General features: G+C 43.8%; 6 protein-coding genes across 9 annotated transcripts; 1 reads left to right on the top strand and 5 right to left on the bottom strand.

Annotated features, from left to right (window-relative positions):
- Window positions 1–4624: 4624 nt before the first annotated feature.
- On the bottom strand, window positions 4625–58492 carry ripk4 (receptor-interacting serine-threonine kinase 4). Its single transcript, XM_055645116.1, has 8 exons — window positions 58149–58492; window positions 19846–20137; window positions 16872–17017; window positions 15032–15081; window positions 13153–13311; window positions 11792–11892; window positions 9217–9481; window positions 4625–6811 (listed from the first exon to the last, which is right to left on the bottom strand). The coding sequence occupies exons 1-8, from the start codon at window positions 58328–58330 to the stop codon at window positions 5613–5615; spliced, it is 2394 nt and encodes a 797-aa protein (XP_055501091.1). The 5' UTR covers window positions 58331–58492; the 3' UTR covers window positions 4625–5612.
- A 7150-nt stretch (window positions 58493–65642) lies between these two features.
- Window positions 65643–95381, bottom strand: zgc:112083 (uncharacterized protein LOC550461 homolog). 4 transcript variants are annotated; one of them, XM_055645114.1, is made up of 11 exons: window positions 95250–95381; window positions 91712–91818; window positions 90140–90354; window positions 88196–88422; window positions 86792–86903; window positions 85072–85224; window positions 83856–83933; window positions 82076–82196; window positions 75847–75985; window positions 73306–73430; window positions 65644–72247 (listed from the first exon to the last, which is right to left on the bottom strand). In XM_055645114.1, exons 3-11 carry the CDS (start codon window positions 90321–90323, stop codon window positions 71740–71742), a joined length of 1647 nt encoding a protein of 548 aa, XP_055501089.1. In that variant the 5' UTR covers window positions 90324–90354; window positions 91712–91818; window positions 95250–95381; the 3' UTR covers window positions 65644–71739. The 4 variants fall into 4 exon arrangements, with proteins under 4 accessions (XP_055501090.1, XP_055501089.1, XP_055501088.1 ...); XM_055645113.1 differs by lacking the exon at window positions 95250–95381 and having other exon boundaries at window positions 91712–93577; XM_055645112.1 differs by lacking the exons at window positions 91712–91818; window positions 95250–95381 and having other exon boundaries at window positions 90140–91681.
- Window positions 95382–99571: 4190 nt separating this feature from the next.
- prdm15 (PR domain containing 15) lies at window positions 99572–149487 on the bottom strand. The gene is made up of 23 exons (XM_055645111.1): window positions 149280–149487; window positions 146862–146898; window positions 144624–144717; window positions 142819–142972; window positions 139978–140130; window positions 135946–136045; window positions 129623–129841; window positions 128716–128848; window positions 127605–127723; window positions 124698–124792; window positions 123768–123864; window positions 120116–120283; window positions 117818–117906; window positions 116171–116302; window positions 114783–114917; window positions 114277–114446; window positions 113522–113601; window positions 112028–112147; window positions 109117–109248; window positions 107006–107089; window positions 105945–106120; window positions 101827–102096; window positions 99572–100664 (listed from the first exon to the last, which is right to left on the bottom strand). The coding sequence occupies exons 2-23, from the start codon at window positions 146896–146898 to the stop codon at window positions 100125–100127; spliced, it is 3297 nt and encodes a 1098-aa protein (XP_055501086.1). The 5' UTR covers window positions 149280–149487; the 3' UTR covers window positions 99572–100124.
- A 4954-nt stretch (window positions 149488–154441) lies between these two features.
- On the bottom strand, window positions 154442–207411 carry LOC129702981 (C2 domain-containing protein 2). The gene is made up of 14 exons (XM_055645110.1): window positions 206394–207411; window positions 193962–194057; window positions 185057–185176; window positions 180797–180898; window positions 175665–175781; window positions 174594–174735; window positions 173318–173426; window positions 170882–170946; window positions 169440–169555; window positions 168343–168514; window positions 166725–166838; window positions 161611–161738; window positions 158839–159157; window positions 154442–158173 (listed from the first exon to the last, which is right to left on the bottom strand). Exons 1-14 carry the CDS (start codon window positions 206703–206705, stop codon window positions 157965–157967), a joined length of 2121 nt encoding a protein of 706 aa, XP_055501085.1. The 5' UTR covers window positions 206706–207411; the 3' UTR covers window positions 154442–157964.
- A 6079-nt stretch (window positions 207412–213490) lies between these two features.
- Window positions 213491–220138, top strand: atg101 (autophagy related 101). The gene is made up of 2 exons (XM_055645109.1): window positions 213491–213951; window positions 217088–220138. The coding sequence occupies exons 1-2, from the start codon at window positions 213700–213702 to the stop codon at window positions 217490–217492; spliced, it is 657 nt and encodes a 218-aa protein (XP_055501084.1). The 5' UTR covers window positions 213491–213699; the 3' UTR covers window positions 217493–220138.
- A 1003-nt stretch (window positions 220139–221141) lies between these two features.
- On the bottom strand, window positions 221142–264255 carry zbtb21 (zinc finger and BTB domain containing 21). Its single transcript, XM_055645108.1, has 2 exons — window positions 264088–264255; window positions 221142–236001 (listed from the first exon to the last, which is right to left on the bottom strand). Exon 2 carries the CDS (start codon window positions 235987–235989, stop codon window positions 232771–232773), a length of 3219 nt encoding a protein of 1072 aa, XP_055501083.1. The 5' UTR covers window positions 235990–236001; window positions 264088–264255; the 3' UTR covers window positions 221142–232770.
- Window positions 264256–274620: the final 10365 nt, after the last annotated feature.

Raw genomic sequence — 274620 nt, 5'->3', positions numbered from 1 at the left:
GCATTTTCTCCAGAGATGCTGCCTGACCCGCTGAGTTACTCCAGCTTTTTGTATCTGGATTAGTGTAGATGGATATTTGATTTTTGGCCAAAGGATCTGTTTCGATGCTGAATGACTCGATGCATTAAATTTGCATACATGAAATATTAAATCACAAGAAAATACAAGTGAAAAATAGAAACCACTGAATTTGTTGCGGCATCTGCAAAGAGAGAGCTGGTGATTAAGGACCATGACCTATCATCATTGAGTTAATGTTTAAGAAGGAACTACAGATGTTGGAAAATTGAAGGTAGACAAAAATACTGGAGAAACTCAGCGGGTGAGGCAGCATCTATGGAGTGAAGGAAATAGGTGACGTTTATAGTCGAGACCCTTCTTCAGACGGGTACTGATAGTATTATAGCTTTAAGGTAACACAGAAGTACAAGTTTATTGCAATATCCCTCAGCGTTACAATAAACTGATTTTGCATATCAACTGCAGAGAACAAAGCTAGCTCTCTCTTGAAAGCATCCAGAGATCCTGCCTCCATCCTGATCCTGTTATGAAGAGTTATGATGTCTTTGACAGGAGTCTGCAGGGCTGCCGGTCGGGTTATTACCGCAATTAAAGGCTGCTTCAGACGGACCCGGCATTAGCCGCAGATCTCTGTCAGCGGTCCGCGCGTGTGCAGTCGCTTTGGCTAATTACATATTTGGATGTCCACAGCTTCACCAGCACTCAAGAAGCAACAGCCAAGCCAATCGGTCCACTTGATTAAAACCCCATTCAACGCTCACAGCCTCCATCCTCGGCAAGAGAAGCTGGCACAGGATTGAGTACCCAGGGCACTATGAAACCACCTCGCAAACCTGTTGCCTGGTACCAGCAAGGGCATCACATGAATGGAGGCATCACCAACTGTGGAGAGCTCTCCAATCGTATACCATCCTGATTTGGATCTAGCTATTCCATCATTGTCTCTGGGTATAAATCCTGGAACTTCCTTTTCTCAAGAGTACCCAAAAGCAGAAGGTCTCCAACGATTCGAAATGGGAGGTCACTACCAATGGCGATGACAATGGGGGAAAAATGTATTGTCCTTTGTTGAAGCATCCATATCCTGCACAAGAATAAAATAAACCACCCTGTGAACACATCCCACTCCCCAGTCCAGTGGATCAATGTAGGAAGGAACTGCAGATGCAGGTATATGCCGAAGATAGACAAAAACTGAGTAACTCAGCGGGTCAGGCAGCATCCCTGGAGAAAAATAAGTGACGTTTCGGGTCAGAACCCTTCCTCAGAGGTGGGGGGAGGGGGTAAATAAACTGCAGTTGACAAAGACCCAAAACAAATATGGGGCTGCTCAGTGGCGCAACGGTAGAGTTGTTACCTTACAGCACCAGAGGCTTGGTTTCGATCCCGTCTATGGGTGCTCTCTGTATGGTGTTTGTACATTCTTCCAGTGACCTGCGTGGGTTTTCTCCGGGTGCAACCAGACTCCAAAGACGTACAGGTTTGTAGGCTAATTGGCCTCTGTAATGCATTTCGTTGTCTCTGTACTGTACACTGACAATGACAATTAAAATTGAATCTGAATCTGAATCTGAAATTGAATCTGAATCTGAATCTGAATCTGTAAATTGTCCCTAGCATGCAGGATAGTATTAGCGTACGGGGATCTCTGGTTGCCGTGTAGTCGGTGGGCCGAAAGGCCTGTTTCCACGCTGTATCTCTAAACTAAAATCAATCAGGGTCAGCAACCGATGACCTCAGGAAGGGTGGAACCCTTAATGGTGCTGCTCCTCCAATTTGCGTCTGGCCTCCTCTGACAGCGGAGGAGGCTAAGGGCAGAAAGGGAATGGGAAGGGGATTTTAAAAGTTTGGCAGCCGGGAGATTGCGTAGGCCAAGGCAGACTTGGCAAGGCAAGTGTTCAGCGAAACATCACCCATTCTTTTTCTCCAGAGACGCTGCCTGACCCCCTCAGTTACTCTGGCATTTTGTGTTTATCCAGTGGATCATGAGATCAGTTGCAGTGTCCGAATGGAAAACTAGACGAATTCAGCTAGTTCACCCTGCGTTTCACTCTCCATGTTATCGGGGTTGTATTGATAGCTCAATGCAAATTTAAAAAGCATTACGAGACATAGGCGGGGTGGTGCTGCAGTAGAGTTGCTGCCTTACAGCGCCGGAGACCTGGGTTCGATCCGAACCACGGGCACTGTCTGTACGGTGTTTGTAGGTTCTCCCCGTGACCTGCTTGGGTTGTCTCCGAGATCTTCGGTTTCCCCCCACTCCAAAGACGTACAGGTTTGTAGGTTAATTGGCTTTCTACAAATATAAATTGGCCCAAGTGTGTGCAGGATAGTGTTATTGTGTGGCTATCGCTGGTCGGCGCAGACTCGATGGGCTTTAGGGCCTGTTTCCGCACCGTATCTCTAAACTGAAGGGCCTGTCCCACTTTCACAACCTCTGTCGTGATTGCCGTTGACTCATACTTGCAGCATGGTCGTCACGTAGGTAGGTTGTGATGTTAGTCGTAGGTACTCGTGGCATCAAGTAGGTCGGGGGCGTTTTTCTCGCATGATGAAAAATGTCCACAAGTAAAAAAGGTCGTGAATTAGGTTGTGAAAGTGGGACAGGCCCCTTAAACTAAACAATAATGAGAAACAAGTGTAATTAATTTTGTTTTATTAGTAGTCTTAATGAAATAACAAAGTTAGTTACACTGAAGACAACTAGCAGTCTATTACAGTAGAAAGCAAAACACTGCCTCTAAAATGTACTAAAGCGTACATATTTACATTAATCGCATAGCAATTAAGATAACTGAGAATTTAAAAGAAACAAAAAAATTAACACCACCTGAAATACTTTAAAATATGATACATAATGGCCCAAATAATGATGCATTCGCAGTTTACACCCCCAATAAAGTACCCTGCTCCTGCTCAGTAAATCTCCATCTACACGTCTTAGAGTGAAATAGAAAATGTGACTTTGTATTGTATCAGAACTTCAGTTTCTGTATCAAACATCCGGAGCGGGGGGGAAGTATTCCAAATGATCAGCCAAGCAGGAGATATGGACTACTACAAAGGGAGATACAAATGGTAGCGATGCTGCCTCAGTGCCAGATTCAATCCTGACAACGGGTGCTGTCTGTACATTCTCACTTTGATCACGTGGGTTTTCTCTGGTGCTCCGGTTTCCTCCCACACACCAAAGGCTTACAGGTTTGTTGGTTAATTGGCTTTGGTCAAAAAAAAAAATTGTAAATTGTCTCTAGTGTGTAGGATAGTGCTAGTGTATGGGGTAGATCGCTGGTCCGCGCGGACTCGGTGGGCCAAAGGGCCCGTTTCCGCGCTGTATTTCTAAAGTCTAAAGTCCAAAGAAAAGATTATTGTCATTTGGTCTGGTTAATGCAAGGTTGTAGTGAATTACAATAGCTCAGTTGGAAACATTCGGGCTAAGGTTCAGGCACAGACATTCCTTCAGTAGGTTTCTTGGAAGTGATCAACTTCTTGATTTATTTCCCCCTGCTCCAACATTCTTTTCAACAGACCGGCTTTAAACCCTGTTCCTTATTGTCTTATATTTTCTTGGTTGTGATTTCCTGGAGCCACTTCCTTTACGACTTTGTTGTCTTATAGGTATGAACATTTCAAAGGTTAATTGATGGAACAAGTACGGAGATGCCTGACATTAACTCTAGATAAGAAGCAATAAGCGGTGAATTTTCTCTTAAGTTTATTTAAACTTCCTCTGAGGAAGTTTATAGTTGCACAAGTTTCATATTGTGATCAGATTTGTTTTAAAAACAAATGACTAGTCTTTACAGCAAAGTTAATGGCAGCAGAGGTTTTGAGTCCAAGACTATTTGGTCTCCAACATTTAAACATTTACTTGCAAGGTCACGGCCAAATACTTCGACCCAACACATTACTCCCTTTTCCTTTGGCTCTGAGAAGAAACACAGAAACCTAATTGCAGTTACAGATTAAAAAAAAATCATAGAGGCCCCTTAATGCACTGCGATTTTATATAAATTTTCATTTAAAATGGCCTTCGTAGTAACGATGTAACAAGGAAAAAAGCCTGTCTATTCAGATAGTATTACCCAGATTTACATAGGGTTCCCGCTTTAGAATTATTTTCCTTTATAACACTTATTAAATATAAAATTCCTGAAAAATGTATTCCATGAAGGAAAAATGTCCTTCAAAAATGAACACAATAGGAAAAAATTGGATTGAAGTATAATTGTACACAATCATAAAGGTTAATACAGAACGAGCAATATGGCATTTGATTCACTCCACCTGGCAATAATGTAGATTATACGGTCGAAAGGCTTTCAATACAATAGATTTGTTTGCTACACTCATCCTATGCATGCTACCAATTTACTTATTGTTCAAAAGGAAAAAAAGAAATCTATTATTGGTTACATTCAGTGAAACTTCTGATCGACCACAACAATGTTATAACCAACGATAAAACAAGTAATTGTATGCAAGCAGAAGGCAAGGAACTGCAGATGCTGGTATAACAAAAAAGACACCAAGTGTTGGAGTAACTCAGCGGGTCAGGCAGCATCTCTGGAGAAAACATGCATGGGTGATGTTTCCATGTGACCTATCCATGTTCTCCAGAGATGCTGCCTGACCCGCTGAGTTACTCCCGCAAATTTACAAAGACACAGAGTGCTGCAGTAGCTCAGCGGGCCAGAGAATATCTCAGGAGAAAATCGATAGGTGACATTTTGGGATCTGACCCTTCTTCAGGAGTCCGAAGAAGGCTCCCGACCCAAAACATCATCTATCCATGTTCTCCAGGGATGCTACCTGACATGTTGTGGTACTTGAGCACATGGTGTTTTCTTTCGTAAAACCAGCATCTGCAGTTCCTGGTTTCTACTATGCAGATGCAGGGAAGGACAAAATGGGTTACCCCATTTAATGTGCATCTTCCATGTAAGATGTGAAAGCTCATGATCAAGTGCTGCTTTTCATTTCTGCTTTGATAAGAGTCGGAGATAATCTCCCCACTTAAGTGTAGAATAGTAGTTATCCATTGAGTTAAATTGTGGATCCCACCCATGACCCTAATCCAATTCTGAAACATATCTCTCGACCAGTCTCATCAATACATTTCAGAATTGGATTAGGATCCTGAATGGGATGAGAAGGCAGAGATCAGCTATGATTGAATGGTGGAGTAGACTCGATGGGCTGAATGGCCTAATTCTACTCCCATAACTTGTGAAGAATTGACAGCATATTTTGATTGTCATGCTGTCAACTCAGCAATTAAATAGTTTGAGGTTTCAAAATGAGGTTGTCCATTGACTAAAGCTCCCGATGGATTGTGTTTGGACAGCGCAGAATAGTTGCGCAAAGCTTTGGCCCACGGCCATTCCTCTTGACTTTGTCCTCCGCCATCTCGATGCACTGGTGGCAATTCCCCAGGTGTCTTCCTGTCGAATCCCATTAAATGGACAGTTGCATTAAATGGGAGTTCTTCCACTGTTTAAGCAGTCCTCCCATCTCGGGTAACCCAGCGTAGTAACTCAACAGGGTTGGAGGTTCAGTTCTGTCGCCGACATTCCTGATCCTTGGTCATCTCACAACCCTTCGACGTCCAGGTCTGTCAGCGCATCGTTGAGGAAGTTGCTCCCATCTTCCTCTACGAGACTCAATGGCGGCACCTGAATCATTGTCCCGTGCAACATAGTATCAGCCCCGTGAGCGAGGAGGATGTCGACAGATAGGGGGTGTCCAGACCGCAGTGCTAAGCGCAGGGGTGTAAGCCCTTCGTCATCTGTAGCGTTTATGTTTGCCATGCTGCCGAGCAGCTCCCTCACCACCTCGCCGTGACCGTTATCTGCGGCTAAGTGGAGAGCCGTCCTCTGGAGGCGGCCCAGGACCTCGACGCCCGCCTTCTCTTCCAGCAGCATCTTGATGGTTGGCAGATGGCCGCGGCCGGAGGCCAGGTGGAGAGAGGTCCACCCCTCCGCCGTGGTTGCGTCCAGATCCACGCCGTGCTTGATCAGGAGCCGCGAGGTGCTGGTGTGGCCGTTTTCGGCCGCCAGGTGAAGAGGCGTCTGGCAGCTCAAGGTCTTCCTGCTCACGTCGGCATTGGACTCCAGGAGAATGCGGGCCGCCCGGTACTGACCTCTCTGGGCCGCCAGGTGGAGAGGGGTTCTCCCATCCGCTGTCGCCCCTTCCTTGTCCGCCCTGGCCTGCTTGATGAGAAGCTTGGTGATGGTGTGATGCCCCTGCCAGGCGGCAAAGTGCAAAGGTGTCCAGTTGTCCTTCCCTCTGGCCTGCACGTTGGCCCCCCGGCTCAACAGGACGCGGACCACGTTCTCGTGGCTGTGCTGGCAAGCTACGTGGAGCGCTGTCCGGCCCTCAAAGTCCACCTCACTCGTTGAAGCACTCCTGTCCAGCAGCAGCCGAGACAGGGTCTCTTCCCCACTCTGCGCAGCAAAGTGGAGGGGGGTCCACAGGTCTTCATCCTTGGCATTGACGTTGGCCTTCTTCCCCAGGAGCAGCTCGGCGATGACGTTGAGGTTCTTCTCCGCAGCCAGGTGCAGCGGCGTGGAGCCTCGCTTGTTGGCGATGTTTGGGTTGGCGTTGTACAGGAGCAACAGACGGACAGCTTCCTCGTTGTCCAGCTGAACCGCATAATGGAGCAGGCTCATGCCGTCGTCCAACACCATGTCTACGTCTTGAGGCTGCAGGAGTTTCATCAACTTTCCCACATCTCCAGACACGATGGCCTCATACAGTTTCTTCTTTGGTATATTGGAGACCGATTGCTCTGGAAGTACATGAGATCAACGATTACACCTCAAGCTGGAATTTTCAAATAAGTACACGACAAACATACCATTTTCAAAGGTGCCATAAAGGCGTAAAGCCCATCACGTCCACGCCAACCCAGTACACTAGCACTATCCTACACACTAGGGACAATGTACAATTTTACTGATGCCAATTAACCTACAAACCTGTACGTCTTTGGAGTGTGGGAGGAAACCGGAGAACCTGGAGAAAACCCACGCTATTACAGGGAGAATGTACAAACTCCGTACATGCTGCACCCGTAGTTAGGATCAAACCCAGTCTCCAACGCAGTAAGGCAGCAGCTCTAATGCTGTGCCACCGTGCCACCATTGTTATGAAACATGCTTTTTAGTCCACGTTTACCAATGTGCCTTCCTGAGCCAATCCATTTGCCTGCATTTGGTCAATATCTCTTTAAACCCTCCCTATGTATGAACCCTTTAAAACATTGTAAACATTGTGATTATCCACCTCTACCACTACTTCTGGTCCTATGTATCAGATACCCACCAACCAGCTTGACTCTCAGACCTACCATATACCTTTCCCCTCTCACTTTCAACCTTTGCACTCTAATTGTAGAATCCATTACCCCAGGGAAGAGATTGTAGCCATCTATGTATCAACGCCCTCATCAATAAATCTCTACAGTCACTCCTCGATCTGTTCACTCCAGTCTCTTCCCGTATCTCAAGCCCACCAGGCTCAGCAACATCCTTCCGATATTTTTCTTCACCATCTTCAGCTTCATCACACCCTTCTGATAGTATGGGCGGCACGGTGGTGCAGCGGTAGAGTTGCTGCCTTACAGCGCCAGAGATCCGGGTTCGATCCGGACTACGGGCGCTGTCTATATGGAGTCTGTATGCTCTCCCAGTGTCCTGCTTGGGTTTTCTCTGAGATCTTCGGCTTCCTCCCACACTCCAAAGGTGTACTGGTTTGTAGGTTAATTGGCTTGGTTAATTGGATAAGTGTAAATTGTCCCTGGTGTGTGTAGGGTAGTGTTAGTGTCTAGGGATCGCTGGTTGGTGTGGACTCGGTGGGCCGAAGGGCCTGCTTCGCTAAACTAAACCAGAACGGGACAAAATATTCCAGGTGCAGTCTCACCAAAGTACAATGTGGAAGGCAGAAAAGATGACAAGGAGATAAATGTCCCATATATAGCCAATGAATGAGACGCAAATCTCATACAATTGCCTTGAAGGCTTATTTAGTTTAGAGATACAGCGCGGAAACAGGCCCTTCGGCCCACTGAGTCCGTGCTGACCAGCAACCCCCTCACATTAACACTATCCTACACTAGGGACAATTTTTTTTTAATTTACCAAGCCAATTAACCTACAAACCTGTACGTCTTTGAAGTGTTGGAGGAAACCGAAGTTGTCAGAGAAACCCCACGCAGGTCACGGGGAGAACATACAAACTCCATACAGACGGTACCCGTAGTTGGGATCGAACCCCGGTCTCTGGCGCTATAAAGCAGCAACTCTGCCATTACGCCACCGTGCCATTTATATGCAGCAAAATACTGTAAACATTAAACTTCCCAGACTAACTATTGAATTATATGACCAAGAATTTTAACTGATAATGAATTTGGAAAAACACAGCAACTTAACATTCCACAGCTATTTCAAATGGCAGGAGCCCATAGGGTTTCAGGGTCAGAGTTTAACATCGATTGTTGCTATGACAAAACAATCAATAACGACAATCTAAGAAACATTTTAAACTGCACGGTGCAAAGTGCCAGACTTTCCCTTGCAAAGTCACATTGAATGTTACCCTTTGGCTCGATGCCCACACTATGAATTGTACAAAGACATTTGCAAGGCACAGTGACACTACGGTGGAGCTGCTGCCTTAAGAGCGCCAGAGGCCCGGGTTTGATCCAGACTATGGATGCTGTATTTACGGGAGCACGTACGTTCTCCTTGTGACTTGCGTGGGTTTTATCCAGTTGCTTCAGTTTCTTCCCGCACTTCAAAGACCAGCAGGTTTACAGGTTAATTGGAGTCTATCAACTGCTCCAAGAGTGTAAGATAGAACTAGTGTATGGGCGATGGTTGGTCAACATGGACTCAGTGGGCCCAATGCCATGCTTCATTCCTAAACTAAACTCAATTTTCATCAACTACCCCCTCATCCAGGGACAAACTTAAGCCTCAAGGTTTATGGTCAACCAGTGGTGAATACTACAATGGGTAACTCATGGATAGGCTAGCCACTCTATACATGTCATAAGTTATAGGAGCAGAATAAGGCCATTCAGTCCATCAAGTCTACTCTGCCATTAAATCATGGCTGATCTATCTTTCCCTCTCAACTCCATTCTCCTGCCTACGCCCCATAACCCCTAACAACCTTACACAGACTTACCAATTCCTCCGGCTTCCTTCCCAAAAGATAATGATAAGGATCCCTGGGATGAGAATGCAGAGTCGATGGACGAGATTCCCGACAGGCGCTTCTTGCTGTCCGCCATCTCCCTGCTCGAAGGACATTCATTGCCAGCTGACTCAAAGTCATGGGAGATACCAGAGTCCAACTGGGAAAGCAGCTGGGAAAGGCTGCATTCCTCACTGTCGAACGCCCGCTTGAACAGTCCCTTCTGAGCCGGCTGCTCGACAGCTACTGCGGGATCCTGCAATTAAAGTAACAACCAGCTCATTTCAAGCACGTCAGACTGAGACTGAATAATGCATACATTCCCTCCACCGCTGTCTGCAAATGATTACACTGAGTAGGGCCATCCTTGACCATCGTGACAATATCAAAGTGGAGAAACAAGGAACTGCAGATTCTGGTTTACACCAAAGATAGTCACATGGTGCTGGACTAACTCAGCGGGTCAGGCAGCATCTCGGATACATGGATAGGTGACGTTTCGGGTTGGGACCCTCCGTCAGGCACTTTGTGCTTAGCTGTTGGGCAAGCCTTGCAACAAATTATACATTGATTCTAGGGGTGCAGGGGGTGGGGGTGTATATGGATAACAATGTACATGACTGTGTGCGTGTACGCGAGCATGGCCCCAACAACAAAGATAATCAAACATGAAGAAACAAAGAACTGCAGGTGCTGGTTTGTACCAAAAGTATACACAAGGTGCTGGAGTAACTCTGCGAGTCAGGCAGCATCTCTGGAGAAAAAGGATGGGTGATATTTTGGATCGGGGCAGTGAATTTGAAGAAATGTCACCCAAATTCCATGATGGAGTGTGGAGAAATTGCTAGTCTCTCCAATTAGGACCGTTCATGGAGGTTTATGCTAGATGGGGATAGATTAGTTCTTGGATACTGCCCATGAGTATGTGTGTATGGATGGTGTGCCCTGCAGGCATTTAATTCCGCCAAGTTCAATGGGGTCAAGAGTACAATTAACAACTCACTCTCATGCAAATTAGTGCGGGTGACACGAGACGAGTTTCACACCCGAGGTAACATTGTTCAAAGACAAAGCAAATTTTTCCCTTTGTTAACTCTGAATGACCTGTTGTGGCGCTGCAGATTTTGACCGTAACATCTATGCATTTGCAGATATTAACTTGATTATAAAACGCCCACGTTACTAAGGTTGTTTACTCTGCGTGCAGTAATAATAATGTTCCCGCCCTAAGCTTTACTTAATTGATCTTGACACAAGTGTGGATCTGTCCAGGTTAGGAGAGGATACTTAGCCAAACAATACACGACTGAAGGGCGGATATTCAAGTAAGGAGAGAACATTGAGAATGAGCAATACTGCTAATTGTTCCCAAAAAGCCTCGTGAAGTCAGGCAGTCAATGATGGTCTCAAATATAAATTAATTAATTACTCATGAAATACAAACCACGTCCCATCTCTTTAACCAGGTTAATTCCCGGGATGGCGGAACTGACATATGATGAAAGAATGGATCGACTGGGCATATATTCACTGGAATTTAGAAGGATGAGCGGGAATTTTATAGAAACATGTAAAATTCTTCAGGGATTTTCAGGATGTTCCCAATGTTGGGGGAGTCCAGAACCAGGGGTCACAGTTTAAGATTAAGAGGTAAGCCATTTAGGACTGAGATGAGGAACAATCTTTTAACCCAGAGAGTTGTGAATCTGTGGAATTCCCTGCCACAGAAGGCAGTGGAGGCCAATTCATTGGATGTATTCAAGAGAGAGTTAGATATAGCTAAAGATAGACACAAAAAGCAGGAGTAACTCAGCGGGCCAGGCAGCTTCTCTGGAGAGAAGGAATGGGTGACGTTTTGGGTCGAGACCCTTCTTCAGACAAAGTTCTAACGGCTAACGGAATCAAGCGATATGGAGAGAAAGTAGGAATGGGGTACTGATTTTGGACGATCAGCCATGACCATATTGAATGGCGGTGCTGGCTCGAAGAGCCGAATGGCCTACTCCTGCACCTATTTTCTATGTTTCTAGTTCAGAAGGATGAGGAGACCTCACTGAAACTCACCGAACAGTGAAAGGCCTGGATAGAGTGAATGGGGAAAAGATGTTTCCAGTTCGAGCCTAGAATAGCCTCAGAATAAAGGACGCACCTTTAGAAAATAAATGGAGGAATTTCTTTAGTCAGATGGTGGTGAATCTGTCGAATTCATGGCCACAGACAGTTTTCGACCCAACTCATTGGGTATTTTTAAGGCGGAGATTGACAGATTCTTGGTCAGTTAGGGTGTCAAGGGTTATGGTGAGAAGGCGGGAGAATGAGGTTCAGGGGAAAGATAGATTGGCCATATTTGAACGGTAGAGTTGACTGGGCCGAATGGCCGAATTCAGCTGCTATGACATGAACTCTTGTCTACAAGAAATAACATTTTCCAGCCTTGATTGCTATCAGCTTCCACCAACAATTTTGAGATCAAGACCTGAAGAAATTAATCTCAGAATCCACTTTGATGAGACATTCTAGCTGGTTTCAAAAGCTCAATTTAAAGCAGAGTTTAAGACAACTTTACCTTTTTGGTTGCTTCTCGAGTTTGTCCGGAATGGAAAGACTGTTTCTCCTGTGCAGTTTCTTGTGGCTTGGTGCTAAGTTCTTCAGTTTCTGCCGTGATTTCTTTTAAGATAAAAATGAATTGCATTTTTGGCCTCGTTACAACGTTGAATCTTTAACCGCTTTGTTAAAAATGTTTATTAACTATATTAATGGGGTTCAAAGGAGAAATCAAAGGGTTGATTCCAGGTGGTAGAATGGGACAATGCATCAGGTTAAAGGCTAGCATCACTGTGCCACAGTGGTAGAGTTGCTGCCTCACAGCCCCAGAGACCCGTGTTTGTGCGTTCTCCCCATGACCTGCATGGGTTTTCTCCAGGACCTCCGGTTTCCTCCCACACTCCAAAGACATACAGGTTTGTAGGTTAATTGGCTTGGTATAAATGTAAATTGTCCCTAGTGTGTAGGGTAGTGTTAGTGTGTGGGGAACGCTGGTTGGCACAGACTCGATGGGCCAGAGGGCCTGTTTTCACGCTGTATCTCTAAACTAAATTAAACTAATCACAATATACTCCATGGCTGGGTAAATTACTGGGAACACACAAGCAAGCACTAATCAGTTGCATGTTCTGTTTGGTACAAGTGCACAATGCACTGGTAACTTTAGAAAGGAGATGAGGAAGGATTTCTTTAGTCAGTGGAATTCATTGCCACAGACGGCTGTGGAGGCCAAGTCGTTGGGTATTTTGAAGGCAGAGATTGACAGATACTTAATTAGTAAAGATGTCAAAGATTACAGGGAGAAGGCAGGAGGATGGGGTTGCGAGGAGAAGATGGATCCGCCATGATTGAATGGCGGAGAAGACTTGATGGGCCGAATGGCCTAATTCTGCTATCATTTATGAACCTTGCTCAAATACACAAGATGCATTCTGGGAAGTGGACACTCAGCGCTAACCCTGACTGGCACTGGGAGTGTTTGCCATCACTGGGGACTGGCAACACCCTCTCCATGTTACACCACTCCCTCAATCACCCACTCCATCAAACGCACCCCTCTCCCTCCCTCCCCCTACCAACTCCCTCCTCACCCACTCCCACCCCCACCCACTCCCTCCCCCACCCACTCCTCCACTCCCCCAGACCCCACCCCACCCCACTCCACCCAGACCCCACCCCACCCCACTCCACACCACACCCCCCCCATCCCACACACCACCCAGACCACCCCCACTCAAACACAACCCCACATCACTCAAACCCACTCCCCTCCACCCAGTCCTTCCCAGCAGCATTTATGGTGTCCATTCCCTGTACTATTTTTCCTCTACATGCGTTGTATGCCTGTGAAGGAATCAAGTACGTATCTGAAAGCAGGCTTACCTTGAAAGGTTGGACGCTCACTGGGGGCCTCCTTCCAGCACTGCTGCATTAACTTTAGGAGTCTCTTGCACGCTGGTGGCCTGGGCTTTGGAATTGCCGACAGCTCGGGGCGAAATCCACTGACTACTTTGACCATGATGTGCAGAATGTTGGTTTCAGCTGAAAATTGAAAAGCAATATGAGCAAACTGGCACAAAATGTTGCAGATGCAAGTTATCCAAAATAAATAAAGAATTTGCTAGTCACATAGAAACATAGAAAATAGGTGCAGCAGTAGGACATTCGGCCCTTCGAGCCTGCACCACCATTCAATATGATCATGGCCGATCATCCAACTCAGTATCCTGTACCTGCCTTCTCTCCATACCCCATGATCCCTTTAGACACAAGGGCCACATCTAACTCCCTCTTAAATATAGCCAATGAACTGGCCTCAACTACCTTCTGTGGCAGAGAAAGTGTCAGACGTATCAGAACTGGGGAAAGTTCAAGATAGAACAAGCCAGAAGGAAGGAAATTAAAAAAAATATTTAAAAAAATTGATCAAAGAAGTGATAATGAAAGATAAAGGGGATGATAAAGGATGAGTAAAGAAATAACATGGATCTGACAACTTTACTATGAGACTTTACATATACAAGGTGGAAATAAGCCCTTCGGCCACTGGCCAGCCACAGTGGGTGAGCGGATGAGTCTGCTCAGCATTCCAGCTCTGCTCAGCTCCTGACTATCGCAACTCGAGAGGGAGAGGGGATTGAAGGCTTTGTGGCCAAGTTTGCGGATAATACGAAAATAGATGGAAGGGCAGGTAGTGTAGAGAAAGCAGGGACGCTGCAGAAGGACTTGGACAGGTTGGGAGAGTGGACAGAGAAGTGGCAGATGGAATATAATGTAGCAAAGTGTGGAGTCATGCATTTTGGTATTAGGAATAAAGGCGTAGACTATTCTCTACATGGGGAGAGAATCCAGAACTCAGAGGTGCAAAGGGACTTGGGGGTGCTGGTGCAAGATTCCAAAAAGGTAAATCAGCTAGTCGAATCGGTAGTAAGGAAAGCAAACTCAATGCCAGCATTTATTTCAAGAGGGCTTGTATGGACAAAGCAGAGATGTAATGCAGAGGCTCTATAATGCACTGGTAAGGCCGCATATGGAAAATCGTGAGCAATTTTGGGCACCCTATTTGAGGATGTGCTGGCTCTGGAGAGGGTCCAGAGGAGGTTTACAAGAGTAGGTTAACCCATGATGAGCGTTTGTCGGCACTGGGCCTGTACTCGCTTGGGTTTAGAAGACTGAGGGGGCACCTCATTGAAACATACAGTGAAAGGCTTGGATAGAGTGGATGTGGAGAGGATGTTTCCACTAGTGGGAGAGGCTTAGATGAGAGGCCATAGCCTCAGAATTAAAGGACGTTCTTTTCAGAAGGAGATGAGGAGAATTTTATTTAGTCAGAGGGTGGTGAATCTGTGGAATTCTTTGCCACATAAGGCTGTGGAGGCCAAGTCAGTGAATATTTTTAAGGCAGAGATAAATAGATTCTTGATTAGTACAGGTGTCAGTGGTTATGGGGGAAGGCAGGAGAATGGGGTTAGGAGGGAGAGATAGATCAGCCATGATGGAATGGTGGAGTTGACTTGATGGACCGAATGGCCTAATTCGACCACCTCATCCTCCTGACAGAAGGTACCTACAGCCACACAGCAGCCAGCAAATTAATCCCCACCCATCTATAAAGTTCAACGTTGGCAATCTGCCTTCATAAGACATTGTATAACACGGTTTATTGAATTATCAGTATTTTTAAAAAAGTGGATCTGTGGGAATGAAAGGCTCTTTTATAATTAAAGGTAACCATAGTGATAGGAACCTCCACAATACATACCTGCAAAGGGCTTCTTCTGTGTCAAGATTCCCCAGATGACAATTGAAAAACTGCAACAGGAAAAAAAAAGATTGGAGAACTGTTGGAATAGCTTAGAACTGTCTAAGAACCATCTAGCATTTACAAGCATCAAGGGGAGTCAATATTTGACCAGGTCAATGTATTTTTTACAACACACATTGCCATGTCATTGTGCACAAGCTGGGCAAGTGTGCAATAATTAAATTTCACTTATCCATAAGGCAGTATCCACAATGTTTTACCCAGGTAAAGTGTAGGTGATTCCCCGCAACAAATCAACATTAGCAACTGCACCACTATAAGCGACAAAGATTAATTAAAAACATGGGCGGCACTGTGGTGCAGCAGGTAGAGCTGCTGCCTCACAACGTCAGAGACCCAGGTTCATTCCAGACCTCGGGTGCTGCCTGTGGGGAGTCTGCACGTTCTCCCTGTGACCACATCGGTTTTCTCCGGGTGATCTGATTTCCTCCCTCATCCTAAAGACGTGCGGTTTCGTAGAGTTATTGGCCTCTGTAGAAATTGTCCGCAGAGTACAGGGAATACATGCAAAAGTGGGATAACATAGCAATAGAGCGATCGGGTGATTGATGGGCACAGTGAGCCGCAGGCAATGGGATCAGACAGATAGGATCTTAATAGAAAAGATAGGATCTTGCAATTCACATAACTTACAGGAAGTCCCCAGGTTATGAGCAGAGAACTATTCGTAATCCAAACTGTTGGTAAGTCAGAAAGAACCAAAACAACGCTTGGGAGAGGATGACAGAAACAGCTGTGGCGGGAAAGTGAGCGAGTGGGAGAGCGGCCGCAAAGTCGGCCTCACGGACTCAGTGAGTGAGCGACGAGTCTGCTCAACTCCACCCAACTCCCTCAAGAGGGAGGAGCGGGGTGGGGAGAGAAGCCATGTGGAAATGCCCTGTTCTCTCTTGATAGAAGATGCCTGCAGCCCAACAACAGTGGGGAAATCAACCCCCATCTATCTCGTTGGTCACTCCAATGCTTGCTCCAATGTAAATAGAGTCCATAGATCAGGTGTTCCTAACCCAGGGAGACATTGTACTTGTAACAAATCATCGAGTGCTTTTTCTGCGGAAATGAGTCTGCGTCTATAGAAAGGAATCACTGCAGCATATCTTTTTCCCATTCTTTACGTAGACCTTATTCAGTGACTATATTGACCTCCTATTTGATGCAAGTCATATAATCCGTCCCACCTCTAACTGTCGCCAATTTATAATCTCAAGCTAAAATATCATCTCCCAAACAATCAATCATGACTCCATAAACGGTTGAAAAAAAGTTTCTGGACATTTATGCTGAAATTCATTAATGATCATTGACAGACCAGTTTAGAGATACAGTGTGGAAATGGGCACTTCAGTCCATTGGGTACACGCCAACCAGTAATCACCCATACACCAGCTCTATCCTACACACTAGGGGACAATTTACAGAAGCCAATTAGCGTACAAACCTGCACGTCTTTGGAATGTGGGAGGAAACCGGAGCACCCGGAGAAAACCCATGCAGGAAGAACGTGCAAACTCCATACAGTCAGCAGCCATAGACAGGATCGAACCCGTGCCTCTGGCGCTGTGAGGCAGCAGCTCCGCCATTGTGCCGAATTAATGAATTATCTGAATAGCCTTTTCTTTGCAGAAGCCCTGGAGAGGAGGTCAGTGTGGAATAAGCATTCAGATCACCCAACACCAGGACTAAAAGATGAATCTGACACTGTGCCAAAGCTGACATCCATCGTTTAATAGCCACAGGTTTTACGCATGTTTCTATTAAGAGCAAAAGGAAAGAGTCTAACCTATATACGTCATGCTTAATGTCGGAAATCCTCTTCTGCCTTAGACGTTCGGGGGGAAGGTACGCGATTGTACCGCAGAAACCGTCTATGCTGATGTCTTGCGTGTTGGACAATCCATTCCATCTTGCCAAGCCAAAGTCTGAGATCTATGCAGAGAAAGAGTTTCATGAACGGCAAAGCAAAATATCTGCTGATTTCATAAACAGTGAATGAAATGCATGACAACCCTTCATCAGAGCTCGTGAAGAAGGGTCTCAACCCGAAAAGTCACCCTTCCTTTTCTCCAGAGATGCTGCCTGACCCGCTGATTTACTCCAGCTTTTTGTGTCTAACCTATAATAAAAGTCAATGTGGAATGACAAATAGTATATGATTATCATTAAGAAGCCATTCCCAAAATACAAGAACTTTGGTTTATTCTCTAGACCGATCGCAAAACCAACATTTACTCTTTGGTCTAAATTCTTTTGATACGCATTTGTTAAACAAACGTTCTACAAAATATTAACTTGCAGCGACCCAATTATCATTGCTTAGTGTATTATGTCACCAAATAGTGTGTGTGTTGACCCACAATTGTGTTCCCCACTCCTCAAATAATCAATAAAGCAGCACTCATTATCCATGCAGGTAAATGAGGGACAGGTAAACGGTGGCGCAGTGGTATAGTTGCTGTCTTACAGCGCCAGAGACCCTGGTTCAATCCTGGCTACAGCTGCTTGTCGGTGCGGAGTTTGCACGTTCTCCCCGTGACCTGCGTGGGTTTTCTCAGAGAACTTCAGTTTCCTCCCACACTCCAAAGACGTACAGGTTTGTAGGTTAATTGGCTTGGTATCAATTGTGCCTATTGTGTGTAGATTATGTTAATGTGTGGGGATTGCTGGTCGTTGCGGACCCGGTGGGTCGAAGGGTCTGATTCCGCACTGTATCGCTAAACTAAACTAAATAACGTGCGTCCTCTTAATGAACCCCTCTAAAAGTAGTCAACCTTAGGTTTCTGGGAAATGCCCTGCAAATAATTCTAGGGTCTGACAGGGCTGGTCACTGGTTAATGGGACATTATTGTCACAAGTGCCGTCAAACGCTCATCATATGTTAACGCACTCATTCCTGGGATCATTCTTGGAAACCTCTTCTGGACCCTCTCCAGACCCAGCACATCCTTCCTCAGATATGGGGCCAAAAATTGCTCACAATGCTACAAATGTGGCCTGACCAGCGCCTTAAAGAGCCTCAGCATTACATCCCTGTTTTAGTATTCTAGACCTCTAGCGTGGGTCTCCAAAGATGTTCACTAAAGCAGACATTGAAGGCCCTGTCTGAGATGGCAATGAAACTTAGCAAGTTCACAAGGATTTGGATTGAGAAGTAATATTTTGGAGATGTTTGTGGAAAAAACAGGAAAACAAGTCTAATATGGCGGCCACGCTAAAGAGTAGGTGCAGTCAAAAAGGACTACTTGACTTTAACATTCAATTTCATACAAAGCATGTTCTCAAACTCAGCCTGGGTCACTGAGACAATATTAAGGATAGGCCCACTGATCCACTTGGTAGACCCAGCACAATGCCAATACTGGCACGTTAACTAGTTAGACATCAACCCCTGGTGAATGACGACTGGGATCAGGTTATAGATTCATAGAGTCATACAGTGTGGAAACAGGCCCTCATTGACATACCAAACAGATTTGCTATGTCAAAGAGGATTCTCTTGAACGTCTACAAGTGCACAGTAGAGAGCATATTGACCAGTTGAATCATGGCCTGGTTCGGCAACTTGAACGTCCATGAGCGGAAAAGACTGCAAAAAGTTGTGAACACTGCCCAGGTCAAAAAGGCAGCCAACATCATCAGAGACCCATCCTGCCCACACACTCATCTCACCACTGCCATCGGGAAGAAGGTGCAGGAGCCTGAGAACTGTAATGTCCAGATTCAGGAACAGCTTCTTCCCTGCAGCCAGCAGGCTATTAAACACTAAAACTTCATAAGCTCTGAATTACAATATACTATTATTATTATTATTGTACTGTTATTGTTTGTTTTTTTAGTATGTGTGTAATATATATATATACACACATACACACTGAACTGTTTTTTTCTCTCTCTCGTTTATCATATTGTTTACAGTGTACTATGTTTACATATTCTGTTGTGCTGCAGCAAGCAATAATTTTATTTTTCTATCTGGGACATGACAATAAAACACTCTTGACTCTTGACTTGCCCACACCGACCAACATGTCCAATCTACACTATTCCCACCTGCCTGCGTTTAGCCCATATCCTACTAAACCTATCCTATCCATGTACCTGTCTAAATGTTTCTTAAATGCAGCGATATTACCTGCCTCAACTACCTCTGCCAGCATCTCATTCCTTACACCCACCACCCTTTGTGTAAAAAAGTTACCACTCGGGTTCCTATTAAATCTTCCCTTTAAACCTATGTCCTCTGATTCGCGATTCCTCTACTCTAGCTGAAAGACTGAGTATTTACCCCATGTATTCCTCTCATGGCTTTTGCACACCTCTCTGAGATCACCCCACATCCTCCTGAGCTCCAAGGAATAGAGTCCCAGCCTGCTCAACCTCTCCCTATGGCTCAGGCCTTCGAGTCCTGGCAACGTTCTCGTAAATCTTCTCGGCACCTTTCCAGCTTGACAACCTCTTTCCAGGGACACGGTGACCAAAACTAAACTCAATGCAGGTCACCCAGAAAGAGCCAGCGAATGGCAAACAAAGGCATAAAAGCAATTGACAATAGACAATAGGTGCAGGAGTCAGCCTTTCGGCCCTTTGAGCCAGCACCGCCATTCAATGTGACCATGGCTGATCATCCACAATCAGTACCCCGTTCCTGCCTTCTCCCCATATCCCCTGACTCCGTTATCTTTAATAGCCCTATCAAGCTCTCTCTTGAAAGCAGAAGTGAACAAGCCAATCCGATCTGACAGGGTTTCCTCACTGACCTTGACATGGTGGTGTGCGTCCAGCAGTATGTTTGCAGGCTTCAAATCCAGGTGCAATAGAGGTGGGGACATACAGTGAAGGAAATTCATGCCCACCGCTGTCTCGTGAATGATACGGAAACGCAGTTCCCATGGTAATATTTCCGAGGCCAGCAATTTTTCCAGCGAACCGGTCTCCATGTACTCCATAACGAGCCCCACTGGATCCTTGCAGATCCCATACACTGGGAGAACATAGCGAAATTTTGCCAGTTCCATCTTCTTCGCTTCCTCCAGCAGTTCTGCATTCTCCCTACAAAAGCAGAGAAGAGAATAAAAAGCTACAGTTTTGCTCTCGAAGGGAGAAGGTTGAAACACGACACCGTAGAGACAAATTACCAGTTTTGGACAAAGCATGTAAATCTGTTTGGGTTCCGACAAAGAAGTCACCTATTTGTTTTCTCTAGAGATGCTGCCTGACCCACTGATTTTAGTTAAGTTGACAAATACAGTACGGAAACAGGCCCTTGGGCCCACTGAATCTGCACCGACCAACAATTCTGTACATTAGCAATATTCTACACCCTAGGGACAATTTACAATCTTTACCAAAGCCAATTAACCTACAAACCTATACGTCTTTGGAGTGCGGGAGGAAACTGGAGCACCCGGGGTAAACCCACAAGGCCGCGGGTAAACGTACAGACTCCGTACAGACAGCACCCATAGTCGGTATCAAACCCGAATCTCTGCCGCTGTAAGGCAGCAACTCTTCCGCTGCGCCACAGCGCCGCCCGTCCAGATTTACTCCAGCATTTGTGTCGATCTGCGATGTAAAATTCAAAGTTCCTAAACTAATGCAAACTAATTATTTTGTTTTAGCTGGTTTTGGTCAGTTTGGATTTAAGTGTAATTTAGGCAGTGCCATTCAATAGAGCATCCCACAGAATGTACTGACCCTAAGGATGGTGTGACCAAGATTGTCCAGAAGGTCAAGACAGGGAAGGATAGGTCTCAAACATTTTGATCTATTCGATGTGTTTAAGATGATGATGTGACTAAAGAAGGATAAATAAAGACAAACTAGTTCATCTGGTAAAACAAGGAAGAACAATAATACGATCGAGGCAAGACTTCAGGGGTGAGGTCAGATCACAGGAAGCATCTCTAGAGAAAGGAATAGGTGTCTTTTCAGGTCGGAACTCTTCTTCAGATTGAAAGTAGAGGGGAGGGGGAAACGGACTCCTACCCACCACCCCCACCCATCTCTACTTCAGTCTACAGAAGGGTTCCGACCCAAAATGTCGCCTATTCCTTTTCTCCAGAGATGCTGCCTGACCTGCTGATTTACTCCAGCATTTTGAGTCTATCTTCAGTATAAACCAGCAACTGCAGTTCCTCCCTACATGCAAGGTCAGATATCCTCTGTGGAGATAGGGTCCCGAGCTTCTCTTGCTCACTACAATTTTGCAACACACAAGGAGGTCATATGAACAATCAAGTCCAAATCAGCTCCCAACAGAGCAATTCCATATATCGTCTTCTTATTTCCCCAACTCCATGCAACCTCTTCCCTCTTTAATGCCTCTACCTCTTCAGCTGTTTGCTTACTGTAGGAGTTTAACCTACAGTAGCAAATCAAGTTACTTTGCAATGACTACATTAATAGATGTTAAGAAAATTGAGGGAATAATTTAATTCAAAAGGTGTTAACAGGGTCATGGTTGGAGGAAGGAACTGCAGATGCTGGTTTAAACTGAAGATAGACAAAAAGCTGGAGTAACTCAGCGGGACAGGCAGCATCTCTGGATGGAAGGAATGAGTGATGTTTCGAGTCGGGTCTGAAGAAGGGTCTCGACCCGAAACGTCATCCATTCCTTCTCTCCAGACATGCTGCCTGCCCTGCGGAGTTACTCCAGCTTTTTGCTTCGGTCTCCTCTTGTACTTCTCCGCCAAATTCCACAGCAAGGAACACGTTACTCTCTACCTTACTGTTCACCTTGGAACATAGAACTAAACATTCCGGCACTAAACGTTATTCCCTTTATCATCCATCATCCATCTGCACACTGTGGATGGCTCGATTGTAATCACGTATTGTCTTTCCCCTGACTGGTCAGCACGCAACAACACCAGTTGATGTTTCCACTAGTGGGAGAGTTTAGGACTAGAGGTCCTAGCTTCAGAATTAAAGGACATTCCTTTTGGAAGGAGATGAGGAGGAATTTCTTCAGTCCGAGAGTGGCGAATCTGTGGAATTCATTGCCACAGAAGGCTGTGAAGACCAAGTCAATGGATATTATTAAAGCAGAGACAGATAGATTCTTGATGAGTCAGGGGTTATGGAGAGACAGCAGGAGAATGGGGTTGGGAGGGATAGGTCAGCCATGAATGAATGGTGGAGTAGACCAGGTGGGCTGAATGGCCTAATTCTGCTCCTATCACCTTATGAAAAGCTTTTCACTGTATCACAGTACACATGACAAGAAACTAAACTCAAACTCAGAACAGTGCAGCACAGGAACAGGTCCTTTAGCCCACAATGCCCTTGCCAAATATGACACCAAGTTAAACTAATCTACGCCGTGGAGGGTCCATGTCAAAAGAATAGAAGCTGAACGGATTTACTGAGGTCAGTATTAGTTTGAACTTTGGATGGTGTAAATATTTCTTAGCGATGACATAAGTAAGCAGTGTCTCGCTGGGCAAGTATATTAAACCATGCAGAGCAGTGCATTTCCAATTCTACACTGGCCTATATGGGAATATTGACTGCTGAGTCACCACTGGCACTATTACCACAGTCAGAAGGGTCCCAACCCAAAACGTCACCTATCCAAGTTCTCCAGAGATGCTGCCTGACCTGCTGGGTTACTCCAGCACTTTGTCCTTCTTAGTAAACCAGCATCTGCAGTTCAGTTTTTTCAACGTTGTGTCTATTACCATTGATCATAGGGTTGACAAAAGCCAGAAAGATCCAAATGACTATCATGTCATCCCTACTGCTGCTCAGTTATATCTTAGGGAAGGTTACAATTGGACTTTGCCCATAATATCCATTTGGGATTGGAAACCAGGAATGGTTCTTGAGTGTAACATAATACGGAACGATTTGAAGCCATGGACATGTAAGGACCTGATCCAGTGGATGGAGAAACATCTGTGGAAATACAGAGCTGCTTAATCTCTCCCCGAAATACAAAGGGAGGGATTTGTTTTTGGTCGCCAGTGATAAATGTGTGGGAGATTATCAACCATTTACCTCTCTGTATTCAATTCCACGCAGCACAGGGGAGTAAATTCAAATAGATTACTACTTAACATAAAATAGAAATAAAAAGCACTGGATATATTCAGCGGGTTAGGCAGCAACGCCACATGGTTTTCAGCCGAAAACTATTTGGTTTAGTTTAGATAGACACTAAATGCTGGAGTAACTCAACGGGACAAGCAGCATCTCTGGAGAGAAGGAATGGGTGAAGTTTCGGGTTGAGATCCTTCTTCAGACTGACAAGATGATCAGGGGAGAGGAATATATGGAGATAAGGAAGTGTAAGAGGTCAAAAGAGATGTAGATCAAGGAAAATGTACAAAAGACCATTGTTAGCTGGGAGAAGGGTGAGCAAACACCTTCACCTTCCAGCAATGGTCTATATTACATTTTCCTTGATTTGCATCTAGTTTGATCTCTTATACTCCCTTATCTCTGTAACTCGCTCTCACCTGATGCTCAGTCTGAAGAAGGGTCTCGACCTGAAACGTCACCCATTCCTTTTCTCCAGAGATGCTGCCTGACCCGTTGAGTTACTCCACCATTGTGTGTTTATCTTCGGTGTAAACCAACATCTGCAGTTCCTTCCTACACCTCGAGTTTAGTTTACAGTTAAAGCATCGAAACAGGCCCTTTGCTCCACTGGGTACATGTTGACCATCGATCACCCGTTCACATTAGTTCTGTGTTATTTCACTTTCTCTTCCACTCTCTATGCATTAGGGGCAATTTCAAAGAGGCCAATTAGCCTACACACCAGGGGGTGCAGCAGCATCTATGGAGCGAAGGAAATAGGCAACATTTCGGGCCGACGTTTCGTTGCCTATTTCCTTCGCTCCATAGATGCTGCTGCACCCGCTGAGTTTCTCCAGCTTTTCTGTGTAACCTTCGATTCTCCAGCATCTGCAGTTCCCTCTTAAACACAGCCTACACACCAGCATGTATTTTGGGATGTGGCAGGATTGATTGTATGGAAAAGAATTTCACTGTGTTGTCACTTTACACACGTGACCATGAAAGCACATTGGACCATTGAAATCAGAGTACCGTAGGGAAACCACGCGGTCACAGGGAGGACGTGCAAACCCCACAGAGAGCACTCGGGGCCTGGGTTGAATCTGGATCTCTGGCGCTGTGAGGCAGCAGCTCTACCCACTGCACCACTGTGCCCCCCAATTCTTTGGCTTGGAACATTAACTTTGCTTCTCTTTCCACAGAAGCTGCCTGACTTGCTGTGTGTTACCAGCGCTTTTTTTAAATTTCAGATTTCCAGCATCTGCAGGTTATTTTTTTTTTAAATCTTCATTCATGGCCCTATTTGTGTGTTTAAAACCCACATTCCTCTCATAACAAAAAACGAGGAAATAAAACAACAAAACCAAAACCTTTGACTGAAGTAAAAAACAATGCAGGGAGACTTCCTGGAGACAGAGAGAGGAATGTAAAACCTTAAAGACATTGCTATCACATTCATCTAAAAGATAGCTACAAAATGTTGGAGTAACTCAGCAGGACAGGCAGCATTTCTGGATAGAAGGATTGGGTGACGTTTTGGGTTGAGACCCTTCTTCAGTCTGCTTCAGACCCTTCTACAGACTTCAAACTCATGACTGAAGAGGGGTCCCAACCTGAGGCGTCACCCATTGGAGGGCCGAATGGCCTAATTCTACTCCTATTCCTTATGACCATTCCTTCTCTCCAGAGAAACTGCAAGTCCCGCTGAGCTACTCCAGCTTTTTGTGTCTATCTCCGGTTTAAACCAGCATCCGCAGTTCCTTCCTACACATTAATCTAAAATATTGGTAGCAACTGCAGCTCAGGATCAAAGACAGAGTCTAATAAACTCCTTTCATCATTACTGGGTGTGTCAGCGTACGAAATCTGTACATCATCAGCATCTTGCACTCAAACCTGTTCAGCGAGATTAATCAAGCTATTCACTCCAAGAAATAAAAAGGGAATGTGGACAAAGTCATTGCCTACCTGCATGAACAGTGTGGTTTCCTGTAACTCGTACAATTTATAGTAATGAAAGTGCTACGTATCTATTACGAAAAATCAGGGCCTCCAACTCAGTCCTACTTCATCAATACTTCTGTTGCCTCTAAACAAGGTCCTTGAATAGTCTTCCTAATAAAATAAAAGGCAATCCAAAACTCTGCTAGCACGGTGGTACAGCTGTCAGAGTCGATGACTCACAGCGCCGGAGACCCAGGTTCAATCCCAACCTCGAGTGCTGTCTGTGTGGAGTTTGCACGTTCTCCTTGTGACCACCTGGTTTCCCTCCGGGTGCCTCCGGTTTACTCCCACACCCAAACGTCGTGCAGGTTTGTAGGTTAATTGGCCTCTGTAAAATTCCCCGTGATGTGCGGGGAGTGGAAGTGTAAATGGAATAACAAAGGACCAGGGTGAACGGGTGATCAATGATCGGCGCGGGCTCAGTGGCCAAATGGCCTGTCTCCATGCTATACATCTCCAAAAACTAAAACCACTCACGTCAAGTTTAGTTTAGTTTCACTTTAGTTCAGGTAACCAGTGTGGAAACAGGTCCTTTGGCCCACAGTCAAGGATTTCGAGGATGTAACTAGTAGCATGGATAGGGGACAACCAGTGGATGTGGTGTATCTGGACTTCCAGAAGGTTTTCGACAAGGTCCCACATAAGGGATTAGTATACAAACTTAAAGCACATGGCATTGGGGGTTCAGTATTGATGTGGATAGAGAACTGGCTGGCAAACAGGAAGCAAAGAGTAGGAGTAAACGGGACCTTTTCACAATGGCAGGCAGTGACTAGTGGGGTACCGCAAGGCTCAGTACTGGGACCCCAGCTATTTACAATATATATTAATGATCTGGATGAGGGAATTGAAGGCAATAGCTCCCAAGTTTGCGGATGACACTAAGCTGGGGGGCAGAGTTAGGTGCGAGGAGGATGCTAGGAGACTGCAAGGTGACTTGGATAGGCTGGGTGAGTGGGCAAATGTTTGGCAGATGCAGTATAATGTGGATAAATGTGAGGTTATCCATTTTGGTGGCAAAAACGGGAAAGCAGATTATTATCTAAACGGTGGCCGATTGGGAAAGGGGGAGATGCAGCGAGACCTGGGTGTCATGGTACACCAGTCATTGAAGGTAGGCATGCAGGTGCAGCAGGCAGTAAAGAAAGCGAATGGTATGTTGGCTTTCATAGCAAGAGGATTTGAGTATAGGAGCAGGGAGGTTCTACTGCAGTTGTACAGGGTCTTGGTGAGACCACACCTGGAGTATTGCGTGCAGTTTTGGTCTCCAAATCTGAGGAGGGACATTATTGCCATGGAGGGAGTGCAGAGAAGGTTCACCAGACTGATTCCTGGGATGTCAGGACTGTCTTATGAAGAAAGACTGGATAGACTTGGTTTATACTCTCTAGAATTTAGGAGATTGAGAGGGGATCTTATAGAAACTTACCAAATTCTTAAGGGGTTGGACAGGCTAGATGCAGGAAGATTGTTCCCGATGTTGGGGGAGTCCAGGACAAGGGGTCACAGCTTAAGGATAAGGGGGAAATCCTTTAAAACCGAGATGAGGAGAACTTTTTTCACACAGAGAGAGGTGACTCTCTGGAACTCTCTGCCACAGAGGGTAGTTGAGGCCAGTTCATTGGCTATATTTAAGAGGGAGTTAGATGTGGCCCTTGTGGCCAAGGGGATCAGAGGGAATGGAGAGCAGGCAGGTACGGGATGAGGAGTGGGATGATCAGCCATGATCATATTGAATGGCGGTGCAGGCTCGAAGGGCGGAATGTCCTGCACCTAATTTCTATGTTTCTAATTACCCATACACTAGTTCTATGCTCCACTTTCACATCCTACACACTGGGGCAATTTACAGAAATCAATGAACCCACAAACCTACATGTCTTTAGAATGTGGGAGGAAACAGTAGCACCCGGAGAAAACCCAGGGAACGTACAAACTCCACACAGAGAGCACCCATAGTCAGGGTCGAACTTGGATCTCTGGCACTGTGAGGCAGCAGGACTACCAGTTGCACCGTTGTGCCACCCCTATGTCCTCCACCCTCTTAACCCCCGAGCTTGCTGGAATACCTGGAGTACCTGCCCCAGTTAAGCAAAGCCGTGTTTGTAAACTCAACAATTTTCAAGTTAATCGACAGTTTTGCTCCTCCCCATTTCCACATCTTGTGAACTATCAGCAACTTCTCTAATCCTGCCCCCTTGATCATCCCACTAGCTCATTGCTCCGCAATTGGCAGCTGTGCCTTCTGAATTAACTCCCTAGACGTCACTACCCATAAAACCTACCCTATAGAAAAATATTTTGGTCATCTACTTTAGCCTGCAAATGGCATCATATGTTAGAGCATAGAAGAAAAAAATAACAGGTGCAGGAGTAGGCCATTCGGCCCTTTGAACCAGCACTGCCATTCAATATGATCATGGCTGATCATCTAAAATCAGTACCCCATTCCTGCTTTTCCCCCCATATCCCTGGATTCCTTCAACCCTACGAGCTAAATCTAACTCTCTCTTGAATCATACTACGGTGAATGGCTTTGGGACTTCATTAAAGGTATTAAAGGTGCTACCTAAATACCTGTTAGACCCATAGCGGGGGTAGGGCACGGTGGTAGAGTACTCGAGGTCATGGTTGAGGTGGTTTCAGCGGTACAGTTTTACAGCCGTACAAGGCCAGAAACCCATGTTCCATCACGACTCCAGGAGGTGTCTGGATGGACTTTCTACGTTTTCCCCATGAAGTGCGTGGGTTTTCTCCGGAAGCTCCAGTTTACTCCCGTTTCCTCCCGCACTCCAAAGACGTTCAGGTTTGTCAGCTAATTGGCTTGGTAAAATTGTAAATTGTCCCTAGTACGAGTGGGATATTGTCAGTGGGATTGCTGCTCAGCGCGGACATGGTGGGCAGAAAGGCCCGTTTCCACACTGTATCTCTAAACTAAACCCACAAATTTAGCCTGAAGAAGGGTCCCGATGTAAATTGCCACCTGCCCATCTTTTTCAGAGATGGTGCCTGGCCCATTGAGTTTTGTTTGACCCAGGACCCTTGTGTTATATGGAAAGTGACCAGAATTATATTTATTTTCAACAATTTTTAAATTGGTCAAAATTACACAATATCTCCGTTTCCAACACCTAAACCTTGGAAGGTAAAGCTATGATTTACCTTTCCCTTTTAATGCCAAAGGTGAAAACCTCAGCATATTAAGATAATATTATAGGAACATCCTTAGCTCATTTAATCCCTCGAGTTCATGGCTGATCAGATCACATATCTGGCTTTGTTGAATATTGCTCAAGATATTCTTGTCCTTGTTTTCATATTCTTCGGTGGCATTGCCCTTGCTAAACTCCAACCTTCCCCTCCAGATTATACCTGTTTTGGAAGGAAATCAGGGGATCTGCTTTTCCTTATGGCCGGGAGCCTTTAAATCTGCAATTCAACACTGCTGACTTCAACAGGGTACAGGCCCATAACTCAGCCCGAGCATGTCAAGCTGACGAGCCCATGGCACGCATTATGAATCAGAGCTGACTAACTTCCCCAGTGAGGTACATCAGATTACCAAGAATGCTTTTTGCTCGGCTTAGAATACATACAGTCACCAAGTTAATGAATAACATCCTTCTGAGGCCAACAACCTTTTATGTGTCTCCTCAACGGTGAATCACCAGGGTCAAAATAATTAACCAAATCTTAAATTGTTATGAATACAAGATGCATCTCTTCCTTGTTTTGATCTGTTAGCTGCATTAAGTGGATCCACTTACCAACTGGCCAGTGATCTTTTCAACACAGTTCCCTTGCGCATGAGAATGGACACCCCTCACAGAATGGACCACTTTCATGCTTCGCTTTGCAGTCAATTATTGTCACACAAATTCCAATCAAACATTTATTCTGGACGATAGACATAAAAAGCTGGAGTAACTCAACGGGTCAGATGGCATCTTTGGAGAAACGGCAAGGTGGCGTTTCGGCTCGAGACCCTTCTTCAGACTCTGGATGTACAAATTCTGGACGTGCGGGTATACTGATCATTCATAGGCAACCAGAAAGATTTATTCTTCAAATTTTCAAGAAGATTTATGTTGCATGGACTTGAGGGCCTGAGCTACAGGGAGAGGTTGCAAAGGCTTTATTCCTTGGAGCACAGGAGACTAAGAGGTGATCTTACAGAGGTGTATACAATCATGTGGGGATTTGATAGGGTGAATGCAGAGTCTTTTCCCCAGTTATGGGGAATCAGGAACCTGAGGACGTAAGTGTAAGGTGAGAGGGGAAAGATGTAATAGAAACCTGAGGGGCAAGTATTTCACTCAGAAAGTGGTGATTATGTGGAATGAGCTGCTAGAGGAGGTAGTTGAGGCAAGTATAACAACATTTAAAAGACACCTGAACAGGTACATTAATAGGAAAGGTTTAAAAGAGTATGGGCCAAATGCGGACAAGTTTAGATGGGGCATCTTGGTTGGCATGGATGAGTTGGGCTGAAGGGCCTGTTTCCGTGCTTTTTGACTATGGCCCTAAATTACATTTCAAAGTTGCAGAGGGCAAGGAGAGAAGTTCAATGTTTAGCTTGTTGGGCCTGGTGAGGAGCCTACAGGAGTGCTGAGGAGAACACATCACAAGGAATGACCTGACAGGCTGCCTGGGGCCGTGGAGACAGAGCCACTTGGAGTTGTTTATTAAAAGATCATGATTTAAAATGAAGGCAGGCAGCCTCAATTTTTAAACAGCAGCTCACTTTCTGATAGCATATAGGAACCCTTTGCCCTGCCTCTGTTCAAACTGGAAGTGGGTGTGTTTGTGTCCTTTAGTTTGGTTCAGAGATACAGCGCGGTAACAGGCCCTTCAGCCCATCGAGTCCGCGCCGACCAGCGATCCCCGCACACTAACACTACCCTACACATACACACTAGGGACAATTTATATTTACAGAATATCAATTAACCTACAAACCTGTACGTCTTTAGAGTGTGGGAGGAAAGCGAGGTTCTCGGAGAAAACCCACGCAGGTCATGGGGAGAACGTACAAACTTCGTACAGACAGCGCCTGTAGTCGGGATCGAACCAGGGTCTCCGGTGCTGAAAGCGCTGTAAGGCAGCAACTCTACCGCTGTGCCACCTTGCCATCCTAGTCCTATTTCAGACTAGAACCTTAACCCACCACTTTTGGGAGTCAGGTATCCCCGCCCAAACCCTAATCTTTGTCAACAGACATGTGGAAACAGGATCGCCTCAGTAAGAAAAGAATTAATCCCTGAACAAACATCACCAGATGGTGGCCCCGCCATTATCCCTCCATTTATGGGGTTTCCCAAATGTACGATTGGGCAGCTATGTTTTTGTCAACGCAATAAGTGCTTTGAGACTTGCTAAGACTTGCGAAAGACAGGTGACAAATGCAATTTATCTTTAAATGACATAGAATTTGGAAGCATTTCAATTCGTACAAATACTGACAGCATTAAGCTGTACTCAAGAAAACAAAAAATGCAAAGATACATATTTTAATATTTAAAAATATATATATGTTAGTATGGAGTTGTTGAAAATTATTTGACACAATACTAACACTTTGTTGGGGAAGTCCAGAACAAGGGGTCACAGTTTAAGGATAAGGGGGAAATCTTTTAGGACCAAGATGAGAAAATCATTTTTTATGGAATCTGTGGAATTCTCTGCCACAGAAGATAGTTGAGGCCAGTTCATTGGCGATATTTAAGAGGGAGTTAGATGTGGCCCTTGTGGCGAAAGGGATCAGGGGGGAATGGAGAGAAGGCAGGTATGGGATACTGAGTTGGATGATCAGCCATGATCATATTGAATGGCGGTGCAGGCTCGAAGGGCCGAATGGCCTACTCCTGCACCTAATTTCTATGTTTCTATGTTTTGGTCATTTGAGTTAAGGATCAACTGATTTGTGCCATGGTTTGGAGCCAGAGTTAAATGCATTCCAACCTATGGAATCCTGAGAGGAATAGATCGGGTAGATGCCCAAAGTAGGGGAAACGAGGACCAAAGGACATAGGTTCAAGATGAAGGGGAAAAGATTTAATAAGAATCTGAGGGGTAACCTTTTCCCACAGAGGGTGGTGGGTGTATGGAACAAACTGTCAGAGGAGGTAGTTGAGGCAGGGACTATCCCAACGTTTAAGAAACATTTAGACAGGTACATGGATTGGACATGTTTGGACCAAATGTGGGCAGGTGGGACTAGGGTAGCTGGGACATGTTGGCCGGTGTGGGCAAGCTGGGCCGAAGGGGCAGTTTCCACACTGTATCACTCTATGACCCCATATAATGTGGAAGGTGAGAAGCAGTACAGCCACTAACCATCTAGTCAACCCCACCCTATTCATCTAACAACCATTGCCCAAAGCTCCTGCTCGAGATGGGTGTCTACCCACCGTTCCAGTGACTATCCTTGTTTAGTTTATTAGCAGATGTACAGAGGTAGTGAAGAGCTTTTGTTTGCATGCTATCCAGTCATAGTAAAGACTATACATGATTACAATCAACCCATCTTCAGAATGCAGATACCAGATAAAGGGTGCAACATTTAATGGAAGATAAAGTCCAATAAAGCCTGATTAAACATCGCTCAAAGGTCTCTCATGAGGTAATGGGAGGTTAGGACCGCTCTCTAGCTGGTGAGAGCTGGGAAGAAACTGTCCCTGAAGGTGTGCGTTTTCATACTTCTGTACCTCGTGCCTGTTGGGAGAGGGGAGAAGAGGGAGTTACCGGGGTGAGGCTGGTCCTTGATTATGCTGGTGGCCTTGCCGAGGCAGCGTGAAGTGTAGATGGAGTCAATGGATGGGAGGATGTTTGGCATGGTGATCTGGGCTACATGCACAACTCTCTGCAGTTTCTTGCAGTCTTGGATGGAGCTGTTCGCAAACCTGGTTGCGATGCATCCCGATAAAATGCTTTCTGTGGCGCATCTGTAGACGTTGAGCTGGTGCTTGCATTCATCTCCCATAGCCTCTCTACTGGCTGCCTTGAATATCCCGAGGTGAAGAGGACTCAGGCAGGTGTCTAGGCCCTGGGCAAGGCACACCAACACCTCGACTTCACTGAGGAAATTCGGCACGTCTCCAATGACTGACAAATGTTTAGAGAGAAGCCATAGAAACACACTGCCGGGCTACATCACTGCTTGGTTTGGGAACATGTCTACCCCAATACGGACATGGGACTTTGTCTCTGGAACTGGTCCACCATACTGCTGAGAAATAAATTCTGCACTCTGTATCTTTCCCTTTGCTCCACCTATTGTACTCAAGTTTGGCTTGATTGTATTTATGCCCAGTTTAGTTTTAGAGAGACAGCGCAGAAACAGGCCCTTCGGTCCACCGAGTCCGCACCGACCAGAGATCACCCCGCACATCAACGCTATCCGACACACACTGGGGACAATTTACACATACACCAAGCCTATTAACCTACACATCTGCGTGGTGGCACAGTGGTAGAGTTGCTGCCTTACAGCACCAGAGACCCAGGTTCAACATTGCAAATTCCTTCCACATTCCAAAGACTTGCTAGTCTGTGGCCTAAATGGCTTTTGAGAAATTGTAAATCATTCTCTCTACAGGTGAGGAAGTAGTTGTTCTCAAGGGGCAGTAACCGCGTACCTGCCAACCTCAAAATACGCTGTTCGATCCACTGCCAGTCATAGCGAGTGGCATTGTGCGGTACATAGACTCTTAACCGCAAGCGCATGGACTGTATAACGCACAATATCAGCATCATGCAACTCAGCGGGTCAGGCAGCATCTCTGGAGAAAAGGCTTGGGTGACGTTTTGGGTCGGCAGCCGTCTTCCGACTGAAAGTAGAGGGGAGGGAACTGGAGGTAAGAAATGGGGTCCCACACAGAGGTCTAGAAATACCACCCTGAGCCAATCCAGCTCTGAATCCCCCAGATATGCTGCTGTTTTGATCAAGGTTTTGGTCACAAGTTGTCTCTGCATGGCTCTATTAGATTCTGCCCGGTCATATTCTACTAGGGTGGCACAGTGGTGCAGCGGTAGAGACCTGGGTTCGATTCCGACTACGGAGTTTGTACGTTCTCCCCGCGACCCAAATGGGTTTTCTCCGAGATCTTCGGTTTCCTCCCACACTCCAAAGACATACAGGTTTGTAGGTTAAGTCAAGTCAAGTCAAGTTTATTTGTCACATACACATACGAGATGTGCAGTGAAATGAAAAATGGCAATGCTCGCGGACTTTGTGCAAAAAGACAAACAAACAAACAACCAAACAAACTACAAACAGAATGTAACAGAATCACATATTCTTTTTCATATTAAATATTGTGCGCAGAAGGAAAAAGGGAAAAAAACAGCTATTTTAAAAAAAAAAGCAGTAGTGGTACAGTAAAGTACAAATGTACATTGTCCCTAGTGCGTGTAGGATAGCATTAATGTGCGGGGATTGCGCTGTAACTCTCAAACTAAAACATTCCTGAAAAGTGCTTCATTGCATATTGTTACATGAAAGCCACTGCCAGCTGCAACAAAAACATTGACTCTTCTCAAACAGGGCAGACTGCAGCAAACCCTCGATCGCCCGTAAGCTGGTGTTGCACAAACACCTTCCCATTACAAAAGAACACCGGCTACACGCATTCCGCCCACGCACGACTGTTGCCACGGGCAGGTCAGGAGTGTTGCAGAATCTGATGCAACCGCTTCTAAATAACAAGCTAATACGGCGATCAACAATAGTCACGCACACTCGGGTGCATTTCCTGCCCCAACTTGCCCACTCTATCATTCATTCCCCATTAAAGGCTGGCGGCTGCTCCTTGACTCAGCATGGGTGGGGCACCAGCTCACCACAACCAGGGACTTGGTGACGAGGTGGGATGTACTCATGGTATTACTCCATGCTGGTCCATTCCCCACCACACCTTTGTCCCCCATCTCCAGAACCATCTGCCTCTTGATCTGGAGGTCCAAGCTCCAAGTATCCATGGGGACACACATCAAAGTTGGGGGAAGAGTTTCCATTGAGGGAAGAGGGTGTCAGGGGTTTTGGGGAGAAGTCTGGAGAATGGGGTTAGGAGGGAGAGATAGATCTGCCATGATTGAATGGCCGAGTAGACTTGATGGGCCGAATGGCTTAATTCTGCTTCTATTACTTATGACCTTATGACATTTAATCTGTGCTTGCGAGATACAACGGGGGTAACAAGCCCTTCGGCCCTCCGAGTCTTTGACGACCAATGATCACCCTGTACACTAGCACTATGCTTGATACATGCTGGGAACAATTTACAATGTTTACCAAAGCCAATTAACCTACAAATCTGCAAGTCAGAAAACCCACGTGGTCACAGGGAGAACATACACACTCCGTACAGACAGTACCCATAATCAGGATCGAACCCGGGACTCTGGCGCTGTAAGGCAGCAACTCTACCGCTGCTCCACTGTGCCACCCCTGTTGCTCGAATCTTCATGGTGATCTTTGAGCATGTGTGTGTCTCCATTCCAGGATTGCATACAACCCTGCTATTCAAAAGGAACATCTTGCTGTGCTTTGAGAATCTACTTGTCACACACTCTAAAACAAAGTCCTGGGTTTGACCAGTCTCACCACATCCTGGGAAGCTGGACAATACCTCCTGACCTGTCCAAAGTGAGGGCATTCAAAGAGATGAATCCCTTCAACACGAAGCCATCAGGTAACAGTCAGTCCAAGTCCTACTAAGAACCCTTAGGAGAGAGGGTAAACCCACTTGCCTTTCTCCCAACCAGGTGGTCATTGCCGTGTTGTAAAGCATCTCATTGCTAAAACTGTTGAACAGGTAAAAGGATAACACTGCCCTGTCCGTGAGAGGTACTGACCTCCCCACCTTCAAAGGGATCCTTAAGAGGAGCTGTCTCAGAAATGCAGCCAGCATCATCAAGGATCCACACCAGCCTGGCCACACTCCCATCTAACTCCTGCTATCAGGAAGAATGTATACTGTGATAGACACAAAACGCTGGCGTAACTCAGTGGGTCAGGCAGCATCTCTGGGGAAAAGGGATTGGTACAATCTGAAGAAGGGTGTCGACACGAAACATCGCATATTCCTTTTCGCCAGAGATATTGCCGGATCCGCTGTTACTCCAGCTTTTTGTGTCTATTTTCGGTTTAAACCAGCATTTCATTCCATCACAGAATGTATACTGCAATGTACAGGTTCAGGAATAGCTTCTTCCTAACAATCATCAGACTACTTAACACTTTGAACCCCAACTAAACTCCACATTACCACCTGTCTGGGTTGGACAAGGGACTTTGGCCGTAAATTTGACTTTGCACAAAATTGTGTTTTTTTTTAAATTATTGAACTTTTTTCTTGTTTACTTTTGATATTATCTATTTAGTACAGGTGCACAACCTTTTATCCGGTGTTCCGGAAACCGAAAAACTCCGAAAACCGGCCATTTTTTCCAGATGTCATCTGCGCACCAAAGCTCGCGTTTGGCGCCAAACGTGACCCGAAACGACCCACGGTCAACCCAGGTGTGTACTACTGTAGCGGCTGCCTCCTCCCCGGAGACCGGGAGACGATTAAACATCTGTAAATCATTGCTTAAATGTTAGTCAGTTAGTTTGGAGGGCTTTTATGTGAAGGGGTAAACTTTAATTCTTAGTCCCCTACCTGGTCGGAGAGGCGGGGAGCGGTCAATGCCTTACCGGGTCGCCGTGCAGTAAGCTCCGCAGCGCTGTGGCCGGTGGGGCTGCGGGCGGCGCCGGTTGTAACTCCGACCCCGGCAACTCTACCCCTGGCTGCGAGGCGCTCCAAATCCAGCGCGGCCCGCGGCCGGACGCCCCAGCTCCGCGAACGTTGGGAGTCGGCTGCGTCGCAGCGCTGGGACACCAGCGGGGAGCGTGTAATGCCTTACCGGGTCGCCATGCGGCAAGCTCCGGAGCGCTGTGGCCGCCGACCCAACATTCGCGGAGCGTCGCTGGATTTGGAGCCGCGCAGCCAGGGGTAGAGTTGCCGGGGTCGGAGCTCCAACCGGCGCCGCCCGCGGACGGAGCCCCCAGCTCCGCGAGGTTTGGAGTCGCCGACCAGGTAGGGGACTGAGAATTAAAGTTTCCCCCTTCACCCCTACTCCACCACCACATAAAATCCCTCCAAACGAACTGACTAACATTTATGCAATGATTCTCCCGGTCTCCGGGGAGGAGGCAGCTGCTCCAGACTTTTCAAGCCGCCCGCGCTACCTACCTAATCTACGCTAAAAATCTTCCATTCGGAAATCCGAAAATGTCCGAAATCCGACAAGTGTCTGGTCCCAAGGCTTTCGGATAAAAGGTTGTGCACCTGTATTGCGTTTACAAAACCAGTTGCACTGCTGCTGAAAGAAAGAATTTCATTGTTCCCTTTTGGTACATTTGACAATTAAACACTGCTGACTTGACTTGTGCTTTAGCAATACAGCATGGAAACAGGCCCTTCAGCCCACAGAGTCCAGGCTGACCAGCAATCACACGTACATTATTTCTTGTCGCACACACTAGGGGACAATTTACAGAAAGTCATGTAGACTCTTGTCTAGGATGTAGCATGGACTGTGCCAAGTATATTCTGCACTCTGTATCTGCACCCTTTGACTAACTGTACAGAACGTTTTTCCTTCTATTATTTATTATGTAAAATAATATGTGTGTTATGATTGTGTTTATAATTTGTTTGGTTGTTTTGTTGTTCCGCGAGCATTGCCACTTTCATTTCACTGCACATCTCGTATGTGTATGTGACAAATAAACTTGACTTGACTTGACTTGCTCTATCTATTATAGTTGAGATTGACTTGATTGTATTTATGTACAGTATTATTCGATCTGTTTTTGATAGTTTGCAAATCAAAGCTTTTCGCTGTGCTAGACCTGCACATAAAACTAACCCTAACGATCGGCCCTCTCCGTGCATTCTTCCCACACTCTCAGCCTCACACTGCCGACTGCCCTGAAGGCTGAGAGAGGGTAGAAGCCAGGGCAGTCTGTTGGTCAGGGGCAAACACTGACCAGGACAGTGGGGATTACTCCTCTGCTTTTGCCAAGTAGTGGCAAGGGATTTACTTAGCAATCTTTTGAAGAAAACAGAAATGGGCATCCTCTCAGTGGCTTATTGGAGTAACAGGTTGAGATTTTTCTACTTGAATCGGGCGTGAGATCTGAATTTACAACCTACCACTCTAAAGCCATACCTTTGTTTTTTTAATGTGTAGGAAGGAACTGCAGATGCTGGTTTAAACCGAAGATAGACACAACAAGCTGGAGTAATTCAGCGGGGCAGGCAGCATCTCAGGAGAGAAGGAATGGGTAACGCTTCAGGTTGAGACCCTTCTCCCCAGAAATGCTGCCTGTCCCGCTGAGTTACTCGAGCTTTTTGTGTCCATCTTTGTTTTTAAACTGTTCACAGCAGTCATTGGCAGGCCCAGCATTTATTACTTCTGTTTTAGTTTAGTTTAGAGGTACAGTGGAACCAGCAATTGGGGGAAACAGACCCTTTGGTCCACCGAGTCTGTGCCGACCAGCGATCCCAGCACATTAACACTATCCGACACACTAGGGACAATTTACAATTTACCAAAGCCAATTAACCTACAAACCTGCACGTCTTTGGAGTGTGTGAGGAAACTGAAGCTCCCGGAGAAAACCCACGCAGGTCACGGGGAGAACGTAAAAAAATTCCGGACAGACAAGCCCCCGTAGTCAGGAACGAGCCCGGGTCTCAACGTTGTAAGGCAGCAACTCTACTGCTGCACCACTGTGGAGCCCGGTCCTTGAAAACGTGTCCTTGAAAAGCTGATACTGTAACCATCATCATGAACCTGTGATGGACAAATATTTGCAGTGTGCTGCTACATTGGAGTGCTAAGATTGTGAGACCGCGTGATATTTTCCTAAGCCGGGGATGCGTGAGCGTGGGTGTTACGAGGCCAGAGTCTATGCTGATTTTTCTTGGAGGTGAAGGTTGCAACTTTGAGAGGTTCTGTCATAGAGCACTTAGTGAGTAGGTGCCATATCTCTCCAGAGATTAATAGTTCAGTTACAGTCATAGTCTCACAGCGCGGAAACGGGCCCTTTGACCCAACTTTGCCACACCGGCCAACATGTCCCACCTACACTAGTCCCACCTGCCAGCGTTTGCCCCATATCCCACTAAACCTGTCCTATACATGAACTAAATGTTTCTTAAACGTTGCAATCATACCTGCCTCAACGACCTCTTCCAGCAGCTCGTTCCATACACCTACCACCCTTTGTGTGAAAAAGTTACCCCTCGGGATCATATTAAATCTCCCCCCTCACCTTAAGATTATATCCACTGGTTCTCGAATCGCCTACGCTGGGCAAGAGAATCTGTGCATCTACCCAATCCATTCCTCATGATTTTGTACACCTCTATAAGATCACCACTCATCCTACCTACGCTGCAAGGAATAGAGTCCTAGGCTGCTCAACCTCTCGCTATAGTTCAGGCCCTCGAGTCCTGGCAACCTCCTCGTAAATCTTCTCTGCACCCTTTCCAGTCTTGGTAAGGATTATGTGAAGAGGCACAAAAGACTGTAGATGTTGGAACCCAGAGCAAATAATAAACTGCTGGAAGACCTCAGGCAGTCACGTATTATTGGGCGATGGACCTCTTCTTTCCACATATAGTCATGGTGACCAGGCTGAACAACAGACTGACTTTCCCTCACGCCTGCCCATTCACCCACTGAGGTCATCAGCACATTCGAGTCATCGTTTGCCGTCAGTAGATTTTCAATAACTCCTTCACAATTCACTCACATGAAATATGGCATTACAAGTCTGACTATTAGAGCTGCTGCCTCACAGCACCACAGACTCTGGCTCAATCCTGACCTCTTTGTGGAGTCTGTACGTTCTCCAGGTGGCTTGGTGCTTCTGCCTGGTGCATCTACCACATCCCAAAGACGTGCAGGTTTGTAGGTTAATTGGCCTCTGCAAACTTCCCCTAGTGTGTAGGGAGTTGATGCAAATGTGGGATAAGATAGAACTAGTTTGAACAGGTGATTGATGGTCATAGTGAACTCAGTGGGTCAAAGGGCATGTTTCCATTCCGTATCTTTCAATCAAAGTATAATCAAAATCATGGACAAAATTAACACCCTACTGACATTTCAGCTTAAGCATTCCATCCCTCCTCTTTTTTGGTGTACACCATTGTTGAGGCGTGCATCTTCCACACAATATACTGCAACAACTCGTTAATATATTTTTGGTGTTGCCTCTAAAAGCCACTATTCCCTCTGCCTAGATTACATCAAATGCACTGCTCCATAACAGTGTTCACCAAAGTGAATAGGTGCGCATGCATTTTAGGCAAAAATGAGATGTTGACTTAATGTCCACCTTTTTACAAACCGTATGTCAACAATCACAGTTTAGATGCACTGCCAGGGATGGCCATGTGGAGAATACAACAAAGCAGCATTGCCTGCAGGAAAGGAAGACACACAAGGCTGGAGTAACTCTGCAGGACAGGCAGCATCTCTGGAGAGTAGCTCTTTTAGAAAGGAGGTGAGGTGGAACTCCTTTAGTCAGAGGGTAGTTAATCTGTGGAATTCATTGACCAAGTCAGTGGATATTTTTAAGGCAGAGTTAGACGAATTCTTGATTAGAATGGGTGTCAAGGGTTAAGGGGAGAAGGCATGATAATGGGATTAGGAGGTAGAGATCAGCCATGATTGAATGGCGGAGTAGATTTGATGGGCCAAATGGTCCTAGTCCTACTGTATAACTTGTGAACTTGGAAATTCCATCATGCCAAACTCAAATACAATAGAGCAAAGGGGAAAATACACAGTGCAGAATATAGCTCTCAGCATTGTAGTGTGTCAGTTCCATAGACTAAGTCCAATATCCGCAATTTGAAAGTGATGAGTAGGAAGGAACTGCAGATGCTGGTCTACGCCGAATATAGACACAAACTGCAGGAATAACTCAGCGGAACAGGCAGCATCTCTGGCTTGAAGGAATGGGTGGTGTTTCAGTTCAAGACTCTTCTTTAGATGAACCGGACAGGACTTATGGAGGGACCGTTTATGTTCCTGATAACTGAGGGGAAGAAGCTGTTCCCGAGTCTGGTGATGCTTCTCTACCAGCCTCATCTTTCACTGCTCGAAGAAAAGGGGATCCGAAGATCAGGTTACCAAACCCAACACACCTAAGACCAAATGTATGCTGGAGATTGATACTACCTACATATGTATGTTGGAGATTTATGCCCCTGTCCCACTTAGGAAACCTGAACGGAAACCTCTGGAGACTTTGTGCCCCACCCAAGGTTTCCGTGCAGTTCCTGGAGGTTGCAGGTGGTTGCCGGAGGTTGCAGGTAGTGGAAGCGGGTAGGGAGACTGACAAAAACCTCCGGGAACCGCACGGAAACTTTGGGTGGGGTGCAAATTCTCCAGAGGTTTCCGTTCAGGTTTCCTAAGTGGGACAGGGGCATTAGACACCAAAGAAGAAGGATTTTGTCACGTTGCCCATTTCCTTCGCTCCACAGATGCTGCTGCACCCGCTGAGTTTCTCCAGCAATTTTGTGTACCTAGGAGCATTAGAATACAGCTTCCAGGCACTGCAAAAAAACCCCAATGATGTCTCCACAAAATAATCCTCCAAATCTACTGGAAGGAAAACCACTTCCATGCCAACTTCCCCGTCAGCTCCATTGGGCAAAAAAAAATATTGTTCTCATTCCCATCACCTGGTGCCCAAAATACAAGAGGAGACTGACTGAGATAAACATACAAGGATGTGCTTAAAGTCTCTTTGAACGAGTGCAACGTTTCCATCGACAGCAGCATGGCAGAGTGGAAAAGTTGTTGCCTTACAGCGCCAGAGACCCAGGTACAATCATGACCACGGGTGCTGTCTGTTCGGAGTTTGTACGTTCTCCCTGGGACTGCGTGGGTTTTCTCCGGGTGCTTCGGTTCCCTCCCACACTCCAAAGACAAACAAGTTTGTAGGTTAGGTACACAAAAATGCTGGAGAAACTCAGCGGGTGCAGCAGCATCTATGGAGTGAAGGAAATAGGCAACGTTTCGGCCCGACACGTTGCCCATTTCCTTCGCACCATAGATGCTGCTGCACCCGCTGAGTTTCGCCAGCATTTTTGTGTACCTTCAATTTTCCAGCATCTGCAGTTCCTTCTTAAACAAAAAGTTTGTAGGTTAAATTGGCCAGTAAAAAGTGTGAAATTGCCCCTGGTGTGTAGGATAGTGTGAGTGTATCGGGATCGCTGGTCAGGGCGGGCTCAGTGGGCCGAAGGGCCTGTTTCTGTGGCTGTATCTCTAAAGTCTAAAATAAAGAGTGGAACTCGAGAGTTTGCAAACAGAGGAACAGGAATGTTGATGCACTTCCTTCCTTGCTGCTATTTTAACTTGGATGCAAATCGGGGTTTTTGATTTCACCGATAACCCCAATTCAAGTGAAAGTCAATGGAAATACACATGTTAATTTTATGTTAATTTCCAAGGGTCAAGACTCGAATGTTAACTGTCACATGTCTACGGAACAATGAAATTCATACCAGACAGGCTCGTAAACACAATAACATAATGACTGGACTTTACTGGCTTTATCTTGCACTAAACTGTATTCACATTTTTCCCTTTTTATCATGTATCTGTACACTGTGGACAGCTTGATTGTAATCGTGTATTGTCTTGCTGCTGACTGGTTAGTAGGCAACAAAAGCTTTTCAGTATACCTCGGTACACGTGACAATAAACTAAATTGTCATGCATTTTATCTGTGAAGAGCATGGATAGGTGACGTTTCAGGTTGGGACCCTTCTTCACACCCCAAGTCTGAAGTGCCGTAAGTAAATAGAAGCAGATGAGGCCAGTCAGCACCTCAAGCCTACCCTGCCATTCAATGTGATTTTAGGAAATCTCACTCATGGTTCAATCCCTCTTCATAAATTGGTTATAGGAGTTGAATTTGGCCATTCCACCCATTAAGTGATGGATAGATGGATTCTTGATTAGTACGTGTGTCAGGGATTATGGGGAAGAGGCAGGAGAATGTGGTTAGGAGGGAGAGATCGATCAGCCATGATTAAATGGCGGAGTAGACTTGATGGGCCAAATGGCCTAATTCTACACCTAATCCTGTGACCTTATGAGTGTACTCAAAGTGTACCAGGGGATATGGGGAGAAGGCAGGAACGGGGTACTGATTGGGGATGATCAGCCATGATCACATTGAATGGTGGTGCTGGCTCGAAGGGCCAAATGGCCCACTCCTGCACCTATTGTCTATTGTCATGTCCGCTCTGGATTATACATGTTTCAGTTAGATCTCTCCTCAATATTCCAAACTCCAAAGAACATACATTAACTTCGCTTTACAAGCCTCTTATCCCAGAAATTGACCTGGTAAGACTACTTTGGCCTGTCACTAACACCAGTATATCTTTACTTAAACATGGTGGCCAAACCTGTGCTGAAATACTCCAGGTCTATGCTAAAAGTACCTATGCGTAAACGTAACCCTCTTAAAATAAAGGACAATATAGCATTTGCCTTCCTGATAACTTTGCTGCAGCTGACTAACTTTTTCCAACGTATGCGCCAAAATATCCAGGTCGCTGTGAACTTTGCTCATCTACAATCTCTCTACTTTTAGATAACAGTCTGCCTTTGGATTCTGTAGGAAGGAACTGCAGATGCTGATTTTCCACCAAATATCAACACAAAATGCTGGAGTAACTCAGCGGGACGGGCAGCATCTCAGGAGGGAAGGAATGGGTAATATTTCGGGTCACGAACCGAAACGTCACCCATTCCTTCTATCCTGAGATGCTGCCTGTCCCGCCGAGTTGCTCCAGCATTTTGTGCCTTTGGACTGCATTGCATGACCTCACCCTTCCCTAATAAACTGTAATTGTTTACGTTTTTGCCCATTCACTCAACCCATCTTTATCCAGAGTCTATTAAAGAGTCCATATATATTTAGCACAGCATGTCATCGTTTTGCAGAACACCTTCAATCAGCCCGCCTGAACCTACCTGATCTCCCGGTTGCTTTAATTCTCCTTCCCATTCCCACAGAGATCTTTCTAGGTCTCCTCCATTGTCAGTGAGGCTAAATGCAAATTGCAGATTTTTGTCACTTCAGTTAGCCACAGCATTCCCTCTCTCTCTATTCCTTCCCATCCCAAGTTGCGCTAGCTTCTCATTTTCACCCTACAAACAGCTAACAATGGCCTGTTTCCTTTATCATTGTTACTTTTTTGCATATCTTCCATTCATTGGTCTTTATCTCTCCACATCGCCGGCTATCTCTCGTTTCCCTTATCCCTCAACAGTCTGAAGAAGGGTCTCGACCCGAAACGTTCCTTCTCTCCAGAGGTGCTGCCTGTCCCGCTGAGTTACTCCAGCTTTTTGTGTCTAGCATGTCATCTTATTTTGTTTCATGTCATAGGCAAGCTTGCATTCTCTTCACCCTAGACGGGCTGTCCCGCTGAGTTACTCCAGTTTTGTGTTTATTCCAAATCTCTGCTTTCTATGTAATTGGCCATCTTCAGCTTCCCCCAACACCCAGTTGCTCATGTTGTGCATCAAGCCTTTGATGTGTCATCTTGTGAAATGGCTTCTGTAAACTCCAAATAAATTACATGCACTAGGTAAATTCTTTCAACTCTTGCTTGTTTTATCCTTGGGGCATTTCAACATGCATGTTAAATGAATGGGAAGATGAAGGGGAAAGAGTGAATATATGGCAATGTGAAAGCTCTGTTTTGCTTATCATTGTAATACAAGTCATTATCAGTCTATTAGGGCTTTGGGGCAATTAGCACTGAAATCTACTGAAGGAAGCTGGAAGTGAGGAGGGGCAGGACAATGCCTGGCAAATAACAGTGTTTAAGAAGGAACTGTAGATGCTGAAAAATCGAAGGTAGACAAAAGTGCTGGAGAAACTCAGCGAGTGCGGCAGCATCTATGGAGTGAAGGAAAAAGGCAACGTTTCGGGCAGAAACCCTTCTTCAGATTGATGTAGGTGGTGGGGGGGGGGGGGGGGGGGGGGGGGGGGGGGGGGGCATTTGACCCTATATGTTTATCGGGCCAATTGGCCTACTCCTGCACCTATTGCTTATGTATCTATGTGTGAGACAAAAATGATAAGAGAGTTGCAAATTGTGAAGCTAGAAGAAGGAATGTAGGTGGAAGGCAAGGGGGAGGGGAGCAGGTGGGGCATTGGGGGAGTGTGCGGGTGGGGAGGGTTGGTTTACGGGGAAGAAGGGAATGGGGAGAGGGTTAAGTAGCTATCGAAAATTAGAGTATTCAAAATTCATACCGTTGGGTTATAATAAGCATCCCTAGTAGAATATGAGGTGTTGTTCCTCCAGTTTGCATGTGACCTTACTCCGGCAATGGTGGAGGCCCAAGACAGGAAGATCAGTACGGGAATGGGGAGAGGAATTAAAAAGGAGAGCAACTGGGAGCTCCTGTGGGCCTTGGCAGAGTCTTTGCCAGCTCTCAATCAATCCTCCACCACGTCTCCCCATTTATGACAGCACTTATCATCAATACTTCGCCCCTCCAATGTTCCAAAAATATGCTCAGCGTTCATTGGAATTTTTGACAACAATCTCCACTTCCTGCCAGGCCCTCAGAAGGCCTAATGTTACTGTAATATTCTGAAAGGAACAGCTTGGATGCCTTTATTGTCAGATATGTGTGAATGCTTGAAGCAATTGTTTAATACATTTTAATGTCGGTTTTTAAATTAGGTGTTTCTCGTTTTTTTTCATGAATCAACTTATCCATTAAAAAGAAATTTAAAATAAAATTATGAGATAAAAAAAATAGGGTAGACAGCCAGGCTCTTTTTTACCCCCCAGAGTATAAATATCAAAGACTAGTGGGTATGGCTTTAAGGTGAGAGGGGCGAGAGATATAGATTATGTCTCTACTATCCAAGATAGACACAAAATGTTGGAATAACTCAACAGGACTGGCAGCATCTCTGGAGAGATGGAATGGGTAACATTTCAGGTCGAGACACTTCTTCAGACTCATTTTAATGTCTCTACTAACATAGGCGCCTCTACTATCAGTCTGAAGAAGGGTCCCGACACAAAGTCAACTATACTTTTTCTCCGAGATTCTGCCTGACCTATTGAATTACTCCAACACTTTGTGTCCATCTTCAGAGATTAGTTTAACTTGGTATCATGTTCCACATGAACAGTGAGGGCCGAATGGCCTGTTGCTGTGGTGGATTGTTCTATGTTCTATAAAGTTAAAGCAAATATTTAACGATTTATGTGTCCAAAAAAGTTGCTCAGCAATCTAACCGCCCTCTCCCCTGACATCAGTCTGATGAAGGGTCTCGACCCGAAACGTCACCCATTCATTCTCTACAGAGATGCTGCCTGTCCCGCTGAGTTACTCCAGCAATTTGTGTCTACCCTAGATTTGAACCAGCATCCACAGTTCTTTCCTACACAAATCTTTAGGAACAACTGTTTCATAACAAGATGGACTGTTTGGGAGCAGAGATTGGGAAGAAAATATTTGCATTAATATTTGAATACACAACACAGTTAGCCCTGACATGCCCAGTTGATGAGGTAATCCTGAACTGATGTCAGGCTTCTAATTTAGGAAACAGAACAGCCTGTTTGGGAACAACAAGCCCCAACAATTGGCAACGTGTTAATGACCAAATAATCTGATTTATTGATGTTAATTGAAGGATAAATATTGGCTGGGATACCAACAATGCCTATTCTGTTTTTTTAAATATCATAGAAACATAGAACTAAGAAAAAATAAGTGCAGGAGTAGGCCATTCGGCCCTTCGAACCATGGCTGATCATCTAAAATCAGTACCCGTTCCTGCTTTTTCCCCCATATCCCTTGATTCCTTTAGCCCTAAGAGCTAAATCTAACCATCTTTTGAGTTAAGGCCTCAGTCTAACAGCCCATTTGAAAGACGGGATGGTGACAATGCTGACCTTGTTCAGTTTTCTGTTCTAAAGTCTGGAGTACAATTTGAAGTTATCACCTTTTCCTTCCAAAGTGAGGATGCAATCATTGAAGATAGACACAAAAAGCTGGAGTAACTCAGCGGAACAGTGAGCATCTCTGAAGAGAAGGAATGAGTAACGTTTTGGGTCCAATGTTAACACTGCATCGTGGATCATTGACAAAAGTATCCATTCGTAAAACATTCCTTTTTGAGTTCCCCTGCCTTACAAACCCCCCATTGGCTAAGCAGTCCTTCCTTATTTGCTGAATCATCATTCTTAATCCTTCCAAGCTCGGTAATCCTGAATAGGATTCTTGACCTACAGTAAATGGGTCCTGACCCGAATACATCACCTATTCATTTTCTCCAGATAGGCTGTCTGCCCCGCTGAGTTACTCCAGCGTTTTGTGTCCATCTTCAGTTTAAACCAGCATCTACAGTTCCTTCCTACACATTCCGCTCGATTGTAATCACGTAGTCTTTTTACTGACTGGATAGCACGCAACAAAGAAGCTTTTCATTGTACCTTCGTACACGCGACAATAGTAACAAACTAAACTAAGTCACAGAAAATAACCTCATCCATGCAATGTAGATGTGAACAAATTGATTGCAATTAGCATGCACCAACATTTGGCTTTTATCCCCATAACCAATGAGAAGAATGTGTCAAAACTGACTGAGAACAAACTCTGTTTATAACCAAAGGTCACTCATTGAAGATGGCAATTAGGAAAAACCTTTCTCTTGGGGTTGTAAGTCTTTGGAACTCTCAACCTCAAAGGGAGCAGAGCGTTCTTCTGCAGTTGTGTAGGGCTCTGGTGAGACCACATCTGGAGTATTACGTACAGTTTTGGTCTCCTAATTTGAGGAAGGACATCCTTGTGATTGAGGCAGTGCAGTGTAGGTTCACGAGATTGGTCCCTGGGATGGTGGGACTGTCATATGAGGAAAGATTGAAAAGACTAGGCTTGTATTCACTGGAGTTTAGAAGGATGAGGGGGATCTTATAGAAACATATAAAATTATAAAAGGGACTGGACAAGCTAGATGCAGGAAAAATGTTCCCAATGTTGGGCGAGTCCAGAACTAGAGGCCACAGTGTTAGAATAAAGGGGAGGTCATATAAGACCGAGGTGAGAAAAAACTTTTTCACCCAGAGTTGTGAATTTATGGAATTCCCTGCCACAGAGGGCAGTGGAAGCCAAATCACTGGATGGATTTAAGAGAGAGTTGGATAGAGCTCTTGCGGCTAGTGGAGTCAAGGGATGTGGGGAGAGGGCAGGCACAGGTTGTTGATAGGGGACGATCAGCCATGATCGCAATGAATGGCGGTGCTGGCTCGAACGGCCGAATGGCCTCCTCCTGCACCTATTTTCTATGTTTCTATGTCTATGTTTCTATGTTTGTAAGACAGAGGTACATAGATTCTTGACATGAGGAGGAGTGGGGCCAAAAGGTTACCAAGGCACAGTAGATAAAATGCCTAATGGAGGAAAGAAAACAGATCCACCAAGGACTTTGTTAAGACAGGGATAGTTTGAAAGTTTGTGTCGTCTACTCTTAATTTCTATGTTCATGTGGGGAGTAACTCCATCCAATAATAGATGTACGGTATCTGAGCTTGGCTGGGTTTAGGGTTTAGAATCAGCATTTACATTTGATAATACAGAGACGCAGGGATAAGAAAGCACGGCGTTTAACAATCACGTGTAGTTATATAGCACCTTTCATAGTCAGATAATCAAACTTCACCAGAAGATTATCAAGCAGACTTTTAGAATGAGCTGCACACTGCAATATTATCATAGGCAAACAAGAGCTTACTTAATGAAATAAAGCATAATGGACTTCATATAAGTAGGAGAGGAGTCAAGTCAACTTCATATAAGTAGTGAAATGAAAGTGGCAATGAGGAGGTAGTGTCATAGAGTGATACAGTGTGGAAACAGGCCTTTCGACCCAACTTGCCCACACCGGCCAACATGTCCCAGCTACACTAGTCCCGCCTGCCCGTGTTTGGTCCATATCCCTCCAAACCTGTCCTACCCATGAAAGCAGATAGAGAGGGTGAGAAGTTTAGAAGCAGAATTCCAGATTTAGATGAAGGTCTGGCTGAAAATTGGGAGGTGCACAAGAAGTAAATTCCAGACATTTCAGAGGGTTGTCGGGCAGGAGGAGATTGCATTTTGAAAACAAAGGATAAGAGTTTTTTTTAAATCAGTGAATAAGTGAATTGAAATGACTTGGGGATGTTTCAATTTAACAACACTGGGGAAAAAGGACCATTTCATGGCCTCGCGGTACATTAACCAGAGTCTCCTAAAGAGTCGTCTAGTGATGTCAATGGGGACCAAGCCTCAATGACTCAAGGCTCCTTGTGGGATTCCATCACAACAGGAGGCAATGACTTACAGAGGGAAGGCAAAATTACTTTCATAAAACGTACATCATCATTTTTAAGAATCTTTAACAGAATGAGTCTCTAGAAAATTAATTTGTAGTAGACTTTACACACATTTATAATTTAGGAAAATATTGCTGCACATTCCCATATTCACAGATATCTCACGTTTGTTATAGATTTGCAATGGATGCAAGTTATATGAGTCCCCATCAATTGCATGTTCTCAGGCATTCTTCTGGATTTGTGGAATTAATTCCAAAGTTTAGATTGCCCGATGGCTGACAATACAGTCACTGGTGCTGGGATCAAAGAAGTAAAATGGGTGTGGAAATGGTTCTTTACTATAAAGAGTGTAGGAAGGAATTACAAATGCTGGTTTACACCAAATGTTGGAATAACTCAGCGGGAATAAGGCAGCATCTCTAGAAAGACAATGTTTCTAGATGTTTCGGGTCAAGGTAGAAGGGTCTCAACCCGAAATGTCACCCATGCCTTCTATCCAGAGATGCTGTCTGTCCCACTGAGTTACCCCATCATTTTGTGCCTATCTTTAACTATAAAGATAGTGACTGAGGTCCCAGTAAAACAGGGAACAAAAGATTAAAGAAACATAGAAAATAGGTGCCGCAGTAGGCCATTCAGCCCTTCGAGCCAGCACCACCATTCAATATGACCTTGGTTGATCATCCAAAATCAGTACCCTCCTTCCTGTCTTTTCCCCATATCCCTTGATTCCGTTAGCCTCAAGAGCTAAATCTAACTCTCTCTTGAAACCGTCCAGTGAATTGGCCTCCCCGGCCTCTGTGGCAGAGAATTCCACAGACTCTCATCTCTCTGGGTGGAAGAGTTTTTTCCTCATCTCAGTCCTAAATGGCCTAACCCTTATTCTTAAATTGTGACCCCTGGTTCTGGACTCCCCCAACATGTGAACATCTAGCCTGTCCAATCCCTTATGAATTTTACATGTTTCTATAGGATCCCCTCCCATCCTTCTAAATTCCTGTGAATACAAGCATGTTGACCTATTCTTTCATCATGTCAGTCCCGACATCTCAGGAATTAACCTGGTGAACCTACGGTGCACTCCCTCAATAGCAAGTATGCTCTTCCTAAAATTAGACCAAAACTGATACAATAATCCAGGTGCGGTCTCACCATGGCCCTGTACAACGGCAATAGGACCTCCTTGCTCCTAATTATTATTGGTCTTGGGAACTGCTGTAAGGTTTCTACCGAGACATAATCCTGTTTAACTATAGAAGCCATGGGTTGGGGGGGTCTCCAAGCAAGGTTTTGGTAGGAACAGAGGTAGAAATCAAAATAAACCATAGGTATTCAACATGGAGCTCCAGGGCAGGGAGGCATCTACATTTCAATCATGCCTCTGTCCAGATCTCCATGACAATGCAAGTTTGCAGTAAATCACTTCTGTCTCACACTGCCTGTATTTAACAAATTAAAAGGGCTGTTATCTGTAAACCCACGGGAGTCTAATCTGATTGAGGCAATACTCATCTGCGGGACATTCTACTCTATGTCTCAGTTTTGCATTAAGTGACTCCCCTCCCCAAAGCGGTAACACTTACTCATGGGGCAGAGTCAAAATAATGTTGCGGGAAGAAGGCAGGAGAAAAGGAGCTGAGAGGGAAAATAGATCAGCCATAAATACATAATAGGAGCAGAATTGGGCCATTCGGCCCATGAAGTCTACTCCGCCATTCATAGAATGATAGAGGGATACAGTACAGAAACAGGCCCTTCAGCCCATCTTGCCCACACCTGTCAACATGCCCCAGCTACACTGGTTTGGCCCGCCTGCCTGCGTTTGGTCCATATCCCTCCAAACCTGTCCTATCCATGTACCTATCTAACTGTTTCTTAAATGTTGGGGTAGTCCCTGGCTCAACTACTTCCTCTGGAAGCTTGTTCCATACACCCACCACCCCACCCTTTGTGTGAAAAATTCACTCCTCAAATTCCTATTAAATCTTTGCCCATTCACCTTAAATCTCTGTCCTCTTGTTGATTCACTTACTCTGGCCATGATACTTTGTGCATCTACCCAATCTATTCCTCTCATGATTTTATTCAATCATGGCTGATCTAGCTCTCCCTGCTAGCCCCATTCTTCTGCCTTCTCCCCATAACCCCCTACACCCTGATTGAAGGGTGTACTTGATTCGATGGGCTGAATGGCCTAATTCTGCTACAATGTTTTATGGTTCATGGTCTGATGGCAAGACCACAAAACAAGGCAGGCAGGGAGCAGTTTAAATGGCCAGGTGAATTAAAAGAGGCAAGAAAGACTGTTGGTGCTAGAATCTTGAACAAAACACAAAGTGCTGGAGAGACTCAACAGATCGGACATGATCTGTGGAGGGAATGGACAATAGACGTTTCAGGTTGGGACCTTTTTTCAGACTGAGAAACGTCCCTATCTGAAACATAACCTGTCCATTTGTTAAATACAGGCGGAGTGAGACTTGTCCATCACAGATGCTGCCTTACCCGCCGTGAATTAAAGGACTTACAAAAGCCACAATATGCATTTATATTGCACAAATGCCACAGTGAAATGTCTAAAATTGCTTTGCAGAAGCAGAATCAGATAAATACCGGCAGCAAGTGAAGGGACTGGAGCTGGAGTTGCACAGATTCAAGATGAGCCGGGACGTTGAGGGCATCATAGACAAGAATATTAGCAAAGTGGTCACACTGAAGGCACAGGCGGAAAGTAGCTGGGTGACCACCAGGAAAGGTAAAAGGAGCAGGCAAAGAGTGCAGGAATCCACACAAAGAACTACACAGCATGGAAACAGGACCTTCGGCCCAACTTGTCCATACCAACCATGTTGTCATTCTGCGCTAGTCCCATTTGCATGCATCCCTCTAAACCCGATTCCCTCTGACCGACCGGCCTATAGATCCCACTATTCTGCTTTGCTCCCTTCTCATGCAGCGGGGCAATGATGGCAATTTTTTAATCAACTGAGACCTCTAGTGATTCTTGAAATATCATGGCCTATTCCTCCACAATCTCTAATGCCAACTCTTTCGGAACCCCAGGGTGCAGTCCATCCGGCCCAGGTGACATCCTCCTTCAGCCCTTTCAACTTCCCAAGTACCTTCTCCCTAGTGATAGCCACTCCACTAACTTCCACTGCCTGACTCTCTTGAATTTCAGGCACGTTGCTGGTGTCTTCCACTGTGAAGTCTGATGCAAAAAAACCTATTCAACTCCTTTACTCCCCATTATCACTTCTCCTGCATCATTTTCCAGCGGTCCAACGTCCACTCTTGCCTCTTTCTTACTCTTTGTATAACTGTAGAAACTCTTGCTATCCTCTTTTATATTATTGGCTAGCTTACCTTCATATTTTATCTTTTCTAACACGCATTGCCTTTTTAGTTGCCTTCTGTTGTTCTTTAAAATCTTTCCAATCCTCTGGCTTCCCACTAATCTTTGCGATGTTATACGCCTTCTCTGTTAATTTGATACCCCTTGTCAGTCACGGTCACCTCTTTCACCCCCCCTGAATCTTTCTTCCCACTTGGAAGGAAAAAGTCCTGCATCTTCTGGATTAGTCCCAGAAGGAACTGCAGATGCTAGCTTATACCAAAGATAGACACAAAGTGCTGGAGTAACTCAGTGGGTCACGCAGCATCTCTGGAGAAAAAGGATAGGTTTTTCCTCATTTTTCTCCAGAGATGCCGCTGGATTATTCTTGATGCCACCTGCTAGTGAGTGTGGGAATAGGCAGATAGGGCAGAGGAGTTGATGCACAGGACGGGTTCAGAAAAGTAGGCCATTGGGATCTCTATTTGGAGTAGAAGTGCCCTTTACAAGAGGGACGGGTTGCACTTGAACTGGAGCAGGATTAATATCAAAGCGGGCAGGTTTGCTCGCGCTCCTAGATTGGTTGGGAGGTGGGATCCAAAGCAGCAGTGAGGCAGATGAGTGGCTGCACTTAAATACAGAAGTCAATTACACCAAGTTCAGTAGATAAGACAGGCGGAGGACAGAGAGCAAGGAACGACTGTTAAATTAAATTGCATGTATTTCAATGGAAGAAACCTTACGAGTAAGGCAGAGAAACTTGGAGCAAGAATACATGGGACTTGGATATTTGTGGTCTTACACAAAGGTAGACCAGGGTACAGATGCTACAGGTGCCAGAGGTGGAAGAATAAGTGGGGAGTGGGGTGGGAATGCACAAGTATCGATTAAGGAGAATCTCACATCAGTAGTCCGATAAGACATTACTGAGGGATCATCCAGTAGGGACGTTATGGTGGAGCTGAGAAATACGAAGGCAATGACCATCTTGCGTAGGAAACAACTGCAGATGCTGGTTTAAATCCAAGGTCGACACAAAATGCTGGAGTACCTCAGCGGGACAGACAGCATCTCTGGAGAGAATGAATGGGTGATGTTTCGGGCCGCGATCAGTCTGAAGAAGGGTCTTGACCAGGAGCGTCACCCCTTCTTTCTCTCCAGAGATGTTGCCTGTCCCGCTGAGTTACTCCAGCATTTTGTGCCTACCTTGGATGACTACCTTGTTGGGATTGTGCTGGAGGCCCCTAAACAGTCAACAGGAATTAGAAGAACAAATATGCATGGAGAATGTGGAGAGTTGCAAGAACAATAAAGTTGTCATAGAAGGGGACTTTAACTTTCCCAATATAGATTGTGACTTGTCATAGTGCTAAGGGCTTAGACGGGGGTGGAATTATTTAAGTGTGTTCAGGAATGTTTCCTCAGGCGATGTATAGTCAAGTCAAGACAAGTCGAGTTTATTGTCATATGCACAAGGACGGTGAGGTACAGGTTCAATGCAAGTCTTGTTTGCAGCCACGTAAACAATACAAGAATACTTCATTAGCCAAGTAATGTTATGCAACATACAAAGAATTTCATTTGCCAAGTCAGTCATACAGATAAAAAGCAACAGAAGGCACAAAATACATTTGAGCATAAACACCCACCACAGTGACTCCTCCACATTCCTCACTGTGATGGAAGGCAAAAACAAAAGTTGAATCTCTTCCCTTCTACTCAGACAGCACACACAAAACATAAATTACAGAGGAGTGGGAGAAGCTCGACTTATTCTTGGGAAATCAGGAAGTCAAGCGAGTGAAGTGTCAGTGGGGTGGGTGGGTCAGTTAGGGACTAGTGGCTATTAGTTTTAGATTATTATTATGGAAAAGGACAGAACTGGTCCACATGTTAAAGTTCCAAGGTACACAAAATTGCTGGAGAAACTCAGCGGGTGCAGCAGCATCTATGGAGCGAAGGAAATAGGCGACGTTTCGGGCCGAAACCCTTCTTCAAGTTCCAAACTTGGGCAAGATAAATGTTGGCAGCATTAGACAGCTGCTTGCAAAAGTTGACCGGAGTAGGTTGTTAGCAAAGAAATGGCCGTCATGTGAGAAATTTTTAAAAGTGAGACAGCGAGAGTTCAAGGTCTGCGTGTTTATGTGGGAAGAATTGAAGGCAAGGCAAGGCCAGGAGGAGGAGGAGGATGACAAGTGATATTGAGGTTCTGGTCAGAAAAAAAGGTGTGGGTCGGGTACAGGCAGCGATAATCAAGTGAATCCCTGAAGAAGTACAGGGAATTAAGGTGTATACTTAAGAAGGAAATTGGGAGAGCTAAGTGGTGCATAGGATAGCTTTGGCGGAAAAGATTTTCAGGAAAATTCACAGAGATTTTATAATTATATTTAAAAAGATATATTAACAAGGGAGGGAGGGAGGACAGCTCAAAGAGTAAAGTGGAAATCTATGTGTAGAACCATAGGAGACGGGCAAATTGATATTTCATTGTTCCCAATGAATATTTCTCCTGTGTTTTTAGTGAGGAGAAAGACGTGAAGACTAGGGAGCTCAGGAAAGTTAATGGGAGAGCCTTGGGCAAAGTACTAACGTCATGTTGTATAACCAAGAACACTGCAGGAGGCTGGAAAATAAATTGGCGAGAGTCCTGGATGAGATATACGCACCATCGTTACTATGAAGAATTCTGAATAATGGACATAAATCGCTGGAGTAACTCAGCGGGACAGGCCGCATCACTGAGGAAGGAATGGGTGATGTTTCGGGTCGAGACCCTCCTTCAGACTAATGTACCTGCATTTGGAAAGTTAGGGGCAGATTATGGATAGTCAGCATGGCTCTGTGTGTGGGAAATCATGTCTCATACATTTGGTGAAGGTTTTTGAAGAAGTAACCTGGAAGGACGACGAGGGCAGGACAATGTCTACATGGAGTTCAGCACATTCTTTGGTAAGATTATTCTGGAAAGTTAGATTTGCTGGGATCGAAGGAATGTTGGCTAGTTGGATACATAATTGGCTTGATATTAGAAAGCAAAGGGCGAGGGCGGATGGATGTTTGCCATCGACAACAATTTCAATGAGAATGTACAAAGCATGTTTAGTAAGTTTGCAGACTACACTAAAATAGGTGATATTGTAGGCAGTGAAGAAGGTTATCAAGGATTAGAGGTTTCTTGATCAGCTGGACCTAGGAATGGCAAATGCAGTTTAATTCAGATAAGCATGAGGCGTTTCATTTTGGGAAGTCATACCAGAGTATGAAAAAGTTGTCCCTCAGGTTCGTATTAAATCTTTTTCTTCTCACCTTAAAACTACGATCTCATGGTTCTCTACACTGGGTAAAAGATTCTGCATTTGCCGTTTCAATTTCCCTCATGATCTATTCGCCTTTATAAGATCACCTCTAAGCCTTTGGCATTCCAAGGAATAAACCCCAAGCCTCCCCAACCTCTCCCTATAGCTCAGGCCCTCGAGTCCTGTCAACACCTTGTGGAATTTCTATGCATGGTCTCCAACTTGATGATATATTTCCTATAGCAGGGTGACCAAACCTAAACACAATGTTACAAATGCGGCTGCATCAAAGTCTTGAACCATTGCAAAATAAGATCGCAGCTTTGACATTCAATACCCTGACTGTTGAAGGACAATTTATGAAAAGCCTACCTGACCACCCTATCTACCGGTCACACTATTTTCATAAGATTATGAGAAAATAAGTGATAAGCGCAGAATAGGCCATCTTTTCAAATCTAGCCATTCATCATAGAAAATAGAAACATAGAAATTAGGTGCAGGAGTAGGCCATTCGGCCCTTCGAGCCTGCACCGCCATTCAATATGATCATGGCTGATCATCCAACTCAGTATCCCGTACCTGCCTTCTCTCCATACCCCCTGATCCCCTTAGCCACAAGGGCCACATCTAACTCCCTCTTAAATATAGCCAATGAACTGGCCTCAACTACCCCCTGTGGCAGAGAGTTCCAGAGATTCACCCACTCTCTGCCTTCTCATCTCCCAGGCTGACCTCCTAACCCCACCTGCCTTCTCCCCATAACCTCTAACACGAAAACACCCATTTTCAGGAAACCATCTACCTGTATTCTTACGCCCCTCTGCTCCACAACACTCCTCAGGGCTCTGTCATTCACTGTGATGGTCTTGCCCTGATTTGACTCGCCAAACAAAATGCCACACCTAGCACTTATCTGCATTAAACCCCATTAACCATCCCTCAGCCCACTTGAGCAGCTGATCAAGATCCTGCTGGTATTTGAGTCTTTTTTTCCCAGGAATAGCGAATCACGGTTTAAAGTGAGAGAGGGAAGATTTAATGTCTGAAGAAGGGTCTCGACCCAAAACGCTACCCATTCCTTCTCTCCAGAGATGATGCCTGTCCCGCTGAGTTACTCCAGCATTTTGTGTCTACCCAAGATTTAATAAGACCCTGAAGGGCAACTTCTTCACACAAAAATGTAAATGGAACTATTTGTTAGAAGAAGTACAACAGTTTTAAAAGTCTTTGGTGTAGAAAAGGTTTAGAGGGATATGGGTCAAACACAGACAAATGGAACTAGCTTGGATGAGCATGGATGATCCCTTTTCTCCAGAGATGTTGCCTGACCCACTGAGTTACTCCAGCACTTGGTGTCTATCTCGGGCATGGATGTTGGGCCGAAGGGCCTTTTTCCATGTTGTTCAAACTCGATGACTGTAAGACTAAGCCACATGAAGAAAAATGTAGACAATATGGAGGATGATCAAAACTTTCGCCAAAGAAATAAGTTTGAAGACAAGTTTTATGTCCCCAAAGAAAAGAGAAAGATGGGGAAGACTTGCCCGCTGAAGTAAAACATTTGGAAATTAACGATGACCACCGGGAATGGGCAAGAGTCCAGTGGAAGGGGGACACCGGGAACTCGGAGGAATGTGGAAGGTTGTAAAGATGCATTGACCAATAAAGTTAAACAGATAGAAAGGTCCCGACCCAAAAGGTCACCCATCTTTTTTCTCTGGAGATGCTGCCTGACCCGCTGAGTTACTCCAGCGTTTTGTGTATATACCAGCATCTGCAGTTCCTTTCTACACTATAAAGTTAGGCCTTGTATGCAGGGTGATCCAACTCCACAAGGTGAGAATTGGAAGAAGGACGTTTTCTTTTTTTTTGCGTTTGAGCCACCATTCAATAAAGGCTGTATAAGACAGTGCTGCAGATGCTGGTTTAAACCGAAGATAGACACACAAAAAAAGCTGGAGTAACTCAGTGGGACAGGCAGCATCTCTGGAGAGAAGGAATGGGTGACGTTTCGGGTCGAGACCCTTGTTCAGACTGGTCAAAGTCAATAAAGGCTGGTTGATCCTCTGTGGACCCTTCCCTCCCCATTCTGAGAGTATCCAGGTGTCTCTCGATCCTGTCTGGAAATATACGAGCCTGAAGGTACCGTGGGAAAGTCAGCTCGGGCTCCACAGTGGCTGGCTCCAGCTATGAGTATAGCCCAGGGTGCGACAGGAGTGGGCTTGCCTGCGATCCCCCTCCGCGGCTGAACATTTGATCGACACTCATTGCCTGAGCTTGTGCACAGTTCGACGGCCAAAAAAAACCTACTGGAAATCTTATCTGAACAGGAGGCAGCGCTTTTGGGCAGGGCGGGTGGGGGTTGTTTACAGATGTGGGAACCGATCCAGCAATCTCTAATGGGAACCACTTCAAAGTCACTCTGTGCGAGACGAATCCCACGGGAAATCCAAACCCCCTCGTTGAACTTCAGACCTAGATAGCGTTGCACCACACACAGACGTGCAGGAGAGAAAAAAACTTAGCCTATATATACACACATAAATACATCATCAGGTGAGCGCGGATTAAACCAGGGCCCATTTTCCACAATATCTTGAAGATAGACACAAAAAGCTGGAGTAAACTCAGCGGGGCAGACAGTCTGAAGAAGGGTCTCGACCCGAAACGTCACCCATTCCTTCTCTCCAGAATTGCTGCCTGTCCCGCTGAGTTACTCCAGCTTTCTGTGTCTATCTTCGGTTTAAACCAGCATCTGCAGTTCCTTCTTATACATTCCACAATACCAGCATCTTTCCACAATACCCTCTCACTTCTTACTGCGAGGACGATGTACAACAACAAGGATTGTATCCACCGCTATACTTTATAACACTTTATAATAAAGGTGCGCACCTTTCACTAGATTTTCTTTTCTTGGCCGTTCAACGTTTTTTACACCACATTTGAACTAAGGAATTGCAACTTACTTCTCATCCACATGGAGACTTGGAGGGCACTTGATGGCAAGCCATGTTTTCCAGTTAACGTGTCGGATTTTGTAAACCTGTCCAAAACCACCCGATCCAACTTTCTCCCAGCTCATAAACTCGTCAGAGTCAAAGGTCTTTAGCAGTCCCATTCCCCGGGAGAACTGCTCCTGTTTCTCCATCGTCTTCAATGTCTCTTTTACGTTTCCCAAACAAACAAAATATTCTTCTCTTCCTTTTTTTTCGACGTGTGTGTGTGTACGTCTGCTCCACGATCTGTCTGGTCAGGTGTTCAAGGTGTGTTCATTTATTCAACACTGACATCATTTCCTATTGCAACATAGAGGTTAACCACCCCTTCAGGAATGTGCAGGCTTTTTTCAAGCCTGTTCTTTAAAGCCTGCCTTTTCACTCTACCCAATATTAGCACACGAAATGCTGGAGTAACTCAGCGGGACGGGCAGCAACATTGGAGAGAAGGAATGGGTGACGTTTCGGGTCGAGACCCTTCTCCAGTCTGAATACCTGCGCCGAAATGACTAACAGATTTGTACGAAATAATCATGATTTGAACAGATCAGGTGGGCACACAGTCTCTTGCTAAGAGTAGAGGACATCGGGGGACAGACGGCATAGGTTTAAGGTGAAGGGGAAAATATTTAACAGGAATCTGAGAGGTTTTTTTTTCACACAAAGAGTGTTGGGTGTATGGATTGATCTGTCAGAGTAGTTGGGATAGGGATTAGCCCAGTTTAAGAAACAGACCGGTACATGGATAGAACAGGCTTGGAGGGATATGGACCAAATGCAGGTAGGTGGAACTAGTGTAGCTGGGACATGTTGACTGGTGTGGGCAGGTTGGGCCTGTTTCCACACTGCATCACTCTGACTCCATGACAAGGCAAACGCTATACATGCGCCAAAGTGACTAAAAAAATTTGTATAAAATCATGAGAGGGATGGATCAGGTTGATGCGCAGTCTCTTGCCCAGAGCTGGGGAATCAAGGATCCAAAGACATAAGTTTAAGGTGAAGGGGAAAAGATTTAACAGGAATCTGAGGGGTATCTGACGGATGGCAGGGTGTAAACTGTGAGGAGTATGATATAAGGATGCAGAGTGACTTGGACAGGTTGGGTGAGTGGGCAGATGCATGGCACATGTATTGTATTGTATTCAAATTTATTGTCATTGTCTCAATTTGAGACAACAAAATGAATTTCCCTTACAGGCAGTATCATAAAAAAAATCACAAAAAAAATCACAAAAAAAAAAATAAATAATAATAAATAAATAAATAATGAAACATATTAAAAATAAAATTGAAATTGAATTTAAAAAAAAGCACAAACACAGAAAGTCCACGACACAACATAACATAAATGGCACCAAGGTGAGGAAGGCACCATAGTCCAGCCAGCCTCCCCTCCGTGTTCATCCGTGGTCGGGACTGCACAATTTATCCACATGCAGTTTAATGTGGATAAATGTGAGGCCCATTTCCACACTGCAAGTGCTGGAGTAAATCAGCGGGTCAGGCAGCATTTCCAGAGAATGCGGATAGGTAATGTTTTGGGTTAGGACCCTTCTTCTAAATGATAAACATTATTAAAAAAATTCAAAATAGACTTTATTTGAGAATGAAATATATACAATACATGATCCTTACAAAATTCCATCTGATATTCTCAGAGACTATACAATACAATTTCCCCAAATCACAAATTTATACCCCCACCCTTGCCACTCATGTGGCCCACTGGCGTGGAATCCCTTCCCTTACTTTCAGGCGCGTCTCCACCACACCCTGCCCCCCATGTCCAGCAGCGGAAGGAGCCTAGACCGTGGTCCTCCCCCACCGAGCCTTGGCGTTGGCTGCACCGAGCTTCAGTGCGTCCCTCAGCATGTACTCCTGCAGTTTGCAGCGGGCCAGTTGGCAACATTCCCCAATGGACATCTCGCTCCGCTGGGTGGTCAACAACGCTCGGGCAGACAAACATTGTATCATGCACTGAAAATTTTGTTTGAACCTCGTGAGGTTCAAATGACAAATAAATGGTATTGTATTGTATTGTATTGTAAATAGTCCAGTACAAATAAACCATCCAAACAGCTCCCATTAGAAGCTTTTTATTTAGGAACATTTTAGCTGATGGCATTACTACTTCTGAGAGAAAGAAACAAAAGGCACAGCACCTTTTATTTGTCTTTCAGGACATTCTAAAACACTTTAAAGGTGGTTAAGTACTTTAAAGCTGGTTAAGCAGCTTAAAGGTGTAATCATTTGTGTAATGCAGCCAATTTACACCTTGCGAGTTCCCGCAAGTGGCCATAAGATAAAGACCAGACATTGTATTTTCAGCGATGTTGAATGTGGAATCAACATTTGCAGTAACTCTGCTTTTCCACTTCCAAATAATGACAATAATCTTTTACATCCACCTGCAAGTGTAGTGAAATGGAGACACAAGAGTGCAAATGATGCAATTTGGAGCACAAATAATCTGCTGGATGAAACCTGCAGTCAACAAAATAGAGAGTACAGAGGAGATTTACTAGAATGTTGCCTGGGTTTCAACAACTAAGTTACAAAGATAGGTTGAATAAGTTAGGTCTTTATTCTTTGGAGCACAGAAGGTTAAGGGGGGACTTGATAGAGGTCTTTAAAATGATGAGAGGGATAGACAGAGTTGATGTGGACAAGCTTTTCCCTTTGAGAATAGGGAAGATTCAAACAAGAGGACATGACTTCAGAATTAAGGGACAGAAGTTTAGGGGTAACATGAGGGGGAACTTCTTTACTCAGAGTGTGGAATGAGCTTCCAGTGGAAGTGGTGTCGGCAGGTTCGTTGGTATCATTTAAAAATAAATTGGATAGGCATATGGATGAGAAGGGAATGGAGGGTTATGGTATGAGTGCAGGCAGGTGGGACTAAGGGGAAAAAAAGTTGTTCGGCACGGACTTGTAGGGCCGAGATGGCCTGTTTCCATGCTGTAATTGTTATATGGTTATATGGTTATATGGTCAAGTAGCAAAATGTAGACACAAGGAACTGCAGATGCAGGTTTACCAAAAAGATTCACAAAGAGCTGAAGAAATTCTGTGGATCAGGCTGCCTCTTTAAAGAACATGGATAGGCAATGTCTTGGGTTGGGACCCTTCCTCAGACTGATTGCAGTGGAGGTGGGGGGTTGGGGATGGGGCAACGCCTTGCAAATGATAGGTGCATACCACAAAGAAGCAGGGGCAGGTGAGGTTGAACATCTTTTCCACCCAGGAGAGGAGATGGTGCCTCAGCTGACCACATCTTCTCAGAGGTAATGTGGCATTCTAGCGTAAAACTGACAGAGTACCACTGTATGTAAACAAAATATGCTGGAGAAACTCAGCGGGTGAGGCAGCATCTATGAAGCGAAGGAAATAGGTGACGTTTTGGGTCAAGACCCTTCTTCTGACTACTGTATACTGCCTTTTAGAAGTGTAGCACACTTTAGACTTTAGAGATAAAGCGCAGAAAAAGGCCCTTCGGCCCACCGCACCAACCACCAACACCCGTACACCAGCACTGTCCTACTGGAGGGCACATCATCCGAGGACGTACACTCCGTTGAGTATAAATGGGGATCCTGTGGATAGGGTGAACTGTTTTAAATATCTGGGAGTCCACATCTCTGAGGATATGACATGGTCATCACACGCCTCAGTACTGGTGAGTAAGGCAAGGCAGCGCCTTTACCACCTCAGGCAATTGAGGAAATTCAGAGTGTCTCCGAGGATCCTCCAGTGCTTCTACGCAGCGGTGGTGGAAAGCATCTTGTCCGGGAACATTACCATCTGGTTTGGGAATTGCTCTGCCAAGGACAAGAAGGCTCTGCAGAGAGTAGTGCGTTCGGCCGAACGCACTATGGGAACTTCACGCCCCCCTGCAGGAACTATACAACAGGAGGTGCAACTCCAGAGCAAACAAAATCATGAGAGACCTCTTCCACCCCTGCAACGGACTGTTCCAGCCGCTACGGTCAGGCAAACGCCTCCGTTGCCATACAGTGAGAACGGAGAGGTTGAGAAGGAGTTTCTTCCCAGAGGCAATTCGGACTGTAAACGCCTATCTCACCAGGGACTAACTCTACAGAACGTTTTTCCTTCTATTATTTATATTGTAAAAGAATATGTGTGTTATGATTGTGTTTATAATTTGTTTGGTTGTTTTGTTGTTTGTCTTTTGCACAAAAGTCCGCGAGCATTGCCACTTTCATTTCACTGCACATCTCGTATGTGTATGTGACAAATAAACTTGACTTGACTTGACTCACTGGGGACAATTTACAGAATCCAATTAACCAACAAACCTGTATAGTACAGACAGCACCCGTTGTCAGGATTGAACCCCAGGTCTCTGGCACTGCAACACAGTGACTCTACCACTGCTCCATCCCACTCCTTTAATTCTACACTGTAGCACCAGCCAAGGGTTTGTACTGTAATCTCTGGCCAGGACCAAATTTGGTGACAGGAAAGCAGACGACTTGGGCCTCTCAAAGTATCCAACTCTGTATAACTAAGGCCTCTGCATTGGGGATATTGGCCAGGAAGAGCACACACCATTTGAGTATCTTTCCATCGCTGCGAGGTGCACGCTGCAATTGTCACAACCTTCAGAAACATAGAGGCCAGAGACTCTTATCGACTGGAACAGAAGTTTTGTGCCAGGATTGCCAGTGACTTTAACATTCAAACTCACTTGTCCTCATTTGATCAAAGGCTCTGCTGGCCATTTGAAGCCTCTGAATCTCTATAATTGTACGGGGGATGTAATGGGGACAGGTTGATTGAGGACCTTTATCTTGCCAATGTTGTTTGCGATGTCACACTCTCATGTGCTTCAATGTATGTTAACAATTACATGGGACCCAGGGTGGTGAGGCAAATTTGGATCCAAAATTGGCTTGGCAGTAGAAGAGAGGGTGGTAGCGGAGCTCTGCTTTTGAGGTTGGAGGCCTGAGACCAGCAGTGTGCCGTAGGGATCCATGCTAGGTCACCTGTTGTTTGTCAGCTATGTTAAAGATTTGGATTAAAATGTGGATGACATAGGAAGTAAATTATCGGATGACACCAAAATTGCTGTTGTCATGGACAGTGAAGAAGCTGCTCGAAAATTATAACAGGGCCTAGATCAAGTGGGAAAGAGGACCAAAGAATGGCAGATGGAATTTAACTTGGGCAAATGTGCAGTGTTGCCTTTTGTTAAGTTAATCCAGCGCAGGTCTTTTCTTGTATATAGGAGGGGTCTGGAGAATGTTGTCGAACAGGGAAACAGAAGTACAAGTACATCGTTTGTTGAATGTGGTGATACAGGTAGACAGGGTGACGAGGGAGGAGTTTGGTATGCTTGCCTACATAAAATCAAGGCAATGAGTATTAGAGTTGAGGTTATGATGTTACAACTTTGCAAGATGTTGGCGAGACCACACTTGGGAGTATTACGTGCGGTGGTAGCTGAGCTATAGAGAGGATGTCATTAATAGCTATAGAGAGTTGCTGCCTTACAGCACCGGAGACCCAGGTTCGATCCAGACTACGTGTGCTGTCTGTTCGGAGTTTGTATGTTATCCCTATGACCGCGTGAGTTTTCACCGGGCGTTCCGGTTTTCTCCCACATTCCAAAAACATGCAGGTTTGTAGGTTGAAGGTAGACAACAAAATGCCGGTGTAACTCAGCGGGACAAGCAGTGACTCTGGAGAGAAGGAATGGGTGACGTTTCGTGTCAAGACCCTTCTTCCGTCTGAAGAACCATTAAACCAGCATCTGCAGTTCTTTCCTACACAGAGTTTCTTATAATCTTGGTTCTGGTGGTGGGTAATTGCTATGGGTTGAACAGCTTCACATGAGTTCTGAGGATTAGCCTGTGGGAAGATTATTAGAGGCGAGGAGCAACACTGCGGCATGAAATATTGAGATTATGGGGAAGAGGAGATGGTGAGTCGGGAGGCAAAATTGCAGCAGGTTTGAGAGACAATAATGATTTTAAAGATGATGAGAACATCAGAATTGTTGGAGAGGATGCGATTACCAACTGCACCAATCGCCATGATGGATTGCAGTCTAGGCTTGATAATTAGGAATACAAAAGAACAGAAATTGCACTCCTGAAAGAGATTTTCCATTCCGTAACTGAATGTAGAAAAAAGTGGACAAAGTGCTGGAGTAACTCAATGGGTCAGATAGCATCTTTGAAGGACATGGATAGGTGATATCCATATCCATCAGAGACCCGCTGCCTTACCCGCTGAGTTACGCCAGCACAAGATTTCAGCTTCTGCAGTTTCTTGTGTCTCTGTAGACCGAAATGGATTTGGAAGAGGAAGAAAGATAGTAAGCGAGGGAAGGAAACGATGACCGATTACCCTATCAATGCTTGTTATTTGACCCTTGTTATTTATCCTTGTGATTTGGATGATCAGCCATGATCATATTGAATTGCGGTGCTGTCTCGAAGGGCTGAATGGCCTACTCCTGCATTTAATTTCTATGTTTCTATCCTGATCCCGGCCTACATTTATTCTCCACAATTGCTTCAAAACTGTAAAAAGCGGTGTTGTTTTTCTCCTCAAATGTATTAATGCTATTATCTTCATTAACACCTTGTGAAAATGTTTTCCCTCCCACTCTCTAGTCACAGAGCTTTCTCCTGAATCCCCTTTTGGATTTTGATTGTGACATGAAACTGGTGAAGTCTGGTAAAACTGGTGTGAGGAGTATAATAGACCACAAAAGAACATAGAAAGGGCATTTAAATTGGAAGATAAATAGCAGATAATGCTTATTATGAAGTGTGAATATCTTTAGCAGAAGGCAAAGAAAGGAAATAATAATGGGCAGTTATAAAGGACATGGAGGATTAGATAACCCAAGTGTAAATCTTTGCAGTTCGTGTTGCGAGCAAGGTTAATTAAGTCCAAAAGACTCTGGACTTCAGAAACAGAAATAGAAAATCACGGATAATTTGATCATTCTGTAGAAAACACATGCAAGGTAGAACATGGAGTAACACATCGTATTTTGGTTACCATAATTTAGGAAGGCTTAGGTCCTGTAAATAATTCATAGAAGCTCTATGGGAATGTGATTTCAGCTGTAAGGTTAGACTGCAGAAACTGGGGCAGAATCTCAGGTGTGGGAGATTCCTCAGATGGGATTCCTTAGATCTTTAGAGGAAATAATCTGAGGGGTAACTTTTTCACACAAAGGATGGTGGGTGTATGGAACAACCTGCCAGAGGAGATAGTTAAGGCAGGGACTATCCCAACATTTAAGAAACAGTTAGACAGTTACATGGATAGGATAGGATCAAACGTGGACAGATGGGACTAGTGTAGCTGGGACATGTTGGACAGTGTGGGCAAGTTGGGCCTGTTTCCACACTGTATCACTCTATGACTCTATGTGAACAAGATTGTGACTGAACATTTGATGGCACTGGGCCTGTACTCGCTGGAGTTTAGAAGGGGGACATCATTGAAACATACTGAATAGTTAAAGGCTTGGATAGAGTGGATGTTTTCACTAGTGGGAGAGTCATATAAGTCATAGCCTCAGAATTAAATGACGTTCCTTTAGGAAGGAGATGAGGGGGAATTTCTTTAGTCGGAGGGTGGTGAATCTGGAGAATTATTTGCCACAAAAGGCTATGGAGGTCAAGTCAATGGATATTTTTTAAGGCAGAGATAGATTCTTGATTAGTATGGGTGTCAGGGATTATGGGGAGAAGGCAGGAGCATGGGGTTAGGAAGGAGCGATAGATCAGACATGATTGAATGGTGGAGTAGCCTTGATGGGCCGAATGGCCTGATTGCACCTATCACTTATGACCTTATGAACCAAGGAATGCAGATGGGATGGGATGCATATGAAATCGGGAGTAGAGTGCTGACATGGATAGAAAATTGGTTAACAGACAGGAAACAAAGAGTAAGGATTAACGGGTCCCTTTCAGAATGGCAGGCAGTGACTAGTGGGTACCGTAAGGCTCGGTGCTGGGACTGTAGCTATTTACAATATACATCAATGATTTAGATGAAAGGATTCAAAGTAACATTAGCGAATTTGCAGATGACACAAAGCTGGGTGGCAGTGTGAACTGTGAGGAGGATGCTATGAGAATGCAGGGTGACTTCGACAGGTTGGGTGAGTGGACAGATGCATGGCAGATGCTGTTTAATGTGGATAAATGTGAGGTTATCCACTTTGGTAGCAAAAACAGGAAGGCAGATTATTATCTAAATGGTGTCAAGTTGGGAAAAGGGGAAGTACAATGGGATCTGGGGGTCCTTGTTCATCAGTCACTGAAAGTAAGCATGCAGATACAGCAGGCAGTGAAGAAAGTGAATGGCATGTTGGCCTTTATAACAAGAGGAGTTGAGGATAGGAGCAAAGAGGTCCTCCTGCAGTTGTACAGGGTCCTAGTGAGACCACATTGGAGTATTTTGTGCAGTTTTGGTCTCCAAATTTGAGGAAGAACATTCTTGGTATTGAGGGAGTGCAGCACAGGTTCACAAGGTTACTTCCCGGGATGGCGGGACTGTCATATGCTAAGAGAATGGAGTGCTGGGCTTGTATACTCTGGAATTTAGAAGGATGAGAGGGTCTCTTGTTGAAACATGTAAGATTATTAAAGGTTTGGACACTCTAGAGGCAGGAAACATGTTCCCGATGTTGGGGGAGTCCAGAACCAGGGGCCACAGATTAAGATTGAGGGGTATGCCATTTAGAACGGAAATGAGGAAACACTTTTTCACACAGAGAGTTGTGAGTCTGTGGAATTCTCTGCCTCAGAGGGCAGTGGAGGCCGGTATTCTGGACACTTTCAAGAGAGAGCTAGATAGGGCTCTTGAAGATATCTGTGTCTGGGGATTTGGGGAGAAGGCAGGAACGGGGTACTGATTGTGGATGATCAGCCATGATCACAATGGTGGTGCTGGCTCGAAGGGCCGAATGACTTCTGCACCTATTGTCTATTGAAATAGAGAAAAGAGTACGATAAGGAAAGACTATTACTTTACGCATGTAAGAATGGTAGAAACATTGCTAAATATGGTTTTCAAAAAGGAACTGGTTAGGCGTTTGAGGGAAATATTTTGCAGAGCTGTAGGGGAAAAAAACATCACAGGAATAGAACTACCCAAATTGCTCTACAAAGGACTCAGCATAAATTCAATAACTGCTTCATAACAATTCTGTTACATAATTTATTAACACTGAACACTTTGTAAATATTTGTGTGGAAGAAGAGATCAGAATTACATCGTCTATGGAATTCACAATCATCCACAACAATTGTTTTGTCACCTGAAATTAAAGTACATTTTAATTTTGCCTCAGTAGTGCACGAGCAGGTGCCATGTCCACGCAACAAAATCAGCTCCAGAATAAGTCCTAGAAGTAACTCCACAATGCACCAAAGCCAACCTTCACTCAGGCTAGACAGGGGTTGCAAGAAAATACCTGGGAAGCATAAAGTTGGATTTAAATCATGGTTTAAGCACACTGGTGATATAACTGCATTTTGTGACATAATTCACACAATGCTCATAGAACATTTCAAAATGAAATACTTAAAGGCACTGTAGAAATGTTCTTTCTGCTAAAACTGAATAGGGTGAGTACTTTAGAAACACACACCATTTTGGAAAGCAATATGGAGATCCTTCTAAGTGTGCAATGATATATTTGGAATCAGCTGGAGAATATATATTCAATGTGTGGATGTTTCTCACTTGGAATGATTATTAACAGGCCAGTGGAGTGTATCTACAGCCTAACTCGATGCTCAAATCGGACAGGCCACATATGCTTTTGAATAATTTTCCGTAATGTCAGTGGCGGATGCCTTTAAAATTTGCTAGATGCACGTCGCAAAATGAAATTTACAATTACAAAGGGTACATAATAGCACATTGCAAGGGTGAGATGTTATTTTCTTACTTGCAGTGAGTTCTCTAATTTCTGGATGACTCCCAAATAAACTCCTAAAGTCTCATTAAAAATACAATACATCCTAGCAAGGGAAGAAGTGGTGGGAAGAGTCTGGGTTATTCCATACGAAAATAATCTTTTCACTTAAATTTGTCGGAACATATATAGCCTATCACCACATCGTTCAAATCAAATGGTTTTCAACAAGGAAATAGTAGTTGGCAATGGACTTATTGCTATTGTTCAAAAACACTCTTATATTTTACTGAGCAGTCGCTCAAAACAGGATTGGGGAGGTATAATATTGCATTACAAAAAATCCAAAGTACTTTTGTTCCCAGTATAATGATTGCTCTTTAAAAAAAAACATTGGCCTGGTGATTTAAATAGGCATAGAGTAATCAGCTTTATTTTTATTTGTTCCTGAAACACATCATTCATCCAGGGTTTATTGCCCATCCCTATTGCCCAGGAGACAGAGGCAGCGAGTTTAACATGGACATTACTTGTTTACTTCCTCTTTGGAACCGGGAGGGACATGGATGGAGGCAAAAAGTATGCCAGACAAACTTGAAACAACTGCAAAGTACTGCTCAATAAGAAACCTTGATTTAACAACCTCGGACAGAGCAAAAATGTCAAGTTACAGAGACATCAAAAACAGTATTATACAAAGTCTATTGCATACATAAACATTAACAAGTCTGCACTCGCTGGGCTGAATGGGATGGTGCTCCTTGTAGGCGAGGCTCCCTCTGGGAGCATGTGCTCATAAAAATGCACTCCCACTTCAGTCAGCGTGAGGTGAATCATGTTTACAACACTATCAACAGCATCCTGGCAGAACCCAGTACAAAACATAGCAACAAAATCCTATTGAAACCAGAACATCGTAAACGGCTTGTAACTGTACTGGAAACATTTTTAATTGTTCCAACGATACTAGTTACTAGTGCGAGCCTTTACAATATCAGCAACATCATATTGCCATTGCACACACTGTTTATAATATCAAATTCAATTAAAATACTGGGTGTTTTCCACAGCTAAAGAGGAAAAATCAAAAAAACTGTGGAGGCTGGAAATATAATTAAAAACTTTAAACTACCACTATAAATAACGTACCACAATCCGAGCAACAACAGTTTACAACGTATTCATTTAACAGGATATCAAGTTAAAACAAACACTCAAACCCATTTCACATTGCGGGAAATGTTCTACTTAATGGAAAATATCACATTCGTTACCATAGACTTTTTTTACACACAGCAGTGTACGCAAGGCAGTAGTAAGGAATGGAAACTGGACCCGTATGTTGGGTGATGTCGGAAATGGCTCTGCCATTTTGTTCCGTTCATAACCAGATAGTTTTCACACCTCGATGACCTATCCATAAATGTTATAAATCTAAAAATCATTAAAAATTAAAAATAGAATTCTGTGCTTTCCCAAGCAATTGCGTCCTATTCTGCCATTTTGATGCATCTTATGACGTTGTGGCAGTGATGGCAATCTAAGTTTTATAAAAATGGCTGGGATCTTATTGCCTGTTCCAGCCACCTGCTGCAGTTTTTTGGAACGAGGCAACAACCTCCCTTGCCCTTATGCTCAAAATTACACTACTGTTCTAAGGATTCTACTGTTTCATTAAGGCAACATGCACGGGAGAAATACACGTATGTGTGTCAATTTGATGATGGCTTCATAAAGAAATTTTAAGGAAGATTTGTGCCCAGTCCTGATGTAACTAAGCTCTTGTTATCCATGTATATCGAGACAAAGTAGATAGGAGAGCCTTATAAGTGTAAAACATCAGTGTTATCAACACTGCACGTCAGGATGAATTAACCAGAGTCTTGCTGCTCTTTGAGATAGAGTAATTTGTTGAGATTTCAGTCATCGCAGAACCACAATATGATAGAATTGCACTGATCCTCATTCATTTCAACACTAGTGTATGGGTAAAACTAGCAAGACTGGCAGTAATTGTCCAACTTTAGGGGATCCAACAAATTTGCTAGGCCTCATGAACAAGCTCTTGAGGGTGAACTATAATGGTATAGAATGGACGTCGATATAAGCCAGACAAGTTAGATTTAGAGTTTTCCATCATTCAAACTGCACTGCTGCTGGTAATTAGTTTCCATCAATGGTATTATGATGGAGCCACTATTACAAATCGGCAGCAATCCAAGTGTCACAATACAAAGCAGATAACTCCTGCCTGACAGTTTAGTTTGCTCATGTCGGTTTTGAGAATTACTGCAATTTACAAAACAATCTCAAAAACATAAAGGCTTTTATAAGCCCAATAACTCCTTTGGTTTCATTTAATGACTGTGTAATTATAAGTTACACACCTTTCTAGAAAAGGTGGAAACCGTCATAAAATCTTCATAAAAATTCAATTAAAACACATTCATTGCTAAAAGGCGGAGGGTGGACAAATTTGGGTTGTTTTCTCTGGAGTGTCAGAGGTGGAGGATAAACCTGATTCAAGTTTGTAAAATTATGAGAGGCATAGATTGGGTAGTCGGTCAGACCAGAGCGCATAGCTTTAAGGTGAAAGGGCCAAAGTTTAAAGGAGATATGCAGGACGAGTATTTCTTCCACAGAGGATGGAGGTGCCTGTAACATGCTGCCAGGAGGGTGGTGGTGGCAGATACGATAGTGGTGTTTAAGAGGCTTTTAGATGGGCACATGCATGGAATGGAAGGGTATGGATGACATGCAAGTAAATGAGATTACTTTAGCTGGGCATCATTTTCAGCAAAGACAATATGGGCATAGGGGCGTGATCCTGTGCTTTTCTTTTCTATGTTCTGTGTTAGCCAGTCAGGGAGCACCTGTGGAAAGAGAACCCAGTTAACGTATTGGGTTAGCAACAGTTCCTCAGAACAGTTGCCCCCAGAAGTTTGCCCTGAGCAATGGGCTATCATCACCTAAACCACTAATGCCATCCCATCAGCATCAACATAAAGACCAAATCTCTTCCCAACAAGAAGGGCTGAGGAAACGATCTATAGTTTGACAGCAATCTGCCCATTTCAACGCACAAAGATGCTTTTTTGTTGGTTACCAAAACATCATGTACATGTAGGAAATTAATGAATGTCAGTGCATGCAGTAAGTATTAACGAGTGACTTTGTTCCTCAAAGACTCCATCCAACCCCAGTCTACACGTCTATCCCAACTTTGTGCAATGCAATAAAGGAAATGGAGAGAAGAAAATTACCAGGCAATATCCTCATCATGAACACCATATCTTCTCTAATATAATCCTTCCACTTCCCAATACAATCCTACAAATATGTGGCCTCTTCTCACTTGTTTCGTTGGTTTGACTAAGCCTCGCAAGCCTATAATGAAAACTTAGGCCATCCTCCCAAGCTCAGAGGCAAAGAAACTACAGCACTGTGAGACAGAAGGAAAAATATGTTGATGTTTATCTAAAGCACGAGACACAGCAAAAAGTAGCCACTTATTCCTGATAATGTTGAGTCCACAGGATCCCATTAACTATAACTCCACCTGCTCACATTCATTATTTAGGTAACATTTTTTGAGAAAAGTTGGTGACCAAGGCTTTAATGCTTCACCAACTTGAATGATGACTACCCAATAATCTGAATCCCAAGCCCTTGTGCTATTTTCTCCAGTGTTTCCACAGGGTCTAGGGAGGAACTGTCGTCGTTCCTCTCATGGGCAGCTGCAGGTTTAGGTGTTGTTTGGGCTACATTTCGGAGGACACAATGGATAGGAAAGTCTCTTCCAGAAAGTCCTACATCCAGCTCACCCACTTCTGGTGCTTCTGAAAAGTCACAGTACTTTGGCTGCAAGTTTTTGTGCATGGGTTTGGCTGGTGGTTTAGTTTCCTGCTGCCTATCACATCTTAATGGAGCAGCTGGGGCAAGGTAGTCATCTTCCCTTGTTGCTTTCCCAGGTGGAGGTTTCCTGGAGAGAACCTTATGACAGGAGTCCAGTGCTGGTAGACATGTATCCAGTGCTTTTCTTCGGTGGCCTCGTCTCTTCTCTAGGTCCTTGATGATTTGCTGTGTCAGCTCAATGGTTTCATAGCGGACCATATGCAGCTGTAAGTATCCATCTGCATGCTCTTTGTACCTACATAGTTAACGCAAAAAAGTCAGTTCTTGTGCAATTTTTGTTTTACATTAAAATTTAATATTTTGCATTTGAGAATGAAGAATGTGGGAGGTTTAATGGGTGCCATAATAAAATCCTGCCTTTGATGAAGTGTTTTTAGAATATGCCAAAGTACTTCACAGCCAATGAAGTGCTATGAAACATAGTCACTCCTACAACATAGAAATAGTTGAGAGAGATTTTATAAGGACTGGGCTTAAATCTAACTAAAGTTACCGGGACAGCCGCTTGCCTATTGACATCCTAATGCAAAGTGATTTTGCTGGCTCTCCAGGTTTATACTTAAACAAATCGTCCTAAAATCAAAACTACAATGTCCATTAGATATACTTTGAGCACATCCGATCCTTCTGGACATGATGCACCAAGTGAAATGGGTTACCTGTTACAACCTGCAATGTGACAGAATGACAAATGGAAATCAAACTGGAGAAATTAGGCAATTTATTTGGGCACTAAATGTCAGAGTATAGAATGATGTGGAAAAAGAGACAGGGTGCATTTCCTAGGCCTAAAAGATGGCAATTAAGGTTCATAATGTGGTTAAAAAATACATAGATTTATTAATCTAGGCACAAGGTGGTTTTGCTGTAGGTATATAAAACATTATTTTGCAGCACAGATTGAATACGGAGTACAGTTCTGTTCTTAACTATAAAATATTTATTGTGCCAGAAAAGATGTGGATGGGGATATACATGGATGCTGCCAGCATTGGAAATGATCAAATTAGTTTACAAATTTTCTTTGGGACTGATGAATATAAGGAAAGACATAAGAGGTATAAAATTATGATGGGCCCAGATGGAATAATAGGATGGACATTTTACCTGATCAAAAGCCAAGAGGCATAAATTTAATATAATGGGTAGAGGCATTAGAGGGAAGAAATAAGCTATCTGATCCTTTCACCCAGAGGGCGTGGGCCTGGAACTTTCTCTCTGCAGGGGTAATATAGCCTGCAGAAATATCAATATATAGCCTGCAGCAATAATCAGGCTGATAATCTTGCCCACCTGAATCGTGCATGCCCAGATGGCCACTTCAACTGATGCATCTTGCGGAGGTGCATTGTTAGAGTATAAGCCCACGAAAAACATTTGGCACAGATATGGCACTTGTATCGAGGCTTTGTTTCCCCCTGGAAAGAAATCAGACAATAATAGCACATCAAATCAATAAGGTGAAATCTTTTTTTGAAAACAAAATGCAATGTCCCTTTTCCTATTCAAGGACGATTGGATAAATACTTTAAAAGGCCATCGTGTTCTTCAGGGGTTTTCTTCCACAAGATGGCAGGCAAGTTAAAAGATCCAATGCAAGGTCAGATTTAAATGTGGGACTTATTCCAATTGTTACATTGTATGTGCTTCAAAGTCAGCAGCACCTGAACAGATCTCCAGTTCTGGTTACAGATTTTACATGATGTCTTTGGGAATTCATGTAGTGGGAGGACATGTACAGTAAGTGGCACAGCGTGAAGGGATGTTGATGAACAGAGACCTCTAGAGGATCCACATCTACAGTTCCCTGAAAGTGACAACACAGGTGGATAGAATGTGAAGAAGACATAGAGCACGCTTGGCTTCATTAGACAAGGCATAAAATATAAGTGTTGGGACTTAATGTTGCAACTTTAAAATACTAGTTTGATAATGCTTGGAGTATTGTGTGCAGTTTTAGTGGTCACATTATAGGAAGGATGTAGACAAAAGTGCTGGAGAAACTCAGCGGGTAAGACAGCATCTATGGAGCGAAGGAAATAGGCAACGTTTCGGGTCGGAGCCCATCGTCAGACTGATGTAGGGTGGAGGGGGGGGGGGGGGCGAGAAGAAGAAAGGAAGAGGAGGAGCCAGAGGGCTGAGGGAGAGCTGAGAGGGGGAGGAGACAGCAAGGGCTACAGGAAATTGGAGAAGTCAATGTTCAAGCCGCTGGGGTGCAGACTGCCCAAGCAGAATACGAGGTGCTGCTCCTCCAATTTCCGGTGGTGCTCACTCTGGCCATGGAGGAGGCCCTGGACAGAAAGGTCGGATTCGAAATGGGAGGGGGAGTTGAAGTGCTGAGCCACAGGGAGATCAGGTTGGTTAATGCCGACCGAGCAGAGGTGTTTGGCGAAACGATCGCCTAAGCCTGCGCTTGGTCTCAACGATGTAGATCAGCTGACATCTAGAGCAGTGGATGCAATAGATGAAGCAATAGAAGGATGTAGATGCTTGAGAAAAATGCGAGGCGAGTCATCAAGAAGCAATAGGCAATAGACAATAGGTGCAGGAGTAGGCCATTTGGCCCTTCGCGCCAGCACCGTCATTCAATGTGATCATGGCTGATCATCCCCAATCAGTACTCCGTTCCTGCCTTCTCCCCATATGCCCTGACTCCGCTATTTTTAAGAGCCCTATCTAGCTCTCTCTTGAAAGCATCTAGAGAACCTGCCTCCACCGCTCTCTGAGGCAGAGAACTCCACAGACTCACCACTCTCTGTGTGAAAAAGTATTGCATCATCTCCGTTCTAAATGGCTTACTCCTTATTCGTAAACTGTGGCCCCTGGTTCTGGACTCCCCCAACATCGGGAACATGTTTCCTGCCTCTAGTGTGTCCAAGCCCCTAACAATCTTATATATTTCAATGAGATCCCCTCTCATCCTTCTAAACTCCAGAGTGTACAAGCCCAGCTGCACCATTCTCTCAGGATATGACAGTCCCGCCATCCCGGGAATTAACCTTGTAAACCTACGCTGCACTCCCTCAATAGCAAGAATGTCCTTCCTCAAATTAGGGGACCAAAACTGCACACAACACTCCAGGTGTGGTCTCACTAGGGCTCTGTACAACTGCAGAGGGACCTCTTTGCTCCTATATTCGATTCCTCTTGTTATAAAAGCCAACATGCCATTCGCTTTCTTCACTGCCTGCTGTACCTTCTTTTGTTTTTGACTGAAGGACTTTAGTTATGGGCAGAGATTGGAAAGGCTGGACTTGTTTTCCTTGGAAACAAAGGAGGCTAAGAGTTGATCTGTTAGAAAGAGCAATATGATGGGAGGCACAGGTAGGATAAGACATACAAAATCATTTCTCCATGGTTGGAGCACCAAAAACAACCAAGCATAGGTTTAATGTGATAGGAAGGAGGTTTCAAAGGAATCTGAGGATCAAGTTTGTTTGCCTTTTCTTTAAAGCAAAAGACAGTGGTTGATATTCGCAATGCCCTGCCAGAGGACACTTCGGAGTCAGATATAATTACAACTTTTAATAGGCATTTAGGCAGGTGCTTAAATAATCAAGCCATATAAGGATATTATCTTAATGTAGGCAAATAGGATTAGTATAGATGGGTAAAAAGGTTGGCATAAAAGTGCTGTACAACTATGGTGTACAATTGAGCAACAGGAAACCCACGGTGTGCAAGAACTATCATTAATAGTTAGTGGGGGACAAAAACAAGAAAGAAAAAGATTAAGAGTTGGATCCCAAAATCTGAAGTGACTTCAAATTCAGTACTCCGAAGTGCACATAATTTCACAGTAATTCGTAGAGCATTCATCACTAGGTCACTCACTTCATGTATTCTTCTGTAGTGCTGTTTAAGTGTTTGCAAACTGCGAGCACTAAAGTTACACCCATCAGAGCTGCAGTGGTATGTGGGCTCATCATTGTGTGTCTCAATGTGTTTCCTTAGGTCGTACAAATTCTTAAAACTGAAATTTAAAGACAAATATGGATTACACACCCTTTGACGAAAGGAATTTTAGAGAAATATCATTGGACTCCGAGCCTATATGTTACATTAATCACTGCGATCTACCATCTCATCACACACCTTAAAGACATAATATTTTCAGAATTTATAGTTTGAATTTTCATTCTCCAAAACTACTTTAATATACACATTCTAATGGTTTATTTAAAGATACCAACATTTTCAGCTTTGTACCGCAGCCATAAATTTAATCCAAATAGTCAAAGAAATAAAGATAACACCCGAGAGACAGACAGAATCTTGAGCAAAATACAAAGTACTGGAGAAGTTCTGCAGGTTGAGCAGCATCTGTGGAGGGAAATTATGGCGTTTCAGGTCAGGACATCTGAACAAGCGATCTGACCCAACATGTTGTCTGTCCATTTCCTTCCAATGATGCTGCCTGGCCTGATGAGTTCCTCCAGCACCATGTATTTTGTTAAAGAAATAAATCAGTCACTTATGTGTAAGATAGTCACACAGTGTTACACAGTCACACAGTCTAACTGTTAAATTATGAGGAAAAAAGTTAATTGAATGCCTCTATCGTTAAAAGTAATTATCAGAGTTTGTATTACCAATGAATCAACATGATCGGTTCCCAGAATTCCCTCAACTTAATGCCTGATTTCAAGATAAACCACCATGGCCATTGTTTATTGGAAGAGCTACTATTCAGGAAACATTATCCATCAATTCAAAGAAGAACAGTGAAGTTGAAGTTTTTAAATCGCTCTGAGGTTTTTGATGGGATATTATATTAAATATTCTTATCAGGTGCAACAGATGAACTCTTTGGCTTGCCACTTCATACTGTAAACAAGCCACAGCTTGTTATGTTGCACTACACTTTGGCAATACAGATAACCGAGAAAGTTTCAAAACAAATTCCTTTCCTCAACTGAGTCATCATTGCTATGCAGAACTAGTTCTAAAGAATGCAAGTCAGTTGTAGATGGTTTTGCTTTGTAGTTTGACCAAAAGCCACTTGGTTAAACTACAAAACAGCTTTCCTTCACAGCAAACAGTCTAAAATACAACCCCCAGGATACTTTCAGGTAACATAAGCCAGGAAGATTCTAGGTTCAAGCTGTGATCTGTGGGCATGTTAGTTTTTGTATTGTATTGTATTGTATTCAAATTTATTGTAATTGTCTCAATTTGAGACAACAAAATGAATTTCCCTTACAGGCAGTATCATAAAAAAAAAAATCACCAAAAAAATAAATAAATAAATAAATAAATAATAACATATTAAAAATAAAATTGAAATTGAATTAAAAAAAAGCACAAACACAGAAAGTCCACGACACAACATAACATAAATGGCACCAAGGTGAGGATGGCACCATAGTCCAGCCAGCCTCCCCTCCGTGTTCATCCGTGTTCGGGGCCTTCCGAGCACCTGCAGTCGCCGCCCCGGGTGGCCTGATGTTCAGGCCCTCACGCCGGGCTGGTGGAACGCCGACGCCGAACCCCGACGGTGAGCATCCTCCTCCTCAGCGGCCCGGACCTCCTGATCAGCCGCCTCCCACTGCCGGAGTCTGCAGCTCCTGAGTCCACAGGTCGAGCCGGGCAGAGTCACAGGACCCCGCGCTGTCCATCAGCGCCGCCCGCGTTGGGAGCTCCGCAAACCGCAGCTCCAGGATGTCGGTGCAGCAGGTCCAGCACTCCGGGCTCCAGATGGCGACCCCCGGTAAGGCATCGCCAGCCCCGCGATGTTCCAGCGCTGTCCCGCCGCTGCTGGAGCTCCGGTCGATCCCGGCAGGAAAGGCCGCGCCAATCCAGGTAGGTAGGCCATTGTGGGGGGAGGGGGGGGGGGGGCGAGGACGCAGACTCGCAATAATAGTCGCGTCCTCACCAGGAAGCGGCTGAAGGACGGTATCCCCCGTACCGTGCCCTCTTCCCCCACATAAAAACACAAAAAAAACACACTTTTACATAACTAAATAAACAAAAAAACAAAAATACTTAATATTCCTGGATGGGCACCATAAACATGTAACCTGATATAGTAATCATGGCAACAAAAAAATACAACAGTGTTACAAGTTTTAGAGATACAGCGCAGAAACAGGCCCACCGAGTCTGTGCCGATCAACGATCAACTGTACACTAGTTCTATCCTAGACATGAGGGACAACTTACAGAAGCCAATTAACGTACAAACTTGCATGTCTGAAATGAGTGGAGGAAACAGAAACACTGAGAGAAAACCCACGTAGTCACAGGGAGAACATACAAATCCCGTACAGACAGCACCCGTAGTCAGCTTCGAACCCGGGTCCCTGGTGCTGTGGGGCAGCAACTCTACCACTGCACCACCCTTTAAAAGATTTAGAAAAATAACAGATTTAGGTTATTTAATGCTTTGAAAGGTTTGGGAATATAAATGGAAATTTTAGAAGTAATTCTAAATCAGTTGGTCAGTAGGTCAGTTGGACTGCCTGCAATTTCTTAATACATAGTGAGCAAAAATTGTACTTTTGTGAAAAAAGAAACATTTATAGTGCCAGCTACAGAGGAGGCCTGGAAGGAAATCTCAACAATCAATCTTTTGGTAAGACTGGGGTGAAGAAGACATGTCTCATGAATGAAGCCATGCGAGTATATCATATGCAGAAAAGTTATTCTTTATCTACACCATGAAGAAGCACTTCCATTTAGATATCGCTTTTTAATATCACAAGATCACTAAAGGTACTTCACAGGGATTTCTTCCCAAATCAAAAACTGACACCAGGCCATAAAAGGAAACATTAGATCTCTGACATGTGTCCTACAGGAGAGAGGTTGTAGTCGTGGGTACAGGCCTTGGACCTGATATTTTCAGAACTTAGCAATCCTTGGCAAAATATACTTAAATACCATCAATGGTAACATTACAATATCTTCCACATTCATTAAAAGGACTAGCAAACCCAGATCAGTGTACTCTCACAGACTAACTTTGTCTGCATTAAGATTCTAGTTACTCAATCAGCTACAATCGACAGGTCATGTCATTCACCTGTCTGACATACTCCTGCACTCTACTCTGAAGAGATTACCAGATGAACAAAGGAAAAGAACCAAGGATGTGCGCAAGCTGTCCTTGAAGAAATACACTATTCTTTTGAGTCAGGAGTGCTTAATTGTCACGTGTACCAGCAACGGTACACGGTACAAGGAAATTCCTACTTGACAGGTTGTTATGGGGAAAAGGCAGGAAAATGGGTTTAGGAGGGAGAGATAGATTAGTCATGATTGAATGGCAGAGTAGACTTGGTGGGACGAATGGCCTAATTCTGCTCCTATCACATGATCAGGCTCATTAACACAGTAACACACAAATATACACTTATTAACAATACAATAAATTAATAATCAATAATACCAGGCAATCAGACCAGAGAATATTCTGACTGGCTCCTGGAAATCTCTGGCCCACAACTACTCAAAGCAAAGAAAGAACGTGCAGATTGGTATTGAGAATTACCAGACAAGCACACAGTAAATAGTGGACCAAATTACAAACTATCCGCCTTCCTGTCCAGTTGGAAACAATCTGCCGCATCTGTGAAGGAATCTGTGGGTTCAACAATGGGTTCTCATTCGCCCCCTCAGAATCCACAAAACTGGAATGGAAATAAATCGCCCATTCTCAATCCTGAGAAACTGCCCAAGACGAAGAATTACAGGTAGTTCTGCTAAAACACCATAGTTGCACCCCAAAGAAACTGCATGTTACAGAAAATAGTGTTATAATAAAGACAAATGTGCCAATGGGGGAAAGAGTGTTAAGATCTGGAGCATTTCAAACCCTCAATAATAGTGATTTTACCTGCAGAAGTTTCAATACAAAAAAGGTCTTCAATAGTAATATGTTTATTTTTGTTTATACAAGATAAATTGGTTAATAGAGCATTGTCAATAGAAGCAATTGCTTGTCAATTTCTATGGCCACCCGCGGTTAAGATGCAGCGAGAATATATGATTACTGCGGGGAGGTCGCAAATAAATGATTAATTTCTCCCCCCCCCAATAATGTTTAAACCCAAGACCGTATATATTTTTGCATGTCAATTTTCAAAATAACTTTTAAGTGGCTCTCTAGTTCCCGATGGAAAACATGTTAGCGGCTGTTGGTACGAGGTAAGGTTAGTTGCACTTGCGAATAAGCAGCTGAGAGGAGCAATGTTGGAGACTATAAAAAGCCGCTGTTAGTATCTGACAGTGACTGCCCCAAGTGGTGTATAAAAGGATGGCAGGCATTAGCACAGCAACCGTTTTGTCAGGATCCAGGACGTCTCTGAGTGGTTGCTGAACATTCTCAAGGGGGAGAAGTTCATTTAATTTTAGTATAGTATAAATCTGGGCACTTTGCCTTCCAGCTCTATATCCAAATATTTCAAATACAGTGAGCAAGGAACAGACACAGCCATGTGGAACATCACAATCCATTTCAAACCACTAAGAAGCTGTTCTGAATTTCTCTCTTATCTAAGAATCTTCCCAGATCCTAGTTGTTTTCTCTTTTCCCTCACTTATAAATGCTTTGGGATCTTTTTCAATTGATCTGTGCGGCATGTTTCTGAAAATTCAAGCCCAATATGTCCACAATATTGATCTCTCAGGAGTGTTGTCAGTGGTCATTCTTGGCCTTGTGTACAGCTTCCAGGGTTGGGATGGACATGATGATGAACATTGTAGATTAGTTCCATATTGGAGCGAGCCGGAGAATCACAGGACCTTCATATTTCCCAGGATCACTCCAACTTTAATCACCAAGCTCCATCGAGCTTGCAGAGGTGCATGACCAGTAGGCTAGCTCCAAATCATTGTTGATTCTTAGGACAGAACACTGGCACAGCTGTTAGAGTTAATGCTTCACAGCTCTGGCAATCTCTGACCAATCCTGACCTTGAATGTTCTCAATGATCCCATGGGTGTCCCATAGATGTGCTAATTGGTAGCTTCACATGCTATTAAGTTGTCTCTGGTATGGTAGATGGCAGCAGAATCAAGAGGGGGATGCGGGAGTGAAGATGACGGGGATTAGGGGGGGAAATTGGGTTTGTGAAGATAAGTATACAGAAGCATTGGGCAAAAAGCCTATTTCCATGCTGGACGGATTTATATCCATGATTGAAGCTAAGTGGAGGGAGTGGGGGCAGATTTGGGGTGGGCTTATATTTAAGATCCACAAACCTACCGCCACCCTCCCCACCTCTGAAATTCGCCGATGCTTTTAAAACACCAGGACGTCATTCATATTGTTATCACAGAGAAGGCGTGAAATTGGGCAGAAGAAACTATTCTATGATGTCCTAAAAATAACCTGGAAAACCTAGAGCAACTGTTGGAAGATCCTGAGCCGTAACTGCTGAAATCTATCAAAGAATAAGTGAGATAACTTGAGAGCCCAGAGTCCCATTGTCAGTATGTAGATGCTCAGCGCAAACAATTGAAATAATGCACCACCTCCAAACACTGCCATCTGAGCATCTTGTTAAGCACCTTCAGGCAGATTCTGCTGGTGACACAATTGGTTAGCCATCTGAGCACCCCAAAAAATACAATGGAAACCAGCCGTTCTTGACCTCGAGGAGCTGCCTCAGAGGATAGAACTCTTTGCACTACTTATAATGTGAAAATTGCATACTGGTTTAGGATACAATACAGATTGGATATAATAATGATGAACACAAAGACGATTGGAGGAGTCTAGCTCACCATTCAAGTCTAGCCCAGTGTTCAATATGATCCTGGCTGATCTACGGTTCTCTCAACTCCTCTTCCATGCTATTCCCACATAACCTGCAATTCCTCGATTTTTCAGATATTTATTTAGCTCTACCATAAGTATATACCTAATGATCTGGCCTCCACCATCCCAAAAATTCTATACCCTCATCTTAAATGATCTGCCCCTTATTCTGTACGTACATCACCATTTTTCACCATTGGGAAAGTCACAAACATCTGGAAATTTGGATCAGTCCTTTACTCCACTAAATCAATATACTAAAAATACTGATATATTCTGAACAACTACCACAACAGTTACCTGTTCTCACAGAAGTCACACCCATATGGCCTCTCATCACAGTGACGAAACTTGATATGAGTCCTTAATGAGGAGAAAGTAGTGCAGGTCATATCACAGAGTGGGCATTTAAACTGGTTCACTAGTAAAGAAAAACATAGATTAAACTACTGAATCAACACAATCTTACTCTCCATTAGCTTTAATTAATTTTAAGCTATTTTTGCCTTTTTCCATTCTATAGTGTGAATGTATCTAACTCGAAGTATGTGATACAAATTATTCCCTCGGTGGTAGATGCTTAGGACAGTGTAGGTTTGGCGATTCTCCATCACTGATGCCATTCAGAACAACATTTGTATTGGAAACAAAACTGCTAATGGTCACTATCAGGGCGGCACGGTGGCACAATGGTAGAGTTGCTGCCTCATAGCACCAGAGACCTGGGTTTGTTCCTGACGACGGGTGGTGTCTGTACAGAGTTTGTACATTCTCCCCGTGACTGCGTCGGTTTTCTCCGGGTGCTCGGATTCCTCCCACATTCCAAAGATGTGCAGGTTTGTAGGTTAATTGGCTTCGATTTTTAAAAAATGGCCATAGTGTGCGGGATGCACAAGTAGGATAACAGAACTAGTGTACGGGTGATCGATGGTTGGCGTGGATTCGGTGGGCTGAGCAGGCCTTTTTCACACTGTATCTCAGCGAAAAACTTTATCTGCTGTCCATTGCCATCAAAGATAATCATAGACTATAGCGTGGAAAGCGTCTGAAGAAGGGTTTCGGCCCGAAACATTGCCTATTTCCTTCGCTCCATAGATGCGGCCGCACCCGCTGAGTTTCTCCAGCACTTTTGTCTATCAAAGACTATAGGATGATTTTGACCAAATGGTAAAATGGGTAGCTATGACAGATGGAATTTAATCTTGACAAGGGCAATGCGGTGCATTTTGGGAGTACCAGTAAGGATAGGGCATGCACAATGAATGGTAGGGTCCTAGGGAGTACTAGGGAACAAAGAGACCTTGGTGTACAAATCCAAATATTCATGAACGTAGCAGTATATCTGTGTTGCGTAACTATGACTGCATGAAATACAAAACATTTTTTTAAGAATTGTAGAAAAAGCCAAGAGCTAATTTTCATAAAAATCCCACAAACAGAAATCAAATATACATTCTCTATAACTTTTACTTTGATTGAAGAGCATTCATTGTCAGATTGATAAAATTCTCGTTCTACAAATACTATACAGAGATCGTTTCATCCAATTAACTGGGTAGGAGATCTAAAAACAAAAAAAAACCCACCTGACAAAACATTCCCTCCCGTGTCCTTCAACAGCACTTTACTCAATTACCAGCCTTGGTTAAGCACATGAGCATTTACTTCTACACTCTAGTACTTGGATTCTTCTGCCCATCATCACTCACGTCTCCTCAGTCCACCTATCATCTACTGGCCCCTGTATCACTCCTCTCCCTCTCCTCTTTATACCAACCAACCTCCCTCCCCACTCATAGCCCAGATATATCGACAAAATATATTGGCAATTCTCTTGCCCTTCCAGAGATGCTGCTCAAGTCACTGAATTCCTCCAGCAGTTTTTTGCTGCTTGATACGGAGTCAGCGTAGATATTTTCTACAGGACTGTATACTGTGCCAAATCATCTGCAAATTACACTACCTCATAGAACCGATAAGGTGGAACTGCATGATTAGGACAACTGTCAGGAGAGAGTTCTTAAGGATAGAACTTGATAGTGTTAATCCACTCAATCATGCAATTGCATTTGCAACATACCATGATTTCGCACGTGGTCCCGGAGCAGCCTTTCATTCGCAAACTGCTTGTCACAGTGCCGACAGGGAAAGGTTTTCTCTAACATAAAATAAATAATGAATTACGTTCCGAAAATCAGAGTGAACGTCAAAGATCATCCTTTTAATATTCTGTAATTTGCTCTCTGCTCTATTTTGTCAAAGGAGGCTGACCATTTTTATGGAAAGAAACATTTCCACTTATGCAAAACTAGAGAGAATAAACAATAATAATCAATAAAAAATTCAGGATTTTATTTTAACCATGAGAGTCATTGGAGCGTGGAACTGGCTGGTATGTGTAACAGCAGATGTACATGGCAGACACATTCAGTGATAGCTATTTAAGTATATGAAAAAGGAAATAAGTTACACTCATATTTCAAAACAAAGTCAAATGGGAAGGACACATATATGAAGTGTAAAACATTGGCTCGGACTAGTTCGGTCAAAAGGCCATTTTTATGTTATGAATTCTACGTAGTAATACAAATGCAATAGGATGCTGTAGATGTTAGACTAAATGACAAGTTAATTTTTTGCATCTTTTCTTACTGACTAAAGGGGGAACCTATTGTAATACAAAAGGCAAGATCATTTTCACAACAGCTTTGTGCCCACATTTAGGAGTTGAGGTCTTGGGCAGATCACCCAATTTCACAATGAATTCTGGATCAGACTTCAGGGCTCAGGTGGCCCACTCATGGCCCCTATTTTTTTGTGTAATCCCCATTTGTATACAAAATTAATAGAACAACATATCTACTTAATTCAAGGCCAATTCTACTAAGGTTCTCAACAAACACAAGGATCTACATGTACAAGGATTAGCAATGGCAATTTGTGGTATTTAGTCATTTCACCATTCGAAAACATTAAAACATCAGGAACAGCATGCTCACTCTTTCAGATTCTCAAAGAGAATGCATCAGCCAAGCTGCATAATCACACAAGGTCTGTTGAGAGAATGCATCTTAACATTCTGTGCACTCTTTGTCCTGATTACAAATATATATGACATTTTTGGAGTTAGAGGATGTTTAATTACAATGGGAAAGTCCTAATCTCAACTGTGTCAGACTATTGCATGGAAAGCATGCTCATCATTGAACATCATGTTACTTAAATTCCACCGGGCTATGAGGCTAAATCAAGCAAAGCACATTAGCAAAAAACAAATATATGAAGCGGTCACGTACTCTCATTCGAGGTCTGCCGGCGAACATGATCATAAAACTTGGTATTGTTGGAAAACATTCCTCCACAGTTGGGGCAGGAGGCAACCTTCTCCTGGGTGTGACTCCTCAGATGCTCCCGAAGTTTAAACTTAATTTTAAATGTAGCGCCACATCCTGGAACATCCATGGAATATAAATACATGTTTTATTCACTAATTCATGATAGCCAGTGATCGAACAAATACATTCTTATAAGTGTTCACATAATTAAAGAAAATTGATGACGGAGAAGACCGTTTGAGTCATTGTGTCTGAGATACATTTAAAAGAGCTACCTTACTGAATTCCATCTTTCAGCAAAAGGACCATAATCTGCAGGTCAGCACTTCTATTACTGTACGTGGTCAATATTATTTTAATATAATGAGAGTTTCTGTCCCAATCATTGTTTCAGGCAATGATTTCTCAGCCACAACATTTTTATTCCCCTCATCTCCTTGCTAATCCTTCCACTGATCCCCCCAGTCTCCTGTGATCCAGGGAAAACATTTTATTCTATTTTATTCTATCTTTTTCATAGCGACAATTTTCCAGTCCTGGCAACATCGACATTAATCTCTTCAGCACTCATCTGAATACAATCATATCTTTCCTGTGATGTGCTGACTAGATTTGTAAACAGTGCTCAAGCTGTTACCTAACTTGAATTACATACATTCCTAGCAAATCCTTCCTGCTCTTAGAGGGCACATTTCAGGTCTGAAAAAAATGCATACATGTGGCTTTTTAACAACCTTATTGGTCTGTCCCGCCACCCTTATGGACCTGTGCACATACATTCCAATATTACACCATTCCTGCAGTTTTCAATATCCCAGCATTTACATGTATTGTTTTAAAGGACAGTTGTGGGCCATTTATTACAATTGGAAGAAAGTGTGTGGGGCCAGATGAGATAGTGACATTGGTTGATAAACATATGAAACCTTCTTCACTGTAATTTGGAAAAGCAAACAATTATGGTGACCATGAAATTACTGATTTTCAGAAAAACCCTCTCCAGAGATGCTGTGGACCTGCTGAGTTACTCCAGCTTTTTGTGTCTATCTTTGGTTTAAACCAGCAACTGCAGTCCCTTCTTACACATCCCTTTTCCGAAATGCAATCACAATTATAATGTAGGAAACATAACAATAATCTAATAAATTAAAGATAATCTGCTTTTCTTTCCAAGATGTCGCTCAAGTCTGTATACTCGGAAGCACTCTGTCTGCTCTCTGCAAAAGAATGCAATGAATGATTTGAAAGTTAACATTAAGTAAAGGGTTTAAACTACAACCTACACAGACCTTTAACCTAGAATTACTTGTTCAAGGCTACAAAGAAAAGGCAAGTTGCGGACCGAATGTGATAGTTGAGGTAGGGTTGGCCTCCATATCACTGCAAATGCTCAAAGCATATGCACTTGAAATTCAGCAATGTCTCTCAGCAGCAGACAGCAGCAGACAGCATCAGTCCACGGCAGCTGTGGCAGTTTCTATGATCCTGGATGGAGAGGCACTGGTAGACCTGTCAACCTGATCTTGGCTGCAATAACAAGGCTGCCCTTCTAGATTGAAAACCAAGCAGTTGTTTCAGATCGCACAAGGCCACAGACTTGCATATAAGAGCGTCCAAAGGAATAGCAGAATTAAAATGTCACTCTTACTACTTGCTTTATCCATTTGTATCTTCAGATTACCTTTCCAGCAGCATGAAATTACTTCACTTTTGTTTGGAAGGATTTCCTTATCTGTGCATTGTCCGTGCATATCTACATGTCGGTAAAACCATTCTGGATTGTCAAATGTACTCTGGGGGCAAAGAGAGAAATCAATTCACTGGTAAAATATTTCAAATTGATATCTTGGAAGCAATGATGTTGCAGATCACATGTCTGCATAGTCATAATTCTTTGACAGCTCAAGCTTCACTAATTTTTCATGATATAAAAATTTAATACATTAAGAATAGCACAATGGGCGACAGATAGCACAATGGGCTAAGAGTTCGGCTGGCGACCGGAAGGTAGCCGGTTCAAATCCCGCTTGGAGTGCATACTGTCGTTGTGTCCTTGGGCAAGACACTTCACCCACCTTTGCCTGTAATGGAATGTAATTACGGCGGCAGGCGCGGGCACACCGCGACGCCCTGTGTCTCCCTTTCAAGGGAGATGCTAAAAATGCATTTCGTTGTCTCTGTACTGTACACTGACAATGACAATAAATTGAATCATTTCATTTCATTTCATTTCAATTAGCATAAAAGGTTAGTTTTACCACAATATCTTAATAAAACATCTCAAAGCAATACACATAGTGCAAAATTAAGATACCAATCAGTATCTACCACCTTTTTGATTCAGAAAGTTATTGGTATGTCCCAATCCAGAGACAAAACTACAAAGGTTTGAATGAGATTCTAGTAGTACAGTACTGAGAAATTGCTGTCCTGCTCACATGCAAAAAATCCCATGAAAATTTCTCCACAACGAGCTGGGAGTTTTCCCACGCTGTCCCACTCAACACACATGCCTCAAACAACAGTACCAAGAAAATTATCGATCATCAACACAAAAGCCATTTACATATCATTGTAAAAATTCCCAATGGCACTTTGCATAAACGTTATCAAACAAAATATGAGGCCTAGAAATATAATAATTTAACTTTTAATAAGTGTTCAAATAATTTGCTTTCTGGGACTTCAGAGTTTCAATTTCTCTGGGCTTCAGAAGTTAAAGATATCTCAGGAACACAAATCTTACCTTTTTAAAGCCCACAGTTTTATATATCAGTTGAACTCGCTGAATCTATTTTAACAGTGCAAATGCATTCATTCATAGCTCACAGGGAAGTTGAAGACAGATTACTTTTTTTTTTTAATTTACTAAGCTTGTAGTGAGGCATTATAAATGGTCCAGTGACATGTGGCAATTAATTTAGAATACAACTTTTGCTTGTCACAAATTGGTGTTCCATTTTTTTAAGCTATACAAATCATTTTATGCACATTTTAAATCACACAATTTCCAGGCAATTTATGAGCTAGCCTCCATTTTTCCTTTTAAGCTATTAGGCATTAAAGGGTCAAGGTCTATACTCACATCACAATGCTCCCATTGGCAGGTGAAACTCTCTGCAATCTCTGGGATTAGATTTTGGTTCTGGCCGTCCAGAGAACATTCTGGCAAATCAGGACGCAGTCTTTGCAGCTCTGAACCAAAGTACTTCAGTTTGGCATGATAGCTATGGAAGTTGACATGTACCACCAGCTCATTGGGCCCTTCCACTGCCAAGAAACCACAACCTCGCCAGAGGCACTGGAACTCATCTGAGAGGAGAATTTAAGAAAAATATTAATACAACGTTATATCTTAATGAGCCTGGACAACATGTTTTATTGTTGGGTCTCACTCTTTCGTCCTCTGCAAAATGTAGTAGGAAGGAATTGCAGATGCTGGGTTAAACCGAAGATAGACATGAAATGCTGGAGTAACTCAGCAGGACAGGCAGCATCTCTGGAGAGAAGGAATGGGTGATGTTTCGGGTCAAGGCCCTTCTTCAGACTTCACCCAGTCCTTCTCTACAGAGATGCTGCCTGTCCCACTGAGTTACTCCAGCATTTTGTGTCTATCCCTGAAAAATGTAGTTGTGGACACTTCAAAACTTACTGGTGAAATGTTTCATGAGAGAAAACTAAAGAACAATGTACAGCCAGAGTAATACACTACAGAAATAGGCCATAAAGCCCATAAAACTAATGCCAAACATCAATTATTCATTGACATTAATCCTTCCCATTTACTACCATTTGGTCCTTAGCCTTTTATTCCCTGGCAATTCAAATGCTCATCTAGATATTTCATGTTATGAGAACACTCCTATTACACCACCTACTTAAACAAATTCCATAGGTTGTATTAACGTCGTTTGCAACACTTCAGACTAGTTCAGTATGCAAAAGTTCAATTTCTTTACATAAAGATTGAATAAGCAATGAGGTATAGGGTGAACAGGATGGTACAAATTGAGACATAGGGAGCAATTTAAGACCTTCAAAATTTACGGCGAATAGAGCAAGGGAGGCATATCAAGAAGACGTTGTTACATATAAACATGTCCATTCCAAAGTCATGTAAGGGAGCTTTAACAGGAGAGGGAGAAAGTGGCAATTTTACAACAATGGAAATAAACAGCTCCAATGCTATATCTGTTACAAAACTAATCCTAGATTTTAATATAACATTAAAGCTGCAAACCGTTTTATTTAGTCCCAGATGTCATTGGAGAGGGAGATGGGTAAGAGTTAATGGGTAAGGAATGCAGTCTGTGAAGGAACCAAAGACAATGGCTGTGAAGGAACCAAAGACAATGGCTTTGAACATCCCAAATCTGTATATATGTATGTAGCGCCGTAGAATTTGTGCACCTATTCCCCCCCCCCCATCTCCCTTCTGTTTTGTTTTTCTGTTTCTTGTTTTTTGTGTAAAATTGTATGTATGCACTGAGTACGAGCAGCTTTCAGTTTCACTGTACATGTATAGTGACAATAAATGGCATATCTATATCTAAACCCTGACATTTTGCCCAAAGCCTAGCACCTAACCTGCTCAAAACAATTTGATTGGAAAATGACTCTCCAATTCCTCTTCGGTAAATACTTCATGGAAACAACCAAGCCACGCTTCATGAATCTTCCAAACTCAAAATTATTCACAGGTATAATAATCAAATGTCAAAACATCAATGCAATTCCAACAACCTTGACCCACCATCATTGCAGGATACTACAAACTGACAGACTACACGTGGGAAACATAAACAGGATACTTGGGAAAGAGGAGAAAAAGGCGAGTCAAAGGGAAAATATGAAAAATGGTCGGTAATAGTAAATGTGTAAGAAGGAACTTCAGATGCTGGTTTATACCGAAGATAGACACAAACTGCTTGAGTAACTCAGTGGGTCAGGCAGCATCTCTGGAGAAAAGGAATAGGTTACGTTTCGGATCGACATCCTTCATCAGACAGCGATAATAAATGTTAGATACCTAATTCTCCAAAACTGTCATATTCATTAAGATGTTCTTTTAAGTGTGCAGCAATGTGATCACAGAATTCCTCCATCGTCTTCCCAACAAAGCCGCAATCTGCCCATTCACACGGCAGGACCAGGTCCAAGTACTTGATGCTCTTTCCTGGGGCCATTTTCTGATTGAAATTCACTGGAATCATGCCTCCATTTTTCACCAACACCTGGTTTCCACTGTACAAGAGGGAAAAGTGAACACATTGAAGTCTTGTTAAAATCATTCCAATTAAACAACAACAAAAAAATGTAGCATCACATAATATTAAAAGCAATCATTTTCCTTTACACAAAATGTGCATTTGCATGTTTGACTGGAATACATTCCTGTGAAAGCAGGATTATTTAAATATGGAGACATAAATTTCCAGAATATTGGGAATAACATTGGAAGGAAACTTCAAAACTCTACAAGAAACATCTGGGGGAGTTCTGCTACATTAAAGGAATTGCTGGATTGTAAATTAGTATGCACAAGATCCTACTTTAGGACTAAATTCAAATCCAAGTAATGAGATGTTCAAAATGTCCTATGTTATAGAATGCCGCAAATGTTTTTTGCAGTGGTTCAGCAACAATCGTCTGCAAGCTACCATCATCTGTATCCACATATCACTTGCCAGTCTTTGCCCCATCTGTGCCTCCTTTTCCAGCTTTCATCCACCCTATATCTGAAAAATGGTCTATTCCCTCCACAGATGCTGCCTGACCTGCCGAGTTCCTCAGCACTTCGAGATTCCTGCATCTGCAGTTTCTTGCATCTCCAAATTGCCATGTGAATTATTCAGAGCCTTTCAATGCATTTTAATGATGAAATAAACTACCAATGTGAATCATTTTAATATCCATCCCAGTATGGTTGTGTGACCTTGTCAAAATCAGAACTGTGTCGGAAGTTGTACACCACAGAATCATGTCAGGGTCTATTGAACTGACAATGTTCAATACTTTATTGAACAAGATCACTTCATCCAAAAACTGGGAAATAGCAAAGAGGAAATATACAGCAAAGAGAACAAAAAATAACAGACCATAGCTGAAATAAACACAGAAAAACACAACTGGCCAACGAGTTTCTATAGATAAAGCAGTTATTGTGGCAGGTTGATCCTTCATTGATGAGATAAACAATTAGTAAACAAAAAGGGAAGATGGCTTATTGAGCAATTTACAAATTTCAATGTTATTGAACAGAAACATAGATTTAAATGGAAAACTAAAGCTGCAGATGAACAGAGGCCTAAAAACTGGGGGGGAAATCCTGCAAGTTGATGTTATCAAATTTTTGCTTGAAGACCTCCAGTGAACTAGCTTCCAGAATCCTCTGGGATAGATGAACACAGACCCTCTCTTTTGGATTCTGTAATAGGATAACCATGATATTCCTTTGCTTCTATTAAAGATTTCCAACATTTGCAGTAATTTACTTTTGGATGGATCAAATGGTTTATTTTCGGTACTGTAACTTTCTGTGCGAGAAAGCGACTCTTCATTGTACTAAATAGAGCAGAAAATCAGTGAGGATTAAACTCACCATCTGAGGCTCAGGAACCACCGAATGGTGTCAATTCAAACTACATGGAGATCCTGCTACAACCACTTGCAGGGCAATTTATATTTCAAATGAAAAGCATGAAAAAACTGAAAAGACAAATACACAAATGATGTTAATTTTCAGACAGGCAGCACCTGTGGAAAAATGAACAGAGTTCATGATTCTTTACTGATGAAAGGTTTTTGACCCGAAACGTTTACTGCTTCTCTTTAAACAAATGCTGCCTGACCTGTTAAATGTTTCCTGCATTTATGACATATACACGTTATATTTTTTTTAAATCAGCAACTTGCTTCTTTCAAACTACGGATTGGTAATAAAACAAATAAATACTTTTAAAGATGCAGCAAGGAAACAGACCCGTTGGTCTATGTTGACCATCATCTGTTCTATGTTATCTTACTTTCCCATCCACTCCCTCCTGCACACTAGGGTCAATTTTACAGAGGCCAATTAACCTACAAAAACACACATCTTTGTGATGTGGGAGGAAACTGGAGCACCGGGAGGTCACCCACACGGTCACAGGAAGAATGTGCAAACTCCACACACACAGCACGCAAGGTCAGAATAAAATTTGGTTCTCAGGTGCTGTGAGGCAGCAGCTCCACCCGATGCACCACTATAACACCCTAAATGGGAACATGGGGTATTATGTACAATTGAGAATGACCAAGGGACAGGCTGATGCTCAGAAAGGGTATGCTCTCAACACAATAAGTGATTTTTTTTTCCAAAAAGGAACGTACTGTAAATGCTGGAGACTCAAGGACCTACAGATGTTCACCAAACAAAAAAGACATTGCTGGAATAACTCAGCAGGTCAGGCAGCATCTCTGGAGAACATGGATATATGATGTTGTGTGCCTCTGGCAGAAGCTGTAAAACAGAACTGTGAAGAGATCTGACAAGTGAACTCCACTTCTTTCGCCACAGATGCTGCTTAACCTGCTATTTCCAGCATTTTCTGCTTTCATTTCAGATCACAGGCTCCTGTACATTATTTAATTTATTTTTTTTCAATTGAGTATAGAAGTTGGGAGGTCATGTTGCAGTTGTACAAGACGTTGGCAAGCCACTTCTAGGGTATTGTCTTTAGTTCTGGGCACCGTGTTATAGGAAAGATTTTGTCGAATTGGTAAGGGTGCAGAGAAGATTTACAAAGATACAAGATACATTTAGTTGTCACATGTACGAATTGGTACAGGGAAATGTGTGGTCGCCATACAGCCATACGAATAATAGAGCACAGAACACGATAGACTTTAACACAGACATCCCCACACAGCGGGATCAAAGTTTCCCACTGTGAGGGAAGGCTCCAAAATTCAGTCATCCTCCTCTGTCGCCGCTACAGGCAGCCCGATGTTCAGGCTCGCTGTGTGTTGGAAGTCCAACGTCGGGACTGGAGGGCATCCTCAGCGGCTTGGGCATCCGAATCGGCCACCTCCTACCGGAGTCCGTGGCTCCCGAAGTCCACAGGCCACGCTGGACGGAGGTTCAATGCTGGCGGCCCTCGGAAAAGGGCCCCAGGACTCCGCGATGTTGGTCAGCGCCGCCCGCGCTGGAAGCTCTACGAACCACAGCTCCGATGTTAAAGCAGCAGGCCCAACACTCCGGAACTTCAGCGGCGATCCAGGTAAGCAATCGCCCGCTCCGCGATGTATCCAGCGCTGCGCCGCCACTGCTGAAGCTCTGGTCTGGGTCCCCGGCAGGAAAGGCCGCTCCAATCCAGATGGTAGGCCGCGAGGAGGGGGGCGAGGACGCGACTCGGAGAATAGTGGCGTCCTCGCCAGGAAGTGACTGGGAAACGATTTCCCCCTTACCCTACCCCCCTCCCCAACATAGAAATGCTAAAGAAATCTCCAAAACAAACTTAAAATAAAAATAAAAATAAAAAAAAGACAGAAAAACAGACTGTAGGTAGAGGCTGCCATCAATGTGGCGCCCCTTGTGGCCCTGGATGTTGCCAGGACTAGTGTCTGAACTATAGGCAGAGGTTGAGTAGGCTGAGACACTATTCCCTGGAGTGCAGGAGGATGAGGGGTGATCCTACAGAGGTGCATAAGAGGAATAGATCGGGTAAACCTATGTCCTTTGGTTCTCGATTCACCTACTCTTGCCCAGAGTAGGTAAATCGAGGACCAAAGGACATAGGTTTAAGGTGAAGGGGAAAAGATTTAATAGGAATCTGAGGAGTAACTTTTTCACACAAAGGGTGGTTGACGTATGGAACGAGCTGCCAGAGGAGGTAGTTGAGGCAGGGGCTATCCCAACATTTAAGAAGCAGTTAGACAGGTACACGGATAGGACAGGTTTGGAGGGATATTGTCCAAATGCTGGCAGGTGGGATGTGTAGATGGGACATATTGGCCGGTGTGGGCAAGTTGGGCCGAAGGGCCTGTTACCATACTATATCACTCTACTGAGTGAGATGATGTGCGCCGATGATGTTAGTCTCATACACGACTTTAAGCTCTAAAATGACAGCCCCCCTCAAGCCCATTTGTAACCCAAATCACAAAGGTCAAGGGCCAAAGGCCCCCGCCATCGACGATCACAGCTCCAGCGCGAAAACCTTTGAACCTGACACGCTATCATAAAATGAAGGTAGACACAAAATGCTGGAATAACTCAGCAGGAAAGGCAGCATCTCTGGCAAGAAGGAATGGGTGACGTTTCGGTTCGACAACCTTCTTTGGACTGAGTCAGGGGAGAGGGGAGACTGGACTTACATGAGGTGTGAAATCGACAGATCAAAGCAGGCGTTGATCAAGGAAATGTACTATGGTTCATTGTTAGATGAGTGGAAGATGACAAATAGTAAAATGAATCTGGAGCACAGTGAAACTAGTTGGAGAACTAGGATGGGGAGGGATGGTGAGAGAGGGAAAGCTAGGGTTACTTGGAGTTTGAGAAATCAAAGAGTCATAGAGTGATACAGTGTGAAAACAGGCCCTTCGGCCCAACTCGCCCACAAGGTCCCAGCTACACTAGTCCCACTTGCCAGCGCTTGGTCCATATCCCTCCAAACCTGTCTATCCATGTACTTGTCTAACTGTTTCTTAAATGATGGGATTGAAATTGGATTAGTCACCTGCAATTCTGTTTGCCAGACTTTTTGCAAGGTTTCAAGTTTAGTTTTAGTTAGACAGAAAATGCTGGAGTAACTCACTGCCGGGACAGGCAGCATCTCTGTAGAGAAGGAGTGGGTGACGTTTCGGGTCGAGACCCTTCTTCAGACTGAGTCAGTGGAGCGGGAAACGAGTATGGGAAGGGGAGTCAAAGTGTTTGGCAACTGGGAGATCGCGTAGATGAAACTTCAGGACCGGCCCGCAACAGAGGGAGAGAGGGAAGGGGAGAGGGAGGAGACAGAGAGAGAAGAGGAGGGAGAGGGAGGGAGTGAGGGGAGAGGAAGGGACGAAGGGGGGGGGGGGGGGGGGAGAGAGAGAGAGAGAGGGGGGGGGGGGGGGGGGAGGTAGAGGGCGGCAGAGAGATGGAGAGGGGAGGAACTCACCGCGCCCGTCCCGCCCGCACTCCCGCTCTCCGCCCGCACCGTTGTCAGGACAACCGGAGCGCCCGCGAGAGCACCACAACCAGGGAACCCTCCGCCCGCACCGTTGCCAGGACAACCAGGGAACCCTCCGCCCGTGCGAGAGCCCCTCCCCCCTCTGTCTGTGTCTGTCTCTCCCCCGTCCGCGTCCGCGCCCGCGCCCACCTCGCATTTGCCGCCTTGCCAGACGTCACGCGTCCCCCCGGCAATCCCATTGGGCAGCCTCCGTTCCCGGCGCGCTGATAGGCCGGCGTTCGGCGAGTAAAGCGTCACGCTCACCCAATGGGAAGCGGAGGCGGCGGCGATTCGTAGCCAATGAGAAACGGAGGCGGTGGCGGCGGCCAGGCGCAGCCATTGGATGCGCTGGGTGGATTCAGCGGCAGGACCCGCCATCTTTGTTAGGGGCAAAACTAGTCACAAGTTGGGTACCCATTATTACCCATCATTTGACACACTATTTCCAAATGATGTACATATTGCCACTCCACCTTTTCTCCTTTCCTACATACTACCTTTTCCAAATATTTACTAAATTTCCTGCTTTACAACTTTATTTTTTTACATTTGCAATTAACTTAGAATGAATAAATTTAACAATGAATCTAGACTCGTATGCTTTGTCATGCACCTTTTCCTTTAACTAATTATTTTCAACATTATATTGTGTGTGTTGGAAATATTGATACTTAGTCAATTTCCTCAGTCTGAAGAAGGATCGCGACCTGAAACGTCACCCATTCCTCCTCTCCAGGGATGCTGTCTGTCCCCGAGTTACTCCAGCATTTTGTCTATATTTAGTTGTTCCGTTGTCTAAATGAGTAATCATTTTAAACACTGCTGTTATCAGGCAACTGAACCATCCTACCAATCCTCAGGAATGGCCCTGAGCTACCAGCCACCTCATTGAAGACTCTCAGACTATCTCTAATCGGACTTTACCTGGCACTAAACGTTATTCCATTTATCATGTACCTGTACACTGTGGATGGCTCGATTGTAATCATGTATTGTCTTTCCGATTACTAAACTAAAACTATATAGTTGAAATGCACTCTGAAGCAGCTGGACTAGGATTGAATCTTGTACATATTATATGGCCAGGATCCTCCATCATAGCCTGTTGGCTTTTATATTTTTTAAACTAGTTTTTCTCATCCCCAAAGACTTGCATATTAAGTTAATGACATGTGCCATCACTTTTCAGCAAATGGAACCGTGCCCTTCAGTCTATGGCCATATCTTTCTGCTTATAACACTACCTGTTTTGTGAATTCAAAATGCACAGCAAATTTCAAAATTGTGCCTTGTATCCAAAGTACAAAATAATAATGTAACTGAGAATCATGTGCTGCTAATGGTGACTGCCACTATATACTTTACATTCATAAATAGTTATTGGCAAGAATTGCCTTACAGGGAAATAGTTTCATCAATTAAATAATACAATTTTTGTTATTTGCAGGACATAGCACTGTACAAATTGATTTGAAAAGTGGTTCAACTTGTTCCTTCACCCTGAACACCCCCATGTTGCCCCCTCCTCTACTCCCTCTTCACCTATGACTGCACACCTGTACATGGTACTAACACCATCATCAAGTAGCAGATGATACAACGGTGATTGGCCTCATCAGCAACAACGATGGGGCAAACTGAGCTGACAACAACCTGGCCCTTTTGGGACGGGGGGGTGTTTCTAGCTTCAGGTTCCTGGGGGGGGGATCAAGAAGGAACAAAGGTCCATCTGGGGGGGGGTATGGCGCTGCAGAGGGGTGGGGGGGGGGGGGGCGCTGTCTGCGGGGGGGGGGGGGACTGGACCATGGACTGTTTACCCTCCTACCAAGGTTGTAAGCGCCCTTTTATTCAAATCGTTTACTATGTCGCTCTCTCAAGGGAGATGCTAAATGCATTTCGTTGTCTCTGTACTGTACCGACTATTTGCATGCCTTGGGTATGCAAGTAAAACATTTAATTGTGACTTGTCACATGTGACAATAAAGTATTCAATTCAACATGTCACCGTTAAACTTTATCCCTTTGATCTTAGGGCATTGCTGTCTAGTATTTGACATTTCCACCCTGGGAAAAAGATTCTGTCTGTTTACCTTACCTATGCCTCTCCTAATTTTATATACTACTATCAGGTCTCCAGTCAGCCTCTGACACACCAGAGAAAACAATGTAAATTAGTTCAACCTCTCCTCATAGCTAATACCCTTTTAATACAGGCAGCATACTGAAAGTGCCTAGAATTGCACACAATACTGCAAATGCAGCCGAACCAAGGTTTTTATTAAGATGCAACATCTACATCTACTTTCCCATTCTACTTGTGATGCTATTTTCAGGGAGGTATGTACTTGGGACCCCAAGATCTCTGTATACATCAATGCTATTGAGGGTCCTGCCATTAAATGCATATTTTGTCCTTACATTTGACCTCCCAAAGTGCAACACCTCCGGGTTATCTGGATAATACTCCATTGCCATTTCCTCCACCCATATCTGCAGCAAATCTATATCCCACTGACTCATTGAACAGCTTTCTTCACTATCTGTAACATCAGCAATTTCTGTGTCATCTACATATTCATCCAAGTCATTTATATATATATATCACAAACCATAGGCATCACAACACCGATCCCTGCAAAACACTACGTGTCACATACCTCCAGCCACAATGACACCCTTTCGCCACTATCCTTTGTCTTTTATGGTACGCCAGTTCTGTGTCCACTCTACCAGGTCATCGTGGATCCCATGCATCTTAACCTTCTTGAGCAACCTACCATGAGGGAACCTTGTCAATTCCCTACTAAAGTCCATTTCAACAACATCCACTACCTTACGCTCATGAAACACCTTTCTCATCTTCTCAAAAAACTCTCAAAAAGAGACATGCCGTGCCCTGCACACAGCAATGATGACTGTCCCTAATTAGTCCATTCTCTTTCAAATGTGAATAAACCCTACCCCCACTGGAGACTATCTCTGATTGGATTTTACTGGACTTTATCTTGCACTAAACGTTATTCACATTATTCCCTTTATCATCTATCTGTACACTGTGGATAGCTCGATTGTATAGTCTTTCTGCTGACTGATTAGCATGCAACAAAAGCTTTTCACTGTACCTCGGCACACGTGACAATAAACTAAACTCAACCCTTAAAGATCTTCTCCAAGAGCTTCCCTAATAGTCATGCGAGGTGCACAGGCCTCTTATATCCTTTGTTTCCTTAAACAAAGGAGCAACCTTGGCTGTGTTCCAGCCCTCCAGAACCTCATCTGTAGCTAGGGAGGATGCAAAAGCCTCAGCAATCACCTCTCTTGCTTCTCTCATTAACTTGGGTTAGATCCCACCAGGCTCTGGGACTTATCCTCCATAATACCCTTCTTTGGACCCAATGCCAGCTGCTTCTTGATCTCACGTGCTGGTGAGGCACTCTGTACACGCCAACCTGCAAAACCGATTGTCCACAATTCAATACTAAGTAGGATGAACTCAGTCAAATCCATTGTCCTTCGTGACCATGGGCGAGTATCAAACAGCATTATTTTCACTATTTCCTCCTTTCTATCCATGATGGAAGCTGCCCGATTATATGCATTAGTTGAGAAAAAGACAGTGGAAGGAACAGATAGATTAGCCAACACTCTTTACCTGGACTTACAAGGAGAAACAGCCATTTGAGGCAAAATGGTACTGACACAACAAGTTAAATAAATAATGCGTTTACTTCCATCACTATTTTTTTTACCACACAGCCCTGATAAGTAAAATGCACATGTGCTGATCAGGTCTCCCTCGGTATTGAAAGTTCATGGCCGATGGTGTCTAACATACTGTCGTCATTGGCGGGAGTGGCTGGCACATAGTATTTGTCACTTATTGCGCTGACCAGCATCTTTCAGTGGCTGAAAAGCCTGGTTCTATCTCTAAGGTCGTAACTCAGATGCGAGTTAATCTAGGGGAAGGAATGTGAAATACATACAACTTCATGTCGTTTACGGGGTGCTGTGGAGAAGGAGGTTATCCGATCACCTTTGTTAACGCTTGTTTTAAAAGGGATGAGTGCGGCTCTAAAACCCTTCTGATAAAAAGAGTCCAGATCACAGGACGAGAGATAGAATGCACTGAACAGGTAAACCAACACACGCACACTCACACATACAGCCAGATACGCAGAACCATACACACGCAGTCCCACACACATGCAGTCTCATTCACAGTCGCAATAAAACAGAGCTAGATATTTAGCAGCTCAACTACTTCACAATTCCAACACGTTTTAACTCATGTTATGAACTGTCGCAGAATCGTTTATACATTAATTTTGCAAAATTGTGCTCTTCACTTCAAGCCAAATTTTGTTTTCTTCTTTTAATTAAAAAAAAAAACGTTTGTTTTAAACTGCTAAAAGTACACTCATCACGCCGTGTTCACCTCGAATCTACAAATCCAAGCTGGGAAGCCTGTGGAAACATGGAGGTGGTGCGCGTGTGGATTGAATGCAGAAGATGGTTGGCACAGTACTGTAGAGGCACAAAGGGCTGGAGCCAACGTCACTAACCAAGAGAGGACTGAAGAAGGGTCTCGACCCAAAACTTCACCCCTTCCTTCTCTCCAGAGATACTGCCTGTCCTGCTGAGTTACTCCAGCATTTTGTGTCCATCTTCGAGGACTGTTTTGTTCTGCTCTGTAAAGCAGCAGAGTGCCTTTTGCAGTTTATCCAGCTTTGGGTGTTCACAAAGTCCAGGGTGAGGGGTAGAGGGGGGAGGGGCTATGTTGTCCATATTGTGGCGGGGAAGGAAAGGGGTGAGGGGGGTTATTCATTAATAGCTGTACATCTGTTGTTGGGGCTGCTGGGTTTGCTGGGCCTGGACCTGAACCTGTTGCTGCTGCAGTTGAGGCGCTGGCTCTGGTGAGGTTACCGTTGGCTGCTGAAGCTGCAGGATGTGGTGAGTGGGGTCCGTGGCATGCGGCACAGCTCTCCATGTCATGATGTGCTGCTGCTGCTGCTGCTCGGCCAGAGGGCTCTCAACAGGGGCGATAGAGTTGACGAAGGTGGTCAAGTTCATGGACTGCGGCAAGGAGTGGGCCTGGGGAGCGGAGGAGGGCTGCGCCTCGATCTGGATCTCCATCGGCCGGCTGTGAACCACGGTGGAGCCGCTGATGGAGTCGAAGCTGACCGTCAGGATGGAGTCGAGCTGCATCTGCCGGTCCTGCAGTGTCAGGTTGGTCACGGTGATGGGCTGCAGGTTGGTGAACTGCGTCCCGGCCACCGTGCTGATGTTGGAGGAAACCGCAATGTTTGTCAGTCCGGCGGAACTTGTCGCCGTGGAACCGTTCGAATCTCTGAGCGTCACAACCACCTAAAGCAAAGTAAGAGAGTCATGAATGTCATACATCTCAGGCAGAACTGCAGATGCTGGTTAAAACCAAATATAGACACAAAAAGCTGGAGTCATCTGCGGGGTAACAGGGTGAGGCAGGGACTATTATAAAAATTAAGAAACAATAAGACAGGTACATGGATGGGACAGGTTTGGGGAGATATGGGCTAAATGCAGGCAGGTAGGACGAGTGTAGATGGGACATGTTAATCAGTGTGGGTATGTTGAGCCAAATAAATATATATATATTTCGACCAGAAACGTCGCCCATTCCTACTCACCAGAGATGCTGTCTCACCCGCTGAGTTATTCCAACATTTTGTGTCTACCTATGAACCAATTTAAACTTCTCTCCTCTGATCCATATCACTCCATTCCCTGCACATCCATGAACCAAACCAAAAGCCTCTTAAACGCCACAATTGTATCTGCCTCCTCCACACCCCTGGCAGCTTTCCGGGAATCCACCACTATGTAAAAACATTTTTGCTTCGCACATCCCCTTTAAGCTTTGACTCTCTCATCTCTAAGCCTTTGACATTTGAACTTTGGAGAAAAAGAATTCACCTGTCGACCATCAGGGTTTAATCTATATTTCTCAACGTAAATAAGATTAGAGAAAGGTTATTGGGTCTTTATGACATTACTGTTGGCGGGAGCCTACTGTGTGTCAATGGATTACTCAATTTATACCTGATTACTGTGCCTACATTGAAAAGTAATTCACTGGCTGGGCAGTGCTTAAGAACGTCTTCATAAGTTCATAAAATTCATGTGAAAGGAGCAGAATTAAGCCATCAATTCTACTCCGCCATTCAATCATGGCTGATCTACCTTTCCCTATCTTAACCCCATTCGCCTGCCTTCTCCTCATAACCACCAACATCCATACTAATAAAGAATCTATCTATCTCTTCCTTAAAAATAGCCATTGACTTGGTCTCCACGGCCTTCTGAATTCCACAGATTTACCACCCTCTGACTAGAGAAAGGTGGTTTCCTTTTGAAACGAACATCCTTTAATTCGGAGGCAATGTGTCTTGAGGTAGTGAAAGTGGAGATAAATACTAGATTTACTTTTTTGATGATCATGAGGACATACACAGATCTTCATCTAATTCTGCTTCAATACCGCACTGACCTGACTCATGTTTTGCACTGCTGAATCTGTCTCATCCTCAACCGTTGCTGTAAATTCAGTCTCTTTGTCTGTGTAGGAATACATAGCAGCCTCTTCGGGAGCTGTTGCTGATTCATCATCATCTTCTTCATCCTCATCTTCGTCTTCATCTTCTTCCTCCTCCTCGTCATCCTCCTCCTCTTCCACTTTCCGCTTCTTCCTTTGTGCTCGTTTTGATCTCTTCACCTGTCCCAGTTCAGCCAGCTCGGTCTCATGCAAGCTTATGTCCTGCTGTAACAAAATAGTAAAACCTGATCAATCATCATGACGGGGTTGGCAACCGAGCGTTAAATCTCTCCCACACCTGCGTCTGGGAGTGTCTCATGGACTCATAGAGTGATGCAGTGTGGAAACAGGTCCTTCAGCCCAACCTGCCCACACGTCCCAACTACACCAGTCCCACCTGCCTGCGTTTGGTCCATATCCCTCCAAACTTGTTCTATCCATGTACATGTCTACCTGTTTTTTTAATGTTGGGATAGTTCCTGCCTCAACTAACCTCCTCTGGCAGCTTGTTCCATACATTTGCCACCCTTTGTGTGAAAATGTTATCCCTCAGATTCCTATTAAATCTTTTCCCCTTCACCTTAACCCTATGTCCTCTGGTTCTCGATTCATCTATTCTGGGCAAGTGACTGTGCATCTACCCGTTCTATCTCTCTCTCTCACTTACACAAACATTCCAACACCGGACGCAGCCGGCAATGGTGGCGCTGAGGCGGGGGACACCAGCAGCTACGCTTGAGCCCCCTCCTCTACTCCCTCTTCACCTATGACTGCACACCTGTACATGGTACTAACACCATCATCACGTATGCAGATGATACAACGGTGATTGGCCTCATCAGCAACAACGATGAGCTGGCCTACAGGGAGGAGGTCCAGCACTTAGCAGCATGGTGCGCTGACAACAACCTGGCCCTTAACTCCAAGAAGACCAAGGAGCTCATTGTAGACTTCAGGAAGTCCAGAGGCGGCACGCACACCCCCATCCACATTAACGGGACGGAGGTGGAACGTGTTTCTAGCTTCAGGTTCCTGGGAGTCAACATCTCCGATGACCTCTCTTGGACCCACAATACCTCTACTCTGATCAAGAAGGCTCATCAGCGTCTCTTCTTCCTGAGGAGACTGAAGAAGGTCGATCCGTCTCTTCAGATCCTGGTGAACTTCTACCGCTGCTCCATCGAGAGCATCCTTACCAACGGCATCACAGTATGGTATGGCAACTGCTCTGTCTCTGACCGGAAGGCATTGCAGAGGGTGGTGAAAATTGCCCAACGCATCACCGGTTCCTCGCTCCCCTCCATTGAGTCTGTCCAAAGCAAGCGCTGTCTGCGGAGGGCGCTCAGCATCGCCAAGGACTGCTCACACCCCAACCATGGACTGTTTACCCTCCTACCAGGCGCTACAGGTCTCTCCGTTGCCGAACCAGCAGGTCGCGGAACAGCTTCTTTCCGGCGGCTGTCACTCTACTCAACAACGTACCTCAGTGACTGCCAATCACCCCCCCCCGGACACTTATTATTATTTATTCAAATCATTTGCTATGTCGCTCTTCCAGGGAGATGCTAAATGCATTTCGTTGTCTCTGTACTGTACACTGACAATGACAATTAAAATTGAATCTGAATCTGAATCTGAATCTGACCAGGCCGACCCAGCAATGCCGCCAGGGCAATGGGCCTTCATGGTCAAGTCAAGAACCTTGCACTTACAAACTGGGACTTGAAAGTGGCACCAAACTGGCGACTGTATGCTGTCTCAGTGTACTACTGCTATACACTTGTACCGTATCTGAGATGCTTACCCAAGATGTATCTAAGTGCCTACATATAGTGATACTTGTACTGAACTGTATACAAAAATGAATTTCACTTTACCTCTGTACATGTGACAAATAAAGTGCCATTGAATCATTAATGTGTACAAGAAACAGGCAGCAAACATTTCTACTTTCAGTCATTTAAATGTTGGAGCACAGGAGAAAATTTGTCTTATCTTGCATCAATATTTGCAAATTATTATAGATAATTAGAGTACAAATATAGGAATTGATAATAGTTATGGGAAGTTCTGTTGACGAAATCGTCTGACAGATCCCCTCTTAACCCTCTCTGCTCAGAGCGGTGGCACAGCGGTAGAGTTGCTGCCTTACAGCGCCAGAGATCCGGGTTCGATTCCAACTACGGGTGCTGTCTGTACGGAGTTTGTCGTTCTCCCCATGATCGCGTGGGTTGTCTCCGAGATCTTTGGTTTTCTCCCACACACCAAAGATGTATGGGAGGAAATACATCTGCGTCTGGGAGTGTCTAATGGACCCATAGAGTGATGTAGGTTAATTGGCTTGCTATAGAAACATAGAAAATAGGTGCAGGAGTAGGCCATTCGGCCCTTCGAGCCTGCACCGCCATTCAATATCATCATGGCTGATCATCCAACTCAGTATCCTGTACCTGCCTTCTCTCCATACCCACCAATCCCTTTAGCCACAAGGGTCACATCTAACTCCCTCTTAAATATAGCCAATGAACTGGCCTCAACTACCTTCTGTGGCAGGGAATTCCAGAGATTCACCACTCTCTGTGTGAAAAATGTTTTCCTCATCTCGGTCCTAAAAGATTTTCCCCTTATCCTTAAACTGTGACCCCTTGTTCTGGACTTCCCCAACATCGGGAACAATCTTCCTGCATCTAGCCTGTCCAACCCCTTAAGAATGTTGTAAGTTTCTATAAGATCCCCCCTCAATCTTCTAAATTCTATAAATGTAAATTGTCCCTAGTGTGTCTAGGATAGTGAAAGTGTGCGGGGATCGCTGGTCGGCAAGGACTCGGTGGGCTGAAGTGCCTGTTTCTGCACTGTATGCCAAAACTAAACTAAACTAAGATGAAGCAGCTCAGTGTCTCTGAATCTACTCCTTTCAAATATTCCCCATAAAATTATAGCTTCTACTGTTCTAAAGTTCAAGAAACTTCCTCCCCTCTCACCACTGTAGCTGAAGAATTGCCAATAGTAGTGATCTTTCACAGCTACTTCTATCCGATCAAACTGCAGTTTAATCTGCAATCAGTTTGACTATTCTGCACAGAGTTATTCCGAGTGCCATGACGCCACAAGGAGTTCATGTAGAAAATGTTTCAGCTGGGTTGTCATCATTTGCCAGTCTGTAAAATATGGTACATGGATAGGAATGCTTTGGAGGGATATGGGCCAAGCATGGGCAAGTTGACTTAGTTTAGATGAGGCACCATGGCTGGCATGGATGAGTTGGGCCAAAGGGCCTGTTTCCATGCTGTATAAATCTAGACCTCTAAAACCTTTGTCTTTCCTCCTCTCCCCACGAATGGGAGATCATTCAGAAGCCATTATTTCACCAAAATACCCTGGTAGCCAGACTCTCCTGAGTTCGTAAGGTTCTGGATTAGTAAGGGTTTCAAAAGGTTACGTGGAGAAGGCAGGAGAATGGGGTTGAGAGGGAAAAACAGATCAGTCATGATTGAATGGTGGAGCAGACTCGATGGGCCAAATTGTCAAATTCCCATGCCTGATTGAAACACTGATAGTGAAAGGCCCTGGATAGAGTGGATGTAGAGAGGATGTTTCCACTAGTGGGGGAGTCTACGACCAAAGATCATTGCCTCAGAATAAAAGGATGTCCTTTCGGAAGGAGATGAGGAGGAATTTCTTTAGTCAGAGGATGGTGAACCTGTGAAATTCATTAGCCACGGAAGACTGCACAGGCCAAGTCAACGGATATTTTAAAGGTAGAGGTAGATAGATTCTTGATTTGTACAGGTGTCAGGGGTTATGGGGAGAAGGCAGGAGAATGTGGTTAAGAGGGAATGATAGATCAGCCACGATTGAATGGCTGAGTAGACTTGGTGTTCAAGAAGGAACTGCAGATGCTAACTGCAGATGCTGGAAACGTCATCTATTTCCTTCGATCCATAGATGCTGCTGCACCCGCTGAGTTTCTCCAGCAATTTTGTGTACCGGCTGAGTAGACTTGATGGGCCAAATGGTCTAATTCTACTATCACATATGAACTTGTGCCTTATTAAAACCTGAAAACCTCTCACGTCAGGATGCTTGCGTCTCATGTGCCTGTTCATCGAAGCCCGTGTTGAAACCTTCGTGCCGCACAGGTGGCAGTTCTGGGCTTCCACCTTCTTGTGAGTCAGCTGGATGTGCTTGAAGAGCATGTACTCAGTAACAAATTTCTTCTCACAGACACTGCAGGGCCACTGCTTTCCAACTGAGACCAGGAGAGTTGGCCAAGAGAGGCAGAGTCAAAAAATAGAAAGGATTTAAAAGTTAGATTGGTGGCTACCAGAAAAGAATGGCATCAGAAAACTAAATGGAATGAAATCTTAACATACAATAAAATCTGGTATGTTGGGATTATTATATGGCGCCATTTGTTAAAATCAAGGCTGTATATTCAAGGTAAACAATATAGATGACTTATCTGATTCAAATTAATTCTGCTTGCAATTTACTCCAATGTAGTGCTATGATCGGCTCATGACATAGTATCTGTACATGAGTTAAACTCCAGCCTGTAAATCACTCATTTATACATTTTCCTTCATTTACTTAGTAGTTAGGAGACCATTCTGACCAACATGCACATGCCATCTCTTTGAAAGAGTTCCCAAACAAAAGTGTGGCACAGCAGTAAAGCTGCTGATTTACAGCGCCAGAGACTAGGATTCAATCCCCACTACATGCACTGTCGGTACCGAGTTTGTACGTTCTCCCAGTGACTGCGTGGGTTTTCCCCGGGTGCTCCGGTTTCCTCCCACACTCCAAAGTCATACAGGTTTATAGGTTAATTGTCGTTGGTAAAAAAAAATTGACAAATTGTCCCTAGCGTGTAGGATAGTGTTAGTGCATGGCGATCGCTGGTTGGCGCGGACACGGTGGGCAGAAGGGCCTGTTTCCGCTCTGTATCACTAAACAAAATTGGAACTAATGTTCAGCTTTCCCCCAAAGCTCCTCAATGTTTTTTTCCCTCCTTATTTGTTCGTAGTTTCCACTGAAAAATTATTTCCCCTCTGGAAGGTGATGTTGGTTTTATTAGTGCCTGCTGTAAACCTGGTCCTTGCTAGAACAAGATTAATTTAGTTTGACATCACACCTGTGTGTAGAAGTTTATGGTTCTCCATGCTGTTCCTCTCACTGAAAGTCTTCCCACACAGTTCACACATAAAATCCTTCACACCTGCAGAGGATAAGAAAAAGCACACAATAAGTATAATAATAAGTGTGCAATGCACAGTTGCTGTCTGCAGCCTTTACACCAAGTCACAATAGTCCAACTGCCACAGATAGAAAACAGTGTCCTCTCTAAATACAAATGTTCATTACAATGATGTTTACCTTTTTGGCTATCTCTCACACTGAATTATAAAATTATTTTCATCCTTATTTTTGATTAGCTCCATGGTCTCACCACCATCTACCTCTAACACATTCCAGGCCTGGGACCCTCTGATTTTTGTGTTCTTATAATTCAAGGCACTTGAAAGTCCTTGATAATTCTTTGCTCTATAACTGATGCTTACATCTTAGGGTCTGGCATTTCTTTCCAAAATCTTTGTGCCGCACTCTTCAAGATGTTCACTAGTGACTTGATCGCATCGATCAATTAGATCTAATTGACCAATCCTTTGGTGAATTGGTGTCAGTATTTGCTTGATAACTCCCCTGTGAAGGGCCTTAGAATGATGTTGACTACACTATAGAAATAGAAGTTCAAGACCTTCAAAGAGGGCATAGGTTTAGGATGAGAGGGGCAAAGTTTAAAGGAGATGTCTGTGACAATTTTTTTTTTACACAGTGTGGTTAAGTGGCGGGAAAGAGCTGCCAGGGGTGGTGACAGAGGCAGATTCAACAGCGACATTCAAGAAGCCTTTAGATAGGCACATTGTTGAGCAGGGAATAGACAATAGACAATAGGTGCAGGAGTAGGCCCTTCTAACCAGCACTGCAATTCACTGTGATCATGGCTGATCATCCACAATCATTACCCCATTCCTGCCTTCTCCCCATATCCCTTGACTCCGCTACCTTTAAGAGCTCTATCTAACTCTCTCTTGAAAGCCTCCAGAGAATTGGCCTCCACTGCCTTCTGAGGCCGAGAATTCCACAGATTCACAACCCTCTGTGTAAAAAAAGTTGTGAAGGGAGGGGATATGGATCATGTGCAGGCTGTGACAATTAGTTTAACCTGACATCATGTCAGCATGGACATTCTGGGCTGAAAGGCCTGTTCCTGTGCTGTACTGTTCCAGTATTTGTTTTCAGTTGTCAACTTGTTCCCTGAAGTGTAGCCACCTTTAATGTAACCCTTAACATGCACATAACCAGTACTTCAGTCATATTAAAGAATAAGTCCCATCACAAAATACTTATTCCCCTGAAAACAAGGTGTGATGGACATGCAGAAGCTAACTGAACATTTACTGCCATCTTCTAATTTCAAAGTATTTTGTAACACATTTCTATCATTAAATAAACTGCTTCTATTTACAAAGTGACTCTTCACGTTCTCAAATGAACACCAAATGCTGGAGGAACACAGCGGGTAGGGTAGCATTGCCGGCGAAAATGGATAGTCTTGTCCTTTCTTCAGATTGATTGTAAGGGGGAGGAACTTGAATGCCTTGCTGGTGTCATCGTTTGCCGGCGCTGATTTGCCCTGATCTTTCCTTGCTCCCAGTTCTGCAGCATCTGCAGTTCATTTTTATCACTTCACTTTCTCAGGATGATTGTCTCAAAATAAAACATTCAAATTTGAGCCAAAATGCTGACAAGAATATAAATAGAATATAAACAGTATTGAGAAAGTGAATGTAGACACAAAATGCTGAAGTAACTCAGCGGGACAGGCAGCATCTCCGGAGAGAAGGAATGAGTGACGTTTCGGGTCGAGACCCTTCTTCAGACTGAGAGTCAGGTAAGAGGCAGACTAGAGATATGGAAGAGTGAGGTGTGAAAAGGAACCTTTTTGCTCTGAACCTTTTCATACCTCCTGTTTTCCTCTCCCTTGACTCTCAGTCAGAAGAAGGGTCACGACTCGAAATATCACCTATTCCTTCTCTCCAGAGATGCTGCCTGTCCTGCTGAGTCACTCCAGCATTTTGTGTCTATCTTCGGTGTAAACTAGCATCTGTGGATCCATCCTAGACATTGAGAAAGTGAATGGTCTGCTGCAGCTACTGAGAACAGGCATCTTTAAATAGTTACCCGTGTGCCTCTTGTAATGCTTCAGCATGTTGACCTTCTGGGCAAACTTCCGATGGCACTCCTTGCACTCGTATTCTTTGATTCCCTTGTGCAGCTTCATGTGATGCCTCAGGGCATGCTTGGTTTTCATCCCTGGGCATGGAAAAGCAAAGCAGACAACATTATTACAAAAAGAGCAAACCTTGGGCAAGGCTGGAGATCAGAATTCCCACCCTACACGTGAATAGCGGAACATCTAATCCAGAAAAAAAACGATCAGCATCACTGCTCCTTTATCAAGAGTCCTGGAGGGCTGTCAACAAATTTATTCCAGTCACTTGGGATTTAGGAAAAGATTACAACGATCTTGAGAGGGGATGGCCAGGAGCGGGAAGAGAATAGTTGAAGGAGTTATGCGTAGGTTGGGTTGGACAAGTGCTTCATGTCCGTAATGACCTTTCAATTTCTAGGCTCTCTTCTCAATCAAAATTCACATACAAAGTCGATCCATTTTAAAAAAGTTTTTCAACAGTGAGCACAACAAGCTAAAAAAAATGACAATTACGGATAGAGAGGAAGAAGAGATATTGTGAACAACAGGGAGTACAACAGAAACAAGGCATAGAATGGCATTAGACAGCTGGAATGTGATGCTTGCGGGATGTGGGAGGTCAAGGACACCGCTGGTGCCTCTGGCTGCTACAAATGTGAGAAGTGCATTCAGGTACAGCTCCTGAAGGACCGTGTAGGGGAACTGGGGAAGCAAGTGAAGCACGGTAGTGATCATAATATGATTAGTTTAATCTGAAATTTGAGAAGCAGAAGGTTAAATCGGAAGTGCAACGATGCAGTTGAACAAAGGGGATTGTGAAGGCATGAGAGGGGAGCTGGCCAAGGTAGACTGCAAAGGGATCCTAGCAGGGATGACGGTGGAACAGCAATGGCTGGAATTTTTGGGCATAATCCGGAAGACGCAGGATCATTTCATTCCAAAAAGGAAGAAAGATTCTAAGGGGAGTAGGAGGCAACCGTGGCTGACAAGAGAAGTTAGGGATAGAATAAAACTAAAAGAAAAGATGTATAACACAGCAAAGAGTAGCCGGAAGCCAGAGGATTGGGAAACCTTCATAGGACAACAGAAGGAAACAAAACGGGCAATACGGGCTGAAAAGAAGAAGTACGAAGGGAAGCTGGCCAGGAACATAAAGAAGGACAGTAAAAGCTTCTTTAGATATGTTAAGGGAAAAAGAATAGCAAAGTCAAATGTGGGTCCCTTGAAGGCAGACACAGGTGAAACTATTATGGGGAACAAGGAAATGGCAGAAGAGTTGAACAGGTACTTCATGTCTGTCTTCACCAAGGAAGACACAAACAATCTCCCAGAAGTACTGGAGGACAGAGGATCAAAGGGGGTTGAGGAAATGAAAGAAATTTTCATTCGGCGAGAAATAGTATTGGGTAGGCTAATGGGACTGAAGGATGATAAATCCCCGATGCCTGATGGAATGTATCCCAGGATCCTCATGGAGGTGGCTCTAGAAATAGTGGACGCATTGGTAATCATTTTCCAAAGTTCAATGCTGTGAGGAGGATGATAGGAGACTGCAAGGTGACTTGGATAGGTTGGGTGAGTGGGCAAATGCATGGCAGATGCAGTATAATGTGGATACATGTCAGGTTATCCACTTTGGTGGCAAAAACAGGAAAGTAGACTATTATCTAAATGGTGGCCAATTAGGAAAGGGGGAGATGCAACGAGAGCTGGGTGTCATGGTACACCAGTCATTGAAAGTAGGAATGCAGGTGCAGCAGGCAGTGAAGAAAGCAAATGGTATGTTAGCATTCATAGCAAAAGGATTTGAGTATAAGAGCAGGGAGGTTCTACTGCAGTTGTACAGGGTCTTGGTGAGACCACACCTGGAGTATTGCATACAGTTTTGGTCTCCTAATCTGAGGAAAGACATTCTTGCCATAGAGGGAGTACAGAGAAGGTTCACCAGACTGATTCCTGGGATGGCAGGACTTTCATATGAAGAAAGACTGGGTAGACTCGGCTTGTACACGCTGGAATTTAGAAGATTCAGGGGGGATCTTATAGAAACTTACAAAATTCATAAGGGGTTGGACAGGCTAGATGCAGGAAGATTATTCCCGATGTTGGGGAAGTCCAGAACTAGGGGTCAGTTTAAGTATAAGAGGGAAGTCTTTTAGGACCGAGATGAGAAAATCATTTTTTACACAGAGAGTGGTGAATCTGTGGAATTCTCTGCCACAGAAGGTAGTTGAGGCCAGTTCATTGGCTATATTTAAGAGGGGTTAGATGTGGCCCTTGTGGCTAAAGGGATCAGGGGGTATGGAGAGAAGGCAGGGATGGGATACTGAGTTGGATGATCAGCCATGATCATATCGAATGGCGGTGCAGGCTCGAAGGGCTGAATGGCCTACTCCTGCACCTATTTTCTATGTTTCTATGTTTCTGTAATAGATTCAGGATCAGTTCCTGTGGATTGGAGGATAGCTAATGTTATCCCACTTTTTAAGAAAGGAGCGAGAGAGAAAATAGTGAATTACAGACCAGTTAGCTTGACTTCGGTGGTGGGAAAGATGCTGGAGTCAATTATTAAATAATGGGGCATTTGGATAGCAGTAAAAGGATTAGTCCAAGTCAGCATGGATTTATGAAATGAAAATCATGCTTGACTAATCTTCTGGAATTTTTTGAGGATGTGACAAGTAAAATGGATGAAAGGGAGCCAGTGGATGTAGTGTATCTAGACTTTCAGAAAGTCTTTGATAAGGTTGGTGTTCCGTAGGACAAGTTTGGAGGGATATGGACCAAATGCAAGCAGGTGGGACTAGTGTAGACATGCTGGCCGGTGTGGGCAAGTTGGACTCTTGTGACTACATCCCAGATCCACCTGACCTTGCTCACCTTTGCCACATTCAGCACACAGGTAGTCCCGGACATTGTCATGCACCCTCATGTGTTCCTTCAGCATGTCCCTCCGGGCAAAGGACTTCCCACACTTCTCACAAGTGTGGCTCTTCACTCCTACACAGTCAGATACAAGATTAAAACACCACCTGCACTTCAGAGAGCATCAAAATCTGTGCAGGAAGGAACTACAGAACCAAAGATAGACACAAAATGCTGGAGTAACTCATCAGGTCAGGCAGGCTCTCAGTCTGAAGAAGGGTCTCCACCCAAAACATCACCTTTTCATTTTCTCCAGAGATACTGCCTGATCCACTGAGTTACTCCAGCATTTTGTGTTACTTCAGCATCAGAAACTTCTCTGCATTGACTGTTAACGAGCAGTGATTTGGAATCAAATGATCCGCACACTTTCATAGACTTTATTCACAACACCTGAGGCAGCAGAGTGGTGCTGCCTTACAGTGTAGAGTTGCTGCCTTACAGTGCCAGAGATCCAGGTTCAACCCGGGTAGGACTTACAAACTCCGAACAGACAGCACCCGTAGTCAGGATCGAACCCGGGTCTCTGGCGCAATGAGGCAGCAAGTCTTCCGCTGCTCCACTGTGCCGTCCTATATACACTTGTGTGGCGCCACCTGGTGGTAGGCCACGGGTAGAGCGAACCCTCAGATCTGGAGGGAGGAGTTAGGTGTCTTGGTGTGGGAGGCGCAGGTCACGGGGTTGACCCGTAGGACATTTAAGGACCCGTAGTATTTAAGGACAGGCAACTCCCGTGCCATTTGAGGAGTAGGGAGCTGTATCGTACCGAATAAAACACGTCTCGAGCACACTTGTGTCCGCTTAGCTTTTGGCTGGACTCGTGCGAATCCCCCGCTATACTGGTGACCCCGACGTGACACAACACTGGCACAATACTCCAGAGTTATACAGGGAGAGATTTGTACCCGCAAGCAGTGTATCCTTGGGATAGACTTCAACAGACGTATACCCAACAATGCTGTACCCCAGGGTTAAACAGTAACAGACCTCTATCTATGAGTTCTGTATCTCGGTGTTAAACAGCGAGTACTGTACCCACCAATAGTGTACCTGTGATACAGACTTTACCTCACTAGTACTATACCCATGGCATACAGCAAGACATGTACTTAACAGTATGGACCTAACCACCAGAAGAAGTCAAGTGTCCCATTGAGAACATTTAGGCAAGTTCAAATTATGGTTCTCGGCAATTAGGACTAACTTTTCAACTGATGCTAATTTGGAATCCAGCAAATATTTCGCGCTAGTTGATGGGACACAAAATGCTGCAGATATTCAGCGGGTCAGGGAGCATCTCTGGGCAGAAGTTCTTCAGAACTCCCTTACGTTTCCTCCAGAACTTTGAGAGAGAAGAACTCAGGATTACGAAAAATTAAATCAAAAGTCAAATGTAAATCCAGACAAAGGTTTGGATAATTTGGAGTAATAAAACTGAGCCGTGTTTACCTGTGTGAATTATTTTGTGACGCTCCAAGTTCCCTGTACTGTTAAATATCCTTCCACAAACATCGCAGGGGTGGATATATCTGGTATGAAAATACAATTGGACAGGTCCAGAGACAAATTAGATTAGATTAGCACGATATTTGGAAAATCATCGGACAATCGAGATGGCACAACGGTAGAGTTGCTGCTTTAGAGCGCCGGAGACCTAGGTTCAATCCTGACCATGGGTGCTGTCTGTATGGAGTTTGTACGTTCTCCCCGTGAATGCGTGGGTTTTCTCTGGGTGTTCCAGTTTCCTCCCACATTCCAAAGACTTGTAGGTTTGTTGGTTGGTGTGGACTCGGTGGACTGAAGTGCCTGTTTTCGTGCTGTATCTCTAAACTAATTGTGTGTGTGTGTGTGTGTGTGTGTGTGTGTGTGTGTGTGTGTGTGTGTGTGTGTGTGTGTGTGTGTGTGTGTGTGTGTGTGTGTGTGTGTGTCTGTGTGTGTGTGTGTCTGTGTGCAGGTCTGTCTTTGTGTGTGTGTCTTTGTGCCTGCCTGTGCTTTGTGTGTGTGTGTGTGTGTGTGTGTGTGTGTGTGTGTGTGTGTGTGTGTGTGTGTGTGTGTGTGTGTGTGTGTGTGTGTGTGTGTGTGTGTGTGTGTGTGTGTGTGTGTGTGTGCATATCTTGTGCTTGTGCTTATGCACTTGCGAATAGTGGAATTGCCTCTGTTACAACCAGGGGGATAAGCACACAAAGTAATTTACCATCACCTACTTTTGCACGTTGGGGTCAGAGTCGGGCAGCTCCTCCCGGTGAATGACCATGTGGGCGTGATAGGTGGCCTTTAGCGCAAAGCGACGATTGCAGATTGTGCACCCGTAGCCCTTCTCCTTGTGAATCTCCATCAGATGCTTCAAGTACTGACTCCCCTTGGCAAACGTGGCCTGCAGAAGGAACAAAACACTTCTCTTTGAATATCTCAACATCGGACAGGACCTGCTTTCTGAATCTTTACTTAACCAAAAAAAAGGTTTACACAAACAAGTTGTATATTAGAAACAGCCATAACCTTCTGTGCAAAAAAAACCGTTACTCCTCTCACCTGAAAGCTGTGCCCTCTAGTCTAACTTTGACAAAACATTTTCTTGGCTTAAAAGCAAAAGCATATGGGATGGGCGGATGGCACACTTGTTTCATCTTACTCTAGAGTATCGGGGCAATAGGTTACAGGGAAGCAGTTCACCCAGAGTTCACAATGACAGGAATAAAGTAAGGCTTACTTGGCATTTCTTGCAGCTGTACTTATGAGGAATAGGATCACCTGGTCCGTCCGACACATCATCCGTTTCCTCTGCTGTGATCCCAAGTTTGCTGATGAACTGTTCTCGCTGCTGCTCGTTCATCAGTGGAATATCCTAGGGACGCAAGAGAAAGAAGGGCATTACGTGGAGCAATTCAACACAATTGGGTTAACATATGATGGGCGTTTGACAGCACTGGGCCTGTACTCGCTGGAGTTTAGAAGGTCGAGGAGGGACTTCATTGAAGCTTACCGAATACTTAAAGGCCTGGATGGAGAGGATGTTTCTATAAGTGGGAGAGGCGAGAAACAGAGGCCATAGCCTTAGAATAAATGGACCTATCTATAGAAAGGAGATAAGGAGGATTTTTTTCAGCCAGAGGGTGGTGAATCTGTGGAATTCATTGCAACAAACAGTAGGCTGTGGAGGCCAAGTCAATTGATATTTTTAAGGCAGAAATTGATAAGATTCTTGACTAGTACTGGTGTCGGGTTATGGTGAGAAGGCAGGAGATTGGTTTGGAGAGGGAAAGATAGATTCGCCATGATTGATTGGCAAAGTACGCTTGATGGGCCAAATGGCCTAATTTTTCTCCAATAACTGATGAACAGCGTAAATTAAAAGTGTCATTCCTGAATGCCGTATGACCACTGTAACAATCCATTCACATTGCTTCCACTTTTGCTCAAAACACTGTTTCCGTTTTTTAAGTTTTGTTCCTGGCAGTGAGATACTGTACCATGAATCAAAGTTGATATCTTCACCACCAGGCACCTGCTAGAATAATCCAGGTATTCCAGTGCCAACTAGCAACACCCGCACAAATACCGGACATCAGTTCTGCAGCAACTGCATTGTATGGCAATCATTACCAGGAAAGGTGCAAATATTGGCTGTGGGGAAACTGCATTCATAAACTGGATGTTAGGGAAGTTGTGTGCAATCAGCTCACCTGGCAAGAAAAGCAGCACACTCACTTAAAAGATAATTGCATGTTTGTGGTCAGTTCATTTTTGATTTTCATTTTCTCTCTCTAAGTGGAACTTAATTTCCAAAAGCTTCTGATTTAGATATGGTCATGCCACCAACTAATCCAAAAGTACTCTTCTACAGAAAATGTTTTGGCCCATATCCCTCTAAACGTATCCTATCCATATATCAACCTAAATGTTTCTTAAACGTTGCAATAGTACCTGCCTTAACCACCTCCTCTGGCAGCTCGTTCCGTGCACCCATCACCCTTTGTGCAAAAAAGTTACCCCTCAGGTTCCCATTGAATCTTTACCCCCTCACCTTAAACCCATGTCTCCTAGTTCTCGATTCCCCAACTCTGTGCCAAGACAAAGCATGTTTCTGAAAAAAAGTACCTTAAAATGAACGTGAGTGTGATCCCTCAGGACATCGACTCGATAAAACTTGCGTCCACAGATCTCACACGTGTACTTCTTATCTCCATGCGTCAACAAGTGTTTGTTCATGTTGCTTCGACAGGAGAAAACCTGGCGACAAAATGCAAATCAGGAAACAGGAACACGACAAATACTCTCTTCCATTATTCACGGAGTTTTTCCAAAGAGATAACAAAATTGAGGGCAGTGAAGTTAAGATAATCCACACGGGCGACCTTTGAACTATCTTTAATCAGACTTTATCTTGCACTAAATGTTGTAATCGCTATCCTTTACCTGTGCACTGCGGACAGCTTGATTGTAATCACGGATAGTCTTTTCTTTGGATAGCGCGCAAACTAAAGATTTTCCTTGTACCTCGCCTCGGTACACATGACAATATTAAGATAAACTAAACTGCAGCACGGTGGTGCATCGGTAGAGTTGCTGCCTTACAACACCAGAGACCCGGGTTTGATCCTCACTACAGGTGCGGTCTGTACGTTCTCCCAGTGACTTGCGTGGGTTTTCTCCGGTAAAATTGTAAATTGTCCCTAGTGTGTGTAGGATTGTGTTATTGTGTGGGGATCACTGGTCGGCGCGTAGTCAGTGGGGCCGAAAGTCCTGGTTTCGTGCTGTATCTCCAAAGTAAATGTCAGTAAGGCCTTTGACAAGATCTCACATGGGAGTCATCCAAAAGTTTGGAACCTTTGCAATCCAAGGCAAGTTGTCAAATTGGACAAAAAAGTAGCTCAATAATAGGAAGCAATGGGTGATGGTGCAGGGTTGTTTTGTAATTGGAAGCCTGTGATCACCAGAATCATTGCTGGGTCCCTTACTGTTTGTTATATACATTAATAGAATAGATATGAACATAGGAGGTATTAAGTACAAAAATGACACGAAAATTGGTAACGCTGTTAATGGTGGAGAAGTAGTCAATAGGATCATGGATCAGCTGATCAGGTGGGCAGAACATTGACAACTAGAATTTAATCCTGATAACTGCAAGGTTATGAAGGACGAGTAAGGATAGGGCATTCCCAGTAAATGGTAAGAAACATGGGAGTACTAAGAGACTTTGATGCACAAATGCAAGGCTTCCTGAAGGTGGCAGCACAGGTAGGTTAAGAGGCGGTGAATTAAGGATATGAGAGAGACACAAAATTCTGAAAGCTCAGCAGGCCAAGCAGTATCTCTGGAGAAAAGGAATAGGTGACGTTTCAAGTCGAGAGCCTTCTTCAGGCTGAGAGTCAGGGGAGAGAAACAAAATGCTGGAGTAACTTAGGGCTGCAGTTCCCTACACATCCCAAGGCTCGAGTTCTGTCCACAGTTTCTGTGACCACACTGTGGGAGGGATGTGATTGCACTGGAGAGGGTACAGTGGAGATTAATTCAGGCACCTACCATTCTTGTGTGAAAAAACTTGACTCGCAAGCCTCCTTTGATTCATCTCCCCTCATGTTAAATCTGTGAGCTCTAGTATCTGACATTTCCACCCTACGAAAAAGGCCCTAACTATCTATGCCTCTCATTATTTTTATAAACTTCTATCAAGCCCTCGGTTTCCGAAGCTTCACGATGTGTACAATGGCCTTCAGCATAAAGTGCCATCACTGCTCACACCTTTCCACAGACAGGGCATGCCGATGGTTCCTTTTTGTTCTTCACTATTCCATTGCTCACACTTCCATCTTTTTTCACACGTTTTCCACCTGGTTAAAAATAGATAAAACATTACTGGAAAATATAATGACGAAACCCCAAATTACCACACACCAGGTACTAATAATCCTGTACAGAGCCCAAGTACGGAGCAGTGAAATCCAATGATAGATTATAACTAGTAGCTGGAACGGTGACAAGGATACATTCTAACATTAGGGCTAACAGAATCAAGGGATATGGGGGAAAAGCAGTAACGGGGCCACTGATTTTGGACGATCAGCCATGATCATATTGAATGGCGGTGCACGCTCGAAGGGCCAAATGGCCTACTCCTGCACCTATTTTTTTCCCATGTTGCATAGATTTGGTTAAAACACGGCAGTAAAACAGCTCAAAAACGCCACACTTTACAAATCTGCAGCTGCATGGTGTGGTCAGAAAGTAGGCTCGTTTAGGAGATGTAATCAAAAGAATAGTTTAGTTTAGTTTAAAGTTACAGTGCGGAAACAGCCCCTTCGGCCAACCGAGTCCACGCCGACCAGCGATCCCCGTAGACTATTAATACTATCCGAGACACTAGGGACAATTTACTATTTTTATGAAAACCAAATTAACCAGAAATCTGCACGTCTTTGGAGTGTGGGAGGAAACCGAAGCACCTGGCCGAATACCCACGCTGTCACGGGGAAAACATAGACTCCATACAGACAGCACCCGCAGTCAGGATCAAACCCGGTCACTGGCGCTGTAAGGCAGCAACTTTACCGCCGTGCCACCATGCCGCTGGTATTTTATTTAAATAACATGTTTAATCAATAATGTTTTATTATTAATGTCCAATGTTTTATGTGTCATTCCTAACTGTCACTGGTTGTCATGTTGTCACTTGTGGGCTGAGCACCAGGGCAAATTCCTTGTATGTGAATACTTGGCCAAAAAACTTATTAATTAATTAATTCATTCATTCATTCATTCTTAGTGTATAGTGTAGCTAAATTACATGATGAGAGTTATGGCAGACCTGAAACATGGGCACAAATAACTTACCACACCCAATGCCTCCACTAATTACCCATTCAGTACCATGGGGTCCCTCTTTGGAAAGAACGTCACGGCCTTACCAATAAGTCACAACCATTAGAGTCATACAGCATGGAAACAGGCCCTTCTGCCCAAGTTGCCCAAGCCAACCAGCATGTCCCATCTGCACTAGTCCCACCTGCTTGGATTAGGCCCATATCGCTCAAAACCTATTAAACAAATTAGTCTTACAGGGTCAATACAGGGAATTTACTTTCTCGGAGTACATAAAATCAAGAGTGAGAAAACCAGGAAGAAAATCAAGAGACACTTTTTCATGCAAAAGCTTATTAAAAAGTAATTGGAATTTCCAAAAAAGTTTATTGATATTCTTGCAAAATAATTAGATTTTCAAACAATAGTTGATAAGATTATTATTGGATGAGGTCAGTAACAGATTGTAATTGAAGATAAGCCAATGATTGACCCATTCCTGCTCCTATGTTTGAGTCCCACAATATACAGGACAACACAAAGTGCTGGAGTAACTCAGCGGTTCAGGCAGCATCTTTGGAGAACGTGGATAGGAGGCGTTTCGGGTGTGACACGTCACCCATCCATGTTCTCCAGAGATACCGCCTGACCCGCTGAGTTACTCCAGCACATCGGGGGTTTTTTCTTTTAAACCCAGCATCTGCAGTTCCTCGTTTCCAGAGTAAAGGAGAATGCTTAGAATCAATCTATTGATTAGTGAGCACAGGAATTTATCAGAAGACTTCACTACTTGGCGGCAGGGTGGCGGTGAGAGAGGTGAACCTTTGGCGGCAGGGTGGCGGTGAGAGAGGGCTCCTGCCTTACAGCGCCAGAGAACCCGATTCGATCCCGACTACGGGTGCTTGTCTGTACTGAGTTTGCACGTTCTCCTCGTGACCAGCGTGGGTTTTCTCTGAGATCTTCAGTTTCCTCCTGCACTTGAAAGACGGTTAATTGGCTTGGTATAAATGTTAAAAATTGGCCCTAGAGTGTGTAGGATAATGTGTAGTAATGTTGCAGGGATCGCTGGTCGGTGCGGACTCGGTGGGCCGAAGGGCCTGTTTCTACGCTGTTTCTCTAAACTAAACTTAAAAGTAGCGTGCAACTTCATAAGTTTCCTGTTGAACAAAGCAACTTTCCTGCCTCAGAAGCCAAAGGGATCGACTAGGGAGATTTGTTTTGTCTTAAAACGTTGCAACGTGCCTTCAGTGTGCCGTCTCTGGTGGTCCAACATTACGTCCTTCCGGTAGAACATTTTCCCGCAGGTATCGCAGGAGAACTTCTTGTCGCCATGTTTCTTCTTGTGCTTCGAGAGGTTGCTGTTCGTCGAGAAGAATCTGAAGCACATATCGCACTGGAATGTTTTGTCGTCTAGAAAATAAACACATCACATGCAAAATGCAGGAAGGGGAAAGATTTGGCAGCAAGGAAGATTGCAGCACTGTTATTAACTGTCCATAATTACAGTCACAGAAAAGCATGGCCCATAGACATCACTTCACCCTACTATGTCTAGGGTAGTAGATTCAGATTCAGATTCAACTTTAATTGTCATTGTCAGTGTATAGTACAGAGACAACGAAATGCAGTTAGCATCTCCCTGGAAGAGCGACATAGAATATGATTTCAATAAATAAATCTATTTACATGCATACAGTCATAGTGTTTTTCCTCTGGGAGGAGTGTCCGGGGGGGGGGGTGATTGGCAGTCACCGAGGTACAGTGTTGAGTAGTGTGACAGCCGCAGGGAAGAAGCTGTTCCTGGACCTGCTGGTCCGGCAATGGAGAGCCCTGTAGCGCCTCCTGGATGGTAGGAGGGTAAACAGTCCATGGTTGGGGTGAGAGCAGTCCTTGGCGATGCTGAGCGCCCTTCGCAGACAACGCTTGCTTTGGACAGACTCAATGGAGGGGAGCGAGGAACCGGTGATGCGTTGGGCAATTTTCACCACCCTCTGCAGTGCTTTCCGGTCGGAGACAGAGCAGTTGCCATATCATACTGTGATACAGTTGGTAAGGATGCTCTTGATGGTGCAGCGGTAGAAGTTCACCAGAATCTGAGGGGATAGATGGACCTTCTTCAGTGTCCTCAGGAAGAAGAGACGCTGGTGAGCCTTCTTGACCAGAGTTGAGGTATTGTGGGTCCAAGAGAGGTCATTGGAGATGTTGACCCCCGGGAACCTGAAGGTGGAAACACGTTCCACCTCCATCCCGTTGATGTGGATGGGGGTCCAACCCTGATTTTCCGGCACGCCTGGGTCCAGAGGCTTTCTGGATAATCCGTTTTTTCCGGACCAACAGAGGTCACGGCCTCCGGGAGGAGTAATGGAACTGTCTGTCCGGGCAGCTGAGCAGCCGAGATATCGTCTCGCAAGCTCGGCTTTGGAGGTTAGTTATGGGAATGGATCTGCCGGCTCTGACCGGGCCGGAGCTCCAGAGTCCCGGCCGCAGGAGGCAAATTCGACCCGCCGATCCACCGCGGAAGTGCCACTGAGGTCGAAATTATCCGCCGCACCCGACCTAGGCACCATATTTTCGGGGGAATATCTGCAGGGGGGTTTCAAGTGTGATCTCGTAATTTTGGCTGGATTAAAGGGGGTGCCGGAAAATCGGTGGTGGACTTGCACACTGGAAGAGCTGCACAATTACTGCCACATCTTTTCTCCAAAGCCCTGTAACTTCAGGAACTTATCGTGCTACATTAATTCTAGAGTAACCCACGGTTTAGTTTTATTAAGTCAGAGAGAGATACTGCACAGAAACAGACCGATCCCACACTGTATTCCCATTTTGCCAGATTATTCGGATCATTTTATGCTATCTTATGTCTTTTTCTTTATTGCTCTGCAGTAATTTATGTATAAGGCTTCTATTTGTTATTTCCTTGGTAATTTTAGCTTTTCTTCTTGAGTGCATTATTTTTCCAGCTTCTTCTTGCATGTTCTCTCAGTCAATGAGATTCTATCTTTTATGTGTAATCAATGCTGTTTTCACTTCGGGCAATGCAACTTCTTTTTTTACAACGATGAATTTAATTAAGCATCAATCAACTCAAGTGGTTCGATTGGCAAGATCTTGCCAACACAGAACCATCTAACATGCAGTTGAGCGGAGAGGTCCTCTGAAGGACTCTTCAAAAACAGAACGGACCTTTGCAGGAGTTTAGTTTTGCATGTTGTCAGGTGTACCGAGGTCCATAAGATCATGTGATACGAGCAGAATTAGGCCATTCGGCCCAGCCAGTTTACTCCGCCATTCAATCATGGCTGATCTATCTCTCCCTCCGAACTCCATTCTCCTGCCTCCTTCCCATAACTTCTGACACTCGTACTAGTCAAGGATCTATCGATCTCTGCCGTAAAAATATCTACTTGTCCTCCGCCGCCTCTCTGGCAAAAAATTCAACAGATTCACTAAAGAAATTCCTCCTCATCTCCTTCCTAAAAGAAGGGCCTTTAATTCTGAGGCTATGACCTCTCGTCCAAGACACTCCCACTAGTGGAAACATCCTCTCCACATCCACTCTATCCAAGCTTTTTACTATTCTGTGAAAACCTTTTTTGTTGCATGCTAACCAGTCAGCGGAAAGACTATACATGATTACAATCAAGCTGTCTACAGTGTACAGATGCAGAATAAAGGGAATAACATCTCCTGTGAATATGTGCAAAAGATGCAAAAGAGGGCATGTTTTCTTCATAGGATATATCCAAGTTTTAAACCTTACTGTAACACTAAGAATCCTGACTAGCAAAATCCCAACTTGTGTTAGTCACAGAGTGATACAGTGTGGAAACAGGCCCTTTGACCCAACTCACCCACACCAGCCAACATGTCCCAGCTACACTAGTGCCACTTGCCTGCGCTTGGTCCATATCCCTCCAAACCTGTCCTATCCATGTGCCTGTCTAACTTTTTCTTAAACCTTGGGATAGTCCCAGCCTCAACTACCACCTCTGGCAGCTTGTACCATACATCCTTCACCCTTTGTATGAAAATGTTACCCCTCAGATTTCTATTAAATCTTTTCCCCTTCACCTTAAACAAGTGTCATCTGGTCCTCAATTCACTTACTCTGGGCAAGAGATTCTGTGCATCTACCTGATCTATTCCTCTCATGATTTTGTATACCTCTATGAGATCACCCCTCATCCTCCTGCGCTCCAAGGAATAGAGACCCAGCCTACTCAACCTCTCCCTATAGCTCCCACCCTCCAGTCCTGGCAACATCCTTGTAAATCTTTTTTTAACCCTTTCAAGCTTGACAATATTTTTCCTATAACATGGTGCCCAGAACTGAACACAATATTCTAAATGCGGTCTCACCATTGTCTTATACAACTGCAACATGACCTCCCAACTTCGATACTCAATACTCTGACTGATGAAGGCCAATGTTCCAAAAGCCTCTGTGACCACCTAATCTACCTGTGATGCGACCTTCAAGGAACCATGCACCTGTACTCCTAGATCCCTATGCTCTACAACACTCCCCAGAGGCCTCCCATTCAATGTGTAGGTCCTGCCCTTGTTAGACGTCCCAAATTGCAACACCTTACAATTATCTATATTAAATTCCATCAACCATTCCTCAACCCACCTGGCCAATCAATCCAGATCCTGTTGCAATCTTTCACAAGCATCTTCCCTATCTGCAAAACCACCCATGTTTGGTTTTGCTGGTTTGCATTGAGTCAGCCGATGTCAGCCTGGCCATGTAATTATGCTGCAGGTATCGTCAGCGCCTCTGGGTCTGGGAGGACTAATGCTAATTGAACGGAAGCCAAAGATACAAAAAACTGATACACACGAACACAGCCCTTAACAGGGCTGCCACTTCCACTGACAGCAAATTTACCTCTTTTACCTGTTCGACAGTTGTGAAACTCCAGCGCTGTTCTGATGCGGAAAGCTTTTAGACACGTGGAACACTGGAACATGTAGCTGTCATCCACCTAGGGAGCAACAACAATCACAGCTTAATAACTGGTGTAATAATTGGGTGCAAAATTGGCAAGATTCACCTTACAAAGTAACACATGGTAAACACAGCTGGTAAAAGCCACAGTTTAATAATTGGTGTAATAATTGTCCATAAATTCGACGAGCAGAATTAGGCCATTCGGCCCATCAAGCCTACCCTGCCATTCAATCATGGCTGATCTATCTTTCCCTCTTAACCTCATTCTCCTGCCTCCTTCCATAACCCCTGACACCCGTACTAATCAAGAATCTATCTACCTCTGCCTTACAAATATCCATTGACTTGGCCACCACAGCCTTCTGGTGGCGATGAATTCCACAGATTCACCACCCTCTGACGCAAGAAATTCCTCCTCTTCTCCTTCCTAAAGGAACGTCCTTTGATTCTGAGGCAATGGCCTCTGGTCCTAGACTCGCCCTCTAGTTATTTGCTGAAGGACTCCCAATTATCATATTGGAAGAGTACCTTACCGGCCACTGTCTCGGCACTGGTGTAGGAAACGGGGTGTTGATCATGGAATGGTGGAGAATGCAGTTGACAGCATGGGTGATGAATAGATGTGAAAAATTGTCCACAAGAAGCAGGACAAATCCAATCTCACTAATAATCACCCTTTCATTCACTCTACTCATAATTGTAAGCCAAGTTATAGAAAATGTTAACAGTGCTGTCAAGTAGCACGTGTTCATCAGTTGGTTGTAGCAAGGTTTGCTTACTTTAATTTCAATAAATCATAAATATAATTATATATATATAGTAATTATAAATGTCAATAAAAAGTGTAATCAGTGACAGTGTGATCACCTCATTTCTGCTGTGTTTATAAGAGACGTGTTGTTTCAGACTCTCCTTCCGGCTGAATTGTTTCTCGCATTCATCGCATTTGTAAAGTTTATCACCTGAAGATAAAAGATAAATAAATAAACCCTTAAAACTGATAAAGAGTAATCTTATAAAGAATAATCCAGCTTAGGTCAGTAAGCAGTGAGAGTGCAAAGTTAATGGGTTCCTATGATTAATTTTATTATAATCATAATCATACTTTATTAGCCAAGTATGTTTTGCAACATACGAGGAATTTGATTCGCCATACAGTCATACCATTAAAAAGCAACAGAACACACAAAATACATTTTAACATGAACATCCACCACAGTGACCCCTCCACATTCCGCACTGTGATAGAAGGCGAAAAAAAGTCCAATCTCTTCCCTGCTTTGTTCTCCCGCAGTTGGGGGGCCTCGAGCCATCCGTTTACGAGGCGATCTTGGCTCCCGTAGCCGGCTGTCAGGCGCTCCGCATAGGGGCAATCAAGCTCCTGCATCGGGGGGATGTCAGCTCCCCGCGTCGGGCGATCTGACCCCGGGTCGGGGCTGGTCGAAACCTTCTGCAACTTTGGAGTTTCCCGACATCGGTCTCTACCCGAGACTGTGAGCAATTTGATGGTGAAATCCGCAGGCCGCGGTTGGAACAATCCCAGGCAAGGGATCAGCTCCCATGGTAAGTCCACGTCCCCGCGGTCGGGCTCAAAGTCAGTCCCGAGCAAGACCTCCAGCTCCATGGTGTTAGGTCACAGAGCGACCGGCGATACGATCCGGAAAATAATCGCATCTCTGGCAAGGTAATAGATTGAAAAAAAGTTTCCCCGCGACCCCCTCCCACACATAAAACAAAATCAGAGAACATTAACACAAACGCACTAAAAATAACAAAAAAAACACAGAAAGACAGCCTGTTGCATCGCCCCCCTGTTGGTATTTTGTTCAGTATTCATATGGAGATCAAGAATCTGTGACGGCACACTGTGTGGTTTGATCATTTCCCATTTGTTGGATGGTAGACCACAATGCTCACAGTAATACTTTACTTCCCTTCAATTTCCCATTAATGGATTAATAAATAAAAGTGATCCCAAAGGGAATTTTTGCCAGATAAAGAGGTACAATAAAAGGTAATTGTACACATTCACTTCACTTGATTCACTTAAATATAATCTTAAAATAATAGCACCATTGGTAAATTGTTGCATCTTTAACCCTAATTATGTCTTGACCATAACAAGGGTGGTGGAAGTTTATGTTGTCATATAATATGTGCCATAGGTAAATGACCTTAGAGATTCAGCGTAGAAACAGGCCCTTCGGCCCACCGAATCCACCCCGACTAGCAATCACCTCATACACAAACACTATCCTACACACCAAGGAAAGATTACGGAAGCCAATTAACCTACAACCCTGCACGTTTTTGGAACGTGGGAGGATACCGGGGAACCCGGATAAAACCTACGCAGGTCACGGGGTGAACGTACAAACTCTGTGGAGACTGCACCCACAGTCAGGATCGAGCCTGTGTTGTCTGGTGCTGTAAAGCAGCAACTGAAATGGTACTTCAGAGCACATGGTGTCTGGCTCTGTATTTATTCCACAATATAGGTGTCATGGCAGCGCAGCAGTAGAGTTGTACGTTTTCCCCTTGACCTGCGTGAGTTTTCTCCCACACCCCAAAGACGTACAGTTTTGTAGCTTAATTGGCTTGGTAAAATTGTAAATTGTCCCAAGTGTGTGTAGGATAGTGTTAGTGCGTGGTGATTGCTGGTCTGTGTGGGCTCGGTGGGCTGAAAGGCTTATTTCCGCAATGTATCTCTAAATAAAAGTAAAAATCTAAATAAAGTCTCTAACTAAACTATTGATAATATGGGACTGATTCATGGGTCGTTCCATTCTATCAGATCCAGGGACAGTGCAATAGGAAGATTTTCAGGGAAACCGTCTAATGATACTGCAGTCTGAATGTATTTATTGAGTCATTTCAGAGGTTTTACTCTATAGTTCTACACTGCTCGTGACCTGAGAGCAAATGATGTTCAAGAGTGAAAAGCTTCCATTTGCCAGAACCAGATTAACAGGTTGGAAAGTAACAGTAGGGGGTTTGTGGTGATGGGAGGGAATGAATGGGCATGTAGAGAAGAAGCTCTCTCAACTGCTTAAGCTGAGGAAATAAACAAAGTGAAGGCAGCCAGAGTTGTCATTGATGACAGCTCTCCAATGATTAGTGCCAAAAGGTTTACTTCAAAACCCACCAGTTCCTCCTCCCTCAATGAAATGGTTTCTTAGGAACAAGTGCATAAACTCAGAGTACCAAGCACTTTAGCATCACAGGGCACGGTGGTGCAGCAGTACAGTTGCTGCCTTACAGCGCCAGAGACTCAGGTTCGATCCTGACTACCGGCGCTGTTTGTACGGAGTTTGTACCTTCTCCCCGTGACCTGCGTGGGTTTTCTCCGGGTGCTGCGGGTTTCCTCCCACACTCCAAAGACGTACAGGTTTGTAGGTTAGTTGGTAATTGTAAAATGCTCCTCGTGTGTATAAGATAGCGTTAGTGAGCGGGGATCGCTGGTTGGCGCAGACTTTGTGGGTCGTACGGCCTGTTTCCGCGCTGTATCTCTTAACTAAACTCTAAACCAAACCTCAGTGAGGGAACCTATTGAACAAGATGGGCAAAGTTGGTAGACGTATTTTAATTTATATAAAATGTGCGGAACAAGAAATGCGGTTATTTATTTCTGTATAAGCATTTCCAGATCGGGCCCAACAGATTTAGGCACTTAGTAAAAAATATATATATCATGCAGTTAACAAGTCACTGCTTTAAGAAAGGTCCTTAGGATCTGAATTAGTAATAGGCCTGATGTTAGAATATTGTTGTTACCATGGGAACGGATGTGTCTCTTCAGGTTGCTGCTGTTGTTGAAGTATTTGTTACAGAGGTAGCACTGGTAGACTCGTAGGTCACCTGAACGTCGTACTATCTTTCTGTGAGTATCTGGCCTGTGGGAGAAGAACAAACCATAAGCAAATGACACTGCTTATAAAAACGTGTACACAATCGCAGGATGGATGTGGATTTTTGCACTAAGACCTTGCTATTTTTACAGCGTCTTTTTTTCCCTCCCCCAATGTCTTGCGTAATTTCTATATAAATTATATGTTTGTTAAATATACTTTGTTTTTGTGTCGACTCTGTGCCTGTGATGCTGCTGCAAGCAAGATTTTTATTGTGCCTGTACCTCACTATACGTGCATATGACGATCGGCGTGAACTTGGTGGGCTGAAGGGCCCATCTCCATGCCATATCTTTAAATTAAACTAACTGCCCATCAAGAAAAAAATATTAAGTTAGTTTAGACTTTAGAAATATTGCATGGAAACAGGCCGTTCGGCCCACCAAGACGGTGCTGACCAGAGATCCCCAGTACACTAACACTACCCTACATACTGGTACAATTTACAATTCTACTGAAGCTAATTAACCTACAAACGTGTATGTGTTTGGAGTGTGGGGGGAAACCTGAGCACCTGGAGAAAACCCACACAGTCAGGGGGAAAACATACAAAGTCCATACAGGATCGAACCCAGGTCTTTGCCACTGTAAGGCAGCAGCTCTACCGCTGCGCACTGTGCCTCCCTTCTATCCACCACACTGTCAATTGTGAAAGAGAGAATGATATTAACATCAGCCTTTACTGTTGAACTTCCCTCAATAGTAGCCTTTCCCCAATTTCAGAGCTGGGCTTCTTTGTCCTGGATTCCACCCCACCTGCACCGTGTCCCCCACCAGAGCCGCAGTGCCAGTCTGTCGTAAATTCTCTTGTTCTCCTTTCCTCCAGAAAAGCCTTTAATACATTAAGGCAACCTCATTGCATCTACGTTGAAATGACAATTTCAGTGGGCTTGCAAGCTGCTGAAAGCTGCAGTACCAAAGGGTTGCATGAGCTAAAACATATTTAACAAATACACATTTATATCCTTGAGACTTGCCTCAAATTTGGGCGCACATGACGGCCATTTCGCAACATCTTCCCCGAATTTAACAAATCGCCCATTCTTCCTTCACGCACAGGTGCTTCCAAAGGCGCCGATGTTGAAGAGGTTTTCACAATACTCTCGGACACTGCAAGGAAACGCAGGAATTACAAAAGAAGGGGTGCAATCGATTTCACCGGAAGGTAAATGCATCTTGATATTCTTGCAAAATAATCACATTTTCAGACAACTGTTGACAAGATTATTATTGGATGAGGTCAGTAACAGATTTTAATTGAAGATAGTACAATGATTGACCCACACCTGCTCTTAAGCTCGAGTCCCACAATAAACAGGACAACACAAAGTACTGGAGTAACTCAGCGGGTCAGGCAGCATCTTTGGAGAACATGGATAGGAGGTGTTTACGGGTGCGAAATTACTTATCCATCTTCTCCAGAGATGCTGGCCACCTTTTGTAAACCAGCATCTGTGGTCCTTATTTCTAGGGTAAAGGAGAATGCTTAGAATCAATTTATTGATTAGTGAGCACAAGAAAGTATCAGAAGATAATTTGGGTGGGTAACGTCACCTATCCATGTTCTCCAGAGATGCTGCCTGACTCACTAAGTCACTCAAGCATTTTGTGCCTATCCTGACTCTGCAACTTGACTTTACTTTGTCGCACTTCGTCAATTAACCCAACCGTATCCCCAGCAGTCCACCCTCCATTTGGCCAGTTTTAATTCACTCTATCTGGTAGGATCTGGTATGAGGTCTCCACTTATTAAAGTCATTTTCCGAGCCCCCCCAAAAGTATGTTTTAAAACAAAAAAAGTCAAGCCCTTTGCAATAACGAACTGCAAAATGCCCGCGGCTCACACTTCCTTCCCACCGCACCAAACACAGAGATGGTCCAAACCTGCGTTCTGATTGCAGTCCGGCCGCAACTGTTCAGGGTCATCCCGCCGTAACTTTGGCTTCCGAGGCCGCCTGGCTCTGGACTTGTGCTCCGGATTGGCGGCTACCTCAACCACGGCTGGGGGGTCGCTGAGGAGAGTTTCCGCGGCTCGATCGGGAACCGGATCTTTCACTGGAGGTGGCACTCCGTGAACTTGCTCCAAGTGATTCATCAGATGGTCTGCAGTTGTCGAGATTGTATTTTAAAACCAAAGCGTTTAAACAGTGAGCAATGGTACCGGAGTCAGGGTAGTGCTGAGGTTATCAGGCAAACTGAACCATCCCACCACAATCTTACTTCTTTGGTGACCCTCGGACTATCCTTGTTCGGGCTTTACTGGTTTTACCTTGCACTAAACATTATTCCCTCATCATGTATCTATACACTGTAAATGGATCGATTGTAATCATGTATTATCTTTCTGGTGACTAGTTAGCACACAACAAAAGCTTTTCACTGTACCTCGGTACATGTGACAATAAACTAAACAAGACACAGATGCTGTACTGTGAAGGTGCAAGGGGTTCATCAGTATCAGTTACAGTTAGTCGCTTCCCTCTCAGTTCACATTCACAACAGTATAAATTCTAACAAGTCTTCCACACCCTTTTTAAGATCTTCACATTCCTCATTAAATGCGACAATCAGAATTAAATTACACCACTTGCACGTTTAATGAAGGTTTAGCATAACTTCCTTAGATTTCCATGCCATACCTCTTTTAGCAAAATCAAAAATGTGATATCCTTTTCTGAATATTATAAGACATAGGAGCAGAATTAGGCCATTCGGCCCATTGTGTCTGCTCCACCATTTAATCATGGTTGATCCATTTGGCCCCCTTAACCCCATTCTGCCTTTTTCCTGTAACCTATGACGCTCTAACTAATCAAGAAAAGAACTATCAATCCCCGCTTTAAAAATACCCAATGACTTGGCCTCCCTAGCTGTCTGTGACAATGAATTTCAGATTCACAACCCTCTTGCTAAAGAAGTTCCTCCTCACCTCAATTTTAAAGGCACGTCTTTTTATTCTGAGGTTGTGCTCTCTGATTATACACTGTCTTACTACTGGAAACTTCTTCTCCACATCCACTGCATGTAGGCCATTCATCATTTGGTAGATTTCAATACGACCCCCCCCTCATCCCTCTAAACTCCAGCAAGTACAGGCCCAGAGCCTCATCAATTTGTCTTTAAAAAGAGCTTTTCACTCGATCTCAGTGCAAGTGGCAACAAACCAAGTACCACAGCCCACAATGGATCCTTGTGGGCTCCACATTTTCTTGGTCATCGGCGCCGGCTCTGATTTGTTCTGAACCTTTTCACACCTCTGGTTTTCTTTCCCCCTGACTCTCAATCTGAAGAAGGGTCTCAACCTGAAACAGCAACTATTCAAATTCTCCAGAGATGCTGCCTGACCAGCTAAGTTGCCCCAGCATTGTGCCTCTATCTTAAACTACATCTAAACATGAAGCCTTGCGTGTAATCTGGCAAAGAGAAGTGCAGGTCACCGATCCAAATTCAACACAGGTTTGGCACAAATTCTGGACCTTTCATTTCTATCCCTCCCTATAGACTTCATGTGCTCTCTGATTATAGACTCTCCTACTACTGGAAACATCCTCTCTATATCCACTCCATGTAGGCCATTCATTATTCGCTAGAAAAGGTAGGAAACCAAGGACATGGTTTGTTTGTTGTTATTGAACCCAACCAATTACAACTTTTAGTATGTTTTTACTCCAGGATCTCACTGGATCCCAGTTAGATGGGACCCTCTATCCCATTTGGATGCTTATTTTACAAGTAAGGTAACTATTATTTTAGGCAAAGCATCGCACCTGTGAGCAGATGTGGTTCCTGAAAGACATCAGAACACACTTTACAAGTCCACTGATTCACGTCCACTGTAGGGACTGAGTTCCCCTCTTTATCTCTGTCTGGAGAAAAAGCACATTAAGCCAAGGAAGGAAACAAGAGACCTTTAGGTTTCAGGGCGACACAGTAGCACGTGGCAGAGACACTGCCTCACAGCATCAGAGACCCGGAGTCGATCCTGACCTCTGGTGCTGTCTGTGTGGAGTTTGCACGTTCTCCATGCGACCGCGTGGGTTTCCACCGGTTGCTCCAGTTTCTTCCCACATCCCAAACACGTGCGGATTTGTAAGTTAATTAGCCTCAGTAAATTGCCCCTCATGTTTGCAAGTAAATGTGATAATGAGATAACATAGAACAAGCGTGAACAGGTGACCAATGTTCGGCGTGGACTCAGTGGGCCGAAGGGCCTGTTTCCATGCCGTATCGCAAAACTAAATTAAAGTATATCTCGCCTCATCCAGATCTATCATGGATCAAGTTTGGTTAACGGTCTATAAAATGTTTAGGAAGGAACTGCAGATGGTGGTTTATACCAAAGACAGATACAAATGTTGGAGTAACTCAGCGGGTCAGGCAGCATCTCTAGAGAAAAGGAATCGGCGATGTTTCGGGTCAGAACCCATCTTCAGACAAAATGTTTGCTTGTTATCCAGTTAAACCTTCACCTCAATATGCATTTTATTTTGGCATTTACTGCATATTGTAGCCAATAAAATTGTAGCCTTCAAGAGTCTAAGGAACACCCTGGAAATAGCTTGGAAAATCCACCTCCTTAAGGGTTTGAGGCCACCATCCAGACTTTAACACTAAAACCACACCACACACAACCCCAAACAAAACAGGCACATTGAACAAAACTGGAGGGATTTACCTCAAGGGATACTGCCTGAGTTGCCTAAGTTTGGTATTCTAGCAGCATTTGCAGTTCTTAGTTTCTATATTTAGCGGATGATTAGCAGAATGACAGAGCAAAGCTCACCTGGAGTCAGTGTCACAGACACCGTGGTGTTACTTCCCTTGTCACATAACGATATTACAGACTGGATCTTGGGCAGTAGTTGCAGCTCTTGCTCACATCGCTTCTCATCTGGGGAAACATGGAAACATACTGTAGGTGCAGGCGTAGGCCATTCAGCCCTTCGAGCCAACACCGCCATTCAATATGATCATGGTGGATCATCTAAAATCAGTACCCTGTTCCTGCTTTATCCCCATATCCCTTGATTCCTTTAGCCCTAAGAGCGAAATCAAACTCTCTCTTGAAAAGAGCAAGGTTTGCGGTTACATGCAGAAGATAGACACAAAATGCTGGAATAACTCAGCGGGACAGACAGAGGGAAGGAATTGGTGACGTTTCAGGACGAAACACTTCTTCATCTGCAATTTCTTCCTAAACATTACAGTTACATACATTTCATTCACTCTGATCTCCATATCAATCCCATCACAAATTCAAAACCGAAACAGCCTTTTCCTCCCTAGACACAACGTACACTCTTGCTTGCTCTCCATGTTCTCAATATTTATCTTCTTTAAGTCACCACATAATTCAAAGTAACATGAGCAAATTTGCAGATGACACAAAGCTGGGTGGCAGTGTGAACTGTGAGGAGGATGTTATGAGAATGCAGGGTGACTTGGACAGGTTGTGGGAGTGGGCAGATGCATGGCAGATGAAGTTTAATGTGGATAAATGTGAGGTTATCCACTTTGGTATCAAAAACAGGAAGGCAGATTACTATCTAAATTACGTCAAGTTGGGAAAAGAGGAAGTACAACGGGATCTGGGGGTCCTTGTTCATCAGTCTATGAAAGTAAGCATGCAGGTACAGCAGGCAGTGAAGAAAGCGAATAGCATGTTGGCCTTTATAACACGAGGAGTCGAGTATAGGAGCAAAGAGGTCCTTCTGCAGTTGTACAGGGCCCTAGTGAGACCACACCTGGGGTATTGTGTGCAGTTTTGGTCCCCTAATTTGAGGAAGGACATTCTTGCTATTGAGGGAGTGCAGCGTAGGTTTACAAGGTTAATTCCCGGGATGGTGGGACAGTCATTTGTTGAGAGAATGGAGCGGCTGGGGTTATGCACTCTGGAGTTTAGAAGGATGAGAGGGCATCTTATTGAAACATATAAGATTGTTAAGGGTTTGGACATGCTAGAAGCAGGAAACGTGTTCTCGATGTTGGGGGAGTCCAGAACCAGGGCACACAGTTTAAGAATAAGGGGTAAGCCATATAGAATGGAGACGAGAAAACACTTTTTCTCAGAGAGTTGTGAGTCTGTGGAATTCTCTGCCTCAGAGGGCTGTTCTCTGGATACTTTCAAAAGAGAGCTAGATAGGGGTCTTAAAGATAGCGGAGATATGGGGAGAAGGCAGGTCAGGGGATATGGGGAGAAGGCAGGAACAGGGTACCGATTGGGGCTGATCAGCCATGATCACATTGAATGGAAGTGTTGGCTCGAAGGGCCGAATGGCCTACTTCTGCACCTATTGTCTAATTCCTCTTTTAAAGAATCTGAACCATCAGTTCCAACATCAGTTCCAGCGTTGTGGGGGGGGGGGGGGGGGGGGGGGGGGGGGGGGGGATGGTGGTAGGGCGCAGAGTACAAAAGGGGACCCGGCGTGGGGGGGGGGCATTGAAAACAAAGAGGGACCCCTGGGGACTGCAATGAGTACTTTGCAACTTTGTCGGTGCCATATACGTGGCGACTCTTTGCATACCTTGTGTATAGTATGTAAAATAAAGAAGTTCACTGTGACATGTCACGTATGATAAAAGTATCTATCTATCAGTTTGATTTAGAATATTCAAGATTCTAATTATCCTGAATGTTTTATTGAATTATTGTTTAATTTTAATGGCTTAATATTTGTGAACTCTTCTTAACATTCCACTAATCAATGGATATACCATATCCAATCTCGCAAATCATAATCAATTCAAACTCCTTCTTTCCAATCACCTCTCAGCTCGAGTCTTGGAGTTACAGAGCCGTACCGCATGGACGCAGGTCCTTCAGCCCAACTCGTCCGTGCCAACCAATTTGCCAAGTCGAGCTTGTCCCCACCTCTCTGCATCTGACCCATATCCCGCCAAATCTATCCTATCCTTGCACAGGAGTTTGAATTAGTTATGATTTGCGAGATTGGATACAATTATGATTTGCGAAATGGGAAAACAAAGTAAACTAAAAAGCACTAATCTAATCACTAGTCAGGTTTATTATTGTCACATGTCCGGGGTACAGTGAAAAGCTTTTTGTTGTGTGCTATCTAGTCAAAGAAAAGACTGTACAGACAATCAATGTGGAATTCTATAGGGAAAGTCTTGCTTGATCAATAAAGCTAGAATTTGTGAGGTAATGCTCATCCCACTTAGGAAACCAGAATGGAAACCTCTGGAGACTTTGCGCCCCACCCAAGGTTTCCGTGTGGTTCCCGGAGGTTGCAGGTGGTTGCCGGAGGTTGCTGGTAGTGGAAGCAGGTAGGGAGATTGACAAAAACCTCCGGGAACCGCACGGAAACCTTGGGTGGGGCACAAAGTCTCCAGAGGTTTACGTTCAGGTTTCCTAAGTGGGACAGGGGCATAAAAGGACACAAGCAGAAAATGGATGGCAGAGTTGAGATAAGAGGAATCTTGGTGCCCGAGTGCACATTTGTAAAATACTTTATGTAGGTACACCAAGTAATTAGAAGAATGAGTAGGATTGTTCCACCATTAAGAGTATTTCGCATTTAGAGTATTTGTGCTCAGTTCCGGGCACCACGTTTTAGGAAAGATGTTTTCAAGTTGGTAAGGGTACAGAGAAGATTTACGGGATGTTGCCAAGACTCAAGGGTCTGAGCCATAGGGAGAAGTTGAGCAGGCTGGGACTCAATTCCTTGGAGTGCATGAGGATGAGGGGTAATCTTATAGAGGTGTATAAAATCAAAAGAGGAATAGATCGGGAAGGCGCACAAAGTCTCTGGCGTTCGGGGAATCGAGGAATCGAGGACCAAAGGACATACGTTTGAGGTTGAAGGGGAAAATATTTAGTAGGAATCTGAGGGGTAACTTTTTCACACAAAGGTGGTGGGTGTACGGAACGAGCTGCCAGAGGAGGTAGTTGAGACAGGGATTATCGCAGCATTTAAGAAACAATTAGACAGGTACATGGATAGGACAGGTTTAGAGGGATATGGTCCAAACGCAGGCAGGTGGGATGAGTGTAGGTGGGACATGTTGGTCAGTGTGGGCAGGTTGGGCCGAAGGGCCTGTTACAACGCTGAATGACTCGATTCAAATTAATGTCGCTTGTAAACAAGAAGAGAACACCAGAAACCCCCTAAAAAAAGAAGAAAGTGATCAAATTCAACCTGCAAACCACTGCTACAAGGCCTGGTTTTTATATGCCAGCTCCTTACCCTTCACTGCATTCAATGTTTGCTTGAGCATTGATTTATCCATTTTCTTTGCATAGAACACTGCGTACCAGACACGAAGCTCGGTACCAGGATGAATGTCCTGTAAGAGAGAGAGAGAGAGAACCATCATGAAATAAGATAGCTCACAGACTTAAACTCAAATCCTTTAGCCATTTCCTTGAGCAAAGGATTCAATGAAGCGCAACTTTAAAAAACAATGAGAGGGGAGAGGGTGGTGGTGATCAGACTCACCATCTGAAGGAACTGTGGACAGCAAAGCCCTCGGCTTGGATATGAATGTGACATACTGAGACATACAATGTCTTCCCTCCACCACCTCCAGTTTAAATTTCATTTGGAATATTTTAGAAACATAGAAAATAGGTGCAGGAGTAGGCCATTCGGCCCTTCGAGCCTGATCATCCACTCAGTATCCTGTAGCTGCCTTCTCTCCATACCCCCTGATCCCTTTAGCCACAAGGGCCACATCTAACCCCTTCTTAAATATAGCCAATTAACTGGCCTTGGAGGACAAAGAAACCAGGAAAAGCAACAGACCAACTACTGCAAGCTAGATTCAGTCTTATCCCTCTTTTCGGGCAAAACCCCCTCAGGTCCCACAGGTTCACCACCAATTTTCTGTCACCCTTGGTTCCAGAACCTTGCCGGATTATCCATTTTGCCAGATCAATAGAGGTCACGGCTTCCAAGAGGAGTTGAACGGCACTAAAACTGTCTGAAAGTTCTTGACCTGAAACGCCCCACATTCCTTCTCTCCAGAGATGCTGTCTGTCCCACTGAGTTACTCCAGCATTTGTGTCTATCTTCGGTTCAAATCAGCATCTGCAGTTCTTTCCTGCACACTTGAACAGAACGCCTAGGCCACTGGGGGGCCGAGATGCCGGCCTTTAAAGTCAGCTCGGAAATAGACAAAATAAGCAGGAGTAGCCCAGCGGGACAGGCAGCATCTGTGGTGAGAAGGAATTGGTGATGTTTCAGATCAAGACCCTTATTCAGACTGGTTAGGGATTAGGGAAACGAGAGACATAGCCGATTGATAAAGAACAATGAATGAAAGATATGCAAAAAAGTAACGATGATAAAGGAAACAGGCTATTGTTGGCTGTTTGTTGGGTGAAAACGAGAAGCCAGTGCGCTTGGGTCAGAGACGGATAGTGAGAGGAGGAACGCCAGGGCTACCTGAAGTTAGAGAAATCAATATTCACACCACTGGGCTGTAAGCTGCCCAAGCGAAATTTGAGATTTCAGCTCGGTAGTCGGCTTTGGGAACGGATCCGTCGACCCCAGTCGGGCCGGAGCTCCGGAGCTCCAGTCTCAGGGGAAAACTTCATCCCACCGATCGAAGTCCAACCTTGGAAGTCCCATCGACGTAGAGATCGGCTGTCTCACCCGGCTTGGGCGCCACATTTTCGGGGTGACCTCCGGGGAGGATTGCAAGCACACTCTCGTAATGCTATCATGGCGGGAGGGTGGGATATGGGTGGAAGGAGACAGAGGCTAGCGAAAGAGAGGGGGGTAAAAAGGGAAATTTCGGACTTGTGGAATGGAGATGAGCGCACAGTAGAAGTGAAAGGAATGGGGTGACTATGTAGAGGGAGAAATGTGTGCGCAGCGAAGTGGCTGCGGGCGATGTACTTGAAATTGGAGTATTCAATCTACCCCCTCTTCTCCTTCCACCCACATCCCTCTTTCCAGATATATTTCACCCCTCTTCTTCTTTCCCTATCTGACACCCTTTTGTCTACTTTTCACCGCAAGCTTTTATCATGTTCTCACCTATATGCCAATCACCTTCCCTTGCCCGTAACCACTTTTCACTCGATAGACTCAAAGTGCTGGAGTAACTCAATGGTTCAGGCAGTATCTCTGCAGAAAAACGACGGGTGACTTTTCAGGATGGGACCCTTCTTCAGGCTGAAGTAAACTGGAGTCTGAAGAAGGGTCCTGACCCGAAACATCACCCATCCTTTTTCTCCAGAGATGGTGATTCACCCACTGAGTTACTCCAGCACTTTGTGGCTGTCTTCAGTAGAAACCAACATCTGCAGATCCTCCCTACAGCTATCCACTTCTCACTTGCAGGGCTTTGTTACGCCTCCACATCAGTTTACCAGTTTTCTATCACCCCCACCCCATCAGTCTGTGGAAGGATCTATCCATTCTCTCCACAAATGCTGCCTGACCTGCTGAGTTTAGTTTAGTTTAGTTTAAAGATACAGCGCAGAAACAGGCCCTTCGGCCCATCGTGTCCACACCGACCAGCAATTCCCGCACACTTACACTATCCTAGGGAAAATTTTAGATTGTTTAAGAAAGAACTGCAGATGTTGGAAAAATCGAAAGTAGACAAAAATGCTGGGGAAACTCAGCAGGTGAGACAGCACCCACTGAGTGAAGGAATAGGTGACGTTTCGGGTCAAGACCCTTCTTCAGACTGATGTGGGGGTAGGAGGGGGGGCGGGAAGCAGAAAGGAAGAGGTGGAGACAGTAGGCTGTGGGAGAGCTGGGAAGGGGAGGGGAAGGAGAAAGCACGGACTACCTGAAATTGGAGAAGTCAATGTTCGTACCGCTGGGGTGTAAACTGCCCAAGTGAAATAAGAGGTGCCACTCCTCCAATTTGCGGTGGGACTCACTCTGGCCATGGAGGAGCCCCAAGACAGAAAGGTTGGATTTGGAATGGGAGGGGGAGTTGAAGTGCTGAGTCACCGTGAGATCAGGTTGGTTAATGCGAACTGAGTGGAGGTGTTAGGCGAAGCGATCGCCAAGCCTGTGCTTGGTCTCACCGATGTAGAGCAGTTGACACCGAGAACAGCAGATGCAATAGATGAGGTTGGAGGAGGTGCAGGTGAACCACTGCCTCACCTGGAAAGACTGCTTGCATCCTTGGATGGAGTCGAGGGGGGAGGTGAAGCGACAAGTGTAGCATTTCCTGTGGCTGCAAGGGAAAGTACCAGGGGAGGGAGTGGTTTGGGTGGGAAAGGACAAATTGACCAGGAATTGACGGAGGAATTGGGAGTAGGGGATAGAGTCCTTACAGGAAGCAGGATGGGAAGAAGTGTAGTCCAGATAGCCATGGGAGTCAGTGGGTTTGTAGTAGATGTCGGTGAGTAGTCTGTTACCTGCGATGGAGATAATGAGGTCTAGAAACAGTGGGGAGATGTCGGAAATGGTCAAGGTGAATTTGAGTGCCGAATGGAAGTTAGTGGTGAATTGGATGAAGTCAGTGAGTTCTGCATGGGTGCAGGAGGTAGCACCAATGCAGTCGTCAATGTAGCGGAGGTAGAGTTTGGGGATAGAGCCACGGTACGCCTCGAGCAAGGATTGTTCAACGTACCCTACAAAGAGGCAGGCATAGCTGGGGCCCATGCGAGTGCCCATAGCTACGACTTGGATTTGGAGGAAATGGGAGGAGTCAAAGGAAAAGTTATTGAGGGTAAGGACCAGCTCCGCTAGGCGGAGGAGAGTATTGGTTGAAGGGGATTGGTTCGTTATGCGGTCGAGGAAGAAACAGAGGGCTTTAAGACCCTCCTGGTGGGGGATGGAGGTGTAGAGTGACTGGACAAAGATGAGGGAGTGGGGACCTGGAAAATGGAAGTCTTGGAGGAGACGAAGAGCGTGTGAGGTGTCTTGGACATAGGCAGGGAGGGATTTGACCAGGGCGGGGATAGGATGGAGTCGAGGTATGTGGAAATAACTTCGGTGGGACAACAAGCAGAAACAATGGGTTTGCCGGGACAGTCAGGTTTGTGGAAATGTTACATTTATACCAAGCCAATTAACCTACAAACCTGTACGTCTTGGGAGTGTGGTAGGTAACTGAAGACCTTGGTGAAAACCCACGCAGATGACAGGGAAGACGTACAAACTTCGTACAGACAAGCATCAAACCCTGGTCTCTGGCACTGTAATCCGGCAACCCTACCGTTTCACCACCGTGCCGCCCACCAGGACTTTGTTTTTCCCCCTCAAAATTCCAGCATCTGCAGTTTCTTTGTGTCTCCACCCACGTACCTGTAACGTGTTGAAGTAAATGTCATGGCTGTGTTGGTAGGCTGTGAGATTTTGGTGATGATAGTCCGCGGCAGGTCTCACAAATATCATCCAGTTGCAGTCCTCTTCATTGGAGGTGTCAAAGCAAATCTCCGGCCTGTCCTTCTGGAAAACCTTGCGGACAAAAATAAATAAGCTGCGAGATCATGACAAGAACAATTCTCAAAATAACATTTAATCAGCAGAGATTGTCTAGTCGTTGAGATGATTCAATGGAAAGAAGCAGAGGACAAATATCCAGAAAGACACAGGGAATTGTTCAAAACATAAAATTACCTCCAATGCGATAGTCACAAAGTTATTGGGTTAATGACTTAAATAGGCAATCTTAAGGATAAGGGGGAAATCCTTTAAAACCGAGATGAGAAGAACTTTTTTCACACAGAGAGTGGTGAATCTCTGGAACTCTCTTCCACAGAGGGTAGTTGAGGCCAGTTCATTGGCTATATTTAAGAGGGAGTTAGATGTGGCCCTTGTGGCTAAGGGGATCAGGGGGTATGGAGAGAAGGCAGGTGCGGGATACTGAGTTGGATGATCAGCCATGATCATATTGAATGGCGGTGCAGGCTCGAAGGGCCGAATGGCCTACTCCTGCACCTAATTTCTATGTTTCTATGAGCATGGAAATGGTTCATAAGTCGTAACAGAATTGGGCCTTTTGACCCATCGAGTCTACACCATTCAATCATGGCTGATCTATCTTTCTCTCTCAACCCCATTCTCCTGCCTTCTCCCCGTAACCTTTCACACACTAACTAACCAAGAACCTGTCAAGGGTAGACAAAAGTATTGGAGAAACTCAGCGGGTGCGGCCGCATCTATGGAGCGAAGGAAATAGGCAACGTTTCGGGCTGAAACCCTTCTTCAGACCCAGTCAACCTGTCAATCTCCGCTTTAAAACTACCCAAAGACTTGGCCTCCACAGCCATCTGTAGCAACGTATTCCAAGATTCACTATCTTCTGGCTAAAGAAATTCCTCCTCATCTCCTTTCTAGAGATATGTGCTTTTATTCGGTGGCTATGAGATCTGGTCCTAGACTCTCCCACTATAGGAAACATCCCCATCACATCCACTCGATCCAGGCCTTTCACTATGTGATAGGTTTCAATGAGGTCCCCCTCATCCTTCTAAACTGCAGCAAGTACACCCAGAGCCGTCCAATGCTCCTCATACAGTCCCTTCAACCCACCTAGTCTGTATTGATCATCAAGCACCTATTTGCACTAATCTTATTCTAACCCCACTTTATTCTTTCCACCATCCCCTCAACTGTCCCCAGATGTTTCCATTCACCTGCACACCATGGGCACTTTACAGTGGCCAGTGCTTTGGGACACGAGATAAAACCAGAACACCAGGTTAAACCCCACGTGGTCACAGGGGGGAAGGTGCCAACTGAGAGAGCAGGCTACTAAAGAGAACGGTCAAGTTACATTTATTATCATATACACCAATTGGAGCAGTGAGATTTGAATTACCATACAGACATACGAATAAAATGAACACAGTACACAAGAGAAATTAACATGAACATCCCCCACAGCGGAATCAACGTTTCCCACTGTGAGGGAAGGCAATAAAGTTCAGTCATCTTCCTCTTTGTACACCTTCTCCACCTTCTCTCGTACAGAAGGGAAAAACCCCACAACACCAAGTAAACATCGTTTCACCATACTCCCCACTCATCCCAAAATTTATAAATGAGAAGGAAAAACATGTTTTTTTTCCACATTTGCCATTACCACGTGCATGCATTCTATAACAAGGCGTTACTTTGGGGGAAGAAAATATATTTCTCGCAGATTTTTCTCCCCTCTATATTTTTCACTTTTCTCTTGAAGATTTGAACTCCTTGTTCTGAAGCTTATTTTTAGCATACCCGGCCCAATCCCATTCTTGCCATTCATAAAGCTAGAGCACTACATCTGCTTTCTGGTGTAGTGAAGTTTTCTTTCGTTTTGTTTCCTTTCTCCCCACTGGGCAAGAAGTGGTGGCTATTAAACCAGGTGAAGGTCCTGTTCGAGCTCAACCTCATCCACGCCAGACGCCATGTTCAAAGCCAGCTAGCCAAAGCTGCTGGCCAGTCATCGGGAATGAACCAGCTCCCCACCCAATGGCACAGCAACCCAAGTGTCGTGCTCAGTACTTATCCCTTAAATGACTCTCGTCAACAAACAAATCACTTGGTCACAATCGCTCTCGGACACAAATGATGTCCGGCTTCCTAGATTGCAAAATGACCAATCTTTAAGAGTACACTGCTGAATGTATGGTAAACCACCCCAGACAGCTCAACCCCAACCGGCACCATATACAAGTCCGAAGAAAGGTCCCAACCTGAAACATTACCTATCAATGATCTCCAGAGATGCTGCCTGGACACTTTCTTCCCAGCTGTTATCAGGCAAGTGAACCATCCTACCAACAACTAAAGAGCAGTCCTGGACTGTTATCTACCTTATTGGAGATCCTCGTATTATCTTTGGTCGGATTTTACTGGCTTTATCTTGCACTAAACGTACTCCACGTTATTCACTTTATCATGTATCTGTGCACTGTGGATGGCTCGATTGTAATCATGTATTGTCTTTCCACTGACTGGTTGGCACTCAACAAACGCTTTTCACTGTACCTTGATACACGGGACAATAAACTAAACTAAACTAGCCCACAGGGCAAGCCTAGATAACTTAACACAAACCAGGAACTAAACTCTGAGAGAGCTCTGGTTTGTTCCATTACGTTTATAAGCCTCATTGAGCCAGATAGGGAACAGCAGATTGGCCATTGTTCTACCTACCTTCAGAGAAAACATATTTTCTTTATCCAGCTGGGAAACTCTTTTGGCTTCAAATGGTCCAAATTGTGTGCGCTTTACTAGGGAAGACAATGCAAAGACCCCTTCACTTCCATCTTCCAGCTGCCTGATCTCCAAACTGGGTGGTAGTGAAGACCTAAAATGATAAAAGTTAGAAACATTTTTCTTCTCCAAAAACCAGACTTCCTGCCAATGATCTGAATAGTTAATTCACCCCCCCCCACTCCACTTACATGTATCCGACTATCATTTGCCGGGCATTGTCCCACCCCCACTTCTGTTCCAGCTTTCTCTCCCCACAATTCAGAGCACCCGGGAGAAACCCACGCAGTCCCGGGGAGAAAGAACAAACTCCGTACAGACAGCACCTGTAGTCTGGATCGAACCCGGGTCCCTGGCGCTGTAAGGCAACAACTCCACCGCTGTGCCACTGCGCCATCCACTCCTTTATTTCTACACTGCAGCACAAGCCTAGGATTTGTAATGTAAGCTCTGGCCAGTACAAAATCTGCTGACAGGAAAGCAGATGACATGGGCCTCTCAAAGTACTCAACTCAGTGTAAATGAGCCCTGTGCATTGGGGATATTGGCCAGGCAGAGGCCGCAGCATTTGAGTAGCTTTCCATCGCTGTGAGGTGCACGCTGTAATTGTCACAACCTTCAGAAGCATAGAGGGCTAAGATCATGACTAGCGAGACGTTTAAGAAACATTTAAACAGGTACAGGAATAGGAGAGGTTAGAGGGATATGGGCCAAACACAGGCAGGTGGGACTAGTGTAGATGGGACATGTTGCTCGGTATGGGCATGTTGGACCAAAGGGCCTGTTTCCACACTGTATAACTCTATTACACTGGTTTTGTGCCAGGATCGCGGCATTAACAAACAAACTCTATTTTCCTTGTTTGATCAAAGTCTCCCGCTGGCCTATTGAAGCCTTTGAACCGGAGCACCCCAAGCACATACAAACTCCGTACTCCGCCCACACAGTCAGGATCGAACCCGGTTCTCTGGCGTAGTAATGCAGCAACTCTACCGCTGCTCCACTATGCCCCCAAATCCCGCCCCCCGACCCCCCCCCCCCCCAACCCGACTACTGAATTTTAAAGTACACAAAAAAGCTGGAGAAACTCAGCCGGTGCAGCAGCATCTATGGAGCGAAGGAAATAGGCAACGTTTCGGGCCGAAACCCTTCTTCAGACTGATCGGGGGCGGGGGGGGGCGGGGACAAGAAAGGAAAAAGGAGGAGGAGCCCGAAGGCTGGGGGATGGGAGGAGACAGCAGGAGGGCTGAGGAAGGGGAGGAGACAGCAAGGACTAACAATGAACATTTGAACATTGAATTCTCCCAATTTTGTTAGTCCTTGCTGTCTCCTCCCCTTCCTCAGCCCTCCTGCTGTCTGCGGTCTCGCTGGTCGGTGCGGCCCACCGAGACCGCACCGACCAGCGATCCCCGTACACTAGCCCATCCTATGACCTAGGGACAATTTACAATCTTTACAAAAGCCTATTAACCTACAAAACCTGTACGTCTTTGTAATGAAAGGGAAACGGAGCACCCGGGGAAAACCCACTTGGTCACTGGGAGAATGTATAATCTCCGTACAGACAGCACCCGTAGTCAGGATCAAACCCGGGTCTCTGGTGCAGGTAAGTCAGCAATTCTACTGTTGTGCCACTGTGCCATCCACATTTGCCATTAACCAACACACGGGAATAAATGGGGAAATGTTCACTCTCATGTTATTTGCTACTTTGCTTTTCATTTCAAAATCGCTACATTCCTCACCGGGCTCGGCTCAAAACGAAGGAGTCGCTGACGGTCACGAGCGGACCCAGCTCCGGGCATTCCGAGTCGTGGTATTCCCCACAGTCGTCGCACCCTAGGAGTAAGAGAAGCAAGAGAACAGCTGATGCTCACATCCCAAATTTCCTCTTTGATGGTTTGGGAAAGCCTCATCCAAGACCGCAGGAAATTGCAAAGACTTGTGGACGAAGCCCAGACCATCGCGCAAACCAACCTCCCTCCACTAACCCGGGGAACCTCCTACACCTCACGCTGTCTCGGCAAGGCCACCAGCATGATCAAGGACCAGTCTCACCCCAAGACACGCACAAAAAATGCTGGAGTAACACAGCGGGTCAGGAAGCAACTCTGGAGAAAAGGAATAGGTGATGTTTCGAGTCGGGGCACTTTCGGGATGAGACCCTTTGTCTGATGAAGGGCCTCAACCCGAAATGTCAACTAATCCTTTTCTCCAGAGATGCTGCCTGAGCTGCTGAGTTACTCCAGCATTTTGTGTCTATCTTCAGTGTAAACCAGGATCTGCAGTTCCTTCCTACTCACCAGTCTCACCCCAGTCACTCCCTTTGTCCCCTCTCCCATCGGGCAAGTGATACAGGAGAGTGAAAACGCATACCTCCAGATTCAGAGGCAGCTTCGTCCCATCTGTATTCAGGCAACTGAACTGTCCTCTCACCAGCTACCCTAACCTGTAAACTACCTCATTGGAGACCCTTGAACTATCTGTAATCTTAGACTTTATTGGACTGCTTCCCATATTGGTACACTGCAGACGGCTTGATTGTAAACATGTACAATCTTTTCAATGTCTCGATAGCACACAACAAAAAGCATTTCACTGTACCTCAGCTCATATGACAATAATAAACAAAAACTAACTGCAATCTGCCCGACAAATTCACACATTACATTATTTAGCAGTCAGCTGTGGCTCAGATGATAACATTCTCCAATAACTGTTAACAATTTCTAAATAAAGCCTCACAGTGTGGCTTGGCAGCTGCTTTGCCCAAAGACCACATGCAATTCTAGAAAGTTGTGGATGCAGCCCATTCCATCACTCAAATGAGTCTTCCCCAATAGACCATCTACATTTCACACTGCCTTGGGAAAGCAGCCAATATAATCACGGACCACACACATCCTGGGAAATCTCTGTTCTCCCCTCCCTGTTCAGGCAGATATAAGAGCTACAAAGTAAGTGCAACCTGGAGATAGCACTTTAACTGACTAAAGGATCGATCGCTTTCCACAGTACATACAATGATCTCATGGATATTGATTTCCCTAACTTCAAGTAACCTCTGCATTCCCTCCCTCCTAGTCCACTTGCTAATTCCACCGCTTGTATTCCTTTGTTACACAAAGTAGGAGGACTGACAAAGTTATTGCCTTCCACCACTGTGAAGAATGTTGATTCCACTGTGGTGGATGTTCATGTTATATTCTATTGTGTATTGTGCTCTTTTGATTGTATGGCTGCATGGTAAGTCAAATTCCAATGTACCTTAATTGGTGCACGTGGCAATAAATGCGAACATGAACTTATCACCTCGTCCCCAGCCAACATTGGACCATAGAACATAGAACATAGAAAATAGGTGCAGGAGTAGGCCATATCGGCCCTTCGAGCCTGCACCGCAAATCAATATGATCATGGCTGATCATCCAACTCTGTATCCACACCTGCCTTCTCTCCATTCCCCCTGATCCCTTTAGCCACAAGGGCCACATCTAACTCCCTCTTAAATATAGCCAATGAACTGGCCTCAACTACCATTGTGGGCTCCACCTTTCCTGAGACATTGATACAGACTGTCCATTGTTCTGTACCTTCTCATACCTCCAGTGTCCCCCTCCCTGACTCTCAGTCTGATGAAGGCTCTCAACCTGAAACGTCACCTATTCCTTTTCTCCAGCGGTGCTGCCTGACCCGCTGAGTTACTCCAGCCTATCTTCAATGATCCCATTACTTTTTTACCCCCAGAGGGAGAGCAGGAGATTTACTCTTTGCATACCAATTATTTCTCATTCAACATCACACAAACAAGATAATCTATTCATTGTCTCCTTGTTACTTGTGGCATCTGACAATGGGCAATTTGCTACATTATAGCTGTGACTACACTTCAATAATGCACCATATTTTCAAGCTACCATACACATCACACATTGTGAAAAGTTTCATTTTTATACTCAAAACACAAACGTTCTCATACTTACAGACAAACAATCTCTCATCAGTGCCATCTCCAGCCATCTGCCACAGGGGAAGAAAAAGAACAAAGGAATTAATCAGAGCAATTGTAAATATTTGTGCCTATATATCTTGTGTCTATATATATATCAATAGCTGGACATTGCTGCTCCATCTGTCCTTTGTGGAAAAGTTCTTTCGGGCAACACCTTTGACCACACGACCATCAGGCTGTGGTCAGCACGGAATATCCTGCAGACACTGCAGGACAAGGACTCGATGGATCATGTGCCGTGGTTTCTGAGCAGAGTGCCCAGCTTGTCCGGTGAAATGGCTCATCGCCAGAACTCACTAACAAGCACCAAGACCTTGCTTGGCTGGTGGTGAGATCCTTCCTGCACTGTCAGAACCTCACTACCAGCGCACGCTGCCCTAGGGACATGGTTCCTGAACTTCTGAAAATACCTCTGAGGCTGGGGAGGCCCTGTCAATATTACTCTGCCTTGTGCCACTTCCCACTGCTAATGCTGGCACACATCGGTAGAAACCCTGTCAACATTGGCAAATTCCAGGCAATTAATCCCTTTCACATTGGTACAAGCATCACAGGAGGTTCTGGCAAATGGTGGTGTAGTCCTGAGAAACATCTATCCCCAGAGAACAGTGGTATCATCGCTGAAACCAGGTGAAACCAGGAGAGAAGGAATGGGTGAGGTTTCAGGTCGAGACCCTTCTTCCAGTTTCCTCCCACCTTCCAAAGAAGTGCAGGTTTGTAGGTTAATTGTCTTCTGTAAATTATCCCTAGTGTGTAGGATAGAACTAGTGTACAGGGCGATCGTTGGTCAGCGTGCACTCGGTGAGCCAAAGGGCTTGTTTCCCTGCTGTATCTGTAAAATAAAAACTAAACCCTTGGCCGTTAGCAACACAAAATATGGTACTTTGGAACAGTGTTTGGGTGGCACAGTGGCACACTGGTAGAGTTGCTGCCTGACGGCGCCAGAAACCTGGGTTTGATCACGATTACAGGTTCTGTCTGTACGGAGTTTGTTCGTTCTCCCTATGACTGCGTGGGTTTTCTCCAGATGCACCGGTTTCCTCCCACACTCGATATACAGGTTTGTAGGTTAATTGGCTTAGCTAAAATTGTAATTTGATCCTAGCGGGTAGGATAGTGCTAGTGTATGGGGATCACTGGTTGGCATGGACTCAGTGGGTCGACGGGCCTGTTTCCGCACTGTATCTCTAAAGTCTAAAGTCCGATCTGTTCGATAGCATGTAACAAAAATGCATTTCACTGTACCTGACATATGTGATAATAATAAAGTAAATTTATTCCACGCTGGAGAGGAATAGGAACCTTTCTTGAATGTAGTGCATTTCAGGTCAGATTGTGCATTGCGATTATTATCAAATACAGAGACCAATGTTTCCATGCTGTATCTCTATTAACTACGCTTCTTCTCAAATTCCATCATCAACACCCATTTGTCTGCTCCACATCACCTCCACTCCATAACGTTGGGTGTTAATAAGAAACAGGCCACTCTTGTATACCTCCACATTTCTCCTCCCCGACAGTCTGATGAAGTGTCTCGAACCAAAACATCACCTCTTCTTTTTATCCGCAGATGCTGCCTGACCCGCTGAGTTACTCCAGTGTGTAAGAAGGAACTGCAGATGCTGGTTTAAACCAAAGATAGACACAAAAAGCTGGAGTAACTCAGGGGGACAGGCAGCATCTCTGGAGAGAAGGAATGGGTGAGGTTTCAGGTCGAGACCCTTCTTCAAAATCACTCCAGCACTTTTATGTCTATGGCAACAGTGAAATTGCCTGGATGGAGTCTGTCTTAATGTTTAGGAAGGAACTGCAGATGCTGGTTTACACCGAAGACAGAGCCACAAATTGCTGGAGTAACTCAGCAGGTCAGGCAGCATCTCTGGAGAGAAGGAATGGGTGATGGATGTCTCGCAGTCCCGCTGAGTTACACCAGCATTTTGTGTCTATCTGCCTTGTTGCTGCTGCTGATGTTGTTGTTTCTGATCAGGATCAGGATGCAACGGGGAGAGAGGAATCCACTGAAGCCAAACAGGTTGGCCTGCTCGGAGGGAAGGGTGTGTTCCTCCTGCACTGGCCACCTCCGCCATGCCGGGTTGTCTGAACGTCCCTCCCTGCCGCTGCCGATCCATGTGGCGGCCGCCTGCTCTCCGCCGGGTTTTAAAAGCGATCCGCTCCGCTCCGCCTGGCAACATTGTAACAAAGAACAGGCGGAATGGCGGCCGGAATGGAAACATTGTATCGATCGCAGTCGCCGCGTTCCACAATGTTGCCAACGCCGATCTGCAACCGCGGGCTCCGAGCCCGGAGCCTACCCCTCTCTCCCTCCCCCCCCTGCCGCTATCGGCGCTCCCCTCCCCTCGCCCGACCTCCCTCCGCCGTAACCTACCTCCCTCCCTCCGGGCCGGCACCGGGAGCGGGCCGCGCCGGGTTTTGCCCCCCTCTTTCCGCCTGGTTTTCTCGCGAATCCTGACTCCGGGTTCCAGTCCCCGCTCGGCCGGACAAAGTGCGCAAGAGCGGATAATCCGAGCAGATTCCCCCCCACTCCCCCTCCCCGCTGTAACCAGGCGCCGGCCGGGGGTTGTAGTCTTTTTATCGGGTCTCAACTATCTGGCATTCAAAGATCGTAGAGGATCTTTGCTGGCATTGCTGGAGCTTGGACTACATCTCCCTTCGTGCCGCTCGCTGCAGCCGTCGGGCTCCAAGCGGCAGCGGCGCTTTAATCCACGCAAATCGGGCTCCCCGTCTGACATTTGTAGGTGGATTTAGATTAGAGATAGACCCGGCAAAGTGGGCGAATTCTCCGCTCCCGCTGGGGATCTGGCGCTGCCATAATCCTCCCACTCCTTCGCTGGAGGCACCGCGCCTGATCGGAAGTGTTCTGGGGAACGCGGAGGATTGGTGGAGGATGATTTGCTTCCACTCCAGTTGTCTGTGTGGTGAGCTGCGTCTCAAGCAGAAGGTCTGCACCTTCAACCACTTCTGCTGGCCTTCTTTGTTCCCTTGCCGCTTGGACTCAAGGTTCTGAATGCATCTTGAACCTTTCCCTATATTTGAGTGGTCATGTTTGCTCGATTCCCACGAATTAGTTCCTTTCTCAAGAAGGCTTTGATAACATTCTTAAATCCCATTAACCTGTCAGCAATATTCGTTCCTTCCATCCTCCGGCTTTGCAATACTCATCTAGCCTGATTACTCCTCTACCAAACTTAACCTTTTGCCTTACGTTCATCTCTGACCTTTATCCACTCATCTGCCAAATAATAGTCAATAATAATCATAACTTAAGCACAGGTCCTAAGCGAGAGGAGCAGAATTAGGCCATTCGGCCCATAAAGTACTCCACCATTCAACCATGGTTGGAGGTCTCCATCATTCAACGATGGCTGATCTATATCTCCCTCCTTACCCCATTCTCCTGCCTTCTCCCCATAATTCTTAACACCCGTACTAATCAAGAATCTATCTATCTGGCTTAAAAAATTCCATTGGCGGCCTCCACAGCCTGCTGTGGCAAAGAATTCCACAGATTCACCACCCTCTAACTAAAGAAATTCCTCCTCACAGTCCCCTCACCTGAATCCATCTATCACTTGTCTGAAGAAGGGTCTGAAGAAGGGTTTCTGCCCGAAACGTTGCCTATTTCCTTCGCTCCATAGATGCTGCTGCACCCGCTGAGTTTCTCCAGCTTTTTTGTGTAACCCTCCATCTATCACTTGTCTGGCTTTTTCCACCCTCAAGATAGACACAAAATGCTGGAGTAACTCAGCGGGACAGGCAGCATCGCTGGATAGGATTCATTCCTTCTATCCAGAGAAGCTGCCTGTCTAGCTGAGTTACTCCAGCATTTTGGTCCTATCTTTGATGTAAACTAGCATCTGCAGTTCCTTCCTACACATTTATCCACCCGCGCGTCTTGGCCCTTACCTCCCTGCCCTGCTGCCAAACAATAATGAGCTAGAAAAAGTGTCAGATTAACAAGGGTCCCGACCCAATTGTCATGTCTGCACATCCTCCAGCAATGCTGCCTGGTCTGCTACTTCAGCACTTTGTGTCCTATTTTAAAACCAGCATCAGCAGTTGCTTGTGTTTACATCAGGGAGAGAGAGAGTCGTTTCCACTATTCCTCTGGTTAAAACAGACCTTGGAACTCCAGGTCAAGAGTCTGGTTGCAGTTGAGCGAAATACATGGAAAGTCATCAGCTGCATGTAATCAGGTACTATCGAAGGGATCCACAGGAGGCACTGCCTCACAAAGGCAGCTAGCATCATCAGGGCCACACACCATCCTGGCCACCACACACTCATTTCATTCCTGTTATCAGGGAGGTAATAGGTCCTCAAAAACCAACACCCAGGTTCAGGAGGAGCTTCTTCCCCGCTGGGGTTTGTCAGATCATCTGTGAGACACTAAGATAGCTTGCTTCGCTGGGTCCTTGAGCCCTTCAACATTAATTGCCTTGTGGCAACATTATATTAATTCCAAAAATATTCTTTATTCATAATATATTGAAAAAAAGCAATCGGGATTTATTTTGCCGTCAATTCAATAACTTCTTACACAATCCACGAACACATCATATTTCCTCAAATAATACGTTCATAAATGAGAGGCTGTTTTGCGTCCAGTGTAGAGTTAAGGCAGGATCTGAGAATGTGGTCCAATATTTCTGTTGGTTTTAGTTCTGTTGGTTTGATGGAGATGGCAGACTGGAATAGGTGGTGGTCAGTCCAACAGCACCTGTCATGGTGCAAATTGCACATTGGCTTGCAACATGCAGGCGTCCTTGTGGTCTAGCTTGGGCATTGGCTCCATCAGGTCCTAAGGAATAGGAGTAGAATTAGGCAATTCCACCCATCAAGCCTACTTGAATCATCTTCAGTCATGGCTGATCTATCTCTCCCTCCTAACCCCATTCTCCTGCCTTCTCCCCATAACCTCCGACACCTGTACTAATCAAGAATCTATCTATCTCTGCCTTAAAAATATGCACTGACTGCCTCTACAGCCTTGTGGCAAATAATTCCACAGATTCACCACCCTCTTACTAAAGAAATTTCTCATCTCCTTCCTAAAAGCACGTCCTTTAATTCTGAGGCTGTGGCCTCTAGTTCTAGACTCTCCACTAGAGAGCACCTAGATCACAGTTGTTGCCACAGGATCTTTATGCTTGTCCTCATTCATGGTGTAACACAGTGTTGACTAAGACAAGATTGTGTTCTGAACATTATGAAGAGCAGCTTTTGCTATTGCCTTATTGCCAAGATATTGCATCCTTTCCAACCGTGGTGTTGAATTCACTCAGTTTGTCTCTATCTGGGACGCAAGTTGGGATTTATACATGGTCAGACTAGAAGTCTTCCTTCACGGTCATCTCTATACTGACCTTTTCTTGCCCATCATGTCTGAAGAAGGGTCCCAACACGAAACGTCACCCATCCTTTTTCTCCAGATGCTACCTGTCCCGCTGAGTTACTCCAGCACTTTGTGTAATCTGTGGTATAAACCAGCATCTGCACGTTGATTCTACATTTTTTTCCTTTACTAGTCTAGACTTACCAGGATTGGGGCATTTGTTGATCATAATGTGCTGGTTCCATGTTAGTGTGCCAGTGTGTCATGAAAATGTCCTACTGATGCGGAGGGAGCTGCCATGACCCTGGACAATCTTGTACTGATGGAAAAACTCATCCCATGAAGTCAGCACTGACTTTCTTGCCCATCGTCTTACTCAAGTAGTAATGTGTGGCTTATCAAACTCCATGTTAACATGCTGTCACATTGACAGCAAATGCTTGTAATGGCCTATCCTTTAAAGATCTGTTCACCGATTATCTACTAAAGACGTTTCATTTCCAGATGTCAGCTTCTCACGCAACACCTTAAAACAAGCAAAAACTTCCCAAGGCAAATTTCAGGTGCCTTATCAATAAATATCAACACCATAGTGTTATATTAGGGCTGATTAGCAAAAGCTTGTTTAAAATAGTACTTTAACAGATGGGGAGGGAAACACAGATGTGTATTGAGAGAACTTCAAACCACAATCATGATGGAATATTCAATTCCTTGATTCATAAGGGTATCAGGGGTTATGGGGAGAAGGCAAGATAATGGGGTTGAGAGGAAAAGATAGATCAGCCGTGGTCGAATGGCAGAGTAGTCTTGATGGGCCAAATACCCTAATTCTGCTCCTTGAACGCATGAACTTATGAAGCAATCATAATGGCTCCATTTGAAATGTGTATTCCTTGCTACCCATTCTTGCCTCTCCATCATCCCCAAATTTAATTGTTCTGTTATGGATGGCTTCACCTTTCATTGTCTTCAACTTAAGTCATAGTTCTAACGTTCAGTGCCTTGCACTTCAGGTATTGAATTTCATCAGCTACAGTTCACATGCACTGTTGAGGTGCCAACCAATGGATAAGATGTCAAGCCGGTTGTTAGGTGCTCTCCCACGACACCTCTTTGCAGAGTTCTCACCAAAACTTTGAAGGAGCTGTTGTGCATAAATTAGACAGGATATTGACCGCAGCATCGAATAGACCACAGTTCAAAAATACTCTGGGATGTCCTAAGGCATGATATAAATGTGCATCTAGTTTACATGAATCATACATTGTGTGAGAAGCAGTTGGTGCTGAAAAGAATGTATATGACAGAAACACATGTGACGAGTCAGCAATTGCTATTGAACAATGGCCAAGATAGACCATTGAAGGTCTTGATGGCCAGATCTTTCCTTGGTAATCATGACAATGCAACAACCCTGTAACTTTACTGGCTTTATCCTGCACTAAACCTTATTCACATTATTCCCTTTATAATGTATGTGTACACATACCTTTCCTGGTCAGAGAACAGTAATGCAATTATCAAGAAAGCTCATCAGCGCCTCTACTTCCTGAGAAGATTACGGAGAGTCGGTTTGTCAAGGAGGACTCTCTCTAACTTCTACAGGTGCACAGTAGAGAGCATGCTGACCGGTTGCATCGGGGCTTCGTTCGGCAACTTGAACGCCCTGGAAAGGAAAAGACTACAAAAAGTAGTAAACACTGCCCAGTCCATCATCGGCTCTGACCTTCCTTCCATCGAGGGGATTTATCGTAGTTGCTGCCTCAAAAAGGCTGGCAGTATCATCAAAGACCCACAACATCCTGGCCACACACTCATCCCCTGCTACCTTCAAGTAGAAGGTACAGCAGCCTGAATACTGCAACAACCAGGTTCAGGAATAGCTACTTCCCCACAGCCATCAGGCTATTAAACCTGGCTCGGACAAAACTCTGATTATTAATAAACAATTATCTGTTATTTGCACTTTATCATTTTATTTATTCATGTGCGTATATATTTATATTATAGTATATGGACACATTGATCTGTTTTGTAGTAAATGCCTACTATGTTCTGTGTGCTGAAGCAAAGCAAGAATTTCATTGTCCGATCAGGGACACATGACAATAAACTCACTTGAACTTGAACATGACAATAAACTAAACTCAATCCCAAGTGGATGAAACAATGGCAGACAAGCAAAAAAAAAGTAATGATTCTCAATATTTATTGCATTAGTTATAAGAATTAAGACACTGTAGTTTTAGAAGGCAACTGGGTAACTTCAGTGTTTCTCCTTTTAAGCGAGACCAATAACATGCAGCATTTCCTTTAATCATCAATAACTTAGTGTGCAATCCATTTTCACTTCTGATCCCTTGCTCAGTTCAATAAACATCACACTTATCTTTGTTCTTCCTTTACTAGTTCTTGGTACTGAGGGAGCACCAGAGGAAGATTCCAGTTACGATTCACAATAATAAAAGCTTACGCTGAATCAGTGCAATTATGAATGGCGATACTGATTCTCAGTAGGTATGACCTGTGTCGTAACAGGGCTACACAGTCCTTACCCCCCCACTCTTTGGTCATCATTTTAACACACTGGTAAACACTGGGCTTGACATGCACAGAGATAGTAAGACCATGTACTGAATAGCCTCTTCCCGCCTTCATCAACACAAGGTGGGAAATCTGTACTGGACAAGAGTATGGTCTGAAAGATTAACAATGGGTAGTGTACACAGTACTTTGATACCATGTCCCTAAACTTAAAGATATCAGCACTGAAGACTAAAATCCTGAATTGTCAAACCTCACACATAACAGCAGGTCACACACAAATATCAGGTTTAGATCCCACGCTAATTACATTATAACATTGACATTTCACAATTAAAAAATAAGTTCACTGAGTAGGGAGAATATCTGAAGACTAATGGAAGAACAGCAAATATTTTCCCTAAAACACCTGGATAATGCACATAGTAAGGATAGGGGATATTTTGGGTGAGAGGGGGAAATAATATTGATGGACAGTTATAAAAGACCTGCCAAAAACCTCTTGGCTGCAGTGGAAGTGCATGCAATAGAAGAAAAGGCTATTTAACAGTCATTTTTGCTTATTTGTTTCATTGAATGGGCAGTGTAGTAAGTGGAGCATACTGGGGAGATCAGCCCCAGAAAATTGCACACAGTCTCAAAGCTAAAAAGTGAAATTCTGGCAGAGTACAAGCATTTTGTTTTCAACAACACAGCCTGCTATTGATTACATAAGTACATTTGGATTTGTGAGCAAGAACAAAGTTTGCCAGCAGTGGTGAGATAACCAAAGGGAAAAATCAATGGATGAACGATGTGGCAGGTCTATTAATACAGCTATAAAGCTAGGCAGCATGCAATTCCTACACCCTTCTGAAACTGAGAATGGGCCAAACACCAACCTCTTTTCAAAAACCTGATGGGGAACCAAAAAACCCAAAACGAACGGCAGTAGAAAAGTTGAAACAAGTGCATAAAAAGCCAGTTGTCAACTGGTCACCATCATTACAAAACAAATAATGGAGGATCACCAATGTTGGGACGTTCACATTATGAACAGGCGGCACACTCATACATCCTGTGTAGGAAGGAACTGCAGATGCTGGTTTAAACCAAAGATAGATACAAAAAGCTGGAGTAACTCCGCAGGACAGGCAGCATCTCTGGAGAGAAGGAATGGGTGACGTTTTAGGTCGAGATCCTTCTTCAGACTGAAGAAGGGTCTTGACCTAAAACGTCACCCATTCCTTCTCTTCAGAGATGCTGCCTGTCCTGCCGAGTTACTCCAGCTTTTTGTATCTATCTCTGGGACGTCCTGGAATAATGACCCAGCAAACAAAATCAATGGTCATAGACAGCCCTCCGAGGCAATTGATCACCTTTATGGAAATAGCACCTGCACAACCGGGGGTCCAGAGTGTCTTTTCTTGTTGCTCACTTAACAATACTGAACGGAAGAACACACCAGTGCATCAAATACAGCCACGGCAGCAGTCTTGCAGAACGGGAACACCATGTTAAAACGTTGGATTGATGGGATTTATTAATTATCCTAACGCAGTTTCAGAAGATTCCCCAAAGAAGCGGCACTTAAAAATGACCCAATGCAGCAACAGCATGCTCAGCTGGGAAATAGGAAGCTCCTTTTTGTATATCATTCCCTACAATAATAATAATAATGAGTGGGTGCTGAGTCACGTATATTCAGACCTCTGATCTGTCCTATTTCAGGGCAGGGAATAATTTACATAATTCGGTGTCATCGTAAATCTACTTATGCAGTTGGTGTTTTGTTTCAAATTTGCATCCCTTGGATTTGTCTTCCCAAATTGAAAACTTAGGAAAAGCCACGAGCAGATTTGTAGTTAGAAATTTCACCAGTTCAGAGGCTGACAGGATTGAATTCAATCCTCCAGCTTTGTAGTGTAATGCATTAGGTTCTGAGCACGACATCATTTCTGCAAATGCAATTGTTTGAATAATATGGCTCAAATATATACAAATCAGATACTTCCCCATTTCCAGCTTGATATCTACGTGCTCAGAAATTCGACTAGTTCTTTTTCCGTCCAATTTCCATTTGCTTGTGTTTGAGAAGGGACAATTTTCTCCCTTTACTCATTTGATTATCTCTTCTCAGATCAATCTTGTCAGCCTTTCTGGAAAGCTTTTAACAAGAAGTTTGCATGTTTTGTCTTAACAAAGGACTGAACCTGCCTCAAACATGGCTATTGTGAGGCTGTAAGGAATCTAAACTCATTCAACCCATGAACGTCACGGTAAAATGGGGTTGGCATCATACAGATAATATTAAATAAATCTTAGTGTTCTAATCATGAATCTTGGCAGGGATAACTTCTCAAGAAGTAAAAAAAAAAAAAAAAAGTGAAGATGCTGCAAAGAGTTATATTACTTGTTCTCTTTATAATCAGCTCAGTGAGAGCTGACCATTAGACTTAGGAACTGCTGAGGCCTGGGGGAATTGGCAGCAGACCTGTCCCATCTGTTAATGGCCAGAGAATCTGCAGAGGTCTGGAGAGCAAGCTACCTTCTGGTCAGTTTTGAAGCATCCTTGTAAAATGGGGAGGAGCAATTGGCAGGGGGAACAGGGTGACAGAAGAGCTAAAAGAGAAACAGATGGAACAATCTAATTGAGGTTCTTTGGCTTTCAGCTCCATTGCAAATGTTTTAAACTCAAAGTGGCAATAATCAATAGAATGGACACTGAACACGGTGGAAAATCTTCTCAAACTGGACACGGAACCATGCTGTAAAACTCTTCTAACCTGGCATCAATCAGGTCAGACAGGCACAAATAATTTATACGAATAGAAAAGTTGCATCCAAAGCAATTGTTAGGGACTGGGTACTTGATAAAACAAGGAAGGTGCCCTGTTTTTTCCCCCGAAATACTTCAACATTACTCAGTTCCCATAACTGAGAAAATCCAGAATACTATGGAGGCCTAAATACCTCCTGAAAGAAAAAGTGTCGCAATGTTTCCCTCGATGAGAGTGATGTAAAATTCTAAAAAATATATTTCCTTCCAGACTGGAATAATCCGGATGGGGGAAAAAAACGCCTCTGCAATTACAAGTCAAATAAAACCTTGAGGCTTTTGGAATCTGGACATTCTTTCGTCACAGTGCACTGCTGTGGGACGGAGAAAGAGAAATGGGAGAGACAGCAACCTCAGTTTGCGGCAGAGCCATTCACTTTCGCTTTACTTTTAGATTTTGGGAAAAGTCTTTTAAATTGCTTCTTGGCCGACTTCCTCTCCTTCTCCAGAGGCGTCGGATGCTCCAGATAAACCAGGTCGTTGTGCGACTGGCTCATCCCGGGTTCCTTCTGATGATGTCTGCGTCGGAAAAAGAATTTTGCACCGCTCCGCATAAATCCGCCTAAACGAAAAAAAATAAATGCACATTTATCAGTTGAGATTTGCACAGGCAGACTATGGCAAGTAAAAACGCTTATGTGGACTCCCTTACCCCCCCCCCCCCCCCCAAAAAAAGTATTATGCATATATTGAATCACAGTTCCGCAAGTAATTCACTATGGAAATATTTTGTACCAGATGGCAGTAGACTAGAGGAGAATTGGTGTAGGGAGGAACTCACAGATGCTGGTTTAAACCGAAGACAGACAAAAAGCTGGAGTATCTCAGCGGGACAGGCAACATCTCCAGAGAGAAGGAATGGGTGACGTACTTTGGGTCGAGGCCCTTCTTCAGACTGAAGAGCAGAATTGGTGCGTTTCAACCAGAATAGCACTGGAGCAGTGTCCAGTATTCGATACACGAAAAGGACCAAGGACTCACATAATGCCAACTCAATGCCGGTGGGAAGTGGATGTGATGCAGCAAGGTAATTTTTCGGCAGCGTCTCTGGAGAACATGGATAGGTTACGTTTCGGGTCATGACCCTACTTCAGTCTATCTATCCATGTTCTCCAGAGATGCTGCTGGACCCGCTGATTTATCCCAGCACTTTATGTAGTTGTCTTAATCTCCTTCAACAAGAATAAAACACCCAAATGTTTTTTTTTAAGCTTTAAAAGCATTCACCTCTGGATTTTTTCATCGTTCCCGCTTCTGAGCCGCCAAAGGAACTATTCGATTTCCGTTCAAAATCCAGGTCTTCCTGGAAACCAGTGTTCCATTGGTTGAATGGTCCATCAGCTCGGATTGCTGATGACGAGGATGAAGTTTCTTCATCGGGACAAACCTCTGCCTCAGGTGGGCTCGGAGTTAGTGTCTTTTCAGAAGAGAGCTCAGGGTTGCCGTTGGAGGAAGGGTGGAGCTGAGGTTCCTGCCCTAAAGACGCGTCCATTGCAGCTGCATAGTTGGCCGATAGTGTCATCTCATCATCCGCAGCCAAGGGAGTCTGGAAGTTAATATTGGAAATGAGCACTTTAGACTATGAGATGCTTCCAAACTGATCACTTCATAGTTAAAAACACAAAGCAAATACAGTAAATCCTTATTATGACGGACTGGACATGGGGGGGGGGGGGGGGGGGGGGGGGGAAAATGGTGTCCTTTATTGCTGATTTGTTTAGTTTAGAGATACAGCGCGGAAACAGGCCCTTCGGCCCACCGAGTCCGCGTCGACCAGCGATCCCCATACACCAACATTGTCCTACACACACCCGGGACAATTTACAATTCCTATCAAAGCCAATTCACCTACAAACCTGTATGTCTTTGGAGCATGAGAGGAAATCGTAATCCCAGACAAATCCTACGCTGTCATGGGAAGAACGTACAAACTACGCACAGACCCGTAGTCAGGATCGAACCCGGGACTCCGGCACTGAAATAGACAATAGGTGCAGGAGTAGGCGATTTGGGCCTTCGAGCCAGCACCGCCATTCAATATGATCATGGCTGATCATCCACAATCAGTACCCCGTTCCTGCCTTCTCTCCATATCCCTGAACTCCACTATCCCTAAGAGCTCTCTCCAACTCATAGGGAGCAACTATAGCGCTGCGCCACCCTTGTCTGCTATAACACAGTAGGGGTTTTCTCCCCATTGACACCACTGCCACACCACCCACCACACAGAGGGCAGCGGCCCAATTATGCCAACAGGCACCACCTTGTCCAGCGTAGATGGAGAGCAGCAAAAACCGTTGCCCTAACTGCTGATTCCCACATTCAGACATCGAGAGCAGAATGGGAGGTCTGTGGCATTGGGGTGGAGGTGTAGAGATCCTGTCTCACTCTAAGTGAGTTTCCCCACAATCAACTGCCCAGGGTGAAATGACATTGATCTTAGGGCGGCACGGTGGTACAATTGCTGCCTTACTGCACCAGGGACCCAGGTTCGATCCTGACTGCGGCTGCTGCCCGTACGAGGTTTGTACGTTCTCCCTGTGACCACAGGAGTTTTCTCCAGTTTCTTCCCACACTCCAAAAACATACCGGTTTGTAGGTTAATTGGCTTTGGTAAAATTGTAAATTGCCCCCAGTATGTAGGACAACATTGGTGTACAGGGTGATCGCTAGTCGACGCAGACTAGGTGGGCCAAAGGGCCCGTTTCTACCCTTTAGAGGGCTGTAGAGTGTAGAGTTTGCGCTGTAGAGTCTGCGCTGTAGAGTGTAGAGTTTAAATGTTAATTCCGTTTCTTCTTCCAAAGACACCAAGCTGCCTAACCTGCTGAGTGTATGGTTCTTTTTAACAGCTAAAATTGGATTTCTGTTACCGCAAGCTAAAAATATTAAAGACTGTTTGTTACACTGTTGAATAGAGTTAAGTGCCGATCGAAGCAATGGCTTGTCAATTTCAATGGCTTGTCAAATTCAAAGATCTCCACAGTGTAACTAGCAACCTGTGTTCTTAAAGAGACCGTCCGCTATAACCAAAATCAGTTATACTGAGGTCCGTAATAACGAGGGTTTACTGTACATGGTCAAAACTGATCAACGCATAAATTCCAATCTATTAGAAAGGTCCCTAAACCCATAAATTTAATTCTGCCCCTCTCCAGATACCACTGAACCTGTTATGATATCTCAGCACTGAATTTTCTTTCTCTCTGATAGCTTTTGTACAAAATGGGCATTTTCCAAAGAAAATAATATCAAATGATCATACTTGTCCAGAACTCCTCTCCCACCCAAAGAGGGCAGGAGAAGCCAAGCTACTGAACTTCACAATTTATGGATATGCCAGATCTTTATTGCTACTGACTTAATTTCCAGGAAATACCAATTACCAGGAGGACTGCTACCATTTTCGTAGGGTAAAGAGAATGGAGAGGAACATTTAGCCTTTCCAACAGCTTGAAAACATAAATCAGGCCTGTGATCCATCACTTTGATTTGATTTTTTTTTCTTTCCTCTAAACTATTCTTCAGTATGTGCTGTGATGAAAATAAGATGAAAGCAGGTCTCCATATTTTATACTTTGCAAATGATAAAAAGATAGACATAAAACGGCAGAGTAACTCAGCGGGACAGGCAGCATCTGGGGAGAGAAGGAATGGGTGACTTTTCGGGTCGAGACCCTTCTTCAGACAGAAAAGGATCATTGGATTTACGGATGATCTGTCAAAAATCCAGTTAATTCCTCACCAAGAGACGAAAAAGCTAGAAATGAATGGAAAAACGGTCCCACCAAGTTACAAAAGACAAGCTTTTAACTGAACAGGATCTCTTCTTACACAACATATTCGACAAACAGCTTGTACCTCAATAACACAATATACTAAATAAACCCCAGGTTTTGGAAATAAAATGGAAAGCATAGTACTCCAGAGGAAGCTGCCGGACATAGTCCTGTTGGCATAGCAACAAAACAAGATAATCCATCGTTAAGGTACAGAACCCACCTTCGTTACACCTGAAATGACGATGGTACTTTTCTTGATGGGAGACTTCAATTTGTGCTTTGCAGACTCAGTAAGTTGCCGAATCGCTGCTTCAGCCACTGGGTCTGTGCCACTCAAGTGCAGGAGCTCTGGAACAATTTAAGACTGAAATCAGTGCACACATCACTTCTGAACGGGCTGTGTCATTATTGTAACAAGACCAAGTTCTAGCTCAGGGGTTCCCAACCGTTATCGTCCCATTTACCCCTGGCAACTTTAATAGCACATGACAATGTTATTTCACTTATTTATGAACAACTAATGATACCAAAACCAAACACAGACAATCAATGAGGAAAAAAATGTACAAATCCAGAATCAACAATTTTACCCTCCGAGTAGGCGATATTTACCCCAGGTTCTAGCTGGTCCTAATTAGAACAATAGAACAAGAAGGTGTGTGCCTTCTTCCCACACTCCAAAGACATACCAGGTTAATTGTAGGTTAATTGGCTTTGGTAAAATTGTAAATCGTCCCTAGAGTGCAGGATAGTCTTGGTGTACAGGGTGATCTCTGGTTGGCGCGGACTCGGTGGGCCGAAGGACCCGTTTCCGTTCTGTATCTGTAAAGCCTAAAGCATTGCCTATCCAGTAGCGTGGATTTCAGCCAACACAGGGATAGGAGACTAGGTTATGATAAAGGCCACAGTATTTTGGATGGCCTTAGGTTTGAATATGGAAGATGAGAGACAAGCCATCTGTGTGCATTGAAAAAGTCTAAAATTAAGTATGAAGACAATAGCTCTAGAACAGAAATCTGGACCAGCCAATTAGACTGGATTTGGATCTAGGCAAGTCAAGAATTAAGAATGAGGACAATTTGAGATTTGGCAGAACAACAGAGGCAGGGAATCAAACAGAGGCCGGCTTGTGAAGAGTGCAGGAATCTGGTCGTAAATTTTTCAAGTCCTGGATACCAGTCATCTTAGTTTATTTACAAGAGCTTCATTAAATTATAGAAGCTTTGAAATACTGCCTGGTCTTAAGCAATGTTTACGTACACCAAACATGAAAAATAAAGAAAGAGGTTGACTAAATTTGCTCGGTATTTTCCCACCTGGATAATCCAGAGCTTTTTCTTTCAAATCCAATTCAACTTATGCCCTGGGCATAACCAAGATGAAAACTGGTCAGAAATTTAATCTAACTCAACCCAAAACGTCTTCCTTTCCTTTTCTTCAGAGATGCTGCCTGTCCCTCTGAGTTACTCCAGCATTTTGTGTCCATCTTCGGTCTAAACAAGCATCTGCAGTTCCTTCCGACACAGATCATTAATACAATTCCCCTCTTTAACAAAGGCAGGAAGAAATTTATTTACTCAGTGTTTTCCACAAGCTCAGCATGTCACAAAGTGCTTTGCTGCTCATTAAGTGCATTTGAAATGTTGCCAAGATGAGAAAGCTGTGGGTAGTTTACATTCAATGACAGTATGGAATAATAGTGCTCAGTAAGAGGAGTAAACTTTGCACAGACACTGGGGTGACCTCCCGTTCTTCAAAGTGTTGCCGAGTGGCCCATTTTAGACTGCAGGAGAATGTGCTGAGGGACTCGCTGAGGTTAGGTACAGCCATCGCCATGGCTCAGTTGGGGGAGGACCACAGTCTAGGGTCCTCCCACTGTGGGACATTGAGTCCTGTGGGGACACCCCTGACACAAGGGAAGGGATATCACCCCAGGAGGCCACATGGGTGACAAGGGGACTTGGTTTAAGGATGGATGTAAAAAAGCTGGAGTAGCTCAACGGGGTCAGACAGCACTCTGGAGAAAATGGGTGACATTTTGGTTCGAGACCCTTCTTTAGACTGAAGGATAAGAAGTCCTTCAGACTTTAAGGATAGTTGCAAACACAAGCAAACATAACAACAATGAATGTATAGACGCTGAGAATGTTGGAAGTGTTTATCACTGTTCTTGTTTTGTATATATTTTTTAATCCAAATAGTTTATTCTTGGAAATGGGGAAAAAAAAAAAACATGCCGTTGTGTGTCATGAAGCAGTTCTCCGGATTGGGGTTCCAGTAGATAAACAGTAGACAGGCAATCCCATACCCAAACTTTGCTCCCAACATGATGAAACAGACTCCAAACTCAAGACATCCAGTGAATCAGTCCAGGATCAGAGGGCACAGCCTCAAAATAAGAGAACGCATCTTTAGGATGGAGATGAGGAGCAATTTCTTTAGCTAGAGGGTGGTGAATCTGTGGAATTAATTACCACAGATGGCTGCGGAGACCAAGTCAATGGGTAGTTTTAAAGCGAAGAGAGATTCTTGATTAGTAAGGGCATTAAAGATTAGGGGAAGAAGGCAGGTGAGTGGAGTTGAGAGGGAAAAATAGATCTGCCATGACCGAACAGCAGATCAGATTAGATGAGTCAAATAGACTAATTCTGCTCCCATCTCTTCTGAACTTATCGTAGAACAGAAGGCAGGCAGTTCTGGGAAGAACCGGTCCAGTATTTCTAACAGTACAGTATCCCCAGTTCTGCAGTTGAGTCTTAACCTACAGATTTGGTAAAGATAGACTGGTAAAGTAACACAGCAGAACAGGCAGCATCACTGGAAAGAAGGAATGGGTGAAGTTTCAGACTGACTTCATACTACAAATTTGGTGCTCAGTTCTCATGGCCCCTGTACCCACAGCACTGTCCTCGATGCAGAATGTACTGCAATCCTTCAACAGTGGAGATTATAATTCGTGCTGAAGCAATGTGTGGAAGCTTCAGCTTTTTCCACACCAACCTACATGAGAGGTAACTGAACTGAACAAGAGAAGAAAAAAAAATAACGGTTGCTCCCAGTGAGATCTCCATGGTTACTGTAACACATTGGAAGCTACAGGACAGTCATGTGACAAGAATAGCAAGCTTTATAGTTCCTGCCAGAATAGAAGTACAGTCACAAGCATTACAAGAGGTAAATGAGAGAGCAGATATAATGAAAACACCAGCAAATGAAACAAAGACAAAATGTCTTTCACTACAGGGTGCTGAAGCCAATTACAATCAAATTATTTTCCCCTCAGAAAACAGTGAACATTTGAATGTTCATCGCTTGAAGGATCGTACGTAGGTACACATTTCCCCATAACTATGGTTTTAATTTAATCCCCATATTTCCACCTCTGCTGTTCTAGACTTCACACAAGAAATGCAGAACGAATTTAGAAGTTCTCTTATCGATATTCTATCACCAGACATGCTGTTGACATGCCCTGCCCACCTAATACGCAATTCTTTCAACAATGGGCGGAAATATGGAGGAGGTTTGTTTGGGGCAGAATCTGAAACACTGAAGCTACATCATGTTGACACCCTTGCCACCTGCACGATAGGAGCTTTTGATCCCAGATTGGTCCAATCTGCCAACTTCATGCACATTGCAACACTATAAACCAAATGCCATGGTTTTAATCGAAAACAAGCAACCAACAACTCTGCTTAAACACCTATTTTCTGAGGAAATAAGCAGTCACTTTTTCTAAGATGCATTATGCCCATTTAATATTTGAGTTCATTTGCTAATACCAATTCTATTCTGCAAGTTATCAATGCTTTTAAATAGTGTCACGATCACCCTTTGGTATTAACTACAAACCTCAATTTTGTACCATCTGTAAATTCTGATAAAAAAATTATGTCGACTGGTAACACTATTCACCATTTAGAAGATGCATCGAATGTTTCATATTCATTCATATCAACTTCATGGTTTAATAAGTTGCGTTGAGTTTATTGTCTTGTGTACAGGGGTACCGTGAAGAGCTTTTGTTGCCTGCTAACCAGTCGGCAGAAAGGCATGATTACAATAGAGCAATCCACAGTGTACAGATACATGTTAAAGGGAATAACGTGAATAATGTTTAGTGCAAGAAAAAGCCAGTAAAGACAGATCAAAGATAGTCCGAGGGTCCCCAATGAGGTAGATAGTAATTCAGGACTGCTCTCTAGTTGTTGCTAGGATGATTCAGTGGCAAAATAAAATTCCTATCCACGTACCTGTCTTAGGAGGGAATAGGGGGTGAGAGGGGAGGGTGGGGGGGGGGGGGGGGGGTAATATCGAGAAATATAGCTCTTAGGGCTAATGGAATAAGGGGTATGGGGAGAAAGCAGGAACGGGGTACTGATTTGGGATAATTAGCCATGATCATATTGAATGGCAGTGTTAGCTAAAAGGGCCGAATGGCCTCCTCCTGCAACTATTTTCTATGTTTTATGTATTGTCAAAGTGAAAAATGAATAAACATTTGAAGTGTTGAAATTACAAAAAAGGGATGTAGATTTGTTTTTGTTTTGCTCCAGTAAAGCATCAAAGACTCATCAAGCTGAATTACTTACTTCACGTATATGTATGAGATTATCTCATTAACCTTCTTTACAGCTCAGGGCATAAGCCTCACTGGCCTTTTGTCTGTAACCATATCCTTTAGACCAGGCCATTCTCATTGCCTTTCTCTGCACTTTTTTGAAGCCTGATCTTCCAAAAGACAAAGTATAATATCGACAGGATTATACTCCTCGATTCCTTCCACAAAGCTCCAGGTTGCAGGCTTTTTGAAACTTCACAAAGGCAACGCTTGCGATTATTTATAGCAGTCGTACACATCACATTATCAGGCATTACAATAGCGGCTAACTCACACAATGAAAGCAATTGAAGAGAACAAGCTTGCATTTTTGTTTCGTTAAAATTTGGCGACCACATTTGGCAGATCCTCTCTGTACCAGCCATGTTTTGTACAGGATGAAGCACAATGGTAATGAAAAAAAGATAGAGGCAGACTTTCTAATTCTACTGCACCTCATAGTAGTCCTTGGCACTGACACCATTCTTAACACACTGTCCATGCCCTCAGAAATAACGCCAGCTTCTCTGAATGTTAAAATATTCAAGCTATTGTAAACATAGATATTAGGTGCAGGAGTGAGCCAATCAGCCCTTCGAGCCAGCACCGCCATTCAATATGATCATGGCTGATCATCCAAAATCAGTACCCCGTTCCTGCGTTCACCTCATATCCCTTGATTCTGTTGTAAAACTGGAGCTTCAGTGTGAACACCAGTTGACGGCTTGTACCTGTATCAGACGATGACAAGAGTTTACTAACACGAGCTCCCTGCTCAGTGTTGCCCAGTGCCAAGGATTCCTCATCCGCATCTTTCACATCTGTGGAGGACTTCATGGGGGCGTCTGTTACCAAAGGGGAAAGTACAAAGACAATTGTTATTTGGAAGCTGGCCCTGACACAGCAGAGTAGAGAGAGTAGAGTGCGGATTGACCAAAACTGCACACAGTACTCCAGATGTGGTCTCACCAGGGCCCTGTACAACTGCAGTAGGACCTCCTTGTTCCTATACTCAAAACTTGATTGTAGAGATGTATAATCTTTTCAGATAGAACAAAACAAAAAAGCTTTTCATTGTACCTCGGTACACATGAGAATAAGAAGCCAAACAACACTAAAGAAACTAAACTAATGGGATATGGAGGAGAAAGTGTCCAGAGACTGGGTAAACGTTTCCGATCAAAGAAATGGGGATAGAGATTAAGGCAGCAGCAGAGGAACTCAATACCCTGCTTAGAATTTAGTTTCCTTTTTTCGTTAACGGTAGCTTCCTCTGTAGCTTGCAGAGCTATCTGCTTCCACTTTATACAATTCTACACTCACTCTCCTATCACAACCTTTACAAGGATACTACCCCCCCCATGCCCTCTCCTGCCATGTGAAATGGATCATCATCTGTTCCTGAACTACTATCTACCTCATTGATGACCCTCAGACTATCTTTGCTCAGACTTTACCTTGCACTAAACGTATTACCCTAATCATGTATCTATACACAGTAAACAGCTCGATTGTAGTCATGTATTGTCTTTCTGCTGACTGGTTAGCAAGCAACAAAAGCTTTTCACTGTACCTTGGTGCATGTGACAATAAACTGAACTGAAACTGAATAAGAGCTGCCCCGTTTGATTTGATGCCGACACACCATCTCCTTACAGTATTCTAAGGGCGTGTTCTTTCTATGACCCTTAGTTCGTTCTTCCATCTCCAGACCTAATGTTTGTTTTTAGATTAGCTGACTGTGCAGAGTTTGCACGTTTTCCCGATGATCGCGTGGGTTTCCGCCAGGTGCTCCAGAAACCTCCCACATCCCAAGCATGGATTCAGCATGGATACGGGCCCTTTGGCCCACTGATTCCATGCTGACCACATTATCACCTATTCCCTACAGGCCAGGGGCAATTTACAGAGGTCAATTAACCAACAAACCTGCAGGTCTTTGGTATGTGGGAGGAAACCGGAGCACCCGGAGGAAACCCACGCGGTTACAGGGAGAACGTACAAACTCCACACAGACAGCGTCCGCAGTCAGGGTTGGACCAGGGTGACTGGCGCCGCTGGGTCACTTCCACTGCAAGGAAGTTGCTCTACTCTAACAAAGAACCATTGAACCCGGAGCAATGAGATAAAACCCACGCGGTCACAGAGAGAATGTGCAAACTGCACACAGATTGCACCCAAGGTCAGGATCGAACCAGAGACTCTAGCACTGCGAGGCAGCAGCTCCACCTGCTGCGCCACTGTGCTCCCTTATGTCTTTAACAATTGGGAGCTGGTCAAGCTGTATGTATTTTTAGACACAAGGACAATATAGAGAGTAATTTTAAATACTGTCAACACTTCCATTACCTGCAATCAATCCACAAGGCTTCCCATCTGTTCGAGGCTTGGACTTAACAGCAGTTACCGTGGTAACAACCGTGCCACAAGGCATGACTGTCCGATCCTTGTCGACTTTCTTTGCTGGAAGCAGCTTGGGCGACTGCCGAGATTTAATTTCGTTGGGTTCCATATAACAGAACTGAAATGAGACCAGGATCATGGTTCAGATTCTAGGACTTTTCATTATCAACCTCCACCCATCATACATTCCCTAAAGGAAGTCTGAAGTACAGAGATTCATCATTGGGTATAGAATAGCCCTGTAAGCCTTTGCTCTATCTAAAACCCCATTTCGAATAGTTGCCAAATACACTCACAGAGAACAAGTCCCATCTGCTCAATTCCCTGTAAAGAGTCAAAGTTGAACTGGGCTTTCTCTTTAGATCAAAAATTTTAATCTGTGCGTCTGTCCCAAACCCGTCTCAACCAGGAGTGCAAATGGACACAAACAAACTGACTCGATGTTGAAGCAGAGGGGAAACAAGGAAAATCCACCAATGAAAATTGTAGTGGGCAGATAGAACTTTGCAGCTGTAAAACGTCCTCCTAGTGTCTCACCCCATCCTCCCATTATGTCAAATGCATAGGATAGTTACGAAATGCTGGTGTAACTCAGCAGGTCAGGCAGCATCTCTGGAGATAAAGGATGGGTGACGTTTCAGGTCGGGACCCTCCTTCAGAGTATTTTCTGAATTCAGAGTCTGAAGAAGGGTCCCAACTCGAAACGTCACTCCAGAGATGCTGCCTAATCCGCTGAGTCACTCCAGTATTTTGTGCCTATCTTCAGTTTAAACCAGCAGTTCCTGTAGAGCTGATGTGCTTCATGACAGACAGAGAAACTGGCAATAATGAGAGTGTCTCCCTCTCTCATTGATCCACTGGAAAATATTACACTAGGACCCTAGGGAGTAAACTATAAACTAAATTGCTTCAGCCACAATCCAAGACAAGGACTCTGCAGAAATTTGGCAAGGCCACAAAGTCCCACTCTTGAAATTAACCACTAACCCCAAGAGAGGCAGAGCTAGGAACTGGACAAAAAAAAAGCTTGTGTTGGTCATTACCTCAGCCGTGATGAATCCCAAACTATTCCCATTCTGTTTGTTGACCAGGCGAAAGCTTTGTACCCCACTTGGCTGTTTCTTGAATAGATCTATTGGCACAGTCACCTCACCAAGTACTGCAACAAGGATGGGAAGAAAAAAAAAATGGTAGAATCAAATTAAATTCCTTCAAAATACAATGAAAATCCACAGTGAGAGAAAGTAAGCCAAACTTTCAGGGGCTACGGTTCATTAAGCAACAAAGAACACCTCCGCTCCTGATACTTTGTTTATTGATCTTCTGTAAACTTCCAATTTCACCTTTTATTTTACAAAAAAAAAAAAAGATACTGTTTCACCCGAATCCAGGTTGGGAGATATGGCATGCTGTGGACATGGGATAGTGAAGTTAGAAACAGCACACAGTGGTCACCACCATAGGACCTCAAGCTTAGGCTCGGGAACACTATTGTCAGCTAGTTTGAATGGGAGTGAGATAAGAGTGGAGGCAACTCACGTTTTACATGTTTTGAGAATGCGCTTGTTTTTAATTACGACCAAAGTTTAATTTACATGCTCGCATTTTCAGAATAACACGCTCAAATTTATGCCTGGTGCCGTTACTTGTAGTGCCTGGTATATGTTTGATTTACGCCTTTTTCGAGTTACGCTCTGCTTTTCAAACATGTTATACCCACGTACAACTCGAGGTGCCTGCACTTAGTCTCTCACCATTACATATCGTGGAGGAGCAAAAGGACTTGTATCCAGGAACATAAATTATTATAAGCTGCAGGGAAGATTGGTGGAAGGATGGTCTATACCTCAATAGTGCTTCAATATAGCCTGGATAGAGTGGACTTGGAGAGGCTGTTTCCACTAGTGGGAGAGTCTGGACCAGAGGGCACAGCCTCAGAATAAGAGGACGTACCTTCAGAAAGGATATGGGGGTCTTTCTTTAGTCAGAGTGTGGTGAATCTGTGGAATACATTGCCACAGACGGCTATGGAGGCCAAGACATTGAGCAATTTTAAGGTTCTTGATTAGTACAGGTGGCAAGGATTATGGCGAGAAGGCAGGAGAATGGGGATGAGAAAGAGAGAACAGCTAATGATTTGAATAGCAGAATACTCAATGGGCCAAATGGCCTACTTATGCACCATACAAAATACCCAATGACTTATAATAATGACTAATCTCAGATAAATAGAAATTACAACAGATCAGCCAGTATGCGCTCGATGGGCTGAATGGCCCGCTTTAGCTCCTTACAAATGAACTACACTTTTTCTCCAAAGGTTGAGATTGCACTGTGGACAGGCAACACATTTCAAACTGTAGAACTGAGAAAGAGTACAGTAACACTGGTTTCATATACGAGAACACTTCATTGCACGTAATGACGACGACTGTTCAATTACAGAGCGAGCTAGCACCAGCCTAATTATATATCGATTACGCACTCTCCGAGGGTCTTCCATCCTCCAAAATCTGCATGTGAAGTTTCTTTGACTTGGCACTCAGCTCACTGTTGGGGAGAAAGAAAAATAAATGTTTTTTTTTTTTTTAAAAAAGAGAGTTTAGTTAAGTGTTTAGAGATACAGCATGGAAGCAGGCCCTTCAGCCCACACCAACCAGCGATCATTCATACACTTGTTCTCTCCTTAGCATTAGGGGCAATTTACAGAAGCCAATTATCCTCCAAACCTGCACTTCCCTGGAATGTGGGAGAAAACCAGGGCACCCAGAAAAAACGCATGTGGTCACAGGGAGAGCGTGCAAAACTCCACACAGACAGCACCTGTGGTCAGGATCGAACCTGGGTCTCTGGCACTATAAGGCAGCAACTACCTTTGTGCCACTGTGCAGTCCTCGGAGAGAGAATAGGGCAGATGGGATTGTTTTGCTGTGCTGCTGGGAGATTGCTTAAACCCAATGCAAAATTATCTTATTTTATGTTGAACTAAGTGTGCTATCTGCAGCAATCTGGGTACTGGAATAGGTACTTCTGATTATGTTATTACACCATGCCCTCATTGGTCTAAAAATTCCTATTTTTCTCACTAATGTCACCTCCACTTGCCAAAAACCAGTGTTTTCTATCATAGAATTCTTTGTCCCAACTCCTGCCTTCTTTCAAAATTAGGTCACCTTTGACTACTTTTTAAAAATGTGCGGCACGGTGGCGGTAGTGTTGCTGCCTTGCAGTGCCGGAGACCCAGGTTCGATCCTGACTACGGGCGCTATCGATACAGAGTTTGGATGTTATCCCCGTGACCTGCGTGGGTTTTCCCCAATTGTAAATGGTCCCCAGTGTGGGTAGGATAGTGTCAGTGTGCGGGGATCGCTGGTCGGCACAGACTCAGTGGGCCGAAAGGCCTGTTGCCGCGCTGTATCTCTAAACTATAAGCTTTTATCATTAAACTTTGGGATGGAACAGAGTGGCATTAAAGCCTCAAAAAGCTGAACGTCCCGACTTTATCTATTCGAGGATCATTGCTGGAATTACATTGCCCATGACTGCTTCCTCGGAGTAACACGGGTTTGAGCCGAACACTTCAATGCTGAAATTCATCTTCCTGCTATTAAACTACACACAGACAAAAGGGAAATCAAAAAAAATCTTTCTAAAACAGGTCTGCTCTTGCAAGATAAAAGATCAGAAAGACTCCCCAGGGGCAAAGTCAGGAGGAAAGCAGTAAAAAACACAACAAAAAAAAACACATTTGAAATTGGAGTAGAATCACTTTAGTGACTCTGGACCCCTTTCCATCATGCCATATGATCACGGCTGACCCTTTATCTCATCCAGTTTTCCAACCAGTCACCAAATCACAATTGTGTAGGAAGGAACTGCAGATGTTGGTTTATGCCGAAGATAGACACAGAGTGCTGGAGTGTGACACAGAGAGCGATGATTTTGCACATCCCAAAATCCTGGGGCGCCGCACGCGACCACGTGTCATTGCCTATGTCACCACGCACCATGCGCTGCACGACACGCGCTTCATGCGTCGTGACACGTAAATGATGTTGCGTAAATTACGCGCAAATGACGCCCAGGTGGGACAGGCCCTTTACAGCGTCAGAGACCCAGGTTTGATCCTGACATAGGGTGTTGTCTGAACAGAATTTGTACGTTCTCCCCCGTGACCACGCGAGTTTCCTCCGGGTGCCCCGGTTTCCTCCTACATATAACCATATAACAATTACAGCACGGAAACAGGCCATCTCGGCCCTACAAGTCCGTGCCGAACAACTTTTTTTCCCCTTAGTCCCACCTGCCTGCACTCATACCATAACCCTCCATTCCCTTCTCATCCATATGCCTATCCAATTTATTTTTAAATGATACCAATGAACCTGCCTCCACCACTTCCACTGGAAGCTCATTCCACACCGCTACCACTCTCTGAGTAAAGAAGTTCCCCCTCATGTTACCCCTAAATTTCTGTCCCTTAATTCTGAAGTCATGTCCTCTTGTTTGAATCTTCCCTATTCTCAAAGGGAAAAGCTTGTCCGTCCACACTCCAAAGGCCGCGCAGGTTTGTAGGTTAATTGGCTTCGGTAAAAAGTGAAAATTGGCTCTAGTGTGTAGGATAGCGCTAGTGTACGGAGATTGCTGATCGGTGCGCACTCAGTGGGCCAAAGAGTTTGTTTCCACGCTGTATCTCCAAATTAAACTAAAGGTCAAATATCCTGAGAAACACAAAGATCAGAGAAAATGTGAGAGAAACATCAAGCTTTACGTAGTATTTTTCTTCGCAAAGAGCTATCAGGAATTTAGAAGTGCTCATAAAAGTCCACTTTTGATCAATGACATCTCAGAAGCACCATAGAAATTAAAAAAACATGATAGCGGCCAATAAGTGCCAGCTTAAAAGAAAATCAATACTCACAATACAAACTGCTGGTCCCACTGGGGAATGGAGATGCTGCTCATCACTGAGCCAGAGAACTTCTGCACTGGGTTGTCCAACTGCACAACGCAATATGGGTGGATACTTTCTGACAAGCCAAACACATACAGAACATTACATTCAGAACATGAAATCTAACTTCGACCAAAACTGAAACAATTTAAACATTAGTGCCCAAAGTAAAAATTACTCAAGAGAACAGAATTTTCTTTGTTATTAATAACTATTTAAGTTATTATTGTCATGTGTAGTGAGGTGCAGCAAAAATATCTTCATTGGGTGCAATTTAGTCAGCAAAAAGACTTTACACGATTACAATCAAGCCGTCCACAGTGTACAGATACAGGATAAAGGGTATAATATTTGCTGCATTATTATTCCCAAGTGCATAGATTCTAGGAGCAGAATAGGCCAATACGCCCAACGTCAACTACATTAAATCATGGCTGATCTATCTTTTCCACTCAACCCCATTCTTCCGCATTCTCCCCATAACGCCTGGCACCCGTACTAATCAAGATTCTGTAATTTCTCAGCATTAAATATACCCTTTGAGACGACCTTCACAACAGTCTGTGGAATTCATTGCCTCGCTCTGACTGACGAAATTCCTCCACCACCTCTTTTCTAAAAGTACCTCCTTTTATTCTGAGGCTACCACCTCCAGACCTAGACTCTCCCACTATTGGAAACATCCTCTACACCTTCACTCCATCCACTCTAGTTGAGCAAGGCAGAGCACAACTCCACTCAGCCAGAGTTTTAGATGACCCCCTTCATGTTTCCAAACTTCACAAGTACAGGCCGAGTGCCGTCAAACGCTCATCATCTGTCAACCTAATCATTCCTGGGATCATTCTCGTCAACCTCCTCGAGACCCTCTCCAGTGCCAGCACATCCTTCCTCAGATACGGGGCCTATAACTGCTCACAATACTCCAAGTGCAGTCTGACCAGTGCCTTATAAAGCCTCAGCATTAAATTCCCTGTTTTTATTTTCCAGTGCTCGCGAAATAAACGCTAGCAATGCAAATGCATTAAAAAAAAAAAAAAATCCTAACAGTTTAATTTTATATTTCAATTTAAGTAAATATGCTACAACAGTTCAACAGCTAATTTACATGACAATAGGGCCAATGTAAAGCATGATGCAGTTTTCTTTCCACCCTCCACACATCATCCTCTCAGGTCAGCTGCAGCAACAAGTGTGCGCTCTAATGGGTGGAACCGTAACGAGACATGGCGGATTTGGTTACCGGCAATATTGGGAGCTGCCAGTTCTTCCACTTTGATGATCTTCACCTGAAGCTTCCGTTCATGAGCTCGCGGTGGTTTTGGAGGCGAGAAGATCTGCGACGATAACTCTGCATTGGGAAAATTCTGGGAGACTGGAAAATTCTGGAGGGAGAGGGAAGAGAATTGCACAAGGTCAGGATGAATCAGCTTCTTGCTCAGGTCTATTGCAACAGCTATATCTATATCCAACCCTCTCTGGAATGCATCCAGTGAATTGGCCACTACAGCCGTCTGAGGCAGAGAATTCCAGATTCACAACTCTCTGGGCGAAGAAGGTTTTCCCCATCTCAGTCATAAATGGCTCATCCCTTATTGTTAAACTGTGACCCCTGGTTCTGGTGCACCCCCCCCCCCCCCCCCCCCAACATAAGGAACATTTTTCCTGCAATGGCTTTTGACCCGAAACATCACCCATTCCTTCGATCCAGAGATGCTGCTTGACCCGCTGAGTTACTCCAGCATTTTGTGTCTATCTTCAATGTAAACCAGCATCTGTTGTTCATTCCTACATATTTTGTCGTGTTGATCATATAGTTAAAGGAATATCCATCTACTTAGATGTTTGCCCACGATTTATGTCCAGTGGTGCTTGTGCAAAATTTGCAAAAACGTATCGATGATCAAGAACGTTTTACATATATCTTCCATTCATTTGTTCTATAAATTCTCTGTATCGCCATCTATATCTCTTTTCCCCCCCCCCCCCCCCCAAAACTCTCAGTCCGAAGAAGAGTCTCGACCCGAAACATCACCCATTCCTTTTCTCCAGTGTTGCTGCCTGCCCCCCCGAGTTACTCCAGCTGTTTGTGTCTATCTTCAGTTTAAACCAGCATCTGCTGCTCTTTCCTGCACACATTTATACTCGTCAAATATCATCTGACACAGTGTTAACATGACACTTTCACACACAATTAATATCAACAAGCCTAGTCCTACGCATCATGTACCCTGGCAATTTGCAATTCCAAACCAAACTGTGAAAACTTATTTTTAGAACTTAGACATTGCAAGTTTAGAAATCTCACACTCACATTACAATTCATTAAAGGTGCGGCCTTCATAGTCAGTAAGACCATTGGACGGGCAGAGGTGAACATATCTTGTAACAGTCTGTGAATAGTCTCCGGGTCAGCATCTCCCTCTGCTACCTAATATAAACAAAGAGAGACAGTGAAAAAACAGGTTTGGGAGCACATTAAAAACAATCAACTCTTTGGGAAGAAAGGTGGCGCAGCGGTAGATTTGCTGCCTCAAACAGTACCAGAGACCCGGGTTCGATACAGACTGCAACTGCATGTCTGTGCGGAGTTTGTACGTTCTCTCCGTGACCTATTTAGGTTTTATAAGGTTATAAGTGATAGGGGCAGAATTAGGCCATTCGGCCCATCAAGTCCACTTCACCATTCAATCATGGCTGATCTATCTCTCCTAACCCCATTCTCCTGCCTTCTCCCCGTAGACAATGCAATTTTCTTCCCCATGCTGAATTTATACCTTGCTCTCCTCTTCTAACCCTAATGGGCGACGTTTCAGGTCCAGTCTGAAGAAGGGTCTCGACCTGAAACGTCACCCATTCCTTCTCTGCAGAGTTGCTGCCTGTCCGCTGAGTTACACCAGCATTTTGTGTCTATCTTTGATTTAAGCCAGCATCTGCAGCTCTTTCCTACACAACATCAAGAAAACAAAATGACAGAACCTGCCAGGAACTAACGACGTGTATAAGACAGGAAATCTAGCACGACACTGCAGAATTGTAAATGTTATCCAGCTGCCTCCCATAAATCACTTGCAGTAACCGACACGCTAGACATTTGTTCCTGGATATTGTTCCTCATAAGCAAACTTATGATTTTGTAATGCAACTATTACATAAGGATTAGAGAAAGTAGGTCAACTTATTATCTGATTGCTGGTTTCAAAGTTTGGAAACAAACTTTTCTGTTCCTATAGTTCAAAAATCTATCTCCCTCTTGAACATACAAAAACTCTGCTTCTTCAACTCCGTGGAGTCCAGAAGTTCAAAGGTCCACAATCCTCAGAGTGAATGTCTAACTTCTAAAATTCACTGTCTATGACATCTGACAGGAAGTTCTAATTCTTTGAGTCTATGGATGCGACTTCCTACACAGTTGGATGCTTTCCAACAGCACCTACTTCACACGTTAAGATACAGATGACAACAGGCTTACAAGGCAATGGCAAAAGGCAAGAGCAATGGTTGTGCATTTTTTAAAAAGCAGATAAAGTGTTGGAATAACCCAACGCATCCAGGTTATTGGAATAATCCAGTTGCTTCTCTGGAGAACATGGATAGGTGATCATGGACCAGGACCCTTCTTCAGACACAAAACCTTCTTCAGTCCTAAACTGAAGGGTTACCTTTTCATTTTCACCAGAGATGCTGCCTGACCCACTGAGTTAGTCAAAATGTGGAAACAGGCCCTTCAGCTCAACCTGCCCACGCCTACCAACATGCCCATCTACACTAGTCCCACCTGCCTGCTTATCCTTCTAAACTTATCCTATCCATGTACCTCTGCTAATGTTTTAATAGGCCATGCCTCAACTACCTCCTCTGGCAGCTCGTTCCATATACCCTCCATCCTTTGTGTATCAAAGTACAAACTCTGTACAGTTTGTACGTTCTCCCTATAACCGAGTGGGTTTTCTCCAGGTGCTCCGGTTTCCTCCCACACTCCAAAGACATCCAGGTTTGTAGGACGATTGGCTTCTGCAAATTGTCCTTAGTGTAGGATACTGTTGGTATATGGGGGGGGGGGGGGGGGCAACTACAACTATCTGCTTTAATCCGTGTGACACCAAATCAATGCTCAGGTTTATTTCTAGGCGGCTTGGGCCTAGTTGACATCAGCAGACACAAACACCACGATGGCTTCACTGCCCGTGCTCATGATGATCTCCGAAATATTAAGCAAAATTTCATTTGTGCAGGTGGCCCTGCTGGTATAACATTGAATCGGGTCGCCTTTATAGTGCCTTTTTTGGGGCAGTACATGCAGTAGATATAGATATAGATATGCCATTTATTGTCACTATACATGTACAGTGAAACTGAAAGCTGCTCGTACTCAGTGCATACATACAATTTAGCACAAAAAAAACAAGAAACAGAAAAAAAAAACAAAAAAAACAGAAGGGAGATGGGGGGGGGGGGGGGGGGGAAATAGGTGCACAAATTCTGCGGCGCTACATTCATATATACATATATACAGATGGAAGTCCGTGTTGGGCGGTGTAGTCAGTGCATGTGTGAATTTGAATTTATAGTAGATATAATTCTCGGAAAGCAACTATTCCTGAGTCTGTTTGTCCTGGATTTGATGCACCTATAGCGCCTTCCAGAGGGCAGCAGGTCGGACAGTCCAAACGCAGGATGGGAGCTGTCTTTGATGATCTTCTTTGCCCTGCTAAGGCAACGGGAGGTGTAGATGTCCATCAGGGAGGGGAGAGGGCAGCCAATGATCCTCTGCGCTGTCCTGGTTACCCTCTGAAGCCTCTCCCTGTCTGCCATGGTGCAGCTGCCATACCATGCTGTAATGCAGTATGTCAGCAGGCTCTCGATGGACGAGCGGTAGAAGGTCAGCAGCAGGTTAGAGTCCAGGTTGTGCTTCCTGAGGACCCTCAGGAAGTGCAGCCGCTGCTGAGCCTTCTTGATGACTGCTGTCGTGTTGTCCGTCCAGGAGATGTCAGCAGCGATATGGACACCGAGAAACCGGAAGGTGTTGACCCTCTCTACACACTCGCCGTTGATGTGTAGGGGGGCTAAGTCGGTGCTGTGCCTCCTGAAGTCGACAATGAGCTCTTTTGTTTTCCTGGTGTTCAGAGCCAGATTGTTTTCTGAGCACCAGGTTGTCAACTTCAGGACTTCCTCTCTGTAGGCTGCCTCGTCTCCCTTCGAAATAAGTCCGACCACAGTAGTGTCGTCAGCAAATTTGACGATGCGGTTGTTGTTGTGGGCCGGACTACAGTCGTAGGTGTAGAGACAGTATAAGAGGGGGCTTAGCACACAGCCCTGTGGGGAACCGGTACTCAACCTGCGAGTGGAGGAGAGGTGGGGGCCGAGTCTCACAGTCTGGGGCCGGTTGGTGAGGAAATCCTTTATCCAGGCACATGTGACAGTGGGGAGGCCGAGAGTGACCAGTTTACCTATGAGAATGTCCAGAATGATTGTATTAAAGGCTGAACTAAAATCCACAAAGAGCATCCGGACGTAGCTCTGCCCCTGCTCCAGATGGCTCAGCACAGAGTGGAGAGCTACAGTGATGGCGTCTTCTGTGGATCTGTTTTGGCGATAGGCGAATTGGTGGGGGTCGAGGTCTGGTGGTAGATAGTCCTTGATGTGCTGGAGGACCAACCTCTCGAAGCACTTCGTGATTACCGGAGTGAGGGCCACAGGACGGTAGTCATTAAGGCTGGTGATGGTAGACTTCTTCGGCACAGGGACGATTGTGGCTGATTTTAGGCAGGACGGAATAACTGCCTGGGCCAGGGAGAGGTTGAAAATTCTGGTGAAGATGGCAGTGAGCTGGTGGGCGCACGCTTTGAGCACCTTACCAGGTACTCCATCTGGGCCGGTAGCCTTCTTGGGGTTCACTGCCAGGAGCACCCGTCTGACATCGTGCTCCGTTACAGTGAGTGGAGTAGTACAGGAGCTAGGTGAGGGTGGAAACAGGGCTGTAGCAGGTGAGTGCTGCTGTTGTGATGTTTCAAAGCGGGAGAAGAAGCAATTTAGCTTTTCTGCCAGCGGCGCACTCAGGTCTTCTGACGCATCAGTACCTCAAAAGTTAAAAACTAGATTGATGTACAGCAGCAAATAACCTTGGCACCTTCCCTTGTCCACAATCACTGCTCCATAACCAAACCATCATTCTTGCTATTGAGGGAGTGCAGCATAGGTTCCCGAGGTTAATTTCCAGGATGGCGGGACTGTCATATGATGATAGAATGGAGCAGCTGGGATTGTATACTCTGGAATTTAGAAGGATGAGAGGGCATCTGATTGAAACATATAAGATTATTAAGGGTTTGGACACGCTAGAGGCAGGAAACATGTTCCTGATGTTGGGGGAGTCCAGAACCAGGGGCCACAGTTTAAGAATAAAGGGTAAAGCCATTTAAAACAGAAATGAGGAAAACATTTTTCACACAGAGGGTTGTGAATCTGTGGAATTCTCTGCCTCTGAAGGCAGTGAAGGCCAATTCTCTGGATGCTTTCAAGAGAGAGTTAGATAGAGCTCTTAAACATAGCGGAGTCAGGGGATGTTCCCGATGTTGGGGAAGTCCAGGACAAGGGGTCACAGTTTGGGGATGGAGGGGAAATCCTTTAGGACCGAGATGAGAAAAGCATTTTTCACACAGAGAGTGGTGAATCTCTGGAACTCTCTGCCACAGAAGGTTGTTAAGGCCAGTTCATTGGCTATATTTAAGAGGGAGTTAGATGTGGCCCTTGTGGCTAAAGGGATCAGTGGGTATGGAGTGAAGGCAGGTACAGGATACCGAGTTGGATGATCAGCCATGGTCATATTGAATGCAGGCTCGAAGGGCCGAATGACCTACTCCTGCACCCATTGTCTATTGCCTCTATCATCATAGCTCAGAAAATCTAGAGCTGCTGTGTCACAGCTCCCGAGACCATGGTTCGATCCTGACCTTGGGTGCTGTCTGTGACGTTTGCCCGTTCTACCTACGGGTGCTTCAGTTTTGGGTGCTTCGGTTTTGATGGTTCTTTGTTATTGTGTGTGCCCAGGTACAGTGAAATAAGGAAAAGTAAGATTATCGCCATTCATAAGTTCAGAATGCATAGAAACAGCCCAATGAGACCTTATGCAAGAGTCGGCAGGTTTTGGGGCCAAAGGCGTGAGATTTGTTGATTAATTGGCTTCTGTAAACTGCCTCTAATGTAAAGGAGCGGATAGAAAAGAGGGATAACAGAACTATTGTGAATGGATGATTGATGGCCAGCATGGACTCAGTGGGCCGAAGGGCCAGTTTCCATGCTGTATCTCTAAACTAAATAAAAAGCACTGCTCCTTTACCAAAACGTCATTTATCCGCCTACTGCCATCTTAATTCGGTAAACCAAAGCTGTAAAATAACAAGACAAATAAATCCTCAGAAAAATCAAAACAATTCAGGCACTCACCTCCTTTTTAACTTTTGGTGTCACCTTCAAATTTAAGCTTCGACAATTCTGAAGATTCCATGTGACTTTTACATCATCAGAGTCTTCAATGTCAATCATCAGCTGTGGAAACAGGAGTACACTTACCAAAGGTAGGCTTCCCCCATCCTATTGCAAATTGGGATTCAGTTGTACCACAGACAGTGGTTTGGCACATTTAGAGTTACGTGGGACTGTATTAGATACCTAACATGGCATTCCTAAAATGTGTGGTTGTGCCTCCCTGCCTCTGCTCATCTTCTGCACACCTACTGAAGTGAACAAACCATAACTTCCTCTAAGTACCTTTCCTAGATTAGTAAGGGTGTCAGGGGTTATGGGGAGAAGGCTGGAGAATGGCGTTGAGAGGGATAGATTGAGCGGCGTGTTGGAGCAGACTTGAGGGGCCGAATGGCCTAATTCTGCTCCTATAGCTTCTGGACTTATGTTGCGATTTAGAACGGAGCCCTCTCGAGGCCCACTTTGTGTGTCTAATTACAACACAGGCATCTACATCAATGGCTTCTTTTTTCATGATCGCCATAGATCTCCCAGAGTTTGCTGTTATGGATCCCTCCAACATACAGCACTGACTGACATCCTCTTACTGGACAGGTAGCTGTCAACTCAGATTAAAACACTAAGATGACGAATCTGTCAATTTTTATACAAACCTCAAAAAAGGCCTTTAATTGATGAAAATTCCAATTTCCTCATCAAAAGATTACACTGTGTTATGAGAAAGCTTTCCTTGTGAATGACAAGAGAAGGAATGGGTGACGTTTCGGGGTTGAGACCCTTCTTCAGAATCTCAAATTAATATTTTCATGCGAGTGAAAAGCTCAGCCCACAATTTCCATCAGCGAGCATAATTATTTGAAAGTCACCACACAGGCGTTCCTTTCTTCAATGAATTAATGGCTTTACAGTCCACTGTGCCCGCGTACTTGTTAAAGAAATGGGGCTCTGTTCTTTTCGCAGTCGTCTGAAATGCACTTTGAAAATTAATGATACCATGTTGGGATTTGGCACGAACTCTTCTTTATTCTGTTTGAATTTTGTTTGTTTGTTACTGTAACCCTGAGAATACGGCACTTACTTTAAGATCAACCATACTTTTTTGCTAAATTGCAGTGAATAATAAAGCATTTTAAAAGCCCTCAGAAACAGCAAAGGTAATGACTCGTAGTCACCATGTCAATAGAAAACAATGTGGACTTACAGTGCACTGCGACTCTCAGAGAACAGATATGTTTGGTGGATATATTTGTCACAGGAATTATTCAGTTAAAGAGGCATAGAGTCATACAGCATGGAAACATGCACTTCGGCCCAACTTGCCCACACCAGCCAACATGTCCCATTTGCATGAGCCCCACCTGCCTGCGTTTGCCCCATATCGCCCTTAAACCTGCCCTATCCATGTACCTCTTCTGGCACCTCATTCCATACATCCACCAACTTTTGTGTAAAATAGTTACCCATCAGGTTCCTATTAAATCCCCCCCCCCCACCTTACACCTGTTCTCTGGTTCTCCATTCCCCTACTCTGAGTGAGACTGTTCATCCATCCGATCTATTCCTCTCATGATTTTGTACACATGATCTCTTAAGAGAAGAAAAAGCTAACAATCAAGAACCAAGAGCATCATAAATAAAGCAGGGAGAGGGGGGAAAAAAACCCAGAAAGTAGGAGTTCAGTTATTCCAAAAACAAACTGCAAAGGACAATCAAGAGTATTATCAGCAACCAACACAAGAGCCTTATTATTGTGCATTGGCATTGCATTTACAATTAAAGTCCAGCATTCTCAGAGTGGTGTAAAATGCAATATAAAAGAAGCCAAACTAAACCTGGCTGTTGTCAACGGCCTCCACAAAGCCACTAAGGGTCAAAATAACTCATCTTGGATAGACGCAAAATGCTGGAGTAACTCAGCAGGACAGGCAGCATCTCGGGAGAGAAGGAAGGGTCTCGACCTGAAACGTCACCCATTCCTTCTCTCCAGAGATGCTGCCTGTCCCGCTGACTTACTCCAGCATTTTGTGTCCATCTTCAGTTAAAACCAGCGTCTGCAGTTCCTTCCTGCACAACTAATCTTGTGTTGGGTTCAATGAAACGTGAAGAAATGTGCAATTCTAAAATCCACACAGGTGAAAATGTGTGCAAACCTGCAGGTTTCTGTTACTGTGCATGGTTGCGCCTCAGTTCCGACAATATGCAAGCATGCTTTGGAAATGGTGCAGAGGAGGTTTACCAGTATGGTGCCTGGATTACAGGGTGCTAGCTACAAGGAGAGATTGGACAAACTTGCCTCTGGAACACTGGAGGTTGACGGGAGCTATGATAGAAGTACGAGAGACATCAATAGGGTAGACCGTCAGAACCATTTTCCCAGGATTAAAAAAAAAAATATTTAAGGGCATAGCTTTAAGGTGAGAGGGGCAAAATTAAAAAAAAAAAGGGTGCACTTGGGACATTTTTAGTTTACACAGAAAGCACTGCCAAGGGTGGAGGCAGAGACAGATACAATAGTGGCATTTAAGGGACTTACAAATTGGATATACAGGGAATGGTGGGATACGGATTATGTACAGACAGATAAGAGTTTGTCTTGGCATCATGTTTGGCACCAAGATGTTGAAGAGATAATGTCTGGGATATTGAGCACTGTTTTATTACCATTCTACAGGGATATGATTAGGCTAAGCGGGTGCAGAAAACATTCACATGGATGTTGCCAGGAATGGAAAGCTTGACAATAGACAATAGACGCAGGAGTAGGCCATTCGGCCCTTCAAGCCAGCACCGCCATTCAATGTGATCATGGTTGATCATCCCCAATCAGTACCCCGTTCCTGCCTTTCCCCCCATATCCCCAGACTCCACTGTCTTTAAGAGCCCTATCTAGTTCTCTCTTGGAGTGACTCAGTGGAGACAGGCAGCCTCTCTGGTGAGAAGGAAAGGGTGACATTTCAGGTTGAATCCTTCTTCAGACTCTGTGGAGCAAAGGAGGCCGAGGGATAACTTTATAGATGTTTATAAATTCATTAGGAACATGGATAAGATATCCCCCCCCTCCCCAGAGATGGGAGAGTCCAAAACTAGAGTGCATTGATTTTAGACGAGAGGGGAAAGATTCAAATGGGATCTAAGGGATATTTTTTTCACCTCGGGGGTGGTTGGGTATATGGACTGAGCCCCCAGAGGAAATGGTAGAGGCAGGTACAATTACAACATTTAGAAGCCTTCTGGATGGGATAGGAAAGGGTTAGCAGTTGATGGGTCAAATGCAGGTAAATGAGACTAGATCAGGTTGGTAACTTGGTTAGCATGGGCAAATTGTGCAGAAGAGCCTATTTCCATGCTGTTCAACTCTCTGCTTTAAGTTTCAGAGGACAATGATCCAGTTAGTACAGGTTTTGCTACTCAACGTACCAGAGAAATTAGGTTCGATATCAATTAGATTTACAGTGTAGAATTACACTGTACGACATTGTTATTTAAGAGGGGAGGTGATAGTTCAGCATTTGGTTTAAATGTTTACACAGAGAACACTAATGGTCCAGTTCAATGGTTAATGGTTCAATGTGCTGAGGTTTTTGTTTTGCAGAGAGTGGGCAGCACGGTGCTACTGTTGTAGAGTTGCTGCTTACAGCACCAGAGCCCCGGGTATGATCCCAACTACGGGTGCTGTCTGTACGGACTTTGTACGTTCTCCCTGTGACCCCGTGGGTTTTCTCCAGGTGCTCTGGTTTCCTCTCACACTCCGAAGGCGTGCAGTTTTGTACGTTCATTGGCTTTGCCAACATTGTTAATTGTGTGCAGGATACTGCTAGTGTGCCAGGCGATCGCTGGTCGGCTCGGACTCTGCGAGCAGAAGGGCCGGGTTCCACGGGTACAGTGAAATTATTTTTGCATACAGTGTTGATTTGTACAGTAATTATTTTAAGCAATTCTCATCCATGCAGGCCATATTCACCTAGCCTGCATTCCCTATTCCCCATGGATGCATAGAACATTTTAAAAAGTGATATTCATTTTAAATGGAACATGCATAAACATGGGAACGTAGAAGATTGCAAAATGTGAGGGACAGTGCACAGCCCACCACGAGTACTGACCTCCCCACCAATGAAGGGAGCAACAGGAGGAGCTGCCTCAGAAAAATGTCCAACCCCCATTTCACTGTTTGCTGCCGTGGAATATTGATAATTGTACACAAGATTTTCCAAGCTGTACCTCGACGTGAAGTGGAGACATGTGGACATTAAAGGATTCCATTGCCACAGCAACGGGCGACTCCTGCGTCACAGTGATAGAAAACTGGGCATATTCTCCAGTCACGTGGCATCCAAGTACCTGTAACCAAATTGACAGCAGGTTCAGTGAAGAGTCTGCACCGGTTCAGCACATTACCTTCCAATTAACTTGTGGCATGCAACTAATCACAGATTAATTTGATGAAAATGGAAGGAGTGTGCAATAGATCAAAATGATAATTCAAACTTTATGCTTTAATATATTATTAAATATTATTTTTCCTTTAAAAGCAAATCAAGGTAGTCTGAAGAAAAGCACCGACCCAAAACGTCACCTATTTATGTTCTCCCAGATGTTACCTGGCCCGATGAGTTAATCCAGCATGGTGTGTCTTTTTTTTTTTGCAAGCCAACATCTGTAATTCCTCGTGTCATAAGTATCAGAATCAGGCCATTCGGCCCATCAAGTCTACTTCGCCATTCAATCATGGCTGATCTATCTATCCCTCCTAACTCCATTGTCTTGCTCTCACCCCAACCATGGACTGTTTACCCTCCTACCATCCGGGAGGCGCTACAGGTCTCTCCGTTGCCGAACCAGCAGGTCGAGGAACAGCTTCTTTCCGGCGGCTGTCACTCTACTCAACAACGTACCTCGGTGACTGCCAATCACCACCCCACCCCCGGACACTTATTATTTTTTTTTATTCAAATCGTTTGCTATGTCGCTCTTCAAGGGAGATGCTAAATGCATTTCGTTGTCTCTGTACTGTACACTGACAATGACAATTAAAATTGAATCTGAATCTGAATCTGAATCTCTCCCTATAACCCTTGAGGTACTTCACCCACAAGTGCCAACAGTCACTGGTGCAAGCACCACTCATGCCTGGTCTCAATTATCCGACACTTGGGTCGGCATTAGAACACAGAGCAGAGAACAGTACAGCACAGGAACAGGCCCTTTGGCCCACATTGTTTGTGTCGAACAGGATGCCAACTTAAACATATCTCATTAGCCTGTAGATGATCCGTATCTCCAATCACTACACTTCCATGCGCTACCCAAAAGCCTCTTAAACGGCACTACCATCACTGCCTCCACTACCACGTTTGGACGGTAAGGTATAGAAGTGTGTTATCGCACACCTCCAGATTCAGGGACAGTTTCTTTCCGGCTTTTACCAGGCACCTGATCCATCTTACCAACAACTAGAGAGGGGTCCTGGCATACCCTTGGACGATCTCCGATTGGACTTTACCTTGCACTATGTTATTTGCGTTATTCCCTTTATCATGTATGTGTACACTATGGATGGCTCGATTGTAATCACGTACTGTCGTTCTGCTGGCTGGTGAGCATGCAGCAAAAGCTTGTCATTGCATCTCGGTACATGTGACAATAAACAAAACTTGTATATCCAGAAAGAATAGATAGAAATTAACTATAGATTCACCTTGGGGGAGGGGAAAGACCTAGAAACAGATTTAGCCAGGGACATAATTATCAATCACTTAGTCACATGTTAATTGATTAGAAAAGAAAAGCATTGATTTTTAAAAAGAAAAGTCTATAACTTTATATTGGATTTTTAATGATGAGGCATCAAAAAGGGAAATGCAACTGACATGCAAATATGTGCATCCAAAAAGCCATTGATAAGGTGCCACATATTGACTGCTGTCAAAATTAAACATAGTACATAGAATACTACAGCACAGCAGCAGGCCCTTCAGCCCTCCATATCGGTGTTGACCATGATGCCAATACATACTGGGTATACATACTGCATCCAGTGATTGATGAATACCATGAAACATGTGATCGGTAGCTTGAAAAATCCTTTAAAATGTATGGGATAGTTTGCGTAAAGTTGGATTTGTGCAAGCAAGGTGATCTGTATCCTGAAGAACACAGTGTATTTTGGGGGCTAAAGTGATAAAGGAAGAAAACTAGAACTAGATACTATATTTAGATTGTTGATGGCTTGTTTTATGTTTTAAATCTCCACTTTGTTAGTACTTAGTCAGTACTTTGATTTGTTAGTGCAAGATTGTTAACAGCTCAGTAGAAACATTTTGCAGTTAATAGCAAAATGTACATAATGCTGTGAACAAAAATGGTATCCTATTGCCAAATAATTATTTTGATGACATTGGTTGTTGAAGGTAGTGTTTGGCATATTGGTGACCCAGAAATCCTTCAAATATATATTTTCCTGTCTAGTCTGGACATTGAACTGGTAGTCGTAAATGTTCCACAGAGATTCTGCAATTTTTATAGAAAATACTAGGCCATTCAGCCCTTCAAACTGGTCAGCTATTGATAAACAAAACAAAGTCCCTAATGCAATCAGGGCAGTTCATAGTTTAGTTGAAGATCGTAGCGTTCAATAGCCCGATGGTCGTTGGGAAGCTGGTCTTGAACGGTAGTTTTCAGACCCCGATACCTTCTTCCCGATGGCAGGAATGAAATGAGAGCATGACCAGGGTGGTGTGGGTCCTTGATGATGCTGGCTGCCTTTATGAGGCAGCGCCTCCTGTACTTCCCTTCAATGGTGAGGAGGACAGTACCCGTGATGGACCAGTCAGCGTTCACCACTTATTGTAATCTCCTTTGCTCCTGGGCTTTTGAGTTACCCATCCAGGGCGTGATACATGTGCCTGTCTAGATGCTCCAAGCATCACAATCATGAATGCTTCACCACCACCCCGGCAACACAGGGACAGTTTCTTCCCAGCTGTCGTCAGGCAAATGAACCGCCCTCTCACCAACTAGAGAACCATCCTGAACCCCCAGTTACCTCATTGGAGACCTCTGAACTAACGTTGATCACACTTTACTGCACTTTATCTTGCACTAAACATTATACCCTTCATCCTATCTCTGTACACAGTGTACAGTTTGATTGTAATCATGTATTGGCTTTTCACTGACTGGATAGTGTGCAACAAAAAGCTTTTTACTGTATCTCAGTACACGTGATAAAACTAAACTAAACTAAGTTATACTGCGGGTATCTACCACCATGGAAAAATTATCCCCGCACATATCATTTAGACTTTCTCTCACTGACCTTAAAGCCGTGCCCTCTAGTCTTTGACACTTCCATCATGGGATTAGACTTGGACCAACTATCCTATCCATCCCTCACTTAAATTTGATGAACTTCCATCGGGTCTCCCCTCAGCCTACCACACTCTGGAGTTTAGTTTAGTTTAGAGATACCGCCATGAAACAGGACCTTTGGCCCACCAACTCAGTGCCGACCAGCCATCACCACAATTTTTACCAAAGCCAATTAACCTACAAGCCTGCACGTCTATGGAGGGTGGGAAGAAACCGGAGGTCTCGCAGAAAACCCACATGGTCACGGGGAGAGCGTACAAGCTCTGCACAGTCAGCACCCGTAGACGGGATCGAAATCAGGTCTCTGGTGCTGTAAGACAGCAACTCTACTGCCAACACTCAAGAGATGTTGAAGAATTCTGTAGGTAATCTGAATAACTGCAAGAAACCTACGAATGAATCAATAAATGCAGGATACCTGGATTTACAGTCTTCAGTTTAAGACAGTTCACTTATCTCTGTCATAGTCAGCAAGTTACACGACCCTGATTTACAAAGCTGTATCAAATGATTATCACGGAACAGAGAGAGATTCTATTGACATTAGCAAAAGCAGGTGAAAAAAATCCCAGGCGCAACTGTGCCAACAAGGATCGTTATCCATTATCCTATTGGCAGCTGCGATGTGGTCAATTGCTGTTCACACCGATCATTGATGCAAATACCTTCGCAATTGAGGACTGGCACCAGCGAGTACTGAAAATATGGCTCAACTGCTTATTGTAGAATCGGCGAGCCATGGCCATACAATACAGCCTGGCTCACCCACCGCGGAACTGGGAGAGGGAGGCACCGTGCCTGAGCACACTCACCCCCGATGACCAGGAACTGGAGAGGAAGTGGATGAAGTCTGCAACGGCTGGGGACGCTGGACTAAAGGGCCTGTAAGAAGAACCGGAGGGTCTTGCCTATCATGCCCTCAAGGTCAACTGCGGGCTGAAAGCAGCCGACAGGGAGGGACTACAGTTCGCTGGACGATCCGATCGTGGCAAAGGTTGCTACAGGGGCACCATAGAAAGCATTTTATCAGGATGCATTACACCTTGGTTTGGAAACAGCTCCATCCAAGACCGCAAGAAATTGCAGCGAATTGTGGAGGCAGCCCAGACCATCACACAAACCAACCTCCCTTCTATTCACAATTCATTCACAATTCATAATAATACTTTTTAGCTGCCGTTGCCGAGCGCTTGTCGCTCGTAAAGTCGAAATATCGTAAGTCGAGGCATCATAAATCGAGCATCATCTGTAAATGGATCAATTGTAATAATGTATTGTCTTTTTCCTGACTGGTTAGCACACAACAAATAGCTTTTCACTGTACCTCGGTACACGTGGCAATAAACTAAACTGAACTGAACGGGCCTTTATAGTCAGCTGCAGCTGGAACTTTGAAAATGGGGCCAAAGCCTGGATACTCTTGCACATGGACTCAATGGGCTGTTTCTATGTATTTGGTACTTACTCGAGATCAGACAAGATCCTTCAGGACCTGGTATGCTTTTCTCGATGAGTGCCCCAAAAAGAACATTGTTCATATTTTTATTACCTTAATTTTAGATTTGATATTTTATAATATAAAATCATATTTTATAATATAAATAATTTTGTTTCATTTACACATATTGTTGTCTTTGTAAGTGCTTAGGTCTTTTTTAAACCATGACTTTAGAATATCACCAAAGACTGTAGGTTTAGGTTTATTATTGTTGTTTGTGTCGATGTACAGCTGAAAGCTTTGTATGCTATCCAAACATATCAGATGTACCATACGTAGATATGATCAGTTCAAACTCAAATACAGTAGATCGAGCCAAAGGGGAAAACCAACAAGATACATTTTTGACTCAAACACCATTCATTTCATGAAATATTTTCCCATTACACAAGCCCTTTGTAAATCAAGGAACAGCTGTATTTAAAATAAAATACCATGCTTTATTCATTATAAGCAGTGGAGAACAATATTATAAGGAGAGAATGGTTAAAAAATAATCATTACACAGCACTTCATATTTCACTTGGGTAGTTTACACCTCAGCGGTATGAACATTGACTTCGCTTAACTTCAGATAGCCCTTGCTTTCTCTCTCCATCCCCTCCCCCTTCCCAGTTCTCCCACTAGACTTACTGTCTCCACCTACATTCTATCTTGGTCCCTGTCCCGCCCCCTCCCCTGACATCAGTCTGAAGAAGGGCCTCGACCCAAAACGTCACCCATTTCTTCTCTCCAGAGATAGTGCCTCACCCGCTGAGTTACTCCAGCATTTTGTGTCTACCTTCGATTCAAACCAGCATCCGCAGTTCTTTCTTACACATTACAACATGTTACAGAACTTCACCTTAAATACTTTTAGATCCTAAATTATAATAAACATAGAAACATAGAAATTAGGTGCAGGAGTAGGCCATTCGGCCCTTCGAGCCTGCACCGCCATTCAATATGATCATGGCTGATCATCCAACTCAGTATCCCGTACCTGCCTTCTCTCCATACCCTCTGATCCCCTTAGCCACAAGGGCCACATCTAACTCCCTCTTAAATATAGCCAATGAACTGGCCTCGACTACCCTCTGCAGCAGAGAGTTCCAGAGACTCACCACTCTCTGTGTGAAAAAAGTTCTTCTCATCTCGGTTTTAAAGGATTTCCCCCTTATCCTTAAGCTGTGACCCCTTGTCCTGGACTTCCCCAACATTGGGAGCAATCTTCCTGCATCTAGCCTGTCCAACCCCTTAAGAATTTTGTAAGTTTCTATAAGATCCCCTCTCAATCTCCTAAATTCTAGAGAGTATAAACCAAGTCTATCCAGTCTTTCTTCATAAGACAGTCCTGACATCCCAGGAATCAGTCTGGTGAACCTTCTCTGCACTCCCTCTATGGCAATAATGTCCTTCCTCAGATTTGGAGACCAAAACTGTACGCAATACTCCAGGTGTGGTCTCACCAAGACCCTGTACAACTGCAGTAGAACCTCCCTGCTCCTATACTCAAATCCTTTTGCTATGAAAGCTAACATACCATTCGCTTTCTTCACTGCCTGCTGCACCTGCATGCCTACTTTCAATGACTGGTGTACCATGACACCCACGTCTCGCTGCATCTCCCCTTTTCCTAGTCGGCCACCATTTAGATAATAGTCTGCTTTCTGTTTTTGCCACCAAAATGGATAACCTCACATTCATCCACATTATACTGCATCTGCCAAACATTTGCCCACTGACCCAGCCTATCCAAGTCACCTTGCAGTCTCCTAGCATCCTCCTCACAGCTAACACTGCCCCCCAGCTTAGTGTCATCCGCAAACTTGGAGATATTGCCTTCAATTCCCTCATCCAGATCATTAATATATATTGTAAATAGCTGGGGTCCCAGCACTGAGCCTTGCGGTACCCCACTAGTGCTATAATAATCTATCCCATTGTATATAACCCTAATGATATGATCAGTGTGTGTGCGCGTGTGTGTGTGGGTGTGTGTGGGTGTGTGTGGGTGTGTGTGGGGGTGTGTGTGGGTGTGGGTGGGTGTGGGTGGGTGTGGGTGGGTGCGCGTGTGTGTTATCATGTAGATAGCTTATTATAGAGTTAGTTATAGTCCTTATAGCATATGTGTGTAAATGCAGTTTAGAGGCTACTTTGGTTTTGGGCTTGGTTGAGCGCTTATCCTGGTGTTATAGCACAGGTACAGTGTGCATTAATAATAATCTATGGAGAAATAATTAATGGAGACTTATTTCCCTGTTCACTCAAGAAGCTTACAGAGCAGAAACATGACACTGTTCTAATCCCATTGGAAGTAATGTCAACTAGGAAAGTAAACTAAGCTTGCCAAAGTTCAGACAACTGAGGATTTTGATAATTTTCCATTAACTTGCCTCTTAGCTTCCTGCCACAGCAGCACCATACCATCTCTGCCAATTCCATTTCCTCTTCCTAGGATAGGATTAGTTCATTTAAATAAATATCCAAAAAAGTTATTTGAAGGGGTCTAAAGAGATCAAAATGGATTGTACATGGCAATCACAGAATGACCTGAAGGGAACAAAATTAAAATGACAGAGAACGTTAATGGTGAGCCTTGAAATGGAAGGAAATAGTGTTGATAAAACAGGGGCTCATGCTGTATGTTAGCCAAAACATTGAGTAACTGTAGATATGCAAGCTGGTATCTTTGAATTATATCAACTGAAGCCTCTTCATACATAGTAATTGGCATGCTCCAGGTCCCCAGAAATACACTCATCTTTTGATTTAGTTTAGTTTATTATTGTCACTTGTACAGATGTACAATGAAAATAGAGCAGAGGGCAAGGCTGAACTACTATCTACCTCTTTGGTGACCCTTAGACTATCCTTAATAGACTTTACCTTGCACTAAACATTATTCCCTTATCATTTATCTAGACACTGTAAATGGCTTGATTGTAATCATGTATTGTCTTTCTGCTGATTGGATAGCTCACAACAAAATATTTTCACTGTACTTCAGTACCCGTGACAATAAACTAAACTGAGGCTTCCGTTTCCATCTTTACAATAACATTTCCAAGTTTATGTCCAACCGCTTCCACAAATGAGTATCATAGTCTAGTTGGATAAAAATTCAACTTGCATCGCTCTTTCATTGGGATTTAAGAGCAGACTAGTGGGCAAACTCAATGTTCGCATCAAATACTGTATACCTCGGCACTGCACATCAGAGAAGGCAGGCACTCATATTAGCGGTTTCATTCCACAGGGGGAGAGGGGGGAGAGAATGAAATTGGGCGTACACAAAAATGCTGGAGAAACTTGGCGGGTGCAGCAACATCTATGGAGCGAAGGAAATAGGCAACATTTTAAGGCCGAAACCCTTTTTCAGATGGGCAATTGGATTATCATATTGTTCAAATGCTATAGGTTACCCCACCAGTCTCCTAGCTCCATCCATCAGTAAACATTGGCAGGGTCAAATGGGGTGGTTAATGTTGAATGAAGGGTCTAAGGATATCAGAAGAAACAAATTATCATCTGCTCTCATGATTCAGTCAATGCCCACATTGCGCCCAGCATAAGAGGCGAGAAAGAACGTTGCCTAATTTGCACTTCCTCATAGTCAAACAGCATGACAGGCCCTTCAGTCCAACCTGCCCACTCTGACCAACATGCCATCTACACTAGTTCCACCTGCCCACAAGGCCCATATGACCAATTTAAGCCTGTTAGGGGAGGCACGGTAGCACAGCGGTAAAGTTGCCGCCTTACAGTGCGGGGGTGCCAGGCTCAATCTCGACTACGGGAGTTTGTACCTTCTTCCAGTGACCGCGTGGGTTTTCCTCTGAGATCTCCGGTTTCCTCCCACACTCCAAAGACGCACAGGTTTGCAGGTTAATTGGCTTGGTGTACATGTAAAAATTGTTCCTAATGTAAGATAGTATGAATGCGCGGGGGTCACTGGCCAGTGTAGCCACGGTGGGCCTGTTTCCGCGTTGTATCTCTAAACTAAACTTCTAAACCTACCCTATCGATATCTATAAATTATCCTCTCGGATAAATACACGATACATGTCTGACCAACTGCTTTAACAAGTGTGGAGCTTATTATAAACTTGTAAATGGAACGAGGTGGGGATGACAACATATATTGGAGCTTCAAGAGTAATGTCTATCCCCAATTTCAAACTGGAGAAACTTGAATGGATTCCATTCCCAATCAGAATGAAAATAAAATCAAACCAATGCGAATCCTATTACACACAGATGCTACATGGTACTCACCAAGTGTTGTGCGGATTTGATAACACTGGTCACACGACTCAGAGACAGAGGAGATGAATACGGACCGACATTGTCAATAGTAAGCTGCAATGAACTCTAAAACGAGAGAGAGAGAGAGAAAAAGAGTCAATTACTGAATAACCATTCCCTAAAGTGCAAACTATCATAGTCTGAAAAGATAGATGCCCATTGCAGTATTGCTCAGGTATACAGTACTTGTAACATACGGGCACAAATGAAAGGTAATGCATACTCTTAAATGCGAAACTTTAAAAGTTTGCATTAAAAGAAACTAATGTGCAATATATGTTTGTGATAAACAAGAAATTTATAATTATTTGTACTATGCTCTTTATGCAATCAGATTAATTGCAAGATACTACACCACTTACCTGCACTTCTAACCACTTTTTTGCAGCTGCTCGAATTAAATTCTGGCTAACAGCGAGCACCCACCAATCCCCGACCTCCCCCACCCCCCCCCCCCCCCCCCCCCCCCCCCCCCCCCCCCCCCCCATCCACCATCCCCCTACTCATCACGCCAACCCCACGCACCACTGGACTCAGGAACAGCTTCTTCCCCTCTGTTATCAGGCTTGTGAACAGTCCTTTCATGAGCTAGGGTACTGTCTGATTCACCTCTCTCCCATTGCAGGACATTGGACTTTATCTATCTAACTGATGCGCTACAATGCTGAGAACTATATTCTGCACTCAGTATCTTCCCCTCTACCTACTGAACAAGAGTTTGACTTGGTTGTATTTATGTTTTATATTATCTGATTGGATGGCCTGCAAAATAAAGCCTTTCACAGTACCTCACTACGCATGACAATAATAAACTTAAAGCCAAATGTCCAAATCAAGGAATGGCTTCTTTATTTTCACAATTACAGCAATCCAATTCTTAAAAGAATACTGACGGACATAACCCATCCTGTAACAGGTGGATCTATTCTACATTTTCCTTGATCTTCATCCCCTTCGATCTCGTTTTCGCACTTTACCATTCCATATCTCTAGTTTCCCTCTCCCGATTCTCAATGTCTGAAGAAGGGTCTCGACCCAAAACGTCACCCATTCCCTCTATCCAGAGGTGCTGCCTGTCCCGCTGAGTTACTCCAGCATTTTGTGTCTATCCTTTGGTGTAAGCCAGCATCTGCAGTTCCTTCCTGCACAGATTGTCACTTGTGTGGAGCTTGCCTCCAATGATGTCAATGGCCCATTATCACAGCTCATGTGCTTTCAAGACCACACATCGTCTAATAGCACAGATGACTCTTTCAGCAAGGACAAACAGTTCTTCAAATCATTTGGTATCCGAGGGAAATAATTAAATTATCAAGGGTAGATCTATTTCTGAATATATCCTGCAAATACTGACACACTTCTGGAACAGCCTGTACCAGGTTCTACAATAGACCCCATTCCTCACCGTGATGAAGACCATGACTGTAAGACCATTGTTCCTCAGTGTATAGCAAGTGAAATATGATGTCAAAAAAAGAGATACAATATAGTCAGAGTTATACAGCACAGAAAAAGGCTCTGCGACCCAATTCATCCACACCGAACAAGGTGTCTACTAGAACCAGTCCCGTTTGCCCTGTAACCCTCTAATCCTTTCCTATACGAGATCCCGTCCTGACACCTTTAGAAGATTGTAATTGTAATAGTTTCAACAGCATCTCCCAAATTAACTTCAAACTCGGCACAGTGGTGCAGCGGTAGAGTTGCTGCATTACAGTGCCAGAGACCCAAGTCCCATCCTAACTACGGGTGCTGTCTGTAGGTTGTTTGTACATTCTCCCCGTGACCTGGGTAAGTTTTCTCCAGGTGCTCCAGTCTCCTCCCACACTCCTTAGACATATAGGTTTGTAGGCCAATTGGCTTGGTAAAATCGTAAATTGTCCCCAGCGTGTGTAGGATAGTGTTAACGTGCAGGGATCGCTGGTCAGCGCGGACCCTATGGGCTAAAGGGCCCGTTTCCGCACTGAATCACGAAGCTAAACTCTTGCATCACAGAAAAAACAAAGACAGCAGGTTAAGTCAGGGAACTGCAGATGCTGGTTTCTGAAAAAAGACGCTATGTGCCGGAAAAACTCAGCGGGACAGGCAGCATCTCAAGAGAACATGGACACGCCGACGTTTCAGGTCGGGAGCCTTCCTCACACTGTTTGTGTGGGGGGTGGGGGTTAGGGAAGAAAGCTGGAAGAGAGGAGGGGCAGGACAAAGCTAGGCAAGTAATAGGCAAAATGCTGGTGTAACTCAGCGGGACAGGCAGCATCTCTGGAGAGAAGGAACGGGTGACGTTTCGGGTCGAGACCCTTCTTCAGGTTGAAGCATTTTGTGTCTATCTTCTGTGTAAACCAGCATCTGCAGTTCATTCCTACATACTTGGCATGCAATAGGTGGAGATAGGTGAAAGGGGGACTGGATCAAGGCCAGACATGCAAAGACAGAAGATGCAGGAAAAAAGGATTGAATAGTTGTGAATTGTGAAGCTGGAGAATGGAATGTAGGCGGGAGTGGAGGGGAGAGAACAAAAAGGTGTCAAGTCCCCCGCCCCCACCCACCCCTTCAGCAATCAGCCTGAAGAAGTGTCCCAACCCACCAGGGATGCTGCTGCATGACCTGCCGAGTTACTCCAGCTATTCGTGTCCTTTTTCTGCAAACTAGCATCTACAGTTCCTCGTTTCTGCAAAATATTTCCAAATGGAAAAACCCTGTCCAGTCTCCCTACAGGCAAATATCCAAGAACTCCCGAGTGGAAATGCCAGCTCCAACACAATATACAAACGCAGTCTCTGTCCTGACTGGACTCATTTCATCACTTGGCTTGAACTTTACAGAGTTTCCGAAAACCAAAAATAAATATAACGGCAGCAAACCTCATTTTTGGCACCGACATTCCCTCTACATGACTTGCAAAATAATAGCTCAAATAGTCACATGAAAATCTAATTCATAATAATAATTCATTCTTGGATTGAAAGATATAGGAGCCATGCATCGTTCCCTCCCCGGGTACTTTCCCCTGCTACTGCAGGAGATGCAACACCTGTCCCTTTACCTCCCCCCTCGACTCCGTCCAAGGAACCCGACATTATTTTCTGGTGAGGCAGAAGTTTACTTGTACCTCCTCCAACCTCATCTACTGTATCCGTTGTTCCAGGTGTCGATTCCTGTATATCAGCGAGACAAAGTGCAAGCTCGGTGATCATTTCGCTGAACACCTCCGCTCAGTCGCCTAAAGCTACCTGATCTCCCGGTTGCTCAGCACTTTAACTCCCCCTCCCATTCCCAATCTGACCTTTCTGTCCTGGGCGTCCTCTATTGCCAGAGTGAGGCCCAGCGCAAATTGGAGGAACAGCACCTCATATTTTACTTGGGCAGCTTGCATCCCAGCTGTATGTTGACTTCCCAAACTTCAAGTAGCCCTTGTTTTCCCTCTCTCTCCATCCCCTCCCCAGTTCTCCCACGTCTCACTGGCTCTGATTACATTTTATGTCTGTACCGCCCACTCCCCTGACATCAGTCTGAAGGGTCTCAACCCAAAATATCACCCATTCCTTCTCTCTAGAGATGCTACCTAGCCCACTGAGTTACTCCAGCATTTTGTATCTACCTTTGATTTAAACCGGCACTACAGTTCTTTCCTATACATCTTGCCCTTGTTTTGTATCCTGAAAGTAACGACTAAGGTACAATTTCACCATCAAAAGCAACTCTCTGGTCTCTTGGAGATTCTCTTAGCTCGCTCGGAGATTGAGATTGTTGATTTGCAAGGATGTCAGCTGTTATGGGGAGAAGGCAGGAGAATGGGGTTGAGAGTGAAAGGTAGATCAGCCATGCTTGAATGGTGGAGTAGACTTGATGGGCACAATGGCCTAATCCTGCTCCTACGACTTATGAACATCCTGGCCAAGTTTACAATGATTTGGTGATGAATGCCGACAGACTATTTTGTATAAAAATTTAAGGAATTATTTACTGCTCCACCTGAGAATTCTAAAAGGGCACAAAACTTTTTTTTCTGCCAAGTAGTCACATCAAAGTAGGGTGGCACGGTGGAACAGCGGTAGAGTTGCTGCCTTACCGCGCCAGAGACTCAGGTTCGATCCCGACTACGGATATTGTCTTTATGGAGTTAATACGTTCTCCCTGAGACCGCATGGGTTTTCTCCAGGTGATCCGGTTTCCTCTCACATTCCAAAGAATGCAGGTTTGCAGGTTAATTGGATTCTGTTAAATGTCCCTAGTGTGCAGGTTGGAATTTGCGTATCAATTAATGGTCAGGCGGGGAGGGGGGGGGGGGGGGGAAAAAAAGCGAGAAGAAAAAAAAAAAATAAAAAAAAAAAAAAAAATTAAAAAAAAAAAAAAAAAAAAATCGCTGGGCCGTAGAGCCCGTTTCCACGCTGTATCACTAAATTAGAATAAATTCGTCGATGTGCAATGCTGTAAAAATAATACTGAAGTCCAATAAGCAGCACATCGCAAAAAAAACAGGTTATTTATCCGTCTGTGGCTGACTGATAAATTTTGGGTGGCTCACAACCCTCCCTGAAAAAAGGAACGACATACAGGGAATCGATTTAACATTTCTCAAAAAACAAAGGCAATGCACTGAGTGAGAGCAAGAATTTTGCGCAAATTTCTGGGGCTTGAAGTCACAGTATACCGAGTCAGAGGCAAGTCTCTGTCTGAAGAAGGGCCTCGACCTGAAATGTCACCCACTTATTTTCTCCAGAGATGCTGCCTGACCCGCTGAGTTACTCCAGCATTTTGTGTCCATCTTCTCGACCTACTAAGCCGCAGTGGAAAAAATGTCATGAATGAGAATTAGCGGCCACAAAGCAATTTATGCTGCAACTTCAAGAACAGAGGGAGCAGCATTGGGAGCAGAGTAGCACAGTTTGGAGAGCTGCTACCTCTTGGCGCCAGAGACTCAGGTTCAATCCTGAACTTGGGTGCTTTCTGTGTGGAGTTTGCACGTTCTACCAGTCGCATGCGTTTCCTCCAACATACCCAAAGGAGTGGAGTTCTGTAGGTTAATTGGCCTCTGTAAATTTTCCCTAGTGTGTAGAGAGTGCATGCAAAATGGGATATGGTAGAACCAACGTGAACAGGCAATCAATGGTCGGCATGGACTCTCTGGCACGATTCAATGCTGGACCTTTCGATTGATCAATTCAATCAATCAATCAATCAACATCAGCAAATACAGCAAGGGATAAATAAGGTAATAAAAATCAAAGATTAATTTAAAGTGAAGGGCGGCAATAATTAAATGATAACTAAACCCAGACGTGATACAAAGGTCACATTCATATATATTGTATAAGAAGTGAAACCAGAGAGATCAAACATTTTACAGTCATGCGGAAATAATCATGCACTGAAGAGTTCTCATTTAAACAATAAACGATTCAACTGAATGAGGAAGTTGAACAAAACCCGTACCAATTTTGTCCCCTATAATGGGGGGGGAAAAAAGATAAAAACACATGAAACTGGAGATTAGGAAAGTTTTAGTTCTGTGCAGGGCAAATGAAAAAAATCCCCTGCTTGCTCCAATGCGTTTCGTCAACAGAACTTGCATTTATGAAGCAACTTTCCCTCTCACAATGTTCAAAAGTACATTACAAGCCAATTAAGCTTCTTCAGAATGCAATCAGTATCACATTGTAGGAAAGATAAATAGCCGATCTGGACACACAAGATAAACGGCAAAGCAGTCGGGAGGGAAGATGGTCGTTTCAGAAACTAGAGCGAGGAGGTGAACAGAACTTTTGGTCCGGCCTCTGGCCACGTAGTACAGGTCATCACAGCTCGAGAGCCCTGGACTCAATCCTGACCACTCTGGTGCTGCCCTCGTGAACCTTGCACATTCTCCTTGTGAACATGTTTCATCTAGCTCCCTCCCCTCCCCATCCCAAAGGCATGCATGTGGCTTAGTGGGCGACTTGGCCACTGTAAATTGCCCCGCGTGTCAAATCTCGAGAGAGTTGATGAGAACGTGGGGAGAACAAAATGGAACTAGCGCAAATGGGGGGGGGGGGGGGGGGGTTAATGGCTGGGGCGGGCTCAGTGGTGGAGGATGCATCTCCATGCTGTATGACTAACAATTAAAACAACAGTGAAGCACCAGGAGCAAACCGTGCAGGAAGGAACTGCAGATGCGGGTTTACACTGAAGGTAGACAAAAAATGCTGGTGTAACTCAGCAGGACAAGCAGCGTCTCTGGAGAGAAGGAATACGATCCTCAGATGCTGCCCAACCCGCTGAGTTACTCCAGCATTTTGCGTCTATCTGAAGCAAACAGTTGCATTTTGACAATGCAGCATTCGTTACATCGGTGCTGCACTTAAATATCAGACCACGGGCTGCCTGAAATGGGGTCCGACTCTACATCGGTCTCAGGTAATGTAGTGCGACTTAGTTTAGAGATACAGTGCAGAAACAAGTCCTTCGTCCCACAGAGTCCGCGCTGACCATCAATTCCTGCACACGAGCATTATCCTACACACTAGGGAATATGTTTGATTTTACTGAAAGCCAATTAATCTACAAACCTGTACGTCTTTAGAGTGTGAGAGGAAACCGGAGCAACCGGAGAAAACCCACGTGGTCACAGGAAGAACATACAAACTCCACACAGACAGCACCCACAGTCTGGATCAAATCCGGGTCTCAGGCACTGTAAGGCAGCAGCTCTACCACTGCGTACCACCTTTAAAGATATGCCGGCATTTCAGACAATGTTCACTTATTTGCAAATGGATACAAATCACAACTATAATTAGTCTAAGGTAGGGTCCCGACTCGAAATGTCCTCCAGGGATCCTGCCTGGCCCGCTGAGTTACTCCAGCACTTTGTGTCAATTTTTGTAAACCTGCATCTTGATTCTAGATTAGTACAGGTGTCAGAGGTTATGGGGAGAAGGCAGGAGAATGGGATTAGGAGGGTGAGATCAGTCACCCATGATTGAAAGGCAGAGTAGACTTGATGGGCCGAATGGCCTAATTTCTACTCCTATTCCTTATGGCCGTATGAACACCTGCAGTTCCTGGTTTCTACTATTTGTTAAATCTCTATCCTTTTGGTATGGTTAGGGGTGCCCACGAACATGCACGTGCCAAGTCTATGCAGATGAGCCTGGTCATCTCCAGTCAACTTAATCCTTCCTTGCTATTGAACCAAGACCTTGCTCTTTATGTTAACGACCATGTGGTAGCTGGTATGTAACGTCCACACCCACATTACAAAGAGATTCATGCACAGGCTTATGACCCTCGTGTTTTGCACACTTCTAACCATTTTTATAATTACAGAGCCCTGCAGGAAGCCCATTATTTACAATAGGCAAAAGGTGCAGGAGTAGGCCATTCGGCCCTTCGAGCCAGCCGGCATTCAATGTGATCATGGCTGATCATCCACAATCAGTACCCCATTCCTGCCTTTTCTCCATATCCCTTAACACCGCTAACTTTAAGAGCTCTATCTAACTGTCTTGAAAGCATCCAGAGAACCAGCCTCCACTGTCCTCCGAGGCAGAGAATTCCACAGATTCACAACTCTCTGTGAAAAAGATTTTCCTAATCTCCGTTCTAAACACGCTAGAGGCAGGAACATGTTTCCTGCCTCTAGCGTGTCCAAACCCATCTTATATATTTCAGTAAGATCCCCACTCATCAATCTAAATGCCACAGTATACAAGCCTAGCCGCTCCATTCTCTCAGCATATGACAGTCCCGCCATCCTGGGATTAACCTCGTGAATCTACGCTGCACTCCCTCAATAGCAAGAATGTCCTTCTTCAAGTTTGGAGACCAAAACTGCACACAATACTCCAGGTGTGGTCTCACTAGGGCTCTGTACAACTGCAGGGGGACCTCTTTGCTCCTATACTCAACTCCTCGTGTTCTGAAGGTCAACATGCCATTCACTTTCTTCACTGCCTGCTGTACCTACATGCTTACTTTCAGTGACTGATGAACAAGGACCCCCAGATCCTGTTGTACTTCCCCTTTTCCCAATTTGACACCATTTAGATAATAATCTACCTTCCTGTTTTTGCCACCAAAGTGGATAACCTCACATTTATCCACATTAAACTGCATCTGCCATACATCTGCCCACTACCCCAACCTGTCCAAGTCACCCTGCATCCTCATAGCAATCTCCTCACAGTTCACACTGCCACCAGCTTTGTGTCATCTGCAAATTTGCTAATGTTACTTTTAATCCCTTCATCCAAATCATTAATATATTGGAAATAACTACGGTCCCAGCACCGAGCCTTGCGGTACCCCACTAGTCACTGCCTGCCATTCTGAAAGGAACCTGTTAATTCCTACCCTTTGTTTCCTGTCTGCCAACCACTTCTTCTATCCATGTCAGCACTCTACCCCCAATACCATGTGCCCTAATTTTGCCCACTAATCTCCTATGTGGGACCTTATCAAATGTTTTCTGAAAATCCAGGTACACTATATCCACTGACTCTCCCTTGTCCATTATCCTGGTTACATCCTCAAAAAATGTCAGAAGATTAGTCAAGCATGATTTCCCCTTCATAAATCCATGCCGACTCAGACCGATCCTGCTACTGCTATCCAAATGTGCGGCTATTTCATCTTTTATTGTTGACTCCAGCATCTTCCCCACCACCGGTGAGGCTAACTGGTCTACAATTCCCTGTTTTCTCTCTGCCACCCTTCTTAAAAGGTGGGATAACATTAGCTACCTTCCAATCCACAGGAACGGATCCTGAATCTATAGAACTTTAGAAAATGATCACCAATGAGTCCACGATTTACAGTTCTCCAGTTACCATAACACTTGTTCGCTATTAACTTTTGCTTTCTGTCCTCAGCCAAATGTTAGATTCATCTTGCCACTTTCTCTGAGATTTGTGGGATTTTTATTATTTTCCACAAGAATTAAGTCATCTGGTCCAAGCCTGTCTCAGCAATCAATATATCTGAAGAAGGCTCACAACCCAAAAAAGGTTATCTCTTTATCTCACAACCTCGTCTCTTTTCATCTCTGGCCTTTGTCCAACCATCTGCTAATCAAACCATCCTCCCTGTATCCATCCATCCATCACTTACCAGGCTTTGTCCTGCTCCCACCTCTCTTCCAGCTTTCTTCCCCCTACTGCAATCAGTATAAAGAAGGGTCCCAACCCAAAACATCACCTAGATAGAGTGAATGTGGAGAGGATGTGTCCAGTAGTAGGTGAGTCTAGGATCTGGGAGCACAGCCTCAGGACAAAAGGACATACCTTTAGAATGGAGGCAAGGAGGAATTCCTTTAGTCAGAAGGTGATTAATCTGTGAAATTCATTGCTACAGACAGCTGAGTAGCCCAAGTCATTAGGCATTTTTAAACTGAGATTGATAGGTTCTTGATTAGTACAGGCATTAAAGGTTGCAGGGAGAGGGCAGGAGAATGGGTTAAGAGTCAAAATTAGTTTAGCCATGATCGAATAGTGGAACAGACTCGATGGACCAAATGGTCTCATTCTGCTCCTATGTCTTATGTTATCCATGTTCTCCAGAGATGCTGCCTGACCCACTGAGTTGTTCCAGTACTTTGTCTTTTTCCAGCATTCAATAAGACTGAAGATAGACACAAAATGCTGGAGTAAGGGTCACAGGGTCAGGAATGGGTGATGTTTTGGGATGATACCCTTCTTCAGACTTGTTTGATCAGGCCTGGCCTCAACTCTTCTTCTGTGGTAGGTTTCCATGGCCCTCAAATCCCCAATCTTTCAAATATGTATTATACCTCCTCCTTAAATCCATCCAGTGATCTAGCCACCACAACCCTGAGGTAGTAAATTCCAGACATTCACTGCCCTTTTAAGAAATTCCTTTGCAATCTTCAATGACCACTTGCCTTCTTGTAACTACATCCCTTATTCGAGACTCTCATCATTCTTGTAAAATCATTATAAACACCTTGCTTAAATCAATATACTTCATATCAGATGTGATCTCAAAGGCCCTTTTTGTTACCTGAATGTTTTGTACTATCATAGTCAAACATACTATCCCTTAATAAACTGATACGGTCTGTTCGTGATTAACATTGGCCTCAAAGTGATGACTGATACTCTCCCTCAGAATAGGTTTCTTCTAATATGCTGACCAACCTACATTAACCCGACCATCATGTAGTTAATTAGTCCACCCCTTACAACCTTTTTGAAATAAATGTACCACACTCTCAGTCTTCCTGTCCTTGCATAGCTGTTTCCAAAAATGATGGTCCAAGCATTGTCGTTTAATGATTTGCCACTTTAAGGAGCCTGAAATACACTTTATTTGGGCTAAATTACTATTTCTTCTCTCCCCAAGCCTTTCATTTCCAATATTTCAATCCTCCCCACTTCAATGTCTAAATATTTCTCAATGTGAAATATTTCTCAAATATGAAAACAGATACAAATTATTATTTTTGAACCATACCAACCCGTTCCATTTCAGGTTTCATGTCACCTTTGTTATTACAAATCTTTATTTCTTACAAACCATCAGACCTACCTTGATTTTATGTGCCAGCATTTGTTAAGGCCTTTCACAGCATGGAAACAGGCCCTTCGGCCCCACTCATCCATGATGCCTAATTAAGCTAGTCCCATTTTTTCCACATTTGACCCAGATCCCTCCAAACTTTTCCTAAACCATCTTAAGATTTTCCTCAAGTTTATCTGCCAGCATTCGTTCATGCACAACAAAACCTTTTCACTGTACCTCGGTACACATGACAATAAACTGAATTGAAAACTTATTTCAAGGAACCATTGGGGTGGAAGGTTGCAACCTTCACGTTGGTCTGCCACTTTTCGACATGCAATCAACTCAACGTGCACAAACGGAAGATCAAATAGAACAAGTTGTCCAACAGCTTTAGGCTGTGCAAGCCACACGAAAGAAGAAGAAGGAACCATTCAACAAGGAAACAGGCAAGATGGGTCTCTTCGGTCGGACGATATGTCCCGACCCAAAATAGCGCCTGTCCATTACCTCCCCAGATGCTGCTTGACCCGCTGAGCTCCTACAACATTGTGTTTTGCTTATTTTATAAAAAGCAGCATTGGCTGATTATCACTGTTTTTAGGAGCTTGTCGTGAGTAGCTTGTTGTGGAGCTTGTTGCCGAGTTCCCTACAGCAGTCACTTCAATTCAAAAATAACCATGGCTATAGTGTAAAGTGTTCTGGGACAACCTGACGATCTGATTGGTAATAGATAATGGATCTTCTCTTTGCCAGCCAATCATCCATATTGCCTCTAAACACACAAATGTCAACGCATAAAAGCAAAATCAATCCATGTTAAACAAATGTTCTGAGTGTATCATTCGTTTTAAAACTTTGAGTCATAGGAAACACTCCTGCATATTCTTCCATGAATACACACAGGCAAGTGCAGTTTACCCAAATACATGACCTTCCACTTTCCGACCAAGGCCAGATTAAAATAGGTTATTACGTTCAATCCCTACCTCTACCCAGGCCCAAGCAACTTGATGTTCTTCCCAAGATAGACACAAAAAGCTGGAGTAACTCAGTGGGTCAGGCAGCATCTCTGGAGAAAAGGATTAGGTGACGTTTCGGGTCAAGACCCTTCTTTAGACCTTCTGAAGATGGGCCTAGACCCTAAACGTCACCCATTCTTTTTCTCCAGAGTTGCTGCCCGACCTGCTGAGTTACTCCAGCTTTTTGTGTCTATCTTCAGCTTCAACCAGCATCTGCAGTTCCTTCCTACACACCTGTATGGGACCCTGCACCGTTGGCAAGGGAAGGTGATCAAGGAAGACCACCCAAACATCCAGAACAACATCAAAGAAAATCAGAGCAGACCCACCTACAGTAACATTCTTCACAGATGCTGCTTCACTGATGTTGCCCGACCCTCTGAATATCTCTGCATTTATTGCTTTTACGACCAACAGACACGAACCAGTCCATTCCCTGGATCTACCACTATATAACTATATTGGAATAAATAAATTATTGGTGACCTAAGAATGATACCTTCCATTAAACCTTATGAATGCAGCTTAATTTAGAACAGGATCAGCATCTGGCAAAAAGTTACACCCCGCTCTGTACATGCCAAAAGACAGAAATGTTGACATTTGAAACAAAAATCCTACCTTGAAAAGAATCAGCTGAGCATCAAAGGACAAGGTCAGCACTTCCAATTTTACAGCCAAGCCCAACAGAAGCTATTTATGTGCATTAAATATTGTCGACAATCTCACACATTTTTACACATCCTTACAGTTTCATTACACAGTTGTCACCATTATCCCCCCCCACCCCACCCACCACCACCATCACAGCATTGTTATCTTCTGCTGTTGCAAGTGAGCAGGGTATCTTACTGAAACATCTAGATGGGAGGCAAAAACTCACCAGGTTCCTCAAGGCTGCTTTGTTGAGTGCACCGAGCCAAGCTTTCTGCCACTGGCGGTTCCAACTCTCCAGGGAGAGAAGCCAGCATAGGAGAGGGGCTGCCCCTTCGAAAGGGTCACTCGGAGGAGAACCTGCAGACGTCCTTGCCCCCAACCCAAACTTACTTCTAATCCTCTCCCAGGAAATCCCCGTCACACAACGAAACCCATACAGCGCCAGGGTGAGGACTGAGGCCAGGAACACAGCGACAAGTCCAAACCACCTCAACACGTCCAAGAGACCAGACTCCATCCCAGAGCCCAAATCAGACATGACTACAGTTCAACTCGCCAAGCCGGTCCCAGATAGAGAGCAGGAAACACAGTGGGCTGTACACATATATATTCTAAATAATCACTGCATATATTAAAAATCCATTAATTGCAAATAGTTTCCTATATGATATTTCCTAATATATTTAAAAATAGAGCACATTTCCAAACTTATGGAAATCAGCAGGAAGCATGGAAGACTGTTAATTCATTGAGAAATGTTGCTCTTTTAAGCCTGTTTAATGCTGTGTCTCCTCGGGTTCTCCATGGCCCCAGAGATGAGCAAAGGCCCAAGTCCGACTCAATCCCCGGCCTCACTGGGCGACCATCGCCGCCGCCTCCTCCTCCTTCCCACCACCCACTCTAACACTGCACTACGCCCAGCCACTGGGTCAGAAAGCAAAGCCGCCACCGCTCCCACTCCGGGCACCGACTGAGCCGCAGCGCCGGGAAATAGCTCAATCCCGCCTCCCACAACCTTCTTAAAGAGGCACCGTCTGGAGACCAGGTGGGGCCCAGCATATCTCACATTATGTGTGAACCTTTCACCCCATCCGCCGTCGCATGCAGCACACATTCCTCCGACATTTTCGCCACTTCCAACCGAATTCCACACCTTGCTGCTTCCGCAGAGACGGTTCCCACCCTGATTCACTCATTGATTAGTACCGTGAGTGTCAGAGGTTATGGGGAGAAGGCAGGAGAATGGGATTGGGAAGAGATAAATCACCCATGATTGAATGGCGGAGTAGACCTGATCTGCTCTTATCACTTATCCCTTCCCACCCAAACCAACCCCTCCCCAGGTACTTTCCCCTACAACCACAGAGGATACAACATCAATCCCTATACCTCCTCCCTTGACTCCATGACATCTATTATATCCATTGTTCTCTGTGCAGACTCCTATATATCGGCGAGACCAAGCGTAGACTGGGCAATCGTTTCGCTGAACACCCAGGCTCAGTCCACCTTGGTCTACGCGATCTGCTGGTTGCCAAACATTTTAACTCCCCTTCCCATTCCCATGCTGATTTTTCTGTCCTAGACCTACTCCATTGTCAGAGTGAAGTCTCACGCAAATTGGAGGACGGCACCTAAAATTTCGCTTGGGGCATCTTACAACCCAGCGGTATGAATATTGATTTCTCTCATTTTGTGTAACCCTTGCGTCCCCTCTCTCTCCGTCCATTCCCCACCCTAATCCAGGGTCTGCTTCGCTTTCCACAAAAGATGGTGAGTGCTTCCAGCACTATTATGTAGAAATCATGTACTTTAAGAGAACTTGCTGTGCCCAATTTCACCTTTGTTTTCTACATTGAAACAGTGATCATACTTCAGGAAGTACATAGGACAGTACAACACAGGAACAGGCCCTTTGGCCCACAATATCTGTGCCAAACATGGTGCCAATATCATCTGTAATCTACCTGTGCATGATTCATATCCCTCCATTCCCTGCATGTCCATATGCCTATCCAAAAGCCCCTTAAATGCCATTATTATATGTCTCAACCACCAACCTGGCAGCATTTACCACCCTCTGTGTAAAAACGTTGCCCTCACACCATTAAACTTTGCCCCTCTCACCTTAAAGTTATGCCCTCTAGTATTTGAGGACTTTGTGCTTTAAAGGATAAAAGATTGGTGGGGAGTGGAGACATTTAAGAAGGAAATTCTGGAGATTAGGTTCAAACCAGCAGAAGGGATAGTCGGCAATGATGCATGGTCTGAAGAAGGGCCTCATCCCGAAACGTCACCCATTCCTTCTCTCGAGAGATGCTGCCTGTTCCGCTGAGTCACTCCAGCTTTTTGCATCTATCTTTAGAATAGATAACATATTGTCACATTATCAATGAAAACGTTTGGTGAGCGGTGGATGGCACAGGGCCTGTACTCGCTGGAGATTGAGGGAGGATCTCATTGGAACTTATCGAATAGTGAGAGGCCTGGATAGAGTGCATGTGGAGAGGATGCTTCCACTCGTGTAAGAGTCTAGGACCAAAAGGCACAGCTTCAGAATAAAATGGTGTACCTTTAGAAAGGAGATGAGGGGGAAGTTCTTTAATCAAAGGGTGTTCAATCTGTGGAATCCATTGCCACAGATTGCTGTGGAGTCAATTGGGTATTTTTAAAGAGGAAATTGATTGATTCTTAATTAGTAAGGGGTGGTGTCAAAGGGAGAAGGCAGGAGAATGGGGTTGAGAGGAAAAGATGGATCTGCCATAATTGAATGGCGGTGTAAGCTCAATCGTTGGATAGCCTAATTCTGCTTTGATAACTTATGAACATAAACATATGAAAATTATTTAACCAAGTTCAAGTTCGCGTTTATTGTCACTTAACCAATTAAGATAGTGAAACTTGAGTTACCATACAGCCATGCTAAGTGAAAAGCAACAATACACACAGCCACATAAAATAAAATGTAACATAAACATCCACCACAGTGGAATCAACATTCCTCACTGTGATGGAAGGCAATAAAGTTCAGTCATCTTTGTTCACCCATCGTGGTCGAGGCCTTTGAACCTTCCACAGTTCACTGCTGCCAACAATCCGATGTCCAAGCCCTCGCGTCGGGATGATGGAAACTCCGGCTTCGGGACGGATCGGAACACTCTGCGGCATGGAGATCCCGAGACAGCCACTTCTTACCGGAGACCGCGACTTCACAGTGTTATGCCCCTGTCCTACTTAGAAAACCTGAATGGAAACCTCTGGAGCCCCACCCATGGTTTCCATGAGGTTCCCGGAGATTTTTGGCAGTCTCCCTACCTGCTTCCACTACCTGCAACCTCCGGCAACCACCTGCAACCTCCGGGAACTGCACAGAAACCTTGGGGGGGGGGGGGGGTGCCAAGTGTCCAGAGGTTTCCGTTCAGGTTTCCTAAGTGGGACAAGGGCATAAAAGTCCATAGGCCCCTCAGTCAGAACACTTTCTCTGGTGACTAGGCAAAGGAGCGGCCACAATGCGCCGCGGACCTGTCAGAAGAGTATAATATGGATGAGTATTGATATTAAGATTGATGTCAAGAAGTAACAGAAGAAATTACGTTTAAATGGTTTTGTTCTGGTCAAAAATGGAAAGAAGAAAAACATTAAAGATGCAGACAAGGACTTTCATCAAATTATTGAATATTTCATGTTCATAAATGATAGGAGCAGAATTAAGGCATTCGGCCCATCAAATCAGGGTTGTCAGGAGTTAAGGGGAGAAGGCAGGAAAATGGGATTAGGAGGGATAGATAGATCAGCCATGATTGAATGGCGGAGTAGACATGATGGGCTGAATGACCTAATTCTGCTCCTATTACTGATGACCATGAGTCTACCCTGCCATTCAATCATGGCTGATCTATCTTCCCCTCTCAACCCCATTCTCCTGCCTTCTCCCCATAACCCCAGGCATGCATACTAATCAAACGCATTTTTGACAGAAATTAACTTAATGTCATGAACCGAAGGATTCAAGAAACATTTTTGTTTCTCTGCTACCTGAAAATTAATCAGAGATCTTAGGTTAAAATACATAGTACAAGCTGTACCTTAAGCAAATGCTTGGTGTGGATTGATAGCTACGTTCTGCTATAGGATATTCATTTGGCTGAAGTCCATGACATTCATAAATAATTCCTAAATCAAGAAAAGTTGAGCAGCAATTCACTGCTGCGTATTATGTAATTAAGATCAGTGTTTGCTAGTCCAAACCATATCTGTGCATACTGTGCCAAGTTTGAATGTATAATGTATTTCGCATTGGTAATTCTGTAGCTCATTAATCATTTGTCTCTTATTGGAAAAGATAGCAATATCCATCATTCTGGCAAATTTTGTTAACCATGTACTATTAACTTTAAATTTTAACTTTGTTGTTCACAAAAAAGCTCAGTTCAGTTCAGTTTAAGTTATTGTCACGTGTACCGAGGTACAGTGAAATGCTTTTGTTGCATGCTATCCAGTCAGCGGAAAGATAATATGATTGCAATCAAGTCCAATTTTACACGGCCATCGTAGAGTCTGTTCTCACCTTCTCCATCATGGTCTGGTTTGACTCAGCCACCAAGCACGACACCTGGAGGCTGCAGCAAATTGTCTGATCAGCAGAGAAGGTTATTGGCTGCAACCTTCCCTCCATTGATGAACTCTACACTGCAAGGGCCAGGAAGCGAGTGGGCAAGATCATCTCTGACCCCTCTCACCCTGGCCACAAACTCGTTGAATCATTTCCCTCTGGAAGGCGACTCCGGGCTGTCAAAGCTGCCACAGCCAGACATAAAAACAGTTTTTATCCACGAGTAGCTGCTGTACTCAACAGCCAAAAATCGGTAGCCTCCCTTTGATCTGGTATTTTGTTTGTTCACATGCTTGATCAATGGTGTTTTATCAATAATGTTTTATTATTATTAATGTTTAGTGTTTTCTGAGTCATTCGTAACTGTCACTGTATGTCATGTGGTTACTTGTGGGTGGAGCACCAAGGCAAATTCCTTGCATATGAATACTTGGCCAATAAACTTACTTACTTACTTACTTTACAGTGTATAGATACATGATAAGGGAATAGCATTTAAATGTTGCTGTTGGAATAGAGCTTTAAGAGTGTGGAGTGATTGTAATATGTGATAGTAGATCTGCTTCTGTGGCTAGCATGCAATAGTCACCTGGGTTGGGTGCCATCTTGGAAGAATTTCCTTTTCCCACCTGTTCAAATGAATCTCTTTAAATTGTTCCATCAAATTCAGTTTCATATCTTATAGGTATCATTTGAGCACTCTGCTATCTTAAAACACACTGCAAGTTCTCTCTAGGTTATGAACACCCGACTTATGAACAACCCAAGTTGGAAAGGGTGTAGAGTAGATTTACGAGGATGTTGCCAGGTTTTGAGGGCCAAATCTAAAGGGACAGGTTGAGCCTAGGACTATTCCTTGGAGCACAGGAGGGTGAGGAATGTACTTATAGAGGTCTATAAGATCATGAAAGAAAGAGATAGGGTAAATGCACAAATTCATTTACCCAGAGTGGGGGAATCAAGAACCAGAGGACATGGGTATAAGGTGAGCGGGGAAAGATTTAATAGGAACTTGAAGGGCGACATTTTTCACACAAAGGCTGTAAGTATATAGATTGAGTTGACGGAGGGGGTACTTGTGGCAGGTACTACCACATCATTCAAAAAACATTTGGTTAGGTACATGGATAGGGAGGGATATGGGCCAAAAACAGGCAGGCGGGACTAGTGCTTGTTGGTTGGTGTGGGCAAGTTGGGCTGTAGGACCTGTTTTCACACTGTCTGACTCCATGCCCCTATAGGAACGAGTGTTTGGAAGACTGGCGGGATGGATTTGGCAGTTGCTGTGAGGCTGTAGGCATTTTCTGCCATGTGGGGACTCGTTTTGCTGCTCGGGTGCAAGTTGAGATCACGAACACGTACTATCTCTGTAGCATGAATGAAACAAACCAGTCCTTTATGGTTCTTTATGTAGTCTCTGTGGAATAGCTACATACATTGCTGAGTATGGACAATAGTTTTCCTGTAATGCAGCACAGTGATGCAACTGGTGCACTGGCAGCCTCACAGCACCAGAGACTCTGGTACATCCTGACTTTGGATGCTGTCTGTGTGGAGTTTGCACGTTCTCACTGTGACCAAGTGGATTTCCTCCGTTTGCCTCCCACATCCCAAAGACTCTATAAATTCCTCTCTGTTGTGTAGGGAGAGGATGCGAAAGTCAGATACCATTGAACTAGTGTGAATGGACAATCAATGGTCAGCGTGGACTATTGGTGAACCTACGAGCCCTGTTCGCATGCTGTATTCTTGATTAGAATTGGTGTCAATGGTTATGAGACGAAGGTAGGAAAATGGGATAGGAGGCAGTGATCAGCCATGATTGAATGGCAGGATAGTCTCAATGGGCCAAATGGCCTAATTCTACTCCTATAACTAGTGAGATTGTTTATCTTTCAATCAAACAATATCATTGCATTTTGCAGAGAAATTTGAATAGGTGAGAGAATCACATTTATTGTTTAAATATATTGCTGGTATGCTGCATATATAACCTACATTCTGTTTGGGTTATGAGGCCGTTCTCAGGATCGGGAGCCCTGTCATAAACCAAGGGGTTGCCTATATATAAAAAACAATTGTTTGTGGTTGACTCAGTTATTGAAAGTAATTTTGCATACTTTGTCTAGTGCATCAAAAATAACCCTGTGTTCACAAAGATGCACAATCTGTCTCACTTTTCTTTATTAAAAACTACTCCCATTGCTCAGGAAGAACACAAAATGTTGGAGTAACTCAGCGAGTCCTATCCTTGTTCTCCAGCGATGCTGCCTGGCCCACTGAGTTGCTTCATCATTTGATTAGTACTGGTGTCAGGGGTTATGTAGCGAAGACAGGAGAATGGGATTGAGAGAGAAAAATAGATCAGCCATGATTGAATGGCGTTGTAGACTTGATAGGCCAAATGACCTAATTCAATTTATGAACATGAATTTTGTCTGTCCTTGGTAAACCAGCATGTGTAGTCCCTTGTTTCAACCCTTTTGCTCCATAGTGTTCTGAGATATGGCCCTGCCCTGCTGAATATTCCCAGTATATTTAGCTTTGTTTACTCTATTACGGATTACAGTTTACGCTATCTTCGGTTTACGCCGTCACAGGCCTCGCCTTACTAGCAGCACATTGGCTGAGGCGGTTGTCCATAAATGCTCGGGAGGGAGGGGGGGGCGACGACGCAAGTCCGTAGACGTTTCGCATTCATGTTTTTGTCCTAGTCGGTTTGCTGTAGTTCACTGCCCATTCACTGCTCCCGCCCCGCCCGCGGTGACGTCACCGAGTCGAATGTTTACAATGTAGCGGAAACTGACCGCGTTCTAATCCATTGTTAAATGGTTACATTGTTGCCCCGGGATTCCACCCGTGTCATTACCAGCAATTGCAACCTGGTGAAGGACGGAGACCTTGGCTGGTCGGTGCGAGGATGAACTGTAGATCGCAGACCCTGGAGCTGACGGTGGAAGCCAGGCAAATCGAGGAGACGGTGCTGGCTGTCCTCCACACCGTACTTCTGCACAGGAGCTCGGGGAAATTTCACTACAAGAAGGAAGGCACCTACTCAATCGGCACCGTGGGCACCGAAGATGTCGACTGCGATTTCGTCGATTGCACCTACGTGAGGGTATCGTCGGACGAGCTGGACCGCACGTTGCGCCGGTCCGTAGGCGAGTTTAAGGTGTGCTTCGACTTGGCTTTTTTTTAAAATATGAAAAGTGGGGTTGGGGGGGGGATATAAACACGGCTTCGCTATCAATTTACGGTTTGTTGTTGTACTTGTTTAAATCAAAGTAATTCGATTGTTTGTAACAGGCGGCATTCTTTTCATAACGCACGGAAGGCCCATCATTACCACCCATGGTTCCGGTCCCACTTAAAGAGAAAAAAGCACAACACTGCGAATCTAAGGTCTCAATTCAGTGTATTATTAGGCAGTGGACTACAAGTTAAAACCCCGAGGTTCCCTCGGGCCAGTGGACGACATGAACGTTAAAGTGCCGCTGGAGCAAGAGTAAGGGATTTGAATGTTTCTTCCGAAAGATAGCACTTTCCGGCCCCATTAGATTGTGGTATCCACCCAGATTATGTTCATCTCAGTCTAATACGAACCATAACACATGACCCTTTGAATTGGATACAAGAATGGCACCATTTAAGATTGATACAAAGCCAGTTAAAGTAATTTCAGAGGAGGCCAGACTTTGGCCTGCCATCCTTCAGGTTCCCCCGCCCCCTAATCAATCCGAGGAAGGGTCCCGACCCGATTCCCGTGTTTTCCAGAATGCTGCCCGACCCGCTGTGTTACTCCAACACTTTGCGTCTTCTAAAGTAATTTAAAAACAGGGTGAATGGGAAGTATTAGTTACTCCCCTTTAAAGCGGTCCCTAGTTATAATGGGACATATTGGTTGGTCCCTTTTGTTACCCTTTTAATAGTGGAATGTCAGGTGCAGACTGGTGTTTATCTGCCTCAACAAGAATGGAACAAGGAGCCGTGTCATTAACTTGCATTAAATGTCATTTGCCAATTCATCTCCTTGTGCTTTCCGCTCATGCGCGGTAAAAGCAAAGTACTCCACAAATAGGCTTGATTTCACAGGCGTTGTTTACAATTAAGCATCCAAGTGCCTGTTTACTTTCTTCGGGAGGTGCCCTAGTAAGTTTAGTTTATTGTCACGTGTACCGAGGCACAGTGCTATCCAGTCAGTGGAAAGATAATACATGATTATAATTGGGAAGCCAGTAAAGTCCAAGCAGTACTGGGCAGTATGTTGCACTGTTAGAGGTGCCCTTTCTTTTGAACAAAATGTTACATCGGCCTCCTTGAAATGGATATAAGCCACCCCACAACAAACTTGGGTTTTGAGGGGAACAAATGGGTTTTGAAGGGAATATTCCTGGTTATCCTGCCTGTATTTATCTTTCAATCAAAATAACACCCAAAAAACTAGTCTGATGATCACTGCAACATTACTGCTCATGGAACTTTATTGTGTGTGAATGGGCTGCCTGCTGCTTTTTCTACTTTAAAATGTTAACTCAAAAAGAATCTTATTGGCCATAAAGCACGAGGGGATAACCGTAGCCTTGAAAAACAATTAATAAATCCAAACCTTACAGAGAGTAAAGTCAGAGGATAGGCGGTCTGATTCTGTTAACCTAAAACAATAATTGTGCACATATCCTAATGAATCATTTCATAGAACATAGGACAGTACAGTACAGTATTGACCTTCGGCCTACAATCTCAGTTGAACATGATGGCCAAGATAAACTTAAATCTCCTGCCTGCACATGTTTCATATCCCTCCATTGCCTGCATACCAAATTGCATATCTGAAAGTGGTCGTCTCGATGCAGCGGTTTGACTGCCTGACCGTGGGAGTAGAAGCAAGGAAGGGATAAGACTTTTTTTTACCTTCCATCATAGTGAGGATGTGCCTGGAGGAGAGTCACTGTGATGGATGGTTAAGTTAAGTTTATGTAATTGTGTGTTTTGTTTGCTTTTTGTTGTTGTGACTGTATGGTAATGATCACATTTTTTTGGAATCACAAATAAATTCAATTCAATTCAAGCCTCTTAAACTCCACTATCATCTGCCTCCACCCACCATCCCTGGCAGTGCATTTCAGGCACCCACCACCATCTTGTATAAAAACAACTATTGTCCTGTACACCTCCATTTAACTTTGCTCCTTAGTTGTGCCCTCTTGTATTTATTAACATTTCCACCGAGACAATGGTCCGGGCTGTCTACCTTAACTCTGCCTCTCATAATTCTTCATACTTCTATCAGGTCTCCTCTCAATCTCTGACACCCATTGAAAACTATCCAAGTCTGTCGATCCTCTCCTTTTAGCTAATACCTTCTAAGCCAGGCAGTATTCTGGTAAACATCTTCCACACCCTCTCCAATCCTCCTCATCCTTCCTGTATCGGCCTCTACAGAGATCTGCAGACCCACAAGTAATGGACAGTCATACTCGTTTCGAGTGACTGCCGATGATAAATTGGGTGACCATGACTGTGTGCAATACTCCAAATGCAGCCTGATTAAAATCCTATAAAGCAGCATCTTGACTTCCTGGCTCTTATACTCGATGTCCTGAACAACGAAGCATACCATATGCCTTATTTACCACTCGATCTACTCGTGTTTCCACTCTTGGGGAGGTATGGGCATGGACCCCGAGATCCCTCCGTACATTCATGCTGTTAATTTTGTTGCTATTAATTGCATACCATTGCTAATTGGGAGAATGATCTTGAGATGATTTCTTTCCATACCCTCCGTCACATCAAATGGTGAAACTCCTAAGATTTGGATGGATATTCGGAACACGAGAGTAATCAAATTTGGGATAAGCTATGCTAATGTGGTTTGGAATTAACCTAAACATTGAATTTGGGTTTTAAAACAAAGAGACACAACGTGTAACCAGCATCTGCAGTTTCTTGAATTTGGGATGTTGTGCAATAAGATTTCAAACAAATAATTGGGATTTGCCAAAGGACACAAACTGCTGGAGTAACTCAGTAAGCCATGCAGCTTCTCTGGAGAACATGGATAATGATGTTTTGGGATTTGGCTGAAGAAGGGTATTTTTCTGTCTCAACCTAAAATGTCGCCCATCCATGTTCTCCTGAGATACTGCCTGACCTGCTGAGTTACTCCAGCTCATTTTGTTCTTTTGTGTATTAACCAGCATCTGCAGTTCCTTGTTTCTTATAATTGGGATTTGTTGATATTCTGGAATGATGAAACCTACCAACATTCTTACTTGGGCAATATTTTTTTTTCCCTTCGACTCTAGGATGCTCTTCGCAACTCTGGCAGTGATGGGAGCGGTCAGATTTCCCTGGAATTCTACCAGAAGAAGAAGTCACGGTGGCCGTTCTCCGATGAGTGTATCCCATGGGAGATGTGGGCCTTCAAACTGAATGTGGTGAACCTGGCCAATGAGCAGGAGCGGCAGATCTGCAGGGAGAAGGTGGGTGAGAAGCTGGGTGAGAAGATCATCAACATCATCGAGGTGATGAACAGACACGAGTACTTGCCCAAAATGCCCACGCAGTCGGAGGTGGACAATGTCTTTGACACAAGTCTGAGAGACGTACAACCCTACCTGTACAAAATTACCTACCAGATCACCGATTCTCTGGGAACATCTGTCAGTACCACCATGAGGAGGTTAATCAAAGATACCCTGGCTTTATAACCTGGCAAGAAATCATCAAGAAAAATCCTGTCGCAGTTTTTAATTGACTTCCTTCCCCCTAGCCGTCAGCTTCTGGTGTTTTATTTCCTTGAGACAACTTGGGGTTGTCTGTCCATTTTAAAATGAGCCACAGTGTGCAATACCGTGCAAAATTTCATGTTCTTTGAGGCCCAGCAGAAAGGTGGTTTATATATATATATATAGATATTTATTTTATTAAATGATCAAAGATGGTCGGAAAAATGTTTTAAGTTACCGGAAACGGCTCTGGAAAGGAGACGCATCCACTATTGAGACTGTTAACCATTGAGAATTTCCCCTTCTCTGGAAAGGATATTGTATATAGACACGGAAATGGCCAGTGATTTCTGCATTGCCATACAGAGAAAGTAGCCTATTCATTCACTAGATAGCCATTAAGAGGCGTCTTCTGGCAACTATGAAACTGTCCGCTGGCATCACTTTTCACCTCATGGAGAAAATGTAACGGGGAGATGGGAGGAGCAGCAGCAAGGAAAAGATAGAAATCATAATTGTATTTAAAGTAAAAGTCAGGATATGGTATTCTGAAGTTGAGTTCAGAAATAATGTTTTAATTTTCTTATGGTATAATCTTCTATGATAAAAATGAATAAACAGAAAATCCATTTGGATTATTTATTTACATGGGTGGTTAAATGATGCAGGATGGTGGGTCCATTGGCTCAGCTGTGTTGACAGTACACAGGTCTATTTCCATTTGTCTCTGCAGCAATAGTTTGCACACATTTAATCTCACACAAACAAAATTGGGAGAAGGGATGTGGGGAAGGTGGAATTCGGAGAGAGAATGCTAAAGCATTGGACCTGTTTTTGTGGGACGGTTCAGTCACTCTCCATGTTATTCTCTGGAAGGCTTTGTGCTTGTCCTGTGTTAAGTTCAAACTTATTTTGCATTATATACAGATAATGTACTTCATATCTGATTCAGTGCTGAGAATACAGTTGGAAAAACCTACCTTACTATGATCATCAATGAAAACAAGCTCATTTTTCTCATACTCGGGTTTCAGAGTGCATCGAAACTCAGAGCCATCGATAAACTGATTTTCTCCTTGCTTGGTTTAGGCAGTACCCATTCACTAGTCCAGAGATATGGTCTTCATCAATGACGATAATATTTTGGGCTCGACATTTTTGGAAAGAACTGCTGGAGCACACCTAGTTGACACAGACCAGTCCATACAATGGAAAGTTGCTGATACAGAGATAGGCCCTCTTCCCCTCAGTTAAATGGAGATCCAGTTAACGTCTAGTCCACCATGCCCAACTAACGAGGTAGGTTGGTTGATGTCTGAGATCCTTTTGCCCCTGTCCCACTTAGGAAACCTGAATAGAAACCTCTGGAGACTTTGTGCCCACCCAAAGTTTCCGTTGGGATCCCAGAAGTTTTTGTCTGTCTCCCTACCTGCTTCCAGTACCTGCAACCTCCGGGAACCGCACGGAAACCTTGGGTGGGGCGCAAAGTCTCCATAGGTTTCTGTTCAGGTTTCCTAAGTGGGACAGGGGTATTAGACTTTACATTACTGTATTTGGAGAAGTTGGTATTTCTATTGGAAAGCACGTCATCTTTAAGCCACATTGACTCCAAAGATACCTCTGCTACCTCTAACCCAAGTGTAGTCACTAGTTCATCACTGGGCAGTTTGCAAACATGGGGGTGCCATAGGCAATGGAAACCATCAATAAACTGAGAGTGACCAGTTATTAACTTGTATACCATTAAACTTTGATCTCCACATCTCTTGATAAAACCAACGGTTTAATGTCTCGTTAGAGCTGATGTGGGAAGTTGTCAAACCTTGGAGACGAGTGAATATTCTTGTACATATCCTCCAATTTAGACACTAGTGCAGGCTACACTCAGATATAAATTGCCCACATCTGGTTATGAGCTAGCCTATGTTGACTTCAACAGCTGATTTCAACTGCTTTGCAACTAAGTGTGCTACTGTTGGGCTAATGGGCACAGAGGAGTCAAAAAGCTCCATCTTTAAATGTTATCCTTGCAACTGTTACTGCACAACAGGGGATTGCTGATGAGCAGGCTGCTGTGATGCCTTGTTTAAATAACCAGAAAAGCTTATTGGCTCTTGTGTGAGCATGCAGATGTTATTGAATCATAATAACACCAGAATGTGTCAGTGCCTTCAGAGAAGAAATGAAGGAAAAGGTGGGAGCAGAATGGGAATGTATGCCTGAATTGCAATTTTTAACAAATAAAGATAAATTCTTCTTGCAGAAGTGAACAATTTCACCAATGCAGACATGTGCATGAGACAAACTATGTTAAACTGTATGCTTTTACTTTAAATGTGATGCCAGCCTTCAGGTGGCACATTGTTAAGTAGAAAGGACACGCTACTTGAGATGTATAACCAGGATTTGTATAGTACAGCAATAATACTAACTCTAATAGGAGTTACTCAAATTTGGTCATTAAAGATATTTCCGAGTATTTAAGAATATGTAATTTTTCTTTTGTGGAAACTCAAAACATCAGTTCTGTACCAAATGGTTAAAACTATTTATAGACACAAAATACTGGAGTAACTCAGCGGGACAGGCAGCATCTCTGGAGAGAAGGAATGGGTGAAGTTATGGGTTGAGACCCTTCAGACTGAGTCAGGGGAGAGGGAGACACAGAGATAAGGAAGGGTAAGGTGTGAAAGTGAGACAAAGAGATGAAGATCAAGGAAAATGTAGAATAGATCGTTTTTAGGCCTGAGAAAGTTGCCAGGACTAGAGGGTGTGAGCTATAGGGATAGTTTGAGTAGGCTGGGTCTCTATTCCTTGGATCGCAGGAGGATGAGGGGTGATCTTATGGAGATGAACAAAATCATGAGAGGAATAGATTGCGTAGATGCACAAAGTGTTTTATTTGAGCTTTTTCTCTTCCCGTTTCATACTAAATATTTGCTCGGTAACCAGGCAACCTCCAAATCCACATATTGGTGGCTATTACTTAAGAACGAGGCTTTGCAAAACTATGTCAGCAAACCTCTTTGAGAACAAGGAGGGAATGGCATCAGAGCTGGCTTCATTTTCCATCATCAAGGAATTATAAATTAATCACCTCAATCTGGGACCAAATGATAAATGGCCATAGCTGTGCTCTGGAGGTACTAGATATCTGGCCATGTTACACCAAAAACATACATGAGCTTAAAGAAATAGCTAAGGGGCACTTCACTGTGGGATTGTTCAGAACAAATGGTGAACCAGAATAACACTTGAGGTTAAATATGTATACATTGCAATAGTTAATGGGGGGGGAAAGGAAAATGGTTTAAGAATGGCACTCCTCACACCGACTGCAAAATAAACTTGATAGATTTACTCTGATTGTGATTATTTTAATGGAGGGAGGAGACATAGCTGATTGAGAAAACTAACACAGTGCATCAAATCATGGGAATCTTACAAAAACCTGATTTTTAAAATTTCCTCTTTAAAAGCAAAGTGCATGAGATTACAATAAATCAAAACCTATTAAGTAAGGAAACAATTCATTTATTACCATCTTGTTATAAATGTATTACACAAAAGACATTGAAGTTAAGTGGTTAATTCGAGAGCAGAACAGTCAAAGCCTAAAGCTATTGGTTAATCTTTGGTGTCTGTGTGAGCCAACTACTGCATAACAATGTACAATCGTTTTGAAAATAGTGCTTCATAATAACCACACCTCATTTCCCAATTTAAAAAAAAAACTTCAATTTAAATGTATAAACTTTCACATCCAGGACGAATGAATCCAGGACAAACTGGAAAAAATGTCCAATCAAACTAACAGACTTTGAGCTTTGTACAGTTTTACACCATGCCTAAATAGACCAATAAAACTAAATATCAGACTCTTTTACATACTTTTGTCAGACTTCGCAAGTACCTTGGGTTGACCTCATTAATATATAAATTTATAAAGTAAAACAATACCATCACTAATATTTATGAAAGGGTTCAAACAAGTTTACTTTAAATGAAGTCAACATGTTTTGAGAGAACAAGGTAACACAGATCAAAGTGACCTCAAGTTTAAAATACATTCTACATGATCAGTAGTATATTCCAACAGTACATTTTGCAAATAGACACTGGCATGTAATGCAATTATTGTAAATACAATTTGACATGCAAAAAATCTTCTCAATCTAGTTATATTTAAAAAAAGTAATAAATTCACCAATAAAAGCCTGGTAAAATATTGACTGCAAATGGATTTAACAAAGGATATTCTGCAACAAGAATGTTTAAAGTATATTTTCTTTATTGACAGGAATCTATGATAACAACAGAGCTCTTTCTTTATTTTTCCCCTCACTCTCTCGAAAATTTGCCTCCAAATTTCACAGCAGCCTTGCCCATATGGTCAATCTTCTTTAGTGATTTCAAATTGATGTACGATGATTATCCCCAAACAGTGCTAAAGAAGAAGAAATGTGGTTGACTTGTCTCACCCAGCCTGAGTGCAATGATCAGATCAGATCAGATCACTGGTGGAAGGGTGTCAACCCGAAACATCACCCATTCCGTCTCTCCAGAGATGCCTTCCTGCCCCGCTGAGTTACTCCAGTATCTGAGCAAAGGCTAAATAAAATCGGCAACATGTTCAAAACAGTAATGATTCCAAGAGGATGGATGATTTCTATCAGATCTTTAACTTGGTTTGAATCAGGAGTTTAGAAACCTGGAGCAAATTCTTAGTCTTACAGTGGCTGCTCTAAAGTCCTTGTGAATAGTATATGTGGATGCCAATATTCACTGAACCTGCAATGTCGTTTGCATACGCATACAATACACAGAAGCAAAAACAGATGAAATGCAAACACTCAGCAAACTAAATACTCAGCCCCCTGAAAAAAAATGATCAAGTCTATGACCATGCTACCATTCCTTGCATTTGCCACCAAATTGCATTCATACAAACTCCTAGAATTACAGAGGAGGTAGAACAGTATGAAATTATGATCTAATGAAGGGTCCACCTGTAACATCAATCTATCTTACTCTGCCAGATGTTGACCATCATGCTGTGCATTGCCATAATTTCCAATTAATTTTTTTAATCCATATTTTCATGTTTATACATATCAAAAACTGTTTTTGTAAAGTTTATAACCTGTTAGGTAACCGATAACTTATAAATCTCTTCTGAATAATTTCAGTTCTGAAGTGATTTACTCCCACCATAATTGTTCCCTTCCAGGTTGCAGTAGAACACTCTTTAGAGTACAGAATTAAAATATTAACATTTTTAACAAATAACCACAAACAATGTTTTTAATTTTTTTTTACAGTTTTATGCCTGATGAGAATATATCCTTCAATTTTGTAAGGAATGAAAGTCCAGGATCCCAAAATCCACCTAATTCAAAGATGAATTTTAGTTTTGATTTTAAAATGTTTAGTGTTCAAAGAGGAAAGAGGGCTACAGCTGCCCTTAAACGTCAATGCTCTTCAAGTACAACCGTAACTTTATTAAAAATTTGAAAATATGAACTAAAACACAAATCAACAAACTGCAGTTATAATAAAAATGCCCTGTGCCTCTACACAGGAGCATAATTAGCAGCTTCAACGCACATTCTCGTCCAATCCTCACTACATATACCAATTCCTGTTTGAAGATGTGCATAATCAATATTTCATCATTTACATCAATTATTTGTAGCTAAGTAGTAGGTAGTGCAAACTTGGAAAAACTATACATAACTTTTTAAAAATGGACGTGGGAATGAATAGAGTACAGGAAGGAAATGAGTTAACCAAATATTTGCTGAAAACCAGATGTCTCCATGTAATGCAGCAGAAAGAATGTGAAGAGAAACTGAAAAGGCACCTGACCATGAGCTAGCCTTGTTTATGTTTACAAGCAATGACACTGACAAACTTGGCAACTGCCCAATCACCAGATATGGTGCAGGATCAAAGTAAATTAAAAATCACAATGAGACATTTGTTTCTTCTTTAACACCCTCTCTTTACATAGTTTTGTATATTAGCTTGTGTTTACTTCGATTCAAATCAAATGTACACATATAAGGGGGTTTTCTGTCATGCAGGCTATCTAGTAAATCAATAAATGCGTTTAGTTTCTGACCTTACACTTCTCAACAATTGGAAAATGAATGCAAATGGAGAAAATGGCATAACCATTGCTTCAGAATTGGGTGTTTTCAGATAAGAAAAAAGACACCAAACTCTCTGTGTTATTTATTGGAGAGGCAATTAACTAAGCTAGTTGATTTTGATACATCCCAGTTAAGAAAATTTAAACCTATACTGACAAGAATATGTTGCAATGCTATTGCTTAGGACTTCAATATCAGTTACCTTGGGGTTGTTATAACACATAAACATGTGACATGTAGCACAGATAGATCATGTATTTGTAGATGCGATCGCTGGGCAAATTCAGAACTTTGCTCTGCCCCTAATAATTTCATTGAAAATGTCAATTACTACCACACATGAAGATGGAAAAATAAACTCATTTGAAAAATATGTCCTGTTTAGATTAGGCTAGAAGTGTGTGGACAAATTCACAAACAGAGACTTCACAACATTGGAAACTTGGCAATTGTCTTGAGAATGGGTTTCAAGATTTGAGAAACATCCTTGTGTTCAAGACAATATTAAGCTGCTTTGAGAGGAACATCAATAAAACCAACAAACAGCTCTAGATTCTCCTATCTTACACTTTCACCCTGTTGTAATAGAACTGCATAAATAACAGCATCTTTCTCAATGATCTGCTTTCAACACAAATCATTTAAAGAACACATTTAACCCTTTCCTAACCGGGAAAATTAAAATCCAACAACTTCTTCAGAAAAATAAAATTAAGCTATGGTTATTTGAAAGATAATCATTAATCATAAAAATAAACAAATCACTGCGCAATAATGAAATCTAGATCTAAAATGTTGTACTTACAATAGTAATTCTGAAAAATATCTATTAAAAAATCTTAAGTACTATAGGTCCCAAAATTAACAATAACATTGTTACCACACAAACAGTATAATTTCATAAAGAACATAGTAAAGTACAAATGCTGCAATACATTCATTAATTTTCTGGAAATTAAAACAGTATATTAAACCTGTATTATACTCTCTGTGATGCCTATTATCAGGCACTTGGTTATTAATCACCCATCTATTTCCAATGAATCAGTCAAGTTTAATTATTGAAAGTCATTCCACTGTTTGTCAAATGTGTTCACAAAGAAATTCGCAAGCAGTCAGTTTCAGCACTAAGTACTGTACTCATACCTCAGTTACAGCGAATTTAGTGCCATCAATTGGGTCATAGTACATTGTAATCTGTCATACCACCAGTACGGCAATTTTCTTGAGTGCAAATTTACAGATAATAGGTACGGACACTGCATAAAACTAAGGATTGGGTTAAGACTAACCTAATTTTCACGTAGGAACCTGGCTGATATACTTTTCATTGCAGGCCTTGAAAAGGTGGGGAAAAAAGTTCTAATTTATCTCAATGCCATGTCGAGACACACTTTATCATGCCCCCCTTCCATCCATAATCCAATTATTTTCAGTTAGATCCACTAAGAGAGTGAAATATTCAGAAAGAGAATTTCTCCATAAAGTCCAAAGGAGGGAGCTCTTAAAGATAGCTGAGTCAGGGGATATGGGGCGAAGGCAGGAACAGGGTACTGATTGTGGATGATCAGCCATGATCACTTTGAATGGCGGTGCTGGCTCGAAGGGCCGATTGGCCTATTCCTGCACCTATTGTCTGTTGTTATATATACATGTTTATGTGTGGCATCGCAAATGTTGGTTAATAAACAAGTTGTGAAAGAGCTAAACAACATTTGCCTCCAGGGATGCCGTCTGACCCACTGAATTCCTCCAGCAGTTGTGTTTTGCTTCACATTCTAGCATCTGCAGTACCCTGTCAACTTGAATACATTCACATTTCCAAAGAAGAGTTATACTTAAAGCTGTAATGTCGTACAGAAATGAACAAATATAGATGAGTTATACGTGATTACGTATAATCTAGAAATACAAAACTTAGCTTGCCCAAAAGAATCCCCAGTATTCTATACTGTGAAATAGTTTTGGGTGCATCATCCCAAGCATTACTAAAACCCGGATAGAACAAGCATGGCAATGGTGTAGGAAGGAACGGCAGATATGGTTTAAACCAGAGATAGTCACAAAATGCTGGAGTAACTCAGTGGAACAGGCAGTATCTCTAGAGAGAAGGAATGGGAGACGTTAATGGGTCGAGACCCTTCAAACTGAAAGTGACGGGAAAGGGAAACGAGAGATATAGAACAAATGAATGAAAGATATGCAAAAAAGTAACAATGATAAAGGAAACAGACCAGTGTTAGCTGTTTTCTAGGTGAGAACGAAAAGCTGGTGTGGACATTGGTGGTAGAGGGATGGAGAGAGAGGGGATACAGGGGTTACTTGAAGTTAGAGAAATCAATATCACACCCCTGGGTTGTAAGCTGCCCACGCGAAATATGAGATGCTGTTGGATCAGGGAGACAGAAGATTGATTTGTTTGATTGCAACAGATAACCTCAGCCATTGCAAATTTAGAAAACATCAATTCTGAAAACAAAACAGATCCCGAGTTCAAAAAAGATTGTCAAGTGCACCACAGAAGCTTTAATATTGAATTTAAATATTAAAAAAATAACTACAACCCTACTTGCTTTTTCAGCTGGACATCAGATTCCATGGGAGTGTTTCATACAATATGGGTGGGGTTTTTTTTAATGACAATTCTTAGATATCAACATCACTAAAGTTGAAAACATAGCCATTATTTAATCGCTGTTTTTAAGGGGTTGGACAGGCTAGATGCAGGAAGATTGTTCCCGATGTTGGGGAAGTCCAGAACAAGGGGTCACAGTTTAAGGATAAGGGGGAAATCTTTTAGGACCAAGATAAGAAAAAAAAATTCACACAGTGGTGAATCTCTGGAATTCTCTGCCACAGAAGGTAGTCGAGGCCAGTTGATTGGCTATATTTAAGAGGGAGTTAGATGTGGCCCTTGTGGCTAAAGGGATCAGAGGATATGGTGAGAAGGCAGGTACAGGATACCGAGTTGGATGATCAGCCATGATCGAAGGGCCGAATGGCCTATTCCTGCACCTATTTTCTATGTTTGTTAGAGCTTCCAGTATGCAAGTTGGCTGCAGACTTAATCCATTACAACACTTGGGAAGTATTGCGTTGGCTACAAAGTATTTTTAGAATTCCATGCTTTGGAAAGGTGCAATTGAACATAATAATTTTCAGACAATGGCAATTTGGGAAAAGTGTGTGTGACTTTAAGCTCTTTTAAGACCATTTTAGCAAAGTGCTTGAAAATCATCTGCCATGATTATTACCAGATGTCTCACCTTTCCTCACAGCAAGGTGGAACATCAGCCAAGATCTTAATTCAAATAAAACGTGCAGTTACTCTGCCATTCACGACTGAGCTAGATTTTTTACTCTACAGCCTGGAAAGTTATAGATACCTTATGCAACATATTAAGTTTTATAAATATAAATTAAGATTACAAATTAATGTTTATTACAACTTATGCCTTTTGGTCTGTTGAGTTCATGTCATGGCAGCACAGTGGCACAGCAGTAGAGTTGCTGCTTCACAGTGCCAAAGACCCTGATTTGATCCTGACTACGGATTCTTTCTCTATGGCGTTTGTACCTTCACCCTGTGACCGTGTGGATTTTCTCTGGGTGCTCCGGTTTCCTCACACATTCCAAAGTGCAGGTTTGTAGGTTAGTTGGTCTCTGTAAATGGCCCCTAGCGTGTAGGATAGAACTGGTATACGGGTGATCGAGGTCGGCATGTTCTCGGTGGGCTGCAGGGCCCATTTCCATGCTGTATCTCTAAACTTAGCCAGCTCTAGGCAACGTAAAGTAATCAGACTGATTTCCCCTCTTATTTACCTATAACTCAATATTACAAATTATGTTCAGTCTAGCTATATAGGATGTTCTCCTTTTGGAAGTAACTACACGATTTGAAATTCCATCAGTACTGATTACAAACAGAAGTTGCAAGAATCTGACACCAGCAAAATTAAACAAAGACTTGCTATTTACAAAAACAAGACAAACACTTCTCAGATGCTTCATCTCTCGTCTACTATTTCTCTTCAACATTAAATCCATATTAGGCTCCTGAAATCCAGACATGCAGTCTTAGGAGACTCCTTAATTTAATTGCAGCTGGTTTTAAGGACTGTGAAACTACTTTTGAAAATTCTGATATTATCAATATATAAATGATAAATTACTGACAATGTGATTAATGAAATAGTACATACTGGAATTAGTTATAAATTATAAATGACTGATTCTTGATTAAAAAATTGTGTATTTTGGAAGTAGAATATTTTTTAAAAGTATAAAATGTTTCAACATCATTCCCTGTCATATATTTCCCAACAAGAGTTTAAGGATCCAAATACAAAATACTGCAGATGCTGGAAAGCATAAGTAGAAACTGCTGGAAATTCTCGGGTCAGATCACATCTGGTGAGATGGTTAACATTTCATTTAGAATTTTGAAATATTTGAAAATTAATACGTTTTAGTTGTAGAGGAAGGGAGAAGGGATGGAGGGAACAACAAAGGTCCCTGATAGGGTGGAGATCAGGAGACAGTGAAGGACTCAAGCCACAGTGCTGACTGAAAGAAGGTGCTTTGTCTCGTGAAACCATGTCTGGAGGATTTAAATGGGAGGAGACGAGTGAAAAATGGAGACAAGGAAGAGACAAGTGAAATCTGGATCTGAAATTAATGGAGGATTTAATTCATCAATAAAGAATAGAGTGACCGATTACCCATTACATTCATGTGTTAAAACAATGAAAAGAAATTTCAAATAATTGTCAAAAATGTTGCATAACAACCAAAAATATTATAAATCCAAGGGCAAATTGGGTTAGTGTTGACGGGCAAAAAGTTTGGCATGGACATGTTGGCTGGAGGTCCTGTTTCTATGTTATACTTCTGTAAATTAAATAAAATGGGCTGTGAAATGTTGGTACAATCTTTTCCCTTAAGCATATCACAGAGGAAAAAAGTGAATTTCCCAGGACAGTTCTTATTACCTGATCTTGCAAGACCACTATTGGTGTTTCATGAACAGTATATTTGGAAATACAAGTTAAAATATTGAATGCATTTCAGAAACTTCTACACTTCTATTCAGCCAAGGTGTGTTGAACTAAGAATGCAAATGCGATTGCGGTCCCATCCCAAACTCTATTTCACCAATGAGTGATGAAAAGTTTTCAGGATTAGTTTTGTGGGCATTCAATGCTGAACCTGTATTTTCCGTCATTTTTACAATGAATGGTGAGTTTTATTATGCTAAAGTAGTTGATGTACACCAGTTATTACAATTAAGGAGGCAGGAATCCTGTCATACTATGCCGGTTGAAAACCCTTGCATCATTTTATAACTGTACCAAAATCGTAATAAGATATTTCAGTTCATTTGGGTTCTCCCTGGTGAAATGGTCCATATATATCCAGCTATAAGCATCACCAGAAATTACTGGGGGATTATTTACATGTTGTTTGTCCGAGGTTGCTGTATTCCTGTGCTCACATGTTTCCTATATTTCAACAATAAATGGCTACAAACTGAAAGTACTTCATTGATTGCAAAGGACCTTAAGATGCCCAGGCCAATAAAGGAGCTCTAAAAATGCAATTTTCTTTTGCAAATATTGACTGTTTAATTCCACAAATGTCTTTTCTTATTTTTGAACTTCAGCATTTCAGTTCAGCCAATCAAGGAGAGCCTTTAGTTTTATATAAATGATATCCTGGTCACCGCGGGTAAAATCTGGTCAAAATAATTTTAAAAGTGCAAATGGATTCTACACCACAGTGTAACAAAATATAACGTTCAGCTGTAGCATTTACATCAAACTTAACTTCTGGTAATCTACTTGTGTTAATAGTCTTCCCCTTCCATTTCCTTGTGACTCAGTTTCCTTGTATTTTGCCAATATGATCGCTTCATACTACTTACAGGATATTCTCTGCACACTCCTAAATATAGGCCATTCTTGCTCCTCAGTGTAACATTGCTTTCTTACTTCCTGGATGTGGGCCAAGTCATAAAGGATTAACTAAACTGAAAAGGAAGGCTAGTGCTGAAGGTTAGCAAGAACAATGTATTGATGATGAAAGCATCATTATCCATAAATAGTTAATGATTTCAGATAGACTTGGCTTTGTTTAGCTGACTGTTATAGACTTTTCTTCAGTTGATTGACAAAATTACATTTTAAAATTAAGAGTAGACCAGTTTTGTTATCATCATTTAAATTTATAAAAACAATATTTGACACTAGAATTCCAAACTTAAATGCAAACTGTTAGCAAAGATTATAAGGAATAATATAAAGACTTCTGCTCCTTGTTTACTGTAATAAATGACATCTACTTGGAAATAATGATTTAAAAAATGCTAATTGCTGTTAATTTAATCATTTAATTCTGTTTATAGTACAAAGTTCATTAAATCAAGAATCAAGTTTGAAAAAGTCCAAAGCAGCAAAATATATATTGTCCTTTAAAATATTAATTCAGAGTATATGTGTAGTAGCTACAATGAAAAGTTGAACAACTTGATTTCCTCCAGTAACAATAGAATTAAGATGGATTTTGCAATGATAATTATGACATTACATATATTAGTAATAATTCTGGCAATATTAACATAAACTTTCCAATTTTCTTTTTGAATGGGATGAGAAAGATCCTGGTCATCCGAATCAGTTTAATGTAAATCACAACTGGATGCAGATCAGGAAAATCAGAATTGTCATGATTTTTCTGGTCTGAACATGCCAGGGTGATAAGGTACTATCTCTTGCATCCTGTCATACAATTCATATATGAATGTCAAACAAAGACTAACCAGATGTCTTTCTATTACTTCCATGTTAAAAAAAAACGTTGTTACACAAAACATACTCATGACCTGAGGTGGAAGATATTGAATGACAGTTTCAGATTCCGTTGAAAGTTAAATTCTTAGAATCTGGCATAAATTCAATGCCCAATAAACTGACCACTCTCCTGCACTACAATATTAGCCCACCTGAGTATATTCAACAAAAACAAAGTCAGTGCAATTCCATTTCCTGTGCCACTGCATTTCACCGTTACCTCAAAACGTCATTAAAAATATTTTCAATTTACTACAAAACGGCCGGATTTTGTACATAATTCTGAAAGATCTATCCTCTTCCTCTAGCTGTGAGAATGCAGGGTGACTTGGACAGGTTGGGTGAGTGGGCAGATGCAATTTAATGTGGATAAATGTGAGGTTATCCACTTTGGTAGCAAAAACGGGAAGGCAGATTACTATCTAAATGGTGTCAAGTTGGGAAAAGGGAAAGTACAACTGGATCGGGGGTTCCTTGTTCATCAGTTAATGAAAGTAAGCATGCAGGTACAGCAGGCAGTGAAGAAAGCAAATGGCATGTTGGCCTTTATAATAAGAGCAGTTGAGTATAGGAACAAAGAGGTCCTTCTGCAGTTGTATAGGGCCCTAGTGAGACCACATCTGGAGTATTGTGTGCAGTTTTGGTCCCCTAATTTGAGGAAGGACATTCTTGTTATTGAGTTAGTGCAGCGTAGATTTACAAGGTTAATTCCCGGGATGGAGGGACTGTCATATGCTGAGAGAATGGAGCGGCTGGGATTGTATACTCTGGAGTTTAGAAGGATGAGGGGGATCTTATTGAGATATAAGAATGTTAAGGGTTTGGACACGCTAGAGGCAGGAAATATGTTCCCGATGTTGGGGGTCCAGAACCAGGGGCCACAGCTTAAGAATAAGGTTTAAGCCATTTAGAACGGAAACAAGGAAACACTTTTTCTCACGGAGAGTTGTAAGACTGTGGAATTCTCTGCCTCAGAGGGCGGTGAAGGCCGGTTCTCTGGATACTTTCAAGAGAGAGCTAGATAGGGCTCTTAAAAATAGTACAGTCAGGGGATATGGGGAGAAGGCAGGAACGGGCTACTGATTGGGTATGATCAGCCATGATCACATTAAATGGCGGTTCTGGCTCGAAGGGCCTACACCTGCACCTATTGTCTATTGTCTATAATATCATTGATCATCATTAGAAAATCATTATTTTACTAACTATGAATTCACTGTAATTAAGCAAACAAACTGAACTTTTCTCATCACATGAAGGAGACTAACTGTGGGAGTATGTACAGGACTGCGTCCATTCTACTGTTCCCTATCGAGGTTTCTGTCATTATCTTTTGCCATCCATTGTGTAGTGAAGGTTCCTTTCCCACCATTTAGAACTCCCATTTTGGACCTGGCCATGGTACAATGTATCTTTTAAGAATGTTGCTGTATACTTCAAATCTCACAATGGAAGCACTTTTTCTCCAGTGGGTACAGTATAAAAATCATTGAATGACTTGAGTGTTAGCACATGAAAAGAAGATAATCTCTATCCTTCTCTGACTAGGTAGCAAACTAGTTTTTTTGGAGACATCTCAGTTAAAATGCTGTAGATTGTCATCCTTGGTACTAATTAGGACAGCCAAGCTTCAGTTTTTCCTCCTAACCTTCAAACTAATTTGAGGCTCATTTGTTGCAGGAGATCCCAATAATTCCAAGAAGCTTTTGGCTAGTTACATCTACACTGATTGATCATTGGATTGCAACACATACCATCAACTTTAAACCATCGTGTTCATAATCATACCTTTCTGTGCTGAAAATAAAATACAACTTTATAGCTGAATCTACTGAATAATCAATCTGTCAAAAGAACTGATCCAGAAAATGTTGGCGCCAACAGAATAAAATTGCTTTGAAGTTACTGACATTTCATATTATTCAAGTTTAAAAACAAATGATAAGCAGTCATCTCAATGCATCAGCTGGTTCTGCAGTATTAATTGAAACAATGATTTTGTAATACTGGCAAACTCCCATCATATAAAAAATGCTTCCATGTCGCACCGGAGTAACAAGATGGATTAAAAAAAAAAATTCTAAACATTTTACTTTCTTCTACCAGCTTAATATATTACTTTACAGCTTTCTTACCCAACTCTTTATTTTACTAAACATTTGGAGTACATTGTATTGCCTTATATTCAACCTCTTTGCACCTCTATAGATAACTCTAGTGGAATTCCAAAGATATCATAGGAAATTTACGTCTCATCTCAGTTGTGAATCTGTTCATGGCTCCACAAACTGAACGCAGTCTTGAAAGTCCGGTGGCAAAGTGTGCACATGAACAGCCTTTCAAAGGTAGTTGCTGGAAGAGGAGGTGCGTGGGAAAAAAGAGCATCTGATGCCTGCGGGCTGCTGGACCTATCCGAGTGATTCGAGACGTGTTCAGGCTCAGGAGAGTGTGGTGGTGGGGGAGGTGGTGGAGGGGGAGGTGGAGCACACGAGGGACCCTTTGCAGGCTTCGATGTTTCAAGATGGTCCGTTGACTGAGAAATATGAGACTGGAAGTGGCTCCAGAGACGGAAGTTGGTGCGGAAGGCCTTGTGGCAAATGTAGCAAATGAACGGCTTAACAGTGCACAGCAATTCCTGGTGACGCTCCAGCTGCTTGCGTATCGGGAAGAGCTTGCCACATTTTTCACACGGCCAAAGTTCACGTTCTCCTTTGTAAGTTAGATCCTCTGGCTCCCCACTGCAACTGTTTGATTCCGAAGCCAAGTCTTCCAAATGGATGGGATTAGTGGAGACTGCGTCAGGTACATGATTATCCTCAATGTTTGCATTTCTGTGGCTGGAGACACTCAGGTCTTCAGGAAAGCAAGACGAATTTTCAGAGTCAACATACATAGGTTCCATAGAATCACTGCATGCTTCGTCTTCCTTTGAGGTACTTGGGCTAGCAATGGAGTTCTCTACAACTTCAGTCTGAGCTTCGTTTGCCAAGACACCATTGTGACATGTTGTATCCAGGCAAGACTGTTTTACTGGGGCCATTGTATTTTCATTATGAACTTCGATCTGATGGCGCCAAATGCTGAAGGAGGATTTAAATGTGCGTTTACACTCTAGACAGGTTAGTTTTTTGTATTCACACTGACTTTCGTGCTCTTGCTTTAGTTCTCTGGAGTAAAACCTAAGACTACAGTAGCAGCACACATTAACATTCCTACAAATCCTCTCATGTCTTGTCTTCTCCGCCTTAGAAGGCATCTTGATTTTACAATGATCGCATTGTTTTTCCAAACTCTCTTCACTCACACTTTCAGTACTACATTGTTCTTTTGGCTTGATAGGCTTATTGTAGAGCTTGCAAACAAAAGGCTTCTCACCTGGGTGGGTCTTCATGTGTTGCCTGTAACGTGACAGGAAGCGGAACAGCTTTCCACATGTTGTGCATATGTACACACCTTTGGCTGTAGGCTTTAAATTCTTTTTGAATCCTTGTTCTGACCGTAGGCTTGGGTAACTATGAGAGATCTGCTTTCGTCGCAACTTGTGAAACAGCGCCTTCTTGATCTCCCTTTCACGTATCATATCACTTAGTTTCTTTTGAAATTTTTCTTCTGAGGCAGGACAGGAGCTGGGAGCTGCTGATGGGTTGCTGACTATCCCATGTTGTGTTTGGCTGTGTGTCCAAACTTTGAAATTGGTAAGGAATTTCTTGTGGCAGATATCACAGGCATGTGGCTTATCTGGGTTATGGTACATGCCAACATGGCGGAATAGGCCGGCTGGGGTTCGGAATTTCTTGGAACAGGTTGTGCACTTGGATCGCTTCCCAGTTATTGCTGATTCGGGATTAAAATGTTCCTCTTTGTTCTGATCAGTCTTCAACAGATCTTGATTAGCCTCATCTATAATAGGGCTTGAACTTTCCACAACGTTTTTCGTGATATTGGGAGAATGCTGGAAAGATTCTGATTTCTCAACGGAAATCTTTGCATTTTCAGCCTGGAACCTCCTTTTTACTGGCAGCGTGGATGTCCTTCTGGTCGTCCCGACGCTTTTCACTGAGAATTCCTTACTGGTAGATGGCAAGGTTTCTCCAACAGTAACTCGAATAATATCAGATGTCTCTGAGACAGGGCTACAAGGCTCTGCTTTTACTTTAACAGCTGATGGTAAAGAGATGCCCTCTGCTTCGGAAGGCCGAGATCCATCAAGCTGTTTTGGGCAAGAAGTCTGGCCAACCTGAGGCTCATCTTTTTGAAGTTGTTGTTTCATTGAATTTGTATTTATCAGTTTTTGGGAAGATACATCACAAATCATCTCTAGAGGTTCATGCTTACACATTGATGATCCGTAATTCATCTTTTGATCAAGAGGAGAAGAGTAACAAGGGACCTGACTATCCATTGATAATGACCTCCGAAGCAGACTTTTCACTAATGGGCCGCTGCTGACAACATTCTGGGTGTTAGACTGCAATATTGGGGGTTGAACAATGGGCCCCACCTGAGTGAAATATAGAAAATTATTCTCTTCAATTGTGCCAGGATTTGCTGTGTGCCCAGACTTTGGTTGGGAATATGCAAATCCTGTTGTTCCATGAAACGAGAATGCAGGTGTTAGTTGTGGCCTAGTTAAAGACGTTCCATTGACCAAGAGATCAGTCAGGCTTTGCCTTGTATCAGAAACTTTCCCACTGAAACTTGAAGTACCATCCACACTCATGGAACTTTTCCTATCCCAACAAAACCTCATCCTACTATTTCGAGCTTCCAGAGATTTGATGGCTTCATGGTACTTTGTGTCACCCAAGGCCCCACGCACATCCGTTAACAGGGGTTGTCCCTTATCATCCGACAGGTGAGTTGTACCAACATCTCTGGGCACAGCATTGCAATTTGCCCTTAGGGCATCCATCAAAGATGAGGATTTTAAACTGTGCCTTGGCTCTTCCTTCGACGGTTCCTTTTTCTGATTGGAATCCCCTCCCTTTGTTTCGGATTCAATGTTATTCTTATCAAGATCATTGCGCCCCTGACATACAATGACACTCCTTGGCTGGGAGCTATCAGGTTTGCTCACCTTTTCAATAGTACTTGGTGTGCACGAAATCTGAGGCGTCTGTGATGGAATGCTGGTTAGAAAAGAGATGCCAAGGTTATTACCCAGATGGTGGATGGATTCTAGGCATTTTTTCTCAATGAAAAGGGATGAGGAGTAGATGTAGTTCAGAACATTCTCAAAAATAGGTGCTTCGCAGAGATCCAGTTGGAAAACTGACTGGCTCTCATTCTCTTTCTTCGTAAACAAAGCCCGGAAGTAGTCACTGCTGGCAGCTAGAACATTCTTGTGTGCCCGGAATTTGTGGTCACCAACAATGAGGACTACATCGCACAGCTGGCCTTTTAGACGATCTTCATTGAGTGCACTCAGGAGAGAGATGGCATGTGCTGGATTGATGTAGTGAAATAATTCTTCCATGGTCTGCTCCACCTGCAAGAGAACAGAACATCAAATAAATACATATGAGAATAATGCAGTTTCAAACTCGGGTATACCAACCACAGAAAAAAACATGTTTATCTACATTCCAATAAAAAGGGATCACTACATTCTCTACCAAACACCAGTGCAAATCTACTATGCTACTGAATAACTTAGGGACTATGGCTAACTGAGTTATGTAGAAGCAGTGATATCTACAAATCAGTATGTCATCAAGTTTGAGCTTGACTGATAGTCTTGTCCAATTAAATGTCATATGTTAAGGAAATGCTGCAGTGGATTTTGTAGATGCATTTTAGAATGTGGAGGGAATTAATGTTTATGCTAGTGGGTGATAAATACATCAAGCAAGCTACTTTGTCCAGGATGGTGTTGAAGTCCTTGAATGGTCAAGGAACTAAATGTGTCCGGTAAAGGAAGAGCATTACTTTATAATTGACATGTGCAGATTGAGATGGAGTCAGCAGATAAGCACAGTTGATAGTCAGAACCTTTTCGTCCAGAGGTGAGAGGGAGAAAGTTTAATGGAGATGTGTGGGACAAGTTTTTTTATACATTGGGTGATGGGGGCTTGCAACGCAATGTCACTGTGAGGGTGGAGGCAGTGACAATAGTGGCATTTTTCGCGGCTTTTGCATAGACACATGGAAATACAGGGAATAGAGATATATGGATCCTGTGCAGGCCGATGAGATCAGTTCAGCTAGGCATCATGTATGGCACATATATTGTGTGCTGTGCTGCTCTACATTCTACAAGTCACTTGCTACTGAATTCCAAGTCTCTGACTTGCACTTTCAGCCAAAGTATTTATGTGGCTTGTCCAGTTAAGTTTATGGTCGATAAGAACCCAAAGAACAATGGTCACTTCCTTCCTCAAGTTCTTCCAAAAGAAAGATCCTCAATTCCCATAAGACTTCCATCGTACCAACATTTCTTGCATTCAGTCAAATACTAACGATGTCAAGAACAGTCTTTTTTTCTCATCTCTGAAATGTATCTGCTTTAGCCAGTCCTGGACCAAAGCGATAATTAAATATTGAGTGGATAGTGCTTGTGAAACTCTAAATAGGCATGAGTGAGCAGGGTATTAATCTGCAATTGCCAATTGAAACTAATCTATAATTTATTTGCCGATAGAATGCTATCTGCCTTTGAGTACTTGGTACACGTTAAACAAGGGCTCAGTACCGCTGCAAAAATATTGTTATTTCATTGCCTTTGCTGTTTCCAGTAGACCCACTGTTTCTTTACACACGGAGTTATTAGAATTGATGATGGACTCCGCTGTTATGCTGGAATATCACAAATAGACTGACAAGTGCTATCCACTCAGCTCTTTAGCTAAAGATGGCAGCAAATATTTCATCCTTCTCTTTTGGATGTCTTGAGTTCTGACATCATTGAGGCCAAAATAGCTCCTGAAACCACTGCCTTGTTATTGTATTCCAACATTCGTATTTTTTATTTTAGGGAGGAGGTCATCTGACTTTTAACCGGATTATTTTGTTGCATGCTTGTGCAATTCTACAATTGAACATAATGCTAATAATCGTGCAACATCAATTAAGAGTAAAGAAATCACTATTTGCTTTATATTCAGCTCACTAGTTTCTCAACTAGCAAACCAAATCCTCTAAGTTGCTAGAGCTCCTTAAGAGAGGATACTCAAATTAGATGCAGTTCGGAGAGATTTATCAGGCTAATTTCTGGGTTGAGAGAGTTATCCTATCAAGATTGGCTAAAAAAGTGAGATCTACACTTTGAAGTTTAGAAGGGGTGATCTCTTTGGAACATACAAGGTGACATATTTACAAGAGAATAATGTGAATTGAAAAACAAAATTTCTTCTCCCAGTGATGGCGAATCTCTGGAATTCCCTAATATGGATTTGAAGAAGGGTCTCGATCGAAACGTCACCCATTCCTTCTCTCCAGACATGCTGCCTGTCCCGCTGAGTTACTCCAGCTTTTCATGTCTATCTTAGGTTTTTTAAATGGGGAATTGAAGGCCAAGCAAAACTGGCACAGTAAGGAAGTTCAGCAAATCCACGGACGATGCGGTCTCTCAGGTCTTGCACAACGCTCTCTCCCATGTGGACAGCCAGAAGAGGGGCTACGTGAGGATGCTGTTCATAGACTACAGTTCAGCCTTCAACACGATAGTCCCCACCAGACTGGCCGGGAAGCTAATGGAATTGGGGCTCAACACCTCCCTGTGTGCCTGGGTCCTGGACTTTCTCACCACCAGGCCCCAGGTAGTCAAGATGGGAGGGAATACATCGAAGTCCCTCACCCTGAGCACAGGATCGCCCCAGGGTTGCGTCCTCAGCCCCCTATTGTACTCCCTGTACACACATGACTGTGTGGCTAGGTTCAGCTCCAACTCAATAATTAAGTTTGCTGATGACACTGTGGTGGTGGGCCTGATCTCAGACAACGACGAGAAGGCCTACCGGGAGGAGGTGGCTGGTCTAGCACTCTGGTGCCAGGATAACAGCCTCCTCTTGAACATCAAAAAAACGAAGGAGCTGATCATGGACTTTAGGAGGGCATATCATCCGAGGACGTACACTCCATTGAGGATAAATGGGGCTCCTGTGGATAGGGTGAACTGTTTTAAATATCTGGGAGTCCACATCTCTGAGGATATGACATGGGCATCACACGCCTCAGCACTTGTGAGTAATGCAAGGCAGCGCCTTTACCACATCAGGCAATTGAGGAAATTCAGAGTGTCTCCGAGGATCCTCCAGTGCTTCTACGCAGTGGCGGTGGAAAGCATCTTGTCCGGGAACATTACCATCTGGTTTGGGAATTGCTCTGCCAAGGACAAGAAGGGTCTGCAGAGAGTAGTGCGTTCAGCCGAACGCACTATGGGAACTTCACTTGCCCCCCTGCAGGAACTATACATCAGGAGGTGCAACTCCAGAGCCAATAATATCATGAGAGACCCCTTCCACCCCTGCAACGGACTGTTCCAGCTGTTACGGTCAGGCAAACGCCTCCGTTGCCATGCGGTGAGAACGGAGAGGTTGAGAAGGAGTTTCTTCCCAGAGTCCATTCGGACTGTAAACACCTATCTCACCAGGGACTAACTCTACTGAACGTTTTTCCTTCCATTATTTATTATGTAAAAGAATATGTGTGTTATGATTGTGTTTATAGTTTGTTTGGTTGTTTGGTTGTTTGTCTTTTGCACAAAAGTCCGCGAGCATTGCCACTTTCATTTCACTGCACATCTCGTTTGTGTATGTGACAAATAAACTTGACTTGATTTGACTTGACTTGAGCCTTGGGCTGGATGAGCTGTGATCATACTGAACAAAGGGGCAGACTTTAAGGCCAGGACTCTGCCCCTATTTTCTTGTGTCCATGCATCCATTATACTAATTTGAATCATGAGAATCATTTCCAGTCCTTCATTCTTCTAACAAGTTTGCTTTTTTATTTTTTCCAAAGTTTGATGAGCACAAACCACATGATCAGAAGAATTGCAGAAAGACTTCAAACCTACAAATAGATTGCAAGCTTTAGAATTACTCACTGCACTACCGGGTAATGGTGCAGTGAGTAATTCTTAATCATACTTATTTCTCAGATATTAGTCATTGATGATTTTCTGACACAGAGGGTGGTGGGTTTTTTGGAACGAGCTGCCAGAGGAGGTCGTTGAGGCAGAAACTATAACAACATTTAAAAGACATTTGGACAGGTACATAGATAGGAAAGCTTTGGAGGGATATGGACCTAACACGGGCAGGTGGGAGTAGTGTAGTTGGGGCACCTTGGTCGCCATGGGCAAGCTAGGTCGGAGAACCGATTTCTGTGCTGTATGACTATGACACATATTGTCGACGGTAAAAAATTAATATGAAGTATACCAATAAATGACATTGGCATGGACTGTTGTTGGATGCAAACTGTATATCATCCTCCTACATATTCACAAAGGAAATGGATGTGTAAAATATTGAATTTCCCTTTTAATTTAGGATACTAATGAATTCTTAGATTTGTTCACTGCCTCAATTACTCCAGATAATCACTTCCAGATATATATTATATGATGGTCGATTAAAAGCTTTTAAAAACTTATTGAACACCCACAAATATCCAACGTTTCTGATGACAATGGTCATTTATTGTCAGATTTGTATCTATGCCAATCCTGACCAAACCCAAAACCGTGCTGATTATTGTTTCAATGCGATACTGCTCTATCTTCTTTTCAGTTTAGCACCAGACAGTCTGATGCAAAACAATTAAGGGCCTGTCCCACTTGGGCGTCATTTGCGCGTCACGCAGGTGGCGCGGAAGGATTTTCAGAATCCCAAAATCCTGGGGCGCCGTGCACGACTGCGCGCCAATGCCTGTGCCACCGCGCGCCATGCGCACGTAATGCACGCCATGCGCGCGTCCTGTCGCGTAAATGTGTCGTGTAAATGACGCGCAAATAACACTCAAGTGGGACAGGTCCTTTAGGTAGCACATTTCAAACAATAGTGGGAAATATCTCAAAATAAGAGACCTTGTAGAGCTATGTGCATTTCATTGGTGATGAACAACTTCACTTTGACAACTGTGGTTGCCTCGCTGCAGGAATGAAATCTTTAATTTTAAGGTTGGGTTTACAATGATATTGAAAACATTTTAAATTTCTCTGGCTACATAGAGAGTAAAGGGCCTGTCCCATTTCCCCGAGTTATTCATGAATTTTCCCCGAGTTATTCACAAATTCTCCCGAGTTTTCCCCTTGTTTTATACTCCCAGAATGTTCGTAACGGGTCCGTAGGAGTCCGTAGATATGTTGTAGCGGCTCGTTATGCCAGCCGTAGGTTCTCAGGGCATCCTCCTGACTTTTTTTACTCGTGGACATTTTTTATCAGTCTGGAAAAAAACGTCCAGACTTACCTGATGCCCCGAGTACCTGATGTTCTCAACTTTACTGGTGAAAAAAGTAGAGAATTCTTTGCACTTGGCAGGGGACCCAGCTAAGCTGGTACTGGGGGCGGGACATAAGACAGAGGTAATAGTACTAAATAGGATCTTGGAATTTTGAGCGTTTTTGGAAATAAGGTCGGAGAAGTATTGTGATCACACAGACTTTACTGCTTCCTGGTATTTGAGAAGATTGTTTCTTAGAAGTTTGATGGAAATTTGAAGCTTATCGCATTTATACTTCAGTTCTGATTTTCTGCACTCTCTTCTTAGTGTCATTGAGCCAAGGCCAACCTATACGCTTAGGCTTTTTCATTTTAAGAGGAGCAACAGAAACCAGGATGGAAGAGCAAGAGGTATTGGATGAAAGAATGAGATCGTCAGTACTGAAATGGGGGGGAGAAGCCTCGATGGTGCAGATGTCGGGAGCAGCTATGAGAGCTTCAGAGATCTTACTGGCAATCAATGAGTTTATGTAGCGGGAGTAGCGAACAGGGAGATGAGATTTGGAGGGAGAGAAAGGCAGAGATGCATCAAATATAATTGCACTATGATCTGACAGACAAGCATCAATAATTTCTTTATTACATATTGGGAGACCGGACGATAGCACAGGTCCAGTGTATGCCAAGCTTGTGAGTGGGTCCAATGGTGAGTAGAGTCAGATTGAAGGACTCAACCAGGTACATAAATTCACTCACCAGAGGCTTAGTAGAACAGCAGACATGAATGTTAAAATCACCAAGAATCAAGACTTGGTCAAATTTAGGCAAAAGGCTAGAGATAAGATCAGCAAATTGGCTGATAAAGTCCTTATGCATTTTTGGTGGGCGATACACAAGAACAATTAAGAGGGGATAGACTAGATCTACTATAGTTAGTTACACTGAAACTGGAGAAGTGATCAGCGTTCAGGAGGCAGCAGTTGAAATGTTTCTTTAACACAGTGGCTAGGCCCCCACCAAATGTCTCTAATTTATAAGCCTGTGCAGAAAGAGCTGGAAAGTGGACATAAACTAACCAGTTCAATTATTGTCTGACATTAATGCAATCAGTTGAATGAAAACTTCTCACTCGGAAGTTTCAATGTTTTTCAATAGGGTTGGGCGAGTCAAATTGCAACAATGGGCTTATGAGTAAGTAGAGAAGCTGCACAGCTTTCACATGATTCCACATTTTTAAGGTTGTTTTCTCATTCTCCAAATCAAAAACATATCTATGTGCAAAATTTTTGTCTTAAATTATATCTGCTTTTGCCTGTCCATCATGATTCTCAGCTTCATCTGTACATTTAGAAATAGTTTCCTATACATCTGAATCCAATTCATTAACACATCAATGGTCAAGATTCCAGCACCAATCCCTCTATTAATTTTTCATCTACGCTGCCAAAATCCTATAGAGCTCAAGCTTGCTGAGGAATTGTATTGTGCTATTTACTGATTTCTTTGGAAAAATCATTATAACAGTTCTCTCCCCAAACATTAATGGTTGCAAGCTTTCCCAAAGGATTGCCAGTAATTTTCACAACTGTCTTGAAGTGAATTCCTTCTGCCAAATTAATCAATTTTAGGATGCTAACGTTCTGAATGCTTAATTATGGAATGGCATTCATGGTCTCTACCTCTTATCTTCAATCAGTGACTTTTACTGGGAAATATGGAGGTGTAAACTATGAACCAGAATAATCCAAATGTGGTTAATTTTCTAATAACACGAGCCATCTAGCAGAGAGTGACATTTAAACACCGTCATTAATTTGCACCTTCTGAGGGGAGAAAATATGTGGCTGCAAGACATTCCCAAATCATCCCAACTTGTAAACATAATCACTCAGCAATCCTACAAAAAAAGATATGCTGATTTGTTCTCCGAACTGTGGCCAAATGTTGGATTTGTAATAATAGAAGCTCTCAGATATCACTAATCAGACTAATGACCGATGGAGGACACCGACTAAAACCCTATTAATTTTGTCCAGGGATGCTGCATGACCCGCTGAGTTACTTCAGCATTTTGTCTCTCTCAAATTCACTATTCAATTTTTACACTGAATTCAGTTCAATCGATTTAATGAATTAATTGTAATAAAAATAATATTATTATTGTTGAGGAATTGTATTGTGCTATTTACTGATTTCTTTGGAAAAATAATTCAGCCACTAAAGAGATTGATGCAATAAAAGTGAATGGAAGATTGGGCATCTTTCTCTTGCATGCAAAAGAAAAAATTCCCGAAAGATTAATTACGAACTCAGTCAGTTAACATATTTTGCAACTAATCACAGGTTCAAGTGCTGCATTGGATGCAGGGCATAAAGAATGCCAGAAAAGAGATGCTGCTCCTTTATACAGTTGCATCGGTACAATTATATTTTCATCCACAGAGCAACATCAACTCACCAGTCATTATTTCCATTGATGAGTCACACAAGTGTGATAGGTTACAAAAGGCATCCGTCCAAAAGCATCCCTGGACTTTTTCACTTTTTTCCCCATAACCACAAACTATAGGTTGCAGGTTTCTAATGTGTTAACAAATCTAGGTTAAAGTATTGTTTGAGCTGACAAGGAGCAATAAGATGTTTATCTGAAAGGATATAGAGGAATGGTTATTTCAATTTCATGAGTCACCAGTCACCGTTGGCCACATGGAATAAATGATTTTCACCACTTCCTTACTGAAGGCAGGACGTCTTAGTATTAAAAAAGTAGCAGCTGCCTACAGAAAAAGTCATGTTGATTTCTAAATGCGCGTGGCAGCAGTAAGGGAGGTGGAGTTTGCCAAGACTTCTGGAAAATAAATCTTGGCAAACATCAACTCGGCCATTTAATTTGCTTTGTAGATGTTGATGGAAACTAAACCCAGTTCCATACAAACAGATGCAAAGCCTTCTCTTGTCTATCCTTCATTCATATTAATAGTGACAGTACCTAACTGAACTGAAATGTTTAAATGCTGCAGCTCAATACAACGCAATCATGAACCTTTGCTTTAGTATGCTTTCAGATTTTTGCATTGTTGATAAATAAATGATAACTACAGTCGTTCGAGGGATTACATGAATTAAGGCAGAGGATCGATCAGCCAAGTTCTTACTGAATGGTGGTGTAATCTCAAAGGGGCTCTATAGCCTACTTCCACTTCCATTCTTACATTAAAGATAGACACAAAATGCTGGAGTAACTCAGTGGGACATCTCTGGAGAAAAGGAATGAAACATAGAAAAATAGGTGCAGGAGTAGGCCATTCTGCCCTTTGAGCCAGCATCGCCATTCAATATGATCATAGCTGATCATCTAAAATCAGTACCCCAATTATATTTCCTCATCTTAGTCCTAAATGGCCTTACCCCTTTTTCTTAAACTGTGACTCCTGGTCTGGACTCCCCCAACATTGGGAACATTTTTCCTGCATCTAGTCTGTCCAATCCTTTAAGATTTTTTTAATGTTTCTACAAGATCTCCTCTCATCCTTCTATATTCCAGTGAATAAAAGCCGAGTCCACCCATTCTTTCATCATATATCAATCCTGCCATCCCGGGAATCAACCTGGTGAATCTACACAATACTCCAGGTGTGGTCCTGAAGAGTGGCCTCCGTCATTCTTAAATGGAAGAACTTTTGAACCACTAGGATTCTTCATACAGCTGGCCGCCCGGCCAAACTGAGCATTCGGGGGAGAAGAGCCTTGGTCAGGGAGGTGACCAAGAACTTGATGGTCACTCTGACAGAGCTCCAGAGTACCTCTATGGAGATGGGAGAACCTTCCGGAAGAACAACTATATCTGCGGCACTCCACCAATCAGGCCTTTATGGTGGAGTGGCCGGACGGAAACCACTTCTCAGTAAAAGTCACATGACAGCCCGCTTGGAGTTTGCCAAAAGGGTTGTTTTCTCTGGTGATCTGGTCTGGTCCGATGAAACCAAGATTGAACTCTTTAGCCTGAGTGTTACGTCTAGAGGAAACCAGGCACCGCTCATCACCTGGCCAATACCATACCCACGGTGAAGCATGGTGGTGGCAGCATCATGCTGTGGGGATGTTTTTCTGCAGCAGGAACTGGGAGACCAGTCGGGATCGAGGGAAAGATGAACAGAGCAAAGTACAGAGAGATCCTTGATGAAAACCTGCCCCCAGAGCTTTCTGGACCTCAGACTGGGGCAGAGGCTCACCTTCCAACTGGCCAACAACCCTAAGCACACAGGCAGGACAACGCAGGAGTGGCTTCATGACAAGTCTGTGAATGTCCTTGAGTGGCCCAGCCAGAGCCTGGACTTGAACCGATCGAACAATACTGGAGGGACCTGAAAATAGCTGTGCATCGATACTCCCCATCCAACCCGACAAAGGATCTGTAGAGAACAATTACCCAAATACAGGTGTGCCAAGCTTGTAGCTTCACACCCAAGAAGACTTGAGGCTGTAATCACTGCCAAAGGTGCCTCAACAAAGTACTGAGTAAAGGGTCTCAATACTTATGTAAATGTGATATTTCAGTTATATCTTTTGCAAACATTTCTAAACACCTTTTTTGGCTTTTTCATTAAGGGTTATTGTGTATAGATTGACGATTAAAACAAAAATGTAATCCATTTTAGAATAAGGCTGTAACGTAACAAAATGTGGAAAAAGTGAAGGGGTCTGAATGCTTTCTGTATGCACTGCGTATATATTGTAAATAACTGGGGTCCCAGCACTGAGCCTTGCGGAACTCCACTAGTCACTGCCTGCCATTCTGAAAAGGACCCGTTAATTCCTACTCTTTGCTACCTGTCTGCCAACCAGTTCTCTATCCATGTCAATAACCTACCCCTAATACCATGTGATCTAATTTTGCACACTAATCTCTTTTGTGGGACTTTGTCAAAGACGTTTTGAAAGTCCAGATACACCACAACCACTGGCTCTCCCTTAACCATTCCACTTGTTACACCTGCAAAGAATTCCAGAAGATTAGTCACGCATGATTTCCCCTTCATAAATCCACGCTGACGCACTGCTTTCCAAATGCGCTGCTATGACATCTTTAATATTCGAGTCAAGCATCTTCCCCACTTCCGATGTTAGGCTAACTGGTCTATAATTCCCAGTTTTCTCTCTCCATCCTTTCTTAAAAAGTAGAGTTATGTTAGCTACGTTAGAATGGGTGACGTTTCGGGTCAAGACACTTCTTGAAACATCTATCCATTCTTATAATGTGCAGAACGTAAAAATTTAGTCAAAATGAACATAGGATATAAGCTCCTTTCTCCACCAAAAACTGTTGTTACGATCTCCTCTGGGATTGGTTTTCTCAATTTAATATATTTGTTGAAAAGTGTGCTGATTTATCATCAAACCTTTTCATCTGCTTTTTAGTCTTAGCTAGAGTACTCGTACCTCATATCCCAGTGATTATCTTTAGGTTTAATACTCTAGTCTCAGATTTAAGTTGTACACTCTCAAATTGAATGTGATATCCTAGCACATAAACACTACTTTTTCCTAGAGGGTACTTTACTGCAAGATAATTAGTACCTGGCCCAGTGGACATGGTCATTATAAAATAGTCTATTGCAGGGAATTATCTCAAATGCATTCCAGTCCATCACTGGCCAGTCCATCATCGGCTCTGACCTCCCTACCATCGAGGGGATCTATCGCAGTCGCTGCTTCAAAAAGGCTGGCAGAATCATCAAGGACCCACACCATCCTGGCCACGCACCCATCTCCCTGCTATCTTCAGGTAGAAGGTACATGAGCCCGAGGACTGCTGCTACGTCCAGGTTCAGAAATAGCTCCTTCCCCACAGCCATCAGGCTATTAAACTCAACTGAAACAAAACTCTGAACATTAATAGACCATTATCTGTTTATTTGCACTTTATCTGCTTATTTATTCATGTGTTTATATATTTATATAATGGTATATTGACACACTGATCTGTTCAGTATTCATGCCTACTATATTCTGTTGTGCTGAAGCAAACTAAGAATTTCATTGTCCTATCTAGGACACATGACAATAAACTCTCTTGAATCTTGAAGAATATATGTCCTCTCTTAACCTTCTGAAGATGAAGGCCAACAATTCATTACCAGTTTTTGACCTAATGTGAGAAGTAATTTAGTATACAATGAAACTTTATTGTAATCTTTATTGTGTCTTTAGACCCTAGAGATGCAGCGTTGAAACAGGCACTTCAGCCAACCAAGACCTCACCGACCGGTGATCACCTCATACACACTAGCACTATACTACATACTAGGGAAAGTTTACAATTTACAGATCCCAATTAACCTACAAACCTATGCGTTTGTTTGAGTATGGAAGGAAACGTGAAAATCCACATGGTCACAGAGAGAATGTACAAATTCGATACAGATAGCACCTGTAATCAGGATCGAACCTGAATCTCTGGCACTGTAAAGAAATACCTCTACTGCTGTGCCACTGTCTCTATGGGACCTTAGAGGTGTGGGACTAACAGAACTTCTATTAGATGGACTCTTAGAGGGCGGCTCCTGGGACTAACAGAACTGGCGCAGTCCAGAATATTAGCATGTTATCTTTCCCTGGTTTCGTCTTCCCCTGAACCGGGAGGAAATAAAGTAAAGTGCTTCTCAAACTTCGGACTACTTGCCTCATTTTGAGACCCACGCACCACAATATAACTCTATTAATCCCAGGAGGGAAATTGATTTGCCAACAGTCGTAAAAAACACATGAAATACAGAATACATGAAATTAAAGTGATGAGTGGATAGGCTTGGAGGATATGCAAAGATTGAGGAGGTGGGGTGATGGAGAGGAAGGAAAGAAGGGGAGGGGAGTCAGTCTCAGTCTATCCCATGACAGAAGGGGGAGGAGTTGTAAAGTTTGTTTGCCACAGGGAAGAAGGATCTCCTGTGGCGTCCTGTCCTGCATCTTGGTGGAACCAGTCTGTTGCTGAAGGTACTCCTCAGGTTAACCAGCGTGTCATCCATCGAGGTGAGCTGTATTGTCCAGAATGCTCCACAGTTTGAGGAGCATCCACCCCTCCAAGACCAACTCCCATAAATCCAACCCCACCCCCAGGACGAAGCCAGCTTTCCTCATGAGTTTGTTGATCTTATTGGCATCTGCATCCTTCACCCTGCTGCCCCAGCACATGACAGTGAAGAAGATGGCACTGCCTACCAACGATTGGTAGAACATCTGCAGCATCTTACTGCAGACGTCAAAGGAGCGGAGCCTTCTCAAAAAGTACAGCCGGCTCTGTCCCTTCTTGTAACGGGCCTCAGCGTTCTTAAACCAGCCCAGTTTACTGTCTACGTACACTCCGAGGTATTTGTACTCCCTGGTAAACTGCGCATCCACACCATTGATGGAGATGGGACAGGGTGCTCCTCTCCACCTAAAGTCCACCACCAACTCCTTAGTCTTGTCGGTGTTGAGCCGCCTTCCAAGATATATATGCCAAGATATGCCAAGAAAAGGCATAATATATGCTTCCCTTCCTCCTTTTAATACAGAGAGTTAGATAGAGCTCTAGGGGCTCGTGAAGTCAAGGGATATGGGGAGAAGGCAGGCACGAGTTATTGATAGGGGACGATCAGCCATGATCACAATGAATGGCGGTGCTGGCTCGAAGGGCCGAATGGCCTCCTCCTGCACCTATTTATTATGTTTCTATGTTTTTAGGTCATTAATAAATAACTTAAAATCTGAGGAGCTAGCAACTGTAGATGCTGATCTGGCTGTATCGGCGCATTTGTTTGTTATCCCTTATCTGGTTCCACCCATCATCGATAGCTTATGTCTCGAAATTCCCTCCTGCAGATCATCCCCCAGCTCACCTGGCCCCACCTTTCTACACTGCATATCTTCCCTCAACACTGACAGTGGTGATGCGGGGTCTCAACCTGAAACATCGACCAGCCTTTTGGCTGCACAGATGCTGCTGAGTTCCTCCAGCAGTTAATTTTTTGGATATAAGCCTTATTTGGCTTCGAGAAATAGGTGTGATTTTCTGATTTATTTGTATTAAATACCCAAGATGGAAACCATCAGATTCAGAAGATTTGCGAAAATACCAGAAAGATGCAAAATGGACTTTGTTAAGTGGAAGCACTTACTTTATTTTCCAGTATGTGCTTGTTTTCATGCTTTGTTCCTGTATATTTATGCAATACATTCACACCGTAACAATTAATGTATAAATCTGAAAAGTCTTTGGATTTTCTTTGAAATCACCAGATTAAATTTATCTGCTGCTGGGAATCCATAAGAAAAACACAAGTGCATTTCACATTCAAAGGAAATTTGGTATTACACACTCCAGATATCACACCTAATGCGTGAAAACATTCTAAAAATAATGTTATTCCATTTTTTCTGCCTCCCACTGAGTTAGCACTAAGAGTGTATAAGAACATGGCAATCTGTTCATTCGCCCACCAAAGATATGGAACACTTGGATGTATCTAAATAGTTTTTTTCCCCCAAGTAAGTACCAAGTTAATAGCCTGTTGAAGTGAGAGGCATAAACTAGACAATTGATTTTAGAATATGCCCAGGGACTACAACCGAGCGCCGGAGGCAGATGAGGAGCTGATGCTGCTGAGTGTGGCGACCTGCCTGTCCGCGAATACGGCCTCATGGAGGAGATCCGCCGCCAGGGCAAGCTCTGCGATGTCACCCTCGGGGTGAGCGGGTAGGGGAGAGGGGGACGGAGGAGGGGAGGGGGAAGAGAGAGGAAAGGGGAAGGAGAGTGTGGGAGGGTATGTGGGCAGAGGGCGAATGTGGGCAGAGGTGGGGGAGGAGGAAGAGTACGGGCAGAGGGGGAGAGGGGGGGGGCAGAGGGGGGGGAGAGTGGGGGCAGAGGGGGGAGAGTGGGGGCAGAGGGGGAGAGTGTGGGGGCAGAGTATAGGTGGAGGGGAAAAAGTGGTGGGGGAGGGAGAATGGGATAAGGGGTTCAGTGGATATTTTTAAGGCAGAGATAGACAAGTTCTTGATTAGAACGGCTGTGAAGGGTTATGGGGAGAAGGCAGGAAAATGAGATTAGGAGGCAGAGATCAGCCATGATTGAATGTTGGAGTGGACTTGGTGGGCCGAATGGCCTAATTCTACTCCTATCACGTGAACTTATGAACGTGACTGCTGGACTGAGTACCCAACATATGTTATTATTTCCATCAACCTCAAAAAATCCAGAACATCAGCATTGCCAAATGAAGCTCTTAATAGCCCCACAAAACCAGATATTGGACACCACCTCACAACCAACATGACAATTCCAAGTCCACAAGAGTTGTAAAATCCACAGGTTCAGGGAGGTCATGAAGGCTGCATAATTAACGCATCTTCTGTAACGAGAACTACCAGGATTGCTGAGATGGTCATCGGGTGGCGCCGTGCGTGGCAGCCTCGCCAGCAGTTTGTCCGTCCTTTCACCCTTTTTGTTATTTTTAGTCTGTCTTAAAGTATGTTGTTGGAGGTTTCTTAGTCATTTTTTATGTGGGGGGGGAGGGGAAGAGGGGAAACCGTTTCCCAGTCACTTTCTGGTCGAGGATGCGCCTTTTCTCCGAGTCACATGTTTGCCCCCGTCACTGCCCACCAACTAGATTGGTGCAACCATTCCTGCCGGAGACCGATTAGAGCTTCAGCAGCGACGCAGCACTGAATTACCATCATGGAGCGGGCGATGCCTTACCGGGGATCGCCGTGTTGAAGCTCCGGAGTGTTGGGCCTGCTGTTTAACGCCGCGGAGCTGTGGTTTGTGGAGCTTCTAGCCGCGGGCGGCGCTGACTTTAGCATCGCGGAGTCCTGGATTATTTTGCCGAGGGTCGCCAGTGTTGGAGCTCGGCCCAAAGCTTGTGGACTTTGGAAGCCGCGGTCCCCGATAGGAAGTGGCTGATTTGGAAACTCCAAGCCGCTGAGAATGTTCTCCGTTCCGTCGCCGGGGCTCCGATCATCCCGGCGAGAAGGCCTGAACATCGGGCCACCGTAGCGGCAACTGAGGAAGGCTCAAAGGCCCACCGCAGGTGAACAAAGAGGAAGATGACTGAACTTTATTGCCTTCCCTCAGTGGGAAACGTTGACTCCGCTATGGGGGATGTTCATGTTACAGTCTATCGTGTATTGTGTTCTTTTTATTCATATGGCTGTATGGTAATTCAAATCTCATTGTACCAATTGGTGCATGAGACAATAAATGTAACTTGAACTTGATAAAAGTGACCAGATCAGGATCTATTCAATAATCAAAAGCTCCACCTTTCCTCAAGGGAAAAGACTCAGTTCTCTTGGCACCTGAGGGCAAAAAGACCCAAAGAATACAGAGTGGATGAAGAGTACAGGGAGTTCAACAACTCACCAGCATGTCATGCACAGGCTCTTCAACATCATGAAAGACATCTAATAGTCCCCACACAAGGCCCAAATCCAATGAGAGCCAGAAATGGCATGAACTCATCAGAAAGAGAGGCAGTCAACACCGAATAGGAGCACTTCAAATATCTCATCAACCAAGAGATTCCTTGACTCCATCCCACCAAAGCATATTCCACTCAGCTTTTCCACCACTCTTTACTGGTGGATGGATCCTACAATGCGATGCAAGACCTTGCTGAGGAAATTAACTCTAGTGACACCAAGGAACCCACTTCTGAAGTTATCAGTCAGTGATGCCCCTTTTCCTGCAGACGCTCACGATTTGAGCATCTCAGTTCCAGGGATATTTTCCTCATCTCAGATGAGGCTATGGATTTGTGACTGAAACCAACTTGTAATTGATCCTGACTAACAGCCGTATCCCAGCAGAAAATAAAAACTACTCGGGTCCGGCAGCATCTCTGGAGAAAAGGAACGTGACATTTTGTGTCGGCGACGGTTGTGGGAAAGATGCTAAGTGTGGCATGACGGAGGGTTGGAGCAAATGTCGGGCCCCGCACAGCAGCAGCAGCGGCAGCGGCAGCGGCAGCTCCATCTCCTCCTCCCGCACATCGCCCCGCCCGGCCTGTTAGCGGCAACTGCTGCCACTCCGCCAACAGCGCTTTCAAAACAGACCCTTGGAGGGAGGTGTCGGTCAGAGGTGGAAGTAGAGTAGGGTGATTGGAGGATGGAGACGTGCCAAAACACTCTCGGCAGCCCTGCACTGCAGCCAGGACCGATCCCGGTCTCCGGCGCTGCAATAGCTGCCGAACCGCTACTGGATCATCCCCACCCGAGAGCCCCCCCCCGGGGGTGGCCAGAGACGTCAGGAGTTAGACGGGCGCGGTGCCCCCAGCCAGCACAGAGAAGCAGCGTTAAACCCAGCTCACTCTGCTTGTCCCGCCAGGTTAACCAACAGCCCTGTCTGGATTGAGATGGGGCTGTAGGCAAGACAGGCACAGTTGAGCTGAAATTATCGTTCACCGAAGCCTCGCGTGCGTGCGTGCGTGCGTGTGTGTGTGTGTGGGGGCCTCCAATATATTCTGTCCGCGGTCCCCCCCCCCCCCCCCCCCCCCCCCCCCCCCCCCCCCATCTATTCATCCTGCACTGATCTCCCTAGCCACCTCGCATTGATTCTCCTGCCCCTCACCATCAATCCTACACTGGTCCCCTAATTCTGTACTGGTCCCTCTTCCCATCCATCCTGCACTGCTCACCCCTTCATCCTGCACTACTCTCCCCATCCATCCTGCACAGATCCCACCCATTCAACCCCACAGACATCCCCCGCGCTCTCCCCTCATAATTTTACCTACTCCAACCAACACTCACTAATCCCCCTGCCTCAATCTATCCAATCCACACCGATTGCCTTCTCAAGCCCCCCCCCCCCCCCCCCCCCCCCCCCCCCCCCCACCATCTATCCACCCCTGCACTGATTCATACCCCCCCCCCCTCCCGACCCTATTGTGCTGGAAATGTCTTCAGAGCTAACATTGACTATGTTTGATAACAGAATGCAATCAAATATGTTTTGATTCCCAATGTTATTATTTGTTTTAATCCATAAAGATGGATTAAATTTTGAACACATGAAACAATAAAACCGCAGTGTTCGATTGTCACCGACACGTTATTACAGAATTTATTTTAATGGCAAATCAATGCTGTTAATATGGAGTATCAGTACTGTAGTTATTTAATGAGCAACATTCACAACTATATGTTGGATTTATCCAGGTTTTACTTCTACAGTCAGTCATATACATCACAAATTTGGTCAGGAAATATTTTAATTGAAATTTTAACGTTAATTCTGAAGTGGGAATGATGGAAAAAGCGTTTATCAACAATTCTTTTTAAAAATGGTGCTTACAAACTGGGTATCTTCATTGCCACATACATCTAATCTGAATGTCTGGTAATGTGGCGTCTTGACACCTTTAAATATATTACCAAACATTTGCTGCATTTATGTCCTTTGGCCATCTCTTGTTAGTGTAATGTTTAACCTATCAGATGGGTATAGTCAGTCTTGTCAGCTATTATCATAAAATGCCTTTAGAAACTTCCTTGCAACCTGTATATTTTGTTGTGGATAAATTATGTGGGAAGCAAGAGTGTTCCTGTACCAATAGCAATAACGACCTATGCTATGGCCATGTCATGTCATGATAATTTTCGGTCCTTCACAAAAAACATGTCTGCATCAATCTGTAGTGTGCATGGTTAAGCATATATGTTATCAAAGTCCAGGATTTACTGACACAGGTTGATCATACGCTGATTAATCCAACCACATTTTTGTTTGGAAGTGGAAAGAAATAATAAAAATTGCATTAATTGCAATGTGTAAAAAGAGTTGAAATACCGTATTATAATTTTGCTGCATGTCATTGTGGTATATATCATGTCTTGATTGGTGAATATGTTAGTTTGTGACTTTATTTCAAGCAGAAATAATATGCGAATGCTTCATTGAGCATAATTCCGACTGGTAACTACGTACTTCGTCCGAGCACGCGGCATGCAAGCCATCTTAAATGACCACCTAAAATGTCATTTGGCAACCTAAAAAGCTGCCAAGGTTGCCCGGCTGGCAACAGGGGAAAAAAGTTAAGCGAGAGCCCTGCTTGCTAGCAGATGACATTCTCATCAAAATCGTAAAACTCAGCAATGAAAGCACTGGAATAATAGCCAAATAAAATCCGTGCAAAAATTCCTCCAACCTCCCATGAAATACAAGATAATCAGCAGCAGCATCTTCTCCCACGCCAACACTTTTGAGTTCCAGTTACGCTCAAAAATGTTGTTCACATGTACAACATCAAGTTCCAAAAGCACATATTTTACACCAAATTGTCATGGGATGAGAATACCACAGAGGGCAGAGCAGATTCAAGAATGTGCCCAGGGCTCTCCAAAGAAATTACATATGTCCAACTGATTCCTGGGGATCTCTGCCCCATGCCTCTTTTAAGTAGAGAAGGGAATGTCATGAGAACATTGCAGCATGTATCAGGGGCACATGCCCGGTCAACCCTATCTGTGGAAGAGTCTATGGTTCCCTCATAATCTTCATTACCCATCTCAGAACACACAAAAAGGGTGCAGATGTAAGTATCTTCAATCCAAAGGCAAGGAAATATGGTGGATTCAAAGTACAGGTTTTGTGTGTTTGCAAAGAACTTGTATATCATACAATGCTAAATTTTGGAATGTAAATGTGTCCAGAGTTGTCCTGATAAAATAATGAAATACAGGAAAAGTTGCTCCTTCATCACAACAGTTTCTTTATTTTTTAACTGTAACCAGACTGTCACATGAAATCGCTTTGAACAATGATGGCGTTTGTATGGTCATCCATATTTGTAATACATTCCACAGAGCTACTTCCTTAATCCCCACAAGAACTAAAATGTCCAAGCAGTTTTAAATAATAACATGCGTAAGAAGGAACTGCAGATGCTGGTTAAAACCGAAGATAGGCACTAAAATCTAGAGTAACTCAGTGGGACATGCAGCATCTCTGGAGAGAAGGAATGAGTGATGTTTTGGGTCGAGACCCTTCTTCAGACAGATAATAACATGTTTGTAATCTTAAAAGAGTGTGTCATTACAATTCATCAATCATTACCCCCACAATTCCATTACTATTTTTTTATGGAATATCATTTTTGTTTTGGCTTTAATGTACATTACTCTGACTATACCTATTAAACTCATCACATCATTAACTCATCTGTTGTCATATTTGCAGCTAAAGCAAATCCATTTCACGAGATAATAAGCACGTCTATTATTCTTCCATTAAAAAGAGTAGAAATGCGACCATGTCATCTGTTTCCTAGAACAAATTTTCATATAGTTTCACTTGACGTGAACCCCAGTATATTCGTGTCACTGGTGCACAATACCTCCTTTGACAGGATAATAAAAATGCAGAATTTTGCATCTTTTAAGATTTTTTTGCAACTAAAACTTTTCTTTTTGGAATCTAGTTAGGATTTTAACAGTTTGCTCTTTCAATAGATCCTTACTTACAAAAGCTGACTTTCTGAAATCGCCACTGGATCTAAATCTAAGATCTCACATTGGTGCAACGGCCAAGACCCTCGGACTATCCTTGTTTGGACTTTGCTGGCTTTACCTTGCACTGAACATTATTCCATTATCATGTATCTATACACTGTAAATGAATCAATTGTAATCATGTATTGTCTTTCTGCTGACTGGTAACCATGCGACAAAAGCTTTTCACTGTACCTCGGTACACGTGACAATAAACTGAACTGAGAAAGCACATCAAAGCCTCTACTTCCTCAGAAGATAAAGGAAATTTGACATGCCTCCAGTGACTTTCTAATTTCTACAGCTACATTGTGGAAAACATCTTACATTACATTACAACTAAGTTTAGGAACTGCTCTGCCCAAGATCGCAAGAAATTGCAGAGTTGTGGTGCAGCCCAGTTCCCACATGCAAACCAGCCATTTAGAACAGAGATGAGGAAAAACCTTTTCATGCAGTGAGTTGTCCATCGACACTATCCTCTAATGCTTCTGCGGCCAATATTCAAGGACCATTCACATACCAGTCATTCTTTCTTCTCTCCTCTCCCATCAAACAGGACAAGCCTTGAAAGCACATATATAAAGGCACTTTATCTGTAACTGTAGTACTATATTCTGCATTGTTTATTTTTCTCTTTGACTACCTGTTATAGACAATAGGTGCAGGAGTAGACCATTCGGCCGTTCGAGCCAGTACCACCGTTCACTGTGATCATGGCTGATGATCCACAATCAGTACCCCGTTCCTGCCTTCTCCCCATATCCCTTGACTCCGCTATCTTTAAGAGCACCATCTAACTCTCTCTTGAAAGCCTCCAGAGAATTGGCCTTCATTGCCTGCTGTGGCAGAGAATTCCACAGATTTACAACTCTCTGCGTGAAAAAGTTTTTCCTCATCTCCGTTCTAAATGGCTTACCCCTTATCCCTAATTCAGTCATGGATCCCTTCTTGACATTAACCAGCCATAGAGCATGGAAACAGGCTCTTCAGCCCCACTTATCCATGCCGACCAAGATGCCCCAATTAAAATGGTTCAGTTTACCTGCGTTTGGGCCATATTCCTTCAAACGTTCCCAACCCATGTGCGTGTCCAAATGTCTTTTAAATGTTATTGTACTTGCATCAACTGTAGCTCGTTCCATATACCCACCACTCTATGTGAACAAATTGACCCTCGGGTTCCTATTAGCTGACTACCCACTTAACTCTGTGCCCTCTAATTCTTAATTCCCCAACCATGCAAAAAAAGTCTGTGCATTCACCATATCCTACACAACCTCTCCCTATAGCTCAGGCTTTCGAGTGCTGCCTTCTCTGCGACTTTTCCAAATAAAAATTCTCCGGCTGGACGAAGCCTTGCAATACCCAAGATGTTTGTGTCCATTAACAATTTACTCTAGTTGCAGTTATCATTTGCCTACTCATCACGTCCTTGCTACTTTAACATGCAGAATTATCACCATGCATATCCAATGCGATAAAAGGAAAATATAATTGCAGCAAAGGAAGTCTGATTAAAGATATGGCGATACTATTATATATAGATCCTTCGCAAAATTCAACGTTAAGTTTTTACATTTTCTAAATTTTATTCTTGGAAAATTCAGGAAATAGTCTCCCCATCTTAAATCACAATCAACACATTAAACCGTAATCCAGGATTATCATTTGACTCTGGAGTTTGCCTTGCTTCCCGAATCAGGATGTACAATTTATATCCAGCAGCTTTTATGCTGGTCTTCACCAATTATCTCAGGACCTAACAAAGAAAAATATCCATCTACTTCCTTTTGATTTATAACTTTGCAATTGTGTTATGTTAATATGTTTTAGGACATTCATTTGTTACCAAAGTTAAATGGTCCTTGAATTTTTTTGTATACCATTCAATGAACAGCAACTTTCGATGAGATTGTACTACAAATTATAAATAAATATTTCTATTGATACAAGATTAAGTAAAACCTGCATTGCCCAAATATACTCAATCCAACATAAATTGTAGAAACAAGGAACTGCAGATGCTGGTTCACAAAAAGAGAAACACAATAAAGTGCTGGAGTAACTCAGGTGACATCCCCAGAGAACACAGATAGGTGACGCTTCAGGTCGTGATCCATCCTCAGGCATAATTTGCATTGCTTACACTGCCACTGACATGAGGATATTTTGGTCCTCACATCACCGAAACACTCTTTATGTCAGTGGCATAAATGTGTTTCTTATTTTCTAATTTTAAGGCCCTGTGTCTTGACAGCACTGGATCTTTGAAGTAGGAGTCAGCCCGGCCCGGTGCGATAATCTCAGATCTTTCCAATGGAGTTCTGCGTAGCTGCTGCAGGCTGCGTTGGAGGGTGGTGATGTGAATATTCAGGGACTGGGGTGCCTTGGGAAAGGCAGGTGTCTGAAAGGCTGGGCTTCTCTGGTGGTGACATCATAGGGTGCAGGCCCAGTTCTTGGTAATCATGTGACCCACCTGTCACGACTAAGTCTGGACCCTTGAAGAGATTTTTGTTTTATTTCAATATATTGACGCTTTTTCTGTATCTGTGATTGGGCAAAAGAGTTGCCTCCCCCTGTACATTTGCGTCGTTAGTTTCACGCCACTGTATAGGGGTATAAAAGGGTGATCGTTTTGTTGGGGAGGGTCGGTCGGTTGTCTTTCCTTCTGTTGTGTTTGCACGAGGCTGCTGAGGGCTCGAGTGACTGGATGAGTGGCCGGCCCCGCGGTGAATACCAGTAAAGATGGGTTTGGACTCCAGTGTTCGATTCAGTGTTTTACTGACCCAGATTGGGGAGGGTAGAAGATCCAGAATCAACAGGGAGGTGCATGTTTTTGTGTTTGCACACTTGGGATCTGTGGTATATTACTATGAATGAGAGAGCCATAGGGGGACAAGTAGATCTAGTTATAAAAGACCAAGGATCTGAGGTGGCAGCACAAATAGATAAGGTGGTAAAGAGGTCATACAGGGCAGTTACATTCATTTTCCAATCACAACGAACAAGAGGCTTTTGTACAACTTTGAAAAATGTTGCTTAGAACTTAGCTGGAGAATCGTGTGCAGGTCTGATCTCCACACTATTGCATTAAGTATACTGGAGAGGGCATGGATCAGATTCACCAGGATGTCATTTCGGATGGAGTGTTTCAGCTATGACGAAAGACTGGGGAAACAAGGAACTGCAGATGCTGGTTTACAAAAAAATTCAAAGTGCTGGATTAATTCAGCAGGTCAGTCAACATCTATGGATAACACGGACAGATGATGTTTTGGGTTGGGACCCTTCCTCAGATGATTTTTTAGTTTTAGTTTTTGAGATACAGTACAGAAACAGGCCCTTCGGCCTAGAGTCCGCATCGACCAGCCATCCCCGCACATTAACACAATCCTACACACACTAGGGACAATTTACACATACATCAAACCAATTAACGTACAAACCTGCACGTCTTTGGAGTGTGGGAGGAAACCGAAGATCTCAGAGAAAACCCACGCAGTCATGGGGAGAACGTCCAAACTCCGTACAGACAGCACCCATAGTCGGGATCGAACCCGGATCTCTGACGCTGTAAGGCAGCAACTCTACTGCTGCGCCACCGTGGTCGACCTGACAGTTGGAACCACACAAGGTGGGGGCAGTGATTCAATGATGGAATCAAGTGGTAGGGGTCTGAAGAAGGGTCCCAACCCAAAACATCACCTATTCATTTTCTCCAGAGATGCTGCCTGACATGCTAAGTTACTCCAGCTTTTGTGTCTTTTTTTTGAAAACCAACATCTTCCAGGTTTCTACATCCCTGCAGAACACCTGTAACCCAAACCTCCAACCAGAATAACACCCTTTCACCACTATCCTGCTTCCTATGTGTAAGCCAGTTCTGAATCCAAACTACCAAGTCATCTTAGATGCCATGCATCTTTTAATCTTCTGGATCAACCTACCACGAGAGATCTTATCAGTCTAAAGTCCATGTGGGCAATATTCACTGCCCCTAACCCCAATCATCCTCATCACCTCCTCAAAAAACTCGATCAAATTTGCCATTCATGTCCCGTCCCATAAAGCGAGGCTAACTGTCCCTAATTAGCCAATTCTTTTCCAAATAAGACCAAATCTTATTCTTAAGAATCCTCTCCAACAGCTTCCCTACCACTGACATGATGCATACCAACCTAAAATCTCGGTTTGGTTGAATTTAATGCCATTTCCCTTCCTAAAAAGGAAGAAAGTTATCTACTCTCCAGCTTGCTTGGGATCTCGTGTATGGCTTGAGAAGTTACAATGATCTTTATTTAAAAAGGTATTCCGTTCAGTATTACTAATATATTAAACAATAATATGACCCCCCAGCGTGTTTTAATCCGTCTTCTTCTGCTGTCAGTATAAATTGTGGTTCTGGAAATGTGAAACTATCAATTCTAGACATGTCTAGAATCCAAGCGTGTGTTTAGCATGTACTTGGATGCCAAGCTCCAAGCTATAATTAACTGGCTCGCTGAAGCTTATTGAAGGACGGGCCTTACATAAAACAAAGCCGATTGTCCCTAATTATCCCTCTGGTCTTAGACAAGGATGGCCGGCGGTTCATCTCTAGAGACCTGGGTTCGATCCCAACTACAGGTGCTGTCTGTATGGGGTTTTCTCCGAGATCTTCGGCTTCTTCCCACACTCCAAAGACGTACAGATTTGTAGGTTAATTGGCTTGGGTTTGTATACTTGGTAAAAATGTAAATTATCCCTAGTGTGTGTAGGCTTGTGTTAATGAACGGGGGGGGGGGGGGGGGGGGGGGGGGGTGGGCTTGTTTCTGCGCTGTATCTCTAAATTCTGATGGAATATCTCCTGCTTGATTTGATAAGTGCACTTCCAATAACTCACAAACTAAACACTGTCATAGACCAACTCGTCCTCTTAACTGCCATTCAATCCACCCAAAATGTGCAACCTCTCCACAACTGGCACATGCTACAGTGTGCACCATATCCAAAAATCATTAATTATGCACCTCAGTGCTTCAAACAGAATTCTGATGAAACCTCTCTTGCCTTCGAAACATCCAGCATTTGTGGATAATTAAAAGTTAAAAATTTCACGTCAAAGACTTGATCAGAACTGGGGAAGGCGAAAAGCAAGTTAGTATAAACTTGCCTTTTATGCAGACAGCAAATATACACAAAATTGTAAAACAAAATTGATGCACAGAGCTCAATTTCAATTTAATATGGGTCCCAGTGAGAATAAAATAGACAAATAATTTGAAGTAGGACAGACCCCTTAACCTCAATTTCAAAAAATATTTAATAGACAATAGGTGCAGGAGTAGGCCATTTGGCCCTTCGAGCCAAATGTGATCATGGCTGATCATCCCCAATCAGTACCCCGTTCCTGCTTTCTCCCCATATCCCCCGACTCTATTTTTAAGAGCCCTATCTAGCTCTCTCTTGAAAGCATACAGAGAACCTGCCTGCACCGCCCTTGGAGGCAGAGAATTCCACAGACTCACCACTGTGAGAAAAAGTGTTTCCTCGTCTCCGTTCTAAATGGCTTACTCCTTATTCTTAAACTGTGGCTCTGGTTCTGGACTCACCCAACATCGGGAACAATTAATGATTATTAAATTGTTATAACAAATCAAGTACAAAACAGGCAGCAAATTTACCCTCCCTACTCAGCTGATTCATAAGTCTCGACTCATCAGATGTGGTTTAGTGTTTATTGAGAATTCTTAAGCAATGACAATAGAAAAATGTGTAAACGTGGATAATGCTTTTTTAAATTACTCTGCCCCCTAAAAGAACATAGGCCAGTCGGCTCCTCGTGCCTGTTCAGCCATTTAGTTGCGGCTTTTACACCTCAACTACACTTGCTACCTACATTCCTCCAAATTGTACCTGTCATGGAAACCGTACCTCTGCTTAAATGTTAAACAGACGTATAACTAGAACAACAATACAGAATTCAGGTTGCGGTTCTTGGATGAAAACGCCTTCACACTGGTTTCCGTCAAAAACTGCAGTTTCACGGTTGAAAGAAAACAAACTTAATTTCAAATGCAATGCTTCAGAGCTTTGAATATCCAAGTGTAAAACAAAACAGATTTGGAAATGCTGGAGATAAATAAAGGCTGGGGCGAAGACAACAAAATGAAGAAAATACCATGTGTAGGAAAGAACCAGATGCTGGTTTAAATCGAAGGTAGACACAAAATGCTGGATAACTCAGCGGGACATGCAGTATCCCTGGAGAGAAGGAATGGGTGACGTTTTTGGTCAAGACCCTTCTTCAGACTTACTTCAATGGAAGAAAATTCCATTCCTTCACCACATATCCACACCCCATTACATAGGAAATGTATAGGAAGGATCTGCAGATGCTAGTTTACACTGAAGATAGACACAAAATGCTGGAGTAACTCAGCGGGCCAATGCTGTATGGGGAGGCGGAAAGCTCCTTCAGCAATGCAAGAGCAATGCAATCATCGAGAAACTATTAAAGTCTGAAGAAGGGTTTCGGCCCGAAAAGTTGCCCATTTCCTTCCCTTCATAGATGCTGCCTCACCCGCTGAGTTTCTCCAGCATTTTTGTCTACCTACGATTTTCCAGCATCTGTAGTTCCTTCTTAAACTATTAAAGTCCTTCGTTTTTTCAAGGATAAAAGTTAGTGTACACTTGAGTAATAAATAGAAACGAAACGCAAGTAACAGTAAGTCGTTGAAAGGTATATTCATAGGAACATAGAAAATAGGTGCAGGAGTAGGCCATTCGGTCCCTCGAGCCTGTACCGCCATTCAATATGATCATGGCTGATCATCCAACTCAGTATCCTGTACCTGCCTTCTCTCCATACCCCCTGATCCCTTTAGCTACAAGGGACACATCTAACTCCCTCTGAAATATAGCCAATGAACTGGCTTCAACTACCTTCTGTGGCAGAGAATTCCACAGATTCACCACTGTCTGTGTGAAAAATGTTTTTCTCATCTCGGTCCTAAAAGACTTCCCCCCTTATCCTTAAACTGTGACCCCTTGTTCTGGACTTCCCCAACATCTGGAACAATCTTCCTGCACCTAGCCTGTCCAACCCCTTAAGAATTTTGTAAGTTTCTATAAAATCCCCCCTCAATCTTCTAAATTCTAGCGAGTACAAGCCGAGTCTATCCAGTCTTTCTTCATATGAAAGTCCTGCCATCCCAGGAATCAGTCTGGTGAACCTTCTCTGTACTCCCTCTATGGCAAGAATGTCTTTCCTCAGATTAGGAGACCAAAATTGTACACAATACTCCAGATGTGGTCTTGTACAACTGCAGTAGAACCTCCGTACTCCTATACTCAAATCCTTTTACTATGAATGCTAACATACCATTCGTTTTCTTCACTGCCGGCTGCACCTGCATGCCTACTTTCAATGACGGTGTGCCATGCCACCCAGGTCTCGTTGCATCTCCCCTTTTCCTAATCGGCCACCATTCAGATAATAGTCTACTTTCCTGTTCTTGCCACCAAAGTGGATAACCTCACATGTATCCACATTATACTGCATCTGCCATGCATTTGCCCACTCACCCAACCTATCCAAGTCATCTTGCAGCCTCCTAGCATCCTCCTCACAGCTAACACTGCCCCCCAGCTTTGTATCATCCGCAAACTTGGAGATATTGCATTCAATTCCCTCGTCCAAATCATTAATATATATTGTAAATAGCTGGGGTCCCAGCACTGAGCCTTGCGGTACCCCATTAGTCACTGCCTGCCATTCTGAAAATGACCCGTTTACTCCTACTTTTTGCTTCCCGTCAGCAAGCCAGTTCTCTATCCACATCAATACTGAACCCCCAATACCGTGTGCTTTATGTTTGTATACTAATCTCTTATGTGGGACCTTGTTGAAAGCCTTCTGAAAGTCCAGATATAACACATCCACTGGTTCTCCCTTATCTACTCTATTAGTTACATCCTTGAAAATTCTATAAGATTCGTCAAGACATGATTTACCTTTCGTAAATCAATGCTGACTTTGTCCAATGATTTCACCACTTTCCAAATGTGCTGCTATCCCATATTTAATAACTGACTCTAGCATTTTCCCCACTACCGATGTTAGACTAACTGGTCTGTAATTCAACCTGATTGCCTTTCACTTTACTGTAAATTTCTTTATCCCAGTACATTCATGAACAGCAAACGCTCCACACGGTACAAGCATGCGCAGTGATGGACAATCTCTCCCAAACAGCCCAGGGCCGGGCCGGGCCGGGCCCGCCGCGCATGCGCCGGACGTGGGCTACGTTACGGAAGGGATGATGTACAATCCCTTCCAGCCCACCGGCCGGGACCACCGCGATTGCGCAAGACGCCCCAACACGTCACGGACCCCTGTTGACGCATGCGCAGTGTTGGACAATCCCCGCTCAAGCTGCCCGGGACCGGGCCCGCCGCGCATGCGCCGGCAGCCTGGTCACGCCACGGAGCTTGTTGACGCATGCGCAGAGGGTGACGGCTGATGGACGACGGAGGGAGGGAGGGAGGAGAGCGGCTCCGAGTTACGTCAGGACAGGCCGCGCTTTCTCCCTCTCTATCCCCTCACACACACACACACACACATACAGAGACAACTCTTGAGAACTTCCGGTTCTCCGCCGCAAATCTCGGTAACTACTCACCTTCCAGGGCGTGGGCTGGGGTGGGGAAGAGAAAAAAAAGTGGCGGTGAAATCGCCAGCTTTCGGTGATGGGGTTTTTTTTTCCACCGAGAGGCTTTAGATTGCGGTGGCGCGCGCCACGGCAGTGATTCCATCCATCTTGAATTTGACGTCATGCCACACCAGGGATGAGGTCATTCCCCGCGCCCGCGTCACCAGCGCCGCGCGCTCATTGGCCCGGCCCAGGCCGCCGCGGGGGGAGGGACCCCGGCTCTTCGCAAGGCGGCGGCAGCGGCGGCAGCGGTGGCTCTTAAGGGCAGGGGGAGGAGGGGATATGATAAACTTTATTCATCCCCACAGGGAAACTGGTCATTGGAAATTCAGATTCAACTTTAATTGCCAGTGTACAGAACAGAGACAACGAAATGCAGTTTAAACGAAATTGGATGATTGTGGAGGAGAGTGTGTGTGGGGGAGAGATTGTGAGTGGAGTGGAGAGCAGTATGGGGCTAGTTCAATTTGGAGGGAGTGAGGTGGGAAGGGACTCTTTATCAGCAATTTTTTAATATTTTAAATGCACTGTGATAAGTTATCGAGGGCAGTGGATGGGCTACAAATCTGCTTTCCACTTGATAGTTTCTAGCGAGCCTGGCGTTATGGAGTAGAGACACCCCCCTCCCCAATACAAGAATGCCTGTATGTATATCGTGTGAAGATGTGCTAGCGATTTCTTCTTTCTATTAACAGTGATGAACGAATGTGGCATTCACACTGGTGGCTGCACGGTGGTATTCAACCTTAATTTGCACTCCACAAAGGGAGCGAGCGAAAGGAAGGAGAGGGGCAGGGAGACTGAGAGATAACAGAGGAAAGGTTGGGGGGTGGGGGATTAATAGGGGAAAGGGGGTGATAGAGAAATCATCTGAGTTAGATGGATAGGTGAAAGGTGGAGCGAGAAAGATTGAAAGGGGGAGGGGGGGCGGCAGCGAGTGAGACAGGAGGGGGGAGGGTTGATGAGAGGGAAAGGGAGCGAGGGAGTGGCTGATGGGGGAAAGGGGGATTGAAAGTGAGAGATAAGGAGGGGGAAAGCAGAGTGAGAGAGAGAGAGATGGGGGGGGGGGGGGGGGGGGCAGCCAGTAGTGAGAGATTAGGGGAATGAGGAAGCAGATGAGAGATTGATGAAGGGAAGATGGAGCAGGTGTGGCACTAAATGCTGGAGTAACTTTAGAGAGAAGGAATGGATGACATTTTGGGTTGAAACCCGTCAGACTAGAGTTAGGGGAAACAAAAGATATAGACAGTGGGAGTGACTGATGGGGGGGGGGAGGAAGAGGGAGCAGGACTAACAGTTAGAGAGGAGAGAATGAAACAGGATTGAGAGATGGTGGGGAGACAGAGTAGGAATGAGAGAGGGGGGGGGGGGGGTAGAGGGAGTAGAAATGAGGGATGGGGAAAGAAGGAACCAGGAGGGAGAGATAAGGGAGGGAAAGAGGCAGTGAGTGATGGGGAAAGAAGGAGCAAGTGTGAGAAATAGGGGTAGGTGAGTTGAGAGAGAGGGAGGGTGGGTGGGGGGGGGGGGGGTGAAAGCGAGTGTGTGAAAGTGGAAGAGTGAGAAACAGGAGAGAGGTGGGGTATGTGAAGGAGAGAGGAAAGGGGGTTGAAAGGAGGGGAGTGTCGGGGGGGTGAATTGTAGAAGGAGATAGGAGGGAAAGTTGGAAATGGAGGGAGGAAGAGAGTGCGAAGGGTAATGGGCAGGGTTTAAATGGGTTTACAAAGGAAGGATGTAGGGGGTGAGGGTGGGGGAGTGAATTGTAGGAGATAAGAGAAAGAGTTGGAAATGTAGGAGTTTAAAGGGAGGGGGGTTTGGGCGGTGGGGGGGGGGGGAGGGAGGGATCGAAGAGGAGTCGGGTAGGGTGAATGGAAGTAGAGAGGAGTGATGTGAGGGAAGGTGGTGAAACAAAAGGGAGGGAGAAGAATGGACGAATATATTGGAAAGCCAAGGTGACCGAGGTACAGGAGAATTGGAGAGAAAGAAGGGAGAATGAATAGAGAGGAAAAGGAGCAGAACCATGGGGGGGGGGGGGGGGGGGGGGGGGGGGTTTGAGTGCGGAAAACAGGTTGAGATAAATGAGTTAATGACCAATGCGAGATCTACAGTCTATAACATGTAACTTGGGTGTTAAACTTATCCAAACATGTATTGGCTAAATTTACACGGATCATTTTCATGGATCAATCAATAAAGACGTATACAACAAATGATATCCTGTAACTTACCCGAGTTGATATCTGTTTAACACCAGGACCCATCGACTGATGTCAAAAGATATTTGATGAGTAACGTATGCTTGCTGACATCACACTAAACAAACTGAGATGATTTCATTAAATTAAAAGTTGCAGTTTTAAGTAATGAAACAAACAGGGAAGTTGAAACCAAATAACTATTTATCTTGGACAAAACATAAAACTGAGAGCTGCAGAAGGAATTCATAAGCTTCAGGCAAAATTAGAGGTGGGAAGAATTTAACTCCTCCTTCATCTCTCCTTCCCCCCCCACCTCCCAGAAGCTGGTGGAAAGGGAATAGATTTCTGGAAGTAAAAGGATGAGTTTTCTGTGACATTGTTTCAAAATAAATCAATATCTAAAGGACGCATTTGTAGGTTAATAGATATGTTATGAACAAATCTGTTTGATTAATACAAGTGTGAAGAAAGGAGCAGAGAACTTGGTTGCAGTGAGATAGAAACCATGACTGAATTAGGACTGCTTGTATAATAGAATACATTGACGAAAAGCCTGCATTTTTTAATGTTTTAGGTTGCCTAAAAACTCAGCCAGGGCATGAGATATCAATTTGTATTTTTTCTTATTCTCAAATAGAAATCCTTTGTTACCACTTCATGAGGAAAGGCAAGTAGGTTTCCTAGGAGACAGTGATACAGATTGTAATCCTGTATCACCACTGCCTTGACTGCGAGCAAATATTTAGCAAAAAAAATCAAATATCATCTGTGGTATCCCTTGTCCTGTTGAGGTCATTGATTAATTTTCTAAAGATAGCTGAGATTTAAACTGCAGCTTTGAAATGCAGGCATTAATGCCAAAGTTAATGTCATATACGTGGATAACTGCAAATTAGGTGACACTTTATAGATGGTGCCATGGATGTGCAGAGGACAATTATAGCCACCTGATCTAAACCTCTGCAGCTACCCTCTTGTACATCTGCATCTTGTTTCCTTAAACCTATCTCTTTCGTCAAGAGTTTGGTCACCCATTTATTTTTCCCTTTCAGCTTTCCTCACTATTTAGGGTGGTGCAGTGGTTCAGCTGATAAAGCTCTTGTCTCACAGTGCCAGAGACCTGGGTTCGATCCTGACCTTGGATAATGTCTTAGTAGAGTTTGCACGTTCTCCCTGTGACTGCATGGGTCTCTTCCAGGTCCTCAAATTTCCACCTACTAATGTCTTGGGAGTCTAGGTTACTTGGCCTCTGTAAATTACCCCTAGTGTGAGGGAGTGGATGAGAAAGTGGGATAACATAGAAGTGTGATCAATGATCGGCATGGACTCATTGGGCTGAAGGGCCTGTTTCCACGCTGTATCTAAACTAAACTAAGATACAAGTCCTGGAAGTTGTTGCTGTGAAGTAATAATTGCAAAGATAGATACAAAAAGTTGGAGTAACTCAGCGGGATAGGCAGCATCTCTGCAGAGAAGGAATGGGTGACGTTTCAGGCCGAGACCCTTCTTCAGACTAGTTAGGGATAAGGGAAACGATAGATATAGACAATTATGTCAAGAGATAAAGAACAATGAATGAAAGATATGCAAAAAAGTAATGATAAAGGAAACAGACCATTGTTAACTGTTTGTTGGGAAAAATGAGAAGCTGGTGTGACTTCGGTGGGGGAGAGAGGGAATGCCGGGGTTACTTGAAGTTGGAGAAATCCATATACCACTGGGCTGTAAGCTGCCCAAGCGAAATATGAGATGTTGTTCCTCCAATTTGCATTTAGCCTCACTCTGACAATGGAGGAGACCTAGGACAATATAAGTAATAAGTGCAGATGTTTGCTTTTTAATTCTATTCTTGTTAAAATTAAGGTGGTTAGTTAGCAACTTTCATAATTTCAGAGAAACTCAAAAACAATACAGTGTTTTAAGGAATAGTTTAAGCTCTTTACAAAAACAAAATAGTGTAGAATCTGGGTATGAGAAAATCCTGGAAATGTTCAGTGGGCCGGACGGCATGGAATGGAAGAGAAAAGGAGTTAATGTTTCAGGTTCTTCAACCATTCTTCAGTTCAAAAGATTGTAAACCTGAAACACACTGCCATTCCTATTCATTACTTTTGGTTGAAGGAACAATGATCACAAACAGGAAGTGCCATTAATAAAGATCTTCTGTTGTAAACAACAACCAGACTAGAGAGCTGTGGGTTGCTTATCTTATGTCGCACTCTCACACACACACTCGGACTCAAACATCTAGTCAGATGCCGAGAGAAATAATCCTTTTCATCTTGGTGACATTTGGTGGCATAGCGTTGCATGTGCGGCCTGGATTAACGCAAAGTGCCGAAGTTCCTCCTGAGAGAGAATGCTGGAGTGAATCAAGTGGACGGCAGTCAGCACTGGCAGGTAAGTTTAATTGCCCAGATATCAGAGATTGTGATTGTTATATTTGATAATCCACTCCTAACAGATTTTTAATGAACATTGGTGATTTGAATGTTCCTAAAAGATGTAGGTGCTGATGTACACCAAAGATAGACCCAAAATGCTGGAGTAACTCAGTGGGCAATAGGTGACGTTTCGGGTCGAGACCCACCTTACTTGGGTGATGAATTCTGCGACTAACCTACTGATAAGCTTCAGCAATCGGTAGATGAATATGAGAATGGAAAAACAATTTTAAATTATAATTGCTGATTAGTTAATTAAGAGACTCAGCTTTCTTTAGCAAAAGGGCATGAAAGCTTTGGAAGTTCTATGATCAACACAATTGTTGTGATATTACATTATCTCCATTTTACTCCTATCAACCCATCTCTACAATTTTTCCCCCATTACTTCAGATGGCCTCTTTATTTTATTTTCAAATGTGAACCAATGATCCGGAGACGTACTGAGATTCTACATCTGCCTCACTTTGCTTTGTACCCACTTGGTGCTGTCAACGCTATCATCCATACCTCCTGATGCCCCTTGTCTTGGGTCTTTAAAATCCTGGATAAGGATATACGTATTTAAAACTAGAAATGATTTTAAATGTGTCAAGGTGTTATCGACTTGTACACTTCAGAATCAACCAGAGTGTGTTAAATAATAGTCCCTTGTTGACCTAGGCCAAAAGCTAATTAATTAATTATTGCTTGTGGTATTTTACTTTGTGCAAAGTAACTGCTTTACTTTAAATTGACAATGCAATCGCTGTTCAACTCAACAATATTTATTGATCATTAACTGTTGCCAGAGAGGTTCTCTTAATCACATTATCCTGTTTGGTCAATGACTGAAATTAGTCCTTGCATGTGAAATTGTTCAAAGTAGCTTTCAGATATTTCTCAGCAAAAAGATTAGATGCAATACTGATTCCTCTTTTTCCCCCCAGAAGCCAAACAGTCATCAACCAACAAAAAATGGACAGAGAGAATGACCCTTTGTTCCATCCAATTTTGATACCTTACAATACACATCCACCACATCTAACTTGAAACATGTGGAAGAAGTATAATAAAATGTCAATAGGGAAAGTGGTAAAATAACAAGATTAGGACCTAAATACAGCTGCTTAGGTACTGTGACCAGGAGCAGAATGTAGCCACCCCCAACAGTAAGACGATGGGGTCTTAAATGATACACAAGGACTGGTCAATGATCCACATTTGTAGCGCAAATCACTTGAGGGAAATGTGCAAGTAATTTGTTTTAGTCATTGTTAATTTGCTGTCTATCATTCAGCACCTTAACCTGAACTGCAGTGGTTGGACATATGCTCAAAGACAATAGATAGGCAAGTGTCTAAGTGTTAGGCAGTATCAGCTGGGTGTGATATTTAACCTGCAGAATAATAGCATCACCTGTTAGGTAAATCAATGTTTTTTTCAGGGAGTCCCTAGGGAATAATATAAGGAATAGACATTGCACCAGTGCTCCAAACATGAGATGCCATATGCTACCAGTTTATTGCCCTCAAGCTGTAGTTTGCTAAATACTTTTTTGTGCATGACATTCATCTCTAAATTCAAAACTCGGTGAGCTGCAGGATAGATCATATCAAAAATGACTAATTTTCCAACATTCTCTTAATTGCTGATTAAAATTAATTTAGAAGTTTGGTTACTTTAATAACAAGCATCTCCAGTTTTGAAACCAGGTTATTAATGGGTTTAAAAATAACCTTGTCACTCACCTGACTTGCAAGTAAACCATCGGTTCTGCAGCTTTCAGTTTAGAAATTCACATATAGCACTTTCAAAAGTGCCAACTAACTGATCTCTCCTTTGATATACAATATATATTATCGCATTGCACATAGAAACATAGAAAATAGGTGCAGGAGTAGGCCATTCGGCCCTTCGAGCCTGCACCGCCATTCAATATGATCATGGCTGATCATCCAACTCAGTATCCTGTACCTGCCTTCTCTCCATACCCCCTAATCCCTTTAGCCACAAGGGCCACATCTAACTCCCTCTTAAATATAGCCAATGAACTGGCCTCAACTACCTTCTGTGGCAGAGAATTCCAGAGATTCACCACTCTGTGTGAAAAATGATTTTCTCATCTCGGTCCTAAAAGACTTCCCCATTATCCTTAAACTGTGACCCCTTGTTCTGGACTTCCCCAGCATCGGGAACAATCTTCCTGCATCTAGCCTGTCCAACCCCTTAAGAATTTTGTAAGTTTCTATAAGATCCCCCCCTCAATCTTCTAAATTCTAGCGAGTACAAGCCGAGTCTATCCAGTCTTTCTTCATATGAAAGTCCTGACATCCCAGGAATCAGTCTGGTGAACCTTCTCTGCACTCCCTCTATGGCAAGAATGTCTTTCCTCAGATTAGGAGACCAAAACTGTACGCAATACTCCAGGTGTGGTCTCACCAAGACCCTGTACAACTGCAGGAGAACCTCCCTGCTCCTATACTCAAATCCTTTTGCTATGAAAGTGGGTCACACAGTGAACTGATTTAATGCTCCTTGATTGTTTTAATGTGGTTCAAATGTTCTGTGCCAGCTGTAACCTACTAACAAAAACAGAATTGTATTTATATATTTCCTCTTGACATTTTCTCCAAATGTCCCATTTTTACATTGAGTTGCTTTGAAGCATCGTTGATATTATTAACGTGATAATCTAGAAAGTTATTGTTTTCTACACTCAATTTTATTTTAACTTATTCACAATATGTTGACAACAGAAACAAAACCAGCATTAATGGTTCACCTGCAATTTTCCTTGGGATGATTGGTGGTGAAAATCTTTCTAAAGCCTCTACTTGCCCGCTGGCGAAAGCACTATCTGTCCGGAGGCCTGTAATAGGCAGTGATTGTATCACTTTCATAGCTTCTCATGGCACCTCATTTCAAATACAGACTACCCGCTGAGTGAAAAAGTTGCCCCCGATGTCCCTCTTAAATCTCTACTTTCACCTTAAACCGATGCCCTCTAGTTTAGAATCCTCTACCCTGGAGTGCTTTCCATGTCCCTAATGATCTTGTACACCTCAATAAGGCTCACTTTCGGACTCCTTTGCTCTAAAGAAAACAGTCCCAGCCGAAACAGTTGTTTCCTATAACACAAACTCCCAACTCTCACGAATCTCTTCTGCACCCTTTCAACTTAATGACATATTTCCTATAGCTGGAGTAAGAGGACTGCACAGCACTCCAAGTGTGGCAGATAAGATATATTTTAAAGGCTATTAGACTAATGAACAGGCCGGGAATAGAGGGAAACAGAAAATGTGCAGGTAGATGGAGGACTGGAGGGCCTATTCCTACGCAGTACTACGTTGTTGAATGGTGGAGCTCAAGGGGCATTATGGCCAATTCCTTCTATTGGCATTTTTATAATCTGGTATTATAACTGCATGCGTCTTGAATTCTTTTTGCAGATTGTCACTGCTCTATAGCACCCTGAGGCAGCTCATTCCAGATACGGGCTACCCCTGAGTGGAAATGTCACCCCTGGGTCCCTCTTAAATCTCTCTCCCCTCACCTTAGTTCTAGGATCACTTCAACCCTGAATTATTTATCACCATGTGTTACTTCCTCTTTGATTAGGTCATATACTAATATTGTGCATAGAAGGTTTTGAGAATGTTAGGAACAGTGTTTTAATGGTTGAATGGGTTCTTTAATATTCAATGAGTCTCAAAAACGAGAAATAAGATCTTGGTTTAACCTTTCATCATTTAAACATTGGGTGTGGCACAATCTCATTTACGAGTCAGACTGCTCTCTCCCACCTCTGAGTCAGATTGCTGTCAGTTCAACTCACACTGAAAAGATCGTGGCACTAAATCCAGGCAGACATTTCAGTGCCATTCAGTGCTGTGCCTCAAGTGAGGAGTTAAATCAAGTACCATCTGTCCTCTAAGGAGGATGGGAATTGGCTAATATTTATCCACCAGCCATGATTATTACAAACAGCTATTTGCATGAAGGTAGAAAACAAAATGCTGGAGTAACTCAGCGGGACAGGCAGCATCTCTGATGTTTCGGGTCGAGACCCTCTTCAGACTCCTTTGGGTCGAGACCCTTCAGACACTTTTCAGACTCCCTAGGGTTATTATATTATATTTGCATGATGTCTATCCTCCATATTTAAGAGTGTACCCGTGACAAACTAAACTAAACAACCGCCTACCGTCATTCCTTAGATGTGGGCACAAAAGTGTTATTACTTGCAGACCCACAGGGAAATGGAACAGTGGTTATTCTAGATTCAGGGTGTCTCTCTTAACCAATGGTTCTTTATTATCACGTATGCACTGCACGATGAAATTCTTGCACCCGTACTTTGGCACCACTAAAAAAAGAAAAAGTCCAGTCCACATGCTGTGGATGTACTGGAGCGTCCCTGATCCAGGTAGGCCCCAGGCCTCCCCTGTCACCTTGGCCTGTGAACCGATGGCCTTCTCCTTGCCTGTCCACCCCTGTGTCCCGGGGTTGCCTCCTGCAGCCGACCTTGCAGGCGCTGGAGGCAATACCCCGGCCCCTCTCCTACTGGCCCACTCCTTGCGTCCATCGTCGCCAGAGGCTCCCTCCTCCTCGACTCTAATCATGAAATCTGAAGTAATTAATCTCCCAAGTACAAACATCAAAATAATCAAGCTTGTTAAATATAGAAAATTAAATATTGGATCATTCTGTATTCTAAAATAAGAACAATATTATGGATTTCTGGATGTGTATAATGAAATGCATCATACTTCATTGCTAGAATCCCAATATCAAATACACAATGGGATGTAAGCAGAATGAAGCCATGCCAAGTCTCAATCAACCTTGGGCCTAACTCCACATAAGCATCACTGCTCTACTTTGCTTTATTATTTTCTCGTGTACGGAGAGACAGTAAAAATCTAGTTTTGCATGCGAACCAGATACAAATTATGTTTCTGAAAAGTCCGACCTGGGCTTAAGGAGATAGGCAATTTCGTATATTCTCATTTTAAGACCCGGTGTTTTGGCAGCCCTGGGTTGATGGTTAGGGATCAGCCTTGCCCAGCACGCGCCGTGCAGCTGTTGCAGACTGAGCTCGATCCACTTGCAAAACCAGCTGCTGTAGGTGCCACCCGCACTGGCTCCACCAACACAATGATCCACAACCACTGCGGATGCATCATCAGTCCCCTCCAGACGCTGAACCTCTCCTTCCATGCACCGAGGTCACCACTAAATTTTTGAAATCAGCTTCCCGAGCTGATTTCAGAAATTTAGGGCACTTCTTGAGGGCACGGGAGGTGAGTTTGTGGAACGTTTAGAACCCCTCCCACTTTCCCCTTAGCCTTCCATGGCCGCATTCTTGAAAACACTACTATCCCCAGTGAGTGGAAGGCCCCAGTACGAACTAATATTTCATTTGTCCTGGACACATTTAACCGTCAACCGAACATCACGAAAAGAAGTAATATAATAATATGTATAATTAATACAATAATAATAATTATTAATATAATAATCATGGAAATTAATTTTTCTGGACATTACCCCATTTGTCACATTTTGCCATGTTGTAATTTTTGACATTGTGATAATGTGTCGAATTTCGTGATTTTGCCAGAACTGTAAATGCAACCAAATTGTCCTTTGATTGTAAGGCAGGGAGAGAATGATAAATGTTGTTAAAAAAAAGGGCCTCTGCTGTATTTTTAAAATTAAAAACATACACCAGTACTGCCCTTCGGCCCATGATTGTGCCGAGTATGATGCCAACTAAACTGATTCATCAGCCTGTACTTGATCCATATATCTCTTTTCCCTGTACTTTCATGTGTCCATATAAAAGCCTCTTAAATGCCACTATCGTATCTGCCTCC

The sequence above is a fragment of the Leucoraja erinacea genome, chromosome 13 (assembly GCF_028641065.1).
Source record: "Leucoraja erinacea ecotype New England chromosome 13, Leri_hhj_1, whole genome shotgun sequence".
NCBI lineage: Eukaryota > Metazoa > Chordata > Chondrichthyes > Rajiformes > Rajidae > Leucoraja > Leucoraja erinaceus.
The sequence above is the reverse complement of the archived record's forward strand: the minus strand, read 5'-3'. Positions and strand labels throughout refer to the sequence as shown.

Coding starts and splice junctions, on each gene's coding strand:
- zbtb21 (XM_055645108.1), bottom strand. CDS start 235,989: ATGGAAGAATTATTTCACTACATCAATCCAGCACATGCCATCTCTCTC.
- LOC129702981 (XM_055645110.1), bottom strand. CDS start 206,705: ATGTCTGATTTGGGCTCTGGGATGGAGTCTGGTCTCTTGGACGTGTTG. Junction 173,427..174,593: donor GGCAGCTCCCAATATTGCCG/GTAACCAAATCC, acceptor TTGGCTTGTCAG/AAAGTATCCACCCATATTGC. Junction 158,174..158,838: donor AACGATGAAAAAATCCAGAG/GTGAATGCTTTT, acceptor TTTTTCGTTTAG/GCGGATTTATGCGGAGCGGT.
- atg101 (XM_055645109.1), top strand. CDS start 213,700: ATGAACTGTAGATCGCAGACCCTGGAGCTGACGGTGGAAGCCAGGCAA. Junction 213,952..217,087: donor GGTCCGTAGGCGAGTTTAAG/GTGTGCTTCGAC, acceptor CTTCGACTCTAG/GATGCTCTTCGCAACTCTGG.
- zgc:112083 (XM_055645112.1), bottom strand. CDS start 90,401: ATGATTTTAACAAGACTTCAATGTGTTCACTTTTCCCTCTTGTACAGT. Junction 83,934..85,071: donor CCGGCAGACCTCGAATGAGA/GTACGTGACCGC, acceptor ATTTTATGTTAG/AGAAAACCTTTCCCTGTCGG. Junction 72,248..73,305: donor TCTGGGCATGCACGATTCAG/GTGGGCAAGATT, acceptor TTAACTATGTAG/GTACAAAGAGCATGCAGATG.
- prdm15 (XM_055645111.1), bottom strand. CDS start 146,898: ATGGCTGGAGATGGCACTGATGAGAGATTGTTTGTCT. Junction 106,121..107,005: donor CCATAAACTTCTACACACAG/GTGTGATGTCAA, acceptor TCCTGGTCTCAG/TTGGAAAGCAGTGGCCCTGC. Junction 102,097..105,944: donor TGAGACGCAAGCATCCTGAC/GTGAGAGGTTTT, acceptor ATTTTGTTACAG/CAGGACATAAGCTTGCATGA.
- ripk4 (XM_055645116.1), bottom strand. CDS start 58,330: ATGGAGAAACAGGAGCAGTTCTCCCGGGGAATGGGACTGCTAAAGACC. Junction 9,482..11,791: donor CTCGAGAAGCAACCAAAAAG/GTAAAGTTGTCT, acceptor CTTTAATTGCAG/GATCCCGCAGTAGCTGTCGA. Junction 6,812..9,216: donor GAAGGAAGCCGGAGGAATTG/GTAAGTCTGTGT, acceptor ATGTACTTCCAG/AGCAATCGGTCTCCAATATA.